General features: G+C 39.6%; 1 protein-coding gene across 1 annotated transcript; it reads left to right on the top strand.

The window, feature by feature from the left end:
* Positions 1 to 78139: 78139 nt before the first annotated feature.
* LOC119791462 (ephrin-A5b-like) lies at positions 78140 to 214519 on the top strand. The gene is made up of 5 exons (XM_038297572.1): positions 78140 to 78676; positions 197851 to 198143; positions 210047 to 210112; positions 210263 to 210343; positions 213100 to 214519. The coding sequence occupies exons 1-5, from the start codon at positions 78552 to 78554 to the stop codon at positions 213222 to 213224; spliced, it is 690 nt and encodes a 229-aa protein (XP_038153500.1). The 5' UTR covers positions 78140 to 78551; the 3' UTR covers positions 213225 to 214519.
* Positions 214520 to 288358: the final 73839 nt, after the last annotated feature.

The raw sequence follows: 288358 nt of genomic DNA on the forward strand, positions 1-288358 counted from the left end.
ATTGCAGCTATGCTAGCAACATTGTGCTTTCATTATGATTTCATTTCCCGATAGATAGTTAAACAGTTTTTTCCCTGTTTCATCCCGTGTCTCCCATCACCCGTGGCTCCCTCGCTTTGCCCCGCTCGGTTTTCAAAACTGATCAGTCTCAGTCGCTCTCGCGTCATCTCGTGCTGCATTCACTGCAGTCCGACATTGGAAAATAGCGGTCGCAATTCTCAAATTATCCATAATTTATAAGCCTCGCCACCCCTACAGCTAACTGGGGTGGCAGCAGGGGTGGGAAGGCTGTCATTTAGGGTGGCAGTTGCCACCCTATGCCACCCCAGTAGATCCGCCTATGGGCGGCTGGTAGGTGTTTTTCATCTAAATAATCTAAACTGCAGGCAGCAGGATAATAAAAGCGAACATATTCTGTCGGCAGGTGTCAGCATTTTAAGTTAATTTATGCGTCAATAAACTGTTTCAGAGGAGCGATCATAGCGCTCTGTGTCATCAGCGATGTGTCTGTCTCTCTGCCAGCTCCCAGATCAGCTTCTCTGATTGGTTGATGCGGCGCGTCGAGCAGCAAAAGTTCAATTTTTCCATCTCGAGCAGCAGCGCGTCAGATGCTTAAAGGCTCCTGACGCGCTGCTCCTGCTGCTCAAAACGCGCTGCGGGACATTTTGCTGCGCCTTGACGCGCGTCAACCATTGACTTTGCATGTAAACTCGCTGCTTCTGCTCCTGCTGCGTCCGGTGTGAACGCAGCATTTGTGTATACAAATCCAAATTTCGTTTTGTACAAAATGACAATAAAAGTTGTCTACAATACACTTTGTTTCACAACAGTACAGATGACCACCGTGTCTGTAAGGTCTTTGTTTTGTTCAACAGAGAAAAAACCCTGATTCTTTGTGGCAGCCGCTTTTTTTCCAGTGTTTTATTGTCATTACACTGCAAAAAGTACAGCACAACGAAATTCAATTGAATTCAGTTTATATATACAGCACCAATTCACAATACATGCCATCTCCAGGCACTTTGCAATTCAACCGGATCATAAAGTCAAATTGATTTAAAGTTTTCTATCTAGGGAAAACCAGTTGATTGCATCAACTTATGGAGTCGAAGGCAATCTCTCATTCTGTGCAATTCCCTCTTTGCATTTAACGCATCCCCTTGGGGAGCAGCGGGCTGCTATTTTCGGTGCCCGTGGAGCAGTGTTGGGTTAAGGGTCTGTAGGAGTGGGTTTCAAACTCACAAACCCAGGAATCCGAACTCTATGCCCTAACCACTAGGCCACTACTGGTTGATGGAGCCTGAGAATAAAAGTAAAAAACTTGCGTTAACGAAAATTAAACGAAAATATTTTCGTCAACGCACATTTTTCACCGAACAAAAACTAGACGAGACGAGAATCCCCTCTAATAAACAATAACTGGGAGTAAATCAAAAATAATTTTCGCGGACTAATAAAGACGAGACGAAAATGTAGTTCGGTAAATAAAGACTAGGCTAAAATCTATGGACATTTTAGTTCACGAACAAAGACGAGATGAAAATTACATATTATTATTTTATGTTTTTTTCAAATCCTGTCTCCTCCTCCGCCTCCTCCTCGTTAGCTCACCCATTTTCAAACCTGGAGCGGGCGGCGGACACAGAGTAGCCTCAGTGTTGCCAACTCAGCGACTTTGTCGCCATATTTAGCGACTTTTCAGACCCCTCCAGCGACTATTTTTCAAAAAAAGCGACTAGCGACAAATCTGGCGACTTTTTACGGTGTCACTGGCGGCTTTTGGAGACTCTTAAGTGAAAGCACGTATCGTTCCTACTCTTGTCCTCCAGCAGGAGCTGCTGCCGTGGGACGCCTCCCCCATCCCAACCCCGTTCTCCCGCTCCCGCAGGAGTCCCTCTCAGCGCTGCAGTCAGAGCCACAGGATGTTTACCCTCAGTGTCCAGACTGCAAATGATGCGCGCATGCGTCGAGATTGACGGCGCAAATTGATCACAATAACTAAAATATATAAATAAAAAATTAAATAAATAAATAAACATTAATGGACAGAAAAAAGTAGCTCTATATATTGTTTAGTAAATATTTTTTGTCCTTCTGTAACTCGATATAAATGCTAATATTGTCAGAACATCTTCCATGTCTGCTTGTGTTCCTTAAAATTGTGTTTTTTATCAAAAAGATGAGAGAAAATGTTGAAATGTGAAATAATTTTAGGAAATGTTAAATATTATCTGCTGACAAAAAAGTAAAAAGTTAAAATTATGTCCTGACTAAAACTAGACTAAAATGTTGACAGTTTTTGTTGACTAAAACTAAACGAATAAAATTATGTTTTCTTGGACTAAAATAAAGACTAAAATGCTCTGACTTATAGTCGACTAAAACTAGACTAAATAAAAATGCGATGATGTCGACTAAATGTGATAAAAACTAACAAACGATGCTGAAACTGGACTAAAACTAAAACTAAATTTAAAAATGGCTGGTAAAATTAACATTAGTGTCCAGAGTGTCTGGGGTCTGCAGTGATATTAGCTGCCCTTCTCCTGTCCATGGGCCTGTACCAGTCTCGGGTGGAGGGAAGGCTAACCACTTTGTAGAGATGGTTTTTGATAACACTCTAGACCTTCCCTATGTTGTTATTGAGCCAACTTTCCCAGTGATAGAAGTGCACAAGACAACTGAACATTGGCCTAGTACTGGCATTCAAAAGCCTATTTATGTCCTGCTGTACTGTATTTATTAAACCCTAGGAGCCATGAGACTGAGAGGAATGACTGTTTCCTCCCTGTCTTTGCATAAACAGCCCTTGAATCGGACAGAGAGATCGTGAAGTAGCAGAGAAAGCAGTAGAAAGTCACAAGAAGGTGGTAAAGAAAATGGCAATGTGCATCTATGAAATTGCATAATTGCCCCATGGGGAATTTTAATCAATTAGAGCCGCACAGCTAATTGAAGGCGCTGTTGTGTTTACTGACTCGTAGCGTTAAGCTGAGAGGGGGGGAAACACACGTCCTGGGGGCTCTGATAAAACCAAGCATATCCATCTGCATGTAGGGTTCATTATAGACTCCAAGAACTCTGTCTCTTATGCCTCTGCTTTTGCTCTCAAGGAAATAAATACTTTTAAAGGGGGTTTAAATCACAAAGCCTGGACACATATACACACACCTTCTGCTGAGATCTATTCATGGATGCAAAGCCCAGTCACACTTTATCTGTCACTGTTGGGCTCGGAGAGTTGACCCTCTCGAGCAGCCGGGCGCTGAGTGTCTAATGGTGTCTGACAGTGTCCAAATGGACTCCCATACAGTTCAGGGAAGGTCATTTACATCATTAAGTGCTGCTGATGAGATGAATAATAAATTAATTACTGCCATGATGGGAACTGAAATAAAAGAGATGATTGAGATAGGAAACTGTTCTGGTGGTGCAAACAGGTGCCGCGTTTACAGCGAGCATCTATCCAGCTGCAACATTTTCCTCACGTCCTCCAGAGTGAAGGTAATTTCATTACCCACCATCCAAACTATACATGCTTGACTAGTAGACTGGAGAGGGGAAATCAATACTCACACCATTACTGCGGTTCTCAGCTGAGGTGTAATATATGCTGCGTGTCGTTTGCAGTGTAAAACAAACCTCATTTAATGTTGACTAATGAAGATTTAAGAAGCTACTGTTTGTCTCTCCTTTGAGCAGCTGTCAGGGGTTGATTACATCTCTGCATCACAGAGGAGTCCTCGCTGTGGTGTAACCGTGCTGTTTTATGTTTCACCCTTGTCTCCTCCGCCGGGCTGAGGGATGGGAGAGGCCAGAGGGCGACCCCGCGACCCTGCAGGATGAGGGGAGAGGAGGGGAAGGAGGTGATGAGAGAGGAAGTGGGAGAGTCAGAAGTGAATCGGGTCACTAGACACCTCCATCTGCTCTGAGACCTACGCCTGTCTGATTTGTAATTAAAATAAATTGGGGAAAAAAAGAACCACAGGCCTGATTAACTTTGTCAGTGAGAGTTTGACATGTCGAACCGACAAGCTGCTTCTTACTCATCGCCATGTTCACAGTTTATGCCACAGTTGTTTTTCAAATTTTATTCTTAAACAGACCCTTGGATCTTTAATTTAGATAAAAGATAATGCTACATCCTATCTCAAAGTGATGTATCGATTGGCAAGACTCATCAACATTTAGATGTCTTTATTAATACCGTACACTTTATACTGCAAACAAGTAATACAACTAATCTTAACAAACAGTAGCTACCAAATACAAATTTCTCTTGACATATTTCTTATTTAGACATAAAAAGCTGCAGAATTTCTAACATTGTTTTCCAAAATTTAAAGTTGACATCCATTAAACCTGCAAGGGACGTCAACTGCTTAGTAACTGCTGACAAGATACTATTATTAACCGCTAGTTGTTCAAGCAAATTAATAATTAAGTTGACTTCAGTGTGTTTGGTTGAAGTGTTTGCAATCGATCATAAATTACTTGCAGAGAAAAACACATTGAAGGCCAAGATTTCCAAGACGTTCTCACAGAGAATGAAGCTAAATGCTAATCAATGTCAGATGCAGCTAATCAAAGTCTACTTGGGAGCTAATCGAATGAAGCTTCTTATCAAAGTCAAGTAATTGGCTAACTCACACTCAAAACCATTATTTACAATCAAGCTATTCAACATCAAGTTTAGACCTTGAATCAAGAAACAGACATTAGCAGTTATGGTAGCAACCAGTCTGGATCAAGCAATGAACTAATCAGAGACAAGCTCATGTTTGAGCTAAGCTAAATGCCACTAAAGGTCAGACTTGCAGCTAATTGAAGTCAGGCTGACAAATATTCAAGTTGAAGCTAATAATTACTCAAACAAATAGTCTGGCTAAACTAAGATGACCAGATTTCTGAAATCCAATATGGGGACATTACCAGCTCCTACTTAAAAACAAATACATATCATCAAAATTACATCAGAAAACTGGGACAGTGAAGCTTTTATCAATTTTTACATATTTATTGTCATGATTTTATCAAGAGCTCGGACCCACATGCAGAGAAGCCAACACAGAGAGACCAGGGAAAAAGTTTAACAGGTTTATTGAGAAGCTTGTGGAGATTCCAGTGTTGCTCTGAACACTGCTCAACCGGAACTGAAAGGTGAGGGGAAGACACTGCGGTTACTTCAGGTTCAGTGGGAAAATTGATTCTCGAACTTGAAGAGGAGAAATGGTTTGCAGACTCACGTTTCCAGAAAAGTGGTAGACTCTTTGACTCCAGTCGGTGTGGGGTGTTCCAGCGTTTGTCTCATTCTGTGGAGGGTGGACAGGGTTTAACCAGAATGCAGTTGTTTGTAGGAGATCGGAGAAACTGACTGCCACTCAGATTTCCTGCGGTACTTGAACTTGAAAGGAGCAGCCCGCGTTCTATTTCTGTCTTTTGTTTTTGTCATTAAACATTTGAAGCAATGTCCAAACATGAACCAGTTTAAAAACAAATATAAACTAATGATTTTTACAAGATACAGGGAGGAGGGGGCTTGAGGGGGAATAGAACTTGCTCTGCCACTATGAATTAAAATCGATAAGAAGTCAAGAGAGATGAAATAATAAGAAAAGAAAAAAAGTGTGAGAGAAAAGGGTTTTTGGTATATGGATATGTATGGATATATGTGTACGTATATGTAGATAGAGATATGTGTATACCGTCTATAGTTATGTGGGTGTGTATGTATATGTATTAGGGATGGAACGATTTATGAAAACCGTTTGAACCGTTCGGTTCAACTGTCTCGGTTCGATTCGTGTGTGTTGCGTTCGGTTCATGCGCTGCTCCTTTTTCTCATAGGCGAAGCGTTTACACTCCAGAGCAGAAGGTGGCGGTACTGCGACCAAAGCCAACCACTAGTAGTAAACAAGAAGAAGAAGTGAAGCAGCGTAGCCGGGTGTAGCAGAAAAAAATCAGTTGTTGTGGAGAATTGTGTGGGTATGGCGAGTGGGAAAGAACAGGAGTTGGAAGACGCGCCAGCAGCACTTTATAGGTCTGCTGTATGGGACCACTTTGCATTTAGAGTGACCTACGATGACGGCGGAAAGAAAGTTGTGGATAAAAGTGCAACAGTGTGCAAGCATCGTGCAACACGTTTTGTTTATGCTAACAGCAACACGACTAACATGTCAGGCTAACCCCGAAATCCCACATCCTCCGTCAGCGCTCCGCCCCGCTGCGCTCCAGACCGCCTGCACAAAGCAAAGCCTACAGCCTCCACTGTGGCTCCCGTCCGCTCCGCTCTGAGTCCCTTGGAGATCGTAGAGGGCATGCGCCAGATGATTAAATTCAAAGCAGCAAAACATGCGGAAATGATACATGGTTTCCGCGGATCATTAAATATAATCACAATTCATTAATTTTTTTATTTATTCCATACATTTTTATTTTTTCAATAATTTTTATTATTTTTTCGGTGTAATAATAAACATACCGAACCGAAAACCGATACCTCGAAACCGTGAACCGAACCATGGATTTTGTGAACCGTTCCACCCCTAATATGTATGTATGTGTGTATATATATGTATAAAATTGGAAAAATTTTCTATTTTTTTAATATAAAAATTCAATGTATTACATGAATGTATAAAAACCTAATTTTATTTCAGTGTTACATTCTGTTTAAAGTAACGGATTATAATAAAAAATGTCTCTGGACCTTTACTGGTTAATGATTTTCTTTATTCAGACCTCACTGATTTCTAATTGGTTACCCCTGGTCTAGAACATCAATCCTTGACAGTAATAGTTTAGCCTGATTTAATCTTAGGCACTGATTACAGTAATATACATTTTTTCATGCAGTGTATGTATGTACAGCTCCATGTGGTCAGCGTAAAGCAATGACGTTGGAATCAGCTGTAACCTCAATTCTCCCTTTACTACTGATGGTATTCTGTTCCAGAGCGGACTACACGTCCTTGTTTAGCTTCAGCGTGAGCTGTGGCTTCTTGCCTTTCACATGTCGCCCTCATCAGACTGCTCTCTCTGTGTAGTTCAGTCCCATCTGGTGGTACCATTCTTTTTTTTCACATCTATTTTTCCCTCCCACCTTCCAAAGACATGCCATTCCCAAAGCAAGGCAATCTAACCCAGCACAGGAAACCAGTCAGCCTGTTATTGCTGGCAGTGAACATAATGGCTATGTTCTAATATTTATGCTCCAAACCCCTCATATCACGTAAATCAGGGTTGCTGATGGGCGATGAAAAACTTTACTCAGTGTTAACCCAATACCTTCGGAGAAAAGGGAGGTAAACAGTAAAGCCGAAGATCAGTCATGCACATAGAAAACCTGGATCTGTACTTCCTGGAGAGGAAAAACGGGTAAAACTAACCCTTAGTTCATAACCATAAAAGGCAAAACATGTGAACAGAGTATTGCTAAATTATTTTGTCACATTACAACCACACATTTGGAAAGAAAGGAAGGACGATGATGCATGGTTTTAAAGTCACCATATGCTTTTATACTCAGCCCACCTGTGGCAAATATTCATAAAACCACCTCATGGTTCAAGTCCTGTGAATATTTACATTCTAAGCAATTTGATTTGATTTGCATGTTTTCTAAGCCAAAAGCTTGGACCTCAATGCTAATTCTGACATTTTGAATTGAAAAGCTTCCTGGACGGGAAGCGAAACTTCTTCAAACTTGGAAACAAACTCCAGTGGATTTTTTTTTTTATTACTTGTTTGGAATACATTCTAAGCATTTGGACAGTTTAGGCCCAGTCAGTCTTACTGGAGAACATAATTCTATTAAAGCCTTTTCATGAATCTTTCATTAAATTAGGCAGAGACTTTTCCCAGACTATTCTAATGCTGTGTTCACACCAAACGCATTTTAAGCATCAAAAAGATTTCCGTCATTCTTTTTCTCCCCCTCCATATGATGCAAAATGGCTTTTGCCACATCACTCGCCTTGTCAAATGATGACGAGGGTTGTAGATCACATCATCGAATCCATAAATACTTCATTGCTATTGTCTATGTACATTAACATTGCTTTATTAGGTATAACAATCTGGAGATGGAAAAAGTATCACAAATTGACCACTGTTGTAGTGAAGGATGCCGAGACGCAAGCTTTTATTGATCAGTGGAACACAGAGAAAATAATGTTGACTAAGGCTAAAGCTTGGAATACTCTTATGTCAGGATTTGGTTTAGGATTGTTGACCCAAAGCAGAGGCAGGAAAGCAGAGGTGAATAGAAGGTTGATTTAATGATGAATTACTGAAAAAAAAAAAAAAACGGGCAACCAAAAATCCCAAAATGAAAACAAAGTTCAAAAAACAAACAAACCAGGAGTCCAAAATTCAAAGATGAAAAAAACAAGAAAACGCAAGTAAAATATTAAGTTTGACTTGAGTTAAGCGAAAAACAATGGAGTCATCAGGGGAAGAACTGTTACCAGGAGGAAGGCTCAGGAGACGAGTTGGAGGAAGACAGACGAGGTTAGACGAGGAGCCAGCAAAGAGGAACTGAAAGAGTGCTTTTAAAGGAGACAGACAAAGAAAGGGAAGATTGGGAACAGGTGAGGACAGAGCAGAAACAAAATAGGAGCTAGGGAGAAAGGAGAACACAAGAGGGCAGCAGAGGGCAACAAATGAAAAACCTGGAAGACTGGAAATAACTAGAAAACACAACAAAATAATAATTAAACCACTTAGACTATAAAACTGCTGTGATAGGCAGTGGGAAAAGTAGTTTTAAGATGTTTTTAAGCAAAAAGCTCCTATGCAGTTAGTTAATTGGGATTAAGATCCTACTTTTAGATAATATGGTCTCCCAGTGTACCAGTGCTGCGAATCTTATCACGTCCAGTTGATTGGATGCAGGGTTGTTTATTTAAATTTAACGTCTGGGAGGAAGGATATATGTTAACACTCCTTTGTGCAACAAGAATGCAGGGTCTGTCACTAAAGGAGGTTTCTTTTTTTTTGTATTGAAACGGCTTCATGCACAATGTGGAAGACATTTTAAGGTCTACATCTTAAGGTCAATACTTGTGTGACCATCTTTTCTATAATCTTTTTGCTGCTGTAAACACCAGAATATCCCCATTATGGGACAATAAAGGGATTTTCTATTATATTCTATTCTTTTGTATTTTACTACATTGATGTTATATCTGTCTAGTTTTTATGTCTTGTGAACTTATCGAACTAAAAGACACATTTAATTAACGTGAAAGAAAAGTGCTATTTAGTTTGAAACACGGAGAATAGACATTCAATTCTAAATATCAATAATCAATATGAGTTCAGAGGCACATTGGTAAGTTTAAAAATATATTTACTGCACAGACCTCCTCCCCCACTAGTTATCTGTTTATTATTATTTTCTCATTCTGCATTTTTGTCATTAATTAGAATCCCTTCTATCCTATTAAGACACTTCATATATTATACATTCTAATTAAACAGAGCAAACATTTTTGTGACAATATTTAACGATCTTACAACCTGCATCAAAAAAAATCATTAGCAGCTTTATTTGCCTGCTGCGCGGCGGCTTCAGTGTACAGCTCATATCAGAGGCGAGTATGCCGAGCCATGTTCTCTATCTGTCTTTGAACAGTGTGTTGTCTCTCTTCTCGCCACCAGCTGAGACGAACATCCGCTGTCAGCATCAATTCCCCGTCTAATGAGGCCTCTCCATTCATGATTCCATGTGTGTGTGCGACAGAGCGTGCGCTCGGCGCTCATGTGTGCTTAAGTCTTTGTTTATCATTAAATCTTAGGAGACAGCTCAATATGTTTGCACCATTGACATGTTGACAAGTTTGTTGATGGGGCTCTGAGGTGATCATGTGATGTTTTGTGTTTGGGGGATATCATCAACACATTTTTTTGTTATTTCGCTGCCTTCATTTGATCAGTCATGGAGAAGTCATCTCAGAGCTGTTCAATGATGAATAAAACAGAATTATAGCAGCTGATGTTATAGATGTCATTTTGCTTTTTTATCCCAATTAACTATTTCAGGTCATCAAATAAAATAATAGGAGACAAATTCATTGAGGGCAAATAAAATCTGCAATTTTAAATAATGATTTGATTTACAGAAAAAAAAAAAATAATCAAAACCAAGCAGGAACTACAGGAAATTATAATTGGACCTTTTCTTAAACCACAACTAACTATTTAAATCAATTTTTCATAATGATTAGCTTATGATGATGAAGATTCTCAGTCATCCAGGTCATAGTCATTCCGTAAAAGTTCAAAAAAGAATTCCACTAGACTTGGTTTCCAAGATTTGAAGATGTTTTGCCACCTCTCCTGGAACTTTGTCAATTCATTTGAATTGAGAAAGCTTCCTGGAGAGATGGCGAAACGTCTACAAATCTTGCAAACCAAGTCCAGTGGAATTTTTTTGAACTTTTACGGAACGATTAGTTTAATCTTAGCAGCAGCACCCATCACTATCAGACCTGTAGAATATAAATCGCATTTAAAGAGCACCTATATGGCAACATGAAGCAGGCTAAAGCATTTTTAAAAAGCCACACATCCTAACTTTTTTTTAACAGAGACTAGTATAGTTTAAAAAATGTTACAGTCTTGGTAATTCGCCAATTTTCTCTTGATCAACCCCGATTGATAACCAGCTGGTCATTCTGATTTTAAGTGTTTTTTTTTTTTAGAGCTGACACTCATCCTGTAATTGGTCCAAGCTTGTTTTGGTGATTCCAAAACAAGGGGACGAATTCTCCGGACAACAGAGTGTCAGGTCTCCTGTCTGTGTGTTCGTGTTTCTGTGTTTGTCTCCCTTCATCCACCAGGAGGCGCCTGGTTGTGGTCCGCCTCCTCACACACCTGCTGATGGTTTCCTCATTATCGGAGTGTTCTTAAGCTGCTGACTGCCACTACCTCGACGCCAGAGTGTTTGCCAGTTTTGGGTACTCTAGCCAAGCTAAGTTTTTGCTGAGTCAAGCTGAGCTTTTTGTCAACCTGAGTTTAACTTTGTTTTTGTCTTTGCCTCTCGGCAGGAAGTAATCCTGCAAACTGGATTTCTCTGACCTTCTCTCCCTGGAAGGATCAACTTAGCTTCAAACTGAGCTGAGGTTCAAACAGGAGGTTTGGATCCACTTTCCCCAAGAGATCGTTTGAGCTTCTCACTGAGAAAGGGATTATTCTCCACTACGACCAGTTCAAGTACCGCAGGAAATCTGAGTGGCAGTCAGCTTCTCCGTTCACCAACTATCAACCGCATTCTGGGTAACCCTGTTCCGCCCTCCACCGAATCAGACAAACACTGGAATTACAGCACACAGAGAGGAGTCAAGGATTCAACAACTTCTCTGGAAACGTGAGTTGGCAACCAAATCCTCTTCAAGTTCACGAGTCAAATTCCCCACTGAGCCTGAACTAACCGCTGCGTCTTCCCCTCACTTTACAGTTCGGGTTGAGCAGTGTTCAGAGCAACACTTCTCCCTCTGTTTAACCTCTTCAATAAAACCTGTTAAACCTTTTCCCTGGTCTCTCTGTTCGGTTTTCTGCATTTGGGTCTGAACTTTGTGACATCATGACACAGAGGTAAGGGGAGACCTTTTGAGCTCAGGCAGGAGCAGCAGGAAATCAGTGTGAGAGAAGCGGCTCCTATCATTTTGATAACTAATGTAAATGTACATGTGATGGCAGAACAGTGCATGTCTAGTGTTGAATGATCATAGAAGTAAGGAGGTCAGTCTCAGTTGAGCATAAAGGGGACCTACTTTACTAGGTGCATGTCACTTCAGAACTGCCAGATCTCTACACGGTACCAGAAACACTATTTAGGGATTTTAGTTGAATGGCATTTTGAAGGCACCAAGTTTATGAAAATTTCTGCTTCCCATAAGCTGTTTATTTCACAGGAATGCAATTTGAATTATACATCTAGAGTTTGCCAAATATGAAGCCCTCACCCAAAACTTGAAAGTAAAAAAAATTGGGTTTTTAACGATCTGGAAATTACTACTTTGCACCTTTCACTTCCAACCAAATGTAGATGTTGTTTGGATGTTAATCATGTCGTCTTTTCAACCAATTTTAACTCAATGGGAATAGACTTGAGATGTAAAGGGTGTGCTTTAGTGATGCAGTACAGATGACCCATGTACAGATGCATTAGTCCTCTTCCTGTCAGCTGACTTTGCAAGAACAAGCCACCAGTGCTGCAAAAACCTAAAAAAAAAAGATTTAAAGGAATATTTTAGACTTCCCCACAGTCCAAAAACATGACTGTTACGTTAATTGGCTTCTCTAAATTGTCCTTAGGTGTGAGTGTGTGTGGGACTGGTTGTCCTGTGTGTCTCTGTGTTGCCCTCCGATGGACTGGCGACCTGTCCAGGGTGGACCCCGCCTCTCGCCCATTGACTGCTGGAGATAAGCACCAGCACCCCTTGCGACCCCACTTGGGACAAGCGTGTCAGATGGATGGGTGGATGGATTTTAGACTTCTAAAATCAATATTCTGCGTACAAAGAATCTTGTGATCTGATAATTATGACTCTGTAGCACATAGCTCTGACTTTAAATGTTATAATAATGATATATCATGTTCCATTTCTTTACTTTCAAGTTGCAGAAATTGGCTTCCATATTGGAATCTTTCCCACTGCAATTAGTGGGTTAATTTGTTTTTTTTTCAAACGCAGGTTGACCCGCTGCTTTCTTTCCCATTTGGCAAAAGAAGCTGGGTCTGACACCTCACTGGAAAGCTGCGTGATATCTGTACCCCCACCCCCACGTGCTTTCTGACACCATCATGCTAGCTTAGCATTGATGATTTCACCAGTTCGACAGAAATCAGGAAAGTCAACAATGGAGAGGAACATGCTGTCGAATCGATTCAATGCTGGCAAACACCGCCATTTTCATTGCCAGTAAAAGCAGAATTTTTGACGGTTAGAACTGTTTTTTTTAGCCAGTGGGAAAGAGTAATAAGATTGAACAAAACCCCCAGGCAGTGCTGGAAATGTGCCTAACCTTCTGATTGTTAAGTGCTGCGGAGGATCTGTTTTTAGGCAGCCTTGTTAGAGTGCATGTCAAACTCTCAAGGGCTGGAGTCCAGCAACTTTAAGACATCTCTACTTCATCATCTTTAGTTGTAGAGCACTTTAAAACAGCTACAGCTAAAAAAAAAACAAAGTGCTGAACATAGCTAAAAATAACAAAACACAATAAAAGAATAAAATACAGCATAAAGATATAAAATAAGGTAATAATAAGAATTTGCTAAATAAACAACATCACAACCACTAAGTAGTATGTGTTAAAAACCAATGAGTAAAAGTAAGTCTTGGGCCATGTTTTAAAATTCGGCAGGGAAGGTGCCTCCTAATGTGCAGCGGGAGGCTATTCCATACACGAGGAGCAGCAATATGGAAGGTTCTGACCCCTCTGAGCTTCCTCTGAAACCTTGGTTCCTGCAGGAGCTGCTGTTCCGCTGACCTGATGGAATGAGGAGGCAAGTAGAGGTAAAGAAGCTCAGAGAGGTAAGATAGGGCAAGGTTAGGCACTTAAAAACAAATGTAAGAATATTAGAAATCAACTCTAAAATGCACATGCAGGCTGAGAGAGGCCAGGAGAGGAGTGATGTGATCATCTTTGAGAGTACCAGTTAAAAGACGAGCAGCTGTGTTTAGCACCAGCTGTAAGCTGTAACCAACATAAAGTCCTTTACAGTAATCCAATCGAGATTAAATAAAAGCATGTCTTCACTGAAAAATTATCTTCCTGCTTTAGAGGCAAATAAATTTGGCAGGTATCAGCATAAACATTAAAATCAATCCCAAGTCTACTCAGTATGGAACCAAGTGGCAGCAAATTCAGAAAAAAGAGCAGGGGCCTTAAAATTGAGCCTTGTGGGACCCCTTAAGATAGAGAAGCAATAGATGATCCGGCGTTGCCAATTTTTTATACACCGAAAGATCGGTTTGCATTCAAGACACCTGAATGCAATTTGACACCCCTGAAATGAGATTGTGCTAAGAGGAAAGGTCAAAGATAGCTAAGTCGTCTGTGCAACTCGTAAAAGCAGATTTTAAAAAGTTTTACCAACTAGAGAGCCAACAAGTGTCCAAAAGCAATTATATTTTATTTTTGATCCAAATATTAAAATAGATTTAGTAGCTTAAGAACTAGGGCTGCTCCTAGTTGAGGGTCCAATTCCCAGCCCGGGGTCTTTCTGCATGGAGTTTGCCTGTTTTCCAGTGTAGTCCTGTTTCTCTGACTGTGACTAACTGGATGTGCTCTCTTCATCCTCTGACATGAGAGCTGGCTCCGAGCTCGTCTGCCCGGCTGTGTGTTTCCTGGACGGGGCCGCCTTTTACAGCTGCTATTTGTATTTCCGCTTCTGTCTCCTTGAACCTCGTTCGGCCTCTGCAGATGGCCGCTCAAACTGAGCCTGGTTCTGCTGAAGGTTTCTTCCTGCACTGCAAAAAATGGAAATCTAAATAAGTCATTTTTGCTCAAATTTAGTGCATTTTTTCTTGAATTGAGGAGGTAAGTGTGACACTTTGCCAAACGGAACGAGACAGTTTACTTTTAAAATAAGAAAAAAACTATAGTTTTGTCTTAATTCAAGAATATATTATCTAATTATCTTATTTTAGAAGTAAAAATACTAATTCCATTGGCAGGTCATCTTATTTACCTGCTCAAATTAAGGGTAAATGCACTTAATTCAAGACATTCCGTAACAATTCAAAAAATATCCACTGGATTTGGTTTCCAAGATTTGAAGACGTTTCGCCACCTCTCCAGGAAGCTTTCTCAAAGGTGGCGAAACGTCTTCAAATCTTGGAAACCAAGTCCAGTAGATATTTTTTTAATTTTTACGGAATGACTTTGACCTGGATGACTGAGAACTTTCATCAGCATCTTAATTCAAGACATTTTTCACTTATTTCTAGATGTTTTTTGCAGTGTGTTAAAAGAGAGTTTTTCCTCTCCACTGTCGCTACAAGCATGCTCAGAGTCAATGAGTCAACTGGTTTTCCTTAGATAGAAAAGTTTGAATCAATTTGTATGATCTGGTGAACTGTAAAGTGCCTTTAGATGACATGTGTTGTGAATTGGAGCTTAATAGATAAACTTTAATTGAATTGAAATTAAATTCTCCTTAGGTGTGAGTGTGTCCATGAATGGTTGTTTGTCCTGTTTGTCTCTGTGTTGTCCTGCGATAGCCCAGCGACCTGCACAGCACCCCCCGTCACCCCAACTGGGATAAAGCCTGATAGAAGATGGATGGATGGATAGCTTGAGAACTAAAACTACAATCCACATTTGGTGGATGGGAGCTCAAACATGTCTTTTAGTATTTTGTGAAATTTTCCACAAAAGCAGAATTGGTCCCACAGTTGGTCTGGCCAAGATGCGGTCATATCCGAGCTGCTTTGCCGAAACAGCAAAGAAAGTTAACCTCCAGGAAGCCACAGTTGGAGGTCCTTGCTGTAAGGCAGCAGGAATTCTACTCGCAATCAACTGTTTCATTTTCACTCCAGTCGATAATGAGCTCATTCATTTAGTAGAGCAATAAAGACGGAAATCCTTGTAACTTTTACAGCCTTAACATGTCTGTTTTTATGTCTTAAAGGCAAAGTTACTACCCTGTGTGTTCAGTGAAACAAGAATTAGTGCAATAAAATGTTTAATCCAGGAGGTATGAGGAACAATAACAATAAAACGCAGGTTATGGTTCAGCTTGTAATATAATACTCAGTTTATTTACTTTGTTTTTCTTAGTATTTTTTCTCAAGCGTAGTCAGTGAAAAGAAAATGATCAAATTTTTCCCAGTTGTGTTGATCCGCTTATTACAGCTGAAACATTAATAACCTCCCAGGACTGGATTGTTTTACAGAACCCTGCATTCCTCTAAATGCTTTTTCTTGGGAACACAATCTTCAAATTTACATTCTTTGTTTTATTTTAGAGCACAAACACAATTTGGGCTGTTACAGCGATACCATGTAAGTGATGTCATCATGTGAAAACTATAAAAAGCTGAGAAACAGCCAATAAATTCTCTCTGGGGATTTTTCTGTCCAGGATAAACAAGCAGCAGCTCATCTGATCGTTTACCTGAAAGGAACACATCCACCCTGTGGATAATAAGCCTTCTGAAAAATACTCACTTTCAGCTTTATGTCCTGGGCCATGTTTATTATTTTTTTTACTTGTTTGTTTTATACAGCTCCAATGAAACCTTCTTTACAGATACTAACGGTGGTTAGGTTTTTGTTTCTTGCTGACATTGGGGAGAATTTATTCTTTAAAAAAAAATAAAAAATGGCAGATTTTAATGAAGAAAAAGCAGCTGGTGTTGCACTTTGAGATGTATAGCTACTAGTTTGTCGCTTTAGTAGCTTTTTATGAGTCGTCTTACTAACTCATACTTTTTACTTTTACTTAAGTAATATTAAAATGAAGAGAAACTGCTTTTTTTCATAGTGATTTATTATTGATTAGTCTTTCCTGTGAAATATATATGAAAAGAAGAATACCTGTCTGATTTCACCCAGCAAATATATATTGTCTAAAAGTTATAATCTCTCCTTACCTGTAAAGACTCTACATCTCTCCATTCTTCTAGCCTGGCCAATTTTCTCTTTCTATTGTAGCAATTAACATTTAAAAAAAATTGGAAAGCAACATTTTGAGGTAGAATTAGGGGGAAAAAAAGCTGTAAAAAGTCCTGTGCCATTTAACTTAAAGTCACTTTTATGCCATAGATAGTGTAGTGGCAATTGTTTGTCAAACCAAGCATCCAATAAAGTTCCAATAAACCACTATCAGCACTGGGGTCACGTTTTCTTGACATAATATCTAGATACCTTATTTTAAGAGTAAAAATGCTAATTCCATTGGCAAATCATATCATTTACCTGCTCGAATTAAGGGAAAATACACTTAACGTAGCCAACGTAAAAATGAAATACAGCTCTTTCTCTATGCATTTCTAATTCTAATATGATTGGCTCAGGAACAGGAAGTAAACATAGGCTAAACACTCCACAGAATCACTTCCAAACAATATCTCTAGGTTTGAAAGGTGAAAAACAACTAATATTTGTAAAAGTGTTTGCAATATATTACTAAAGTTTTCACCTGATAAAAGAAAATTTACAAAAGTTAAAGATAAAAAAAATTCATAAATCATATTTTAAAATAACTACTGGCTATTTTAAACCCTTTACATTTTTATGACCCCATCTCTTGAAATAAGTAAAAAAAGGAATTGAAAACTTTAATAGTGATTATTGCTCCAACTCTTTCATTACAAATTAAGATTAAAAGTAAACATAAAGTATGAGACTATTTAACCTTAAATAAATAGTAGTTTAATTAAAGCCGGCATTGGTCCATTCAGTTGCAATTACCGGTAAGACGCTGATGGAATAGTCATGATGTCTCTGTGGAGCATAAAGTTCTCAACAGGATCCCGTCTCCAAGGGGATGGTTGCAAAAGGGTTAATGAAGGGAATAAATGAGTTAGTGTTATAAAGAAAAGAAGGAAATGGCTTGGGGTCACCTCTCCGTCTCCAGAATCTCTCTGGCTTTAAAGAGAGTGGAGTGTTAGGGTTGGGTAAACTCACAGGGAGATTAGACCCGTCTGAAAGGAGGAAAGACCACATATTCAACTTCAATCACCACAATATAAATCGTAACAAGTGCCCTCTCACAGAGCTAATGAGAGCCAGGCCACAACCTCTGACCCCCGGTGTGGTGAGGTTCGCCACACTCATGTGAAATTAAGAGCTACTAACGAGGAGGTCACTGCTAATGAGGACCTGGTTGGGATGTCCAAAGAAGACCAAGCCTGAGGAATGTGGACTCCTCGTGTGCTCTGGGGGAAGTTAGAACCCCAAGCTTCTCTTAGATCCAATAAGATCCTGTAACACTGCAAATTATTTATTTAAGGAAGTATTTATCCCTTTACGGTCAACTGTAACCTTTTCATTTTATTAAAGCGAGACTAGAGGTGACTTTATGGCTGAGAGCAGAAAGCTATTCCAGAAAACACATGATTTCTATGTCTTGAATCATCAGTGGGCTGCACTTTGAATGGAAAGCCACTCATTCCCACCTATAGGTGGTGATATTGTAGAGGCCAATACATGTTGGCTTTTATTTCCCAATCTGCAAGCTTCACAAATGACAACTCTTCTTACTCTTGTAGGTACAAAAACAAGGAAAAAGGCCCATAAGTTGGCTGAAAAGGCCGTATTCACTCATCGGATGCTTTATTACCTTAGGTTGGACCTCTCATGCCTTCATAACAACCTGAATTCTCTACTCAGAAGCAGTGCTTAAGTATAAGCAAAATAAACAAACAAATACTCTAGTAAAAATATGACACTGACTTTTTTTTTACTTAAGTAAAAGTAAAAATACACTTGGTTTTAAAAATGCTTCAAGTATTAAAAGTACTTTCTGAATGAACTGCAATAATGTTGCACAATGATTATTAAGTGTACCTACTATATATATATATTTTGCTGTGGATCATACAGGTTTTGTTTTTACCTTCTTTTAAATTTCACACTTGGGACTTATAACTTTGGAGTTTCAGGGATAATCTGCTACGTGAAATATCAATAATTGCAACAACGATAATTCATTACACATTTGAAAGTATTTAATTCAACCAAACACATGCTCTGTTTTATTTAATCTGAAGCAACGGTCTTCAACGTTTTCCAGACCAAGGACCTCCAAACTGATGGCGAGATGGAGAGGGGACCCCTAATTATGCATAATGATTGAAATTGTGTTATATCAAACTGGTCCTATAGTCACTCTATTACATATGGAGTAATGTAAGTAAAGTAATTATTACCCTGGGATTATTAAAGTATTTCTGATTCTGATTCCTGGTTGATGGGACAGGTGTTGTGAATGAAACGGTGCCCAGCTTGAAAGAGCTCCTGTGTGTCTCTGAATGTGTGCATTAATGACTGAAAGACATCTGCCTCCATTTATCTGTTTATTACACTGAGTTGAATTGTTGGTTATGTGTATTTAAAGACATTTCAATTAGTGGTCTAATCTCAAGAAAGTCTAATCAACCAAAACTTTCGCGGCCCCCATGCAGTACCTCCGAGGACCCACTGTTGAAGACCACTGGTCTAAAGTTAGCAGATTGCTACATCAAACTCACCTTGACTAACAGGCACTGATCTTTTCAACTGTAATTTTAACTCCTGTTTAATCATCCAGATCACTGTAGAGCTGAGGTCTTCAACAGGGGGTCCATTAACCCTAGGGGGTCCATAGAGGTTATGCATGGGGGTCGTCAAAGTTTTGTTTTGGTTAATAAAAGGTTTCAGTGTCCTGCAACCTTTTATATTTGTCTCTATTTCAATGCACCACGATCAAATGATTTGATCATTATTAGTCCTCTGAGAGCTTATTGCATCATTCAGAAATGCAAAAGTTGCAGGAAACCAGACCTGAAAGACGGAGTTCCCCTTCTCTGGATTCAGGTTCTAGTGGCGCTTTTGTAAAAGCTAACTAAGCTTTTACTTATGTCTTTCATGTTTAAAAAATGTAGCATTAAGCAACTTACCTCAATATGGTTTTTTAGATTTGAGGGTGAGTTTTTGAAAGCTAGAAGCTCAAGTCTTTCAATTTTGTTGCCGGACTCTCCACGCTCGAATCCATTTTAGATACGTGTTGCTCTGGAATGAGGTTCAGTAATGATCATCTTTACTGGAAAAAATCAAAATCTAGACAAGTCATTTTTTTCTTAAAATAAGTGCATTTGCCCTTTGATTAAGGTAGTAAAAGAGACATCTTGCCAATGAAACAAGGCAATTTACACTTAAAATAAGAAAACAGAAAAGCATTGTTTAATTTTAAGTGCATATTATCTAATTATCTTATTTATCAGAGTAAAAATACTCATTCCGTTGGCAAACTATCTCATTTACCTACTCAAATTAAGAAGAAATACACTTAATTTAAGACATTTTTACTTATTTCTAGATTGTTTTTCCAGTGTTGCTCTTCTTTTGGGTGGCAGGTCCAACGTTACCTGCTCGCTTTGCAGTTGTTCAGTGGACCAGTCCCCTTCCAGCATTTGATTACTTTCAAACCGGAAGATGAAACTAAACAAATAAATGAAAAAATACTTAATGTAAATTGTAGCGGACTAAAAATAGAAAGTATCCATGGTTAAATCTACTTAAGTAAAGTACAGATATATAAAAAATCTACTTAAGTACAGTAACGAAGTACTTCTACTTTGTTACATCCCACTACTGCGCCTCTGCACATTTGTCGGCTGCTAATTAAAACAGAAATTTCCCATTCCACTGCACCTCCTTAGCGCCATTTGAACTGAGAACTATAGTAAACTCATTGCTGTGGATCTTAATTGAAAGTTGCTGCATTGAATCTTCTTACACAGTAAAATAAACAGTTAAACTTGAAAACAATTACACTTTAAAGAGAAAGTTTTGAGATTAAAAAGGAATTGTATGTTATTTTATTTCAATATGGTTTACTGCTTTTGACTTTGATTTGTTTAACTGATTGATCGGACCCACCAAGCACAGGGGTCTGTTTCATGTAGCAGGTTTGACAAATTCAGATTAAAGCCTTAAATCTAAATTGATCTAGCCAAAAGTTGGGAACTCTGAGTGTTCAGTTTCAAAATGGTTCATTTTCAAAATGGCTGCTATTAATCAATTTTAAGACGGTATAAAGCATGAAAAACTATTATCAGTGGAGCACAGATTCGAGGAGTCACTGTGACAACAGGCAACAGAAAGTGCCTATTTCACCCCACTGGAACTAGAGATTTTAATCCAGAAATGCAAAAAAAAGGACAATGTGTTTAAAAGAAAGAGAAACAGCTTTACCGCTATAAAGGAGAGGAAGATGGCGAAGGAGAAGGTTGTTGCATAAGTTTATATGAAGTGTTCTATGGCAGGCCATTTTTACATTTATTAAAAGCAGTTCTCTCCGTTGTTCCGTTTGTAGAGCACTACAATAAGATTCTTCCTGATCAAAATCACACTCCTGGACCTGACTGTAATTATATATTTTCTAAATTACATTTTTAGCAGAAACTGAATTTTAGAAAAAAAATAACACAAAACCAGGCAGAACAGGGCTGATTACCAAACGAAAAGGGCCGTATGATGAACTGTTCTCTCTTTGCAAAGATATACAAATATAGTGCCGACTGAGTAAAACCCATCGATGTTCATTTATTTAACTGGAGCAAATAGTTGAATACTTTTTCCCACTAGAATAGAAAATAACAAAAGCATATATTTTTTGAAATAATTCACAAACAGCAGTTTTTAAGTTAATAGGATATTTAAAACATATTTAAGCCATTATGTCCAACTTAGCACTTAAAGGTTAAAGTTCATCATAGTCCAAATAGAAAAAGACTGAATACGCATTTTTTGCCTCAGATAGAAACCCAATGAAGGCTGGAGATAGGCTCCAGTCCTCCCTCCAACACAGCATAGATAAGATGGTGTAGACAGACAGAGGTATGGATTTTTTTAATGTTGCATCAGCATGAATCAAAAGACATCTAGAACAACTTTGTTTGGATTCAGCACTTTTGCTTAAAAACTGAACAGAATCTAAACATAAACACCCCTTAAAAATAGTTCAGTTGGGTAGTAGAGTGGTTATGATTTGGTCTCATCTGAGCATTTTCAGGTGGATGATGATGATCTCCTCTCTGTACTAAAGTTATTTAACTCAACCCTTCAATAGGACAATGATCACAAGTCCAAAAGTAAATTAACAACAAAATAGCCAAAAAAAGAACAATAATCAGAGTATTTTAAATGGCCCAGTCAAAGTCCAGACCTCAACCTGATTAAAACTAGGGGTGTAAATAATAATTGTTTTGTATCGATGCATCGATCCAACAGCTGACGATCCGATGCATCGACGTGTCCGCAAGATAATCGAATCATGTTTTGTTTTTTTTCTCTGGTCTATTTTTATCCATTTGCTCCTGGACGTAATTCTGACTCCCATGCTTTCGTGGCGCTAAACCTATTTTTCCCTCCCGCCTCACTTCCTTTAGCCACTACCAGAGATGGGAAGTAACGAAGTACAAATACTTCATTACTGTACTCAAGTAGATTTTTCTGATATTTTTACTTTACTACTTATTTTTATGGCGACTTTTTACTTCTACTCCTTACATTTTTACACAAATATCTGTACTTTCTACTCCTTACATTTAAAAAATTGGCTCGTTACTTTAGTTTTGAATCATTTAAATGGCGTTACCGTTATTATTTTTCACGTCATCAATACCAAATTCAATCTAATTGGATGGGAATCTACGTTGCATTTGACGCACCACTACAAGATGAATCGACAGATTCGGCGGTATTCATTGGCGGCAAATCACTGCAGCTTGGTGGCGGTGGCGTTAGCATAGTAGCATGGACGACGAGATGATTGAAAATGAACACAACGGAGATCTAATCCTATTGGCAGACATCCATTTAAAATGTAGGCAACGGCATGAAAAAAGTGGTTTCTACTTTTACTTTTATACTTTAAAGGAATAGTACACCCAAAACATGATTAGCCTTCATTTTCTACTCACCCCCATGCTGAACAACACTCTGGAGTACTTTTTTGATATCTCAAATGCATCTGGAGATCTGGGAGGCTTCTTGCTGTCTGCTGACATTCAAATAATGGAGGTCTATGGTGCCCGAGGCAGAAAGGTCCATAAAAGTCCACAAAAAACGTGTCAATATTCCTCCATACTGCTCGTCCAATGTATTCCAAGTGTCCTGAGTGGGTAGCGTCCATAATTTACTCGAAACAAAGTCATTTAGAATGTTTTTAGAGCATAAACAGTAGTGTATAGGATTTCCTAAAATCGTGCGCATGCGAGTTCACGAGTCTACGGAAACCACGGCAGACCAAACCAGATGAAAGTGCGCATTCAGTGTCTGCTCTGCCGATAATGCAAGCGTAGAAGAAGAAATGTGCTGTTTACTAGTGTTGCGCCGATGCCATTTTTTGGCCCCGATACCGACACCCGATACCTGGCTGTGCAGTATCGGTCGATACCGATACCATAATAATGTAAAATAATTGCCATCATGGCTTTGTCAAGCTGCTGCCTACCTTTGTGAAGCAGGAAAAAATCTAATACAAAGTGAATCCAGTAGAACTTTTTAATAAAAAGTTCTACTGGATAATAAAAATAAAAAGTTTTTATTGCCTACCAGGAGTGGGTGACAATAGTTGAATAAACTTATGGCTCTCAAAATGGTATCGGTGCCCTATTTGTTGGTACTTGCCAATACCGATACCACCATTTTAGGGCAGTATCGGGACCCCGTCCGATACTGGTATCGGTATCGGTGCAACACTACTGTTTACCTGTGCAAAGAAAGAAACAACGAAAGAAAAATGTCTGAGGACTTCAGTGTTGAGGAAGAGCATGAGTTCTTTGCCGAGCTGAATGCGCACTTTCATCTGGTTTGGTCTGCCGCGGTTTCCGTAGACTCGTGAACTCACATGCGCGCGATTTTAGGAAATCCTATACACTACTGTTTATGCTCTAAAAACATTCTAAATGACTTCGTTTCGAGTAAATTATGGACGCTACCCACTCAGGACACTTGGAATACATTGGACGAGCAGTATGGAGGAATATTGACACGTTTTTTGTGGACTTTTATGGACCTTTCTGCCTCGGGCACCATAGACCTCCATTATTTGAATGTCAGCAGACAGCAAGAAGCCTCCCAGATCTCCAGATGCATTTGAGATATCAAAAAAATACTCCAGAGTGTTGTTCAGCATGGGGGTGAGTAGAAAATGAAGGCTAATCATGTTTTAGGTGTACTATTCCTTTAAGTAAATTTACAAGCCTGTACTTTGTTACTTTTACTTGAGTAAAGAAGTTTAATCAGTACTTCCACTTTTACCAGAGTATTTTTTAACACAAGTATCTGTACTTTTACTCAAGTACAGAAAGTGAATACTTTTGCCATCTCTGGCCACTACCCTCTGTCCGCTTGTCACACACATTCGCATAAACAAAGAGGGATTGTTATTTTTCAGTGAATGAGGTTTTCATAGGCCTAGGTGAAGTACAACTTTGCTACTTTTGCAAAGTTGTACTTTACCTAGGCCAATTAATCGAATCGTACCGTGGTGTATTCTTGAGTATCGAAAATAATCGAGTCGTTGGGTCAGGAGATTGATACTGAATCGAATCGCCATGATGGGTGTGATTTACACCACTAATCAAAACCCTGTGAATGGGACCCTCAGAGAGCTGTGCAGAAACAAATCTGCAAACCTCAGTAATATGTAGGGCCGTTGGAGTGAGGATTGGGTCCAGCCATAACCCTCAGGCATTTTTTTTACTGCTCCTAAAGGTGGCTCTATATGCTACAGGATCATTAATTTGCAAGTAAATATTTGATCTGAACCCTGCGATGGTTATACAAAGTTAGCCAAAGGGTTTGTCAGGACTGATGGCCTTTGACTGGACAAATATTCTGGTGTCTTTTACGATAACGGGGCTGGGCTCAGAAACATTTATTTATATTTCTCCCTGAGCATTTTAGGGCCCAGGGTTCTTATTAGGTGAAACTTACTACATAAATCCTGCAGTATGACTGGGTCACAGAGGCCTTTCTTCATCCCAGGGGGTCTTTGTGTCTGATTGTATAATCTCTATTAGCTGAATATTTCAGAGTGAACTCTGTATCATCTCAGGGAACAAGGTGAACCGTAATCATCAGAGGGGGATAATTGTGTTTTCGAAGGCGGCTAAAGAAAAGAGCTGGAAAAAAAATAACATGCTATTTAACTGTTGGAGGAGCATGAGGTTACCCCTGGTCATTTTGCTCCAATTTTAAACCTGTTTTATCCCATTTGAACTGGAGCTCTATCTCCTTTGTTTGGAAAATGACTTTATGTATGTGTGAAAAGCCTCCTACTAATATGTGGTCTTCATATTTCAACAGTCTGGACACCCTGAGGGCTTTGTCTGTGAACAGCAAAGGCCCCGATTGAATTCCAGCTGACACCTTTATTATTTGTCCTTCCTCATTTTTATCTCTCTGTTTTCTTTCATTTCTTTACTGTCAGCGATAATAAAGCTAAAGAATATCTAATTCTGCAGCAGCAGAACCAAAAGTTGAGGCACTTCCTTCAAAATTTGAGTCAAAGTAATATGATTTACTCCCCCCCTAAAACTGAATATAAATCACTTATTTATAGACAAACGGTATGATTGTAGGTCAATTTGACTCTCTTAATTATGTTTTCAAAGTTACTGATTTTGGTACACTGTATGAAAATATAGCCCAATAAAGGAAATTCACCTCTTTGTTAGCCATGACTACTGACAGGGAGGGACATCAGGGTCAGTTATTGTGCGAAAAGAGTCTCATCCAACTATCACCTTCAATCCGATTTTCTTTGTTTAAGAACATGCTTGTGAAAAAAACATAGGTTTGATATCTAAGTTAAATAAAATCCAGTTTGTGTGGTCTGTTTCCTTTTCTCCACCACTAGGTTGTGCCCCGTCCTCGTTGGGCCTCCCTGCACACCTATGGCTCATTGGATCATTATCTGGAGCAGTATTTAAGCAGTGGACTGTCACTACTGTACCTCGACGCCAGAGTGTTTGCCAGTTTTGGGTACCCTAGCAAAGCTGAGTTTAGCTGAGTCTAATCTGAGTTTTGTTTTACTGAGTCTATCGTTGTTTTTGTCTTTTGGCCTTTTGGCCGGAAGTCTTTCTGCATACTGGATGTTTGGCCTTCTCCCCCTGGAAGGATTGTTTGAGCTTCACCCTGAGCCGGGGATTAACCTCCACACGTCTCGTTCAAGTTCTCTCGGAATTCCAAGTGGCAGTCCGCTCTATTGCTCCTCCGGGTCCAACGAATATCTATCTGTCCACTCTCCAACGAGTCCCCTCTTCACCAGCTCAACCCACACTGACTGGATTCGAAGCGAGAGAAGAACCCCCCCCCCAAACGTGAGTCCCTCGCTAGCATTGTCCTTATGGAATTCAAGATTATGGTTCCTGAACTAATCATTGCTATATCCACTCCAACTTTCGAGTTCCTGTTCACCAGCTCTCTGAGTTCCAGATCCAACCCTCTCTACCACAATAAACCTGTTTAACCTTTGCCTTGCTCTCTGAGTGGTGCTCTGCATTTTGGGTCAGATCCTTAAATAAATCATGACAAAATCTGTTATTTTCTCAAATTTTCTCTTACAGTATTGGGGGAGCACAACCCCACCCCACATCACCAGAAATGATATGTCTGCCAATACAACTTCTTTAAAGGTACACTATGCAACCGGTGTTGATTTTCCAGCGAGGCTCCCCCCAGAGGGCGAAAGTAAAAATGCACTGTCGTAAATATGCACAGCTGTTCACCTGGTTTCTTCGTCAAGCCAGGCGTGGTTGTTTTGAGCTTAGCAGACAGGCGAACGCAACGAATGACTAATGCTGCGTTCACACCGCAGCTGGCGCGACAGAAGCTGCGAGTTTACATGCAAAGTCAATGGTTGACGCGCGTCAAGGCGCAGCAAAAGGTCCCGCGGCGCGTTTTGAGCAGCAGGCGCAGCACGTCTGTGCAGCTGAAGCAGCGCGTCAGGCGCGTTTAATCATCTGACGCAGGGAGAGAGACACAGCGCTGATTATCAGAGGCTATGATCACTCCTCTTAAACAGTTTATTGACGCCTAAATTAACTTAAAATGCAGAAATCTGCCGGCAGAATATGCAGTTTGGATTATTTAGATGAAAAACACCTACCAGCTGCCGAGGTGAACCGCGAGGAGGCGACCCGGCCAGAGGCTGCTGATGAAGGGATTCCTACTGTTGGCGCACCACTGGTATGTGGGGGTCTGAGCGGCTCCGACAGAAAAAATATTGCAGGCAGGATAATAATCTGAATGAACTGACGGCACTGATTACGTTTTCAGGTGTATTTTCTCACTTAAACACATATTAAAACTACTTTATTCCCACTGATCACAGCAAATATAGCTGCAAGGCAGAGAAAGGATAGTGAAGCCTCGCCCAACGCGCGTCAGACACACTTTTGCACCGCGCAGCCAGAGCAGCAAAGCTGCTTCAGCCGCGCGTCAGAACTAACTGGTACAAGCAGTAAAAATGGAGCAGCAGACGCGATTTTGCTGATTTTGCTGCTTTTGCTGCGTCCGATGTGAACGTAGCATAACTGCACAAAGATCGCCACTGTGCTAGCAACAAGAATGCTTTTAACTGGGGGCGTGTAGCAGTTCTCGCCGTAAAGCAAGACTGACTGTCGCGAGACTTCTGAGCCTGTGGGTGCGGGTCGGTGCTCCTGCAATTACAAGTGCGGTATTTCCCCCACAGACCACCAGGGCGGCCGAGAAAACCTTTGTTCAACCTGAAATGACTCATTTAATCATCCAAAACGTTATGGAACACATTAATTAACTGAAAAATGTTGCATAGTGTGCCTTTAACTTTAAAAACCCTTTACAGAGTTCTCAAATGATACTGCCACCTGTGGCCAAAACATGCATGCTCGTGAAACGTCATCAGCCTCAGCTGAGCTCGAAGGACCCAGTCCAGGTAGACCCAGTCCTTGGAGGACAAGGCCACCAGATTGGAATACACCAATGGTTTATTTATTTTTATTTTTTTTTTACTTTTTATCCTTACATGGAGTTGCCATTGGTGTCTGACTTGAGCTGGATTCTGGTCACTTCTGAGCATCAACAAAATCCATATTGAATAGAGCGCTTCACTTGTTTTCTAGCTCTGACAGGGAGAGCACTCAGGTGCTAAAGCCCTCACTGCATCCAGATCCACTTAGGACAATTCAAACCTTTTTTTGACTGCAGCTGAGGTCAGGTTGGGTCGGCTGCCATCACAAATGTGTAGAACCCAGTCATCTTTATTTCACACCAACAGATCTCTGACCGGGTCAGCTGATTGACCACAGCTTGTACAGATGGAAGCAGACTCCCCCTAAACCAGAGGGATAAAGACAAACACGACCCTGACCCAGTCTAACATACTGCATACAACTGCTTATGTTGCATTCAGGTACAGCTGGGAGACAAGAAAGCAGATCAACTTCATTGATTTGAATATATTCTTATTCTTATCTATGACCACAGTCTCATCTAAATATTTTTTAAACAATTCTCTGACTATTTTCTTGCAATATTTATGTATCGTATAATCCATCTATTGGTTCGGTGTAACACTTCTTTAATCGGGTAGTGAAATGCAACCAAATGTCCACCAACTTTCATATTTTTAAAGTTTAAAAAATCACAGATTTTTTAGCACTGACTTGAATAAATACACACACACACACACATATATATATATATATATATATATAATTTTCCTCGCTTCAAGCAAATATTTTTGTTCCTAGATAATTAAGGGAGGGTCCAAACTTTTCCAGGCGTTTTATCTGGGTTTCCGAGCCGCCCCGCTCAGACAGCTGTATCTTCAGTGTATCGACTGTCCATTGTGCCACATAATGGATAGCCGAGTTGTCATGATAAACAGCTGGGGGTGTGAGCTGTGTGCAGGGAAGGTCAGACTTGTTGATTTATGGTCTCTGTGATGAATCACCTCCTCTTTCAGGGACGGGCTCAGCGTCAGGATCCTCCTGACTGAGGAGCATCTGTAGGTTCAGCTGTGGCCTCCTTGACCTGCAGGACTTTGATTCTCCTCCTTGTCATTCGTCTCCAGATAATCCTTCTTCTCCTTTCCCTCTACCTCCATCTTCTCCCTGTTTGCCTTCGGTTTCTTAACTTTTCTTCTTTCCCTTTGTCCTTTTTTGACTGATAAATAAATATGTAACTTGTGTCTGTTTTTGGGGGAGGTTTAAGCTGTTTGCTTAAGTAATGCCTCCTTCTACTTCTCATCTTACATGATGTAAAGGGATCCTTTCCAAATGGCTAGTAACCAGCCTGTGGCTGAAAACAGTCCGAATGACCTCAGTTTGGAGTGACTTAAGCTAACAGGATCTCAACGCCAGTTCCTGAGCAGATTTACACCGAAAAGCATAAATCTGAGCAACAAAATGAGGCAGCAAGTGGGAATGCATCCCGCCTTTTCCTTGGAAGATAAGAACATTTAACTAACTGACAGGCTTAAGGAGGAGCGCATTAATCAGAGCAGCCGTGTATGTTAACTCTGGAGGTATCAACTCCTCAGGGAGGATCTATCACAATCCTGATTCTGTTTGTAGAAAACCATGTGACCAAACTAGAATTTTCCCAGAAGAGAATAATCTGAGGATAAAACACAGTGATAACTGAATAATGCTGTGGGGATGAGTTCAGGGATGGGGGAGCTGTTCAGAGCCGAGGGGAAGATGGATGGAGATGAATCGTTTAGAGATCAGATATCAGCTCTGATAGTGACTAATTAGCTCGACACCGATCCCTTACTCTGATCAAGCCATTTTTAAAATGCATCAATATTATTCACAACAAAATAGTTATAAGATTCTACAGCGAGTTTCAGGCAGTTGCTGCAGTGTCGGATGTAGAAAAGTTTAAATGTGGGGGGGGGGGAGGATGAAAGAATAGTGCAGGGAGGCAATGCTGGACTCCTGCAATGAACTAATCTACATAGAAAATAATATTACCAAAAAAAAGTTAAAAACAATCCACTGGACTTAGTTTGCAAGTTTGAAGACGTTTCGCTTCCCATCCAGGAAGCTTTTTCAATTCAAAATATCAGGAATAGCGTTGCGTTCGAGGTTTTATACAGTAGCACAACAAAACCTTGTTTTTGTTTCAAAAACATGCAAATTCAAAACGACAACAAGGCTTTGTTGAGCCAATGTATAAAACCTTGAACTCAACTCTATTCCTGACATTTATCACTATGTTTTATTATCTAGATGACTGAGAATCTTCATCAACATAGAAAATAATAATCATTCTGTTATGCACATGAAGCCATTAATTATTTGGCATCAAGAAAATCTTTTTGAGCTAAATAAAAATGTTCTCTTCTAAGAAACAAAGATATATTTTGAATAAATGCTAATTGAGTTAAAGAAATATTCCAGAAAATAAACAATATGGTTGAATAAAGTAGACAATATAAATTAAAACTATCAGCTGTTGGAGAGCTCAAAGAAACAATCGTTGCTGGGCAGCAATGTCTATATCTATAGCTCTGGTACGCTAGATTAGTTGGAGTGGTGGCCTAGTTTTTAGGGCATTGCGCTTGGGTGGCAGAGGTTCTGAGTTCGAGCCCCACTCCCACAAACTGCCTCTCTGGCTCCCTGAGCAAGACCCTTTACCCCACACTGCTACACTGCTCCCCGGGACCCGCACAATGGCAGCCCACTGTTCTCCAAGGGGATAGTTTAAATGCTGAGGTACATTTCTCGATTTCTCCTCTAGCAGCTCCCACAGTAACTGACTTAATGGCAGATTATACTTCTACAACCGCACACATCAAGTGTCACTTGGGTCTGGTTTTGCTGGTATGCTTCTGCACCGTCTCTCTGGAATTTCTAGGGACTATTGGAGAACTCGCGAGAACTTCGGCGGCGCCGGTGGGAGTGTTTATTTTCCGAAACAACAATGGCCCGTCTGCAAGATATCACGGTCACAGAGATGGATCTAGAGTTTCTAAACATCGAAGAGGAACAGGTTCTGGCTGTACCTCCAGGAGTTGGCAGAGACCTTGGCATCTTTATATAATTTGTCTGAGATATCGTACCAGCGGTTGTACTTCCGAAACTCCTCAATTAACCTTTCGTCATAGTTGTCCTTTGTAGTTGTTCCTCGGTTTTAAAAAATGGCGTGCCCCGGTACTGAATCGAGAAGGACGACCACACAGACAGCCATAAAGGCATACCAAGGAACAATCACAGCTGCTTTTTGTCTGCACACTTCCGCTTAAGGTCTGCGCAGGTCTGCGACCGTCCAAAGCATAGTCAGGACTCTTTTGAGGTGCGCAACGACGGTTGCAGAACATCTGCACGGTGGGCTTGGTCGCAGACAGAGACGGATTTGTCGGTATGCGTCAGAAGCATAAATTGCCCTTCACATCCCGTGTGTTAAAAGAAGCGCTACTGCAGGTCATTCCTCCCTGCTGCCATCAGACTTTACAATGCCACTGCAGTATAACCTGGTGTAATAACACTGCAGCAACTTATACAATTTATCTATTTAACAAACCAGAGACCACAGTTTAACTGCCCCTACTTTACTGTACGTAAGTCCCCTTAAATCTCTCCTTCACTTTTTATATATTTATGGATGCTCTGTATATACTTCATGCACTTTTTTTCCTCCTTTGTGCACCTCCTTTTTTTATAAGAGCCGATGTCACAAGTGAATTTCTCCATTGTGAGATAAATAAAGTTCTAATGGTGCTTTTTTTTTAAATAAAAACAGAACAAGATCTCCAAACAGCTTCTACGCATATTCCAGATTACCATAATGTGTGATCATCCTACTAATTCTCAGTTTAGGGCCAACTTAATAGGATTCACATCTTAATTAGGCTAGACAGGGCTGGTGTTAATTTGTATGAGGAGACCCTCCTTGTGAACAAATTTGTGAGACTGGAGAGAAACTCAGAGAAGAAGACAGATGCTTTGTCATTGATTTAGGCTGGTTTTATGTACGATGGAAGATGTCTTAGTAATAAATATAATTATGATTGTGAATGTGTTCCGGTTGGAGTCCGCAAACCTTTAGATCAAGTCTACATTATTAAATAAAGAGTTATTAGAATGTTAGATTAGATGTTTCTGCTTTTCAGAGGTGGCTTGAAACTTAATTGATGCTGAGGAAGTTGTCTCTGTGCTGTAATAAATGAAATAAACCTACTTATTGTGGCATTATTTTCCCAACATTAGAATTTCTCACTCAAACAATAATTAATAAACAACCTGGTTTCACTTTATGATGAAGGATTAGGGCCATATTTACTAAATCAGGGGTCTTCAAAGGCCAAGGACCCCCAAACTGATGGCTAGATGGAGCGGGGACCCCCTAATTAAATATATGATATGAAATAATGTTCTATCATGGGATTATTAAAGTATTTCTGATTGTGATTCCTGGTTGATGGGACAGGTGTTGTGAATGAAACGGTGCCCAGCTTGAAAGAGCTCCTGTTTGTCGCTTAATGTGTTCATTGATGACTGAAAGGCATCTTCTGCCTCCATTTATCTGTTTACTATAGTCTGTTGAATTCATGTTAATGTGGATTTAAAGACATTTCAATTAGTGGAAAAAATTGCAGGGGGGAATATAAAAGAAGTCTAATCAACCAAAACTTTTGCGACCCCTATGCAGTACCTCTGTGGACCCCCTAGGTGTCGCGGACCCCCTGTTGAAGACCTCTGTATTAAATTTACGGGGGGAAAAATCAGACTATTTTAGGAAGAAACTAAAAATATCAGAAGGAAGTTTTTATTTTATAAGACAAAGAAGTGTTTAATAAGGTGGTTAAGGTCGTTAATAAGATGGAAGCTTCAATAGTTATAGACCAAGATCATCCAAACTGCAGCCTGAACTGATTGTTTTAGGGAAAACTGCACCTCGTTGTAAGGCTTTACATTAAAATAGCCGGCTTATTTAATCTCATAACATGTGTTATCCTACTGATAGGTTTGTTCTCGATGTTATGATTTTGTTCTCTTAATGTCAAAATTTGAATCTCGTTGTTTTACAACTTAATTCTTGTACAACTTTAATCTCATATTGTTTTATTTCATTCTGGTGATGTTAGAACTTTATTCTTCTATTACTTAGAATTTAGTATCAGATTGTTTAATCTCTTTTTTTTATTATAATTTTACAACTTTAATCTGATTCTACAATGACTTTATACGGTACTTGTAATGTTTCTACTTTATTTTAGAAGGACAACAATTTTATTCTCGTAATGTTAGGACTCTTTTCTGATAATGTTCCACATTTATTCTTATAAAGTTTTTACTAGATTCATTTTTTTATGGATTTAATCTCATAATGTTACAATTTATTGTGGTAATGTTACTATGTTGAACTCTTAGTAATATTTGATTACTTGATTCTGGCATGACTTTAATATAGTAATATCAAGTAATATTTAAACATTATTCTTGTACTACTTTTACTTTGTTTTCATAATGTTATGACTTTAACCTCTTAATGCTACAATTTTTTCCCCTAGCCTTCATATTCTGATGTTATACTGTATTACACTTTTATCATGCCAACCTTATAACTTTGATATTTGACTTCATTTTCATAATTTAACACATATATATTTCTATCTTAGAACGGTCCTAGTACTCTGCTATATTACTTTGACCCATCTTAAATTTTGAAAAAAAAAAAAAGGTTTATCTTCTTCTGTGATTTCCTGATTGTACAGGCTGGGTGGGTTACAACCCGATAACTGACATTAGCCCAAAGATTTGGTCAATAAAGTTGATTAACGATGAAATAGTGTGGGGAAAGTGGCGGCCTGGCGTAGTTGTGGCCTAGTTTTTAGAGTATTGCGCTCGGAAGGTTGTGAGTTCGAGCCCCACTCCCATGGACTAACACTCTGGGTCCCTGAGCAAAGACCCTTAACCCCACACTGCTCCCCAAGGGGATGGGTTAAACACAGAGTTCATTTCGTTGCTGTGTACTTGTGACAATGTATTGTCAATAAAACACTGGAAAATAATCGTGTTTTCCCACAGGACCAAGTTGGTTCAGATAACTTGTTTTTCTATATGATCAGTCTTATACCTTTGAACTGAAAACAAAGCAGACAGTAGAAATCTTTAGGAGAAAGAAATCTGTTTTTCTCACCACTCTAATGGAGATCATGAAACGGTAAGGTATAAAAACATCCGTCTTCTTTTCTTCTCCAATATGACAATTTCCCAAACAACAATAACAGAAATAAAATGACTTTGTGGGTTTAAATTCTCAGGTGAAACAAATGCCCTAACAAAGATAGATCAGTGAATACAGAGGCACAATGAGCACCGTGATGTATTGGTTAATACTTCCCTTCCCTTCTGGCCTTTTTCTCTTCTGGCTCTTTTCTAACAAATGTTCAAAATCTTTTTCTTTTCTTTTTTTTACTTCAGATTTGACATTTCCTCTGGGGATTTTTTATTTTTCTTCACATGATGAAAAGTGGAAAGACCACTAGAGCCAAACTATCCAATTACGTTTTAAACATTTTAGATAAAAGCTTAAAACAAGATTTGAAGAAGTAAATTCTGCGTTTCTGTAAAACAACAAGAAATCTACTTGTTTTCTTGTTTTTAAACAGAATTTTTAACATTGTATTGAGGAGCATTAAGAAATGCCGTTACACCCTGATTAGACTGTGGATCACCCTTAAACTTTAATACATTTTAATGTTAAGCTTAATAAAGAGAGGTCTAAGGCCATCTGATAGGAAGGATCTAATCCCCCTTTATGCAGATGATGCTCTTAATTCTTTAACTACTTAGTGTCTCTTTGCTTTGAGGACTTTGGGTGTTTTGTTTTTGGGACTTTTCTCTTTGGTTGGTCAAACATTCAGATCCAATGTTTTTCAGAGATCTCTAAAAGGTTATCCATGCTTTTATCACCTCTTCTGCGGACTATTATAACTCTTTATTAGTCGAGCTATATCAATCATCCCTGCATTGTTTTCATATAGTGCTGTTAGTTAGAGGATGTTTTCCTGGTGTTTCTCTCACTTATCCACTTTCTTGGATTTTGTTTTATTTATTTCTTCTAAAAAAAAATTCACCTTCCTGTATTTTGGTCCAGCTCTTCACCATTTCCGGATTTAATTCGCTTCAAAACTACATTTTGTACATTTCCAAACTGTGTAGGAAAGGAGGCCAAGCTTCTCATAGTAGCTTTGCCTCTTCTGTTCCTGTTTGGCTGTGACTCCATCCTGGAGAGAAATATCAGCTGTGCTGCTGCCATCAACACCTTTGTTAATAGATGTTGGAGATCTGCATTTTTTCAGTGTAGTCCTGTTTCTCTGACTATAACTGCCAGGATGTGCTCTCTTCATCCTCTGACATGGGAGTTGGCTCGGAGCTCCTCTGCCTGGCTGTGTGTTTCCTGAACGGGGCCGCCTTTTACAGTTCTTCTTTGTATCTCTGCTTCTGTCTCCTTGGACTAGAGACTGACACAGGAGTGGATTTTCACTCCTGTCCCGTCCCACTCCCGAAGAAAAAAATTGTGTCCCTGGCCAGAGTAGAAATCTAAATCCTGTCCCGTCCCACTCCTGGTGAAATTACTCCCACTTCCATCCCGCTCCCATTCAGAATGACTCCCGCACCCCTCCCATCCTTGTTTTTTTTTTTGAGCGCGGGTGAAAAACTCAGAGCGGAAGCACTGTTGGTTTTTGGATCGTGTAGCTTTTTTTTGACTCGCATTATAGTGTAGGCTTCAAGGAAAAAAACTACAAAATGGCGGCGCCAGTACTTTTATCTTTCTATTTTATTTTATTTTTTGGCATCGTTCCTAGTTTTTTTTTTAGTTATTATTGGTTTGCTCCCTTCTCCCATCTGCTCCCGTTAATGTTTAATCCTGTACCGTCCCAATCATGTGATCGTTACTAGTACTGACTCTCATCCCACGGGAATCCCGAAAAAAGGTCAGTCTCTATCTTGGACCTCACACTGAGCCTGGTTCTGCTGGAGGTTACTTCCTGTTAAAAGGGAGTTTTTCCTCTCCACTGTCGCTACAAGCATGCTTAGTCTGAGGGTTTGCCTTCTAGTCAATGAGTTGATGCAATCAGTTGGTTTTCCTTAGATAGAAAACTGAATCAATTTGACCTGGATGATCTGGTGAACTGTAAAGTGCCTTGAGGTGACGTGTTGTGAATTGGTGCTATAGAAATAAACTGAATTGAATTGTAGGAAACGGACAGGTTGAAGGATGGATGCACTTTAAAACCTTGTGGTCTGTTAAATGAGTGTGATGCAGAAAGTAATCAGGAACCTAATACAAATCATTCTGTCTCCTTAAATCATTGTTTCATGTTCCTTTAAATTCAAGTAGAAGCCGTCCCAGGAAGATCTGGGAGATGCGGGTCTACACTGCCATGGAGTTAATGAACCGGGCTTGTTCTGTCTGCAAGGTAAAAAATTAATTGATCAGAAACATCCTGGAGCGACTCATACATCCATTCAGGCACCTCACCTGCACCAGGGAGTAAACCAGGAAGCAGAGAGGAATCTTCCAGGAATCCCATGGTTGGGGAAAAAGTCGCTGTATCAGATTCTGCTCCTTATGCAAAGGTCTGGCCTCTGATGCGGATTTTCTCAGGCTCAATCAGGGCAACAGCTTGAGGTAAAACGAGATCGATACTTTTCATTTTTAACGCAGAGGAGGTATCGACCATCTGAAAGACGGGGGCCTCTTCAGCTGGCTTCCTACGCCGTGACGAGAGGCATATTATTTTAATCATCATCATCTTTCATCTGCTCCCCTCCTCTCATCTGTCAGCCACACACAGGAAGACGGTTGAGGAGAGGGTGGCCGTATATAACACCTGACAGGGCACTGAAAGTAAAAAACCAGATTGGCTGATTCATGTCTGAACCAGCAGCCGCTTATTTTTTAGCATCATGTTGAGCTTTAAAGCAGCAGATAAAAGGTTGACATGCAATCGCTGTACAGTACAGTCCGGACACGCTAAGAAACTCTATTGTTATATATCAGTTTTAACAAAATACAGGAGTTTATGAATACAGAACACCAAACTAAGAGAGGCTCTTTTAAATTTTTTGAAAAGTAGCAAAAGTTTCATACAGTTTTTTTGCAAGATGATTAATCACATTACTTCATATTTTTCAATTTATATGCCAGTAACTTGTTTTGTTTTGTTCTTTTTACTGTGTTCTGCTGGCATATTATTTTATGTTTTTGTGTTTAATGCGTTCTTTTCGCTCAACAGTGGTAGGACACTACGTACGTGCGCAGGGGGTAAACAAGAAAGTAGCCTACTGTGGCTAAGCCTGTTAGCACCACCCAGTGAAGTGTAGAAATGATGAACAAAAGTCCCAGATCCAGTGTGAAGAAGTTCAGGCATGGCTGCTAAGTTAATGTTAAATTGACTAGAACTTATAGTCTTATCGGTCGGTCTTCGACCATGCTGTGCTTTCACTTTACCTTGAGCCATTACAGGACAAGCTCAGTTTAGTAGTCCCATCTTTTATGCTAATGCCAGCAGATGGCGCCGTCTCTCTTTTTGTCGATTCAGGCCGACCTGTGCTTAAATTCAACTTAGGCTCAAAATGGCCCATCTAAACATTATCGGAATGGATGCTTGGTGTATATAACCATAAGCCGGACATACACTGTATGATTTTTTTGCCCTTTTCGGGCCAATTCTCCAGTAATGCGAGACTTTTTGGATCAGGCCGACTTTCATCCCGATTGTGCGTCATGTAGTGTACAGGGGGGAACGAGCGCGATCAGCCTTTCACGACTACCTCCCGATCAGGATTTGTAAGGTCGGGGAAAAATCAAACATGTTTGATATTCAGTCGGCCATCATAAGGTGGTCGTGGGCAAATCGCTCAGTGCACAAAAAAGGACTCTTCTTCTTCTTCCTCTCAGACGAAAACACAGAAGCATGGCGGAGCTGCAAGGGAAATGGAGTTCTTTCTGTAAAATTGACAGACCATAGTAGCCACGTTTGCTCAGCCATATCTTTGTCCAAATACACTATATTGCCAAAAGTATTTGCTCACCTGCCTTGACTCACATATGAGCTTAAGTGACATCCCGTTCCTAATCCATAGGGTTCAATATGACGTCGGTCCACCCTTTGCAGCTAGAACAGCTTCAACTCTTCTGGGAAGGCTGTCCACAAGGTTTAGGAGTGTGTTTATGGGAATTTTTGACCATTCTTCCAGAAGCGCATTTGTGAGGTCGCACACTGATGTTGGACGAGAAGGCCTGGCTCTCAGTCTCCGCTCTAATTCATCCCAAAGGTGTTCTATCGGGTTGAGGTCAGGACTCTGTGCAGGCCAGTCAAGTTCATCCACACCAGACTCTGTCATCCATGTCTTTATGGACCTTGCTTTGTGCACTGGTGCACAGTCATGTTGGAAGAGGAAGGGGCCAGCTCCAAACTGTTCCCACAAAGTTGGGAGCATGGAATTGTCCAAAATGTCTTGGTATGCTGAAGCATTCAGAGTTCCTTTCACTGGAACTAAGGGGCCAAGCCCAGCTCCTGAAAAACAACCCCACACCATAATCCCCCCTCCACCAAACTTTACACTTGGCACAATGCAGTCAGACAAGTACCGTTCTCCTGGCAACCGCCAAACCCAGACCCGTCCATCAGATTGCCAGATGGAGAAGCGCGATTCGTCACTCCAGAGAACGCGTCTCCACTGCTCTAGAGTCCAGTGGCGGCGTGCTTTACACCACCGCATCCGACGCTTTGCATTGCACTTGGTGATGTATGGCTTGGATGCAGCTGCTCGCCCATGGAAACCCATTCCATGAAGCTCTCTGCGCACTGTTCTTGAGCTACATGAAGTTTGGAGGTCTGTAGTGATTGACTCTGCAGAAAGTTGGCGACCTCTTCGCACTATGCGCGTCAGCATCCGCTGACCCCGCTCCGTCAGTTTACGTGGCCTACCACTTCGTGGCTGAGTTGCTGTCGTTCCCAAACACTTCCATTTTCTTATAATACAGCTGACAGTTGACTGTGGAATATTTAGGAGCGAGGAAATTTCACGACTGGATTTGTTGCACAGGTGGCATCCTATCACAGTTCCACGCTGGAATTCACTGAGCTCCTGAGAGCGACCCATTCTTTCACAAATGTTTGTAAAAACAGTCTGCATGCCTAGGTGCTTGAATTTATACACCTGTGGCCATGGAAGTGATTGGAACACCTGATTCCAATAATTTGGATGGGTGAGCAAATACTTTTGGCAATATAGTGTACGTCACCACCTTTTCTTTTTTGGGCTTTAAGCAAACAATTGTACAAATTGCCAAGGCAGCGCGTTTCCCTCTAGTGAGTTTCATATTCCTTTTCTACTCCCTTTGCTTCTAGATAGACGAGTCCTGGTAGCGCCATCTCACTGCGGAGCTGAGTCCGACGTGGTGTTTAGACTTATGGTGTGAGCAGGTAGATCACATCAGAGCGTCGGGTCCCACAGTGTGAGAACAAACATCTTGAGCTTTGAACTCAAGATGTTTGTTCTCAGCTGTAGCTACGTTCAACGATTAAAAAACAAATCTTACAGTGTACGCCCAGCTTTAAAAGATTTAATCTAGAGGAGTGAATGTGGCCGCCCTGCGATGGATTGGCGACCTGTCCAGGCACCAGTACCCCTTGTGACCCCACTTGGGATTAAGCGTGTAAAGAAAATGGATGGATGGGTGAATGTGGCCTTGAATGTACCACGAACTTCGTCACTTCTTAAACTGCTGGTCAATAGTGGTCTGCTTTCAAATTCCAAATCACAGAGGAAGACAGTTTAGTTATACAACCTTTCAATGTTGCTTTCAGGGGAGCTAAACCTATAAGTTACAGGTTTAGCGCCCCTAGAGGCTAAAAGTTAGATTAAGTTATTTCTAATAAGTGTCCTGAGTTATTTTTACATAAATGTATGAGGCAGACCCGACACAAGGATGGCCGGCTGTTGTCATGCTAAAAAGAAGTAAACTCTTACACAGTACAGGAGGTTCTACAATGAAAGCACTTCTTTTAAGAAAGACGATCCTTCATCTTCCTAGACTGCAGAAACAAAACCATGTTGGTCAACAAGTTCCTAAAGCACCATTCTGACATCAGCAGCACAATCCGCTGGGATATAAATCTGTAAACATACAGAGAAATCAGGAGATGTAATGGTCAAATTATCATAAGAAACCACTTTTTGGTTTTCATGACCACATCTACATATTGAAAATGCAATGCTGCAGCATTTTGTTATCATTATGCACCCTGATGAGGTTCACAGCAGCTGGTTTGTCAGCGAGCAGAGACCAAACTGCTTATTGTAATTTTATTCATTGACCAAAATGGCAAATTGAGAAGAAGTTGTAAAGTTGTTAGAAAGTGCAATCAAAACTTGGTGGTTCTTGTTAAAGGCTGCAGAGAACAAAGAGGAACTGAGTGAAAATTTAACAAGATCAAAAATCCTTTAGGGCTTCTGTATTTATCATTACTGTGAGTGGGTTCTGAATGCAGAGCTGGATGGTTGATATAGATCATCCATCCAGCCAGCCTGCCAGCCGGCCATCCCTCCGTCCGTCCGTCCGTCCATCCATCCATCTAACCGTCCATCCATCCATCCAACTGTCCGTCCATCCATCCATCCGTCCAAACGTCCATCCGTCCATCCATCCGTCTGTCCATCCATCCATCCATCCAGCCAGCCTGCCAGCCGGCCATCCCTCCGTCCGTCCGTCCGTCCGTCCATCCATCCATCTAACCGTCCATCCATCCATCCAACTGTCCGTCCATCCATCCATCCATCCATCCGTCCAAACGTCCATCCGTCTGTCCATCCATCCATCCAGCCTGCCATCCCTCCGTCCGTCCGTCCATCCATCCATCTAACCGTCCATCCATCCATCCAACTGTCCGTCCATCCATCCATCCATCCATCCATCCGTCCAAATGTCCATCCATCCGTCTGTCCATCCATCCATCCATCCATCCAGCCAGCCAGCCTGCCAGCCGGCCATCCCTCCATCCGTCCATCCATCCATCAAACCGTCCATCCATCTAACCGTCCATCCATCCATCCAACCGTCCAAACATCCATCCGTCCATCCATCCGTCTGTCCATCCATCCATCCAACCCTCCATCCGTCCATCCAACCGTCCGTCCATCCATCCATCCGTCTGTCCAACCGTCCATCCATCCATGCAGCCAGCCAGCCAGCCAGCCATCCATCCATCCATCCGTCCAACCGTCCATCCGTCCATCCATCCATGCAGCCATCCATCCATCCATCCATCCGTCCAACTGTCCATCCATCCATTCATCCATGCAGCCATCCATCCATCCATCCATCCATCCATTCAACCGTCCATCCATCCATCCATCTGTCCATCCGTCCGTCCGTCCGTCCATCCATCCATCCATCCAACCGTCCATCCATCCATCCATCCGTCCATCCAACCGTCCATCCATCCATCCGTCTGTTCAACCGTCCATCCGTCCATCCATCCATGCAGCCATCCATCCATCCATCCATCCATCAAACCGTCCATCCATCCAACCGTCCAAACGTCCATCCGTCCATCCATCCGTCTGTCCATCCATCCATCCAACCGTCCATCCATCCAACCGTCCAAATGTCCATTCGTCCATCCATCTGTCTGTCCATCCATCCATCCATCCAACCGACCATCCATCCAAGCGTCCATCCATCCATCCATCCGTCCATCCAACCGTCCATCCGTCCATCCATCCATCCGTCTGTCCAACCGTCCATCCGTCCATCCATCCATGCAGCCAGCCAGCCAGCCAGCCAGCCATCCATCCATCCATCCATCCATCCAACCGTCCATCCATCCATCCGTCCAACCGTCCATCCGTCCATCCATCCATGCAGCCAGCCATCTATCCATCCATCCGTCCAACTGTCCATCCATCCATTCATCCATGCAGCCATCCATCCATCCATCCATCCATCCATTCAACCGTCCATCCATCCATCCATCCATCCGTCCATCCGTCCGTCCGTCCATCCATCCATCCATCCAACCGTCCATCCATCCGTCCGTCCAACCGTCCATCCATCCATCCGTCTGTTCAACCGTCCATCCGTCCATCCATCCATCCATCCATCCATCCATCCATCCATCCATCCATCCATCCATCCATCCATCCATCCGTCCAAGCACTGAGTTCAGGAAACAATGTCCTCATTTTCTCCAGCAAACAGCTTTTTTGTTGAAGGTGTATTCTGAGTAGTTTCCTTTGAACCACAGATCAGTTGAATCCCTTCAGTGAGAAGTTTTTTCTTTCCATGACACGGTTACAATAGCCAGGCTCCTTATGGCTGCTAAACACTGATTACCTTGAGTTATCACTGTCACCTCCCACTCAGCCCCTCAATAAATCACTCCTGCTCCGTCCACAGAGAGACACAGAGCAGATATAAGTCAGGAATTTAGTCCCACTTAGTTTTCTTCCTTTAACACCAACACAGTGGTTATGTGTTTTTCAGCATGTGTACTGGCTGAGCCACCAGGGATCAGTCATGATGTCCTCCTCACCTTGAAAATTGGTCAAACTTGAGTTGCTGTCATTTCCACATTGGAAAGCGTACCAACATGTCCCTGGGTGGCTGCCCTGAGGTTCTTTAAAGGAAGAGTCCAGGTAGCAAGGAATGATCAATGCATCATTATCTATACCTAAAATTAATACATCCGATTCAGGTGATTTAAATTTAGTTAGTAAAAAAAAATTTACAAATATTTTTTTAATATTTCGGGAGTCTGGGAGCGGCCATTTTTGTGCAAATATAGTAACACCTCCCACCTGCCATCTACCTGCAGTGACGTCACAGTGCGGTAAGCGTAGCGCCATTCTCAATGGGAACTACTAGACACATCTGCAATCAACAACAATTATTGAGGATTTCCAGAGGTCTTCACCATTGAAATTCACCAGAGCGATAGTGAAACTGACAATGCCCACATGCATGGCAGTTGGATGTTGGAATACATCGGGTAAAAGTGAAAAAAGGGAGTTATTTCACTTTTCCGATTCATAATCCTTCACAGACGGGTTCGTCGTTGGATCGCCAGCTTGAAGAAGGAGGATTTGCCATCGAACTTCTGGCCAGAGAAAAAACACGTAATATGTAGCCAACATTTGGAAGAAGAATGTTTTCAAGATGACTTGGATAATAGCGCGTTGTGACAAACACCAGATACAGCACTGGGACTTGATCAACAGCCGATACCGCACCGTGACATCACAAACCACTAGGTGGCAGTAGTGTTCTTTGACAAATATGGATGCCTCCAGTAAAGCAAATTCAAATGAAAATTACTCTCAATTTAAGACACTTATCATTTATTGAACAGTATGTAATAATTTCATAATTAAAGTACTTTCAGAAATTTGAATTCGGAATATGAGCGGACATTTAATACAAATGTTGAAGTCTAAGTTCTTAATCATAAGTGTTCAATAAGTTGATCTCAGGAAGCCATGTTTATTTTAGGCTTTAAGTTTGGGTTGTTTGGCAGGCTCCACATTACAGGTCTGAAACAGCTCACTGTTGTTCTGTTCTTGAGTCATTATTTTTAGATTCCCATCAGCTTGGATCCCATTGTTTCACAGTCAGTTGCTTTATGTTTTAAACAGACACCAGAATGATGCCCTGGGGAATTTCTACCGTTTGCTGAGACTTCCTCCTACGTATAAATCTTTCATGACTCGCTGATTTTTATGTTTATATACTGATGGGATACGGTGGGGCTGTAATAGGGGAGTTTTTATTTTGTTTTATGGTGTAAGCTGCTTGGTGGGAGTGAAAGAATGTGGTTGCTCTTAATATAGCTTTCCCTACAATAATTAGTGCATGTGATAAAGATGGGCACAAAAGCCTCAAAAATAGAATTTTGTTATGGAGCAACTTTTAAAAAAAAATTGAATTAGGTTACCATTGACTATTGGAGAGTTCGTTATCTTCTCATCATCCTCTTTACTGTGTTGGTAACTCAGCTCCTCCTCTATGAAGTCAAAACTGAACGTTTTATTGGTTCAGATTCAATACCATTAGGCTCCCAATATTCACTGCTTGACCAAGCCGGGGGGGGGGATTTACCATTAGGCAATACTAGGCGGATGCCTATGGCCCCAAGTTCCTGGGGGCCCCATAAAAATCTGTTTACATATAGTTAATACAACTATTTCCTATCTGTGCGCATTAATTATGCGTTTGATAAAAATCCTTTTGCTGAATTGCCATCAGAATATTTAATATAAATATATCTATATATATATTAGGGCTGGGCGATATAGAAAAAAAGCTTATCGATAAAAAAAATGCATATTGATCGATATTGATAATTATTGAAAAGATTTTAAACCACATTTTATGTGCAGCTCTGCCTGGACTTTTTATAATATTGCTAAATGATTTAATTTTAATAAAGAACACAAACACAGACTTCGAATTAAATCTTTATTTAACCAACTTTTTTAACCATAACAGAATTGTTTTAAAGAAAAATAACTTAAGAGACCTGAGTTATGTTATTAAATACTGACAAAGAATAAACTAAGGTGACGAGAGAAGTGACCAAAATAAATATAACAAATAAATAAATGGAACAGCCCCCCCCCCTAAGCTGAACCTGCGGTTGTCAGCTTAGTTTCCTGCTTTAACCTGAGTTATTACTTTGAAGTTTCTGGCCCCTCAGCATTTTTCTCTCAATTGTTAGAACTACGTGGGAAACTGCCCAGAACTGAAAATATATATATTTTCACGAAATTCCCGAAGATTCCTCGGAGGAGAGCCGCGTCGGGGCCTACACAGCTCGTACTCCTGCGGGTGTGAGCGGCTGAGATGATAAAAAAAAGTTGGTTGTGTTATCAGACTTAGTTTTCACTGGTTCCCAACACATTTTACAGATGACTGTGGTTTGTTTTTTGTCCGACTTGCCATGACCGAAATACTGCCAGACTGGCAAACTACAAAAACCCTTCTTTGGAACAATTTCCTCCGCCTCTCCTTCATGTGCTCTGTGTTGTGGTTTGAGAGGGCGGCGCTTTGTGACGGCGTGCCTGGGTCCGCGATTGTGATTGGTTGGGAGGAAGTAGTGACTAGCCTAAACCTACATGATAGGCTACAATGAGAAGGAAGGAAAACTGCGTTTCTTTATCGAACTTTTATCGACGCTCTTTTTTTCTATTGCGCCACACGTCTATCGATCGATATATATCGTTATTGAATTATCGCCCAGCCCTAATATATATATATATATATATATATATATATATATATATATATATATATATATATATATATATATAAATAATAATATTATGAGACGTATCTCAGCCCCCCCCAGCAGCAAATCATTTGAAAACGTACAAAGAGCACTGTTGCCAACTTAGCGCTTTTGTGGTCATATTTAGGGACTTCTCAGACCGCTAGCACTTTTATTTCAAAAAAAGCGCCTATGCGCGTCAATGTCAAGTTTATTTATATAGCACTAAAAAACAGGTATAAAAATGCACCAAAGTGCTTTACAGGAAAGACAACAAAACCAATTAACAGAACAGAATGTGAAACACTGCTTCAATTAAAAGCCGAAGAATAAAAATAAGTTTTAAGAAGTGATTTAAAATTATCCTGGCTGTGGGAGGATTTAAATTGAAGGGGTAAATGGTTCCACAGAATTGGAGCAACAACAGAGAAGGCCCGATCTCCTTTCCTCTTAAGTCGAGTCCGAGGAACTGTCAGTAATGGTTGATTATTAGAACGTAGACTTCTCGACACAGACTGGAATTTTAAAAGGTCTCTAAGATAAGGAGGAGCTAATCCATTTAAGACTTTATAATTTAATAAAAGAATCTTAAAATCTATTCGGTAAAAGACAGGCAGCCAATGTAAAGAGGCCAGTCTTGGCCTTATATTGTCACGCTTCCTGGTTCCAGTAAGAAGCCAAGCCGCTGCGTTCTGGATCAATTGAAGTCGCTGCATCTGTGATTTATCCATGCCTCTATATAATGAATTGCAATAATCCAACCGGATCTGATGTCAAATCTAGCGACCTTTTCTGCTAGTGGAGTCTTCGGCGACATCTAAAAGCGGCGAACTCTGCTCTTCAGAGCGAGTAGATTGGTAACCCCGCCTCCTGCTCTCCTCTATCTTGTCTGCTGTCATGATTCATGCAGCTAATATTTCAGACAAATGAAAAATGGAGAACAGAGAAGCAGATCATGGCTTGTCTACAGTGAAAAGAAGGACTGGGTTATTTACTTTGGCCTTTTTGGAAACATAGGAAGGAGCAATCAGCTAAGTGAGCTTAGTTACTGGAAAGAATCTTTAATTCCTTTTGAGACAGCATGAAAAGTCAGCTGAGTACAAAACACAGAGAGGAAAACAACAAGAAAAGGGACAAGAAGAGAGGGACAAAACCTAGAACAAATAATGGATGTCTATTCTATTAAAACTTCTGCATCTATATAATGGGTCTGTTTTATGTGGTGTCTTCTCAATTCAGAGTGGTGTCTTCTCAATTCAGAGGGCCCCATGCCTGGTTTTGCCCAGGGCCCCAAATTTCCTAAATCCGCCCCTGAACCAAGCAAACAGGTAGAAGCCTCCCATGGGATGATTATGCATGGGCGATTATGTTTGAGCTGGCAACAAGTTATTTAATTAACCCCAACTGGTGAAATGAGATTCTTCTCATTTCCTAAACAACCATCATCGTGTGGCCATGGAAAAAATATCAGTCTGTCTGAGAAGCGTCATCAAGCAGGAAAAAACAGCTCAGGAGATTTCAGAAAGGGTTAAAATCTGTCCAACTCATAACTAAAAACAGGAAGGATAGTGAGGACCACTGGTCTTTGAGGAAAAGTAATCCTGGATGAATGGAGTTGACGATAAGTTAAACATTCAGTGAAATTAGAGATGAACTGATCCGATACCTGAATCGGAAATCAGCTCCTATATTGGCTATATCAGTGATTTGATATCGGATAGCAGAGATCCAATCAGGTGCACTATACATGGACACATTTCTTTCTTCTTTCTGCTTATTTGTTAATAAACAATATAAAGTAAATTTATGTCTATGTTAATTTGTTACCCTTTTTTCTAATATATTTATAAAAATGTTTCTCCAACACTGTTATTGTGATTTGAATACATTTAATCCTTGCTGCACTTTATGAAATGGAAATGTACACTTGCACCTTAATCCTTATTTACCTGGATATACTGTATATATATATATATATTGTTTATTCTTAATGCACCTTTTCCTCCTTGTTTGCACCTTCTTTGACTTCTATGCCAATATGTGACAGGGGAATTTCTCCGCTGTGAGATCAATAAAGCTCATCTAATCTAATCTTAATTTCACTGCTAAGCTGCTTCTTATTCACTGTCTGAAAGCTATAAAAAATTAAAATTTCAGTTGCGTTTACAAAATGACAGTTAAAGTTGTCAAAGTCTAATCAAGGCTAAAACCTTCACTCACATGGCAAAATATGACAGATTCATGTAGTATTTGAATTGGCTTATTATCAGTTATCAGCAGATATGTTCAGCCAAACTGGATTGGGGAATCTCTGTAGTTAAATTCAAATAAAAAATGGGCTAAATCTTGGTTTTTTAATTGTTTAATAATGAAAGTAAGCTAATTTTTTATACACGCATTGACATTGTAAAGCGTGCTGAAGGAAATGGGACTGAACAGCTGTGGAGCCATAAGAAACCCACTAATCAGTGAGGCTAAGCAGAAAAAAGAGGCTTTGGTTGCTGGGGAGCATAAAGATTATAATCTGGAGCAATAGAAGGAGTTCATATTGAGTCCTGTTTCAGAGTGTTGGACGCATTAGGTTAAAAAGAAAAAACAGGTGGAGTGATGCCTCATTCCTGTTTGGACAGAGCTGTCAAGTAACAAAGCACAAATACTTTATTACCTTACTTTAGGTAGAAATTTTGCCTATCTATACTTTAATTACTGCAATTCCTTATATTTTTTTTTGCAAATATCACTACTTTCTACTTCTTACATTTTTTTGGCTCGTTAGTTTTTTCATTATGTTTCATAAAAAGAAATAAATAAAAAATGATCAAAGTAATTACTTTAATCCAGACTAATTTCTTTGTGGTTGGACTCAGTGCACCTCTAACATGTCTGCCACATACCAAAATAAATTGTTTTTCCTTTAATAGAGTAGCGCAGTAACCAGTATACGGTTTAAAGCATCTGTCCTTAACATTTTCCCTGCATTACTTTTACTTGTGTGCTTTAATGAGTTTTAAAAATTGTACTTTTAAGCTTTTACTTGAGTAGAAAGCTTAAGTTAATGCTTTAACTTCTAAAAAAGTGTTTTTAAAAACTAGGATTTATATTTCTACTTGAGTAATAAACATTAATATTTTTTTTATTATCTTTTATTGGAGCTGAAAGAGAGAATAAAACAGAAAAAAGATATACACTATATTGCCAAAAGTATTTGCTCACCTGCCTTGACTCACATATGAGCTTAAGTGACATCCCGTTCCTAATCCATAGGGTTCAATATGACGTCGGTCCACCCTTTGCAGCTAGAACAGCTTCAACTCTTCTGGGAAGGCTGTCCACAAGGTTTAGGAGTGTGTTTATGGGAATTTTTGACCATTCTTCCAGAAGCGCATTTGTGAGGTCGCACACTGATGTTGGACGAGAAGGCCTGGCTCTCAGTCTCCGCTCTAATTCATCCCAAAGGTGTTCTATCGGGTTGAGGTCAGGACTCTGTGCAGGCCAGTCAAGTTCATCCACACCAGACTCTGTCATCCATGTCTTTATGGACCTTGCTTTGTGCACTGGTGCACAGTCATGTTGGAAGAGGAAGGGGCCAGCTCCAAACTGTTCCCACAAAGTTGGGAGCATGGAATTGTCCAAAATGTCTTGGGATGCTGAAGCATTCAGAGTTCCTTTCACTGGAACTAAGGGGCCAAGCCCAGCTCCTGAAAAACAACCCCACACCATAATCCCCCCTCCACCAAACTTTACACTTGGCACAATGCAGTCAGACAAGTACCGTTCTCCTGGCAACCGCCAAACCCAGACCCGTCCATCAGATTGCCAGATGGAGAAGCGCGATTCGTCACTCCAGAGAACGCGTCTCCACTGCTCTAGAGTCCAGTGGCGGCGTGCTTTACACCACCGCATCCGACGCTTTGCATTGCACTTGGTGATGTATGGCTTGGATGCAGCTGCTCGACCATGGAAACCCATTCCATGAAGCTCTCTGCGCACTGTTCTTGAGCTACATGAAGTTTGGAGGTCTGTAGTGATTGACTCTGCAGAAAGTTGGCGACCTCTTCGCACTATGCGCGTCAGCATCCGCTGACCCCGCTCCGTCAGTTTACGTGGCCTACCACTTCGTGGCTGAGTTGCTGTCGTTCCCAAACACTTCCATTTTCTTATAATACAGCTGACAGTTGACTGTGGAATATTTAGGAGCGAGGAAATTTCACGACTGGATTTGTTGCACAGGTGGCATCCTATCACAGTTCCACGCTGGAATTCACTGAGCTCCTGAGAGCGACCCATTCTTTCACAAATGTTTGTAAAAACAGTCTGCATGCCTAGGTGCTTGAATTTATACACCTGTGGCCATGGAAGTGATTGGAACACCTGATTCCAATAATTTGGATGGGTGAGCAAATACTTTTGGCAATATAGTGTATATATATCTATATATATATATATATATATATATATAGATATATATACATATATATATATATACAAGCATACATATAAAGATATATATTGATATATAAGAACATACACCATGTGCATCTTGTTGCAATTGCACACAAATCTATACAGTCAGTACAACACTGACAAAGCATCACACCGAAGTAAAAATTACAAAATTACAATTCTATGGAAGTGTATTGCTGTCAATGGAGAAAATGATTTTTTTTTGCTTTAAACGTGATGTCACGTTCATAGAATATAATTAGCAAAATTTGATTTCCTCTAATGACAGCAATATGTGATCCTTACAATCCAGCAGCTTCAGTCCCCCCCTTTTTTATTTTATTTTTTTTATTTTTTTTATTCTAACCACGAAAGAAAAAGGAAAAAAAGAAAGAACAAACCCAGCAGCTGACGACCTGAATATACAGAGTGATCAGGTTATTCCTTTTCCAATTGATGGATTTATTTTCTCCCTTGATGGCCATACTTGGAAACTCTCTCGATTTATGCAAAAGAGTTTCCATTTTTATTATCAAGCCACCAAACAATAAATTTCTCCAGCTAATTTAGAATAAGCTTGTGTTCTTTTAGTCATGTCCCCCCAAAAAAACAAAAAACAATTTAAGGTCAGATCACAATATGCTTCAAAAAACACAAAATTTAAGTAATTTCTTTTTTTTTTGTACATGACTAAAGGGATACACGTCCATGAGAGAGTTTAAAGTGTATTTTTTGTACAAAACTAAAGGGATAAACAGGTTTTGACTATGGGTATGCTCATCTAACAGAACACCGTAACAGTTAATCCGTTATTCATATAAAGCAGCTTATTTTTCCGTTGTGTCAGTGAACGTACCATCAGCATATACGTGCTAATGCTAAAGTTGGACATGGAGGTGATGCTGAGGTAAAGGTGAGCATCAGGATGTTTAGCAAACCATGAGCAAGAAACGAAACACGTAGCAGTTCTTTCCAAACAAAAGGTGTAGGTTTTATAACGTTGTTTGCAGATTAGACATGTAAATAAGTAAATAATGACACGGTTAACCATGCTAATATATCAGTATGCTAAGCTAGTTAACCAGACTTCTGTGACATTAATTGCTAGTCAGTTTATTATTGGAATAAAATCAACCCTCTTTAATATCTGGGCAGGTTTTGTGCTCATAATATCTTTCCACATATTTGAAATAATTATTTTGTTCACAATAGAGAGATGAGATTCAGGAAAAGTGACTTTAAAGTTAAATGGCACAACACTTTTTATTGCTTCTCTTTTAAATTTTATCTAATTTTTTTCCTTTCCACATTTTTTGTTTATCGCCACAATAGAAGAAGCAGAGTCAGGGAGATGGACCAGATGCCAGCAGGGGGGAGACAGATGTGGGGTCTTTACAGGTAAGGACAGAGATTATAACTCACAATATCTATTGCAGGGGGAATTCAAGTATTAGGAAAGGAAAGATTAAAGGAAAGAAGAAATTGCTGAATGCAAGAGACTGATAAATCACCCTGACAAATATGTCTCCCTTACTTCTGAGATGATGGTTTAATATATATATATATATATATATATATATATATATATATATATATATATATATATATTTTGTTGACGGTTGACGATTGACGTTAAGGAATGTGAAATGTGACATGTGAATATAACAATCAACAACAAGGAACCAGCTCTGAGTGACTGCAGAGGTGGAGTATTTCAGGGGACAGAACAGAGGATGGACTAATGAGCTGAATAAGGAGCAGGTGTGAGTGGAACCAACTAGAAGGAATCTAAGGGGAAAGGAATCAAGCACAAGGGAGCATATATTGGAAAATAAACAAAACCAACTAAAGAACAAAACAGAACAACTGATAATAGAACACTAAAAACTCAGAGTCACAAATAGGGAGAACCATAACAGATTGGTTCTTAACCTAGACTGAAAAGTATTAAATTAACCGTTTTGGGTTAAATATACATTAAGTTGATTATTTAAATACGTTATCTGGATGTTTGCAAAGAAATTGTAGTTTGGAAATGGGTCTGTAGTTCACTAGATTGGGTAAAACTGCTTCTTAAATAATTATTCTTTTTTTAGACAGGTACAAACATCCAGGATAAACATACAGATTACATCACCGACTTTTCTTCTTTAAAAATGACCAAATCTTAAAATGTTTCCAAAGTGACCAGAAAGAGAATTTAGCATCACCCATTATTGTAATCCTTGCAATGTGAACCTCAAAAATCCTTCCTACTGAGCCCAGTTAACAGCCCTATTAAGCAGGATGCCTGTTCTTTTAATTAAAAACAACATTTAATAAGGAATCGATCAGAAAAACTTGTTTTTTTTTACGTTGATCCAGCTGAATAAGTCGCTACATGAAGGAATAAGCGTCTAACATGCAGATATTTCACAGCCTTCTGCCTGCACAGAGTCCAGGGTCTGCTGGGCTGGAATCGATCCCTGTGATCCATCATTACGAGCCGATGCAGAGTCACCCCACTCCCACACTTCTCCACAGGCGGTCGCTAATTAGGAGAAGCACAGAGACACGGCGTAGCTCTGCTGTTAGAAAGTAACACTAACACTGAGGGGGATTAGGCTCCAAACATGAAGCAGGAATACTTCAGATTAAAATTACTGAGAGGATACCATTTAAAACAAAAAAATAGCTCTCAATTGTTATTAATTTTTCCACTACAATGTTAAAAGTAAGGAAATGTTTCATTTTCTCATTCTCTCTCTGCATCTGCCACATGCGCGTCTTTCAAATGTCCAAATCAGTTACTGAACCCAACCAGCACTGCATCTAACAGCTGCTTTCTGTTCCTCTATAGTTTGTTGGTGCAGGAGATTTCACAGTTCAACGTCGTGAAACATGCAAAAGACAAAGCAGGAGGAAATCCTGTTCGTTGCCTCACGACTAAAGCTAAAAACTATGGCCGTTTTTCAATATGCGTTCTTGAGCGTTCTCGTGTGCTCGTGTACTCGTGGCACGTCATCAGCCTCAGCCCGAGTACCGTTCCAAATCTCGAGAACGCCAGATCGAGAACGCATCAAATCCCCGGATGTTGTTCTCGCCCCGCCCTCTTTATCGAGCATGCATCAGAGCAGACTTGTGCGTTCTTCATACTGACCGCTTCCCCAGAATGCAACGCGGCCGCAGCTTGATTCGAGACAGCGCTCACAGTGGTAAGTTAAACATTCCCTTTTCTGCTGCTGGTGTTCTTCAAAAGTACGTTTTGAAATCGTTTGAGGCGATAACATTATACATTTAAGCCTCCCTGTGTGGTCTGTTTACAGAGTTAGTGCGAAATTTAAAAAAAAAGTCCGACGTTGAGCGGACCAGAGTGACCAGCAGACCTCTGAGGGTAACCGCAGCCAGGGCTAAATTTACCCCGTCTGTAGTGCACTTCTCTCGGTCTAGTTATGTGTGAACTACCGCTCGTTCTGATGGCGGTTTTTTGCGGTTCGGTAATTTTTTTTAAATGTTTTTTAAGCTTTAGAAATTAAAAATATTGTTTTCAAAATGTTTTGTGTAGGGAATAAATAGTTTTGACTGTTAAAGAAATGCTAAACAACGTTGCCTGTGATGACGTCACAAGTACGCTTCTGCTCCAATACACATACGTGCTTGCGTGCTCGCGTTCTCGTCAAGTCCGATCTTCCTGCGTTCTCGCCAAGAACGGACTTGACGAGAACGCGAGTACGTACTCACGTTCTCGTGAAATGAGAAACGCCCTATAGCTCTACGCCTGCTGAAGACACAGACGTCCATCCCCGTGGACACTGGGACGGAACTCAATGGGAAAGGACATGATTCTGATTTCTTATTTCAACCGTTGCGTATATATTAGCTGCGTCATATTAATGAAGATGCTATGACCGAAAAAATTTGATTGACAGATGGCGGTTGATAAATGATTTGCCGAATTTCTGTAAACAAGCTGACGTAGAACTAACTGGCCTGAATAAAATAACAGACATTTTAAGACAGGATTTTTTTGAAAATAGAAATTTTGGGACAATATGGTCTCTTAAAGAGTACATTTATTTACATGTTTTAAGCCAGAATGATTTGAAATTTAAATATGATTATGACAATATGAGTTGCCTCACGACTAAAGTGTTTTAAAATCACCAAGTTCAACCAATACAGCCTCTTTGTGTTTGGACATAGATGAGCTTTAAAACTGGCAGCACGACAGACCTGCTGTAGATCCCATAATAACCCTTTACTTTTAATGCTTCTTTAAACACCTTGTGGTCTGGATTTAGGGGGAATCTTTGGAATAATGTGCTGTGATTTTAAACGTCCTCCAGTGTAGACTGTTTTCTGTACAGTGTGAAGACTGATTTTAAATTCTTTTGAGACCTTTGCAAACTATTTACCAGACTAATGACCTGCCACAATCATCTTACTGAAGGCCTGAAACAGCTCTTTGGATCTCTCCATGGCCCAGATTTAAAAAAAAGGTGCAAAGTGATTATGCATACATTTCAGCAGGCAGCACGTGCAAACCTCTTTTTGCGTGTCTTCATCAATATGCAGCTCATGTTCTAATGATGAAACCTGTCAAGGGTTTTTTTCCTGCCAGAAATCAGGAGCACAGATTTTCAATTTGAGAGCAGAATTTTACTGTGCTTGCATTTTAAATGTACTTTTTATTTCAAATAGGCTCTCTTCTCCGTAAAAAGCAAAAAAAAAATGTTTTCTTCCTGCTTGCTTACTGGTTGAAGTCATCAATGCAACCTTTTTATAGAATACAATTCAGTTTATTTCTATAGCAGCAATTCACAACACGTCATCTCAAGGCACTTTACAGTTCACCAGATCATACAGTCAGATTGATTCAAAGTTTTCTATCTAAGGAAAACCAGCTGATTGCATCGACTCATTGACTCCCTCACACTAAGCATGCTTGTAGTGACAGTGGAGAGGAAAAACTCCCTTTTAATGGGAAGAAACCTCCAGCAGAAGAATGACAGTTTTAAATATGTTGTGCTTGTTTCATTCTTCTGTATATTTTAGAGAAAGCAGGAGTTTAGAATCCAAGCAGTGTGAAATCCTGCTCCTAAATTGAAAATGCGTGCTCTTAAACTTTTGGCAGGAACAATCCTTCCTACAAAACTTGCCAATTTATGGGTGGAGTATATGCAAATACAATAAATTTACTGCATGTAAAATAGTTTTTCTTAAATCAAAAATGCAACTACGGCTATATTTTTTAGCACTTTTTAAAAAGTCTGTAACGATCTTGGTTCTGTTGTTTTTCTCTAAGTTTTCAGTTTCAAGTTTAGCCAGGTTTTTTCTTGTTTTCTAGCTTTATTGGTGTGTCTGGATTCATTTAAGTTGCTTAGGTTTTTCTGTCTTTCCTCTGTTGCCCCCTTGTGTTCTTTTCCCTTGGCTTTCTCATCAGCTCTACTCACACCTGCTCCTTATCAGCTCATTAGCCCTACCTTTGTTCAGTCAAGCCATAAATACACTCCCTCTACAGTCCCTCTTTGCTGGTTCCTCGTCTTACCTTTTCTCACCCTGGCTCCTTGATGGTTTTCCCCTCTTGTCTCCATGGTTCTGAACTCACCTCTGCCTGTAAGCCTCTGCATTTGGGTCCTCATAAAAACATCCAAACAAAGTCAGATCCAAACTCAAATGCAGAAATATATGCGGCCACTTTAGCCATTGAAAAGTCATTGATACAATGCTAGACATTTAAATATGGTAAGGTAAACATCCTTGGACATCAGAAACAACAATAGTAAAATAAAATAACATTAATGGAGATAAAAAAAAAAAGTGTTCCCAGATTGGCATAAAGTACAATCTTTATTTGATTAAACCAAAACAAAAATAGATTACTCAGATTATCGGGCTTTTGGCTAGCCAGCCGTAAAGGCTAGCCAAAAGGCTAGCCAAAAGCTAAACTAAAAAAAGGACACATTGTCACATTGTAAGGCTGTTTTTCACCTGGACAGTTCGTTCAAATAGTCAAAATTTGCCAATCCGGTCTTCACCAGGCTACGTCTCGCAAATTGCAAGAAACGAATCCCATTGGTCATTTGTCGGACCGCAGTTACTGGTGGAATAACTAGTATACTACAGACAATTTCATTAACAGGACAAATATGTTGCGCTATTTGCTAACAGGTAAGATTGAAACTTTGAAAAGTTTACGAAAACTCATCGAATGCCTGATAACTATCGGATTATTTTGGAGGTTTTTTGTTCTTAGGAACAATACTGTCCATTATTGATCGGTTCATGTAGCGTCATGACACAATTACAAAATACTGATATTGTGTCGATACTGTGTCACTGAATACTGACACCTGCTGGCTATTAAAATTCTTACAGGCAGCCTCTGGCAGACTAAACTGAACAATTTGATAAACTATAATATGACTTAAAGTCGTAGGGAAGAGGCTGTTCCAACCGTTGCATTTCCAAATTCTCCCAAGTGGTGCACGACTTTACACGAGTGAATAAAGTGAATGTGATTGGTCTTTTATCAAGGGGGCAGGATTGTTGTGGAGGAAGGTTCGCAAGCAAGTTTAGTTGTGGCCGGTGTCTCAGAAGCATCCTGCTAACCAGTTAGCAACTTAGTGCTAGCAGGTTCCCAATGGGAAATTCCATTGGGACCAAGTAGCACTAAATTGGTGACTTAGAAACGACGCTGTCAAGGAACGCTATGGACAGAGGAAACATGCAAGAGGAGGAGAGTTTAGTGTCGGAGGTCGTGGATGAGTCTCCTCCGTCATCCATTTTTTATTTAGAGGAGGAAAGCTGGGACGAAGATGTTGTGGAAGAGGACGCCAGGGCGGCAGAAGCTTGGTTTGGTGTAGAAGGCTTCCAGCCGTACATGTTTGAGCCCTTTCCTCGCAACGCTGCCAGTTCTGTTAGCTCTACGCCTGCTGAAGACACAGACGTCCATCCCCGTGAACACTGGGACGGAACTCAATGGGAAAGGAAATTATTCTGATTTCTTATTTCAACCGTTGCGTATATTACCTGCGACATATGAATCAAGATGCTATGACCAAAAAAATTTGATTGACAGATGATGGTTGATAAATGATTTGCCAACAGGATTTTTTTGAAAATAGAAATTTTCTAAATTTTGGGACAATATGGTCTCTTAAAGAGTACATTTATATACATGTTTTAAGCCAGATTGATTTGAAATTTAAATATGAATTCCCTACTACTTTAAGCTATTGTTTGGTATAATGTTTTTATTTGATATCTATAGTTTGAATTTTAAATATGTTTGATATTTTAAGATGTACAGGTGCTGGTCATAAAATTAGAATATCATGAAAAAGTAGATTGATTTCAGTAATTCCATTTAAAAAGTGAAACTTGTATATTATATTCATACATTACATACAAACTCATATATTTCAGATGTTTATTTTGTTTAATTTTGATGATTACAAATGACAACAAATGAAAATCTCAAATTCATCATATCAGAAAATTAGAATATTACTGAAGACCAATAAAAACAAAGGATTTATAGAAATGTTGGCCAACTGAAAAGTATGAACATGAAAAGTATGAGCATGTACAGCACTCAGTATTTAGTTGGGCCTCCTTTGGCCTGTATTACTGCAGCAATGCGGCGTGGCATGGAGTCAATCAGTCTGTGGCACTGCTCAGGTGTTATGATAGCCCAGGTTGCTCTAATAGTGGCTTTTAGCTCTTCTGAATTGTTGGGTCTGGTGTATTGCATCTTCTTCTTCACAATACCCCATAGATTTTCTATAGGGTTAAGGTCAGGAGAGTTTGCTGGCCAATTAAGAACAGGGATACCATGGTCCTTCAACCAGGTACTGGTAGCTTTGGCACTGTGTGCAGGTGCCAAGTCCTGTTGGAAAATGAAATCTGCATCTCCAAAAAGTTGGTCAGCTGCAGGAAGCATGAAGTGCTCTAAAACTTCCTGGTATGTGGCTGCGTTGACCCTGGACCTCAGAAAACACAATGGACCAACACCAGCAGATGACATGGCACCCCAAACCATCACTGACTGTGGAAACTTTACACTGGACTTCAAGCAACGTGGATGAAGTGCCTCTCTTCTTTTCCTCCAGACTCTGGGACCTTGATTTCCAAAGGAAATGCAAAATTTACTTTCATCAGAGAACATGACTTTGGACCACTCACCAGCAGTCCAGTCCTGTTTCTCTTTAGCCCAGGCAAGACGCTTCTGACGCTGTCTGTGGTTCAAGAGTGGCTTGACACAAGGAATGCGACAGCAGAAACCCATGTCTTTCATACGTCTGTGTGTGGTGGTTCTTGAAGCACTCACTCCAGCTGCAGTCCACTCTTTGTGAATCTCCCCCACATTTTTGAATGGGTTTTGTTTCACAATCCTCTCCAGGGTGCGGTTATCTCTCTTGCTTGTACACTTTTTTCGACCACATCTTTTCCTTCCCTTCGCCTCTCTATTAATGTGCTTGGACACTGAGCTCTGTGAACAGCCAGCCTCTTTAGCGATGACCTTTTGTGTCTTGCCCTCCTTGTGCAAGGTGTCGATGGTCGTCTTTTGGACAACTGTCAAGTCAGCAGTCTTCCCCATGATTGTGTAGCCTATAGAACTAGACTGAAAGACAATTTAAAGGCTTTTGCAGGTTGTTTGAGTTAATTAGCTGATTAGAGTGTGGCACCAGGGGCCATCAATTTTGAACCTTTTCACAATATTCTAATTTTCTGATATGATGAATTTGAGATTTTCATTTGTTGTCATTTGTAATCATCAAAATTAAACAAAATAAACATCTGAAATACACTATATTGCCAAAAGTATTTGCTCACCCATCCAAATTATTGGAATCAGGTGTTCCAATCACTTCCATGGCCACAGGTGTATAAATTCAAGCACCTAGGCATGCAGACTGTTTTTACAAATATTTGTGAAAGAATGGGTCGCTCTCAGGAGCTCAGTGAATTCCAGCGTGGAACTGTGATAGGATGCCACCTGTGCAACAAATCCAGTCGTGAAATTTCCTCGCTCCTAAATATTCCACAGTCAACTGTCAGCTGTATTATAAGAAAATGGAAGTGTTTGGGAACGACAGCAACTCAGCCACGAAGTGGTAGGCCACGTAAACTGACGGAGCGGGGTCAGCGGATGCTGACGCGCATAGTGCGAAGAGGTCGCCAACTTTCTGCAGAGTCAATCACTACAGACCTCCAAACTTCATGTGGCCTTCAGATTAGCTCAAGAACAGTGCGCAGAGAGCTTCATGGAATGGGTTTCCATGGTCGAGCAGCTGCATCCAAGCCATACATCACCAAGTGCAATGCAAAGCGTCGGATGCGGTGGTGTAAAGCACGCCGCCACTGGACTCTAGAGCAGTGGAGACGCGTTCTCTGGAGTGACGAATCGCGCTTCTCCATCTGGCAATCTGATGGACGGGTCTGGGTTTGGCGGTTGCCAGGAGAACGGTACTTGTCTGACTGCATTGTGCCAAGTGTAAAGTTTGGTGGAGGGGGGATTATGGTGTGAGGTTGTTTTTCAGGAGCTGGGCTTGGCCCCTTAGTTCCAGTGAAAGGAACTCTGAATGCTTCAGCATACCAAGACATTTTGGACAATTCCATGCTCCCAACTTTGTGGGAACAGTTTGGAGCTGGCCCCTTCCTCTTCCAACATGACTGTGCACCAGTGCACAAAGCAAGGTCCATAAAGACATGGATGACAGAGTCTGGTGTGGATGAACTTGACTGGCCTGCACAGAGTCCTGACCTCAACCCGATAGAACACCTTTGGGATGAATTACAGCGGAGACTGAGAGCCAGGCCTTCTCGTCCAACATCAGTGTGCGACCTCACAAATGCGCTTCTGGAAGAATGGTCAAAAATTCCCATAAACACACTCCTAAACCTTGTGGACAGCCTTCCCAGAAGAGTTGAAGCTGTTCTAGCTGCAAAGGGTGGACCGACGTCATATTGAACCCTATGGATTAGGAACGGGATGTCACTTAAGCTCATATGTGAGTCAAGGCAGGTGAGCAAATACTTTTGGCAATATAGTGTATATGAGTTTGTATGTAATGTATGAATATAATATACAAGTTTCACTTTTTAAATGGAATTACTGAAATCAATCTACTTTTTCATGATATTCTAATTTTATGACCAGCACCTGTAATCCATAAATTTAAGTGAACATGTGAATAAGTATATTTGTGGATTAGTATTTATTTATGTCTTTTCAACAAGGAAAGGTATTTTTTTTATATTATTATACATGAAAGCATAGCACCCCCCCCCCCCCCCCCCCCCCCCCCCCCCCCTCGCTGCACCTCTTTCTAGCATAGCTCACATTCCAGTGTCAGCAGGCCTCAGTCTCAGTGATTGTAAGCAGCGCCGGCTCCACGGGTCATAGACATTACTTACCTACATGCAGGGAAACATCACTGTGAAAACATGGACGCCGCGCAGCTCCTTCTTCTTCCCTCTGTAAAAGCCTGAGGTGTGCGATTTGTCCACATTTGCACAGGCTCAGGTTTTTGTGCGAGTTTGTGTATTTGTCTTCTTAGAGGTCACGTATACAAAAGAGTTTAACTAGGTGCCACACACAGACCCCAAGAGCAGATTGAACAGGAATAACTCGGACCTCCCACGTCTCTCTGCGTCTGAGTCAACCTGTCATCATGCATCTTCCTCACACCCCGCCGGCCCCTTCGCTTCGACTCCTATTTCACCTTCATTTGTATATTTTTCAACACCCGGCGAATCTTTTATTGCTTCTTCTAAGGCTTAGCGTCCGGATGCTGTTTGGAGCCAGCTGGGAAGGGTCACGCTGAAGCGTCGGACCTGGAGCGAAGAAGACAAGGAAGATCAGGATTAAACATGGCTCCTCTGGGAGAAACCCAAACATTTACTCTCCTATGAGAACAGGAGGATGGGATTCAAGAAGAAGCAAGAAAAGGAAGTGAGAGACTCTTCGGTCTGTTTCTGATGCATCATTTATTTCAATAACACCAGTGCTTTTCTTCTGAATACCGTACTGGAAACCAGCAGAGCAAAGCTTGTTGACTGACTGTTAAGAGACTGAAGCCGTGTCCAGCTGTGCTGCAGAGACCAGAGCAGTCATAGAGCCTGGTTTTAAGGTGGAAGGATTTATTGTGAACTTTTTTCCATGATTCTTGCAAGCAGAGAGCAAGTTTTGTAAATTTGAAAGGCAAAGAAATGCAACCCAGAAATGAGAATTAAAACACTAAAAAGCTTTAGTTAGCTTTGTGTAACTTTGCTGTTTTCTCGTATTTTATTTTTGTTTGATATTGTATTTGTTTTTCAAACTTTTTTATAGATTACAGGTGCTGGTCATAAAATTAGAATATCATGAAAAAGTAGATTGATTTCAGTAATTCCATTTAAAAAGTGAAACTTGTATATTATATTCATACATTACATACAAACTCATATATTTCAGATGTTTATTTTGTTTAATTTTGATGATTACAAATGACAACAAATGAAAATCTCAAATTCATCATATCAGAAAATTAGAATATTACTGAAGACCAATAAAAACAAAGGATTTATAGAAATGTTGGCCAACTGAAAAGTATGAACATGAAAAGTATGAGCATGTACAGCACTCAGTATTTAGTTGGGCCTCCTTTGGCCTGTATTACTGCAGCAATGCGGCGTGGCATGGAGTCAATCAGTCTGTGGCACTGCTCAGGTGTTATGATAGCCCAGGTTGCTCTAATAGTGGCTTTTAGCTCTTCTGAATTGTTGGGTCTGGTGTATTGCATCTTCTTCTTCACAATACCCCATAGATTTTCTATGGGGTTAAGGTCAGGAGAGTTTGCTGGCCAATTAAGAACAGGGATACCATGGTCCTTCAACCAGGTACTGGTAGCTTTGGCACTGTGTGTAGGTGCCAAGTCCTGTTGGAAAATGAAATCTGCATCTCCAAAAAGTTGGTCAGCTGCAGGAAGCATGAAGTGCTCTAAAACTTCCTGGTATGTGGCTGCGTTGACCCTGGACCTCAGAAAACACAATGGACCAACACCAGCAGATGACATGGCACCCCAAACCATCACTGACTGTGGAAACTTTACACTGGACTTCAAGCAACGTGGATGAAGTGCCTCTCTTCTTTTCCTCCAGACTCTGGGACCTTGATTTCCAAAGGAAATGCAAAATTTACTTTCATCAGAGAACATGACTTTGGACCACTCACCAGCAGTCCAGTCCTGTTTCTCTTTAGCCCAGGCAAGACGCTTCTGACGCTGTCTGTGGTTCAAGAGTGGCTTGACACAAGGAATGCGACAGCAGAAACCCATGTCTTTCATACGTCTGTGTGTGGTGGTTCTTGAAGCACTCACTCCAGCTGCAGTCCACTCTTTGTGAATCTCCCCCACATTTTTGAATGGGTTTTGTTTCACAATCCTCTCCAGGGTGCGGTTATCTCTCTTGCTTGTACACTTTTTTCGACCACATCTTTTCCTTCCCTTCGCCTCTCTATTAATGTGCTTGGACACTGAGCTCTGTGAACAGCCAGCCTCTTTAGCGATGACCTTTTGTGTCTTGCCCTCCTTGTGCAAGGTGTCGATGGTCGTCTTTTGGACAACTGTCAAGTCAGCAGTCTTCCCCATGATTGTGTAGCCTATAGAACTAGACTGAAAGACCATTTAAAGGCTTTTGCAGGTGGTTTGAGTTAATTAGCTGATTAGAGTGTGGCACCAGGGGCCATCAATTTTGAACCTTTTCACAATATTCTAATTTTCTGATATGATGAATTTGAGATTTTCATTTGTTGTCATTTGTAATCATCAAAATTAAACAAAATAAACATCTGAAATATATGAGTTTGTATGTAATGTATGAATATAATATACAAGTTTCACTTTTTAAATGGAATTACTGAAATCAATCTACTTTTTCATGATATTCTAATTTTATGACCAGCACCTGTATATATCATCAGATTTTTTTAATTTCTCTTTTTCAAGTTTTTCTAATTTGCTTATTTTAAAAATATTTCTCAAAAATCACATTTTCTTCATGCCGTCCAAAACAAATGTGTTTGCTAACGTCCATGCAAACGTCCAGCATTTTGTATTTATGGAGCCTAGGAGAAAGTTCAACTGAAGATAGATTACTTACCCTAATTTGTCTCCCGTCACGTGCCAATCAGCATCCATAGTTCATCTTAAAAGGTCTCCAAATCCACATCTCAGTCTGCTACCCAAAGCTCACGTATCAAGGTTTGGTTGTGGTTTTTGGACCCAAATGCAGAGGCAGGGAAGGCAGAGGTGAGTTCTTGCAGGTTTTTTTAATTAATTAACACAGGTCACAGAGGTAGGAATCCAAAAAAATCCAAAAACTCAACTTAAAATGTAAAACAAACCAGAACCATAGAGACATCATGGTAGAAATAATCACGAGGAGCCAGGGTAAGACCAGGAAGGATGAAGTAAGACGAGGTATGACCAGGAACCAGCACTGAGGACCTGCATAAGGAGAGTATTTACGGTAGACTGAACAAAGACTGGGCTAACGAGCAGATTGGGAGCAGGTGTGAAGAGAGCAATCAAGGAAGGAGCTCGGAAAAAGAAGACCAACACAAGAGGGCAACAGAAGGCAACAAATAAAAACATTAGAACTCAAATATATCCAGAACGTACAACAAAATAGGAATTAAACCAATAAAACTAGAAAACATACAGCAAAGTAACACATAACAGAACCAAGACAAGACAGCAAGCAGCGGTCGCGTTACGTCGCTCTTTGATTCAGATGAGCCACCATCGTAGCTAAAGCTTCATCAGACAGTCATTCCTCCCAGACTCTTACTGTGTTCCCTACCTCACCTCAACCGCCCCGGCAGAAGACCTCCCTGTTGAGTCTGGTTCTGCCAGACGTTTTTTTCCCCAAAGGGGAGTTTTTCCTCTCCAGTCGCTTCATGCTTGCTCATCATGGACAGGTTTATGCAACCTTTGTTATCCAAGCTGGCCTTCCGTCCTCCAGGTCCCCTAGTGAAGCCCTAGTTTCAGCTCACGCAGTAGTGATGGACTGACCAACTTCATCCTCTCCACTCCGACACCAGTTTCGGGCCGGGGGGGGGGGGGGGGGGGGGGGGCATCGCTATTCTTTACTCCTATTTATGCATCTCAAAGCAAATTCAGTGCTAACGTTTCCTGCCGAGGTCTGAGCGCCAAAGACTAAAGTAATTCTATCAATAAAATTCTTCTAATTGTCTTTTCTTTCTGTGTGAGTTTATTGAAATACCGTAATTTTTTGACTATTAGCCATACTTGAATATAAGCCGCAGAAGCTAAATTGCATGATTTGTACATATACAAGCCGCACCGGACTATAAGCCGCAGGTTTTTTATGTTTAAAACAAACTGTCTTGCTCTCGCAATGTCCGTCTTTCTCGCTGTCGTTCTGTCTTGTACCACTGCTTCCGGAGAACCTCCACATTCCCGCGTGCGCGGCTACCATACTTGTGTGTTGAAGCAAGTCAACATGGTGGATGGTAAAATCCATAGATTTAGATATTACCCTAGTGGCCGTTAGCTGTAAAAGTCCAAAGATAAGCCGCATTGTTATATAAGCCGCAAGGTCGAACAATGGGGAAAAAGTCGCGGCTTATAGTCCGAAAATTACGGTACACTATCGCTCAGCTGTTGCTAAGGGAGACAAAAGGATACACCACAATAAAAGTACAGGTACCTTCTTTGTATGGTAAGACAGTGTGGTAAGTTGTTTATAGAAAAACCGAGCCTTAGCCTCGTGAGACCATCCTGATCTCGCGAGCTTTCAAGGTTTCACTCGCAGATCAGTCTGGCTACTTTCCGTTAAAGAAAATTTGGAGCAGTTCACCAAACGAACGTCCAATCAGCGTTGGCTTTGAGGCGGGTTGAGGTGTGACGCAACGAGAAGCGCGACAGTTCAGTCTAAAGGACATGGCGGCTTCAGCCGATGAAGCTAGCGTTAGCGTGGCTATCGAGCAAGTTCTATCGGAATTACAGAGTATTTCTTCACTGAAAGAAGAGCAAAACACTGCTCTGGAGGCTTTTCTCAGAGGAAAAGATGTTTTTGCTCTTCTCCCGACTGGTTTCGGCAAGAGTTTGATTTATCAATTGGCTTGTGCCTGGCTTGTGGTTGTGTTTTCGTCGTCGCTCTGCTAGTACGTCATATGCTTCGTTGATCTGATGGGTTTATTTGGCCCGTCTATCACCAACATAGGCCAATCAGCTAACCAGTATTTTCGCCCCTTTCCAAAATTACTTCAACTGAAGGTTTCCAGCAAATCCATCTGGCGGAGTCAGGTTAACCGTGCCCCTTAACATGTTTAAATTATTAATTTTGTCAAATGTTTGTAGAAATCTTTAAGCCACCCACCCAGGGCACTAGCCTTTCAAAAACTGTTAACGATCTGATGTATTGCTCCGTTTACTTTTGGAGAAAACGCACTGCTTGGATTTGTTTACAAATGCAAAACAGGCAGAGCAGTTCCTGTCTGTATTTTATAGAGTTTTTGATTCGTTTTTAATTCATTTAGAGAGAAAATCAAACCTCTGAGTGTTTTTCTACGGATCCTCTGAGCAAACAGCGACGCTTCCTTAATGCACTTCCCACAAAGGAAGAATTAATCATCAAAACATAAGCAGCCCAGATGTTAATAGCGCCGCATTTGATTTGTAATGAAATGAGGCCGTTTGCGCCGTTCTTCAGTTGCAAGATTATTAAAATGGATTTTTCTTTACCGAGTAGAACGTGATTACAGACTGTTTACCAGCTGCTAATGGAAGAAGGCTGCAGCCAAAACACTCAGAGGCTCTTTGACGGGGCGTCTTCGCTGCAGATCTTTCATAGACGCTGTTCATAAATTCAAAAGACATCATATTCTGCTAAGTGTGCGCGCGAGGGAGACGGTTGACTCATGAGGCCATGAGAAATACCAGGCTGTGTGTGCTGTTCTGGCAGAGCTTAATTTATAATGACTCCATTGTCTTGGGGAACACAGACGTCTATCAGGCGTAAATGAAGTAGGACAGGCACTTTAGCAGGGGAGATGAGGTGATTATAGCTCATGGATTAGTCTTGCCTGGGTGAGGTGGATCATTGCGTTGATGCACACGTTCACACACAACATGCAGACCTGCTGGTTTGTGTGTGTGTGTGTGCGTCCCCTGATGAACTTACAAGATGCATGCTTACATGCAGAAACATAAGCATGCCCCTTGACCTGGCTTCAGCGTGCTTTATGGGGTTCAGGCTGCTTCCAGGGAGCTCAGGGTTCATCCTTTTTAACAGGTGTGCATCAATCAGGTGTGCTTGTTCCATTTCAGGCTGCTGGTTCTGCAGCTGTTTCCGTCACGCTGCAGGTTCCTGTGTTCCGCTTTTAAATTTGGCACGGACCTTTTTGGTTTAAAGGCGTTCAGAGAGATCTCTGACGTCACTTTTGTTTCTGTTGTCGGGGTGAACAGATGAAATATACCGAATTTACAGCTAAAAGACTTCAAAAATAATTTTAAAAGCTCTATAATATTCTATGTTGTACAAGGAGCTGATTGTTATTGTAATATTTATGAAAAACGTTTGTCTGCTACTGAGAATTGTAATTTGGGTGAATATATTGTAAAAAACTAAAGTCTATTGCCTTAGGAAATATTCTATTCTTGTTCAGATTCTAGTTTTGTCTATGAAGCATCCGGGTTGGTTGAAATGAGCTGTGGATTCTACTCATTCCTTTTCAGACTCAGACATTGTGAACATTTTGGATTTGTTTGTTTTCTATGCCTTAGGCCTCTGAGAAAATAAACTGAACTGAACATTTAAAGTCTTGCCTCAGATAATGGTTTGGGTGGTTTTTATGCCATCCAAAGTGAACTGCATGTAATGATTAGAACAGATGGACCCAGAATTCAAATCAGACAACCAGTGTGAAAGCTTAACACAGTTTACTGATACGAAACTGATGTGGGTTGTAGGGCGAGAACCTCTGGAAACGGAGACAGAAGATTAGTTACCAGGTTAGACAAGCATAATGGCCAGTAACCTTCTCCTAGTCCTCAGTCTGGGAAGAACCACAAGGTTTGGTTTGAGCCGGTTGACAGCAGCGTTAATGTTGCTGTCACTTGTCAGGAAGTCCCAGAGAAAAACTCCAGCCAAGTTCCGATGATCCTTGGTCAGGCAGAGGGTAGGGGTGTAAATAATAATCTTTTGTATCGATGCATCGATCCAACAGCCGACGATCCGATGCATCGATACGTCCGCAAGAGAATCGATTCATGTTTTTTTTTTTCTCCAGTCTATTTTTATCCATTTGCTCCTGGACGTAATTCTCCCTCCCGTGCTGCGGTGGCGCTAAACCTTTTTTGCCCTCCTACCTCGCTTCCTGGTTATACTCTTACAGCAGAGTGTTGCAATGAGCTTGATGCAGACATTTTTAAATTATGCTCAATATTGTAGCGTGGTCTGTGCTACACGCTGTGGGTCTAGATACGGTCCGAGGCGGCGAGGAAGTGGGGGCGAGTTTAGTCCGGCGACGGAGGGACATGAGGGCCAAAAAGAGCGGAGATCCAGGTGGAAAAAGGGTCCTAGCGTTCTCACGCACCTCGCTCTTCTAGCGGGTCAAACTTCACGAGTTGTTTTCACTCATAAACACAAAACAAGCCGGCCTCCTGTGTGGAGGGGGCGGGGACGTCTGGAGTTGAGGTATTGCAGTGCACTCATTGCACTGATTTTGTGCAGTATTTTTTTATGCTAAGCCTTTCAGAATCTATAATTCAGGGGTGTTATTATTTTTCAGTGATTATGGTTTGAGTTAGGGGGCGGTTATCTAACACCTGATGGGTCACCCTGCACATTAAGATGAAGCAAATCGATTACAGAGACTCAATTCGCATTAACCCTGCCCCCTAACTTTGATGGGTGAGTTTGACAGATTCTTTTTTCGATGCACTGCGACACAGGACCATGAAATAATTAAATGCACACTGAAATAATTAGATATATTTTTTTGATAAAATGAAGACATATTTTATTAAATTAATGACACATTTATATATTTAATTCCTTATTTATTTAATGAATTCCACATTTAATTAATTGTTTATCGCTGTATTTATTTATTTAATTGTGGCACTTTATAGTAGTGACGTGGTTTTAATTAATGAAAGACATTTATTTATTTAATTCCACATTCAATTAATTATTGACACATTTAATTATTTATTTAATGCTGTATTTATTTATTTAATTTTGGCACTTTTTATCCTCCATAGTGGATGTCCACGGAAATACGCCTTGAAATCGATTAAAACACCTTGTGGTCAATTCGATTCATGACTCATCCTTTTTTTCGTTAAGTAACTCAAAGTTACTAAGTAACTTTTAATCAAATTACATTTTAAATGAAGTAATTTTGTACTTTTACTTGAGTAATTTTGAGATGGGTAATTTTACTTTTACTCTGAGTAAAATTTAGGCAAAGTAAAGATACTTTTACTCAATTACAATTTTTTAGTACTCTTTCCACCTCTGAATAGTACTTCAAGAAGGTGCAAACAAGGAGGAAAAGGTGCATTAGGAATAAAAATAAATAAAAGAAATAAGAATAATAAATAAAAAATAAATAAAAAATACAAGGGCGTAACACAGATATTTGAGGTGTCATTTGCACAATCAGGATGGCTTATATACAGGTGGATTGACTTTTACATTAAAGTGTAGTAGGTAAGGAACAACGATGAGGTAGTGACTATTATATTCACATATATTGCACAGTCAACATATTGCACAGAATATTGCACAGTCAATAAATAAAAAACTATAATATAGTTGCACAGTGGTTGTTACAGGAGTTATTGTTGTTATAGTGCAGTATTATAGAGATTAGATTGATTCTAAAAGCCTCTCCACCTCTGTCACATGCTTCTTAAATTCATGGATAATTGTTCTCAAAGGGATTTATTGGAGCCTAAAATTATTAGAAATTATTTTATGACCTTTTTACATGTTCTGGAATTCCTTTATATCAAGAATTTGTTGCTTTTGCAGATATTTTAGCCCTTAACCGTGCGGTCAGGTTGGTACTATTAAAGAGATTAATTTAATGATATCAGCGCTTAAATACAAATAAAGGGATTCCTCCTCATGTAGGTTTTCTGTCCCTGCGTTTTACTCTAGTGACCTTTAGTCTGTGATGGATCCTGCTGGGGATGGTGAATCAAGCGGCTATGATGACATTGGGGGCCTTTAGATCCTTAATGGTTCAGATCTGTTTATATTTCTGTTAGGATGAGGTGGGTACTCTGTGCTGGTATTACTGGACCTTAGTGCAGCGTTCGACACTGCATATCGTTTATTGGAGCCTTTCTGTTCCAGCACTGCACTGCTTTAAATCCTACTTGAAGGACGGGGACTTTTATGTGTCAGTAGGTAACCTTACTGTACAAAGCACAAAGAGCACATGTGGTGTTCCCCAGAGATTCATCTTTATGCAGACGACACACAGCTGCACAATTTTTGCATCTCCAGACAGATCTGCTTTTTGTTTCTTTTGGTCCAATATGGCTGTTTGAACATTTTGGGTGGTTGCCTTTATTTGATTCTATTAGAGGAGGAGCACATGGTGGCTGGTTTTGGAAGGCAAATATGGTATTAAATAATTATTTACAGAAGAGAATTTTCAACCTAATGTTATAGTAAAAAAATGCATCAAATTTTTTTTTTTTTTTTTTTTTTTTTTTTTTTTTACATGCAAAGTAAATTATTTATATGAGGGTTTCTGCGGGTCATTAAAAATCATTAAAAGTCATTAAATAATTATTGTTTTAATGAATTTTAATGCCTGAATTGGCATTAAAATTCATTAAATGTGATTATCATGGCATGTAAAATGCTTTATTTAGAAAAAAAATTGTTTATAAAAACAATTTGTTAAACGATATATATATTCGTAAATATATTGCGATATATTATTGAGCAGGACTGCTTCCGGTTGATCGTAAAGCCGTATGTTTGGAAAAGAAGCTCGAGGCGAGGAAAAGCTAGAGCAGGGGTCACCAACGTGGTGCCATTGGGCACCAAGGGGCCCTCGAGGACAACATGGGGTGCCCTCAGCATCTTTTGAAAACAGAACAATTCACCAGTGGACTAAATCTGAAATGTTAATTTTTTACTGAAGCTCTTATTTTGAAGCATTTATGAAGCATTTTATCATATCAATAAGAACATTTGAGGATTTAAATGGATTTCATAATGAGAATATCTAAAAGCAAATTAAAAATGAAAAGAAACAATAGAAATATGTTTATTATCTATGAAGTTCAGGTGAACGCCGACTCCTCCAGTTCATAGTTCAGTATTGGTCGCCCGTCCTATGACTCCGTACACATAAAGTAGCCCTCAGCCTTAAGAAAGTTGGTCACCCCTGAGCTAGAGAAATGCAAACTTCAACAAAAGTAGCTAGAAATCGAGGAATTGCAGCCTGCCAACAGTAAAGATGAAGGAATTTGCCATGTATATATGAGTCATGGGTACTTGTTGATGGCATTTAAATTATTTCTACAGTAAGAGCAAAAGAACATTAAAAACCATTAAATAAGAGTTACTCATCCCTGTATAAACCCTGGGATATACATTTTCAGTATTTTCATTGTTTTTGACTCAAGGAGGAACAAGAGGTTCAAGGAGGAACCTCTTGCCCTTTAGAACCAATTAAATTGAGGTTTTTTTTTATATAACACCAACTCATAACACATCTCAATGCAGCTTACAGACAATTCAGTCAGATCATCCAGTCAGATTGGTTAAAAGCAGGCAAACTAGCTAATTGCATCTAGTTATTGACTTTGGAGGATTCACTCCTCCTGAGGATTTGACGACAGAAGATATTTGCCTGCATTTTTTCATTAAATTATCTTTTAACACAAAGAAACCTCCAGCAGAACCAGCCCGTGTGAGCCTTCTGAAGATGGGCAACTGTAGGTTCAAGGCAGAGGTGGGAGATGTGGAGTCAACAACTCATCTCCATTTCATGTGTTTGTTCTATCCAGCCACCAAACCAGGTGAGTCCAATCTACACAGTGAATGGAATTGTGCAAACAAACACATTGCATAGAGACAACTTGTTGACTCCACATCTCCCACCTCTGCTTCGAGGATGGAGAAGCAGACAAAAGGAACATATTCCCCATTCACCCTACCCCTCCGCTGAGTTCGTACCGAGCTTGGATCAGGTAACCTTGCCGAGCTTGGTTTTTACGACCATTTACAAGTCACACTAGATCGGTTCCTCGCCTCCTTTCGGCGGTCCACGATACCACAGCTCTCATTGACGGGAATTATGCAACCACAAATGACGGTGCCCATAACATTCAGTAACTTAGGTGCCTAGTTAGTAGCCTCGTGAGACCATCCTGATCTCGCGAGCTTTCAAGGTTTCACTCGCAGTTCACCAAACGAACGTCCAATCAGCGTTGGCTTTGAGGCGGGTTGAGGTGTGACGCAACGAGAAGCGCGACAGTTCAGTCTAAAGAACATGGCGGCTTCAGCCGATGAAACTAGCGTTAGCGTGGCTATCGAGCAAGTTTTATCGGAATTAAAGAGTATTCTTCACTGAAAGAAGAGCAAAACACTGCTCTGGAGGCTTTTCTCAGAGGAAAAGATGTTTTTGCTCTTCTCCCGACAGGTTTCGGCAAGAGTTTGATCTATCAATTTGCTCCTCTTCGTCGTCGCTCTGTTAGTACGTCATATGCTTCGTTGATCTGATTGGTTTATTTGGCCCGTCTATCACCAACATAGGCCAATCAGCTAACCAGTATTTTCGCCCCTTCCCAAAATTACTTCAACGGAAGGTTTCCAGATGGATATGCGGAGCAAATCCATCTGGCGGAGTCAGGTTACCTAGTTAGCATCCTCTGCCCAGATTTCCAAGATTTCCTCGGTGTCAACATCATCCCAGGTCGCACAACACTCTTTTGATGCCATTTATTGTTGATATGCTTAGAAGAAGTTTGTGTTGTGAACAGGTGAAGAAATCTGTGACTTGCAAAATTGGACACGTTGTCAAATCCAGCAAAATGAGTCAGCTGACTGTAAATAGGTGGTGACTCTCTCTATTGGTGCGCTCTTTGTTATCAGAGAACCGAGCCACAACTGAACCGTGCCAAGCCCTACTGTTGGAGCAGTACTAGGTTTAGCCCGGTTCAGTTCTGTCTGACACGGCCCAGTTCAGTTGTGTTCCATTTATACTCAACAGTTATATCGGTTACTGTTTTTGTCATGGTTTCAAAAGATTCGTGTAAATGGGGCTACAGATAAAAGGAAATAGAAGCACCGATCCAGAAGTACTTTTGAAATGTTAACAGTAAAATGGCTCCACAGGTGACTCTGTCTAGGACAAGAGATACAGTTAAGGAGAGAAGCTTTTAAGCAGTTCTCATCAGATGGGATGACACAGGGTTAATGCAATGTCAAAGGGAAAGCTGAGTCCATAGATTTGGCTATGAGAGAAATAGGACAATACACTCAAAAACAGGCAGAACTCTGCCATCTATAACCGAATGTGTTGATGGAAGCAGCCCAGCTGATATTTCCCTACAAGTTGGTGTCACAGCCAAACAGAACCAAACCAGATGAATATACTCTGATGAGAAAAAAGCAGAGAGAACATAAAGTTGTGGTTTTAACTCACAAATAATGCAAAAATAGAGTGAAGCAGAATTATGAAAAACTTCCCCATGTCCTCCAGCAGTCTAAGCCTATAGCAGCATAAGTATAGAGATAGATCAGCATAACTTGAGCTGCTCTACCTATTAGTTGGTTCTGAAGTAGAGGAGCCTGATAACTAAAAGATCTGTCTCCCATTCTACTTTTAGAAATTCTAGGAACCACTAGTAAACCTGCAGATTGAGAGCAAAGTGCTCTGTTAGGAACATAAGGAACAATCAGATCTCTGATATCAGATGGAGCTTGTTATGGAGCCTTTGGTCTGCATTAATCCACTGAAATATGATTCAAACAACATTTTACTACACTTCCTGTGCATTTTGATTCCTGACAATGAGATCCACCCAAAGATATTATGTTTTAGTACTTTTCATCAGAGATGGCAAAAGTACTCACTTTCCTTACTTGAGTAAAAGTACAGATACTTGTTTTAAAAAAATACTCTGGTAAAAGTGGAAGTACTGATTAAACTTCTTTATTCAAGTAAAAGTAACAAAGTACAGTCTTGTAAATTTACTTAAAGTATAAAAGTTAAAATAGAAACCACTTTTTTCATGCCGTTGCCAACATTTTAAATGGATGTCTGCCAATAGGACTAGATCTCCGTTGTGTTCATTTTCAATCATCTCGTCGTCCATGCTACTATGCTAACGCCACCGCCACCAAGCTGCAATGATTTGCCGCCAATGAATACCGCCGAATCTGTCGATTCATCTTGTAGTGTTGCATCAAATGCAACGTAGATTCCCATCCAATTAGATTGAATTTGGTATTGATGACGTGAAAAATAATAACGGTAACTCCATTGAAATGATTCAAAACTAAAGTAACGAGCCAATTTTTTAAAATGTAAGGAGTAGAAAGTAGAGATATTTGTGTAAAAATGTAAGGAGTAGAAGTAAAAAGTCGCCATAAAAATAAGTAGTAAAGTAAAGTAAAAATATCAGAAAAATCTACTTGAGTACAGTAACGAAGTATTTGTACTTTGTTACTTCCCATCTCTGCTTTTCATTGGTTAAAAATATTGTTATGCTCTCTAAACTTTTCACCACTTTTAAGGAATTTCTTATAAAATAAAGTTGTTGTTTTCTCCACAGAAAAAAATCAGCATTTTGTATCTAAGGTAATAATTGTACTGGTTTAAAACATAAACAAATACCCTTGTATATAATTTGTGGCAGTTTGTAGTATATAAACAGTTTTTTTTCTGAGTTATTGATTTATCCCTCCATCCACTTTCCATCGAGCTTTATTCATGCTGGGGTGGCGAGGGGTGCTGGTGCCTACCTCCAGCTGTCTACAGGCGAGAGGCGGGGTCCACCCTGGACAGGTCACCAGTCCATCGCAGGGCAACGCAGAGACAAACAGGACAAATAACCATTTATGCACACACTCACACGTAAGAATTTAGAGAAGCCAATGGACCTAACAGTCATGTTTTTTGGCTGTGGGAGGAAGCCGGAGTACGCGGAGAGAACCCATGCTTGCTCAGGGAGAACATGCAAACTACCTGTACAAAGACCCCAGAAATTTAACTTAAAACCTTCTTTCTGCAGCCATTTAATAATTTATAAATGACTTAAAACCATACCACTCAGATGAGACGGCACGAAATATTCAGCTGTTCTGTTCTTACAAAGAAAGGCGACTTTAATCACAAGAACTTGCATTTCATCTCTTTCAAAAACCTGAATGTTGGTCACAGTGAGAGCTGACAGTCGCTTCATGCCTACAATAATAAATTATATTTCATAGCTTTGTTAAAAAAGGAGCTTTTTTGTGTCTGAGGGACCCAGGAGGAGCACAAAACCTAATCAGTTAAGGAGCTGTTCCAACTTAGACCACAGTGGGGCACTGCGGGTCATGAACACAGATCAGAACAGTCTACCCATTACTGAAACATAGGTTTTCTGTCAAAGTCAAATAAAATAAGATTTATAATCAACATAAAAGTAAAGAATTGATCTTTGATGATGCATTAGGAGTGGAGCTGTTTTCATCCATCCACTTAAACACTAACAATATAATTACTTTTGACTAAATATGCATGAAGCAACAGATCAATGTCGATTAAAACAATAAGGTGATACTATACAGTAAAAGGATCCTGGATCAGTTGTTGGGTCGTTGCAGAGGGAAGAAGGATGTTGTTTTACCAAGACAAGCTGCCTTCATTCAAACATCCCAAAGCCAATGAGAAGGTGCTCAGCCTGAAACTCAACGCTGTAAGAAATGTCTGCAACAACAAACAGAGCAGAGCTGCAGCAGCTGGGATCTGTATCTGTGAGAGGGAGGGGCGGACATAACAGGAACGCCGCCTAGGGAAAGTCCTTCCTGGTATGGACCCACCAACACCCCCGCAGGCTCCATGTGCATCTAAAAACCTTCAATGTTTTATTGATTATAGGTTTTTATTCCCTTTTTCCAAGAAAGATAAGGAACATGACTGCAATCTTTTTTGTTAACAGATTAAATTCAATTCAGTTTATTTCTATAGCGCTAATTCACAACACACGTCATCTTAAGGCACTTTACAGTTCAACCAGATCATACAGTCAAATTGATTCAAAGTTTCTATGTGAGGAAAACCAGTTGATTGCATCAACTCATTGACTCCAATGCAATTCCTCACACTAAGCATGCTTGCAGCGACAGTGGAGAGGAAAAACTCCCTTTTAACAGGAAGAAACCTCCAGCAGAACCAGGGTCAGTGTGAGCGGCCATCTGCTGAGGCCGACTGGGGTTCAAGGAGACAGAAGCAGAGATACAGGACTACACTGGAAAAACAGGCCGATCTCAAACATCTATATCAGGTATGATTGTCTCAAATGGCCTTTTGCGCACAGACTACGTTTGACTTCATAAATTAAATTTGTGGTTTCTGCCTCTTAAGATCTTTTTGTGCAAAATCTAGCATATCATCAAAGTGGGAGCAAATGTCAGCAGATGAGTCCAATTTAAACCCTGAAAAAATACAAAGTTCTGACATGAAAATAAGTTGAAATGACCAACTTTTCTCTTTCTATTGCGTAGCAAGTGGCGCCCCCTATGGCCCTATAAAGCAAAACCTCCAAAACAAGATCGCCTTCTTTTGGTTCAGCAAATAATATTAATGTCTTTCATTTTCCCAAGGAATGCTCCGAAGGATATATTTTCTGATTTCTTTCATATCTTTGTTTGAGTTGAAATAAAAAATAGTGACGGTTAAAAAACAAAATACATAAAAAATAACTTTAAAAAACATGTTGGAAAATTTGAAGCTGAATATCAATAAGATACAAAAGCCTAAAGAAGTACATATTTCTACATAACTCTTGTTGCCATTATGAAGCCAGGTGCATTATAAAATGAACCGGTCCTTCCTACAGAAAAAGACCCCCCATTACATGATGCAGCCACCACCGTACTTCACATGGGACAGTGATTCTGTGCTTTCCTTGTTCCTCCAATTATAAAAGTAGGCATTATGGTCAAAAATCTAATTTAGTTTAATCAGACATTTAGAAAAAAAATTGTTATTTAATGCTGAATCCTCTTTTTCAACAATAATCTAGCTTGTTTTATATTAATACCTTCTTCCTCTCATTTTACACCAGAACCCGTCTCCTTCCAGCAGGACGTACCTAAGCTGTTTATATTTGAATATCATTGCAGTGTTGCAAAAAAAAAAAAAACCCTCATATCTTCAATTTCAATTAGGTTTTTTTTGTAGTTTGCTTAAAAATATCAACTGAAAAGCATAAAAACTACAACATTTAGAAGAAATATGTATGATTATTTCCTTATAACTGACAGTGATTATATAATAGTTTGATTCCATGTGCAGCTTGTTAGAGCCATAGAAACATAATTATGTAATTAAATAATATATAAAATGAAGGGCATTTTGAAATGTGTCCATCGTGAATTTGAAGATTAAGAGATTCTTTTCATTTACCATAAATATTTAATGTTTTTCCCATAAAAATAGAAAAGAAGACTATCAGTACTCTATCCGTTAAACAGATTTAATAAAGTTGCTGCAGACCAAACCTGCAGACAAGTTTTAATCAGTTGTAGTTGGGTAGAAATGGTTCTGTGGATGGCAGAGATGAACCTTTTAGAATCTGAAAACTGCATCCAGTGCTTAACCAAAGTAAAGGAGGTCCACAGATGACCTTATTGATGGCAGGAAACTGACTTTTTTCAGGTTCTGCCTTAAATAATTCCTCCTGTTTGACTTCATGTAATTTAAATCAGAAGCTTGCATCATTGTCTGGACTTCAATACACATTATTTTAAAATTTTAAACAAATAATTAAAACAGGAATTGTGAAGGATATATATTTATTTCTGGTTATGTTTATTATATCTTTGCGGTTGATTCATTTATTGATTTGTCCTGATTTCTGCAGGAAAGCTGGTAAAAAGGAAGCAGATGGTTTGTTGCTGCTTCTTGTGGGAAAGAAGCCTGGAGATTCAACAGGAGAAGCTTCCGGAAGAGGATTAGGGCCACTGGAAAAAAATTTTTTTACGGATTTTTAAATTTTATTTCAGTTTAACATGGGAAAAAAGTCAGAATTCTGACTTTTTTCTCAGAATTCTAACTTTAATCTCAGAATTCTGACTTTTTTCTGAGAATTCTGACTTTAATTTCAGAATTGTGGACCTTAATGTAGATGGGCTCCATGAAGGAAGAGATGTGGGAGCACTCAGCTTCACTGACAAAGATGTGAGTTGTTTGAGGTGGCCAGTGACACATTGGTGGATAAATGATGGAATTAGGCAACTTTTTACATGCCCGAGGGATCCCCTCATTAAAGGAGGAGCAGAAGGTCATTAAAACAAGAGAGCTAGTCTCTAAAACAGACATGGCTATGGCTTGATGCTAACATGTTTGTTAGCTGTCAGAATTCTGAGAAAAAAGTCAGAATTCTGAGAAAAGTCAGAATTCTGAGAAAAGTCAGAATTCTGGAAAAAAAAGGTCAGATTCTGAGAAAAAAGTCAAAATTCTGAGATTAAAGTCAGAATTCTGAGATTTAAGTCAGAATTCTGAGAAAAAAGTCAGAATTCTGAGATTAAAGTCAGAATTCTGAGAAAAAAAAAACAGATTCTGAGAAAAAAGTCAAAATTCTGAGATTAAAGTCAGAATTCTGAGAAAAAAGGTCAGATTCTGAGAAAAAAGTCAAAATTCTGAGATTAAAGTCAGAATTCTGAGATTTAAGTCAGAATTCTGAGAAAAAAAGTCAGAATTCTGAGATTAAAGTCAGAATTCTGAGATTTAAGTCAGAATTCTGAGATTTAAGTCAGAATTCTGAGAAAAAAGTCAGAATTCTGAGAAAAAAGTCAGAATTCTGAGATAAAAGTCAGAATTCTGAGATTAAAGTCAGAATTCTGAGATTAAAGTCAGAATTCTCAGAAAAAAAGTCAGAATTCTGAGATTTAAGTCAGAATTATGAGATTAAAGTCAGAATTCTGAGATTAAAGTCAGAATTCTGAGATTTAAGTCAGAATTCTGAGATTTAAGTCAGAATTCTGAGAAAAAAGTCAGAATTCTGAGAAAAAAGTCAGAATTCTGAGATAAAAGTCAGAATTCTGAGATTAAAGTCAGAATTCTGAGATTAAAGTCAGAATTCTCAGAAAAAAAGTCAGAATTCTGAGATTTAAGTCAGAATTATGAGATTAAAGTCAGAATTCTGAGATTAAAGTCAGAATTCTGAGATTTACGTCAGAATTCTGAGATTAAAGTCAGAATTCTGAGATTAAAGTCAGAATTCTGAGATTAAAGTCAGAATTCTGAGAAAAAAAGTCAGAATTCTGAGATCCATATTAAACTGAAAATAAAAAAACTGAAATAAAATAAAAAAATTAGTTAACTTTTTTTTTTTTTTCAGTGGTCCTACTCCTCTTCCGTAGAAGCTGGAGCTGAGGGGGGACATTTTTTCCAGCGTGCGGCGGCTGGCACAGGGGGAGGGAGGGTGAGGGAGAGAGAGAGAGAGAGAGGAGGGGGTTGGTCCGGGAGAGGGCATGGCAGCAGGAGCCACAGCGCTCCTCACTTGGTTCTCCTTCAATTAGACGCACAGAGCAGCCGCGTCCTTTGCGCCCCTGGCGCACACCCCCCCACAGGAGACACTGCGCGTCATTTTTCTGCTTCGCTTCACTCTGCGTGTCAAACAGGGCAGGAGCGGCTCCGAGTTCAGCCCGGATCCGGAGAAAAAGCTGATCCTCCGCTGCTTTCCGTCAGTTTGAAGCCTCCGCAGAGACACGGAGAGCCGCGGCGCTCCATGTGCGCCCCGGAGTTCAACCAGCAGGAACTGATCTGAGATCTGCAGCTTTAACGCAACAAAATACATATTTAAAGTCAGATTGACGCAGGGAAAAGGCGGAACCAGAACCAGAATCGGAGCTCAGCGCAGACATGCCGCAGGTGGAAATGATCCTGTTCCTCATCCTCATTATTGGGATGTGTGTGTTCGGCCAGGATCCGGCGTCCAAGGTGGTGTCGGACCGCTACGCTGTCTTCTGGAACCGGACCAATCCCAGGTAAGCGTCCCGAACCGCCGGCGGTTCTGCAGCGTGTCCCGCTGCGCTGCGCTGAACTTCCACTGAAGGCTGATCCGGACACAACTTTGATCAGCTCCGGTTAGAAACCCGCAGCTGGTCCAACCTGGACTGGATTCATTCACAGATTACAGATTCTTTAAAAAAAAAAAACAGATTTTCAAATATCTGCGTCCTTTATTTAAAAACCAAAACATCAGATCAGTTTTTGCACTAAAGTGTCAGACCTGGAGTGAAGTTTTTCTCTCTCCTTTTATTCTTTAAAATGCTGTGGATGAGCCAGAAAACGTTTTATATATACAGAGAAACACAAAATAGACCGAATTTTATAGTTTTTAAGCTTTCGGATGAAAATAAATGAGGAAAAGCTTGGAAATGGAAACACTTGGACTGTTTGAAGCAGTGCAATATAATGTTGTAAATACAGAGTCTAATAAATCACACTTCATCATAACAAAAACTTTTATTTAATAATAAAAATAGGGCAAATTAAGTCTTTATTTTAAACTCTTTATCAGAGGAAACTGGATGGACTTCTGTTCTCTGCGTAAAAATAAAAAAGTAGAGTTTTTGCAAATATTATATTTTTTTATTGCTTTTTTTTCTTCTTTGGCTCTAGATCCACTTTGGATTTAAGCAGCTGTCAAAAGCGGGTCAAACCTGGACCAAATGAATCTGCACCAAAAGCACGTTTGTTTATAAAAACCATGTGAAAGCAAGTGTTTCCAAACAGCTGAAAACCTTCCTGGATGATGTTATGCAGGAACCTTAACAAGTCAAACCTGACCTGCTTTGTGTTTGAAACAGTCCAGTTCCGATCAGTTAAGCTTTTATTTCTGTTGGGAAAAAATGATGAACGGAGCATTTCAGTGATATTTCCAGCTGAAAACCACTGAATCATTCATATCACGGTGCAACAAGGACGTTTTTGTTGTTTTATTCTAATCTCCAAGCTTATAGTTTCACAAATTTACATTTTTTTCCTCAGGATTTATGCACAGGAGAGAAAACATGGACTGCAGCGTCTATGATAGAAGCAGCAGCTTGTAATCCAACAGAAAATTATATAATTAAATCCAAAATATTACTGAGAATTCTGAGCGTCATGCTTTTATATTATGATAGTTTTTATCTAATATGAATTTTGTAAAAAGGTTTGCCTGTCGATCACCTGTCATAGCCGATCAGAAGAAAATGGTCTGATATGGATCTTTTCCTAATCGGTTCATCTAAACTCTGGACTAAATCTGTCTAAAACTGACCAGTAAAGTTTTCTAAATGCCCAAAAAGAACAGAAGTTTCATCAACTTTAGTTTAAAGACTCAGGACTAAAGTTAAACTGGTTACAGGAGTACTGCTTTGGTCATTTTTGAACCCATTTAAGAGCGTAGATTTTACACCTAGAAGCTTTATAAGGTGTAAAATGTTGTAAAGATAGAAATTACTATTATTTTTTTATTTAATTCAGAATTTCTATGCTTTCATTTATATATCAAACCCTTTTCGCATCATAAATAGTCTTTTGTATGATGCGTAATTTTGTGTTACAGTTTAGTTCAGGTTTAAAAAGTCTGTTTATTGCAGTTTTTAGACTATTTTGCCTTAAAAGCAGAAAAAAAAAGGAAAAAGTTTGTGTTTAAAATATTGGAAGTTGAGTTTCTAAAGAATCTGTAATCTGAAAATTAGTTTAGACCAGATTTGACCATTTTTAGTGTTTTTTTTTATTTTTACTGGAGCTGATTGAAGGTTTTTGATGATTCAGTGAAAAAAACCCCAGATGTTTGAGAGTTGATGCGTTGCAGCAGTTTGACATTACAGCTGAGTCTCTGGGAGTACCAGCAGTCACCTATTGCTGCTTGTTTGGTAGATTCTGGTGTCATAGTTCGATCTGAACCACAGACTTTTTATGCTGGGATGTGTTTTAGTTGAAAAGCTGCTCCTTAATAAGTGGAGACGAGTCCTCCGTCTGCGGAAGAGTCTGAGTTTATTAGGATTTTACTGTATTGTTTCTGCATCAGTTTGAGTGTTTTTCTCTCGGTTTGTTGCCTAAAAGCTCTGCGATGTTTATTAAAGTGACATTTCTGGTCCTGTGTGCTTGCAGGGCGCCTCCCATCATGAGTCAATGCCTCATGTTTGGCGTTTCACCAAAAACACTGCGATTGTGAGAGCCTGCGTCAGTCTGTTTCTGTCTCTCCTGCAGAAGTTTGGTGTCACGTCAGCTTTTTTTTTTTTTTTTTTTTTGCTCCAGGATAACAAACCTGTTTGTTGGCTGTCACAGTCCAGACAGCCACCAAGGCTGCCGGGCGTCTCCGTGACGAGGACGCCGTCGCGTAGAGCGTGTTGCACTCATAGATGTTGATCTGAGGTCTGAAAGTGCGGCTCCCAGGGCGTCTGCTTTTTCTGGCCTTGAAACACTTCCCAGCTTCCAAGTTTTGTCTCCCGGTTGCCATGCTCTCACGTCCAAATGTGTCCCCTCCCCTCCTCTTGGCTCTTGCTGGGGGGACCAAAAAGAAGCGGGGAAGTCCTGCAGGAGCAGCCAAGTCCCAGCGGGCTCCACGGCCCTGTGAGAGTTTCACACATGCCGGGGTCACACAGTCAGCAGTAACCAGGCGAGGTGCGGGTTTAGCAGCGCAGAGGGGGCATCGTTGTCAGGGTCAAAAACGGGGCAGCAGCACCGGTCGCGGGGGCCCCGGTGACGGCCCTGGCGCGGCACCCCGCCTGGGTTTTGTCTCTTTTAGAATGGAGGCCAAATAAATGAGTAACTCTAAATGACTTTCTCTCTTTCTCATTCATGACTTTAAACCTGTATGATGTAAAGTATGAGGGCCCCTCTGACCTGCAGCAGAACCTCACAGTATTCCACGGGCCCCCAGGACCCCCACTGTTTAATGTAACCATAGTCGGTGTAGGAACCTGCTGCGGTCTTTTCCAGATGAGCTTCTTTACTCTCCCGCCCCTCGTCTCCAGCTCTGTAGTGAAGGAGAACCGGCATCCGGAGCTGCAGTCCACACTCAGCCATTCATGAAATCCCCCTACAGGAGCTCTGGAATTGAAATAGGAACTGAGTCGTGAAAAATGGAAATGCATTGACATTTTCATGCCCCCACCCTATTGTATTAAAGAAGCTGAAAGGATTCCTTCTGTAATTTAGATAAACATGAGCCCTCGTTTGCAAAGCTTTGATGTGTGGGAGAGAGGGAGCATTCCCCGCGCTGCTGCTGCTAGTTGCTGATGAGACGCGGATGGGAACAAATTTGGAGTGAGAAGCTGTGTCTCTATCAGTTACAGCAGTTCTGTCTGTGGTCACTTACTATGATAACATGAGAGCGAGGAGTTTACACTGAGCAGAAAGTTACTCCGAACAAATTAAGTCTGGAAATGTTCATGTAAATTCAAAAGATTTATGAAAAACTTGGAAATTGTTGGTAAAACAGTTTAATCTGAGCCTGCTTTGTTGTTCAAACTAAATTACAGATGGACTGATGTCTCCTTGACTTTTGATCAGCAGCTTGTCCTTCGTCAATCCAAACCCCAATATTCATTCAATGCTTAATCCCTTTAAAAGTATTCAAGGTCCTCCTTTCTTTGTATACATTTGTACAAAAACTAAAAAGTTGTATGAGATATAGTTTAACTTCAGTAAAACAGTATCGATTCCCGCTTGGATCTGCAATAAATTTAGCAGTTGGAGGTGGTTTTATTCATGCGTTGTTGTAGTATTTGGTTAATTTTAGTGTTGCGCCGATGCCATTTTTTGGCACCGATACCTGGCTGTGCAGCATCAGCCGATACCGATACCATCTCTTTGTATATAAAGAACTACGGAAGAGGATTAGGGCCAGTGGGGAAAAAAAAAAGTTAACTGATTTTTACATTTTATTTCAGTTTAGTATGGGAAAAAATCCCTGACTTTTCTGACTGAATTCTGACAATAAAAAAAGTCAGAATTCTGAGATTAAAGACGGAATTCTGAGAAAAAAGTCAGAATTTTGAGAAAAAAGTCAGAATTCTACGATTAAAGTCAGAATTCTGGGATTAAAGTCAGAATTTTTAGAAAAAAGTCAGAATTCTGACTGAATTCTGACAATGAAAAAAGTCAGAATTTTGAGAAAAAAGTCAGAATTTTGAGAAAAAAGTCAGAATTCTGACAATGAAAATGTCCGAATTCTACGATTGAAGTCAGAATTTTGAGATTAAAGTCCGAATTCTGAGATTAAAGTCCGAATTCTGAGGAAAAAAGTCAGAATTCTGACTGAATTCTGACTGAATTCTGACGATGAAAAAGTCAGAATTTTGAGATTAAAGTCCGAATTCTGAATTTTTCCCATACTAAACTGAAATAAAATTTAAAAATCCCTTAACTTTTTTTTTTTTCCAGTGGCCCTAATCCTCTTCCTCTTCTGCATACTAGTTGGATGTAAAATAATTGCCATCATGGCTTTGTCAAGCTGCTGCCTACCTTTGTGAAGCAGGAAAAAGACTAATACAAAGTGAATCCAGTAGAACTTTTTATTGCCTACCAGGAATGGGTGACAATAGTTGAATAAACTTTTGTTCTCTCAAAATGGTAGTTTTTGGTACTCGCCGATACCCATATCAGCCTTTCAGTGCGGTATCGGAACCCTACCAATATTGGTATCGGTGCAAATGAATACTAGTTAATTTGTATCACTTTTTCCTCTGGAAGCAGTGAGTTTGGAACCAAATCCACTGCAGCTGATGTAGAATTTCATCATCGTGCAATCTCAGCTGATCTTTTTAACCGCTAAGCTAGCTTTTTAACCGCTAAGCTAGCTGATATGTTTGAATCCTGATGATGCTAATAAGTCAAGTTTGTTTTTACTAATTTTTTCAGTGTTTCAAGATTCAGTTAATGTTTATAAATCATGCCCTGGTTGGTAAATTAACATCTGCAATAATGTACTTTAACTGTAATATGCAATTACCTTCCACTGCACTTTAATTTAGATAGCTTCTGTCCAAACTTTATTTATTCATTTTATAGTAAAACCCATCTGTATATATGCTATTGTACATGTAAAAAAACCTTTTTATAGTAATATCCATCTGTATATTATATTCGGTAAATATCCAGCTGTAAATTTAGTTCATAACACTAATTATCTATATATTATATTCATCTATTAGTAAGATTCTGTTTATAATGGTGTTCATCTCTATACTTATTCAGTAGAACCCATGTTCTGTATTTATAGAACCACTATTTATCCTGCACTTGCTGCTATTACACTTCTGGTTAGACCTAAACTGCATTTCGTTGCCTTGTACCTGTACACGTGCAACGACAATAAAGTTGAATCCAATCTAAAAATCTAATCTAAATCAGTTAGTGTTTATAAATGCAGTTCCTAACAAGTTCTGATGCTATCCATACCTCTTAACTCAGGTTTGCCAGTCCTGTTGCTGCCTCTAAATACAGTCAGTGTTTATAAACTCAGTTTATATTGATGAAATCTGTCATTGTTTATAAATTAGGCTAGTACGGATGAATCCTAATGAATTTTTAATCCAGCTAATGCTCATACGTTTTGCTTGTGTCTTTACATTTCTTTGATGTTAAGCAGTTCTGCTTGTGTCAATAAAGACTTTTGATGTTTATAAATACAGCTGGTGCTTATAAGTTCTGCTTGTGTCTTTAAAAACTGTTGGTTATATAAATTTAGCAGGTATTGATATAAGTGATCATTTTTACTTTTGTCTATACATCTTATTAATATTAGGTACCCCTGCTTGTGTTTATAAACCCTTTTGGTGTTTATAAACCACTGCTGCTTGTGTTTGTACATTAGTAATTCATTAGTCCTTTATTTATTCATTTATGTCTGGTCATTCTGCCAGCTTTGCTTAATTCTGTTGGTGTTTATAAACATTCTTGAATCCTGTTGGTGAAATCTTATTTCAGATTTTACAAACTCGGTTACAGAAGTTCAGCTTTTGTTTATAAACCGTACTGGAGTTTATGAGTCATGTTCTGCGGTGGACTTAACCGTTGTGTAACTCTTCAAATGGTCTCAGCAGCAGAGCAAACCAGAACAATAATAGCTGAAAATGGTTCAGAAATGAAGAAGGTTGTTGTTGTTTGGAGCTCGGGACATACATGCAGGTTTCTGAAGCTGGTTTTTACCTAAATAAAATAAAATTAGGTGGGAAAATTTAAAACTAACCTGCATGGTTGATAACTTTCAGAAAGAAAAACCTTTCGTTATTAACAGAAGCTCACTGTAGCATGATAACCGGTTTGAATTTGACTTCATTAGCTTCAGTAACTATTATTGCCAGTATGGATGGTGTTTTAATGCATTGGATGGAATAGGATTAATCTGGACTGAATGGGTTTTTATATTTTATATTACACTGGAAAAAAATCAAAATCTAGATAAGTCATTTATTCTTAAAATAAGTGCATTTGTTCTTGGATTGAGGACATAAAAGATACACTTTGCCAATGGAAGAAGACAATTTACACTTAAAATAAGAAAACACAACTGCATTGTCTTATTTAAAGTGAATATTATCTAATTATCTTATTTTAAAAATAAAAATACTCATTCCATTGGCAAACTACCTTATTTACATACTCAAAATAAGGGTGAATACGCTTAATTTAAGAAATATTTCACGTTTTTCTAGATCGTTTTTCCAGTGCACAACTATACCAGCACACTGCAAAAAATGAAAATCTAAATAAGGAATTTTTGCTCAAATGAAGTGCATTTTTTCTTGAATTGAGGAGACCAATGGAGCGAGACAATTTACACTTAAAATAAAAAAAAAACTGCTCTGTCTTATTTAAAGCATCTATGATCTAATTATCTTATTTTAGGAGTAAAAATACTAATTCCATTGGCAGATCATCTTATTTACCTGCTCAAATTAAGGGTGAATACACTTAATTTAACACATTTTTTACTTATTTCTAGATTGTTTTTTGCAGTGCATTTGAACAAGATCATCTACACTGCAAAAATGATCTAGAAATAAGTAAAAATTTCTTAAATTAAGTGTATTTATCCTCATTTTAAGTACGTAAATAAGATTGTTTGCCAATGGAATGAGTATTTTTACTCTTAAAATAAGAGAATTAGATAAAATGCACTTGATATAAGACAATGCAATTGTGTTTTCTTATTTTAAATGTAAATTGTCTTTTTCCTTTGGCAAAATGTCTGTTTTACCTCCTCAATTCAAGAACAAATGTACTTATTTAAAGAAAAAATTACTTATCTAGAATTCAATTTTTTCCAGAGAAATGAGACAACATTGACAAACGCTACTGAACTTTTTTTTCTGGGCTCCAACTTCAAAACTTTTTGGGGGGATTAACGCTGTTGAGAAGTCAAGAAAGCAGCTAATCTCAATCTAGGTGAATTGATTTGCCTTTAATCTGGATGTTGATACTAAAAGTCGTGTGATGAACAACAATTCTACCTCTAAATAAGCTCAACAGGAAAGTAGCACCAGACAGAAAGTATCCCACAAAATCCAAACCAGGAAAAACACAAACTGTAGCTTTTTCCTGGTGGAAAGTAAAATGAGCTCCATATGTTCCCTGTCAGCGGCACCGGCTGTGTTAGTAATCAAATGACGGAATAAAGTGTAAGAGTTGGGTATTTACTGCTGCTCTGACAAGCAGCCATTAGTGAATTCCCTGCTCACCAGCTCTTTAGCTGCTTCATTAGAGCCCACCCGGGTCCATATGGTTCGCATGCAGCCCGCTGCCTGTTGCCCAAGGTGTTTATTTGTTGCTGATAGGCGGGATCAGCGGAGAATCGGGGCCGAGTTCCTTCCCTAATCTCACTGGCTGTTTGTGTCTGAGAAGCCATGGAAACTGATACCTCCTCCGTCATCAAAGAACCCCATTGGGTGGGACTAAGGACCTGACAGCTGGGGAGAGAGATTCCTGCATTCAGGGAGAGCGGCGTCACCCCAGGGGTCTCCTTTAATCCCTGATAATTCCCAACCAAAGCTCACCGTAGCAGATGCAGCATATTTCTCCTTAGGACAAATAAGGAACCTCCTCAGGTTCCTGTTTTCATGTTTGGTTTTAAGTTTTCACCTAAAAGGTCCTTTAAGATGATCCATATCTTTCCCAGATTGACCTCTGCTCCCTTTACTGCTCTTTTTAATCTCCACTCTAAGACACAATGCTCCATTTTCGCACCGGATTGTGAGCCGATGTTGTGATAGTTTCCCTGTGGCATTGTGAGTAGCCCCATTTGCATTGTTCCCAGTGTTTACCCTCGCTTTTCCCTCTCAGCCTTTCCCGGCTCCCTGCCGCTCGGTTCCGCTTGGATTAAGAAACAGGCTCAAAAAAGGAAGAAAAAAAAATAAATGAAGGGAGCAGGTCCAAATATTGACTGGGTCTCAGGACCACGATCCTTCTCACAACGCCAACGTGACGGGCTGAAAGCCCGCTATTGTTTGGCTCGTAGTCAGCGGCCCATGGTCGCCTTTCAGGCAGAGAGAGGGAGGAGTGGTGGCGGTCAGAGTTTGCATGTCTAATGGCAGAGAAGTTTTCCCACTTTATATGAAATCTATGAAAGTATTATAGCCAAAGTACTTTAAAAGTGTAATAACTGCAGCCAGGGATGAAATAATGCAAAGATTTTTGTGTTTTTTTGTGTTTGTTGCTCATCAAAAATAGGCAGAAGTTAAACTTATATAAGAAATCTCCTTAGATTTGGACGGACTGGCTTTTGGTTTAATTGTTTCACTTCATTTAGATGAGTGTTTGTTTTCCTAATTGTGTAAATTTACAGTAGTGTTTATGGAGGAATATTTAACCCATTTCTGTAATTTATGCGATTCTTAGAGCCAACCTAAGATAAACGTTATGATCATGCCCTGCAAAAACAAACAAGAGCCAGATTATTTTAGATTATTGATCTTCTTTTGAAAATATTTGACTTCAATATTCTGCCGGTGCAGTGAGACAATTGCGCCTGATAAGACTTCTGGATATCATGATATACATTCTCAAAAACAAGAAGTGCAATCAGCTTATTGCACTGGCAGATTATTGCCTTTATTTTAAATAGAATTTTCCCAACAGAATAATCTAAGAAAATCTCCAAACTAGCCTCGTGAGACCATCCTGATCTCGCGAGCTTTCAAGGTTTCACTCTCAGATCAGTCTGGAGACTCTCCGTTAAAGAAAATTTGGAACCGTTCACCAAACGAACGTCCAATCAGCGTTGGCTTTGAGGCGGGTTGAGGTGTGACGCAACGAGAAGCGCGACAGTTCAGTCTAAAGAACATGGCGGCTTCAGCCGATGAACCTAGCGTTAGCGTGGCTATCGAGCAAGTTTTATCGGAATTACAGAGTATTTCTTCACTGAAAGAAGAGCAAAACACTGCTCTGGAGGCTTTTCTCAGAGGAAAAGATGTTTTTGCTCTTCTCCCGACTGGTTTCAGCAAGAGTTTGATCTATCAATTGGCTCCTCTTAGTTGTCGCTCTGTTAGTACGTCATATGCTTCGTTGATCTGATTGGTTTATTTGGCCCGTCTATCACCAACATAGGCCAATCAGCTAAACAGCATTTTTGCCCCTTCCCAAAATTACTTCAACGGAAGGTTTCCAGATGGATATGCGGAGCAAATCCATCTGGCGGAGTCAGGTTATCTCCAAACAGGATCCAAATTCACCATTTACACTACCCTTGAAAAACCGTGCCGAGACCGGTCCGAGCTCAGTAACTGAGATAACTTATTGTGTGTAAATGGAAAGCAAACTGAACTGAACCGAGATAGACACAACCGGACCAAGCTAACTGCAGACCAGTTCCAGAGGCGGGTTCGGCTCGGTTTTTCCCTGACTCGGTTCTCTGATAACAAGAGCGCATGAGAAGAATGCGTCATTTCCGTCTGGCTGCACATCGCGATTCACACTCCATTCCAGTAGTTGGCGGTAATGCTCCTCCGGAAGTTGTCATTTTGATTTGCTTGATTCCCTCCTTCTTCGTCTTCTTCTTCTTGTGTTTTATGGCGGTTGGCAAACAACTTTTGGTGCATTACCGCCGCCAACTGCTTGATTTCTGCGATAATACCGCAAATCGTCACTAGGAGGAGAGGACTCGAGGAACTGAGATAGGGTGATGTGTAAACGGTCGTCAGAACCAAGCTCGGCCTGGTTAACTGATCCGAGATCGGACCGTTCTTGGCATGGATCGGTTTTTCCAGGGTAGTGCAAATGGGGTAAAACAGGTGAGCTCTGAGATTTTAAGACTTGGTTAGTTGTTTGCAGTTTGCTTTCCTTTTAATTTTGGTTTCTTTTTAAATCTTTGCGAACAATACTTGGTTCTACAAGGTTCCTTATTGATCATTAGTGAACAAAGGATCATAGAAAACAGCAGAGAGGTGCAGGAGCAGCGGAGAGGAGCCTGTTTACGGTGGAGGAGCTGCAGAGATCCCCAGTTTTGTTTGGATATACATGCAGTGATGTGGAAGAAGGCGCTCCATTAAACATCAGTGATTTAGCTCAGAGGATTTTAGAAAACAAGAAGAGCAAAGTCCTGGAGTCATTGCTGCTCTGCTATAATGAGAATCCATCCGGGCTGAACTTCATTCTGAGCATGCATGCGTCCATCACTTATGGAACATATACTCAGATTAATCTGTGAAGGGAAAGACGGCAGCAGAGCAAGAGAAGTCAGATTTAGATGCAGGCTTGATGAGGAAAAAAGAAGAATTGAGAAAAATCTAGAAAAGAAACATAATATGTTATAACCAGTAACACTAGAGACTCAAAAAGCTGGAGACTTTATCTAAATTTGCTATCCAACACCCAAACACCTCATCCATCCTCTCTCCGTCCACAGCTGCTTGTCTTTAGTGGGCTGCTGCAGGCTGGTGTTGCTCTGCAGCTGGTATTAAATGGAGACACTTGCATCCTGGACAGGTTGTTTGTTCATCACAGAACAACATAGAGACACAGAACAAAAACAAACATGCAAACAGACACCTTTGGACTGTAAGAACCTGGAGAACCTGTAGAAGACCCATGAATGCACTGGAAGAACATGCAAACTCCAAGAAGATTAAAATTCAGGACCGCATAGCTGCCAGACAAAAGATGCTCTAAAGCATTTAGACTTGCTAAACTGGGGGTTACATAGAAACATCAGTGTTTTATTAAACAAAGAGCAGTAAAAGCCAAAAACCTCAGAATCTCCAATATCGCAGTCTGACATGGAAAAACTAACACCTCACATCATCCTAAACACAACGTCCCTACAGTGAAACATAGTGGTGGCTGCATCATGCTAATGTGGGAGCTGGAGAGAAAATCTGTGTAGCGAAATCAAGTCGATCATGGATAGAAATAAGCTACACTAAAAGAAAAATTAAATCTTAGTTCATCTTTTAATGAATAAAATAAGTGGATTTTCGCTTTATTTTAGGTTTAAGATAAATAAAAAAGCTTCATTATGTGAACATTAATAACATTAATGTTATTTTGAATTGAGAAACACTAGCAGAAATTTTTATTTACCAGCTAAAATCAAAGGTATATATATATATTTTTAAGAAAGTTGAACTTTTTAGACTTTTTTAACTTTTTAGATTCATTTTTAGAGAAGGAGCTACTCACTGGAAAAACAATCTAGAAAAAAGTAAAAATGTCTTAAATGAATGTATTTACCCTTAATTTCACTAGGTAAATGAGCTAGTTTGCCAAAGGAATGAGTATTTTTACTCTTATAATAAGATAATTATATAAAATGTACTTGAAATAAGACGATGCATTTGTGTTTTATTATTTTAAGTGTAAATTATCTTGTTCCATTGGCGAAATGTTTCTTTTACCTCCTCAATAAAAGAACAAATGCACTTATTTTAAGAAAAAATAACTTCTCTAGATTTTGATTTTTTTTCCAGTGCAGAAATGGTTTCAGGCTAAGGCAGAGTTTTGCCTTCTAGAGAGAGTTGCCATTGATAAGTTCATATCCCATATTTATGTAATTTATTGGTCTAGTCAAAGTCCGGACCTAAATCTGTGATATCAGAGAGTTTCATGCTAATCTGACTGAGCAGGAGGTATTTTGAAAAGAAGAAATAAAAAATAATTCAGTGTCTGAATGTTTGAAGCTGGTAGAGACGTACCTAAAGACCTGCAGCTGTAAGCAAAGCAAATTGTGGCTCTTTAAAGTATTTACCAGGTAAATATACGTGCATATTATGCTTTTTAAAGTTTTATATAAGGAAGGAAAACAGCAATGTCTGTGTCAGCAATGAGAAAACTACAGGATGGCTCTGCATCTCATGGGGAGACTGTAACCCGAGGCATTCACGCTGAGGAGTCCTGAGGTGGGGTCAGAATCCATGTTTCCACCCGCAGGAAGTGTCAATCTCCAGAGGCATCAAAGAGAGCGCAGTGAATGTGATTTCCTGCTCTGGGGGCTTCGCAAACTATCAATAAACAGACTCAGAGAGGCGTCATATCTTCCATTTCATTACAGAAGCCCGCAGCATTAAACCTCCTCGCAGCACCTCTGGAAAATGGGGAAAAAAAATAAATCGGAAAGGCAGGCTGCCACATTCTGTTGTCATGCCCCTCCCCCTCGTGTTGCTGATCAGTTTTACCTGACATAATCCACTCAGAGAGTCGGGTTTCTGGTCAGGTAAGCTGTGAATTTCACACTCAGCTTTCTGCCACAGAGGAAGGAGGGAGGGAGGCAGTCGTCACAGGGGGACACCAACACCCCCCTCCCCGTAGAAGAGAGCTGTGTGCGACCCCCCCCACACCCCCCGACCTCCACACACCCTTCATGACTAATAAGGCAAAGGGCCCCAGGCTACCAGGGAGTGATTGACAGAAACTACTGACTACTAATAAGAATGGCAGCTTTTATTGCCTCAGTTAGCTTCCCCTCATGTTTTGGCACGGCAGTGGCACTGCATTAACAACCTAAACATTTATTGGATTTTATTTTATTGCTTTTTGTCAATCACTTTTATGAAGTTTTTAGATTTATTCTTATTGAAAATTGGTTTATTTTCCAAAAACTGCCTAAAAGGAAGGCGATGAAGACTATGAGGTGGGATATATCGAGCTAAACCAAAGGTTCTTTAAAAGAAACCCAGCATCACCTCAGCGTAAATAGCTCTGAGAATTAAAGCCAGACTTTTTTGTTAAAAATCCACCTAAAAAAAAACCAAACAACAACTAAACAAACAACATACTCAAGGTAAAAACAGAATAACTCGCTCCAGGCTTTGCCTTAAAAATGTAACTAAAACTTACAGATGCATGAGTTAACAGGACTATCAATATAACACATTTATGAGGAGTTTATAGAAAGGCAGCTAATATTTAAATAGCTGCTTAAGTTGCCTTGTTAGCTTAAGGCCCCGTCCACACGAAGTCAAAACGAACACGAAATGCTGATATTTTCCAAAACGTTTGCCGTAAAGACGGAGACGTAAAATAAATGTGAGCGTCCACACGAATGCATGAAAACGCTGCAAAATGTATGCCAGGCCTGTAAGTGGCGCTGTGGTGCCAAAGCAAAAATAAGCGACGAAATGTTGGGCATGCGCACTAATATTTATACATGGTTGCCCTGCGGGTCCATTTTCGTGGTTCAGTCAAATTCAGGTGCTGAACTATGTCGTCGATATTGCTCTGTTCTTCCTGGAGATATTCCAGAAGAAGAAGATTCTGTTGTAAGCCCGACAGCAGGGTGAGTAGCATTAGCAGCAACGGCGCCATTGTTGTTGTGATGTGTCGCGCATGCCTGTTTAGAGGCGACGCTATGACGCATGCGTGTAAAAAAAAAATATGCGGTTAGAGCGTAAAGATGGAAACGCGAAAACGGCGTTTCAGAATCTTCCCACTCTGAAGGCTGAATAAAAAAAAGATCGTTTACAGACCCCCGAAACGCCGGCTTCGTATGGATGAGAGGCTGGTTTGGTGAAAAATTTGTGCGTTTAGGCCAGGGTTCGTCTTCGTGTGGACGGGGCCTAAAAGGCTTAATGTGGAAAACGGTTAAAACAGAGTCCTAAAAAAGTCTTAAAAGGAATTGAATTCTTCAAAATATAACTAAGGCCTTAATTGGTATTAAAATGTCTTAAATCAGTCTTTTGTAGGTCTTAATTTTTAAAACGACGTAAATACGATCATTTTTATTAGGATTTTTTTTTGTAATCTAAATAAAACATTAAAATTGACTTTTTTTTTTCTTTTTCTTTTTTAAAATAACGGCTCGCCACTATTGGTTCAATAACCATTAAAAGTGTTGTTGCGGCCGAGACATTTGCAGTGGCGGCCGGCCCATAGGGGGCGCTGGGGCACCGCCCTCCCTAATAAGAAGAGAGAAACGTAAAATATATTTTTACAAATTAACTCATAAATGTCAGTTTTACTCTCTAGAGTGTGTACCTATAAGCAAAACAAATTATATAAACTACATTTCCCTATCTAATGTCATTCATTTGTGGATTTCCACAGACAGACTCCTACCGTCTCTGTCTTGGGGCGCTGATCAGACTGCCCCACATGTGCAGAGAATCTGCCAATCATGTACTATTGCTAGGTGAATTTAATAATTTAATGGCCAATCAGTGTCTCAGAATTTTATGGTCTTGGGGCGCTAAAAATACTGCCCTTTAACAGGCTTCTGCACCCAATGCGCAGGTGCAGACAATTAGAGGGACGATGGCGAACGTAACGAGCGAGATGCAGCTTCCACCAAATTCTGTGAGATCCTTATTTATCTACCCGTTTGCCAGAAGAACATCCCTGTTGTAGGATATGAAAATTTCATGTCATGGTTATTGTGACCAAAATCATCACTGTTACTGTTATTATATAGTTAATTAAATCATTACCGTTAAATTGTATTTATTGTCCAATTGTTTATTTGAATTCTTATTCTGGATTAGTTGGAGACATACACTAGGCTATATCAGCCCCACCAAAAATGTTTTTCACCAGCCGCCACTGGACATTTGGGAGATGCGCCATTAACTTTTTGTCTGGAAAATATGAGCAAGTGAAAATGTAACCAAAATTGTCTCCAGCCAAGAGTTTTCTCCATGGCTAAAACCAGGGAACATACATGAGGCTCAGTGGATTTAGTGCAAGAAGTCATTCATGTTCAGAACCATGGGAATTAAAGGCGGTGGAGTCGCACATGCGAAGCGCGAAACACAAAGCGTCAAAATCGAGTTACTGAGAAACAGCCGGTATTTCTCGGTTTAGTTCCACCCTTGTCTCTGCAACGCCTCCACTTATCACCAAATCAAACATACTAAGAAAACCATACAAAGAAAAATAGCTGCAAAAGACTTTGAAACATTTGAAACATTAGTGCAGTGGTTTATGTTAAAATAAACCTTTGGGTTAAGTTGTCGCAAGCAGGTTTTTCTTGTTTCTTGTGAAGTTGGTCTTAAATTTTTATTTCAAGTGGCATTAAAAAGTCTTAAAGTCTTGAATTTAACTTTCCTTATGCTGTAGGAACCCTGTAAAAGAACATTCTTGGTACCAAGAAGGGTAATTCTTTGGATTATACCTGAATTTTCTCATGGCTATTGAGGCGTTTGGTCCGTTTGCCTGTATTATTAACTTGTTTTGATGGAAGAGATAAAGATATATTATCGTATCGTATTACGTATTCTCTCAAGACTTTATATTTCCCCTTGGTCCCAGAGATTGTGGTTTGGGTCCTACTTTGGAACAGCTAACTCATAAAATCTGATCGAACCAAAATAGCTCTAAGTAACCTCCTACTCATTTTTTTTAATCAAAGCCATACAACCACATTTTCCTAGAGTGGACACTTAGAGAAATATGTTTTAGTTTGTTTCATTTATGCCTAAAAATTAAAAACCACCCCACTCAACTGGATCAGTTGAGCTTTTATTCGAAGTTTCCGCAGACACATTTGAGTTAGATTTGCTACAATGCATCAAGAGGATGCAACAGCGAGCTGGAAAAGTGTTTGAATTCAGTAAACAATGCCTGGATGGGACCCATTGTGCCCAGATGTGAAACAGTTTGGCTTCTTTAGGTCTAATCTCTGCCAGTCTCACCCCGCTGCACAGAGCTTCACTTTTTTCTACCGTTTTTTAATCTTAGTGGGGGCTTTTTTTGTGTGTGTGTACTCTGCTAAATGCAAGTGGTGAAATGGCATCCCCTGTGTCTTTGTAGGCACCGGTGAGGGTATTAGCAAAGAGGCTCTAAGGGGCTTAAGAGGTCAGTCTTCCCTTTGTGTGGAGACACAAAACCCTTCCTGTGGGACCCTTCACCCCTCTCTGTTCCTCACTCAGAAAGCCAAGCCCTGCCTGACCATTCACATTAATCAGCCTTAGCTCCTAATGACCGCAGGAAAGCCTCTGAAAAGTGCTTCCAAAAAGGTCCTAAAGAGCCTCTAAGCTGCTAACAGACCGGCCACAGCTGATGCTGTTTGCAGGGCATCACTAAGCATCAAAGATAGGCGGCTGGGGGCTCATGCATTCAAAGAACTCATTTTTAATCCCCTCTTAATCCAATCTAAAACTTGATCTTAGACTGTTTGGACCTTCTTGGTGCATGAAGGTGTTCCCACATGTTAATGGCCAATAAGGACAATTTCAAGGCATCAGGAAGGTGTCCTCATTGCTCTGTTACCCGTATAGAAAGACATGAATACATCGAGATCATGTCCATATAAGGTCACCTTTACTGCATCACTAACGCGCCCTTTTACGCCTTTTAGTACCTTTTTTTTATAAGCCAACGAAACTGAGCCCTTTGATATATAAATACCATTTCTCTTGGTGGTTTTAAGTGTAGCTTACATTCTGTAACTGATCTTTTCTTGGTGGAGAAGGAGCCTGTCTGCTGCAAGACATTTTGTTCAAGCATTGCCTGCCTAGCCTACTGTGAGGAAACATTGGTTATATGGCTGTAATAGATAACATCTATCTGGTAGAGGAAGTAAAACCTGAAGAATAATTGCTGTTTAGAAAATAAATTGGTTTTGAGGGGGTGTTGGGCATTTATACCCGGTAAACGTTTCATACTATCTGGCAAAGTTGATCCGTCTGCTAGAGGAAGATTTAGTTTTCATTTATTGATAAACTAGTCAAAACTAGTCAAAAAGAGAAGAAGAAGGTGCCTAAATGAAGAAAAAGGTGCATAGGCTATATATAGTACATTTTATACCGACTTTGAGAAACTGTTAATGGGCTCTACGCCTGATCTCAGTAACCATGGACAGACATAGCTGCCTTAATTTCAGGAAGTAGTGGAGTTGGTCATAGAGCCCATTGAAAGTATCGTCAGCAAATTTAAACACGGCTTTCGTAACAGTGTACTTCAGGTACAAAAAGGAGCTTATTTCTATAGCGCCAATTCACAACACATGTCATCTCAAGGCACTTTACAGTTCAACCAGATCATCCAGTCAGATTGATTCATAGTTTTCTATCTAAGGAAAACAAGTTGATTGCATCAACTAATTGACTAGAAGGCAATCCCTCACACTAAGCATACTTGTAGCGACAGTGGAGAGGAAAAACTCCCTTTTAACAGGAAGAAACCTCCAGCAGAACCAGGCTCAGTGTGAGCGGCCATCTGCCGAGGCCGACTGGGGTTCAAGGAGACAGAAGCAGAGACACAAAAAGCAGCTGTAAAAGACGGCCCCGTCCAGGAAACACACAGCCAGGCAGACGACTATTTCTATTACGGTATGTTATTGAAAATACTTACCTGCCGGGCAAAAACTGGTTGAAAAGACATGATTTACATCCAAACCACATCTGCATTTGGGTGGAAGATGAAAAGCCGTAATTTTCAGATAATTAAAAAGTCATTGAATATTGGGTTTGCAACGTCTTTTCAATGACTATTATTGGACTAAATCACACCAACCAAACACAGCCCAATTTTCAACAACCATTACTGGGTTAAACCAAGACTATGGCGGACTGACCAGATTTTGCCTAAAAACCAACGTCTAAATTACATCTGGTGTTTGGGGGGGTAAGTTTGCACCTACCATTATGATGAGTTTGGAGGTAAGAGGTGTTAGCTGGGCTTGTTTTGGTTTCGACATATTCCAGTTTAGCAGTTTTCTACTTTTGTATAATTTGGCCGATGTGATTATAGAATTCATGCTTCACTTTGGGTAGCAGCCATTCAAAATGGCCCCTCCCAATCAAACGTCAGCCGAATGGCAGCCCACTCCCCTGCAACTCCCAACAAATTCTCCTCCATGAACCCAACATGTTTTTTTTTTTTTTTACTAGACTCCACCCTTTCAATGAATAACATGGTCTGACCAGGAGATGAAGCTTCTCTTTAGATCTTAATGTTCACAAATCATGACAGAATATTTTAGTACAAAGATGGATGTTTAAAAAGGAATTGTAGGGGACCTGCCACATCAAGGAAAGTGGGGAAATTTTGAATGGCCACTAATGTATTAGCCATATTCCTGTTGGATGAATGTGCCAACCAAGTGTCAGTTCCTACCCTTCATGGGGGCATTTCTTACCCAGTGTGAAAACAGAAAATAAAGGTTCTATATTGGGTGCTACTTGGCAGAGATGTTAATGAGGTTAGAACCAAACTACTTGTGTATTTTACACCCCATCTGAGAGATTTTGTAAATGTTTCGATGGTCCATCTTCTCCGGCTTAGTCCTGTCAGGGTCGTGGTAGGGTAGGTGCCTATCTCCGGTAGTCTATGGGCGAGAGGCGACGTACACCCTGGACAGGTCGCCAGTCTGTCGCAGTGTTTCAGTCACCTACAGTTCAAAATAGTTGTCTGTATTTTACTCAAGATGGAGTTTTAATTGGTAAATGGAAGTAATCATTTCGTACTAACCTTGTTTAGAGTACAAAAAAAGGCGATCTATGGCATTACGGCGCTGAATGTGACCATTTAACATTTTTGTGATCTCCTTATAATCATAAGTTATTTTGATTTTAATTAGGGGTTGTTTTTTTATACTGATCAAAACATAAATCATTGAAACGTATTCAACTAAACTGTATGTAAGATTTTATAATTTTTTGTCGCAGTTTATTTCTATAATTCTCAAAAATACCGATATGCAGTGATTGGCCAAGTAGTAAAAATATCATAACCTCCTCAAGTGGGTGTAAACAAAACGTTTAAACTACAGCTGCAACTAACTTTGATTAATCGATTAATAGTCGGATAGCCAAAATTTCTTTAAAGAAGACTTTTTATGAAATTGAACCAGGTGAAACTAAAAGTTTTCCACCTGAGGAGTTCTGGATAAAGCATTTTGAAAGACGAAAATGTTTTTTTTTGTCTTAAATGCAAAATGTTTGGATATTTTTTTTACAATTTTAATATAAATGCTGCTCTAAGTGGGTTGCTCTTTCAGCTAAAGGCATTCTTTACTCGATTAATCAATTACTAACTTGGATGACAATTACTTCAATAATCAGATTAATTTTGATTAATCTGATTTAAACCGTTTTTAAGCATCTAGAACAGAGCTGCTCTCTTTCCTGATCACTGAATCAACTTGTGGACAGAAATTAGGCAAATCTGGCATCTTATTTGTCCAGTTTTTGACTTTTTAAAATCCGAACAGGAAAGTCTTTGCTGTCTTGTTTTGTTTCAGTTAAATGGAGGTAATGAGAATAAACCGGGCTGCCAGTAAGGGCCGCATTGTTAGCAATTACCAATTGGTTAAACAGTAAAATTGTGATCATTCTGACAGTTTGGGCCTAAGTTTCAGAGTGAAAATTTTCTGGAACTGTGTGTTTGTCAGTGCGGCTTTGGAGCAGCGCCTGAAACTAAAAGCATGCAGACCTCCTCGCTGGGACGATATTTCCTGGTGTTTAATGGCTGCTGACTTGAAGGTTTTTGTGTTTTTTGGAGGGAATCGGGGAAAGCTGATGTGGGAGTGCATGACTTTTCCTATGAATCACGGGTGATTCAGGGTGACAAAGCTCTCGGACAGCCCAAATACACAACTCAGATCAAGCATCAATGGTGCTTATTAGTTCTGGTTTCCCAGTGTTGCCTAATTCCTCAGGTATGAAAACACTTCTTGCTGTTTACAGGCTGATAATCAGATTCATCGGCAGTCGTTTTTTTGAACTTGGCGTGACTCTGCGGGACCTTTTCTGTGGATCTGTGGCCTGTTGAAAGTCAAATGTGTTTCCTCCTGTTGGGTTTCTGCTCGCTTTGTGCTCCGGGACCCATGAAATATTTAAAAAAGCTGTTTGTGATCTCATGATAGATCTTGGACAAACCTTCACACGCAACCAGGAGAAATCCAGGTCAGGACGGCCATGGCTCTAACACAGAGGTCGACTCTTTTTCTTTCTTTTTGTTTTTCGTTCTTTCCTCTCTTGCCCAGAATTATTCTGCTGATGAAAGACTTTGATAAAACGTTTATTTTAACACAGTAAAGCTTGAGTTTAGAGTTGAGGAATCTGCACCTTTCCCAAAGCGAAGGCTTACTTCTTCTCCTCATTCCCTCCTTTCTTCAGCGCCGTGCGGAGGAGCGCCGGCAGCCATTTTCCAAATATGACTCCATCTTGTTTCAGGGACTAAAACTAGGTTAAGAAACCCAAGATGTCACATGAGCAGTTCTTAATCTTTCCTGATCTGACGCCAAAGCCATGAAAGAAAAGAAAAAGCAAACCTCTGGCATCCGTTGAGTCTTTTGTTATGGTCAAAGTCGTTAAAGTCGAATTAAGCAGAAACGAGCGAGAACCTTCTACGTTTAATGCTATTTATTTGAGGTGTTTACATGCGAAACATACTTTGTTACTATGGTAAGTCAAAAAAAATATTCATATTATAATCAATATTCATATTATAATCAATAATATTCATAATCCACTTTCCTAGTTTTCATTCGTCTAATAAATGTAAAAGTTTTCTCATTAATTTAAACCTTAAGTTCTCTGTTGTTTCTATATGGCTAAAGTTCATTTAGGCTTCTAACCCTTTATAAAATTACGTCTTTGAACAAAAATTTCATTTTAGTTTACTTTTATATCTTGTAAAATGTATATTTTTTTAATTTGCAGCAAATTTTTAAAAATTTATGAATAAAAATTATGACAAAGCACGAAAAAAGTGTTTATATTCATGTGTTTCAGCAAAATGATTTTTTTTTAAAACAGTTAAAATAAAATCCATTAAATAAAAATATGTAGTTTTCCAACTGTGGTTAGAAGGGATTTTATATTAAAAAAACAATTAATTTTCTGCACTTTTTTGCTAAAAATCTTTATTTAATTTGAAATGTTAGGTAGAAACGGCCAGTTTCAAAGTTAAGAGGTAAGGAAGTGTCAATGGTAAAAATGTGTTTATTTTAATGTAAAATGTTGTTTAAAAAAAATAAAAATTAAAACAGAAAAATTCAGGGCAGTGTTTAATAGTTGTTTTTTTTTATAAATGGAAAAATTGGCAAATATAAACACTGAACAGTTCATAGGGTTTATGAATAACATAAAATTAAATGGAGTTAGGGCTGAAAAATAAATGCTGGAAAACTTTGACATTTTAGACTTTTTCTTATTCAAACAAAAAGAGTTTTGAAGTTTGAAAAGTTTGGATGAATATACGAAATATTTAATCCCAGCTCTATAATTTCTATTAGGTTTAAATATTCAAAGCTAATTTTATTATTCTAGCAGATTAAATTATGTAAACTCGTTCATTTCAATGCAGAATTTTTTTTTTGGAAACTAAAAATTAAATTTACTAAACTCAGCTGCTTCTGCATCTTTTAAAGTACTTTTATTCTTAAATATTTTGAGAATATTTGGTTGAATTTTTGAACAAGTTTAAAATTTATTCCCTTTTTAGCTTTTTTCTTTTGTCTGAAGTTAGAATACTGTGTCTAAGATCCACTAGAGTTGCCGAAACTAAAAGAAAAATCAGGTTTTCGGTTTATTTTCAGATGTTAAAGTTTTTGCAAAAATACTAATTTGTGTCAAAGTGATGAAAATGACTATTTTAGACTAGTTTACGAGTTCTATTGATGATATTTCTGCCTGAAGTTGTAGATTTTGTGAGAAAAGATTAATGTTTTCCATGAATGCAGAAGCTGGAAGACTATAGGAACTTTTTGATTGACTGAGAAGGACTGAATGTGTAAATGAGAAATCAGAAGGAAACTTTGAGTTATTCTTTGGATTTTCTCCTAAATCTAAAAGTAAAAACTCTATTTTCATTTGTTTTCTTTGGGTTTTAGCTCCAGTTCCGATGAGATGAGCTGAAGAATCACAGCAGGTTTTCTTGGTGCTTCCTTTAAGCTGCTCAGCTTTGCTGAATTCCCAGTTTCCATCTCTGACCTACTAACACATTGATGGTGATGTTGGTGTGGCGCGCGGCTCCGCCGGTGCGTGCTGCCACCGATGCCCTGCGTGAGCTGCCTTTGGCAGGTCGCACGGTGGGAACGAGCGGGGGGGTTCGGTGCGAGCCCTCGCGCCCATGATCCCCCCCCCCCCCCTTTCATGTTTTGGCTCCATCAGGGCCCAGAGTTATTCTAGTGCATAATTGATGGAGGAGTTAGAATAGCAGAAGTAATGCGATGAGAGGGTGCAGCCAAGCGGAGCGAGGGATCGCGTGCGGCGGGCTGCAAACATTGCAGGGGACGAGAGGAGGGCATCTGGCGTAACAGGTCTCAGCGCTGCCTCGTCAGCCGTCACGGCCAATCACAGCTCTACTCTCCTCAGCCAATGAGGCGCCTCCACAGGAGCGGAGTACTACATCCTCATGAATCAGACTGCCGATTGTCTTTTAGCTCCTTTAAGCTCCTTATATGTGGTTTTAGTTCAAACTCAGAGATCAGATCATCTGAGTTTTTGGTTCCAGTCTGACTGCAGAGGAGTGATGTGAATCATCCCACAGGGGGTTTATGGTTTCACAAAGCTTTGTTTAGCTCTGCTTTTACATCCTTTAGGTCGACTTTGCATTTTCACTCAGATGTCACACCTGGAGGAGCATCAACAAAGAGAAACTAATGGCCCAACAAGCCGGTATTGTCTGTTTGACAAAAGAGATGAGGTCAGATAACCTGCGTCTGCGGCTTCAAAGACGGCGAGGCGCTCAGCAGGGAAGGAATCAAATGAGAAGAGAAGCTCGGCTCCCGTCTCGGCCTACAGATTTCAGAAAACAGGTTTTAAAAGCTGTTTTTTAAGGCTTTAAAGAGTTAGGAAATCTGTTGGGACTCTGTAACGTTCACCAATCACCACCTAGTTTACACTGGAAAAAACGAAAACTAGATAAGTCATTTTTTCTTAAAATAACTGCATTTGTTCTTGGTTTGAGGAGGTAAAAGAGACATTTTGCCAGTGGAACAAGACAATTTACACTTAAAAATAAGAAAACACAATTACATTGTCTTATTTCAAGTGCATATTATCTAATTATCTTATTCTAAGAGTAAAAATACTCATTCCATTGGCAAACTATCTCATTTACCTACTCAAATTAACTGTAAATACACATAATTTAAGACATTTTTACTTATTTCTAGATTGTTTTTCCATTGTATTACAACTTTTTTTAAACAAATATTAAAAAAAATTATGGATTTTATTTATATTTAAAGAAATATAAATATATACTTTTTACAATAATATAACTTTTCCAAAGAATTAAAGTTACATGGTTTTAATTAATTGTTCTTTTTTTACTATATGTGATTTTTTTATTCTCATAAGGATTTCTAATAAACTACACCTTTTTTAAAACCACATTAATTTCGCTTTTTCAACATTTCTTTTCCTAATTGAGCCATTTTAATCTTTAACATATTGTGTGCAGTTCTTTATTTTTTTATGTTTTCTCATAATAATTGTTGAAGTTCATCCCTGTAATGACTTTCAAACAGTTTCACTGCTGCATATTTGCTTAATCATGTCGATATGTCATTATATATAACAAATAGAAAGGAATACAGCTATAGTTTTACTTTAATTTCCACCTTTAAACTAAATATAGTGTAGAAAATGAATTAGAAAACTAGTTTTAAGTTTTTTAATCGGTTTAATGACTTGTTTGGTGGATTAAGCATCAGTGAGTTTCCTCTCACTGTAATGTGCAAACCCGCTTCGGTTTAATGAGAATTTATTACAGGCAGAGAAAGTTTGTGCTGTGCTGGGCTCTGCGTAATGAAAACAGTAAGTTGGGGGAGAGTGCGCTCTCCGCAGACGGTAGCAGAAGCCTGAAGTCGCCTCGGAAGCTCGGAGCTGTCCGAGCGGAGCACTTAGAGGCTGCTGGACCGGGAGTACGCCTATTAACATCATAAAATCCAGCTCATAAAGATGTTTTATTTGTTTCCTGAGTGTGCCGGCTGCTTAGGTTTCCATCAGAAACCTTTATGGCTCGCTGCTCATATTTCTGTCTCTGGACGGAGGTGAACATTAAGTTTTAGTGGACTTCTGTAAGTAGCAAAAGTCTGGTCACAGAAAGTTCACTGATCACTTTTTCTTCCTAAATGGACGCTAATAACTGCAATATGTTGCTTGTTAAACGACTATTAGTAAGAGTATGATTTCTTTTATGGCCGGAGGTATAAAGTGTCTGACTTTAAAAAGAAAAAAAAGGACACACTATATCAGATAAATAAGTATGTAAGTCAATAGGGTGTATATATGAGCACATTAACAGTTTAGCAAAAAAAAATAATAATTAAAAATTAACATAGGGAATAACTTATTTATCTACATTTTTTTTCATATTTTTATTCAGATATTATTTTATTATCAGATTCTTGTAAAAGTCATACTATATAATTATATGTTTCAAATAAAAAAATATGGCAAAAAAAAGAATAATATAAAAAATATCAAAATAATAAAAGTAAAAATATAAATAAGAATGTCAAATTGATATCTATCTATCTATCTATCTATCTATCTATCTATCTATCTATCTATCTATCTATCTATCTATCTATCTTTATCGTTACAACTTAACAAGTCACTCACTTTTCTGGCTGTAACCTCCATAGATTATTACTTTTCTTTGTTTTTATAGCTAAGTTACAAAATAAAAACTTTTAAACATCTAACTCTACATTTTTTTTTATCATTGATTAAAAAAAAAGATTTTTACAAACAGTTCTGGCTCTTTATTTTTCAAGTTTTACTCCAAAATGAAACAAATAGAATAATTTTACATACAAAATCCAATGAATTTAATTCATTTGCTACTTAAAAAAAAGAAACAGAAACAATGAAATAAAACTGTTTTTATTTGGTTTATTTGTTCAATATTCATTTGGTGTGAAATTCTTCCACATTAAAGATAGGAATAAAAAATATAAAAATGCTGGTTTGCTGTAATGCCGCCGCTTTTCCATTTTTTGACATCTCAGCGTGTCGCTGAACTGATCGAAGAAAGAAAAAAAAAACAACACTAAAAAAAAAACGAGGCCATCAGGCTGAAGATGCTGAGGTCCTGGAACCCCCCCCACACCGCGGGTCACATGGTCTCCTTCCTGAAGTGGAGCTGTCGAGCTCTAGACACGCGATACACAGGGGGGTTGGAGGAACACGCCCGCCCTGACACGTCACGCACGTCACTCGCCGTACGGAGGCCGGCCCGCTCCAAACTTTGCCCAGCAACCCAGCAGCATGCTGGGAGTGGAGCTGTGGTGCATGCAGCCACGCTGGTTGACACACTTTCCTGCTCATCTGCAAAACGATTGACCGGCTCCTCCACCTGGAGTTTGTTTGAAGTCGGTCGAATGTATTTAATCATTTTTCATTCAGAAACTTCAGAGGCTCCAACTCTGAGCCCTTTTTCACATCGTTACCTAAAAACCAGCCTGCAACCTTCACTGACAGTGAAATTATGCTAATTCAGCCCCAGCCCCCCTACTTTAACGAGAAGAGTTTTTTGCTGAGTAACCAGCCAATCAGGAAGCTCTCACAGACGCTTGGCGGCCAATGAGGCATGAAGCAGCAGCGCCTGGATTGGCCCTTCAGAGCCCAGATAACCAAAACTGCACCAGAAACACCAGAGTGGAAATAATGAGGCTTGTTGCCTGAAGGAGGAGAGGCTGCTGAGATGCAGCGTGATGAGCTGCTGCAGCTGCAGGAGGATGTTCTCTGCAGGAACCTGACACGGCAGCAGGGATCCGTCGGGTCACTGCGAGCTCTGACAACGACGGGCAGATCTGGTTCATGTGAACCTCACTTCTTTTCCCCTCCCTGCAGGGTGCCTGTCGCCAAAATACTCCAGTAGAACCACCGCCACGCATCAGCACACCTAGAAAACCTAATGAACAACTATTAACTTAAATGCATTTTACTCCATGACTTTTAGAGAGTTTAAACGCTTTTAGACCCTGAGTAATGCAGCCATTTACTGGCGGTTTGGTGAGAATCTCTACCTTGCAGCAGATTTTACAAATATTAAAACAGCTTTTAATCAAAACTGAATAACAATCTTTAGTAATATGCGAAAATCTTTAGCAATCTTTCTGTTTTATGAACTAGTTTGGTGTACACTCTGGTTATTAGTTTATTTATAAGTGCTAATAAATAGCTCATAGATATGAATTTACTTTCAAGCTTCATTAGTGTTTATTATGGATTAAAGGGCGACCAACAGACAAAACTGATCAGTTACTTTCCAAATCGGTGCCTAATCTGCTCCAGCGTTGCTTAAATTCAACATTTTAGATGAAGTTTCTACCTTGTAAGTTCATTTTTTAGCATGTATAGCATGAGAAATGCATTATAAAAACCGGCTATAAGGGATTGAAGGATTAATTGTGTTGGTTGGATGCAGAGCCGGGTGATTAAGATAAACAATATTTATCACAAAACGTTTAATAAAGTATTTGAATGTTTGTCCTGAATGTCACACAATAACATTTTCTAACAAACAGCTGTAGATAAACATGACTGAAAAATAAGCTACTGGTTTTCATAGAGGTATGATTATACTGTGATATTACTGATTTCCATATAAACCGAACTTATTCTTAAAAAAAAAATCTCAGCATTTTTAAAATCTTAAGCTTACTTGGATGAAATGCTTTACTGGAATATATTTTTAAAATATTTAAGCTGTAATCTGGTTGTTTTGTTTCTTTTTTGTTTTGGAAGTTTTTTATGGTCCATGCTAAAATATGTCCCCAAAAAGTTTTATTTTTTATTTTTTTACCACACATGAAATCTTGTTCCTTGTGTGATTCCTCAGGGAATATAACTTTTTCATTTTTTATTTTAATTCATATTATTCATATTCATATTATTATTCATATTATTATTATTATTATTATTATTATTATATATTTTTTTTTATTTATTTATTTTTACAAATATATGATTTATTATAAACAAGCAAAAAAAGGTTGGATTAAAACTAATTCAATTTGTGCAAATGCAAAAAAAAGTGTTGAATTTCAAATATAAATACAGTCTATGTTTTATATTTCGCTGCTGAAATTCAGAACCTTATTAATTTGTAAAATTCTTATAATAGAGAGTTTTTTAAATGTTGTTATTTTTACGAAAATATTAAAGATCACTGTGATGTTAAAAAAAAATGTTAACCAAGTTAAGTTTTAATCATTATTTTTAAAATAAAAAAATAAAAAATCCCGTTAAAAGTTTTGGATGATTTAAAATGATTTTTTTTTTTTGCATAAAGCTGCTTAAAAAATATTTTATTATTAAAGATGTCTTCTGCAAGTAAAAAAAAAAAGTGTGCAGCAGATATTAGGGGGAATAGATGTGCTTCTTTTAAAAATGTCAACAAAAAAAATTTTTTTTTAGACTTTTTTTCTATCAACAGCAGCTCCCAAGTTTTTGCATAAATCCTTGAAACACGCAAAACTACTGTAGACTTTAGAGGATAAATCCATCTGTAGTTATTTAGTTTAAACTTTTTTATATTTTCGTTTTCCAAAACACTCAGGGATCTAAACATTAAAAGGTTCAATTAAATCCACTGAGTTTATTGTGAAATGCACCTTTACTCCTGAGCTGACTCTCTTTACGCCTGCATGTTTGCTCCATATCCGGCGTTCTTCGCACTCAGGATCCTAAATTTGACCCACTTTCTTCGACATGTTGTTTAAAGTTGAGTCTGTTGGAGGCTTTAATTTGCAGCTGGGCTCCGTTGCTGCAGACGTGCGTTTAATCCGACTGTGGAAAGTCAGTCTGCAGACTTTAGGGAGACGGTGTGATCTCGCTCGGTTGGGAGCATGGGGGGGGGGACATGCCTGCACACACATGCAGACTTGGAGCAGGGTGTCTGTCGTATGTTGATCCTGTAAGTCAGCTGTTTGATCATAATTTGGGATTAATCAGCCGTGAGAGCTTTTGAATTAAGTGCAGCTTTTCATGTAAGGGGAGCTGCAGCCTAATCCGTCTGGCCTCTCTTCAAGCGCTTCATGGCACAAAGCGCAGCGACTGAGCTGCTGCTTGATGCGGACTGCAGTGCAACTGGAGTCACAGGTTCTGGTTAAAAGTGTGTGCTCGCTTTGAGGGGACTGTTTGTCTGTTTGGCTTCATTTGGATTCATTTAACATATGGATAAAGTTGCTGTGGTTTGATGAGATCAGCGCTTAACCTTTTGGTTCTGCAAGCAAAAGACAGAACCTAACATCACATGGTCCTGATGGTGAAACATGGTGCTAGCGGCAGCATGGTGCGGGCGTTAGCAGGAAACAGGAAGCTGGCTGGATAAGAAAAAACTGAAAAATCCTGGAATAAAATCTGCTGGAAGCTGCAAAAGACTTGAGACTGAGGTGAAAACAATAAAGCCCAAACATTAAGCCGGAGCTACAAGGGATGGCGAACTTCAAAGCATATTTATGGGTTAGAGTGGCCTAGTCAAAGTCCAGACCTGAAACCATAATGATACTTTGGTATTTTACCTGGAATTAAGCTAAAATGCATTAAAATTTGGCTTATTTTGTAAAATCCCAAAGAAAGGTGGAAAAATAAGGATTCCTCTGCAAAGCAGCATATATATATATTAGGGGTGGAACGATTCACAAAACCCACGGTTCGGTTCGATTCACGGTTTCGTGGTCACGGTTTTCGGTTCGTTCGATTCGGTATATGTTGATTGTTACACCGAAATCCCATAAAAATTTATGAAATTAATGAAAAAATCCGCCCAAAAATAATGGATTGTAATTATTTTAAATGATCCGCGGAAACCCTGGATCATTTCCGTATATTTTGCTGCTTTGAATTTAATCATCTGGTGCATGCTCTCTACCATCTCCAAGGGACTCAGAGGGGAGCGGACGGGAGCCTCAGTGGAGGCTGTAGGCTTTGCTTTGAGCAGCCGGTCTGGAGCGCAGCGGGCGGAGCGCTGATGGAGTATGAGGGATTTCGGGGTTAGCATGACATGTTGCTGTTAACATAATCAAATCGGGTTGCACAATGCTTGCACACTGTTGCACTTTTATCCACAACTTTCTTTCCGCCGTCATCGTAGGTCACTCTAAATGCAAAGCGCTCCCATACAGCAGACCTATAAAGTGCTGCTGGCGCGTCTTCCAACTCCTGTTCTTTCCCACTCGCCATACCCACACAATTCTCCACAAGAACTGATTTTTTTCCTTGCTACACCCGGCTAAGCTGCTTTGATTCTTCTTCTTCTTGTTTACTACTGGTGGTTGGCTTTGGTCGCAGTACCGCCTCCTTCTGCTCTGGACTGTAAACGCTTTGCCTATGAGAAAAAGGAGCAGCGCATGAACCGAACCTAACATACGCGAACCGAACCGAGACAGTCGAACCGAACGGTTCGCACGGTTTTCATAAACCGTTCCACCCCTAATATATATATATATATATATATATATATATATATATACATATATAAGGGGATCAACACCTGACAGACCTCCTATCAAGCCTCCGTGTGCGAGTCTAAACGCACCCGTGCTGCTGTTTGATCGGGATTGGGTTTTAAGTAAAACAATTCCTGCTTTCACAATTCTTTAATTGTTTGTGTTAGGAGCATTCCTGGGCCCACTTTGCAGTCTTCTGCTTATTTACTGCAAATTGATTGAATCTCTAGCTATCTATCTATCTATCTATCTATCTATCTATCTATCTAGCTAGCTAGCTAGCTAGCTAGCTAGCTAGCTAGCTATCTATCTTTATTGTTACAACTTCACGAGTCACTAACTTTTCTGGCTTTGACTCCATAGATTATTACTTTTCTTTGTTTTTTTAGCTAAGTTACAAAATGAAAACTTTTAAACACTTAGCTTTACATTTTCTTTTATCACTGGTTAAAAAAAAATAAAAAAAACGATTTTTACAAATTGCCAGTTCTGGCTCTTTATTTTTAAAGTTTTACTCCAAAATGAAACAAATAGAATAATGGTACATATAGAGGATAAATCCAGTGAATTTAATTCATTTGCTACTTAAAAAAAAAGAAACGGAAACAATTAAATAAAACTTGTTTGTTCTGATTTTCCTGATGTTTTTCTTTGGTTTATTTGTGCAATATTCATCTCTCTCTCTCTCTCTCTCTCTCTCTCTCTCTCTCTCTCTCTCTATATATATATATATATATATATATATATATATATATATATATATATATATATATATATATATATATATATATATATATATATATATATATCTCACTCTATATACTGCATATCCCCCCCCCGTGCACCTTTTCCTCCTTCTTCCTATTTTTGACTATTAAGACAATGTAATGAGTAAATTTCTCCACTGTGAGATCAATAAAGTCAATCAATTAAGCTGAACAGGATCTTTCTTTTCCAAGTGAAAATGCTTCAAAACTGCGATTTAAACTGGTCGTAGCTTTAAATCCCAATTTGAAGTCCTTCATTTCCCTTAAATGCTTGGTGTTTCTTTAAAGTTTGTGCAGCTCCAACTTTCTGTGAAACAATCCCCTCCTAAACTGGCATTTACATTCACCAGAGCCACGCTGCATGGCATGTCCTGGGCACACCAGTCCCTCCCCACAGATGTCTCTCCTCCTGCCTCCCTTTTGTTCCGGCTCCAGAATGGAGTTGACGCGTGTGAAACCGAACGTGAGACCGGGAACCTGAAAGTCCATTATTTGCCAGTGTTCTCACGGGGCGAGTGAAAAATCACTCCTTTGTGTCAGTGAAGAAAGAGCCTTCCTCTGACCTCATGGTTGCGCGGCGTAATGTCAAAAGGCCCGGGGGTTTGTGCAGCGAGGCCACACCCACTCTGTTGAAGCGCCGCCATGGTTTCTGACCAGGGTTCTTCATTCCTGCGGGATCGAGCTGCAGGAGGAGGAAAGAAAGCCTCCTTGTAAACAAATGTTTGGATCCCACATGGTATACCACCACTAATTGGACCTTGGCTGCTTTAAACCAGCTTCTCTGCAAATCCAAAAAGTGCCTTTCTTGTGTTTTCTGTCCACTCTCAATCCCAGTCTTGCTTTCCAGTCAAACACGATGTTTTAGCAGATTCACTATTTTTCACTAATTTTCTAGATAATTGTGACATTACAAGTTTAAGTTTTATCTCTTATACATGAAAACCAAAGTCAGACCTCTGGGATGCTTCATTAAAACTGTAGATTTTTCTGCCAGTGGGAGGACCCACCCAGATTTTATGCCCATCCCTCATTAAGATTGTACTGGGAACATCAGCCTGGGAATGTCGGACTTTAACTAGACCGTTCTATGAAGCATGCCAGACGTATGTGGTGCTTCTAGATTTGCAACGTCATACTCCCACAATAAGGTGACTACGGAAGAGGATTAGGGCCACTGAAAAAAAAAATAGTTAACTGATTTTTAAATTTTATTTCAGTTTAACATGGGAAAAACTTTTTTCTCAGAATTCTGACTTTTTTTTCAGAATTCTGACTTTAATCTCAGAAATCTGACTTTTTTTTTCAGAATTCTGACTTTTTTTTTTTTTTCAAGAATTCTGATTTTTTTTTTTTTCTGAATTCTGATTTTTTTTTTTTCAAGAATTCTGACTTTAATCTCAGAATTCTGACTTTTTTTTTCTTCAGAATTCTGACTTTTTTTTTCAGAATTCTGACTTTTTTTTTTTCAAGAATTCTGACTTTTTTTTTTTCAAGAATTCTGACTTTTTTTTTTTTTCAAGAATTCTGACTTTTTTTTCAGAATTCTGACTTTTTTTTTTTCAAGAATTCTGACTTTTTTTTTCAGAATTCTGACTTTAATCTCAGAATTCTGACTTTTTTCTCAGAATTCAGACTTTTTTTTCCAGAATTCTGACTTTAATCTTTTAATCTTTTGGATCTTAATGTAGATGGGCACCATGAAGGAAGAGATGTGGGAGCACTCAGCTTCACTGACAAAGATGTGAGTTGTTTCAGGTGGCCAGTGACACATTGGTGGAAAATGATGGAATTAGGCAACTTTTTACCTGCCTGAGGGGTCCCCTCATTAATGGAGGAGCAGAAGGTCATTAAAACAAGAGAATTAGTCTCTAAAACAGACATGGCTATGGCTTGATGCTAACATGTTTGTTTGCTGTCAGAATTCTGGGAAAAAAGTCAGAATTCTGAGAAAAAAGTCAGAATTCTGAGAAAAAAGTCAGAATTCCGAGATAAAAGTCAGAATTCTGAGATAAAAGTCAGAATTCTGACTTCTTTCCCACTAAACTGAAATAAAATGTAAAAATCTGTTAACTTTTTTTTTTTTTTCAGTGGCCCTAACCCTCTTCCGTACGTGACTGTCCACCATCACAGCATTTTTTATGGCAGGCTTGGTAAAATCTGTGCCTCTGCAATTTGAAAATTGTGTTTTGCAATTAATCAGTGAGCCTTATTTTACATGTACTATATATGCAACCAATTCTCCTTCCACTTTATAGCTATGCACAACATTTGAATGGTCTATTGCCATAAAACAATGAAATAAGAAATGTAGTGAAAATGAGATGAAAAATGACAAACATCTACTTTCTTCCTCCAACTTCGTTTAAAAAAAAAAAAAATGGCGATACAGTTTGACTTCCTGTTTGTGCGAAGGGTCTGGTCCGACATGTTTGTTCTCCCTCTAGTGGTCTGCAGCTCATCCGTTTTGCTGCTGCCTGGCGTTTGCGTCATACGTGTTTGCAGCTCATTTGGCCATTTCTTCCTCTTCTTTTCTATCTGTTCTTTTTTGGGTGCATATTTTGGAGTTTGCATCAAACATTTTTTTACAGCTCGTTTTGTCGTTTACTGAGCGTTTGCACATGTCTACAACTTTAGAAGTTGAGTTTGACATCCTTAATTTAAGGGGTATTCATACTTTTGCAAGGTACTGTGCTACTTTGACTAAAGTTAAACAACTTTTTAATGTTTTTTTATTTTTATTTTTTTACATGTTGCAATCAAAGTAAAAGGTTAGCCTTCATTATGATGCACCACAGCATGCGGAAGGTTGTGAGCTGTTGAACATTGATGGTGCAAATACCACACCTTTATTATTTGGTTTTTCAGTCATTCTGTAGAGTTGAAGCCAAATTTAAGGTCCATAGCAGATGAGTTTACATTTAACTCATGAATACTTTGGTATTCGGAGAGATTCATGGTCGACTCGGTTCACAGACTCTGTGGCTACAAGCCCCCAAATCATCACACCTGCACCATGAGTGATGGACTGTTTGAGGAGTTGGAGATGAAACACCGTTATGTTTACTACAAACTGTAAATCTGGTCTCTTCCGCCTGAAGCAGTCACCCCAGAGGTGCAGCACTGTCCTCTTAAAACCTCCCTACCTGTAGTCTGAGATGTATGGAGTGAATTTTCCCCTTAACTGTCCCAAAGAACACATTTTATAAAGAAAAAAAATGCAATCCTGAGAGGAAACATGAAAAAAAAAAATTCAATCAAAAAAGATTTAGAGAGTAAATTTGCAGTTTGCGATTTATTTTTCAATTATTTCTCTTGAATTATTTTGTCTTTTTTTTATATTTTATTTTTGTATTTGCAAATTATTTTTTTACAGATTTAAAACTTTTAAATTTCACGTTTTATTTTTTTAGTTTATAATATTTCCATTTTGTTTATTCAAATGTGTATTTTTCAAAATAAGCGCAACTAATTAAAAAAAAAAAATTTTGTAACTTTTATTTTACAGGTAATGTTCCCTTCTGTTTTATAAGGGCTGACTTTAGTGGTGAATAATTACGCGTTTGGTAAGACCTTAAGAGCAATTTGACAAGAATGTAATGCGTAAAATTCAATCTGAAAAACAAAAATATAATATTGTAAAAAAAAGTTTGTGAAAAAAAAAATAAACAAAAAAGTTGATTGAAACAACTGTAACATTTATACTCAAGACCTTTTTGAAATTAAATATTTTTAAAAGTTATAATTCTGGATTACATATGCAAAAAATGCTTTTTCAAGTTTACATTTATACTTCTCTTTTTTTTTATAAAATAATGGAATAAAATTCACTCCATAGCGATGCAGCTCCTCATAACCTGATATGGGTTGAATTTGCTAAAACTTCCATTCGTTCGGCTATGGAAGAGGATTAGGGCCACTGGAAAAAAAACAAAAAAAAACAGTTAACTGATTTTTAAATTTTATTTCAGTTTAGTATGGGGGGAAAAAAGTCAGAATTCTGACTTTTTTTCTCAGAATTCTGACAACAAAAAAAGTCAGGATTCTAGATTAAAGTCAGAATTCTGAGAAAAATACTAAACTGAAATAAAATTTAAGTCAGTTAACTTTTCTTTTTCCCAGTGGCCCTAACCCTCTTCCGTAGTTCGGCAGCCTTCTTACACACGGAAACATTTCTTCACTTAGAAAATAAATAATTGCTTTACTTTCCGATCATATTGATTGGTAATGGTTGTTTCTTTAAGGTCTTTCCATTTAGGAATGGCGTAAACGTACACCTGTACGACCCAGAGCAGCAAACGACCCAAACTGCTGTTTCTTTGTCTGGACAGAACCAGACCCGAACTCTGTACCGTCCCGTAATCAAGTTGAGCTAATAAATTGTGGAGCGGTGTTCGTATCTCAGCTTTTGAGGTTGATTTTGGACTGTGCGCCATCTTTCCGTCTCTAACCTCCTCCCCGCTGGATAGCGCAGCCTTGTTAGCCAGGAATGTGGAAACGGCCCATTTCGGCTCAACTTCATGGGAAAAGCGTTGCTCCTTCAGTAGAGGAAGAACTGTTAATGGATTAAGGGTCTGCTGTTTCCCACCCGGGGATCGTACCTCGGTGCATTCAGGCTCGACTCGACCCACCCCCTCTCCTCTTCTCCAACTGCTGAAAGACTAATAGGCATGGTTGGTGTAGCTCAGCTTTAGACCCTCGTCCTCTGCCATGAACTTGGCTTTCTTTACCCCATTCATGTCGCAAGGCCCTGGCATTCTTGTTGGGCTTTTTAAGTGTGTTCACTTTGGACGGCGATGAAAGGACTAAGGGGAACATGGGATCTTAAATCACTTAATGAGGGGAGACAGGCAGAGCTTTTGTCCGGCTTGTTCTGGGGCTGTGTCCACCCAGCGGCCTGTAACGGGCTCTGACACCTCGCTTCGCTGCATACCCCCAGATTGTGTGTGTGTATTGGGGCTTCGCCAGCATTGCTTCAGTCTGCCTGGCTTCAGCCTTACACCAAGTTTTTAAATCTTTTGTTGAAATCCAAACATCTCCGAATGCATCTGCAGCTCCTCCTCAGCTCTGCCTGTTTATTTGTTCGACTCTGTGGATTTGGGTAGCAGGAAGCGTATTCCTCCGTGTGGTGAGGGCGTAGTAGCGGGCCGCATCCCGTGTTAGGCGGAAGTGCCGGGTCGATCCCTGCGGGTGTTTGGCCTCGGCCTGCAGTTTGCTTGTGCTGACGGAGAAGGAAGGGAAAACCCACAGCAGGAAATAAATAAATAAATGGCTGTAACGTTTTACACGTTTGTTTTCTGTGAATACATTCAATTTCCCCCGAGGAAAAGGAGATCCTATCATGATGTCCTTGTAACTTAGATTGTTTTTATTAGAAACTGAAGGGATTTTGCAAGGAAAAAAGTAACTTCTTGGCAGAAAAGAGGAAGATAATCTGAAAAAGCATGACCCCCGCTTGGAGGACCGTCCTACACTTAACTAATTTGTTTTTCTGGCAATTTGTCAACCATCATATTAATTTCACCTTGATGGATTCTGAATCAAGTTCATTTGATTAAAACAAATACAAAAAATATCGGAGTTAATACCCTGTTACTTAAAGGCACAGTAAAGGATGTACTTTTTTGGGTTGATCATCAAAATAATTGGTCCTCCTAATTGTCAATCGTCCTACGTGCTCGTCCCTATTTTGACTTACCGGTGGTGAGTCTGACCTAGTGGAGAAATTGCAAATCTTCTTTTGTAAAGTAAGCTTGTATGATTGATGCAAACAGCAACTTTTTTTTATTTTTTATTATTATTTGCCACTCTAGTGGCTCGTTTTTTCAACAGCAGGCTGACAGGAAACGGGGTATGACAGAGAGCATAGGCGTACATTTGCATAGCGACCATAGGGACATGTCCCTACCAACATTTTGGACCGACCTACCTGTCCCTACCAACAATTAGATGTGAATACCATGTTTATAATTTACAATACAGCGTTGTTGCAGCAGTAGAGGAGTTCTGGAATGGGGAATATTGACAGATGAAAACACATTTTATCTAAAATGGAAAAACATTTTTGTACAATTTTGGTATAATTCTTGCTCTAAGTAGGTCGCTCTGTGAGCTAAAGACATCTTTTAGAGTCTCTATACTCCATAATGATCAATCTATTACTAAATTTGTTGACATTATTTCAATAATTGATTAATCCAATGAATTGTTTCAGTCCTAAATAAAATACAAATGGGTTCAACAGAGTAACTAGAGCCTAGATGTAAAGCTTGTAGAGTGAAGTTAATATATTAAATGCTCAGTGTCAGTTCCTCTTCTAGTTCCAGTGTAGATGTAAATACAAAACATTTATTTGGCGTCCCTTTTATCTATTATTTTGCTTTGTTAAGAGTGGGTTTTACCTCTGCACCATTCTATTTCTTAAAAAAAAAAAAGTATAAATCCACATATAGAAGAAATATTTAGACTATATTCTGTTAAATAGACACAGATTTACCTACCGTCTTGGGTAATTTCAAATGCAAACCTTTTCAAAGTGGAAAAAAGTCCTATTTCCTCATTCATCAGAGCCAGTAAAGCATCAGTCATTGATAAACAGCATCTAGTGTGTAGTGCTTATAGAATTTATATAAATGTAGCAGGAAATGCTGCTTTTCTCTTTAAACGAAATACACCCTGATTTTTACATCATTATACAAAAACGAGCATGCATATTTTTGCACTGGACCGATGACATCAGACCAACAGTGTCCCTACCAAAGTTGAAATCAAACCTACGCCCATGACAGAGAGGGAGAGACATGTGGGAAAGGACCACAGGCTAGACTAAGGCCTCCGTACATGGTTGTGCGAACTAAACAACGCGCCACCTGCACGCCAGCAAACAGCAACTTTTAAACAGAGCGTGCACAAAGAGAAATGGGCTCGTGCACGCTCGTGCTTGCACGCGTTAGTAGGCGTTCCCTCTCGGTAGCGGGTTCAGGGTTGTGCATGTGCATTTTTTTAATGTGGAGAGGGATTAGTCTTTTTCAAAAATGAGCAAAAAATCCTCCCCTATACCTTTAAATTTTTGAAACCTTTCAACTGTTTTCTGTCTGTTAATAAACTTTCAACTTGAATGAATGAACTTTGTGAGTCCATAAATATCAATTTCCAGTTTATATTTTTGTCGATAAAAAGAAAAAGCTGCTAGTATGTATAGATTTTGCGGCGTTTATAAATCCTGCAGTTGGTCTTAATAAATCTGTTCATATTTATAAATCCACCTGATGTGCCATTTATTAATCCATAAAGTTTTTAATTAATTCAATTATAGAATCAGCTGAAAAATCCAGTTGTTATTCTAAGCGGCAGCAGGAGCTTATAAATCCTGTTGCCGCTTATAAACCCTCTTTATAAATCTTATTAATACGACTGGGCAGTAATTTGATTTCATGACTTAATTTGAATTTGCTGCTCACAAACGTATGATTTTGGGAAAATTAAGATTTATTATTTTTTGCCTCTGCTTTCCTTAAACCCGGTAGTTTAGAGTCTGACCATCACTTCTCGTTTGTACTGTATTCTCACAGCAAAATGTGTACCGGTAATTCGATTTGTGTGAGATATTTTTATTGTAGATTACTTCTTTCACAGCTTTTATTTAGTTGAAATTTGATCTCAGGTTAACTTTTAGATTTGCTGGTGAAGATTCTAAGTCATCCAGATCATAGTCATTCCAAAAAAGAAGAAAATTTAAATCAATCCACTGGACTTTGTATCCAAGTTTGAAGACTTTTCGCTTCCCATTCAACTTTTAGAATTGATGTCTGACTTAAAGGCTGGTTTTTAAAGTAATGTCTGTGATTTCGGATGTAGTTTTAAGAAAATAAGGGGAAAAATTCATTAATCCGATTCAGTGTGAATAATATCACTCCAACTTGTACAACCTTCTAGTGTTTCTAGGTGTTTAAAAAGTTCAATTCAGTTTATTTCTATAGCACCAATTCACAACATGTCATCTCAAGGCACTTTACAGTTCAACCAGATCATCCAGTCAGATTGATTCAAAGATTTCTATCTAAGGAAAACCAGTTAATTGCATCAACAAATTGCCCCGAATGCAATCCCTCAAATTAAGCATGCTTGTAGCGACAGTGGAGAGGAAAAACTCCCTCTTAACAGGAAAAAACCTCCAGCAGAACCAGGCTCAGTGTGAGCGGCCATCTGCTGAGGCCGACTTGGGTTCAAGGAGACATAAGCAGGGATACAAAAGGCAGTTTATAAATTAGTTAAAAATTTTGAGTTGTAAAGATGATTTATAAACCGATTTCCCTCTAAAACTTCAGGTACAAATTAGAGTGGACTTCTTTCAAAACTGCACAAATGTACAGAAAAGGAGTTAAAAAATTATGTTTTTTCCAATATCAGCAAATCAGTTCCTGTTATCAAGTACATGTAAATAAATAAAGTACATGTAAAGCACATTATAAAGTACATGTTAAATGGAAAACTCCCCGTTTGATCCTTCTGTAAATGGTACATCAAGCACTTTTCTTCTATTTCAGGCCAAATCAAAGGTTAGGAACATCCTGTTTATGAAATCCCAGTGAAAATCATTCAGTTGCTCCATTTATTTGACCTCTATTGTCCGATCAAAGCCTGATCTGTTACCTCTGTGTGATCAGGATAAAAGCTCCTGATGAGAGTTTATTTTCAAGCTGATATTTTGTGGTTGGGAATTTTTACAAATGACCACTTATGGAAAATTTACACTGTGGACATATTTGATCCAAACATCAGTGAAAATGTGGTCTCTGGTGGATTTTCTTGGAAAGTTTGAGAAAAACGTGGGGGAAAATGGAAATAAATGAATGTGGTCCTTTAGAAGTTTCTAAGCTCTGTTCATCATTCTGTGACGTTTTATTGGAGCGTCTCAGTAGATTCCCAGCGTTATAAATTGACCTGCTGATCAAGAATTTTACATCCAGAGTCATTTTTTAAATCAAGTAATTGTAGTTTTCTTCTCTTTGCTTTCTGGTGAAGTTATACTTTTATTGTTGTGGAAATGTGGCTCTGATTTATGGTTCTTATTATTTCTCCTCAGGTAGACTTTTTTTAGAGTACTCTTTGAAGTGATGAAAGATAAAAACTATTAAGTGTATCGCGGCGGCCAAAACAAACGTTTAGAAGATATCTTGTAAAGCATGAATATGGTCCAATTTGAGGATCTTTTTACCCTGTTATTTATCTTAATTCAGGTTAACTTTCTGGACTTCCAAAGGTGCAGAAACAGATTGAGAGTTTTCATCAAAATCCTTATTTAAAGAGAATATATAACAGATTATATGGTACTTTCTTTTAGGTAATGGTCAACCTTATGATTTAAAAACAATTTAAACTAGAATGTCTTGTGAAAATTATGTTATATGAACAACAAAAAAGACTTAAATTGGAGATATAAAGTATGCTTGTTTAATTAATATTAGAGTCATATGTAAAAGCAGGTTGTTTATTCAGACATAACTTAGAAGAGTTTCAAAATAAAGGTCAAAACAGGCATAAATATCCTGAGTAGATTAGTTGTTCCCGATGTTTCTGTCTTGTATGAACTCGCACTATCAGGTTATTATTGACAATAGATTTATTTAAATACTTTTCAGATGAAACCGTATTTCACATCGACAGTCAACTGTGGAGAATTTTAAAAGGGAAAATAAAACAAAACTAAAGAAATATGTTTTGGGGCGTTTTGGTTATTCATCTTAGAAGAGAGCCTTGGAGCGCCACCAGGTCTATATCCGCCTATAAATAAAACTGCAGATATGCAATTTAACATTAAAATATTATTTTTTGTTGATGCAGATAACAGCACAAATAAAGTAATTATTGATTTAAAGTTTGAAAAATTCACTTATTTTTTAAGATATTAAGGATTTTAATCAATCGTATTACAATCTGGTGGGAATTTAAAGTCATAGGGAAATCACATTTAAATCCTTGTGGCTTAAACATGTATATAAATGTAGTCTTTATCAGATAATATTGTCCCGAAAGTTAGAAAATTTCTACTGTCTAAAAATCTGTGTTTTTTTTCCCGTAATCTTATGCAGGCCAGTTAGTTCTACGTCAGCTTGTACACTTAAATTCGGCCAATCGTATATCAACGGTCATCTGTCAGTCATTTTTTTTTCAGTCATAGCATCTTGATTCATATGTTACAGCTAATATAGGCAACAGTTGAAATAAGAAATCAGAATCCTTTCCTTTCCCATTGAGTTCCGTCCCAGTGTTCACGGGGATGGACTTCCGTGTCTTCGGCAGGCGTAGAGCTAACAGAACTGGCAGCGTTGCGAGGCAAGGGCTCAAACATGTACGTCTGGAAGCCTTCTACACCAAACCAAGCTTCTGCCGCCCTGGCGTCCTCTTCCACAACATCTTCGTCCCCGCTTTCCTCCTCTAAATAAAAAATGGATGACGGAGGAGACTCATCCACGACCTCCGACACTAAACTCTCCTCCTCTTGCATGTTTCCGCTGTCCATAGCGTTCCTTGACAGTGACGTTTCTAAGTCACCAATTTAGTGCTACTTGGTCCCAATGGAATTTCCCATTGGGAACCTACTAGCACTAAGTTGCTAACTGGTTAGCAAGATGCTTCTGAAAAACCGGCCACAACCAAACTTGCTTGCGAATCTTCCGCCACAACGATCCCGCCCTCTTGATAATCGACCAATCACATTCACTTTATTCACTCGTGTAAAGTCGGGCACCACTCTGGAGAATTCAGAAATGCAAACATTGGAACAGCTGCTTCCCTACAACTTTAAAATTTCCTAAAACTTTAGTGTACACATAATCAACCTCATAACTTATGAACTGATATAAAACTTAATCAGCCTACTGAACTCATTCATATGAGTTCAAAAGACATTCATGGGCAGAAAATGACCCACTGTTTAAACTTTGTATAACTGGGTGGTAACCCTGATCATAAACAATTGTAGTATTTTATAGGGAAACTGCTTTACATATGCACTTTTAACCTCTTGATAAAGATGTTTTAATATTATTTTTTGTAAATGCAACATGTTTGATGAGGCCTTTCCATGCAGCTTTGATATAACTCTCTCTTGAACTTATTTTCTTGCTTGCACAACTCTTCGAGTCGCTGAACAAGCTGCTCTTACCTGCCTCTACTAGTGGAGTCCAGACACTGTGCTCCATTTTCACTATTCCACACATCTCACTCCTTCTTCTCAGTTGTCCTCCTGACATCTCTTCCTGCGATGAGCGTTAGCTTATCTATGGCGGTGTGGATTTGTCACTTTTTACTGCTCTCCCTCTTTTGATTTTCCTCCAGCTTCCTACCACCAGCTGCCTGTCTTCCCTCTTTCACACGGACTGCCTGGCATGCTGGTGTGTAGCTACAGGACACCTTTTTAGTGTTTCACCACCGTCCTCATATGCCAAGTAGTCCTTTTTTTTTATTAGACCAACCATCATTAGAGCCGGAGCTTTTCAGATGCTGCTTTAGAGGCTTAGGGCTCATTTTTCCAGTAGAGCGTCACTGCAGAGCATGTGCGTATTCACACATGTGTGAGTGATTGCGTGTGTCTAAAAACCCCAAGATTTATATGTTGTTCTCAATTTAGCTTGAGTGCAGCCGATTGTTGGCTGTTGGACCTCTCTGTTCCTCTCAGCTGGCTGGAGTCCGGCTCTTTTCACAGCCATACAAAACAAGAGGAATGCAGCAAAGTTCCCATGGTAAATCACATTCACATTTACATACGCGGTGCCTGGCCAGAATGCTACAAACATTATAGAACAGTTTGGGTTCTGGCCCCCAACATGGAACTCCATTAAAAAACCATTATGGTCCTCTCTGATGTTGCCATAGGTACCGAAGTCATAGCTGACCAAGAACTACACAAAATAAACTGTTTATAGTGCTCTGAGGCAGGATATTTAACCCAAAGGATTCTTTAACTTAAGTCAGCTAAACTAAGCCATTTTTTTTAGCAATATTTAACTTCTAAACCCACTTAAATACTATTGCCACCCTTTTAATTAGGGAAATGGGACATGTGAATTCCTTTTAATCACTGTTATAGAAATATTTCATAGGGGTTAACATATACCCCATTTACACTACCCTTGAAAAACCGTGCCGAGACCGGTCCGAGCTCAGTAACTGAGATAACTTATCGTGTGTAAATAGAAAGCAAACTGAACTGAACCGAGCTAGACACAACCGAACCGAGCTAACTGCAGACCAGTTCCAGAGGTGGGCTCGGCTCGGGTTTTCCCTGGCTTGGTTCTCAAGAGCGCATGAGCAGAACGCGTCATCTCCGTCTGGCGCCAATGCCCCTCCGGAAGTTGCTTGCCAACCAACCCAAAACAGAAGAAGAAGAACAACTATAGACAACAATCGAAATCTTCTCCACGCAACATTTTGATTTGCTTGATTCCCTCCTTCTTCGTCTTCTTCTTCTTGTGTTTTATGGCAGTTGGCAAACAACTTTTGGTGCATTACCGCCACCAACTGCTTGATATCCTCCTTCAATACTGGCAGTAATACCGCAGATCGTCACTTTGAGTCGAGGAACCGATATAGCGTGATGTGTAAACGGTCGTCAGAACCGAGCTCGGCCTGGTTAGCTCATCCGAGCTCGGACCGGTCTCGGCATGGATCGGTTTTTCAAGGGTAGCGTAAATGTGGTATAAGTGATAATGTAAAGGGTTTAAAAAGCTAATAAGGTTTGGATATTGCCTGAGCTAATGTGCTCAGGGAAAAAATACTAACTTCTTTGTTGAATCAGACTATTATGTTAAAAAATAAAAATGTAAGTTCCTTTTGGTCAATTTATGCATATTTACGTAAAGTGCTTGCCTAAAAAAATATTTTGTTTTCTCTAATTCACAGTGGCTTGCTCTCAATTTTGTCATACATGCTAGATTATTAATATCTGACATAAAATTACACAATAATACACTCAACAACTGCATTGAAACGTTATTCATATTTCACAAGGGTCTTTTTTATGCAAAATTTGCCATAACTAGCTAGAAGTAGCTAGCCTCGTGAGACCATCCTGATCTCGCGAGCTTTCAAGGTTTCACTCACAGATCAGTCTGGAGACTCTCCGTTAAAGAAAATTTGGAGCCGTTCACCAAACAAACGTCCAATCAGTGTTGGCTTTGAGGCGGGTTGAGGTGTGACGCAACGAGAAGCGCGACAGTTCAGTCTAAAGAACATGGCGGCTTCAGCCGATGAAACTAGCGTTAGCGTGGCTATCGAGCAAGTTTTATCGGAATTACAGAGTATTTCTTCACTGAAAGAAGAGCAAAACACTGCTCTGGAGGCTTTTCTCAGAGGAAAAGATGTTTTTGCTCTTCTCCCGACTGGTTTTGGCAAGAGTAGCCTGGCTTATGATTGTGTTTTCGTCGTCTCTCTGTTAGTACGTCATATGCTTCGTTGATCTGATTGGTTTATTTGGCCCGTCTATCACCAACATAGGCCAATCAGTTAACCAGTATTTTCGCCCCTTCCCAAAATTACTTCAACGGAAGGTTTCCAGATGGATATGCGGAGCAAATCCATCTGGCGGAGTCAGGTTAGGAAGTAGCTAACTATCATATATACAGTCCTTAATCTTTAAATGCCTTTTGGAAATTCAGTCATTGACCTAAATACTACTGAAATATGAATTAAAACAGTCACTGAAATAAAAGTGTTTTTTAAAGCCCCATCTGTCTTTTAAAAATCCATCTGAGCTAACAGGCTTTTCCAACTCTGAGAGTCTAATTAATTTTTACTAAATGTAACAGACGGGTGGGATAAATTAAAAAATTCCTATATTGAGTTTGTACCATTATACTACACAGCTACAGTACAACTATAGATCTAAAATGTGTTGCGTTTCTCATTTTTAAAACACTTAAAGTACCTATCATTGCAATCAACTCTTTCCTTTTAAAGAAAAACCCCAGAAATAAGACTTTTAATGTTAAAACTCTTCTTTTCACATGTGGAAATTGTTTAAAAGTTGTAGGTTTAATTTCTTTCTTTTGTCTGTGCTTTGATGACTCTAGAAGTCGCTTTCATTCAGGAGGTATTATTTCAAAAAACACTACTTACATCTCAAAGCATGACCAGAATACCTTTAAGAATAGACTAAACTTTAAACGTATCCCCACGTTATTATTACAAATCTTAAAAAGTGATGTTTGATAAAGGAACATGAATCCACAGCAGTTTTGATCTTTTACTGTAATGGTTTCTAATTTACATGTCAGGCATCAAAGCAACACTTATACTGTACTTATGCTGAAGATCCCAGGAGCACCAAGGACCTTTCTGGAAATACAGTAAATCACAATTTTATGTACAAAAGAAACAAAAAAAAAAATACCAACGAAGCCACAGCCTACCTAAGTGGTTGCAGAAGTCAGAAAAATCACTGCTAGAGGTTCAGTTCTGCTGTTCCAGTGCTGCCACATCTGCGCCTACTCAAGGTTTTCCTAATTCATTCCTCTCAGCAGAAATATGCCGATATGTTTACAGCGTTAAGACTTTTGAAGATACAAACAGACTTTTTTTCAGGCTTTTAAGAAAAAAAAAAGGCTTTTTCATTTCATTACTGTTGTACAGGCAGGACTACTTCAGGTCTGCTGACCTTTTTGCACCTGTTGGGCTCGAGACTTAACGGCATCAATAAAGAAAAGAAAGGGTCAGTTTCATGCTGCCAGCCAACGTTGGGAAGTGCAGCAGTGAATTTGCAAAGATAAATATGGACCCTTGCTTCTGCATCCAGACTACAAACAGACATTGTGAACCCGTCTCAATAGGCGGCCTCATCGGCCACAAGACCATGAGAAACCCTCGACTTGAAAGGCGTCGTCTGCGCACCAAGGAAATTCTGCTGACACCTAATCACAAAAAAAGAGTGGACGGGTGGGGGGGAATGGTCCGGAGCTCAGCGCGATCTCCCCGGGTTATCTTGAGGGAGCGTAACCTTTGTGACACTGATGGGATTGCAGACAAAGAAGGGCGCTTTCACCTACTTTCTTCTTTTTACAAGCTTTCTTTTCGGGCCTGCATTGCCGGTTTCAGAGGGACTTTAGTTGATGGATGTCTGCACGACTCGCCTTAATGGACCTTATAAAGTCTGTAAGATTAAGCTGATGGAGAAACTAACCCTAAACATAAAATTCTGTTCCTCTCTTAAGTTAGTCACCTTATCAACACCCAATATTTTACACCCAGTAAAAGCTCCCATAAAAAATCTGTTTCTTTTTACCTCTTGAAGCTGGTCAGGGAGTTAAGAGTCGGGCTGGAAGGCAACCAGTAAAACCAGTCACTCCTCTTCTTTTACACTTATTCCTGCATTTTTCCCTCTTCTCTCATCTGACAGAGTTTTCTCATGTCAAGCCAAACATGTGATTCTCCTTTTCCACAGCCCTTGAACAGCTGATGGGCCAGAAAGCTTTCAGTACTGGAGGAGACTGTTTATTTTATTTACCATCTACAGAAAGCCGCCATTTCAGGGAGAGGTGTAAGGCCGGCTTAATGAGGTGTTTTTAAAAAGGGAGATTTGTTTTAGTAGAATTGATGACCTGTGATCTTAATGGAACGGGTTGATTTGGAAGAAATTGTAGGAGTAAATTAATGCAAAGAGAAGAAAACTCCCTTTATAGAGTAAAACTTCGCTATATCATTGATGCAGTGGAAGGTTACTAATTAAATCATATCCATTATGTTTTTAATTTAGACTTTATTTAATACAATGTAGTGGTTTATAATAGTAAATAGTTTAAGGGAATATGTAGGGACACACTGCGAATAGTTTTACATTTTGTTATTTCAAAACTAAACTATAACTTTATTGTGACTTTGTGATCGATCGATGCAAACAAAGGCCTTTTTCGGCTATTTGGATTTAAGATCTTTTTGCCTGTTAGCCTTCCTTCCTCAGGCTCTCTGCACTCCTTATGCCCCAGCTGCTTCATACGATCTTTTATAGGCGCGAAAATGCTTCACACAGAAGGGTGCGCACAAGGCAAAATTTTTACGATGGCGTACGCGTCGTATCACCAGACCGCATTTAAAATATTTCATATCGAAATGTTTTAAATGCGACACCGAACTGGCAGCGACGCACCGCTCAGAACATCGGGTCCCAAGAACCTGTTGCAGCTGCCGCTTTCTCTGCCTTACATCTGTCTTACTTTTCTGTTGGCTGAAGAAGCGTCGCAAGGCACCCATCTAGACTTTTATACAGCTAGAGGACAAGCTTGTACGATGATGCCATGTCCGTGTGGGGAATCAAGGCATTTCTCAAGAGAAATGTGGGGAAAGGCAGGCTCAAAATGTGCGTGCGCTGATAGAAACAACTAAAAAGTACTAAAGAATCATTTTAGAAGGATGTGGTGACGTTGGATGTATGTCAATGTCGGCAGATGTAACCTTATCTAGCACATCGAAACATTCACCTTGTGGTGATCGTTTCCAAAAATGAAGTTCTGTTGCTAACAACGTTATAAAGTTTTAACTAACTCCTTCACTAGACACGTTCCTCACAAAGCTCAGGCTGCATTTCTGTGTATTTATCTTCTGCAATTATGTGCGTACGAGGCAACGGGTGATGAGCGAGGGGTAAGGGAGATCCAGGGCAGGGTTCAGCTGAAGCTAGATAGAGGCTTGGCTTGTTACACATCTTGTTTTGGTCTACAGAAAGTTCTCAACAGCCTGTCCAAATGGTGAGATTTTGCTTGTTTCTCCTTTTAGCTACTTTATTATTGATCACTGCTGGATGAAAACTGCCTAAAGGGCTGGTTATCCTCCCGCAGCAGTGTTTCGCAGTGAGTTTGTCGCAGATATTTTTGATTTATGCCCAATATTGAAGCGTGGTCTGCGCTATTTTATTCCACGCCACAGCACAAGAGGGACAATAAGGAACTAGCTGTGGGTCTAGATACGGCTGAGGTGGTGAGGAAGCGGGGGCAATTTTGCGGGACAACGGAGGGACATGAGGGTGAAAAAAAGCAGGGATCCAGGTGGAAAAAGGGTCCCAGCGTTCTCGCGCACCTCGCTCTTCTAGCTGGTCCAACTTGACGAGTCGTTTTCCAGAATGGCGGTCATACAAACAAAACAAGCCGGTAAAGTACCAAACAGGAAATACTGCGGAGGGGCCGGGGGCACATTTGTGTTTACTGTGACACACACGCAGACGATTTGGTTTCAGAGTATAAATCAGCCTTAATTGTTTATGTTTACACCAAGTTTTCCATCAATTCTTTCCTTTTATCTTTTTTAAAATTAATGTATTTGCCCCTAATTAGAATAGGTAATTTAGATGATCAAGGCAAGGCAAGGCAAGGCAAATGTATTCGTATAGCAAAATTCAGTACAAAGACATAGCAAAGTGCTTTACATGATTAAAATACAGGAAGATAAAACAGAATCAAACCAAGTAGGAATAAAATAAGAAAAATAAAAAAATTAAAAAAAAACTTCTGTCAACCCTGTTGACTTTATAGGTCCCGGACCGATTTATTTCAAACACAACGTTGTTTTTTCAAACCACAAGATCCCTGACCTTGACACAATATGATCCCCACAAGATCCCTGATCAGAATTAGTATTTTTGCCCCTACAATAGGATAGCTAGCTATAATACGCTATTCTTTTACATTTTAAATGTATTTTAATTATTATTCCATTAGCCAGTTGTATTACTCACCCTCCTAGATAAAGGGAATATAAATTTTATATTAAGAAAAATTTGAAATTTTAGTTTTTGCTGTGCAAATTAACCCACAAATCATGCCGACTTTTCATATTTGGTAAAATACAAAGAAAATGATTCATTGCTCTCAACATTTTTTGCTTTATTTTGTCAAGATTCTTTTCTTTTCGCCTTTTATTTAAAAAAAATACATTAGCCTTCGTCAGTTTTGGTCTAGAACATCAATTCTGATGTCTTGTCAGTCATAGTTGTCAAATGGATTTAGGTCTGGGCTTTGACTAGGTGGTTTTGACACATGAATATGGTTTGATTTAAACATGTATCTGTGGATGTTTTAAGACGGTTGACTTCCTGGAAGATGAACCTCCACTTCACTCTTTTCTGTCTCTAATATGGTTCCTTCCAGGGTTACTATATGTTCTTTCTCCATTCCTCTTTTCATCTACAGTCCAGCTTTCCTGTCCATGTTTTTTTATTTAGGTAGAATCTCCACAATATGATCCAATATATAATATTGTGTTTTTGCAGCAGAGATTATACTTTGGGTTGTTACTTTACAGTAAGACTTAATAAATCTAAAAAGCGTTAAAAAGGATCCATCACTTTTGTCCCGCTTCACGATTAAAGGCCTTGTTTGTTTTGGTCAGCAAAGAAACATTTTAATTAAATACTTCTAAAGAGCTAAAAGAAAAGGCCGATAAAATCGTCTCGTTTCATCTTATCAGAAAGTATGCCACCTCTTTTTTAAAACCTTGGGGGAAACAGCCTGCCGTGTGCTTCGAATCACAACCTAATCTTACGTCTGCTGCCACCTGATGCACCTTGCTCGGCGTCTCGGCCTGATATTGCTCCAACCGCCACATGCGGCGATTAACCGCGACTCAACAAAACTGATTTGGCCGCTGTTAGCCCACATCTGTGTAATGACCCCGGCTGGGTGTTTATCACAGCGATCGGCCTCAGAGATAAGGCCGCAAACAGCCATCAGGAAAAATCACTCAGCACTCACAGCCAGAGACAGACTCCTGGCTGCTCAGACGTTTAGTGTCTCAGTTTGAACAGATGATGTTTGGAGTGCTGACGCTTCTGTTCGCCGTGTTTTTTTGTTTGATCACACACTCTGGGCAAGATTTGCCCTTTAAGAAATGTCTGATTGCTGAGATAGAGCTTTCTTCCTTGCAACCTTTAGAGGAGTTTTCGTCTTGCACCTCCATCATCACTGTAAATTCGGCGAGTGTGAGTTGAGCTGACGTCTCTTGAAGAGATCTGAGACGTTTCGTGGCACGTTTGTGTTTGTATTTGGAGTACTGTCGTCTCTCCAGGTTGAAAGCAAGCTGGTTAAAAGCTTTTTTTTTTTCTTCCTCTCGAGCTACGTTCTCCGAAAATCCAAAGAATTTCTTTGCAGCGCTGTCTCGGAGCTACATGTGGATAAGTAAAGACAGGCACACATTCCACTTTTCTTTTGACTGCGTTCGCCTGTGCGCACCAGATGTGGTAATCCTCCAATCTGTTTGATGGGGAGAAACTTTTTTGTTTCACTGAAGCGCACAACATGCTAATCCTAACTATGACGATCCCTGTATGCATCTCCAGAGAGAAGAATGCTGCAGGAATTAGCTGTAAGCAACAAAGAGTTAGCTGGATAGCTTCTAACGATTTGGAGGAGGGAGGGAGTTAGAATGGATGATGAAAATTTTAGTGCAAAAAAAAAAAAAAAAAAGAGAGAAATGAAATCAAAGGATGCAAAATAGGAAACATTAATTGGTTGGATGCTGTGTAGGAGGCTTGATGTCGTTTCACTTTTATTCCTGCATAGTTAAAATCACTGCCTACAGCCTGTTAGCTTAGCCTAGCGCAATCTGGGAACCCATCTGCTGCAGTCTTAATAACCATTCCTCTCGAGGCAATGCCAAAGATTTCTGGGTCTCCAGTGCAGCCAGCAGATACAATAGTCAGTAGGAATCTGGACCAAGACTACAGTTTTAAGTTTTCAGTGCATAGAAAGAAAATATCTTCTTTACACTTTGCTATCAGACTTGCTATCAATGTATTAACCCTCCTCTGCATACCTAGAACCAGAACTAAACACGGAGAAGCAGCATTTAGTTCCTATGCTCCACTTATCTGGAACAAACTTCCAGAAAACTGTAAAAGTGCGGAAAGACTAAAAACACATTTGTTTAGGATTGCCTTCGACTGTTCTAGTTAAACAATTTTCTTTAGTCCAATTGTTTTTAATATTTTTTTTTGTTTCTGCATTTTTTATTTTATTATTTTTTTAATTTTTTCCTACTTGCTTTGATTCTGTTTCATCTTCCTGTATTTCAATCATGTAAAGCAGCGGTCCCCAACCACCGGGCCGCGGACCGGTACCGGTCCATGGGTCATTTGGTACCGGCCGCACAGAAAAAAAGTATATATATGTATTAGGGATGCACGATATATTCGGCCCCCTATCAGCATCGGCCTTAAGACTGAATATCGGTAATCGACCACCCCACCGATATTTAACCCGATATTTGATCAGCTTCTGAGTTTCTAAAGTCTAAAAAAAAAATATTGATTCATTAAAATATCCCAATATCTTCATATGCTGATATATTGCCATTTAAAAACACCATATCAATCTCTTTTACTAATGAAATATTGCTATATGTCATCGTTATGCTACGAAATCCCCCGAAAAATTCACGAAATTTTGCCATATTTTTATATGTTGATATATTGACGCGGTATCGATCTATTTTACTAACAAAATCTCACAAGAATTTGCTAAATATCACGAGAGTTTGTAACAGAACGATGAAATTTCACGAGATTTTGAAACTAAAATAGATCGATACCGCGTTTTTAAAAATCTATTTGATATCAGCATATGAAAATATATTTGAGTATATTATTTTTCAAAGTGTCAGAAACGGATAACAAAACTGCTATTTTCAATGACTACTTATTTTTGTCCAGCTTTAACATTGGTATCGATATCGGTTATCGGCTACATGAGTTTTAAAATATCGGATATCGGCCAAAATCCCAATATCGTGCATCCCTAATATATATATATATATATATATATATATATATATATATATATATATATATAATTTATGGACGATCGGAGTCTGAGTGATGTTTTATTTTGAAAAATATAAAAAATTGCGGTATTCTCTCCCAATTACATCAGTCTGTGCATCTGTACCTCTTGATACAGGTTAATTCAGTTGAAGACTCATCCTATCTATAACATCCTATCTTTGTGAAGCGGGATTTTCTGCAGTTACAGCGACCAAAACAAAGCTACGGAGCAGACTGGACATCAGGAGCACACTTCATCTGTCATTTTCTCCGATGACGGCTTGTTGTTTTATTTTTATGCTGTTTGTATTTGATTTTATGCCAGTCGTATAAAATATTGTCTGACATATAGCGGTCCGTGGTGCAAAAAAGGTCGGGGACCGCTGATGTAAAGCACTTTGCATTGTCTTTGTACTGAATTGTGCTATACAAATAAATTTGCCTTGCCTTGCCTTGCCTTACCTTGCCTTTCACACAAAACGCCACCGTTACCACAGACGACGTTTGGAGTATTTTTATTTTTTACCATTTTTTTTAACAAAAACATAGCATTGGTTCTGAATAACTGCCAGATATTACTTCAAATGAGACAAAACCGGATTTCGGCATCTGCGAGGAAAAAAAAGTATTTTATTCTTTGGTTTATGAAAACAGTTTCCAGAATGGATCCCCTCCCTCGCCGTTTCAGATGTTTCGCTGGGAAACGACTCAAAAGTTCAGACGTGGTCGGATCTCCAGGGAGCCTATGGTGTCTCAAACCGAGAGACAGGTCCCAGTAGTGCGGCTGCTGGTGGAAAGCGCCGCGGCGACAGCAGGAAATCTGATTGACAGCGACACGGCGCGGATGTCAAATCTCACAGCTTTTAAGTGGAAAAACCAACATGGAGGCTTTATTGGTTTCTTCTCCTCTCTGTTATTTTGTCGCCTTCATGTCAGCAGAGGTCGAGCGGTCTTGACCCGCTGACCCTACGTTATTCAAACGCCCACAAAAGCTTTCGTACGGTGGACGCCATCGACACCCCCCCCTTTTTACCCATTGTCTAAATGTCATCTGGAAAACAAACCGCCCGTTCATAGTCGGCCGGAACAAAACGCGGCATCCTCAATTCACACTGCGACTGTCAAACACTCCGACAACAGCTTCCCCAAAACTCTCCCACTCTTTTTTATTGTTTTTATCATCGGGGGCAGAGAACTTCTCACCCCGGATCAAAGGGGGTATCATGGAAAACATGGCAGTGATCCCAGACCTGACACCCAGCTTCTGTTGGTGTGTATATGGAAAAGAGCACGATTTGTTCACGCAGGCCATGAAAAAGCCCATTGTGGCCGAGCCAGTGTGCCTAATTAGTGTGTACACAACTATGTCAGCCGCCCTGTGATCTCCCCTTGTTCCTCTGTTGTGTGGAGCTCCTTTGTGAGTGGAGTGGGAACACAGAGGAAATATGTAGATGTGTGTGTGTGTGATATCAGAGTGGCACATCAGCGTTCCTGTCTGTCTGGTTGCGGTCTCGTTTTCGTGTCATCTGCGAGCTCAGCGTCTCGGATGCATCTTGATTTACGGCGGCATTAGCCCCTCGCGGCTCCGGGATCGAGTGGCGCTGCCAGCCACTAACTGTGGAGAGTCAGGTTCATGTGGGATGTTTATTTTATGGGACGCAGTTACTGAGTCAGTGTGTTTGTCCATGGGGGGGGGTTACCTGTAAACTATGTGAAGGTGGAGGTTTCTCCTGGAAATGTTGGGAATTTCGGTTGTTTGTGGCTTTTCTCATCTTTTCCTTTTCTCCTTTGCACATATCATTGTTTGTTTATCTTGTTGATCTTATGTCCTATTTGTTTATTCTCTCATTTTTAGCGAAGTGGAACTGCAATTTATTGTTGTAACATCGATCCTTTAGATACGGTTTTAAAATTAAGTGTTTTATGTGCGAGCCGTGGCCAAATGTCAAAGATAAATCTCCATGGCAGGAAATTTGATGGACAGTAAAGTTATCTTCTGTTTTTTGCCGTTTTTCCTTCCTTCTCGCTTGTGTCCCTTCTTTTCTTTTCTTCCTCATGTAGTGTCGCTCTTCCTTCCTGTGTCCTTACTACCTTGTGTCCTTCCTTCTTTCCCTCATTGGTTGTTCAAGGTGACTTTGAATGAACAGAAATTTATTTCAGACAATTTCTTTAAACTTGAAACAAACTGTGATATTTTAAAAGCTACGGCTACATACTGATTTCAGTTTTCAAGATTCCGGTTTCCAAGATCCAGAGTACAGTTATTCAGTCCATTTCGGTCCACGTTCAATAAGACCGGTACCTGGAAATCGCATACAGATGATGAACAGGGTTTCCGCGGGTCATAAAAAACCATTAAAAGTCATTAAATCATTATTTTTTAAATCAAGGCCTTAATTGTTATTAAAATTCAGTAAATTTGATAATTGTGGCCTTAAAATGGCTTGGGAAAAGAAGTTAGAGGCGGAGAAAAGGCTAGAGAATGGGGAAAAATGCACATTTTAACCAAAGTGGCGGAAAAACATGGTGAAGATAACGAAGGATTTTGCTGTATATATATATATATATATATATATATATATATATATATATATATATATATATATATATATATATATATATATATATGGTGGTATGTGTCATCCTCAAGCTCGGGTCCTCTACCAGAGGCCTGGGAGTTTGAGGGTTCTGCGCAGTATCTTAGCTGTTCCTAGGACTGCGCTCTTCTGGACAGAGACCTCTGATGTTTTACCTGGGATCTGCTGCAGCTATAAATAAATAAATAAATAAATAAATACATATATATATATATATATATATATATATATATATATATATATATATATATATATATATATATATACGGGTACTTGTTGATGGCATTAAGATTCTTTCTAAGAGCATTAAAAAGCATTAAATAGGAGTTACTCATTCATGTATGAACCTTGATGAAACATGATATGAAGTTAGCTCCATTTGTTTTGTTATTTAAATCTGAGCTCATCCCTAAGCTGCCTCTGTAACCGATGGTCACTAAGGTCCAATCCCTCACGTTCCCTCTGGTCCCTGTTTGATTCAGCAGGCTTTGGGCAGAATGAGGAATTTGCCGTTTGAGAAGAGAAGATGATCTGTAGTTTTCCTCCTCAGTGGTTTTACCCAATCGTCTTTGGACCTGTGTGTCTTTACGCTTTGGGGAATGGAAATCCTTAGAGACAGAATTGGGATTTAAGAGGTCATTTGGGATAAAAAAACGTTTTTAATTTGTTCTCAGGATCAACAAGATCCTCCCTACTTCCCTTTTCCTAAGCGGTTACTGTAAAATTAAAGATATAATAAAGGTAAGATAGGAAAAATTAAAACTGGCAAAATATTTATAATTTTTGGCTCTAATTCCTGTTTCATTTCTTCATTGTCTCCTTTTCTTCCTCTGTCCTTAATGCCCTTCCTACTTTCCCCCTCCCTTATGTCTTTCCTTCTTTAAGTACCTCTTCATTCGTGTTTTTTTTTCTCCTTTCCTCCGACCATATTTCTGTTCCTCTCTTCTTGTTTTCTTGTATCCTTTCTTCCTTTTTTCCCTCCTTTCTTGTGTAATTTGTTGTTTCCAATCTCCTTCTCTTTAGTCCATTCTTCTTTAACATATATCCATAATTACTACCAACCTTCTTTCCATTCAGATTTTCTGCCAGTTTATCCTGCCTTGCTTCTAAAGTTATTTCCTTCCTTCCTTCCTTCCTAGTTTAAATCCTGTTCTGTAGTGTTTTTCATAATTTAACAAGAACATTTGGACTCTTGAATGCAGGCAGGATAAATATGGACGTTCTGGAGAAGCTGGAGGAAGTCTTGGAAATAGACCTCTGTAGAAATCTCTTTTGCTGCTACACTAAAGCTTTCTTTACTGTCTCTATTGGCTGTTTGTCTTTCATTCTATTGAACCAGGAAATTCCCACTGGGATTTACAAAGCTGTTTTCTGAGGGAGTCTTGTTTCCTTTTGGTTGATTAAAACTTGATTTCCAGGAAGCCGATTCCCCTAAAATAAAGTCTGCATTTGATGCAGTTAAAGCAGACGGATCGGGCCCGTCTGAGACAAAGCCACGGGAAGATAACAGCAAGGCGTGTTATCAGTCTTTGATGTCCTGGCATTGCTGTCCTGCTTTATCAGCAGAGATGTGAGGGGCCCTGACCTTATCACAGCTCCTCTTCCTCCTCCCACACCCCATCCTTCCTTTCTGCCCCTCAGATCGTCAATATAAACACACGCTCAAACCCAAACAAAGAGGATCAGAGGAAAAACCTCCAAAAATAGCTCGATACGGCGGTCAGCGGCGCTCTTTGAAAATACGGGACTCCTGCTGACGTGTGGCCGCGCGTTTAGAGAGCTGATATCGATGAAACGCTAGACGCCAACAGGGCGGAGACAGCTGGATGGTCCCGTCATCGACATGTGGTCACTTAGTAAGAGGGAAACCTGCAGTGGGGATGGATTTTCTTCCTATTCCATTCGCTGCACGGAAACCAGAGCCATAAAAAGGCCTGATAGTTAGCCCACTTTGATTCTCTCATTGGAATTCATATCTTATTGATCAAAAATGAATTGCATGACCCCCCCCCTCCCATGTGCTGATATGCAGAAAAGGATGAGGTTGATTTAATCTGCAGCCTTAAATGTTTGATATAAACTGTGTGGATGAGGTCCGTGAGGAACATCTCTCTGAAGTCTAATGATCCGTCCTGATTGTTTAAAAAAATCCATTGTCCAAACATTTCTATTGAACTGCTTGGATCATCTGAACCTTTATCCAGATGTTTACTCTGATTGATTCTCCTTGGAGCTGCGCAGAAATGGGATTGTGTCATTTTGTCCACATCAGTTGATGAGTCGTCTTGTAATTTCTATGGAAGTAAATCTGTGTCGCTGGGATTTGAATTAAAAATGCCACTGAAATTTAAATGTTGTATGTTTGTACTTACTGTTTCAGTGTTAAAATATATATACATATATATACAGTTGAAATTTCATTTATTTTCTCTTCAAGCTAAAAAATCGCATTACTATTTCAAAATGATTACATTTTCAATACTTATTTTTCAGTTTTATTTTTCAGTGTTAAAAAAAGTCAACCTTTCAAAATTCAAACTCAATATTTTCAGCCTCCTGAGATTCAACTGGCTCCATTTCAATGTCTTAAATTTGGCGTCTAAATTCAGCGTAAAAAGGGAAGGGGTTACTTCAGGTCACAGACATTAGCAATGGATTGTGGTGTCCAACACCCAGCCAATCCCGTTATGCTTTCTTAGTCACGTGAAGTGACACTTGTGGCGCTCATACGGAAGGAAAACCAGTCATGCAAGCTAACGCTAACTCAACTACGGAAAAATGAAGTTAATAAACTCACCGTTGAGTTAACTAACGCTAACTCAATCAAGTTTTAATCAAGTTTTAATCAACCAGCATGAAACCAGCATAACGGAACCGGTCATGAAAGCTAACGCTAACTCAACTACAGAAAAATGAAAGTAATAAACTCACCGTTGAGTTAGCTAACGCTAACTCAATCAAGTTTTAATCAAGTTTTAATCAACCAGCATAACGGAACCGGTCATACAAGCTAACGCTAACTCAACTACGGAAAAAAGAAAGTAATAAACTCACCGTTGAGTTAGCTAACGCTAACTCAATCAAGTTTTAATCAAGTTTTAATCAACCAGCATAAAACCAGCATAACGGAACCGGTCATGCAAGCTAATGCTAACTCAACTACGGAAACATGAAAGTAATAAACTCACCGTTGAGTTAGCTAACGCTAACTCAATCAAGTTTTAATCAAGTTTTAATCAACCAGCATAACGGAACCGGTCTTGCAAGCTAACGCTAACTCAACTACGGAAAAATGAAAGTAATAAACTCACCGTTGAGTTAGCGTTAGCTTATACGCCGAATTTAAGACAGTGAAAGGGAGCCAGTTGAATTTCAGGAGGCTGAAAATATTGAATTTTGATAGGTTGAATTTTTTTTAGGTCAAAAATGTGTTCTGAATATATTTTAACACTGAAACAGTAAGTACAAACATACAACATTTAAATTTCAGTAGCATTTTTAATTCAAATCCCAGCGACACAAATTTTCTTCCATACATTTCAGATGTTTGGTTTCTTTTCGATTCGATCCTGAACTGTTAGATCCCTTTGTTCCCGTTGAATCGTGCCTTTACCACCCTGCAGGGAAGTCTTGAGTTGTAGCTCGGATCATCGCACCTATTTTGCCTGCAGTGTTAAATTGACCCACATTGAGTTGTAACAAGAGAGTTTGTTTGAGAAATTATAATTGTTTTATGTAAATAAAATACAGTAGAAACAACAAGCTGTTTAGTTTTCAATCAATTTAATATGCTAGGTCCTGTTGCGCTAGCACCGTCTAGCTAAAACAGCAACGAGTTTGAACTGGAGCTCGTTGAAATAAATGAGATGCTAGTAAACACAAAAGATGACAAAAATTTGGTGGAGCAAACGGAGGAAGCAAAGCTAGTGTTTGTGCGGCTACTGCTAGGAGATGCTAACCCTGATGCTACAAAGAGCTCTAGTTTCTAACTAAAGCTTTTTACTGTTAGCATCTGGATCATGAATTTTTACAACGACTAAAAGATGCTTCACTGTCGCTAAATTGTTGATCACTGTCTTCAAATTAATATTTGAAGTTCATCCAGATTACGATCTTGCCTTCAAATATTGTTTATGTTGGAGCCGCTCAGACCCCCGTATACCGGCGGTACGTAATCCAAACTGCAGGCACCAAAATAATAAAATCCAACATATTTTACCGGCAGGTACTTTAATAATCGTTAAACGCTTGCTGTTCATAAACTGTTTCAGAGGAGGGATCATAGTTCCCTGCATGAGAAGCACTGTGTCTGACTCCCTGCCAGCTCCAGATCAGCTTCTCAGATTGGTAGTTGTGGGGCGACTAGCAGCAAAAGTTCAGCTTTTTCAACTCCAGCAGCCGCTGCTTCTGAAGCGCATCGCGCGTCAGATGCTCAGAAGCTCACGACGCGCTGCTTTTGCTGCTCAGACGCGCTGCGTGACCTTTTGCTGCACCAAGATGCGCGTCAACAATTGGCTTCTGCTGCCTCTGCTACTTGTGGTGTGAACGTAGCACAATTCTTTTTTAATATGGGACAGTTGGCAACTCAACTCTTCACCAATTCTCTTCACCAATCGGATTGATTTTCTAATGTTGTACGCTCCTGTCCTTTACCTACTCAAAAACCAAAATGAAAAAAACCCATTACAGTCATTTATTTAACTGTCATAGCGCTACTTCCAGTTAGTTAACACATCTTGGCTTTCTTTTTTAAATATTCAGATAATTTTATTTTTCATTCTTCAAATTTTTACTCTGTTAAGTTAAAAATGGAAAACATAAATGAAGTTTTGCAGTACACAGCAGTTTCCACCTGCACTGCATGGCGTCGGTGCTCAGGGCCCCCACATGTCCACCTCTTGGTTCAGCCCCTGCAGACAACATTGCAAACACAATGACACTCTGTAAATGATTACGCCTTTGGTCATTTATCAAATAAAGGAGATTTTTAGTCCACAGCAAACATCTGCCACATTCAGAAACAATGTGTGCCAAATTAAATTAAAACCATTCAGCCCCAGCTGTCAGAAGACCCTTTTTTTCTCCCTGAATCGTTAACAAATCTGGACGAATCCAATCATATCCTCACTCTGATGTGGGACGTCTTGTCCGCCTACTTCCAGCTCACATCTTTGGCATGAGTCTTGATGCGATTATTTGAGGATTTTTGAGGTTTTAGTCCACCAGAGGTGGGTGAAGAACGCCGGAGCGTTGGATTTTTAAGACTGTTATTTTCGCCCAACACTCCACCGCCAGAGGAGGCCGTAATTTATGCCCTGTGTTTAGCTGTGCGATTGTGCGGTAACAGCCGTCATCTGTTTCAAAGCGCTGAGGGGAAGTCACTCAGTAACCTCTCAGCACATGTGACTCGTTAGCTAACATGGCTATTAGGCACGCTTAATTCTTTCTTCTCTCCCCCTTGTTGCTGAGGGCTGACTGGGAGGTACATAAATATCCCAAATGGAGAAACTAAAAGCAAAGACACTGGATGTTGGTCACTTCCTGACCACCATCTGCAAAGCTAAGCACATTCTGTCCACAACAGAGTCCTTGACATTTTCATATCTGCTGACGGTGTGTTGAAGGGGGGGGGGACAGGAGCGTTCCCAGGTGTCTGTTGGTCAAGATCGGGGTGAGATTTACGATGACCCGACCCGCAGTGGTCATCCTGGGGAGATATCCCAGGATGCTAGAGGTCAGGGTGAGAGATTCCGATTTATCTAGCCTGAGCCATATGATCTACGCGCCCGCCCTCCATTTAGCTAATGGGCCTGCTGTCATAATGACGATCCTTTCAGGGAGAAAGAGTTATTGCCTCATTGTCTTGCTGCTGAAGTTGCTGCTGCTGTTTCATCTTAGATCGGAGGTACTGCTGCGAATTATGTTTCTTACTGGGTCTGATTTGAGTTTGCAGCTGCTGCGGGATAAATTATTGTGTCATATATGTTGTTTTCCCTGAAAGAACTGATTAAATGTTTTATTCTTTTAAAAAAATGTTTTTTTTATTATAAAAATCGGTACAGCTTGGGGCAGGGGTCCGCGAAAATGGCATCAGGACCCCAGATGGTCAAGAGACACTTAGTGAGCGTCACAAGATCACAATCAATGTGATGCGATCCCTCAGGAATATGGAGTCCAAAATGTGTCAAAAAAAAACGTAAATGTGAGTGTCTCACATGATTTATCAGTTTAATCATTATTTATGGATTATTAAAAATATCAAATTATTTGACAATAATTTTATATTATTTATAAATACAACATTTTCTGAAAGAATTGACTACCTACACCGGTAATTAAGACAAAACTACAAAAATACAACTGAAAAAATTCAATTTAAGATTTCAAAAAATCTTCATATTTTATGCACATATATGTGTACTTACATTTTTTATAAATTTTTATGCATTTTCACTGTATTTATGAAATGCAAAATAAAGTTTTTTTTTTCTAAATTCCAAACATTTCTTTAGAAATTTTATTATAGCAAATATATATACCAAATAAATATCTTATATTTAGATTAATTGATTTATTGGAAAAATTATAGATGCATTAATCAATGAAAAAGTGAGATAGTTGCCGACATAGAATGTCTAAAATATAAATTTAATTAAGCAGACATCATTAAATACTTCAACATCTGCATAAAGCACAGATAAATGTGGCCCTGCCCCTCCCCCACTTGTTGCTGGACCTCTGTTGCTTGACAGGAGGCTGCCATACTTCCCTTGTTTATAAAACAAATATTTTATAATACATTTATAATAATCCGTGGTGTTATTTTGGCTTGTTTTATGTTAAAGCAATTAAATCAAATCTAGTTCCTAAAAGTACGATTCTCTTAGTGATCGTAACATTCACAAATCGCTCTGACTGAGCTTCAGTCAGAAGCTCCTCAACTAATTTCAAATCAAAAAATCCTTTAGGATGAGGATTAAAATTAATTTGTCTATGATTCAAACATTTTCTTTTTTCTTATATGTTGAAAAAACTTGTAAAAAAGTCAAAAACTTGTAAAAAAGTAATTTACAGCAGGACTTCAGCTACACCAGTCCTGCTCTGTTGAGTCATGAGGTCTGATGCTCAGAGAGGAGGTGGAACGCTAGATGTGCTGGAGGTTCTTGTTTTTCTACATCCCTGCCTTGTGACTGTCTGTGTGACACATGTCGACCCCCGACTGACGCCCGATGGAGAAAGGGTCACATGGAAACCATAAAATCCCTGAGTCATCCCCATCATTCACTGTATGCGTTGGACTCGAGTCTATGGAAATAAAAGCTTTTACCTCTAAGAATGGAACGAAGGGATAAGTTAGCCTCTAATTACAGAGTTAGAGGAGAATTATGAGAGCAGTTATGCTCCTCAGATCAACCCACTGTGCTAAAGTCTTTGACCTCTACTGTTTTCGTTTTATTTTGCTTCCCAATGTGGTTTTGACCTGTACTTCCCCAGGATTTTTCATGCATTTGTACTCTGGTGTTTCAGCTGCACGATATTTTGTAAAATCAGCAATCCAATTGCTTGGACTGCAAATAATTCTAGCAATTTAGTTCATGAAAATGCATTCAGGCTGTCATTCTGTCGTTCTTTTTGATTTAGTAAAGCAATTTAGAAGTAAACTATTTTATTGCCAAAAATAAATCCAGAAATCAATATTTTTTTTACACTGGAAAAAAAATCTACATCTAGATAATTCATTTTTTCTAGGGATGCACGATATAATCGGCCCCCTATCGGTATCGTCCTTAAAACTGAATATCGGACATCGGCCACCCCACCGATATTTAACCTGATATTTGATCAGCTTCTGAGTCTCTAAAGTCTAAAAAAAAAAATATAAAAAAAATACTACTTCTTCTTCTTCCTCAAAAACTTCTTTTTCATAGACTTAAAAACTTCTAAAGACGAGGGAAAAAATATTGATACATTAAAATATCACAATATCTTCATATGCTGATATATTGCCATTTAAAAACACCATATCAATCTCTTTTACTAATGAAATATTGCTATATGTCATCGTTATGCTACGAAATCCCCCGAAAATTCACGAAATGTTGCCATATTTATATATGTTGATATATTGACGCGGTATCGATCTATTTTACTAACAAAATCTCACAAGAATTTGCAAAATATCACGAGATTTTTTAACAGAACGATGAAATTTCACGAGATTTTGAAACTAAAATAGATCGATACCGCGTTTTTAAAAATCTATTTGATATCAGCATATGAAAATATGTTTGAGTATATTATTTTTCAAAGTGTCAGAAATGGATAACAAAACTGCTATTTTCAATGACTACTTATTTTTGTCCAGCTTTAACATCAGGTATCGATATCGGTTATCGGCTACATGAGTTTTAAAATATCGGCATATCGGATATCGGCCAAAATCCCAATATCGTGCATCCCTAATTTTTTCTTAAAATAAGTGCATTTGTTCTTCGATTGAGGAGGTAAAAGAGACATTTTGCCAATGGAACAAGACAATTTACACTTTAAAAATAAGAAAAGACAATTACATTGTCTTATTTCAAGTGCATATTATCTAATTATCTTATTTTAAGAGTAAAAATACTAATTCCATTGGCAAATAATCTAATGTACTCAAATTAAGGGTAAAGACACCTAATTTATGACATTTTTTACTTATTTCGAGATCGTTTTTCCAGTGCACTTTTTCTTACCCAGTTGCATATTATCTTGGTAATATACTGAATTTAGTATTTTTGGATTGTAATTAAGAATTGGTTTGATAATCAAATAATTGGTATTTTTATGGAAATTGGAAAATGGAAATTATCACTATTTATGTTCAGCAAAACTATTGTTCAGCGTCAGTTTTCCAGTATCCTACAGCCTCTGTCAGCCTTTCTTCAGGTTTTTTCCTGTAATTTACCTCCAATAGTTTTTAACCTGTCCCTGCTAATTAGAGGGATCCCAAAGCATGATGCTACCGCTGTCATGCCTCACAGTGGGGATGGTGTGCTTACAAACATGTGTAGTGTTAAGTATGTTAGGAGGTACTGAGACTAAATCATACGCAGGTGGACTTATGTTACTAATTAACTGACTTGAAGAACTGCCTTGCTACTTTATGTCTACTAAAACCCCAATGAAATATTATTTAATGTGGGAAAGTTCAGCTACTCTTTGATAATGTGACACAGATCAGTAGGAGGGACAACATCTGTGTCTCCTTACACAAGCTGATAGACTGCGGTGCCGTGACTCCCTGCCTCCCCTGAATGCAGAGGATTAGCAACGCTACGCTGGCTAACAACACAATGCATGACGCTGAGTGCAGCCCAGAGCCGTGCAGGTGTGTTGCAAAGCCCTGAAACGGACACGCAAACGTTTGTGTGCGCGGACTCTGACATTCATCACTGGCTCACGCACAGGAGACCAGATGGGGAGGGAGGGGGGGGGGTTATGGATCTTAGGCGGCCATGTGCCAGCCAGCAGCACGTTGGTCATTAGAACGAAGATGCTGAGCAGAGAGATGGAAGCGGGGCTGTGAGGGAAACCTAAACCCCCCCCGGGCGCCGTTTGTCTCTGCAGCTCTGTGTATCACATTAGCAGGAACATAAAACTTTATATTGTCTTAGATGAGATTTTAACTTTGTTTTAACCCGGGTGAGGCCTCAGAATTAATGTTAGCCTCTGGACAAGCACTGAGCTCATGTAGCGCTAAAAACCCACCGATGGGACCGATGATTATTAGATTTTGAAAGCCAATGTGGCATCTCTGGACCACCTGCTTAACTCTGGCAAAATATTTCATCTAAAGAACTACGGATGTAATTTTAAACTCTTTATGCTTGCAGAAAAAAACTGTTTCGTATGGAAAGAGGATCTGGTTAGAAAACCCAAAGATTAAAGGAGTCATCACCTGGAAAGCTGACTTTTTTATGTTAAAACATTAAAAAGCTGACTTATTTATATGTGTAGGTGTTTGGCTTCAGATAAAATCTGCAGGGCAATCTGTAGTGTCAAAGTAGCCCCATTTACACTACCCCTCTGAAACCGATCCGATCCGAAGCTTGGATTAGTTAACCGTGCCGAGCTTAGTTCTTAAGACCATTTACACATCACGCTAGCATGTTTCCTCGCCTCCTATCCAAGCCGGGAATTACGCAAATTAATATAACATTCAGGAACTTATGTTCCTGTATGGCCCAAATTTTAATGAGAGCCTCGATCCCGGCATCATCCTAGGTCGCACCACGCTCTTTTGATGCCATTTAGGCTTCGAAGAAGTGTATCCTGTGAAAAGGTGAAGAGATCTGTCAATTGCAAAGCTGGACAGGCTGGAAAACCGTTGAAATGAGTCAGCTGACCATAAATGGGAGATGACGTGGTCTGCTCATGCGCTCTTTGTTATCAGAGAACCGAACCACAACTGAACCGTGCCGAGCTCTAATGTTGAACTAGCACTAGATTTAGCGCAGTTCGGTTGGGTCTGGCACCGTCCAGTTAATATGCGTTCCATTTACACTCAACAGTTACCACGGTTACTGTTACTGTTGCGAGAGGTCCCGGGTTCAAATCCCGGACAAGCCCCCACAATGTTACATCCACCAGGCTTGTTTGGTGGGGGTAACATTAAAGGAGGCCACACAAGGATTTTCTTTAAAGTAAAAATTGAATTTATTAAATTATACTAAAGAAACAATACCTGAAAAGGAATAAATAAAATGGGGAATAGGAAATGGCTTAATGCAATAACTAAACAGAAATAAGCTAATGCAACCAAACCTAACAAAACCCAACCATAGGACAGGATACAAACCAAACCAAGCCAAACGGGATTCTGAGAAGGTAAGAGAGAGAGAAGCCTGCTGTCTGCTGCTTGCATGACATCTTTTAAAGCAGACGAGCACCAATTAGGGCAAAACAGATCACCTGCAGAAGGCCTGCATCCAGAACCCTGCAATGAAAAGTGGAGAAACCCACTGCAGCCGTAACAGTTACTCTTCTCGGCACGTTTTCAAAGGGGTAGCGTAAATGGGGCTATCTTTAAAGGTCGAAGGGAAGCGGCTGTTCCAACGTTTACAATTCCGAATTCTCCCGAGTGGTGCCCGACTTTACACGAGTGAATAAAGTGAATGTGATTGGTCGATTATCAAGAGGGCGGGATTGTTGTGGCGGAAGGTTCGCAAGCAAGTTTAATTGTGGCCGGTTTGTTGGAAGCATCATGCTAACCAGTTAGCAACTTAGTGCTAGCAGGTTCCCAATGGGAAATTCCATTGGGACCAAGTAGCAATAAGTTGGTGACTTAGAAACGACACTGTCAAGGAACGCTATGGACAGAAGAAACATGCAAGAGGAGGAGAGTTTAGTGTCGGAGGTCGTGGATGAGTCTCCGACATCGTACATTTTTTATTTAGAGGAGGACTGTGCGGAAGCAGCAGAAGCTTGGTTTGGTGTAGAAGGCTTCCAGCCGTACATGTTTGAGCCCTTGCCTCGCAACGCTGCCAGTTCTGTTAGCTCTAAGCCTGCCGAAGACACAGACGTCCATCCCCGTGAACACTGGGATGGAACTCAGTGGGAAAGGACATTATTCTGATTTCAACCATTCCGTATTTTATCTGCGACATATGAATCAAGATGCTATGACCGAAAAAAAATAGATGACAGATGACTGTTGATATATTTGACCAAAAAATAAACAATAAAAAATTAGGTGTACAGTACAAGCTGACATATAACTAACTGGCCTGCATAAAATAATGGAAAGTTTTTTTTTTATTGAAATTTTCTAACTTTTGAGACAATATGGTCTGATGAAGACTACATTTATATACATGTTTAAGCTAGAATTATTTAAATATGACTTCCCTATGACTTTAAACCAGGAAAGCCAACAAGGGAGCAATTTTGTTTCCTTTCCTTGATTGACATCATCTTGGAAAGTAGCTAGCATTAGCCTGCCTTGCTATCATCACTTCCGTCTTTTTTCCGCCAAATGGGGCGATTCCAACCATCAGGGACTCACCTGCAGGCAGTCGTTAGCTGTTGCTGCTTCTGTAACTTTTTAACTATTGTGTAACAGACCTAAAAAAAAACAATGCTTATCAAACCACAGCTAATGTTGCTAATGCTACGTCCTTATGAATTCATTTTTAAGATCCTAAAAAAAGGAGGCAAAGGTGTTCATTGTTATTCCGATGTTTTAGGGTAGATGTTTCTTTATTGCTAACACACATGTCACCACAGCCAGATGTCCCTTAATATTTAGCTCACGTTATTCTGCGCACGCAAACATAAAATCTATAATCCCACGGCAGGTTCACGGGTGTCAGAAGTGCAGTAACCATTGTTTTGCAGATCCGGGAGCAGAAGGCTGTAAATGTATCTCTTCAGTTTATTTATCTGTGTGTGTTTGGCTCTCTGTGTGAGTGAGTGACTGAGTGTTTATTTAGGTAGAAAATCCCCAGCAGGGATGGCTGAGTGTGTCAGGAGTTACTCATCAGTGTTTAGGGAGGGGATTATCAGGGATAAGAAACCTACATTCAGAGAGAGAGAGAGAGTCCTTTCACAGACAGCAGATGGGTTCTCCTCCTCACTTCTCTTATTCTTTGTTCTCCGCCGTCATTTAGTGCTTTTATCCAAAGCGCCTCACCGTACCAGCCCCGTAAGGCATCGGCGGCTCCTCTGGGAGCTCAGCGGTGCCAACCCGGTGGCGGCCGGCGATGCCACGCTCTGCTGCTTGCTTTGCAGGACCACACACACGCCTCTTCCGCCTCGTTAGTCCTCGTTACTCTGTGGCAGCTCCTGTAAAATGATTAGAATGCCACCAGGCTTTCTGCTAAGACAGCTGCCTCGGATGCAGCTGCCCCACTCACGTCTGCGGAGCGGCAACTTTTATCCACTTCTTCACTTTTCCAAGGTTTACAGGCAGACTTCATTTTCTGTATTTCTGTTGTTCAAATCAACGGAGAACCAATCAGATATTAGATTTTTGAAACTGTTTTGCATGTCGGAGCCTGATTAGGTTCCCCTTAAAGCCTTCCAGTACTCCATGACAGTAAAATAGGGAACAGAACGATCCGTTACGGCATCAGATCCTGACACATACACCCAGATTTAGTGTTATAGCCCATATCCATGTATGTGTGGTGAAAGGTATGCTGTCCTTCATGTCTGCCCCTTTATGCCCCTTATCTCGCCGTCCATCAGTCTGTCGATGGTCCTCCACAGCTCACCTCCAGCTGTCAGGCCCAAATCAGGGGAAACAGATGAGGAACAAATGGGCTTTGTCTGGCACACATGAAGGACAGAGATATGCCTATCATAGCGACAGTGGTGGGCTTTTTCCCAACGCACCAATGCTGCCCCAAACCAAAGCTCCTTTCCTCCTTTTCTGTCCTTCTGCCTGCCTTCTTTATCTTAGGAATTTGGAAATACTGCAAAACAGGGGGGGGGGGAAATGGGATATAGGGAGGCGAAGGATAAAAAGGGGGAAAGGATGGTGTTTCTGGGTGATGACAGATTCCCTCTCTACGCCGACACCTTCTCCCAGCCCTGGAGGATTAGTACCTCGGTCAAGACTCTCACCGTTCCCTCCACCCATCATTCTTCACCACCAACCCTCCCCCTAGCATGGCCCGTTTCTGCTTCCCTCCAACTACTGGGCTTTGCTCTTTGACGTACAGTAAGATTTATAACCAACATCAAATTTCACCCTAACAGAAACTCCTAACTCTCGCTTCCTCGTTTATATAAAGTTGACACTTTTCTACATTTTATTGCTGCAGCTATCAGCAGTTTTCAAGAGGGAGGAAGTTGAGTTGGACCGAACCTCTGCTCCGGCTCCTGTTAATCTGCTTCCTCAGACAAGTTCATCCTGTGTTTAACATCCTTATAACATATAATCTGACCAGATCCCTGTCTCTGAGGAAGAAAACCAGGCACTCAGCATGATACTACCATGTGTTATTGTGGGGATAATGTCCTAAAGGAGAACTGCTGTGATTGTGGTGGACTTTGTCAGACACAGATTTCATTTAGTCAGATCAGGACAAAGGGGCTGAATAAAATCCAGATAGAATATTACAGTTTGCAAAAGTTCAATGTGCATCAATTCTCTGAGGTTACGAAAATCCGTCTTGAATTTGGCATTGAAAACATTTTCAAGATGGCTGCTCTTTCACATACGGAAACTGAGAGCGATCGTGTCCCTCTGATACTTTTTCACCGTGGTTAATTTTCTCATTATCTAAAGATAACAAAAACTATCTAGCTAGCTATCTAGCTAGCTAAAGATAAAAAGACGAGATGATTGATGTGTTAAAACTGATTACATCCTTCAATACCACAACAGCGGGAGAGGATTTATAAGTATAATCATGGCAGTCTATGTGTAATTCTGTAAATAATCCTGTGTTTAACTTTTAGGTAACGAGACAAAGTTGTTGGTTTGATGATTTGCTTCCACTTCTGATTCATAAGCTAGTTAGACCTATGACCCAGAACCTTAGCGCCGCTGTTCTGTCAACAGGTGTTTTCTGAATAGCCCGGTTACAAGTATAAGATGCATTAACCCCCAAAATTAGTCCAGATTAAAGATCTTCATCAAAAACAGATTTGAATCTACTGTATTCCATGAAATCCAATTGTCCATCACGACCTGACAATGGTCGCCGTACCGCGACTGCAAAGCTACAGGCAGCGCAGGCATGGATGGACTGGGAATCCAGGGCTGTTAGCCAGCCTCATTCATTACTCGTACAGATTAATCATCTCATTATCTCAAGAAATCAATAACAACCTCTAGTGATGATTAGATAATTATCTCGTTATCTTGTGAAAACTATTAATCTTTTAACTTTGATAGCGAGAGAGTTATGTCATTATCTGTAGAAGGCAAAGGAAAAACGAAAAGTGAAGAAAGAACCGCTCTCAGCTTCCGTAGTCGCAAGCTGCTCTGTTGTAAATGGTTATAAATATCTGGTTCTCTTTCAATATTTCTTCAACCCCCGCTTTGCAGTGTCTTTCAAATTAAAATACAAAATTAAGTGTTTAAATTCAACTCTCAGAGAAAAAACATGCATAGGTTGAAATAATGCATAGAACAGCGCCCATGCCTCCAAATTGCACATAGAGTTGGCATTTATTTAGCCTTAGCAATATAGGCCCAGAGAAAAGCAGGACAGAGCCCACATTTGTTTATAGAGTGTTTCTCAGCAAGCTTCTGACTTCAGGTTCCTCCTTTTATTGTTTTTTTGGAAGCAAATAAATTAGCAAAATATTAGACCGTACACAAAAGGGCCGATTCTGCTGAATGAATCCTCCTTGGCAGCTTGTAACGTGCGCACACATGCAAATGTGTTGGCATGAGGGTGTTTTAACTAGTCTGTAGAGTGCTAATGAGAAGCAGAATTGCCTCGGAGGTAGGGGGTGTGTGTGTGTGTGTGTGGGAGTCTGAGCTCTCATCTCCGGTGTCAAAGAGAGAAAACAGAAAGGTGAATATTTATTCCAAACAAGATAAATTTCTCTTTAGGAAAACAAAGAAGAGTAAAAAAAAATAGCAAGAAGTAGTTTCCTAATGAAAAGCATAAAAAAATTATCATGATAATAAAAAATTATTACCCACTAATTAGAATGTTGTAGTTTCTCCAATTAACAAAAAAATGTCTATTATACCCATTTTATTGTTTTTATGACAGCTGTTTATAATAAGACTTTCAGTATAATATAAGCAGGACAAAGTACATGATATAAATTATGACTTTACCAGACAGCACATTTAGTACTGCGTGTAAATATCCGACAGTGATTTCTGTACCTGTTATTGACTAAACAAGTTGTAGATGATAAAGGTTGGCACATGCTTGTGCAGATTAACCAGTAAAAGGTCAGCTACTCATCCTCATTTTCCCAGTATCCACAGTGAAGCTCTACCACTGACTGTATGAACCGCGTGAGTCATCCCAGAATCTCCTAAAACCCGCGTCTAATCGCCCTCTGTTTGTGCCGCATCCTGCCAGCGGGAAACCCTGTAAGACGAGATATATGGTCTGAAATATCAACATCTTCTGCCAGAGCTTTGGCTTCGGTTTCAGGAGGAAGTTCTGAATAAAGATATCTGATTGGGAGGATGATCGTGGTGCTGGTTTCCTCTTCCTTAGACTGACCGGGACCTTTGGGTTTTTTAGGCTTTTCTCTTACTTGAAGTGACTCACCAGGATATTTTCCCATTAACATAAATCCCACAGCATAAAGAGAAGCATCGTCTTTACTCTAAATTATTTTATTTAGTTGTAGATTAGTATTAAAACATAAGTCATCAACATTTTGATAATGCAAAAAGAAATACCTCCGGTGTATAAGAGAAGCCCCCATTGATGTCGCATATGTTGCCAGTTGTTCCTCGGTATATAATCCATCAACCAGCTCAGGTCTATATTTCAAAGACCTTATCCTCACTCAAATTGTCAAGTTTGTTCCCTTATAGGCATAGAAAACATCTGGGGAGGCATTGTAGTTAGGGATGCACGATATTGGGATTTTGGCCGATATCCGATATGCCGATATTTTAAAACTCATGTAGCCGATAACCGATATCGATACTGACGTTAAAGCTGGACAAAAATAAGTAGTCATTGAAAATAGCAGTTTTGTTATCCATTTCTGACATTTTGAAAAATAATATACTCAAATATATTTTCATATGCTGATATCAAATAGATTTTTAAAAACGCGGTATCGATCTATTTTACTTTCAAAATCTTGTGAAATTTCCTCGTTCTGTTACAAACTCTCGTGATATTTTGCAAATTCTTGTGAGATTTTGTTAGTAAAATAGATCGATACCGCGTCAATATATCAACATATAAAAATATGGCAAAATTTCGTGAATTTTCGGGGGATTTCGTAGCATAACGATGACATATAGCAATATTTCATTAGTAAAAGAGATTGATATGGTGTTTTTAAATGGCAATATATCAGCATATGAAGATATTGTGATATTTTAATGTATCAATATTTTTTCCCTCGTCTTTAGAAGTTTTTAAGTCTGTAAAAAAGAAGTTTTTGAAGAAGAAGAAGAAGAAGTAGTATTTTTTTTTTTTAAATATCGGGTTAAATATCGGTGGGGTGGCTGATGTCCGATATTCAGTTTTAAGGCCTATACCGATAGGGGGCCGATTATATCGTGCATCCCTAATTGCAGTGGTCCATCCAGTTTGGATGAGCCTGGTAGCATCAGAAAAAGGTTATTAAAGACTAATGAGCCCTACACATTGCTGTAGTCTGATCATTTGTGAATTTAATATAGAAGCAATATTGGGCAACTTAACAACAGCCAGACATTGCTGGCAATGCTAAGAGTCGTTTATAAGGCTTAAATTACCAAGAAAAACTATAAGTACAGACACAAAATAGCTAATATGAGCCATTCAAACTCCCTATTGTAAGTGCAAGAGATCTATGCATAGCTTATAGAACAGTGCGCACGCCTCCAAATTGCACATAGAGTAATGTACATGTCTCTGATATGCCCATTTGCGCTCAATATTTGGAAACCAAAGGAGGTGTAAAGTTTTTCAGTCTCAAACTGATGATAGAGGTGCGAGAGGTGATATGTCTAATACGTAAAATAAAACGGTTTCTGTAAATATTTCCCAGTTTTTAGCAAACATTGCTGTGTGGAATTGATCAGGGGAGGCTTATTAAAGAGGTATTGTTCCTTCAAACTGCTGTAGTCCGGTCATTAGTGAATTTATAGCAATATTTGGCACCACTGCTACCTAGCTATAGCCCCACCTGACTGACGAGTAGTTTATAGTACTTACAACACCAAGACATTTAAAAGTACAGTCGCTAAATAGCTAAAATGAACCATCCACACTGGCAGACAGACATATAAACATGCTATAAAGGTAGACTTTGCTCCCATTGATATAAATCTAAAGAGCAGAGAAAGTATACATAGCTTAAAATAATGAATAGAAAAGCGCACACGCCTCCAAATTGAGCATAGTAGTCCATTAGTATTATGTATGCAGCTGTATTGCTCATATAGGCTGTATATTTGGAAGCCAAAGGAGATTTTTTTATTGTCTGAAGCTGCTGGTGGAGGTGAAAAAGGTGACATGTCTGATAAATAAAATAAGATTTCTATATATATATGTCCTAATTAATAGCAAACATTGTTTGCTGTTGCAATTCCCTTCATGATTAGAACTAGATAGCCGATTTATTTAAAGGGGGGAAAAAACTATTGGAAACAGCTGGGTCACAACTGGCTCCAAGACACTGAGATGTTTATTTTCTTCCAATATACCGAGCTGGAGCAACAGTCCTACAGAGGGAAAGGTGATTTTAATACATTGTGAAGGAAGCCCTGTCCTGAAAATCCTACTCCAGTCCACGTTTTTTGTTTCCTTCCAATTTAAACAGAAAAAACATGGTTGCATTAAATACAGCCTATGAACAGAAATCTAAATAACAGAAAGAGAAAATAAACTAAAAGGGGCTTGGTTGTGTTGAGTTAACCCTCATTAAAAAAAGAAAGGCAGACATCCCTGTCTGATAAGCGAAAAAGGTCAACAAGGCCATTTACATTCTCCTCATGTGCTGCCTGTGTGAAACCTGCTTCACATCTGCTGCGGGGCTGAAAAGAGCAAATGCTGTTCCTCCCAATTAAGAGCCCTGCGCTGCTCAAACAAACACATCAACGATCGCTGCCACTAACCGCTGAGAGTCCGTCTGCCCCATTTCTGGCTTGGTTCTCCTCCCCGTGCCGCAGCATCAAACTGCTGGTCATTTTTATAACCACAACCAAGCACATTAAGCTCAGATAAAGCAGCTCCCCTGGGAGTCGATTTGCTTTTTTTAAAGGAGATTCAATCAGGTATTGATACGCAGTGACGTGATTTCCAAGAGCCTTTCCGTAAAAACAGCTTCTAAGCCATCTCAGCGGGCTGTTAAGTTCATTTCTCATTCACTCTTTTCAAAACAAAACTGTTGCTAGTTTAAAAAAAAAAACCTGATTACGCTATAAATGAATTAGCCTGAAAACCCCAGAGGGTGTGTATGTGTTTATTTTCGTTAGAAGAGACATTCCAGCTGATGTTCTTGGGCTCTTAGCAGGCTGGAACAGTTTTCCCCGAGGCTGGTGTCTCATTTTGGAAACAAGCTCTTGAGTCCCGGGCCCCCAGCAGCCACCGGCCCCCCATCTGTGTCCCGCAGCTCCGGGTCTTGTCACCTGACACCATCTGCATGCTAAGAGGGCCGTGAAAGCCTCTTCAGGCCGACCGGGCACACACTGCAGGGCCCTCTGCGCGGTCCGGTGACAAGTGTGGTGGGATGAGAGCCAGAAGGCACGCAGGAATGCTTCAGTGTGTGTGTGTGTGTGTGTGTGTGTGTGTGCTTCTCTCTTCACATATGAGCCAAGAATGGCAGCATTGCTTCATCCTGCTTAATAAAGGAGGTTCTTGTTTTCTTCCCCCTCAGTTTGTTCCTAGCAGACAGAGATTGGGAAAAGATTCCCAGCAATACTCTAAAGCTCTACTGAATACTGAAGACAAACCAAAGCATGGAGGTTCACATGGTATCAGCAGCTAGTGCAGCTCTGCTGCAAAAACTGAGTCTTAACATGAAATAAACAGGTAACCAAGTTTATCTGCAGGTAAAGGGAGTGTTTTTGCTTCTGAAATAAGATAATTGAGTTTAGGGCTGCAACGAACAATTATTTCACAAACGATTAATCTGTTGATTTTTTTTTTTTTTATAAATTTTTTACAAAATTAAATCAGACACTAAAACTTTTCCTCTTGAGGAGTTCTAGACACACTGGAAAAAAAATTGAAATCTAATTTTTTCTCAAAATAAGTGTGTTTGTTCTTGGATTTAGGATGGAAAAGAGACATTTTGCCAATGGAACAAGACAATTTACATTTAAAATAAGAAAACACAATTACATTGTTTTATTTCAAGTGCATTTTATCTAAATATCTTATTTTAAATGTAAAAATACTCATTCCATTGGCAAACTATCTCATTTCCTACTCAGATCAAGGGTAAATACATTTTTTCCATTGCAGAGTATTGACAGATGAAAAAATATATATATTTTTTTTAATCTGAATTATTTATATATGGAAGCCCGTTTCTTCCACTCTGTAAAAAAAAGGAAAATGATCTCAATATGAGAGATAGTATCTCAATATAATGAGATAATATCTCATTATAATGAGATAGTATCTCAATATAATGAGATTAAAAAAAAAGATCTCATTATTATGAGATCTTTTTTTTTAACAGAGTGGCGGAAACGGGCTTCCATATTTATATAATGTTTTTACAATTTGGATATTATTACTACTCTAAATGTGTCGCTCTGTCAGCTTAAGGCATATTCTACTGTCACTATACTCCACTTAAGATTATTTGATCACTATATTAGTTGATGATGATTTCAATAATCGATTAATCCAATTAATCGCTTCCTATTTTAAACATAAATCATTTGGAAAAAATGAATTCATTTTAAGAAAAACAACAACGTAAACAAGTTTCTGCCGTGTAACTCTACCCTAAAACTTACCTGTTTATTCTTCACAAAGGTGGTGCTTTGAGGTCCAGTTGCTCCTTACAAGGAACATTAACTTTGTTTTTGTTTTTTCATTTACAGAGCTACAGTGCAAAAAGTGAACTAAAAATAACCTAGAAAAGCTCTTGGAGAGCGCAGACCTCTGACAAGTTGCTCATTTCCTCCAACAAATTATGACTTCCACCTTAAGTTAATACCTGCATTCACAGAAACGTTCAAAAAGTTCCTGGATCCAGACGGAGACCTGGATCATCCCAAAATGTAATCATTTGTTGCCACAATATGGAAAACCCATCCATCACTTATTATGTTACTTTGAAAACAGACAAACCAACACAGATGAAAACATAGAGTGGAGGTAATTAAGAAAGTATCTTTCTGGCTGTGGAAGGAGGTTTTTGAGTTTAAAATAAGAATAAAAACTCCCATCATCTTATTTCATTATTTCAGGAGCCTTTCAGCCTTTTTCAAAAGTGTTTAAAACTCTTTCTTCTCCCTTATTGACTTAAATTAGAACCTTTTGCAACATGAAGGAGGACATTTAATGCAGGGATGCATGTCCTGAAAGATGGCCACTGGACTTCAGGGTTTCAAAACCCAGCTGCTTGCACATCACTGGGATGAATTCTCGTCTACCTTCCACCCTTTATAACTAATATTCTGGTAAAACCAGTGGGTGTCGAGCACAGACTGTAAACTTAGATCTACAGAAGGGAGGATTGAATTGTAGACCGCTAACCTGACTCCGCCAGATGGATTTGCTCCGCATATCCATCTGGAAACCTTCCGTCGAAGTCATTTTGGGAAGGGGCGAAAATACTGGTTAGCTGATTGGCCTATGTTGGTGATAGACGGGCCAAATAAACCAATCAGATCAACGAAGCATATGACGTACTAACAGAGCGACGACGAAAACACAATCATAAGCCAGGCTACTGTTGCCAAAACCAGTTGGGAGAAGAGCAAAAACATCTTTTCCTCTGAGAAAAGCCTCCAGAGCAGTGTTTTGCTCTTCTTTCAGTGAAGAAATACTCTGTAATTCCGATAAAACTTGCTCGATAGCCACGCTAACGCTAGTTTCATCGGCTGAAGCCGCCACGTTCTTTAGACTGAACTGTCGCGCTTCTCGTTGCGTCACACCTCAACCCGCCTCAAAGCCAACGCTGATTGGATGTTCGTTTGGTGAACGGCTCCAAATTTTCTTTAACGGAGAGTCTCCAGACTGATTAGCGAGTGAAACCTTAAAAGCTTGCGAGATCAGGATGGTCTCACAAGGCTAGTAGACCGCACCCTTTCCACAAGAGTACGGTTTCTACGCTTGTGAAAAGACTAGAAATAAAGAGCGTTCCCCTTTCTTCTATTCATTGGTACTCCAGTTTTTGTTGTTTAAACCAAAAGCTGGAGGAAGCAGAAATTAAACAAGCAGTCAAATGTAATCTTTAAATTTCAGTTATTTATTAACACGCATTAGTAAGCCTGTTTTCATCAATAAGCTTTGAAGTATTAGTATCGTCATTAAACAGCTTATATGTTGAGTTTTTCCCTCTCCTCGGCTCAGCTCTGTTATCATAGGGTTTATATTTGAGCCTCTACCTGCTGATTACATTCATTATGCTGGTTCTTCATCCTATCATAGCTCAGGGTCTGGACATGTTTCACACACATACATAAAGCCACAGACAGACTCGGTGTTTATCATCTGCACTTCCTTCTAGCTCAGCTCACAGACCTTCTCAAACACACGGAGCGCTCAGTAAAGCCACCTGTGTGAACACGGCTCAGGTCAGAACCGTTTGTATTACCTGAACGATGGCGGCCCGGCCTGTCAGAGCCGTAAAAAGGGTGGATTAGCCGCCTGCGGGGCAAAGATCCGGTTACCTTCCTGGGTTTGGCTCGGCCTAATGACAGAGCAAGGTGCTCGCTGTGACCTGTAGGTGTTAAACTGAGACCTGCTTCTACAACTGGACAGGTTAAACGTGAGAGATGACGTCGCCGCTACAAGGTTTCCTATTTGGGTTACTTTGGCTTAAAAAGACCTGATGTGAACTCTGAGGTGGGAAAAGTAAACACAAGAGCGATCAAGCTGCCACTTGATCGGTTAGTTTACTAATCGTCATTTCAGCAGCTGGTTTACAAAGATTGAAAATGAATCTGGTGGAAAAGGAAAAAAACAAAAAAGTAACAAAAAATATTCTTCCAACTAATTAATGAAAAAAAAAATTAATTAGCTTTTAATGTTTGTTGTTTTATGCCGCATCCTGAATCATTTAACGGGAATGTAAACATGTGGTATCAGAAGGGGCGCTTGTGGAAAGTGTAAATTTGAATAGAAATGGAATAAAATTCATTAATTGAATTGAAATCCTTTACTGGAAAAATAATCTAGAACTAAGTAAAAATGTCTTAAATTAAGCATATTTACCCTTAATTTGTGTAGGTTAATGAGTTAATTTACCAATGGAATGAGTATTTTTACTCTTAAAATAAGATATTTAGATAAAATGCTCTTAAAATAAGACAATTCATTTGTGTTTTCTTATTTTTAATGTAAATTGTCTTGTTCCGTTTGCAAAATGTCTTTTACCTCCTCAATTCAAGAACAAATGCACTTATTTTAAGAAAAAATGACTTATCTAGTTTTAGATTTCCTTCCTTCCTTCCTTCCTTCCTTCCTTCCTTCCTTCCTTCCTTCCTTCCTTCCTTCCTTCCTTCCTTCCTTCCTTCCTTCCTTCCTTCCTTCCTTCCCTCCTTCCTTCCTTCCTTCCTTCCTTCTATGACTCTGCATCTTTAGCAACAACTTTTGGAAAGAAATGAGTAATAAAAAGTCACGAATAATAAACTTAGCATTAAAGCTGCACACTAATGTTAAATGTTATATCCTTATTTGTTAGAACAAAAACATTGAAAATTTATATTTTCTCATTATTTTATACAGCGGGGTTGTCCTTACAAACTAATCCCATAAAAAAAATTGGGTATAAAATAAAATATTTGAAGAACCTGCGATGACGTTAATGAGCTGCGCGTAACCAGGGACGACTTTGCCAAAAGGCGAAACAGTCGGCTGCTTGGGGCGCCATCTGCTGGCACAAAATAACAGAATAAAAAAATAAATGAAATGTTTTTACATAATTATAAAATTCAATCCCTCTGATAGACATTAAAATAACATATTGTTGTGTTCTCAGGTTATTCATCTTCAAATTTAACATTTATATTTTTTTGCGCTGTTGCCTTTCAAAGTTTTTTATTTTATAAAGCTTTTTATTGCTTTAGATTTAGCAGCAACCACCTTTGCATGCAATTTCAAATTGTTGGTTATTGTAATATTGTTATTCTATCTTTCAAACTAATATTTTTTCCCTAAAAGTTTTTTTTGTGAACATTAAAAAAATATTCTTTTTTGTTTCTGCATTTTTTTACTTTATTTTTATTTTTTCCTACTTGCTTTGATTCTGTTTTGTCTTCCTATATTTTAATCATGTAAAGCACTTTGCATTGTCTTTGTACTGAATTGTGCTATACAAATAAATTTGCCTAGCCTTGCCTAAAAATGAATGATTATGGAATAACTGTGGAGGTGCTTTTCGGGAATAGTGAAAGCTCGGTGGGGAGCAGAGGGCCGCTCTCGCCTTGGGCATCAAAGAACCTAGAGCCGGCCCTGCAAGTATCTATAATGAGAGACCAGCCCCATTTAACTAGGGGCTTTGTTTGGGCAATATTCAGCGCATGCCAGGGGTATATGACAAATATTCTTCCTGACCACTTGGAAACAAAGAGGGCAGTAACTGGCCGCAGCTGGCGCAGGGCCCCTAATAGGGTCTATATGGCCGCGCTCCCAATTATGTTTGTATGACAGTTTTCATCATGGTGCTTAACAAGTTCTGTGAAAGCAGGAGAAAATAGTTCATTTGAGAAACGATGGTACTGAAAGATTCTGGCATGTTTAACAGTCAGGTCTGTTTTTAAAAAATGGCTTCTACCGTGTATTTATTTCTACAGAGAGGAATGTTCTCCGCTTTGATTCGGTTTAATTAAAACCAAACACTGTTGTGTGGAAAACATGGAAAAACGTCCAAATGTTTGTGCGTCTGAGGTTGCTCTCTGACTCCGGGTTAGCTGCTGAAAGCCACCCTGTCCCAGTAATTGGCTGTTGTTCGCAGAGTAAACACGATCTGAGAAGTGTTGAGCACGTGAAGTGCCTCCTGTGTGCCTGAGTGTTGACTGCGCTGGGAGTGTGTGTGCGTCCCAACCCGTGCTGGTGATCTTAAACTCTGGCCTTTCGTCTCCTGGACTTTAGAATTTGATTGGTCTTTAGATTATGACCATTCCAACATCACGCTCTATAATCATGTGTGCTTAGCACGACGAAATATTTTGTATCGCTCTTTGAAAGTATAAATACTGTTAAAATCCTGTGGCACATCTAACCCCCCCATGTGTTTTGGTCATTAGATGAGGAGGCTAGTGCTGGGCGATGGAAAAAGTCATATATCACCATATGGACTATTTTATATCACAATAACGATATATATCGCTATATGCCTCAATTAAGTACATTTTCAGCAAATCTCTAAAAAATTCGAAAAAAAATATATAATTGCTTACTTTTTAAACTTTATTTTGAAGTGACATTTGTGACAATTTTGTTTTCAACGTCTTTTCGACATCTATTATTGGACTAATGTGGGACAAAGTTCGATCGAGCAAACGCAGCTCAGTTTTCAACAACGATTTCTGGACTAAATCTAGACTATATCACAATAACGACATATATCGCTATATGCCCCAATTAAGAACATTTTCAGCAAATCTCTGAAAATTCTGAAAAAACAATATAGTTGCTTACTTTTTAACTTTATTTTGAAGTGACATTTATAGAACTGTCACAAATTAGAAAAATAAATTGTAGTGCAGCAATATATATGCGAAGATGAGGCGGAGGTAGGGCTCCAGTGTCCTTCACTTTTTTGGTTGAAAAGACGACATGATTTACGTCCAAACGACGTCTACATTTGGTTGAAAAGTGAAAATTGAAAAGCCGTCATTAAAAAGAAGTTAAAAATTGTGTTTTCAACGTCTTTTCAACATCTATTATTGGACTAAAGTGGGACAAAGTTCGATCTAGCAAACGCAGCTCAGTTTTCAACAACGATTTCTGGACTAAATCTAGACTATATCACAATAACGACATATACCGCAATATGCCTCAATTAAGTACATTTTCAGCAAATCTCTAAAAAATATGAAAAAAAATATATAATTGCTTACTTTTTTTAACTTTATTTTGAAGTGACATTTATAGAACTGTCACAAATTAGAAAAATACATTGTAGTGCAGCAATATACAGGTGCTGGTCATAAAATTAGAATATCATGAAAAAGTAGATTGATTTCAGTAATTCCATTTAAAAAGTGAAACTTGTATATTATATTCATACATTACATACAAACTCATATATTTCAGATGTTTATTTTGTTTAATTTTGATGATTACAAATGACAACAAATGAAAATCTCAAATTCATCATATCAGAAAATTAGATTATTACTGAAGACCAATAAAAACAAAGGATTTATAGAAATGTTGGCCAACTGAAAAGTATGAACATGAAAAGTATGAGCATGTACAGCACTCAGTATTTAGTTGGGCCTCCTTTGGCCTGTATTACTGCAGCAATGCGGCGTGGCATGGAGTCGATCAGTCTGTGGCACTGCTCAGGTGTTATGATAGCCCAGGTTGCTCTAATAGTGGCTTTTAGCTCTTCTGAATTGTTGGGTCTGGTGTATTGCATCTTCTTCTTCACAATACCCCATAGATTTTCTATGGGGTTAAGGTCAGGAGAGTTTGCTGGCCAATTAAGAACAGGGATACCATGGTCCTTCAACCAGGTACTGGTAGCTTTGGCACTGTGTGCAGGTGCCAAGTCCTGAAAATTAGAATATTGTGAAAAGGTTCAAAATTGATGGCCCCTGGTGCCACACTCTAATCAGCTAATTAACTCAAACCACCTGCAAAAGCCTTTAAATGGTCTTTCAGTCTAGTTCTATAGGCTACACAATCATGGGGAAGACTGCTGACTTGACAGTTGTCCAAAAGACGACCATCGACACCTTGCACAAGGAGGGCAAGACACAAAAGGTCATCGCTAAAGAGGCTGGCTGTTCACAGAGCTCAGTGTCCAAGCACATTAATAGAGAGGCGAAGGGAAGGAAAAGATGTGGTCGAAAAAAGTGTACAAGCAAGAGAGATAACCGCACCCTGGAGAGGATTGTGAAACAAAACCCATTCAAAAATGTGGGGGAGATTCACAAAGAGTGGACTGCAGCTGGAGTGAGTGCTTCAAGAACCACCACACACAGACGTATGAAAGACATGGGTTTCTGCTGTCGCATTCCTTGTGTCAAGCCACTCTTGAACCACAGACAGCGTCAGAAGCGTCTTGCCTGGGCTAAAGAGAAACAGGACTGGACTGCTGGTGAGTGGTCCAAAGTCATGTTCTCTGATGAAAGTAAATTTTGCATTTCCTTTGGAAATCAAGGTCCCAGAGTCTGGAGGAAAAGAAGAGAGGCACTTCATCCACGTTGCTTGAAGTCCAGTGTAAAGTTTCCACAGTCAGTGATGGTTTGGGGTGCCATGTCATCTGCTGGTGTTGGTCCATTGTGTTTTCTGAGGTCCAGGGTCAACGCAGCCACATACCAGGAAGTTTTAGAGCACTTCATGCTTCCTGCAGCTGACCAACTTTTTGGAGATGCAGATTTCCTTTTCCAACAGGACTTGGCACCTGCACACAGTGCCAAAGCTACCAGTACCTGGTTGAAGGACCATGGTATCCCTGTTCTTAATTGGCCAGCAAACTCTCCTGACCTTAACCCCATAGAAAATCTATGGGGTATTGTGAAGAAGAAGATGCAATACACCAGACCCAACAATTCAGAAGAGCTAAAAGCCACTATTAGAGCAACCTGGGCTATCATAACACCTGAGCAGTGCCACAGACTGATCGACTCCATGCCACGCCGCATTGCTGCAGTAATACAGGCCAAAGGAGGCCCAACTAAATACTGAGTGCTGTACATGCTCATACTTTTCATGTTCATACTTTTCAGTTGGCCAACATTTCTATAAATCCTTTGTTTTTATTGGTCTTCAGTAATAATCTAATTTTCTGATATGATGAATTTGAGATTTTCATTTGTTGTCATTTGTAATCATCAAAATTAAACAAAATAAACATCTGAAATATATGAGTTTGTATGTAATGTATGAATATAATATACAAGTTTCACTTTTTAAATGGAATTACTGAAATCAATCTACTTTTTCATGATATTCTAATTTTATGACCAGCACCTGTATATGGGAAGATGAGGCGGAGGTAGGGCTCCAGTGTCCTTCACATTTTTGGTTGAAAAGACGACATGATTTACGTCCAAACGACGTCTACATTTGGTTGAAAAGTGAAAATTGAAAAGACGTTAAAAATTGTGTTTTCAACGTCTTTTCAACATCTATTATTGGACTGAAGTGGGACAAAGTTCGATCGGGCAAACGCAGCTCAATTTTCAACAACGATTTCTGGACAAAATCTAGACTATATCACAATAACGATATATATCGCTATATGCCTCAATTAAGTACATTTTCAGCAAATCTCTGAAAAATATGAAAAACAATATATAATGGCTTACTTTTTTAACTTTATTTTGAAGTGACATTTATAGAACTGTCACAAATTAGAAAAATAAATTGTAGTGCAGCAATATCTATACGAAGATGAGGTGGACGTAGGGCTCCAGTGTCCTTCACATTTTTGGTTGAAAAGACGACAGGATTTACATCCAAACCTAGAGATGTAAATCACATCCATCATGGCGATTCGATTCAGTATCGATTTCCTGACCCAACGATTCGATTATTTTCGATACTCAAGAATACACCACGATACGATTCGGTTGATCTCTAAAGTGGCTAAGACTGCTAAATAAGAGGTTTTAATTAGGGATGCACGATATTGGGATTTTGGCCGATATCCGATATGCCGATATTTTAAAACTCATGTAGCCGATAACCGATATCGATACCGATGTTAAAGCTGGACAAAAATAAGTAGTCATTGAAAATAGCAGTTTCGTTATCCATTACTGACACTATATATATATATACTCAAATATATTTTCATATGCTGATCAAATTGATTTTTAAAAACGCGGTATCGATCTATTTTACTTTCAAAATCTCATGAAATTTCATTGTTCTGTTACAAACTCTCATGATATTTTGCGAATTCTTGTGAGATTTTGTTAGTAAAATAGATCGATACCGCGTCAATATATCAACATAAAAATATGGCAAAATTTCGTGAATTTTCGGGGGACTTCGTAGCATAACGATGACACATTGCAATATTTCATTAATAAAAGAGATTGATATGGTGTTTTTAAATGGCAATATATCAGCATATGAAGATATTAGGATATTTTAATGTATCAATATTTTTTCCCTCGTCTTTAGAAGTTTTTAAGTCTGTAAAAAAGAAGTTTTTGAGGAAGAAGAAGAAGTATTTTTTTAGACTTTAGAAACTCAGAAGCTGATCAAATATCGGGTTAAATATCGGTGGGGTGGCCGATGTCCGATATTCAGTTTTAAGGCCGATACCGATAGGGGGCAGATTATATCGTGCATCCCTAGTTTTAATCGCAGAGCAGTGCTTTGTTTCCAAAGTTTCATTAGTGCAGTTGAACGCCCCCCAATCAAGTGCGCCAATGAAAAAATTAGCTGGACAACCCTGGCTTAAGGGTTACAATCAGGGTTAGTGCATCTGTAAAGTAAATTCTAAAACAAATAGACTGATCTATGTGGTTATAAGGCAGGTGGTGGATGCAAACCTTTGCCCTATCCTGCAAAAACATCCCAAGTTTTAAGATTTCTTGTGCATTTAGTGGCATAAAAAAAGGACAAACACTTTCCCCACTCTGCAAACCTGCTTCATTAAAAACCAATGGCTTCCTGCGTATGGTGTCTGGAAGTGGATCCTGCATCATTACCGGGTCACGACTTGGTCGTAATGAGACAGGACACGAGTTTATTGAGTTACTGACCCTTCCTTTGTCAGATAACGGCGCCATAGATTGAGTTCAAAAAGTCCACTCAGACCTCTGGTAATTGTGAAGGAAATCAAACCTGCGGCTGTTTTGATAACCGGATGGTCTCTCCCACCACTAATCTACCCTCATCCTCTGGCTTCAGCTGCTAAAGGACAGGAAGGAGGTACATTAAGAGCCCAAGAACAGAAAGTCGTAAAAAATAATGACAACGTCTGCTGGTGCTGGAGAGCAGCTAAAAAGTCCAACTATGTGGCTTCAGTCCATTATTTGAAGACACTGTGGAAGCGGTCGTATCTTTTTACAATGATCCTAATGGTAATGGATGAAGATGATGGCGCGCGTGATGACGGCGCTCTAATGGTGATCACACGGCATGTAGGACGTCAAAGGGCGAGCTGCTAATGGCAGTAACGGGGCAGAGAGAGGGCGGACCAGATGGGGAGTTAAAAAGATTAGAAACTGAGGGTCAGTTGGCCGATTGGCCGTAGAGACGAAGACGAGAACGATGATGTAGAAAGAGAGGAAGGGTTAAGATGGCAGGCCTGGCCCTGCCTGCTCTCTGTCTCCCCGGGGGGAGGGAGAAGAAAAATATGAACGTCCGTCATTCAGTGGAGGGGAGGGTATTTATCTAGCCTTTTAACCCCATGACTCGCTTTTAATGTGTGTTTTCCCTTTTTAGGTCCTGTTTTCTCTTGAATCCATCATCTTCAATTCTCTTCCTCACTTATTTTAGCGCTTTTTTTCCCCTGTAAAATAGCTAATTTCTACACATAAATCTCTGAGGTCCTACAGCACTTAATTATGAGCTATTCGATTATTTTTTCTAATGGAACTGGCAGACTATATCTGCATCTATATCACCATATTTTCACACCCGATGTGAATAGTGACCAGTGAATAGTGAAAGCAGCTAAGACATCTGTAGATCCTTTTTCAAAACAAGACAGTATTTTCAGATCGTTCCTCCAGAATCCTTTTTTTGAGATCAGATGCAAATGTTGGACGATAAGGGGGACTGAGTGCAGGGACCGCTAACTTCTTCCTCACTTTTATGGACATCACTTTATGCATTGCTGTGCATCGATGTTTGAAGAGAACTGTTCCCAGCCGGGTCCCAGAAAGATGGGATCATGCAGTTGTCCCAGATGTCTTCCCCCCCCGTTCCCTTGAATCTGCTGCAGAAGCACCAGATCCGCTTGTCTTAACCCTAACTGTACCAGTAGGGCTGGGTAAAAAAATCGATTCCTTTACATTTTTTGGAAAATCGATGTCTAGGGAATGAGATCGATTCATTTTATAGTAACCGTGTGACGTTCACATTCAAATAAGCAGGAAAGATGCACTTTAAGATGACTTCAAGCCAGATAGCTGCAAATATAGCCAATAGGTTGACTGAAGACCAGAAAACACCCTGTAGTTGTTACAGACAACGCTGCACATATGGTTTGTGCAGTGAAGATAATGCAGCTCATGCATGTCTGCCGTGTCACGTCTGCTTGCTCGAGTGAGGCTTCACTTTTTCACTTTTCACAAACAAGTTTGCACTTTTGAGACATTTTTGTTCACATCTCGAGTTTAAACTTCCTGATTTACAAGTTTGCACTCTGTGTTTAATGTGCAGAGATGGGAAGTAACAAAGTACAAATACTTCGTTACTGTACTCAAGTAGATTTTTCTGATATTTTTACTTTACTTTACTACTTATTTTTATGGCGACTTTTTACTTCTACTCCTTACACTTTTACACAAATCTGTACTTTCTACTCCTTATATTTTAAAAAATTGGCTCGTTACTTTAGTTTTGAATCATTTCAATGGAGTTACCGTTATGATTTTTCACGTCATCAATACCAAATTCAATCTAACTGGATAGGAATCTACGTTGCATTTGACGCACCACTACAAGACGAATCGACAGATTCGGCGGTATTCATTCGCGGGAAATCATTGCAGCTTGGTGGCGGTGGCGTTAGCATAGTACTTTCGACGACGAGATGATTGAAAATGAACACAACGGAGATCTAGTCCTATTGGCAGACATCCATTTAAAATGTAGGCAACGGCATGAAAAAAGTGGTTTCTACTTTTACTTTTATACTTTAAGTAAATTTACAAGACTGTACTTTGTTACTTTTACTTGAGTAAAGAAGTTTAATCAGTACTTCCACTTTTACCAGAGTATTTTTTAACACAAGTATCTGTACTTTTACTCAAGTACGGAAAGTGAGTACTTTTGCCATCTCTGTTAATGTGACAGGAAAAAACAAAATACATGAGTATTTTGAAACACAGTTGAAACACTTTCATTATTGTAAAAACAGATTGAATCGAAATTAATCGATTTAGAACCCTATGAATCAAAATTGAATCGATTCAGGACTTTGGCGAAAATACCCAGCTCTATGTACCAGTGATATTGATCATTTTGTAGTTAGAAACTAAGTTAAAAAGCTGTTTTAAAATAAATCATTTTGGGATGCTCAGAATTAGAGATGAAATTACATTTTCTTTCTTGGTTCTGGATATGTATAAAAGTATTATTAGTAGTATTGAGAATTGATAACTATATTACTTCCCAGACCTATTTCTCCTATCCTTTCTAGGTTTAAAAGTCTTAGTTTAACAGGGTTTCCGCGGGTCATTTAAAATAATTAAGTCATTAGATTATAATTTAATGACTTTATCAGATAACTGGTTCCGCATGTTTGCGTGGACCTGCTTCTGGTTGATCGTAAAGCTTGAGGTGGAAAAAAAAGCTAGAGAATGGGAAATTTCAACAAAAGTGGCTGGAAAATGAGGAATTCGGGACAAGGATGCAGTCTGTCGACGGTAAAGATGACATAGGATTTTGCTGTGTTTTTTATTTACATATAAGAGAGTCATGGGCATTTGTTGATGGCATTAAAATGATTTTTAAGAGCAGGGGGTTGACGTTAAGGACTTTTACCACTTGCCCTTTGGGCTAGTGACGTTCACATTTCATTTGCCCAGAAAAATTTTTTACTTGCCCAGTATAATGTTTGATAAATATAGTTCCTAATATTCATTTTTGTATATATATCAATGAAACATGTTAGTTTTTTAAATGTTTTTTGTAATTCAGTATTTTTTAAGTTTCCAGGTTCCTGGTGTGTATCTGCATGCGTCAGATAATGCTTTTCAATCCTTCTTGCACATTCTTTTCAAACTAAACTTTGCTTTAAACTGTTGTGTGCTTGGAAAAATATAAATTACAATGTTAAAAATCTAAAAAAAAAAACTTGACAGGTTAAAAACTTAAGATAAATCAGAAGTCAAGTCAATTTCACAAATGAACAACTTTTATTCTAGAGTCACGGTATGTTTATTTATTATTTATTTTCATCGAATGTCTGTGATTTTAAAGTAATTTTGAGTGATAAATAATTTTTTTTTGCGATCATCGCACTCAACGCAATGAAATTTGTACTCTCCCAACAAAAAAACTACTTGCCCCGGGCGATCGTTAACATCGAGCCCTGAAGAGCATTAAAAAGCATTAAATTAGAGTTACTCATTCCTGTATAAATGTTGTTTAAGAAAAACCAAGCTTAATGAACACTGAGGTATATATAATAATTTTATCTTGATTTTGACATAACTGGAGTTTGGAGGTTGAATATTTAGTTTTTTTGCATTTCTAAAACACATTCAAAACTTTGAAATAGTCCTATTACTATAGCTTTGCCACTATATCCTGTAATCTTTGGACTTCTAACTAAACTTAAGATTTTTTTTTTTTATATGAGTCGCTGATTTTTACCTAAGAGCCACTTTTGCCTTCGGTCCAGCTGGTAAATATCTGTTAAGGCTGAAAAAACAGCATGACTCTTTGAAACAAACTACTTTGCTTTTTTCAATACGTACCACAGTAAAAACGTGTGTATATTATTGAATTAAAGACATGCAAGTTGCTGCAGACTGCAGGCTAAGATGCATAAAAAGTTTGTTTACTTTTATGAAATTACGATATAATTAAACATCAAATATGTCTGAAAAGAATCTGTCTTTTGTAGATTTAACCTGGATTTAACCAGAAAAATAGCTTCAGTTCTGGGAGGTTTCTTTAGAAAGAATTTCAACGAGTGACTCTTAAAGAGTTTGCAACTGTTAAATACCAAATTGCCAGAAACCCTGTGCACTCTATGACTTGTGATAACTAACCCGGTTCTACAGGTTTCTTCCTGTCGAAACAGAGGCTTTCCTTTTCACTGTCGCCACATGCTTCCTCAGTCGAAGGAGTTGCTGCAAAGTTAATGTTCAGCTGCAGAATTATAACGGATTGAACTAATTGTATGTAACTGGATTGAATCTCTGTTTGGATAGATTAGATTAATTGAACTGATTATACAGTTAGAGAAAAAAAATGATTTGTTGTCTTTAAAAGAGACATAAATTCACTTTTTAGTCCCTTTTTCTTTGTCTTTTTTTACCCAATTCCTAAACCAGTGCAGGCGATGATGGCGTCAGCCTGGGGGGGAAAGGAGAGGGTTGTTACGTGCCGCGGTCTGAACAGCAGGCTAGTATCTCCACTCCAATAACAATTACGTCAAGTGGTGTGTTAAATGAGGGGGTCCACGGTTCAGGGGCTGGGGCTAATCACCGCGGTCTGCTCCCTAAAACTCGGCAATAATGACGGGCGAAGGGCAGGATTTGGCTGCAGATGAACACGTAATTTAACCCAGACACAAACTTCACATGTAGAAACACACAGAGGTGTATTGAGCCTGGAAAAAAACTACAGGGAGAAACGTTCATCTCTGAGATTGTCAGGAAAAGAGATACACATCTGTCTCACGCCTTAGTCCCCCCCCAGCGAGGCTGCGAGGTGCTTTCAGAGATGGAAACCGGCTGGCGGTGAGGTGATCTATCAACGCCGCGTCTCTGTTGCTTCTTTATGGCCTTCTTCTTCATCACATCGACGCTGCAAATCCTTCTTCAAACTGACATGAAGCTGCTCACATGTGGTTCTTATCTAACCGTTAGAAAACGGGTTCAGCCGAGGTAGCGCTCTCCCCGTGGCTCTACGTGGGGATCCGGCGTCAGCTGCTAGGTGGAGGAATCGGACTGGATGTTTTCTTTAATGCAGGAATGATGAAGTTTTACCCAAATGGAAGGAATGTTTGTCCTGGTTTGTTTAATGCTGATGAGCTGTTGGGAAGCAGCGACGGAAAAAAAAAGAAGTTTGTTTCATCTTGAGCCACATTTCTGCTGCTCTCTACGGCCTTTTTGGTCTGAATACCAGAAAATGTGCCTCCACAGTACATCTCAGTGGATATGTTTGCATGTATGTCATTACCAGAGTCGGGCAGAGTTCATTCTTTAACTGTAAACAGCAGCATTTGCTCTTTATTTTCCTGGCTTTCATTATGGAAGTGGGGAGACGGGAATCTGGAATCAACTTAAACATATAAACTCAGGGCTGCTCATCTAAACTGTACAGAAGAGGATTAGGGCCACTAAAAAAAAAAAAGTTAACTGATTTTTAAATTTTATTTCAGTTTAATATGGGAAAAAGTCAGAATTCTGACTTTTTTCTCAGAATTTTGACTTTTTTCTCAGAATTCTGACTTTTTTCTTAGAATTCTGACTTATTTCGTGCGGCTTATAAAAGTACAAAATTGATTTTCTTTCTAAAGTTAGAGCGTGCGGCTTGTATTAGGGCCACTGGAAAAAAAAAAAAGTTAACTGATTTTTAAATTTTATTTCAGTTTAATATGGGGAAAACTCAGAATTCTGACTTAAAACTCAGAATTCTGACTTTAATCTCAGAATTCTGACTTTTTTCTCAGAATTCTGACTTTTTTCTCAGAATTCTGACTTTAATCTCAGAATTCTGACTTTTTTCTCAGAATTCTGACTTTAATCTCAGAATTCTGACTTTTTTTCTCAGAATTCTGACTTTAATCTCAGAATTCTGACTTTAATCTCAGAATTCTGACTTTTTTTCTCAGAATTCTGACTTTAATCTCAGAATTCTGACTTTTTTTCTCAGAATTCTGACTTTAATCTCAGAATTCTGACTTTTTTTCTCAGAATTCTGACTTTAATCTCAGAATTCTGACTTTTTTCTCAGAATTCTGACTTTAATCTCAGAATTCTGACTTTTTTTCTCAGAATTCTGACTTTAATCTCAGAATTCTGACTTTTTTTGTGCGGCTTATAAAAGTACAAAATTTATTTTCTTTCTAAAGTTAGAGCATGAGGCTTGTATTAGGGCCACTGGAAAAAAAAAAAGTTAACTGATTTTTAAATTTTATTTCAGTTTAATATGGGAAAAAGTCAGAATTCTGACTTTTTTTCTCAGAATTCTGACTTTTTTCTCAGAATTCCGACTTTTTTCTCAGAATTCCGACTTTTTTCTCAGAATTCTGACTTTTTTCGTGCGGCTTATAAAAGTACAAAATTGATTTTCTTTCTAAAATTGGAGCGTGCGGCTTGTAATCAGGTGCGCTCTATAGTCCGGAATTTACGGTAATTAAAAACACTTATCATTTATTGAACTGTATAATTTAATTTGTAAATTAAGTTACTTTCAGAAGTTTGAATTCTGAGTTTTCCTTTAAAAATAGCTATATGAAGCTTAATAATTTATTTCTAATTGGAATATTTGAATAAGTAAATAACATTTTTTTCAGGAAAATCCAAAGAGCACCATGTCTGATGGGGGAAGCATTAGAAAGTTTTTTGTTTTTTTCTCTCCTGACATAAATTTGGTTCTCTCCAGTTGTTTCTATGAGCATTAGCATCAGCAAGTATACACTTAGAGGTGCTTGAAAACTTGGAGCGCCTCTCTGCTCTACTTATGCTCCACAGCAGTTGGAAACCATTTCAAATGCATAGAAATGTGTCCAGTGGAGGTCCCGAACGATGGACCATTATCCCAGCCGGTGGCTGCCTCTCGCAACGCTGCCTCCGCTGACGCTGGGATTTTACAGCAAGTGCGAATAAAATATATGGCCTGCGAAACTGAGTCCGAGACATCTGAAGGCGGCCGGTGTGAATCTGAGCCGAGGCCTTTCCAAGGCCGGTATGCGCAGCGGCTCTGTGATGGCTTCTGGTTTGCAGGCTGATGAACGAGACTCTGACAGACGTCCTGTTTCAAGGGAAAAGGAGGCAGAGGGCCCCCGCGGGGGCAGATTGAATGGACCAGGTGGTACAGCGTGGCGCTGGCAGGCATGCGGGGCACTCACAGCCTGCTTCTATGTTTAGCTCCTTTACATGATGTTACATGTGCTGTTTTTTCTGGGCCGGCTGTTGGATGTAAAGGGGAAAGGCTTTGGTTTCTCCAAGTAGCTCGTACCCCACCGTTCCTTATATCCTTCATCTTTCCGTTGGTTGCTTTCCTTCGGCCTGCTCTTAAAACTTCCTTTTTTTTAAAGTTGAATTCAATCAAAAGTTTTCAAAAGTCAAAACATAGTAACTTTTTATACCTATACTTAAAAAATACCAAAAAAACAACTGATCGTGATAGAATAAGGTTATATAGACCAAGTGTCTGTCCTGATGGTGTTTAGTCCTTTTTGAGCATAAATAGAATTCCAGCAAGGGCTCAATAAGCAGAAATGGCGCCAGCTACTGGCAGCACAGTAGAAATATAGCATCGCTTTCAGTAGTTTTAGTATTAATAAGGATGTTCACTAAAGCAACCATCAGCTTAGCTGCTACATTTTAACGTCTTGGCAGCTTTAGCTTCCTCCCTATGGAACGCCAACATTCATTCTGTGTTCTTGGCACTGTGTTTTCACTCTTGGTACCCTTTTTTTTTTCTTGTTTTTTTTTTTTTTTTTTTTCCCCCAACAGTAGATTTCAGAGTTTTCTTCATTACTTTCACATCTGTCTGGGAGGTGCTAACTGGCTTAGCCACTGTAGGCTGTTTCTCCCCTGCTCACATGCCCAGCATTGTATCTTTGTGGTTATTGTAAATATACACTAAAGGCTTAATTTACTAACAAACTGAACTGAACTCTTTCTGCATGGAGTTTGCATGTTCTCCCTGAGCATGCGTGGGTTCCTTCCGGGTACTCCGACTTCCTCCCTTAGTGCAAAAAATCATGACTCTTAGGTTAATTAGCTTCTCTAAATTCTCCTTAAGTGTTTGCTGAATGGTTGTTTGTCTGTGTGTCTCTGTGTTGCTCTGCGATGGACTGGCGACCTGTCCAGGGTGTACCCCGCCTCTCGCCCGTAGACAGCTAGAGATAGGCACCAGCACCCCTTGCGGCCCGGAATGGAATAAGTGTGACAGAAAATGGATGGATGGATTTTCCAGATCACTTTGCTTATGAAAACAGATGTCATCACTGTTTAATATTTGTTATTTATTAGAAAGCTAGCTTAGCTTTGCAACCCTCCTGTGGTAGCAGCAAAGTAGCAGAACCAGGAAGAGACTCCAATTATCAACATTTTTTGTTTATTCAAACCTATTATGTGATGATTGAATTTTCACCATTTTCAGAGCAAATCACCATTTTGGTCTGATTCTTGAAGTCAAAGTTGCTTTTTTTCCCCGTTTAACGTGATTAAAGTGACACAATTATAGTAAATGTTGCACAAGCATCAAGAAAGAAACATTTATTAAACATTTATTCAAACAAAAAATTAGCAACTAATATATTATCCAATTAAAATGTAAAAAAAAAACGAAGAAAAAAAAACATATATATCTTAGGGATGCACGATATTGGGATTTTGGCCGATATCCGATATGCCGATATTTTTAAAACTCATGTAGCCGATAACCGATATCGATACCGATGTTAAAGCTGGACAAAAATAAGTAGTCATTGAAAATAGCAGTTTTGTTATCCATTTCTGACACAAAAATAATATACTCAAATATATTTTCATATGCGGATATCAAATAGATTTTTAAAAACGCGGTATCGATCTATTTTACTTTCAAAATCTCGTGAAATTTCATCGTTCTGTTACAAACTCTCGTGATATTTTGCAAATTCTTGTGAGATTTTGTTAGTAAAATAGATCGATACCGCGTCAATATATCAACATATAAAAATATGGCAAAATTTCGCGAATCTTTGTATTTCGTAGCATAACGATGACATATAGCAATATTTCATTAGTAAAAGAGATTGATATGGTGTTTTTAAATGGCAATATATCAGAATATGAAGATATTGTGATATTTTAATGTATCAATATTTTTTCCCTCGTCTTTAGAAGTTTTTAAGTCTGTAAAAAGAAGTTTTTGAGGAAGAAGAAGAAGTAGTATTTTTTCTTTTTTGACTTTAGAAACTCAGAAGCTGATCAAATATCAGGTTAAATATCGGTGGGGTGGCCGATGTCCGATATTCAGTTTTAAGGCCGATACCGATAGGGGGCCGATTATATTGTGCATCCCTTATATATATATATATATATATATATATATATATTTTTTTTTTTCCTTGCAACAGTTTTGCCTTTTGCAGTTTTCCGAGCTCATTTTGAAATCTGAAGTTTCAGGATGGATCAATTTTTTCTGCCTCTGAAGAAAATAAAGTCTTAAAAACCCCTGTCAACCTCACAAAGTCTAACTTTACAATCTAATCCCGCGGATAAAAGCTGGTGAAAGATTAAATGCAGGCAAAGCACTGTATAACGATTACTTGTTGACATTTGGTTTTAATGCAAAGAAAAAAAATCACCAATTAAGAAATCCATCTTCTTTTCCGAACTTTAACAGGAACATTTCCCAAAGATCGTCTGGAAATCCAAAGCGAACAAAAAAAAATCAAAAAAGGAAGAAAAATAGTTTGGTTAAATACGGATCTGTTTAGTACATCTAATGAAGAATTAGGAATTTTTAATTATGTGGCCTTAATCAAATATAGGAGCCTAATGTAGCGACAAACCCTTCCCCATTAGCGGTTTAATTAGCATTCATCCAGAATGACGTTTTCTAGGAGTTTTCTGGTCATTTACATAGGAATGTTGGCAAATTGTTAAAAAAAAAAACCCATCAGAACAAAAGTTGAAGAGGGAATTGACAGAACAGCTTTTGTCTTTTTTATGTAATAATCAGGAAAGCTGCTGTTTTTACCTCAGAACTGTAAAGAACTGGACCTCTGCCCGGCTGCTTGTTGACGGCGTTGTTCAGTGATGGGAACTGGAGATGCTGCGGGCCTTTGCAGCCTGTTGAGACGTTGGATGTGAAAACGGGCCAAACAAATAAACTGGGAGCGGAACGCCTTTATGCGGAGACCTCCGAGCTAGTGTACTGGACCTGTGGGAGTTTTAAATCAAGGATGTTCTCCTCCGGCCTCTTCACCTCCCCTCGGTTTTCTTCTCACTTCTCTTCCCCTCCCTCTCTCACCGCTCCATCCTTCACTCTGACACGTGTGTTTTTTCTTCCCCTCAGAGCTCCGATTCGATCTGCTCTCAGCCTTTTGTCTCAGAACTTTGAACGGAACCGTTTTTCCAGGTTTTTTTAGCGTTCCAGTGTCTCCCAGCAGAACGTCTATTACTCAAACATGTCGTCCCTGCTGTTCTTTGATGTGTGGGAGACCTCACTGGTGGATAAGTGTCGCTGCGTGTCTGTTGTGTGTGTGTGAAAGCTTTGCCGGCCTGTCACAGACGGTTGATTGAGTCCAGACGGTGCGGGTTCCTCTCTCCACCCCGGTTTTTCCAGAGTTCAGAGTGCGGCGGGAACGCGGGCGGGCGGGGCTGTGGCTCCCCGGGGTGCAGTAAAGCGATAGGGCTGCGCGGGGGGCTCGGCTCACCCCCGGGGTAGGAGGTCAGAGGTCAGAGTTTGGGCTCTGCAGGGCGAGAAGAGAGGCCATGCTAGTCAAACATGCTTCAGGTGGGGCCTTCCTGCAGCTTAAAGCGTCTCACATCTGGCTCTCCAAGTGTCCCGCTTGCAATGTTTATGTTTTTACAACAGAACTGAAGAGTCTAAACCAATTATTGGTTAAAAAAAACATTTTCTAATAGATTTATTTTGCTTTTTGCTTCAGTAAATATTTAATATTTACCCAAATGTTCTTAAAAACACTGGAGATTAACCAATCCTAACACTAAAAGCAGAGATATTCACACTGATCCAAACTCTAAACTGTATTTTATTTGGATTTGACATTCAATGTTCACAGATTTGATTTAGATTAGTAGCTCTGGCTTTCTGTAACGGTCATTTTCCTGCTGGGGGGTGAACCTCCACCCAGGTTTCTAGTGTTTTGGAGCCTTTAACAGTTTTCTTCTCCTCCCGGCTGCTTCACAGATTACCGCTCTGCTCGTCCAGCCTGTCAGATTAGGTGGACGTCCGTGTCTTGGTAGATCTGCAGGTGGTTTATTCCATCTCCATGTTTAGATGACAGATTGACCGGAGCTCTGGGAGGGGTTAAAGCTTCAAACTTCTCCACAATTACCTCCTCGACCTGTCTGCTGCGCTCCTTGGCCTCCATGATGCTGTTTGTTCACCAATGTTCTCTATCAACAAAATACCAAGATTTTAATACACAAATATGCCTCCTTTTATACATGATGAGATCAATTAAAGCAGTTTGGTTCTGCTTTTTTATTTATCGGAATAAAGGAGGCAAATAAAGATTTACTGCTTGCTAAACCATTGATCATGTTTCGTCCTCTTAACTCCCTATGGATCAATTCCAGTCTAAATAAAATAAACACGGATTGTTTAATACAAATCCTGGTTTATTGGTATGTTTTAAAACGTACTTTTATATCCCTCAGTTGTTGGGAATATTAAGTAAACGTGATCCATGAAGGAGCCAAGATGCCTTCATCAGACTGCATAGACTTTGGCTGATAAGTTAGATTGAACAATAATAAATAAATACTGTCTTATTTATCTATTTTATAACAGATATATATATAATTATGATATAATAATATAATAGATAATGATATAATAGATCAAAACCTCTGGGTTTAAAACATTTTATCTTCACCAGGCAAAAAAAAAAATCATTATGATTGAAGATCTAACCTCCTGGGACAGTTAAGTAATAAAGTAGTAAAACATTTTATATATATATATATATATATATATATATATATATATATAATATATATATATATATATATAATATATAATTTAATCTGAAAGGCTGGATTAAACAAAAAGATTTGGTTGTTAAAATACGAATGATTTGATTCCATTTCTAACAGAAGTTTATGGGAAAGTGAAGCAAAATCATTTTACAGTATTTTGCTTTAACACTTTAATAATAAAAACACAATTTCAAAATCAGGTGTCAGAGGTCAATATCTAAGCTTTTTAATTATGCAGAAAAGTCATCCTTGTATTGACATTTCATACATCTTGTCTGATTGGAACAATAAAACAGTCAGTATACTGATTGTGCGTTATTCCTTAAATGCCTGATGTCGCTAATTAGCTACATACCTAAATTTACACCAGTTATAGATGCAATGTTGAAAAAAATTAGACTTTTCAGTCTTATTTGTCATAAAAATTGTCTGTACAACCAGGAATACCTCAGGCATTATGGAGTTGAAATTTACATTTTAACTGTAAATTCTGTTATTTGATTTTAAAAAAATGTGGGGAAAACAAAGGGGTTTGAATACTTGTGTGACTCAGTGTTTGAGCGTTATTTTAGCCAAATGGATAAAAGTGAGAGAATAGAGTCATCAGATGAAGGGAAATGCTGCAGGTTCTCTCCTGGAGGTCGCAGTTTTAAATTCAACACAAAATGGTAAATGGCATGTACTTATATAGCGCCATTATTGAAGTTAAGAGACTTGACCAAAGCACTTTACACCACATTAATTCACCCATTCACACACACACTGATGATGGCGAGCTACATTGTAGCCACAGCTGCCCTGAGGCTCACTGACAGAAGCGGGGCTGCCGTACACTGGCGCCACCGGGCCCTCTGACCACCATCAGTAGACAATGCAGGTGAAGAGTCTTGCTAAAGGACACAACGACGAAAAACTTCCTTTTAACAGGAAGAAACCTCCAGCAGAACCAGGCTCAATGTGAGCGTCCACTTGAGGCCGATGATGAGGCCGACTTGGGTTCAAGGAGACAGAAGCAGACATAGAAAAAGAAGCATAGATACAAAAGGCAACTGTCAACCAGCTCCAAAGGCGGCCCCATCCAGGAAACACACCGCCAAGCAGACGAGCTCCGAGCCAGCTCCCATGTCAGAGGATGAAGAGAAAACATCCAGTTAGTCACAGTCAGAGAAACAGGACTGCACTGAAAAACAGGCCAATCTCCAACATCTAGAAACAAAGGTGTTGATGGCAGCAGCACAGCTGATATTTCTCTCCAGGATGGAGTCACAGCCAAACAGGAACAGACCAGATGAAGCTACTATGAGAAAAAGCAGAGAGAGCAGAACGTTAGAGATTGAACTACCGTATTTTCACGACTATAAGGCGCACTTAAACGTCTTTTTTTCCCTCAAAATGTGCGGTGCGCCCTATGGTGCGGTGCGCCTTATGTGTGTTGTAACTGCGACTTTTGAGACCACCTCATTGAGGAGATGATGAAAGAGTGGCTGAATGTAAGGAGACCAGGTGTTTTTTTCCACCCCTCACCATCGCTGTTAATATGTAACTCCATGCGTGCCCATCTCACAGCTGATGTGAAAAACATGGGGAAACAAATTAACGCTGCTCGACATCGGTGTGAACCGGACCCAGCAGGTGCAGCAGAAGCAGCGAGTTTACATGCAAAGTCAATGGTTGACGCGCATATAGGTGCAGCAAAAGGTCCCGCAGCGCATTTTGGTGCAGCACGTCGGGAGCGTTTAAGCATCTGAAGCGCCGCGCTTCTGCTGCTCGAGATGGAAAAATTGAAGTTTTGCTGCTGGACGCACCGCATCAACCAATCAGAGAAGCTGATCTGGGAGCTGCCAGCGAGACAGACACAGCGCTCTGATGACATATGATATTAACGCAAATGGAAAAGGCTGGATGGATGCGTGGCTGAGGCAGGTGTATGTGAGAAGACTAGGTGGTTTTTTTCCACGCATCACCATCGCTGCGTGCCCATCTCACAGCCGATGTGAAAAAAAGGTGAATCAAATGAACGCTGTGCTCGCCGTTATCCCGGGGGTCTGACAAAGGAACTTCAACCGCTCGACATCGGTGTGAACCGGCCGTTCAAAGTAAGGCTGCGAGCGGCGTGGGAGCGATGGATGACCGACGGAGACCACAGTTTCAGGATAAGTGGAAGGCAGCGCCGGGCAAGTTACGCCCCCGTTTGCGGATGGATTGTAGATGCTTGGACTAAAGTGTCTGCTGGCTCTGTTGTTCAAGCTTTCGCAAAAGCCGGCATTATTTCTGAGGAGCCGCGCTGCACGGAAAGTGACTGACAGCGAAGAAGGGGAAACTGGCATGTCTGATTTAGCGCAGCTGTTTTATTCAGAAACAGAGGATGATGACTTTGATGGGTTTGATTAATACTTTGTAATAAATACATGAATAAAGCACAATCATACTCAGTTTTGCTCCCGCTGTATTTTTCTCCCTGAAAACTTAATTCAACAGCAGCCCCGGCGCGTCTCCTCCTCTTCACCGCGGCGGCTGGCAGGTGTTTTTTCATCTAAATAATCTAAATCTTGCAGCTATATTTGCTGTGATCAGTGGGAATAAAGTAGTTTTAATATGTTTTTAAGTGAGAAAGTCCACCTGAAAACTTAATAATTGCAGTCAGTTCATCCAGATTATCTATTTCTGTCGGAGGCGCTCAGACCCCCACATACCAGCGGTGCGCTGACAGCAGAAATCTCTTCATCAGCAGCCTGTAGGCTGGGCAGCCTGGGGTTCACCGCGGCTGCTGGCAGGTGTTTTTCATCTAAATAATTTTAGCTGCAGGCACCAGGATACCGGCAATAAAAGCGAACATATTCCGTCAGCAGGTTTCAGGATTTTAAGTTAATTTAGGAGTGACCACAGCGCTGTGTCATCTGCGATGTCTCTGTCTCACGGCCAGCTGCCAGGTTTGATTAATACTTTGTAATAAATACATGAATAAAGCACAGTCATACTCAGTTTTGCCCCCGCTGTATTTTTAAATACGCAGTAGAGGTATTTAAAGGTAGTAGAGGACTTGTACCTGTATATAAAAAACGCGCCCTATAGTCCGGTGCGCCTTATGTGTGTGTTAAATACAGAAATGGGACACATAACTGAGAGTGCGCCTTTTAGTCCGGTGCGCCTTATGGTCGTGAAAATACGGTAATAGATTCTGCAGAATGGGAGAATAGAGATAGAATGAAGCAGGATGATATAAGAGCTGAACTATTTGAAAGATGAATCATTAACAGTGATTCTGTTTACGATCAAATTAAAACTTGAGGTTTAACTTTAGGGGAAATTATCTCAATTTAAGGATTATTTTATGTGTTTCTATAAACCGTTACCCCATGTTTCTGTTTAAATATAGGCCACTCTTTAAAATTGGAAAGAACAAAAAAAACACAACAGGGAAGTGTTTTTATAAAACAGATATGGCCATATCTGTTAAAGCGATTATCAGTCATTCTCAAGCTTTGATTTTAAGAGCATTTTCCCTTTAAAGAGAGAAACATTCATCAGCAGGTGGCAGTTTAGTTCAATTCAGTCCAATTAAATTATCCAGATATGAGTCAGGATTTAATTTTTCCCAAATAATCAATCCCAAAGCATTGTTTGAGGCTCATTAGGATTATCCAGATGATGCTCAGATTGTTATCCTGAAATCCTGGGAACTGAAGGTAATCCGCCCGCTAACAGCTGTAGAGTCGCTCTGCATTCCTCCTGTTTTTAAAAGCTTTGCTTTTATGCAAGTTAATTTTACAAAAAAAAAAAAAAAGGATCACTGCAGGACACGTCTGCTGTGATTTGGACGTCCTAAATGCGTCCACGGTTTGCGTCTTTGTCCATTTGCCTTTGTCCCTTTACGATTCCGTGGCAGAACAAGAAGCATTAGTGTTGGTTTATCATGAGGGCTGCAGTAGCCTGCAGACAGGAAGAACAATGAGGCTCAGTGGCGTGGAAACAACTCTGCAGCATTCTTACATAAGAAAATTGGTTTAATGGAATGATGCAGAAAAAAACCATATCAAAGGTCAACCGGTGATTCTTTTATTTTATTAACTGACTGCATTATATGCAGTCTATATTAAAGTAAAACTTTTCTCATGGTTGATTTCAGAGCCAATCTCTGAAAAAACTCAGTAAGAAATAATTTTACCTTTAATGTAGCTTTAATTTCGATATTAGAAGCTCAATGTCTTCATTCTGCTGAACCGGATTTATAATCTCGTTCACTGCATGAGAATTTTTGTCATTTTAGGAATTATTTCCTTAATAAAATCACAGTTAATGGACTTTTGTGTTGCCAATTTATGACTTTTCTGTTATGTTTTTCTTTTTTACTTTGCTTGACGAGTCATACAGGAAACGGGTAAAATAATTAGCCTGGAAAATATCCTTGATTCTCCATTAAGTTCAATTTTTCAGCAAGAAATAAAACCGGTGGGTTGAATCTGTGGGAAGTCCACTGTTGGGCCCGGTGGAGGATCTGTAGTTCTGTGGGCCTTTTTTTTATCTCTTCCAAAGACCTTAGTAACCCTGTTAGCGTTAATGGTTTCATGCTTTCTTTGACAATCCAGTAGATTTGGAAACTGAAAATTACTCACCATTGGGTCTTTAAACCGGGTAATGACCCAAAACATATGGCCCAATCAAAACGGTTCATTAAAAACCAAATAAACTTTTCGATGGAGGAATGACAACAGGATCCCCGCTGAGGCGACAGATAGCGGCGCTAATTTCATGGGGATTAGATTTTCTTTCTCAGTTACTTTGCTAAACTTCACCTTCCATCCCTCAGCAGCTCCTAAGATGAATGGCGTGGAGGTCAGGCCATCTGCAGAGCTCAGACACTGACCAAACACTGGCTCTCAGGCTGAATAATTGACTGTCAGTGACCTCTGACCTCAGCTCAGAGTCTAAGGTGTCTGATCGATACTGGGCGAGGCGGGCAGGAGGAACCTCGGGATAATCAGCTCCTTCGGCGGAGCCTACTGCCATGTTTTCAGGTTTACAGTCGTTGCAGTTGACAGTGATCGGCAGCAGACTGAGCAGTGATCTGATCAAACATCGCCTTTTTCATCAAATTTGACAGAAAATATCTGAAATATAACTTCAAACTAAGAATTTTCAGGTTCAATGCTGCAGGATTGAACCGGTTTCTGCTGCCAAACCGGGCTAGCTTTAGCAGGAAGGGGCCCAAAATAAGGTACTCCATAATTTCAGTGCAGGTCTTAAGTAGTATTTGCTGTGCACACACGCCCCTACGTAGGTGAATAAATGCCCACATTTGTTATTTTGCTGCTTTTGATGGGATCAACTTAAACAGCTGTTTTTAGTTCAGTCGGCCCCTGTGGATTTTAATGACAGAGCGCTGCTGTTTGCGTGCAGGATGACTGACACTAAACTCCATTCTGCCGCGGCTCCTCTGACCCCCACGACTCCGTCAGTAATTAACCTGCCTCCTCCGCGGAGGACAGGAAGGGGAATCACTTGTCTCAGTCGGTTTGTGAAATATTCATCTAAAAGGGTCAGGTCAGCCAAATGAAGTCTGTCTTTTCTGAGCGGAATGCTTTCTGAGATCAGCTGATAACAGGCGCTCAGTGGGACTCAGGCCAGGTGATTTATGGTCATGGCGTAAACGTGGTTGGTTTCTGGTCTTTTCCTCATTTACTCAGGATGCAGATCTCTTTTTTTTCTTTTTTTTGTTAGCTCCACACAGGTTTTTCTCAAAGATTTATGTGTGGAGACAGAGATGACTGTTGAGGAAGAGTTTCCTCTCCATGTGGCACCAGTATCCCCTTCATATTGGATGTTTTTACCCCATTTACACTACCCTTGAAAAACCGTGCCTAGACCGGTCCGAGCTCAGTAACTGAGATAACTTATCGTGTGTAAATGGAAAGCAAACTGAACTGAACCGAGCTAGACACAACCGGACCGAGCTAACTGCAGACCAGTTCCAGAGGTGGGCTCGGCTCGGGTTTTCCCTGGTTCGGTTCTCTGATAACAAGAACGCATGAGCAGAACGCGTCATCTCCGCCTGGCTGCACATCCCGATTCACACTCCATTCCAGTAGTTGCCGCTAATACCCCTCCGGAAGTTGCTTGCCAACCAACACAAAACAGAAGAACAACAACTATAAACATCGTCAAAAGGTTGCCGTCTTCATCTGACCCTCCGCAAACACCGAAGTACAGCAATAATAATAAAGCATAACTTTCTGAATGTGACGGGCGCCGCCATTTTGATTTGCTTGATTCCCTCCTTCTTCTTCTTCTTGTGTTTTATGGCGGTTGGCAAACAACTTTTGGTGCATTACTGCCACCAACTGCTTGATTTCCTCCTTCAATACTAACAGTAATACCGCAGATCGTCACTAGGAGGCGAGGAGTCGAGGAACCGAGATAGCGTGATGTGTAAACGGTCGTCAGAACCGAGCTCGGCCTGGTTAACTGATCCAAGCTCTGACCGTTCTCGGCATTGGATCGGTTTTTCAAGGGTAGTGTAAATGGGGTATATGTCCTGGAATTTCATAGACTTAATGATGCTTGCTCCGTTTGTAAATAGTTAATTAATTATTGGGTTTGATTTTACTTAGTTTTAATTTCTGATTTAAAATTCTATTTTAGTTTAACTGCCCCAAAGAAATCTGAGGGAAAAGCAGAATCTTTTTGGATTCTGCCTCGTCTGTTCCTGTTTGGCTGTGACTCCATCCTGGAGAGAAATATCAGCTGTGCTGCTGCCATCAACACCTTTGTTTATAGATGTTGGAGATTGGCCTGTTTTTCAGTGTAGTCCTGTTTCTCTGACTGTGACTAACTGGATGTGCTCTCTTCATCCTCTGACATGGGAGCTGGCTCGGAGCTTGTCTTTTTCAGCTGCTTTTTGTATCTCTGCTTCTGTCTCCTTGAACCCCAGTCGGCCTCAGCAGATGGCCGCTCACACTGAGCCTGGTTCTGCTGGAGGTTTCTTCCTGTTAGAAGGGAGTTTTTCCTCTCCACTGTCGCTACAAGCATGCTTAGTGTGAGGGATTGCCTTCAAGTCAATGAGTCGATGCAATGGACTGGTTTTTCTTAGATAAAAAACTTAATCATTTTGACTGAATGATCTGGTGGACTGTAAAGTACCTTGAGATGACATGTGTTCATGTGAGCTGTTTGGATTATCTGAGTGTGCAGCTGTTGCAGCTGTCCAGAGGAATTCCACCCGAAGTTAAGTTATTTTCTCTGTGATATCTCTAACTGACTACTTTAAAACATAGCACCTTCTGCTGCACTTTTCTACTGAGCACTTGTCAGTTTCACACTGTTTTATTTCTGATAGCAAGGAGTAGCTAGCCTAGGCTAGCGCTAGCTTAGCATTGCTATGGCTTCTCTCTCTCCCTCCCTTGACTCTTTTCCAACTCTTCCTTCTTCCTCTCCTCTCTCCTGCTCTCTGTGTCAGATGTTCAGTTATTCCTCTGCCTCCTTTAGTGATAATGGTATGTGTAATAAGTGTAGTATTTTTGTAGCTTTGGAGGCGAGGGTGTCAGAGTTAGAATCCAGGCTTCAGGCTGTTGAACATCCAGGAGTTAAAGTAGGCCCCCCACGTAGCTGTCCTCCAAAAGTGCCTGAGCAGCCAGGCGATTGGGTAACTGTACGCAGAAAGCGTAGTCGTGGATCTCTGCCCACTGGTCACCACCAGCCCGTTCACGTTTCTAACCGGTTTTCCCCACTCAGTGACACACCCACTGAGAAGCCCACTCTGGTGATTGGCAGCTCCATAGTCAGAAACGTGGCATTAGAGACACCAGGGACCATAGTCAAATGTTTGCCGGGGGCCAGAACGGGCGACATCAAATCCTACCTGAAACTACTGGCTAAGGATAAGGTTAAATACAGTAAGATTGTTATTCACGCTGGTGGTAATGACACCCGGTTACGCCGATCGGAGGTCACTAAAATTAGTGTTGCTTCGGTGTGTAAGTTTGCCAAAAAAATGTCGGACTCCGTAATTTTCTCTGGTCCCCTCCCTGATCTGACCAGTGATGACATGTTTAGCCGCATGTCGTCATTCAACCGCTGGTTGTCTAGGTGGTGTCCTGAAAACAACGTGGGCTACATTAATAATTGGCAATCCTTTTGGGGAAAGCCTGGTCTGATTCGGAGAGACGGCATTCATCCCACTTTGGATGGTGCAGCTCTTCTTTCTAGGAATCTGGCCACATTTATTAGTCCTCCAAAACCCTGACCACCCAGGGTGCAGACCAGGAAGCAGAGTTGTAGTTTAACACACATCTCTGCAGCTTCTCTACTGTTACCCACTCTTTACTCCATCCAGACAGTGTCTTGCCCACGACCAAAATCTAATAAATTAGCAAATATTCCTAAAGGAGTAAATCATGATAATCTAATTAAAATAAAAATAACTCCAATTGGGGAAAAAGTTAAAACAATTAAATGCGGTCTGTTTAACATAAGATCTCTTTCCTCTAAAAGTCTGCTAGTTAATGACTTGATTTGTGATAATCACATTGACTTGTGTTGCCTTACAGAAACCTGGCTGCAGCAAGAGGATTATGTGAGCATAAATGAGGCAACTCCTTCAAGCTATTTAAATTTTCACATACCCAGAAGTTCTGGGCGAGGAGGAGGAGTAGCAGCAATCTTCCAGTCTGACTTACTGATTACTCCCAAAACAGTTAATACCTACAACTCTTTTGAACATTTAACCCTTAATTTCCCTGATCCAAATTTCAAGGCAAGAAAACCTCTTCTTTTTGTAACTTTGTATCGTCCACCAGGTCCTTACTCTGAATTTTTAGATGAGTTTTCAGAGTTCCTTTCTGATTTGGTATTAAAAACTGACAGGGTCATCATAGTGGGAGATTTTAACATCCATGCTGACATTGAAGGCGATAGCTTAAGAGCAGCCTTTAATGCTATCTTAGACACTATTGGCTTTGTTCAAAATGTGAATAGTCCCACACATTCTCATCTTCATACTTTGGATCTTGTGCTGACATACGGCATAGAATGTGAAGAAATAACAGTATTTCCTCACAACCCTGTCCTCTCTGACCACTTTCTAATAACCTTCAGGATTACTTTAACAGAGTTCTCCTCCCCCAAAAGAAGGTTACATTTTAGTAGATCTTTATCAGATAGTGCAGTTATAAATTTTAAAGAATCTGCTTCACTTTCTCTCTCCTCTTTGTCGCTGAGCAGTGCTGCAGAATGCAAAAGCATAGCTTATTCCCCTTCACAGGTTGATGATTTTGTTGATGGGGTTGCTAGTTCTCTGCGTGCTGCCTTAGACAATGCAGCTCCTTTGAAAATGAAAACCGTTAAAAATAGAAAGCTTGCTCCTTGGTTTAATGCAGAGCTGCGTACTTTGAAGCAAAATGCTAGGAAACTGGAGAGAAAATATCGCTCCACAGGCCTGCGGGAGTCCTTCCTAGTCTGGAAAAATGGTTTACTGCTGTATAAGAGGACCCTTTGTAAAGCAAGAGCAGCATACTTCTCCTCATTAATAGAGGAGAATAAGAATAATCCTAGATTTCTTTTTAATACAGTTGCCAAACTCACCCAGAGCCATAGCTCTGTTGAACCGTCCATTCCACCTGCTCTTAGACGCAATGATTTTATGGGATTCTTTATAAATAAGATTGATCTTATTAAAAATAAGATCATAAGCACTCCTCTATCCGCGATTGTACCTGAGGTAGTCATGGAATCTGAACCGGGTTTAGACTGCTTTGATCCAGTTGAACTCTCTGAATTAGCAAAATTATTGTCTTCATCTAAGCCTTCAACTTGTATGTTAGATCCAGTTCCAACCAGGTTATTTAAGGAGGCATTCCCTTTGATCTCCTCCTCCATTTTAGATGTGATTAATTTATCTCTGTTTCAGGGATATGTACCTAAAGCTTTTAAGGTTGCTGTAATTAAACCTCTGCTTAAGAAACCGTCTCTTGACCCAGATGACTTGGTTAATTATAGACCTATATCCAATCTTCCTTTCTTATCCAAAATTCTTGAGAAAGTAGTTGCCCAGCAAGTTTGCGATCACTTACACCATAATGAACTTTTTGAAGAGTTTCAGTCTGGCTTTAGAGCTCATCATAGCACTGAAACAGCTCTGGTGAAAGTCACTAATGATATTCTCATGGCCTCAGATAATGGACTTGTATCTGTGCTCGTCCTGTTGGATCTTAGTGCTGCATTTGATACAGTTGACCATAATATTCTTTTAGAAAGACTTGAACATTTTGTTGGAATTAAAGGAACAGCATTAGACTGGTTTAAATCTTATCTATCTGATCGATTTCAGTTTGTTCATGTTAATGATAGATCTTCAACATGCTCAAAGGTTACCTGTGGAGTACCACAGGGATCAGTGCTAGGACCAATTCTATTTACTTTATACATGCTCCCAATTGGTAGAATTATTAGACAGCATGGGATTAATTTTCACTGTTATGCTGATGATACCCAGCTATATCTGTCTATAAATCCAGATGAAGCTAACCCATTACATAGATTACAGGCATGTCTTGAAGACATAAAAACCTGGATGACTCTTAACTTTCTGCTTCTGAATGCAGACAAAACAGAAGTTATAGTCTTTGGACCAGAGTCTTTGAAAAATAAGCTGATTAGTCAGTCACTTCATTTGGATGGGATTAAACTGATTTCAGATAATAAAGTAAAAAATCTTGGTGTTGTTTTTGATCAGGACCTGTCATTTAAATCCCATATCAAAGAGGTTTCTAGAATTTCCTTCTTTCATCTGAGGAACATTGCAAAAATTAGAAATCTCCTGTCCAGGGGTGATGCTGAGAAACTAGTCCATGCATTTGTTACTTCAAGGCTGGACTATTGTAATTCTTTACTATCAGGAAGTCCACAAACTGTAGTTAAGAGTCTTCAGCTGATCCAAAATGCTGCAGCCAGAGTTCTGATGAAAATTAAAAAGAGAGATCACATCTCTCCTATCCTGGCTTCTCTTCATTGGCTTCCTGTTAAATCAAGAATAGAATTTAAAATCCTCCTTCTCACATATAAAGCCTTAAATGGCCAAGCTCCATCTTATATCAGAGATCTGATTGTTCCTTATGTTCCTAACAGAGCACTTCGCTCTCAATCTGCAGGTTTACTAGTGGTTCCTAGAATTTCTAAAAGTAGAATGGGAGGCAGATCTTTTAGTTATCAGGCTCCTCTCCTGTGGAACCAACTACCAGTTTTAGTCCGTGAGGCAGACACCCTGTCTACTTTTAAGGCTAGGCTTAAAACTTTCCTTTTTGATAAAGCTTATAGTTAGAGTGGCTCAGGTTATCCTGAGCTATCTCTATAGTTATGCTGCTATAGGCTTAGACTGCTGGAGGACATAGGGACCCCCATTTCATCATTCTGCTTCATTCTCTTTCTATTCTCCTATTCTGCAGAATCTGTTAGTTCAATCTCTAACCTTCTGCTCTATCTGCTTTTCCTCAGAGTAGCTTTGCCTTGTCTGTTCCTGTTTGGCTGTGACGTCATCCTGGAAAGAAACATCAGCTGTGCTGTGACTGGGTGGATGTGCTTTCTTCGTCCTCTGACATGGGAGCTGGCTCGGAGCTCGTCTGCCTGGCTGTGTGTTTCCTGGACGGGGCCGCCTATTACAGCTGCTTTTGTGTCTCTGCTTCCGTCTTCTTGAACCCAGTCGGCCTCGGCAGATGGCCGCTCACACTGAGCCTGGTTCTGCTGGAGGTTTCTTCCTGTTTAAAGGGAGTTTTTCCTCTCCACTGTCGCTACAAGCATGCTTAGTGTGAGGGATTGTATTGAGTCAATGAGTCGATGCAATCAACTGGTTTTCCTTAGATGGAGAACTTTGTATCAATTTGACTTTATGATCTGGTTGAACTGTGAAGTGCCTTGAGATGACATGTGTTGTGAATTTGGCGCTATATAAATAAACTGAATTGAATTGAATTGAATTGAACTGGCGCTATAGAAATAAACTGAATTGAATTGAATTAAGAAGTTCTTTGAGACACTTCACTCCATCATAGATGTAAAGCGTTGAACCTAAAAATTTCTTAGTTTGAAGTTATATTTTAAATATTTTCTGTCAAATATTTTCAGAAATAGTAGGAAAAATTCCCTTCATAGGAAACGGAAAATGTTCTTGAACCTTTCAGACACGCCCTTATTGCGCGGGATAGAACTGAAACATGTGTGAGTCTCTGTTCTTTTTAAAGTCCCTGTAAAGGGCGTGTTTGGGACCTTAGATGGTAAGGACCACCGTGATCCATCCATCCATGCGCAGTTTTTCGGCGTCTTGTTGTGTTTTGAACTGTGTGAGGTGCCTTCCCACGAGCAGCAATGTGTTTTTAATCTGAGCCCAATTATTCACCTCCTCTAGTTTTGTTCCCAGCGAACAACTCAGACAACTGTCTGCATTTTACAGGCTCCGCTTTTCCCCTCCCTCCGCTGTCAGCGCCCAGCCGGGCCGGGCCCTCTGGCTGACACACTGTGTGTTCAAATGGGGTGGGGGGGTAATTTACCAGTTTAGTAGTAAGAGGTTGAACTTCCTGCCGGTGCAGAGCTTTGAATGATGGGACAGGTGGAGTTAGGCCCCCCACCCCCTCAGGCCAATGAGATGGACAGATCCTCATCTGGTGACATCATCAAATGGTCAGCGCTCCTGTTTCAAATGGTTCCCCCTAGAGGTTGTGGCACGGTGCTGCACTGACAGCTGGGTTCTGTGGTTTTTCTTGTTTGTTTGTGCAGAAAGTTGCTTTATGCGTCACCACAACCTGAAAACATCTCTTTTCCCTCCTCCGTGTGGAATCACCCTGAGAAGCTGTCCCTCGTCTGACCCGGTTGTGTCCAGGAGGAAAACAACGGGAGGGCTTTATGCTCCTCCCCGCCTCCTTCTTACCTACCTCTGCTCTCTCGTTTTGTCAACATTCATCTTCCTACAAATTATGTTTTGCTCTTCGTTTCATTTCTTTCAGCTCTCCTCCCCTGTAGCCTCCTTCCTCTGGTCAGCATGTTTCTTTTTTTTTTTCTTTTCATCCTTTGATCTCTTTAGATTGTCTCCACAGTCGTATCGTACATAACTTCTCCATCACCTCCCCCCCTTATTTCTTTCTGTAAGTTTTTTTTTTCCTCTGCTTATCATTTTATATTTCTGTCCTTTCTCGGTATTTACTACGGAAGAGGATTAGGGCCACTGGGGAAAAAAACAAAAAGTTAACTGATTTTTAAGTTTTATTTCAGTTTAACATGGGAAAAAAGTCAGAATTCTGACTTTTTTCTCAGAATTCTGACTTTAATCTCAGAATACTGAGTTTTGTCTCAGAATTCTGACTTTAATCTCAGAATTCTGACTTTTTTCTCAGAATTCTGACTTTAATCTCAGAAATTTGACTTTTTTCTCAGAATTCTGACTTTAATCTAAAAAATGTTGACTTTAATCTCAGAATACTGACTTTTTTTCTCAGAATTTTGACTTTAATCTCAGAATTCTGACTTTTTTCTCAGAATTCTGACTTTTTTCTCAGAATTCTGACTTTAATCTCAGAAATTTGACTTTTTTCTCAGAATTCTGGCTTTAATCTCACAATTTTGACTTTAATCTCAGAATTTTGGATCTTAATATAGATGTAGATGTAGATGGGCACCATGGAGGAAGAGATGTGGAGCACTCAGCTTCACTGACAAAGATGTGAGTTGTTTGAGGTGGCCAGTGACACATTGGTGGAAAATGATGGAATTAGGCAACTTTTTACGTCCCTGAGGGTCCCCTCATTAATGGAGGAGCAGAAGGTCATTAAAACAAGAGAGCTGGTCTCTAAAACAGACATGGCTATGGCTTGATGCTAACATGTTTGTTATCTGTCAGAATTCTGAGAAAAAAGTCAAAATTCTGACTTTAATCTCTGAACAGTTGCTGAACAGTTTGTCCCTTTTCAGCTTCCCTGGACAACAATGGAAGCACTATAGCATCTATTGGGTAAACTACCCCCATGTCTATTTATAAAATCTATGAGAACACTTTCATTTTTTGATGTAACGTGTTAGATTCGTAAAAGGAACAAAAAAAACAATCCACTTTACTTACGTTTCGCTTCACATCCAGGAAGTTTTTCAAGTCAAAATGTCAGAAATAACGTTGAGTTCGAGGTTTCATACAGTAGCCCAAAAAGCCTTGTTTTGGTTTAGAAAACATGCAAATTGAAACGGACAAACGGGTCCACCCCTTTGGAACGGGGGTTATATGGCTTCTTTTTTAGCCTGCAATGCCCCATACCTGTCTATGTCTCTGTCTATGTCGCCTATTCCACCAGGCAAACAATTCCCTTTAACGACTTTTTTATAAAGCATCGAACTCAACGCTAATTCTGACATTTTGAACTGGAAAAGCTTCCTGGATGGGAAGCGAAACGTCTTCAAACTTGGAAAAAAAAGTCCGGTGGTTTATTTTTTTTAACTTTTTTGGAATGACTATGACCTGGATGACTGAGAATCTTCACCAGAGTAAGGTATTAGACTTTTGCACTATATGTATTTATTAAAGCAGTTCTCGATTTTTACCAATAAAAATCCAAATTTGTTGCACATTATCTCTAATGCTGAAACAATTTATCGTATTAATTGATTATTGAAATAATCCTCAACTAAGTTACTAATTGATTAATCGTTAACTGGAGAACAGAGACTCTAACAGCGTCTGCTCTGCCGATAATGCAAGCGTAGAAGAAGAAATGTGCTGTTTACCTGTGCAAAGAAAGAAACAACGAAAGAAAAATGTCTGAGGACTTCAGTGTTGAGGAAGAGCATGAGTTCTTTGCAGAGCTGAATGCGCACTTTCATCTGGTTTGGTCTGCCGGCTTCCGTAGCGTCATGAACGCGCCGGCGCGCGCTTTTAGGAAATCCTATACACTACTGTTTATGCTCTAAAAACATTCTAAATGACTTCGTTTCGAGTAAATTATGGACGCTACCCACTCAGGACACTTGGAATACATTGGACGAGCAGTATGGAGGAATATTGACACGTTTTTTGTGGACTTTTGTGGACCTTTCTGTCTCGGGCGCCATAGACCTCCATTATTTGAATGTCAGCAGACAGCAAGAAGCCTCCCAGATCTCCAGATGCATTTGAGATATCAAAAAAGTACTCCAGGGTGTTGTTCAGCATGGGGGTGAGTAGAAAATGAAGGCTAATCATGTTTTGGGTGTACTATTCCTTTAAGCTTATCTGATGTCTTTCCTTTAGCGTTGGCTGATATTGGGGTGAAATTGAACTATTTTTATGTTATTTGATTTATACAGAGGCAGTTAAACACTGTATATGACCCATTTTTATGCTTTAAAGCTGCTAATACTCTCCCCACCGGGATAGAAAGGGACGTTTAACAGTATATGAAAGAAGGGGTGTTAGATGGCGTGATCCTTTTTTGGTTTAACGGCGCATGGCACAGCTAGAGGTGATGTTGAGCTGTAAGGGAGGGGTCTGTATTTCAAATAAATGGAAAATAGAACAGTCATCTCCAAACAGCGATGATCGGTTGAGATAATAAATCAACTGAGAGGATGAATTCAGCGGAGAAAAAAATAAGTAAAAGATCAGCAGCCTGCAATTTATCATAGTCCAGAGAATGAATCAGTTTGATAAGAAGAAGCAAAAGTAATATCATCATCAAGACTCCCTGCTACGTGTTGTCCAGCCTTTTCATATTTTTGACTTGTGATCTGATATGTGTGAAAACAGAAAGCAGAAAAATATAATTACGTGCATCATTCTGACAACTTTAGATCATATTATTAAGTGTTTCACATAAAACAGTCATATTCAAAGTTCAAAAAATTCAATTTTTCCCCAGAAAAAGCTTTAAAATCTGGCACATAACATGTAATAAACATCAATCTCAGTAGGTTAGATGGGATTTAGTTGTATGATTTGAACAAGAAACATGAAAAAATCAAATAAAGCAGCTGATAAAGTGGGACGCTCAGTCAGTGGAGCAGGAGAACCGCGCAGAGAAGCTGCAGACGCAGTTGTCTTGGGTTCAGTTTCTAGACCATTTGCAGCATGTATTTAAATTACTATTTAATAAAGGCCACCAAAAAAAAACAACAACTGATACAATCAGTAAAATATGCAGACCTGGGTAAATATTTTCTTGCTCAGTTTCCTCCCTCATTCCTTACCTGCTTCAGGCCACAAACACAACAGATGGGGCTAAAAGAAAGCAAACAAGCCGGCGTGGAGCTGCCTGAAAAGAGGGATTAACCCTGGATGTGTGCTTTGTTAAGAGTTCGGGTTACTGATTCATCGATTAGCTTCTCTAAACTGAGTAATTCATCCAATCAGGGCTGATTAAACACCAAGACAAATGGATTTAGGATGTAGGGGCTTTCATTTTGCTCATTATGACACATCCATCACTGATTCAGTGCTGTTAAACCATGCTTCTTTTTTATTACTCATTATTCTTTCTGCCTCCTGTAATAAAAAGCTTAGTCTTTCGATTAGCTCTCTGCACCTCCTGCTGTTCAGAGCAGCAGCAAAAGAAAAACTCAACTGGTGAAATCGTCTCAATAAGCCCTAATGACTCTCTGAAACGCCTAGAACAACAAAGCCATTTAGCGGAATAGAGGAATAAATCTGTCCTGTAATAAAAACAAAGAGAGCCCCGGTGAAGGTTGAGGAGAATGAATTAATTCTCACGCTTTAGAGAAGACGTGACGGGCGTGCACATCGTCTCAGGGAAAGTTGTCGTATTAAAATACAACAGCAGAAGGCTGGAACTGCAGTAACGTCTTCTGCTGCTTTACATCTTGAGTCGGTCTGGATGTTTATGGCTCTGTTTCTTTTCAATATTTCACTTGTGCCACTCAAAAATCTCCCCACAGGCTCCATCTGGCAAACAGCTGCTCATCTATTGGTGCTTCTGCCTCTCTCTCTCTGCTGTTTTTTTCTGTCTTATATATAGTCTGTGCAGCATTTTTAAGGCCATCTAAACATTTTGACCAAACAAACCAACTCCAAACTATATGGTTCAACCAAAAGAGATACAGGAGCAGGAGGTTGTTTAAGGACGTATTTATAACCATGGAGATTGTTATACTGTTCAATTTAGGCAACCTCAACATGTTCATCAAGTTGTTTTAATTCTATATATAATTGTCTCTCAAGTACTATTTTAACATTTAAAAGCAAAATTTAGATTTGAAGGGCATAATAAGCAGACATAATGGTTAGCTACCTCCATAAAAGTGTTAGTAGTAATGCGTAGGGGTGTAAATAATAATCGTTTTGTATCGATGCATCGATACATCCGTAAGAGAATCGATTCATGTTTTTTTTTTGTTTTTCCTCCGGTCTATTTTTATCCATTTGCTCCTGGACGTAATTCTCCCTCCGGTGCTGCGGTGGCGCTATACGCTGTGGGTCTAGATACGGCCGAGGCGGTGAGGAAATGGGGGCGAGTTTAGTCCGACGACGGAGGGACATGAGGGCCAAAAAGAGCGGAGATCCAGGTGGAAAAAGGGTCCCAGCGTTCTCGCGCACCTCGCTCTTCTAGCGGGTCAAACTTCACGAGTTGTTTTCCGCCATTTTGGTCATAAAAACACAACGATTTGGGAAAGGTGCAGCGGAGCGTCTGTGGAGGGGGCGGGGACGTCTGGAGCCGAGGTATTGAATTGCACTGATTTTGTGCAGTTTTTTTTATGCAAAGCCTTTTAGAATCTATAACGCAGGGGTATTATTATTTTTCAGTGAATGAGGTTTTAATAGGAATAGGTGAGGAACAACTTTTCAACTTCTTTTATTTGCTGTTGTGTCTCAAATAAAATGTATAAGGATGTTACAGCTTTCATTGATTTATTTTAAATTTGAAACATTGCCTAGCTTGTAAGGTGTAAGTAAAAAAAAAACCAAGAAAATAGCATTAATCGAATCGTATCGTGGTGTATTCTTGAGTATCGAAAGTAATCGAATCGTTGGGTCAGGAAATCGATACTGAATCGAATCGCCATGATGGATGTGATTTACACCCCTAGTAAAGCGTCTCTTTTACTAAACTCTGAATGTTAAAATCAATTTGCGGAGGTGACAGGGAGGTGTCACAGTATAACATTAACACAGAAATATCCACAAAAAATGCATAAAGTAAAAAAAAAATACAAAAAAAAGAAGGGGCATCCCTGGGGGACTCCGTATTTAACCAGGTCCTTTTACAGCTGCCTTTTCTATCTCTGCTTCTGTCTCCTTGAACCCCAGTCGGCCTCAGCAGATGGCCGCTCACACTGAGCCTGGTTCTGCTGGAGGTTTCTTCCTGTTAAAAGGGAGTTTTTCCTCTCCACTGTCGCTACAAGCATGCTTAGTGTGAGGGATTGCCTTGGAGTCAATGAGTCGATGCAATCAACTGGTTTTCCTCAGATAAAAAAACGTTGAATCAATCTGACTGGATGATCTGTTGAACTCTAAAGAGCCTTAAGATGACATGTTGTGAATTGCTGCTATAGAAATAAACTGAATTGGATTAAAATGTTTACACTAATTATTCAAAGCTGTAAGGGAGGGAATAAGTTGTTCACACCATGTTGAATCCAGAGAAAATTTGAGGATGAATCCCAATGAGAAAATGGCAGCAGAAGCATTGGGCTTTATCTCACTACATTGCACACCTCCAGTCTTCACCCGAGATGAAATCTTGCGGTCTGTTTGCCATAAACACCCCCAGATGATCTTCTGTGATATTTTTTTTGCAACACCCAACAGTAATTTGTATTGATCTGTTTTGGCCGTAGAGGTGGATAGGATTCAGACAGCCTTTCCAATGAGATCTTGAGCTAAAATCCAGCTGAGACAAGTGTAGCATTCCAGTGCTGTTCTGTTATTTCTTTCTGCTTGAGGGTATATTTATCTTTCCATTTGCAAATTCCACATACTTACATCGACATGTAGCCTTTTAGGAAGTATTGTTTTCATGCATGGTTTCTGACATGTCAATCAGAGATCTGGCCCTCCAGTGTAGGAATGAAATGTTTTAATTTCCAAATAGAAAACAAAAAGGTTTACTTTTGAGATAAAGAATCTGACATGTAGAGCTTCGCCTAAACAGGTTTAAATGACATTTCTTCACTGAAAACACAAACTTCATTTTCAGTTTAAGGGTAGAGCAGAAAGCTAAGAGTCACTGGAGACTTATTTATGCTTGTTAACACTTCTCCCACTTCAAACACAATAAAGATGAATCCTGGTCCAAATGTCCCTGCCTGAGGAAGGGTCACTGTGACTTTCACAAACTGTTTCTCACTTTTCCCCGACAAAGGCATAAGTTAAACCCCTTTCCAATCCCGACTAAGCTCCGGTGTTACTTCTGCGGCCAGGCTTGATTGACAGTAGTTGATACAAACAAAGCGGAGGCTTGACATAGACGTCTTAGTGAATAAAGCTTGACTGTGAGGCGAGCTATCCCGCAGAGCTCCTTACGGAGGATATGATACTATGGAGCCAGTCGACCCTTCCAAGTCATAATATCAGCAAGATCCTCAGAAACTGAGGCAAAGGGGGCCATGATGGGCCTGTTCGGAGCCAAAGCAGTCAGCTGAGGGTGGGGTGAAAACAAGGGCTTTGGTTTCACATTTTACTGGGCTATAATTAGACGAGGAAGGAGGGGTGGACTAGAAAATGACTGAGGATGCTAAGAAATAGCAGGACACACCTTGCATACATATCCCACATTGGTTTGAATGTTCTTTCACATTAGAAAGCTTTGTTTTGGGTTCCATCTCTGGCAAATATCACAAGCTACTCCATTTAGATCAGGGGTATTAAACATTTTCCAGGCCGAGGACCCCCAAACTGTTGGAGAGATGGAGCGGGGACCCCCTAATTATATATATTGTATGAAATTGTGTTATATCAAACTGATCCTAACGTAATGTAAAGAAAGTAATTTCTCCCTGGGTGTCATGATTTTACTCAAGTTCAGACCCAAATGCAGAAGACCAAACAGGAAGACCAGGGAAAAGGTTTAAAAGGTTTTATTGAAGAGATAATTCAGAGAGAAGCGTTGCTCTGAACACTGCTCAACCGGAACTGAAAAGTGAGGGGAAGACACAGCGGTTAGTTCAGGCTCAGTGGGAAATTTGACTTGTGAACTTGGAGAAGAGGATTTGTTTGCTGACTCACGTTTCCAGAGAAGCTGTTGCATCCTTGACTTCAGTCTGTATGCTGTAGTTCCAGTGTTTGTCTGATTCAATGGAGGGCGGAACAGGGTTTACCCAGAATGCGGTTGTTAGTAGGTGAACGGAGAAAGACTGACTGCCACTCAGATTTCCCGCGGTACTTGAACGGGTCGTAGTGGATATGAATCCCTTTCTCAGTGTGAAGCTCAAACGATCTCTTGGGGAAAGTGGATCCTAACCTCCTTTGAACCCAAGCTCATTTTGTAGCTCAGTTGATCCTTCCAGGGAGAGAAGGTCCGAAAAATCCAGTTAGCAGGATGACTTCCTGCCGAGAGGCAAAAGACAAACAATGTTAAAACTCAGGTCTTTATACAGTGGTCCAGCAAAGTACTTTCAGAGACATAGGCAGGTATGGGGCATTGCAGGCTAACAAAAGAAGCCACTCTATAAAACCTCAAATTTAACGCTATTTCTGACATTTTGAATTGAAAAAGCTTCCTGGATGGGAAGCAAAACATCTTCAAACTTGGAAACAAAGTCCAGTGGATTGTTTTTTCTTTTTACTTTTTTTAAATGACTTTGAGGATTAAGTAATCTTCACCACCATAGTCTCTGTCTATCCTAGTCTACCTATTTTTCTCATCCAGAGGCAGCAGATTGTTCATCTGTAACAAGTGAGGCTAAACCCCCCACACCACAGCTTTAGCAGAGTGAGTTCACTCAGATCATCTGTCTGCTGGATGCACCCAGCCTCCCCTGTTAGCTCTCGATGTGTCGATGCACATTGGCGCAGTATTTAAGACATCCAAAGCATGCTGGTGATATCGAACTATCAACCATTACAATCCGAACTCCCAGTAGGCTCCTGGAAACCACCTCACCCCGCACCAGTGGGAGTATGTGCTTCCAATCATTCTTCTCAGTAATGAATACCTGAAATATTTTGCAGTTGTAACTCTCTCTCCCCCCGACTCTTGTCCCTTCTGTTTACAGTACACAGCAGGCAGGGAATCTGTACGATGGCAAAGCTTGGAAGAGGCCTTTTTTTTCCCCCTTAGAGATTTCACAAGAGGTCGGTGGGGGGGCTCTCACATCGAGCTGTCATTTGTGGCTAATGAAAATCTTGCTCTGTGGAGGGATCCTGCTAAAGCTGCTAAAGGCCTGTCCTAACCAGGGGATTAGTCCTGTAACCCTGGGGGAGTTCAATTTCAGCCGCAGCATAAGTCATCTCAGCTGAGCGCCAGCATTGATAAATGGCTCCATACTGACGAGTGTACACCATCAAAGGTTGCTGCGGGGAGGGAATCGTTATCCGTTCAGACTGACATAATACCATTCTCTAAAAGCAACAGGATGTTCTGCATCTTTACCCATGTTTAAGTTCAATGTCTTTTCATTTTGGAGTATCTTTGTAAGAATATAATACTGAGAATATCTTTCAAACTAATCAATTAATTCCTTTAATTGAACAATACCTCCTGTTAGCTCTCTTTCTCTCTATTCATAATGTTAGTCAGCATTTATGTCCTATAAACACGTTACTTTCCTATTGAATTTTAAATCCCCAGGCAAGGCAAGGCAAGGCAAATTCATTTGTATAGCACAATTTAGTACAAAGACAATGCAAAGTGCTTTACATGATTAAAATATAGGAAAATGAAACAGAATAAAAGCAAGTAGGAAAAAAAGAGAAAATTAATAAATAAAATAAAAAAAATGCAGACTCCAACAATGACGTCTTTACCAACTTCTGGCAACCCTGTTGGCTTTATAGGTCCCCGACCTATTTATTTCAAACACAACGTTGTTTTTTTCAAACCACAAGATCCCTGACCTTGACACAATATTAGACCCACAAGATCCCTGATCTTGACACGATATTGTACCCACAAGATCCCTGACCTTGACACGATATTGTACCCACAAGATCCCTGACCTTGACACGATATTCTACCCACAAGATCCCTGACCTTGACACGATATTGTACCCACAAGATCCCTGATCTTGACACGATATTGTACCCACAAGATCCCTGATCTTGACACGATATTGTACCCACAAGATCCCTGATCTTGACACGATATTGTACCCACAAGATCCCTGATCTTGACACGATATTGTACCCACAAGATCCCTGATCTTGACACGATATTGTACCCACAAGATCCCTGATCTTGACACGATATTGTACCCACAAGATCCCTGACCTTGACACGATATTCTACCCACAAGATCCCTGACCTTGACACGATATTCTACCCACAAGATCCCTGACCTTGACACGATATTGTACCCACAAGATCCCTGATCTTGACACGATATTGTACCCACAAGATCCCTGATCTTGACACGATATTGTACCCACAAGATCCCTGATCTTGACACGATATTGTACCCACAAGATCCCTGATCTTGACACGATATTGTACCCACAAGATCCCTGATCTTGACACGATATTGTACCCACAAGATCCCTGATCTTGACACGATATTGTACCCACAAGATCCCTGACCTTGACACGATATTGTACCCACAAGATCCCTGACCTTGACACGATATTGTACCCACAAGATCCCTGACCTTGACACGATATTGTACCCACAAGATCCCTGATCTTGACACGATATTGTACCCACAAGATCCCTGATCTTGACACGATATTGTACCCACAAGATCCCTGATCTTGACACGATATTGTACCCACAAGATCCCTGATCTTGACACGATATTGTACCCACAAGATCCCTGACCTTGACACGATATTGTACCCACAAAATTCCTGCTCTTGACACGATTTTGTACCCACAAGATCCCTGATCTTGACACCACAAGATCCCTGATCTTTACACAATATGCTCTCTTTCTTCCATCTGCAGTCTTCCTCAGCAGGTGGCCGCTAACACTGAGCCTGGTTCTGCTGGAGGTTTCTTCCTGTTAGAAGGGAGTTTTTCCTCTCCACTGTCACTACAAGCATGCTTGGTGTGAGGGATTGCCTTCGAGTCAATGAGTCGATGCAATCAACTGGTTTTCCTTAGACAGAAAACCTTGAATCAATTTGACTGGATGATGTGGTGAACTGTAAAGTGAGATGACATGCGTTGTAAATTGGCGCTATAGAAATAAACTGAATTGAATTTAATTAAATATAACAATTTCCTGTCTGTGTGTGTACTATTTTTATCCAAAATGCACAACTCCTTCAGCTGTTTCATTTAGAATAAAAACTGCAGAAATAGGTGTATAAACTTTAATACTGTTGAGACTCACAATAAATGTTTGTTTCCTTTAGATTTTACCGAGGCGATTACCACATCGATGTCTGCATCAACGACTACCTTGATGTCTACTGTCCGCACTACATCAGCCCGGTGTCCGACGATCTGGCGGAGCGCTACGTCCTCTACATGGTGAACTATGATGGCTACAGCTCCTGCGATCACACCGCCAAGGGTTTCAAGCGCTGGGAGTGCAACAGGCCCCTGTCGCCTAATGGACCGCTCAAGTTCTCAGAGAAGTTCCAGCTCTTCACTCCGTTCTCCTTAGGCTTCGAGTTCCGCCCAGGCAGAGAGTATTACTATATCTGTGAGTACGCACACAACTCCCTACATCTAAAACTGTTGAATTAGGAATTGTAACATGCTAGAGTTGGTAGTGGACTAATCTCGCTGCATTGTGAAAAGAATTGGAGCAGAATGTGAACAGTTTTAGGCTGTGGTATAAAGGCTGATATAAATAATGCATTTCTTTTTTGTTACCGTTTTTGATCACTTGCACACCCCTTACAAATGGAGTCCCCCCCCCCCATCACTCAGTGAGGTCCAGAAGCATAAGATCTATATCCAGCCATTCAGCAAAGTTACAGCTACATGGCTGTACATCTTATTTTGGCATTTGACCAATTAGATGAGACCTTGAATGATATATTGACTGCTGTAAATTAAGGCCCCGTCCACAAGAAGTCAAACCCTGGCCTAAACGCACAAATTTTTCACCAAACCAGCTGGCGTTTTGGGGTCTGTAAACAATCTTTTTTTTATTAAGCCTTCAGAGTGGGAAGATTTTGAAACGCCGTTTTCGCGTTTCCATCTTTAAGCTCTAACCGCATTTTTTTTTTTACACGCATGCGTCATAGCGTCGCCTCTAAACACGCATGCGTGACACAGTATCACAACAACAATGGCGCCGTACTGTGTTGAATGGTTGCTGCTAATGCTACTCACCCTGCTGTCGGGCTTACAACAGAATCTTCTTCTTCTGGAATATCTCCAGGAAGAACAGAGCAATATCGACGACATAGTTCAGCACCTGAATTTGACTGAACCACGAAAATTGACCCGCAGGGCAACCATGTATAAATATTATTGCGCATGCCCAACATTTCGTCGCCTATTTTTGCTTTGGCACCACAGCGCCACTTACAGGCCTGGCATACATTTTGCAGCGTTTTCATGCATTCGTGTGGACGATCACATTTATTTTACGTCTCCGTCTTTACGACAAACGTTCTGGGAAATATTAGCGTTTCGTGTTCGTTTTGACTTTGTGTGGACGGGGTGTAAGTTGAAAAAAATTCATTAACAAGTCAAGAAAAAAGGTAAAAAGTAGGGATGGAACGGTTTATGAAAACCGTCCGAACCATTCGGTTCGACTGTCTCGGTTCGGTTCGGCGAAGCGTTTACACTCCAGAGCAGAAGGTGGCGGTACTGCAACCAAAGCCAACCACCAGTAGTAAACAAGAAGAGGAAGAAGCGAAGCAGCGTAGACGGGTGTAGCAGAAAAAAAATTAGTTGTTGTGGAGAATTGTGTGGGTATGGCAACTGGAAAAGAACAGGAGTTGGAAGACGCGCCAGCAGCACTTTATAGGTCTGCTGTATGGGACCACTTTGCATTTAGAGTGACCTACGATGACGGCGGAAAGAAAGTTATGGATAAAAGTGCAACAGTGTGCAAGCATTGCGCAACACGTTTTGTTTATGCTAACAGCAACACGACCAACATGTCAGGCTCACAATCAACATATACCGAACCGAAAACCGTGACCACGAAACCGTGAACCCAACCGAACCGTGGATTTTGTGAACCGTTCCACCCCTAGTAAAAAGTTAATTAAACAGTTAAAAAGTAAAGTTAATAGCCTAGTTAACAATTATATTTAGGTTAATAAACTAAAAAAATGTAAGTGCCAGTATCAGCATCAATGCCTCTGAGGTTATTTTACATCTTTTCATGAATTTCTTATTGATGCACTTTTGTAATTTCTCTGAATATATTCGGGAAAGTTGTCATTTCTTATTACATTGACATAATTTTTTTGCCATCAAAATATCCATATTTCTTTAATGTTAAAAAGGTAATTAGGTCTTGTCCTGGATTTCAATAAAATACATTTTCAAAGTATTTCACTGAGTGCACTATAAAGGCTTAACTGTTATGTCCCGTGTGGTGCTTCCAACTACACTATATTGCCAAAAGTATTTGCTCACCCATCCAAATTATTGGAATCAGGTGTTCCAATCACTTCCATGGCCACAGGTGTATAAATTCAAGCACCTAGGCATGCAGACTGTTTTTACAAACATTTGTGAAAGAATGGGTCGCTCTCAGGAGCTCAGTGAATTCCAGCGTGGAACTGTGATAGGATGCCACCTGTGCAACAAATCCAGTCGTGAAATTTCCTCGCTCCTAAATATTCCACAGTCAACTGTCAGCTGTATTATAAGAAAATGGAAGTGTTTGGGAACGACAGCAACTCAGCCACGAAGTGGTAGGCCACGTAAACTGACGGAGCGGGGTCAGCGGATGCTGACGCGCATAGTGCGAAGAGGTCGCCAACTTTCTGCAGAGTCAATCACTACAGACCTCCAAACTTCATGTAGCTCAAGAACAGTGCGCAGAGAGCTTCATGGAATGGGTTTCCATGGGCGAGCAGCTGCATCCAAGCCATACATCACCAAGTGCAATGCAAAGCGTCGGATGCGGTGGTGTAAAGCACGCCGCCACTGGACTCTAGAGCAGTGGAGACGCGTTCTCTGGAGTGACGAATCGCGCTTCTCCATCTGGCAATCTGATGGACGGGTCTGGGTTTGGCGGTTGCCAGGAGAACGGTACTTGTCTGACTGCATTGTGCCAAGTGTAAAGTTTGGTGGAGGGGGGATTATGGTGTGGGGTTGTTTTTCAGGAGCTGGGCTTGGCCCCTTAGTTCCAGTGAAAGGAACTCTGAATGCTTCAGCATACCAAGACATTTTGGACAATTCCATGCTCCCAACTTTGTGGGAACAGTTTGGAGCTGGCCCCTTCCTCTTCCAACATGACTGTGCAGCAGTGCACAAAGCAAGGTCCATAAAGACATGGATGACAGAGTCTGGTGTGGATGAACTTGACTGGCCTGCACAGAGTCCTGACCTCAACCCGATAGAACACCTTTGGGATGAATTAGAGCGGAGACTGAGAGCCAGGCCTTCTCGTCCAACATCAGTGTGCGACCTCACAAATGCGCTTCTGGAAGAATGGTCAAAAATTCCCATAAACACACTCCTAAACCTTGTGGACAGCCTTCCCAGAAGAGTTGAAGCTGTTCTAGCTGCAAAGGGTGGACCGACGTCATATTGAACCCTATGGATTAGGAACGGGATGTCACTTAAGCTCATATGTGAGTCAAGGCAGGTGAGCAAATACTTTTGGCAATATAGTGTATGTTGCCACCAGTGTTTTATATGGCAGGGTAGACCCTCCCAAGGATTAAAGAACAGCAGCTGATTTAATTTATACTTTTTCAGGCATTTTTGGTCAATTTAATTGGGTCAGTTAATGGCTTAAATTTAAAGAATTGTTCATACAGTGATAAAAAAAAATCTACTTTGTCAATAGTCAACTTTAAACTAAAGAAATTCCTCTTGTGGTGCTGTGATAATAAGAAACACTCAATATGAAACTTCATTTGTTTAATTTAGTCATGGAGATCTCTCAGTAAGTTTTCAGTAATGGTCAGCTGGAACAAAACATGAACCAATAGGTGCTACATTTCTCATCCGTTCCAAAGTGTCCTTTGTTGCCGCCTGGCTGAGCTCAGCTTTCTGCTCCTCGTGAGAAGAGTCGGCAAAACAAACGGCCGCAAAGTCGTGTTTTCATATGTGAAGTCAGCGCCCTGCTGTGAGAGAAGAGGTGGACTAAATAAGACACAGTGGTGCATTTAAAGATATTTGGCTGACATCTGAGGTCAGGCGGAGACTTCAAGGGTATTAACGGGAACTCATAATAAAGGGTTGTAGAATCCGTCATGTTTTGACAAAAACAGGGATAACCAAACACTCTGAGAATGAGGAAAATTGATTTTTTTCATGCACCCCCTCCTGTGCTGTTGAAGCTTCATAACTTCCCCTCTTAAGTCAGTGAAGGTGTTGTTTAGTTTATATGATCAATCTTTGAAGATAAAATATCCCCAACAGTCGCCAGGCGAGTCTTCTTGACTCCAGATCACAGAGTAACGTTGCATTGTTTAGAGATGCTGTGGTCTCATTACTGTCATTGTGGGGAGTTGTTGATGTTTCTGTAATGCCTTGGAAGTCAATAAGTCAATTCATGGCTCTCCAAATTTGTCTTTATTGGTCCAATTGGCTTTGAGTTCTCTGAGGGCGAGGCTGTTGTCGGCTTTGATGATGATTGATTGTCCAAAGAGGGAGCCGGCGAGAGTCCATGTGCCTTTAGGCAGTTGTAGGCCATTCCTGCTGCCTCTTGCTGACTCAGATGTGTGACTCATCTGTGAAATGCTCGCGTTATCTGATGTGAATAAAGGAAAAGATGAGAGACAACACCTCTGGGAGAATGCAGAGTCCCTTTAGTCAGAACCTACAATCCTGCCATCAGGGATGATGGTTTATGTAGTTTAAGTTTACATGTTTTTCTTACTCTTCAGAGAAGCAAAGACATCTATGGGAGGATGTGGTTCAGCTCATTTACAGACCTTTATTTCTCAGGCAGAAGGACATAACTTTGGCTCATTGCTTTCTACAACCTGACTTAACGCCCTTTCAGATATATTTAACTGTCAACAAGGTTATATGTTCAACATGTTGAAGGTTCTAGACTTTGTCGTCATTGGCGTGCCTCTTGAATGTTGCAAAGAGAACTGGATAGCAGTGTGTCATAAACAAGCAAGGGATCAAACTTTCTAGCTGAACTTGGAAAGCTTCGGGTGTTTGAGAATAGACTCGGTTTTATTGCCAAACCTAAGATCAAGGGGAGCAATGCAGACTTGTCCTTGTTCTTGCTCTGCCTATAGCAGGTCTTTACTCTTGTGGAGCTCTGAAGGAGCTGTCAACACTTGTAACTAGAGTTGCGGTGATTCCATTTTTTATAAATGAATCAGTTGCATTTCCCGCACATGCCTCATTTCTGATAGAGGAGCCGGAGCAATTCAATTCAGTTCATTTCTATAGCACCAATTCACAACACATGTCATCTCAAGAACTTTACAGTTCACCAGATCATACATTCAAATTGATTCAAAGTTTTCTATCTAAGGAAAACCAGTTAATTGCATCGACCAAGCATGCTTGTAGCGACAGTGGAGAGGAAAAACTCCCTTTTAACAGGATGGAACCTCCAGCAGAACCAGGCTCAGTGTGAGCGGCCATCTGCCGAGGCTGACTGGGGTTCAAGGAGACAGAAACAGAGAAACAGAATTAAACAGAGATAATAAAGGCAACTGTCAATCAGTTCCACAGGCGGCCCCGTCCATGAAACACACAGCCAGGCAGACGAGCTCCGAGCCAACTCCCATGTCAGTGCATTTATCCTTATCGAGGAAAAACTGTGCAATTTATCGTGATTGATTTGAGGTCATATCGCCCAGCCCTACTTTAACACTCCCTGTAATTATTTGTTTGTTGATCTTAAGGCTTCTTGGATAAGAGTCAAGTTCCTGTAAGGGAATTGTTCTCAAACAAAGAAAAAAGGTGGATTTCTCCTTTAAAGGCCAGTCGTTGCCTCAAGTGGAGGAGTTTGATTGTCTTGGACCTTAACTGTCCATGTCCTGTAGCCCGCAGTTGAAAACACACCGATGATAAAGTGTTGCATCTAACTTTCACAATTTATTTTGGTTGTTTGCCATACATTCAGTTTATCACGACAAATACCAGCAGGGCAGTGTTTTAATATCAGATCGCTTGTGCAGCATGGATGGTACAGTAACGTAGAATGCATGTGTGGGATCAGTGGAGTGGGGATAAGCCACGTCCTTGTCTCAGTGAAGACAGGCACTTCTTTGTCCTCCACTGTGGTGTTTCTCATTTGCTCCTGGCATCAGTTAGACGGGGGCGGGTCCTTGTCAAAACGGATGACACCTGCGGTGGGTGTTTCCAGACAGAAACCTGGGGGACAACCACCCCGGTGCTGGTTCAGTGTTACGGCCGGTCCCTGCAGGTCAAAGGTCAGCGGGATGACGACGAGCTGTGAGGTATGAGCTCCTCCGGGCTCATGTTTTTCTAAGAGAGCCACGGTGGAGCAGGGGAAGCCTGATCCTAATCTCAGGGGATAGAAATCCAATTTTCAGAGGAGACAGTTGAGAGTTTGGCTCTCCCTGTGTGAGAGCGATGACTGTCTCCCCGTAAAGCCTTCATGCTTCAAACGCCCGCTCTGTACAGTCAGCACAGATCTACATCGATAATGACGCAGACCCCGGCAGCTCGGTGCCCCTTCAGTCCCCCTTTCAAAATCCCACGGTTGAAGCACAGACAAAGGGCTTTGTTCTCCCAGATAACCTGATCGTCACAAGAGAAAAAAAACATCTGATCCTGGAGTATTTATATCAGGATCTGACTTAATTCACCTCGCAGTCGCACCAAATCCTGTTTTGTGATCTGGGATAAGACACGAGCAAGACACCACATGATTGAACATGTAGAAGTGCGTGACCGGGGAAATGTATCCTGCCGAGATGGAGAGGCGGCAATGCGGATGACCCGACCGAAGCTGCGGTGTAGAGTTGCAGGCAGAGCTGAAGTTACAGGCCGCGTCGCTCGAGGACAGAAAACCCAGACTCTGACCTCGGTGGCAGACATGAGAGAGAGGAGGAGAGATGGGCGGATAATTGTGTGAGAGTGTTGGAATCTGTAAGGGGAGGGTGGCAAAGGGGGGATGGAGAGGTGAGAAGGGAAGGGAAACATGGGAATAACAATTATTCGAAAGGCGGAAAGTGATCCGCAGCTGCTAATAAGGCTTTCACTAAACATTCAGAATTTAAATCTGCAATTCGTTTCTTCTCCTGCCAAAATGCAAACAATTTATACCCAAGTATAACAACAGCCTCTTTGATTACTGCAATGTGAGTGTTTTGTAATGTAAACTGACTGCATGTTCCAGCGCTGAATTAGTGGGTATTACAGCGCGAGGTCAGTGCTCACCATCATGGCTGCCTGCTTCATCTGCTGATCTTCTGGTGTATTTAACTGTTATCAAGTAACAGAAAATTCATTAAACAAGATAAATAAATCTATCTAAAAGATATCCAGATTTGAACTGATTTAATATAGTAAATATAGAAAATGATGAGGATTTAACTGTTTGCAGAATAATGAAAATCATCATAGACTTGAACTCAAAGTCTTTCACAGGAACACTTAAAGCTATGTAATAAAGTTAAACAGTAAGAATTTACTTAAAATATTAGTCATTGTTACTCCTATGTAGTTTTTAGCATTGTAAATAGATTTTAGTGAGATTTAATATTTTTCTCTACGTACAACTGCTCTGTTGGCTAAAGCTAGCATAGCAACAACTCAACAAAGCTATAAATATGTATTAGTGGCTCAATAAGTAAACAAATCCTAAGAATTCACATAAGATTTAGTCCTAAAAAAGCTCAATTTGTTCTACTTAAATCTTCTTGTTAAATTTCAAATAGCCTGCACTAGCTTTAGCTGCTAATCCTCGGCCATTACCGCTATCCCCTTTTGGAGCTAAGCTCCTAAAATCAAGAGAATCAAAACTTTAAAAGAAATCCTCAAATGTCCTTTAAAATAAAAAAAAAATAAAATAAAAAATGTCTTTATCACAATATGTGCTTTTACATGTTTCAAAATCAAATATTAAATCTGTTATTAATAAATTCTGTAAATAGATGTAGGGAATATCCTTTACATGTATCTTAGTTTAAAAATTATATAACCTCTTCTTTAAGCTTCTAGAGCTGTATTTGCCAGTATGAAAATATTTTTTAATAGTGTTTTATTCGTTGAAACATCACATTTTTAACCCGTTTTATTTTTGTGCTATTACTTAGCTTTAGCTACCAGAACAGGTTAGCGAGCTAGCATTAGAAGCTAAACATTAAGAAGCAAAAAATGTAAAAAAAAAAAAAAAAAAAAAAAAAAAACAGAACAGACAAAATCAAAATATATTTCATTTAATCGAATTTGACCTTGATTTAATACTGAGCTACTGGCCAGTTTTAACTGTTTGTCGCTAGTATATATTAATTTTTTTAGTCTGCATGATGTTAGCTAATATAGCATTGTTAGCAGAAAATAGCAGCAATAAAAGTAGAAAAAAACACATACAAATGTAAAACGGAACTAAATTACATCCTAGAATTAAAGAAGAAAAATACATATAAAATAAGATGTGAAAATACAGATATTCTAAAGAGCTATATGTAGTTGTTTTGCTTTTTGTTTTGTTTTTTACTGCAAGTCGTTCTTTCAACTTGATTTCTATTACCTAGAAATACTTTATACCTGTAAATCACCTAAAGATATTTGAAATGGAAGGTGCTTATTGGGATAGTGATGGTCTGGGGGTTAGAGAGGAGGGCTTTTATGTCCTGAAGGTCTTTATTTCCAAACTCTTTATTCCAGAAAGCTCCCTGTCTGCCACTAAATGTGTGCAACTAGCGACAGAGGACAAGTTTCTCCCTGTAAGAAAGTAAGGGGATATTAAAAGAATTTAAGCTTTTATCCTACATAATAAAAGTGAGATATTTTTCAGATTCCAAAAAAAGTTAAAAAACAGTCCACTGGATTTTGTTTCTAAGTTGGAAGACGTTTCGCTTCCCATCCAGGAAGCTTTTTCAAATTCCAAATGTCTGAATTAGTGTTGAGTTCCAAGCTTTAGAGTGAACCAACAAAGAAAACATGCAAAAAAGAACTGTAACCTCTTCAAACGTGGAAAACAAAGTTTTTGTTTTTTAACTTTTTGGTATTGACTATAACCTGAATGACTGAGAATCTTCACCAGGTTATTACTATTACTATTTGAGTGCTAAAGTAAACGTATCTACTTAGAGGAATAGTTTTGTTCTCTCTTAACAATTATTGGAAGAAAGAGCCTTTGGCAGAGTTTATACCCTGGAGCTCTTCCTGTGTTTTATGACAGAGTGCGCTGCTGGCCCCCACTCACACTGCTTCAGATCTTCCATTTAAAATGGAAAGATGTAGTTTTTACAGGAGAGTCCCTAAAACACGGCCCAGGAAACCTGGACCCCAGAAGGATGAGAGAGAGAAGTAGAAAGTTTAGTGGGGCCTTCGTTCAGGTTTAGAACCATTAAAGAAACTGATTGACAGTCTTCTTCTCGTTTATTTCCTCCCTCTGATGCTTCCCATCCCGTTTTCCTCTCGTAGCAGCGTTTAGTGAAAAGTTTTGTCAGTCCTCACTGCCGCATGCCATCTGATAATAAATTGTCCTTTGAAATAAGAGCTGAAGTGACCTGCGACAGTGGAAACATTGACACACTGTTTCTATCAGGAATTCGTCGCTGGACAGAATCCATCACAGCGAGCGACTCCTAGAAGGACAAACTGCGGACACGTTTGAGCACAGATGCACATACGTGGGAAACCACAACCAACATACATGCACGTACATGTGCTTAAATGTCCGAACCCTTTAAAGGTTGTCTGTGTGTCTGAGCGGTCAGATCAGTTTTGTTTGAGACTATTGACTTCCAAAAAATGTCAGCGGTGGTGTTATTGTAGCACGTCTGCAAAGGCATTAGAGGAGCAGACAGAATCTGTTGGGGGTTGGAGATAAGTTCCCACTGAAAATGAAAAGGCTGTTGACAAAAGTGCGACTCACAGCTAGATCCCCTCAGCTCTACTTGAAAATTAATACAGAAGAAAGGGTTTTAATCTCTGCCTTTCACAATCAGGAAACACAGGAAATGAGATTCTGCAGGTGAGCATAACGGCGTGCCACACATCTGCAGAAATGACTGCCCCTGGCCAAATTAGACTTGGAAATATGAGGGTGACATTGACATAAAATATGGAGGCTGAAACGCACTCGCAGCACGGCGAGCGCTGAGCTCAGACAGCGGGATGAAGCTCTTCAGTTGTTTTTAAAAAGAGGAATAAGTGTGGAATACCACCGATGAAGAAACCATCGACCTTGTCAGATTGTCCATTCCTCCTGTTTCACTGCTGTTTTTGACCAAAAGTAGGTTTATCCTGCAAAGAGATCTCAGGTGGAGTGGATAAAAGTGGGGAGATGGTCGGCAAAGTTCAAACCTTTTTATCAAACTTTCTATGTTGGTGTTCTGGGTCTTACAGCAGCAGCCATTCAAAATTGCCCTTCCCAGTCAAACGCCAGCCGAATGGCAGCCCGCTTCCATGCAACTCTCAGCAGAATCCCCTCTAACTTCCAGGGGTGGATTCAGGAAATTTGGGGCCCTAGGCGAAGAAAGACAGGGGGCCCTCTGAATTGAGAAGAAAAAACATACATTGTTTGTTCTACATTTGTCCCTCTTCTTATCACTTTTCTTGCTGTTTTCCTCTCTATGTTTTCTTTTATACCTTGTTCTTCTCATTAACAATGTGCTCAGCTGACTTTCATGCTGCCTCAAAAGGAATCTAAGATTTTCCAATCACTGCCTAGCTGATTGCTCCTTCCTGTGTTTCCAAAAAGGCGACAGCAGTCCTTCTTTTCACTGTAGACAAGTCATGATCTGCTTCTCTGTTCTCCATTTTTCATTTAAATTAAATAATAGCTGCATGAATCATGACAGCAGACAAGATGGAGGAGAGCAAGAGGTGGGGTTGCCAATCTACTTGCTCTGGAGAGCAGGGTTCTGTGCTTTTTATACAAATCTAGTAACTTTTTTTAAGTTACTAGATTTGGCGCAAAGCGCTTTTTTGTAATAAAATGCTAGCATTGTCTAAAAAGTCAGTAAAAGTAGCGGCAAAAGCTCTAAGTTGGCAAAAATTCTTTTCTCGCCGTTTGTTTTCAAATAATTTGCTGCTGCTTGTTTGAACACTCAAGGGGGGGCTGAGATTCTTAATATTATCTGATGGCATTTTAACGAAAGTTTTTTTTTTTATCAAAAAAATAATTAATGTCACAAATAAGGAATAGTTGGATTAACAATTAATGTAAACAGTTTTATGGAGCCCCCAGGAACTTGGGGCTGTCATGATGTGTTTAGAGGTCTGACCCAAAATGCAGAGAACCACTCAGAGAGCAAGGCAAAGGTTAAACAGGTTTATTGAGGTAAGGGTAGAGGGGCTTGGATCTGGAACTCAGAGGGCTGGTGAACAGAACTAGAAAGTCAGGAGAGGATATATCAAAGATTAGTTCAGGGACCGTGGGAATTTTGGATGCCCCAAGGTTAATGCTAGTGAGAGACTCAAATCCAGTCAGTGTGGGATGATCCAGAGAAGAGGGGACTCGTTGGAAAGTGGACAGGTAGACAATTGTTGGACCCTGAGGAGCAATAGAGCGGACTGCCACTTGGAATTCCAAGAGAACTTGAACGAGACGTGTGGAGGTTAATCCCCTGCTCAGGGTGAAGCTCAAGCAATCCTTCCAGGGGGAGAAGGCCAAACATCCAGTATGCAGGATTTCTTCCTGCCAAAAAAGACAAAAACAACGTTAGACCCAAAGAAACAAAGACTAAGTTAGACTCAGCTTGGCGAGAGTACCCAAACACTCTGGCCTTGAAGTAGTGACAGTCCACTGCTTAAGTACTCCTCCCGATAAAGATCCAACGAGACACAGGTGTGCAGGGAGGACCAACGAGGACAGGGCGCCACCTGGTGGTGGAGGGAGAGACAAACACAAACAACAGACCACACCAACTGGATTCCTGACAGGGGCCCTAGGCAACTGCCTAGTTTTGCCTATTAGTAAATCCCCCTCATGTTATTGAATCTGCACGTATAAAATGGAAATACACAAATATTTAATTCAAGAAATTCATTGTTTTAGGTTAAAATTGCTCTGAGGAGTCAAAGTATAACAATCAGGTCTGTGGGTTCAGCTAGAAATGACTGAAACCTGAAACACCTTCATCGTAACATATCACTCATTGTTCATTATGTCTTTTTTCAAAGTAGGTTCAAGTGCAGTAATGATGGTGACATTTAGACTGACATTTTAATGACATTTTCCATGCTCACACCGCTGCAGATTAGTTCACGGGGGGTAATTTAACTTGTAGAACTGAAGGTAATGCGTCTGAAGTGTTCTGGTTTGACACTGTGTCCCGTTTCCCGCAGCCACCATCACCGACGTCAGAGGACGGAGGAGCTGCCTTCGGCTCAAGGTCTTCGTCAGGCCCCAAAGTGAGCAGCACGTTTGTTGTGTCTCTCAGCACAATTCCGTTCTCCTTCTGTTCCTTTTTTTTTCTTTGTTATATGACTCTAATTCAGCTTTTTGACGTTTGGAGAGCTTAATCTTCATATCTTTTATTCTGTCCTCTTTGTTTACTGAAGACAATTGTGTGAAAACCTCTGGGAGCTCGCAGGAAGGAGTCGAATTTGACGAAAACAGTCACAACTCTCTGGAACCCAGAGGTTAGTCACAAACACCACCACTGCACATTACGTCATTTTGAAATGGTTTCCTTGTTTTTTCCTTGATTAACAAATGCTCCTTTTTAGAACCACTTTAATGTGCAGTAACAGCTGCCAAATGTTTACAGGTATATTTCAACCAGCTTTGCTCATTTAGAGACTGAAATTATGCTCATTCTTTCTTTAGAAATAGAAAAAGTTCTGCATGAATTTCCTTTTTTTAATGTTACCCAGCAGGGTTTGGGTCTGAACTTAGACTGTCTCATTCTAAACAAAGTGTTTTTCCCAAAATATCAACCTTAATCACATTTGATTTATGAAATATTTGAATTTTTAGGCAGGTAATGTGGCTGGAAAGTGAACCTCCACCCCTGCTGCAAATCTGCAGCCCTTAATAATCCCCCTTCCAGGATTGGTCTGGAGATTCATCCATCTCCCTATAAACTCTGATAATCTCAGCTTTCCTCGCTGATAAAAACACCACAGCATTATACTGTCACAATGTTTTATGTGTTTTTACTTGGCATGTGGTAGACCTTCTGACTGAACCTCTTTAAATTCACAATTCCTGGGTAAAAACTTACAAAAATACTATTTTTGCATAAAGATTTCTGTCTAAACTAAATAAAAATGTCAGTGTCGGGGTTTGGTTGAGGTTTAGAGGTGAGGAGGCAGAGGTGAGTTCTTTTAGTTTTAATGGAGTACTCACAGGTAACTGAGGCAGGAATCCATAAATCCAACATAATAATTACAAAAAAAACAGAACCTTGGAGACATCCGGGATAGACATGCATGAAGAGCCACAGGGAGAGTATTTATGGGAGAAAAAGACGGGACTAATGAGCTGATTGGGAGCAGGTGTGAACAGAGGCACCTAGAAGGAGCTAGGGAAAAGGAGACAGAGGGCAACCAAGAAATACCTGAGAACTCAAAGGCTACGTTCACACTGCATCTGAAGTGACCCAAATCCGATTTTTTTTGCCCACATGCGACTTGGATCTGACCTTTAATGGCTGTCTGAACAACACAGATCCGTTTTTTTCCAATCCGACCCAGGCCACTTGGCTATGTGGTCCTGAATCCGATACGAATCTGATCTTTTCAAACGTAACCTGTGTGTGAACGGTCAGGTCGCATTCATCTGACCTGAACGCCATTAATACCTGACAAATGTCACTATTCTGCGTCTTGCTACAAAGAAGCGGCAAGAAAAACAACAACCCTGGTAGAAAAGCATGAGTTTTTATGGTTGGAAAAGACCCAGGGTTCGTACACCTTTTCCAAAGTCAAAATCAAGCACTTTTAAAGCACTTTCAAGATCCATTTTAAAACTTTTTCCAGCACCTTAAGGAACCAGTTTTGCAGGGATGACTGCCCAGGGGGGTTCGATATATAGTTCATATAGTTCACCGATGATGAAGACGACGAAGATGTTTTTTTTCCCCCACACGTCTCCTCGGATGATCAAAGAAAATTACTCCTCTGTCTGTAATATAACCAACCAGAGGGTGTCGCAATTCAGTATTATCAGCCGTAGAGTTATCAATGCTGTTTTAAGATCTGGGCCTGGCAATGAATTAAAACTTTTTATTTTTTTGGAACGTTGGCGAGGCGGCCGCCTCGCCGAGATAGTGCTGCGGGAAACACTGCAATACTAACATTACATTATCACACCGTACTCTCAGTCACTCAGTAACTTAGCCTGTGAATTCCTAGCTAGCAGTTACTAGCGCAAACAAATAGGCGCTAACGTTAACGTGTACTAGGCTACTTCATTTGGCTTACTTAAAAAGTCTATGACTTACCCTTCATGTGACTCGCCCATTGTGAAAAGCTGCACATCTTTTTTGCAGACTTTACAAGAGGCAACTCGTGGGGTTTGTCCCCGTTTAATCCATAATTTGTATTTTTCATTTTCCAGCCAACGTTCATTGAAACGACAACCTCCCGGCATGGTGCAGTAGTGGTTTCATGGGGGCGGAGTCACACATGGAAATAGACTGGCAGATCGCAGTCACACATAAGAGAGCAGGTTTCATTTTCGGGCTCTCCAACATTTTATTTCTCCATTTAATAAACACACGATTCAGTTAGATAGGTATTTGTTGCGAAATAAATAGTTACAATTTCAAGCATTTTCAAGCATTTCATCCAAAATATAAGCACTTTTCAAACCTTGAAAACACAACGTCAAAATGCAAGCATTTTCAAGGATTTCCAGCACCCGTACGAACCCTGAAGATCGCTAGATGCGCGTCGGCACTACCATCCATGTTTACTTCCGGAAAAAAAGAGCACGCTGGCCTGTGACGTCATTGCGTCCTCTACTGCGCATGCGGGACACTTGCGTTGTATGACTGCGGTTCACACAGGAGTTCACATAAAAGTCGCATATATTTGGAAATATGAACGGCAACGTAAAAAAAAAATCGGATTTCACAAAAAAATCGGAATTGAGCATCAAGGCCTGCAGTGTGAACGTAGGCAAATATATCCTAAAAAAAACACAAAATAGGAATAAAACCAATAAAGCTAGAAAACAAAGAAAACCATGCATCAACGTGAAACTGAAAACCTAACAGAACGAAGACCGTGACAGACACTGATACGGTTTTTATGATGGTTTTTAAATATCACAGATCTCTAGAAGACTACAAACCTGCCCATACCTGTTACCAGGGAAACCACACAAACTTAAACTAACAGGAAAAAAGCAGGTCCTGTTTTCACTAAATGCCTTTTTTTTTTCCTCTCAGATGGAATCAGTCACGAGTCTCCAGAACCAGCCAGAAGAGACGTGAACTCTGCTGGTCGGCACCGGTTTTCCATCCTGCTGCTCAGCTCCGCCCTCATGCTCCTGGCTGCCATCTTATCCTTATAGCGGCCAATCCCATGAGAAGACGCCTCATCCAGGGGAATGGACTGTCGTGATTGGGCCACAGGCCGCCCTACCCTGCAACACCTCCCTCTCTTAAAGGAGCACTTTTTAAAAAAAAATCGAAATATCAAAATACCCAAAAACACTGAAGAGCACCTCTCTGTCTGAAAGGAGAGGAGAAGAGACTTCTGTAGCGAAGCCTTTGTTTGTTTGTTGGTAAAAAGCGCCGTGTAGTCCGGGCGAGGTGGAAGAGCCTTGCTGCGATTCACGGTATGCAGATACTTCACCGTTTCCTTGTGTTAAGACAAGCACACGGGCTTTATTTTGAAAATATACCCCCACAAGACACAATCGACACAATCAGAACAAAAATTTAGGCATCGGAGCACAGCAGGATCCTGGAAAAGTTTACAGCTTTTATTTTTCCGTTTGGGAACGCCACCATCGGGACACGACTAATAGCGGGACGGCGACTGGAAGAAAGAGACTGCTGATGAGAGCTTGGTGCTGCGATGACTTAACTTTCCTCTCAGGTTAGAAAGGATGCATCGACGCAGACTGTGGAGCCGTTAACAGAAAGAAAAAAAAAGATTAAGAAAGCACTCATCTCTTAGCGTATGGACAGAATCGATTTAATGATAAATTAATGCATTTCTTTGTTGTTTTTTTTAATATACCATGTAATTGTAGCAGCCAACACGGGTGTACAGTAAAATATTTGAACGGAGAACAGAAGCGGACGAGGAATTTTGCCAGGCAAAATGTTATTTTCCTATTTATTGTGAAGTCCTTGTGCTTTTTTTTCTGTTCTAGTTCCCTCTGTAAGTACATTTAGAGCCGCAATAAAAACAAAAACCATCACAGGATGTTAGTTCATATTACACCTTTGGTTTTTTTTAAAAAGAAGAAAAAAAAGAGCTTGTTTCTGTTTTGGAATGATGACATGTGATGGACTTAGTTGTTTCTAACAAAGGAAAAGGCAAAGAGCCCGGTGCGCATCAGGGTGTAGAAAGCGAGTATTTGTGTTTTGCATTTGCCACAGATGAATGTCACAAATGTAGTTTTGCTGTTACACTATTGTTTTTTGTGCATCACTATTTACACTGCTATTGTAAATACAGGCAAATTTAAAATTCAGGGATGTATCCATGCCGAACATGAGATCAATAAAAGGAACAACTTTTTATTGCAATCTGGAGGAAAATCCCCCCCGTTGATTAATTAAATGTACGATACCCAGCTGGGGCAAATTTCCCAAATAAAGATAAAGGTGGGGGAATTAATGTTTCACTAAATTCTTTTCTGTTTGCTTACTGTCTTTTTTGTCAGCAAAATTAGACGAAAGCATTCAAGATGGACTCAATCTGGAGGGTTTGGGATTTAACATCTCTAAAAATAATAAACACGTTCAGCCTCGTCCTCAACTATTTGCACTCTTCGTAAAGATTCAATAAAAATGTTATTACTCAAATTAATACATTTTTTATTGCAATGTCATATTCTGATAGGAAAAAAAATAGAATTATTATCTTTGATTTAGAATTCAATTCTAAAATATTAGATTTTATTTTTCTTTGCTTTAGTTATTATCAACAATAATCTGAGAAAGCCTCCCCTTCATGAAATAATGCGGTACCCAGTCAGTGCCAGGTGCAGAAATAAAAACATACGTGGGTAAAGTAAACTTCCAGCAATGTATTTGGACGATTTTAACACATAGATTTTCTCACTTATTTTTCCCTCTGCTCTAAAATTCACTAAAATGATAGAATTCCAATTTAAAGATACAATATATATGAAATAGACACATGAACACATCCCTCTGTTGTTATTAGCAACACTTGTAAAGACATTTTAAAAATTTAATCAATAACATTTTAACTTTAGTATATATTTTGAGTCGAAAATAAAATTAAAGAAATATTTTTTTAAGTTTTGGTACTTTTAAGAATTTGATTAAATTTAATTTTAACAATCGATGAGAAATTCCCATTGATTCATAGAAATATGGCACTCAGTTAGTGCCAGTTAGAGAAATGTGTTCATTTGGAATTGGAAAAGTAATTATTCCAGTTGGCTGTTAGAACAGATTAATGTTGGAACTTTCTATGTTAGTTTATTTTTTGCTGGCAAACACAAAAATAGCATTTTATATTAACTGAATTTAGCTAGTTTTACCTGTTAATTCAAAGTTATTTTTTAAATTAAAAACATTTATCAGCCTCTACAGCGATTGGCACTATTAATAGGTGTACAGAAATGTAAGTAATCTGTTGCATCACTTTATTCTTAAACTGAAAAAAAAAAAAAATCTGTTTTATCGTGGAAAACAAACTTTTTTTTTAGGTAATACAAAAAAAAATCATAAATGATAAGAACAATAAATCTCAATTACCGCTGCCAAAATCATAGTTTGACTCCTAATCCAAAAACCAAAGAGATATTTTCCTCATTTAATATAAATTCTTTAGTAGATTTTCTGTATATTATTTAAATTATTTATTCTTAGGTTAGACAGTTTGAAAGAGGCATTTTTCTATTAGCTACTCTTCAAACTAAGATAAGAGAGCATGTCTTTCCAATAAGGCAGATAATAGGTTAGGAAATTTAGGCGGGAATTTATTGAAAGTATTAAAATAAAAGGCCTAATGTTTGAAAATGAGTAGATTAATAACAGTAGGGACCAGAGAATAGAGCCTTGAGGAACTCCTAAATTTAGATCTGTGAATCTAGAGTCTCACCTTCACACTGGAAAACTGATCTAGAAATAAGTAAAAAAAAGTCTTAAATTAGGTGTTTTTACCCTTAGAGTAGCTAAATGAGATAGTTTGTCAATGGAATGAGTATTTTTACTCTTAAAATAAGATAATTAAATAAGACAATGCATTTGTATTTTCTTTTTTTAAGTGTAAATTGTCTTGTTCTATTGGCAAAATGTCTGTTTTTCCTCCTCAATCCAAGAACAAATGCACTTATTTTAAGAAAAAAATGACTTATCTAGATTTCGTTTTTTTTCCTGCATTTTTAGATCACCAGATATCTTTACCATCAACTAATTTTAAATTATTTTAACAAAATATGTTAAGAAATATGGAGGATACAATTCTTTCTTACCATTAGTACTCAAAAACCGATAAGTTACAGCTTAATTTTAATTTGTGTATCCTTTCTACTGTCCTTTATGTTAGTTTTTAATCTACACCTGGCACTAAATGGGCTCCGTACGGAGTTAGATCCATCAGTGAAAACTATGTACCAAGCAGACAGCAGAGGTACGCATCGAGTTTCTGGCTGAGTGATTCAGTTTCTCTTTGATGTTGGGTAAAGTGACGTCTGAACAGAAAATACACCATGCACACCGGTGTAGCAGTTATTTCTGGAATGAAAAATTGACCCCCAGAGAAGAAGGAAAACACAGAGGGTGCTTGATGCAATCTGACCCTCTACTAGTGTTGGACCTGAGAGGAGGAAATGAGGCAGTGAGACACATGTGAGGAGGCCTTTTCAATGCCACAATATGTGCATATTTGGTCAGCTGGGTTTGGACAAAGCCTCGTGGTAAAAATCTGTGCTAACTGCTCCTTGCACAGAAGCGTTAGGGCCACTGTTAAAGTAAAATAAAAAATAATAATCAGAGCAGGAATTAATTACAAAAGTAAATTGATTAAACATCATAACCTATTCCAATTTACAATATTACCTGCTAAGAATATTGAAAGAAAACCATTACAAAGAAAATCCAGGGAATATTTTTTTACTAGAGAATGTAAATATGGTGCATATAAATAAAAGGTAATATTTACAGATCTGGTTCATCTTAACAATTTTCAAGGACTTTATTGTTTTGCTCCAAAATAACTTTTGAAAATTATAGCAGTATAAATGTTTTTAAATGATAAATTCAAATGAAATCTGTGTTTATTTAACACTAATGTAAGAACTGTTATTTTCTGAAGTCATCTCTTTACTGCAGCTTATAGAAGTTTAGAAAATCAGAAATTCCCAGTGAGGAGTCAAACGGAAGACACTCAGAGATAAATATTTACCTCCTGAAATAATTCAAAATAATATTTTCTTTTAATTGACTATTTTATCTGGTCTTTTAACCATGCTGATTTTAACATGGTTACAGTTTAAATAAGTGCTCTATTGCATAACTAAATTGTAAAAACTACTAGTCAAATTAGATGATTGGAATTGTCTAAATTTTTTATTTGCTAGTATTTTGTTATGGCTGCTAGCTTGTCGCTAATTACAGGTGCTGGTCATAAAATTAGAATATCATGAAAAAGTAGATTGATTTCAGTAATTCCATTTAAAAAGTGAAACTTGTATATTATATTCATACATTACATACAAACTCATATATTTCAGATGTTTATTTTGTTTAATTTTGATGATTACAAATGACAACAAATGAAAATCTCAAATTCATCATATCAGAAAATTAGATTATTACTGAAGACCAATAAAAACAAAGGATTTATAGAAATGTTGGCCAACTGAAAAGTATGAACATGAAAAGTATGAGCATGTACAGCACTCAGTATTTAGTTGGGCCTCCTTTGGCCTGTATTACTGCAGCAATGCGGCGTGGCATGGAGTCGATCAGTCTGTGGCACTGCTCAGGTGTTATGATAACCCAGGTTGCTCTAATAGTGGCTTTTAGCTCTTCTGAATTGTTGGGTCTGGTGTATTGCATCTTCTTCTTCACAATACCCCATAGATTTTCTATGGGGTTAAGGTCAGGAGAGTTTGCTGGCCAATTAAGAACAGGGATACCATGGTCCTTCAACCAGGTACTGGTAGCTTTGGCACTGTGTGCAGGTGCCAAGTCCTGTTGGAAAATGAAATCTGCATCTCCAAAAAGTTGGTCAGCTGCAGGAAGCATGAAGTGCTCTAAAACTTCCTGGTATGTGGCTGCGTTGACCCTGGACCTCAGAAAACACAATGGACCAACACCAGCAGATGACATGGCACCCCAAACCATCACTGACTGTGGAAACTTTACACTGGACTTCAAGCAACGTGGATGAAGTGCCTCTCTTCTTTTCCTCCAGACTCTGGGACCTTGATTTCCAAAGGAAATGCAAAATTTACTTTCACCAGAGAACATGACTTTGGACCACTCACCAGCAGTCCAGTCCTGTTTCTCTTTAGACGCTTCTGACGCTGTCTGTGGTTCAAGAGTGGCTTGACACAAGGAATGCGACAGCAGAAACCCATGTCTTTCATACGTCTGTGTGTGGTGGTTCTTGAAGCACTCACTCCAGCTGCAGTCCACTCTTTGTGAATCTCCCCCACATTTTTGAATGGGTTTTGTTTCACAATCCTCTCCAGGGTGCGGTTATCTCTCTTGCTTGTACACTTTTTTCGACCACATCTTTTCCTTCCCTTCGCCTCTCTATTAATGTGCTTGGACACTGAGCTCTGTGAACAGCCAGCCTCTTTAGCGATGACCTTTTGTGTCTTGCCCTCCTTGTGCAAGGTGTCGATGGTCGTCTTTTGGACAACTGTCAAGTCAGCAGTCTTCCCCATGATTGTGTAGCCTATAGAACTAGACTGAAAGACCATTTAAAGGCTTTTGCAGGTGGTTTGAGTTAATTAGCTGATTAGAGTGTGGCACCAGGGGCCATCAATTTTGAACCTTTTCACAATATTCTAATTTTCTGATATGATGAATTTGAGATTTTCATTTGTTGTCATTTGTAATCATCAAAATTAAACAAAATAAACATCTGAAATATATGAGTTTGTATGTAATGTATGAATATAATATACAAGTTTCACTTTTTAAATGGAATTACTGAAATCAATCTACTTTTTCATGATATTCTAATTTTATGACCAGCACCTGTAGCTGTTAGCATGACTTTATTGCGCCCATCGATACCAACTGTTCACAAAAGAACAGTCTTTACCATACTTCAGCGGGGAATTCGTTGTTTTATATATTTGAATATAACTGTAGTCATTTTTGGTTTCATTGTAATTGTAAAAATAGTGTCAAAACAACAAGATAAGAAAAATTCTTGTTGCAATCAAATTTTTGTTAGAGTCTGCTCTGAGCATGTGTGGCGATGATGTCAGATTAGCAATGTGAGAAAAAGGATGTAAATGCATCCATTCTCTTTGCAAAGTTGTTATAAATGTTTTACACAATTTATTTTAGTAACCTTTTATCATAAGGATTCAAATCATAACTTTTTTTACTATTTCCTAAAGAGAATCGCAGAGTTGCGGTCTAGTGGTTAGGGCATAGAGCTTGGAATCCAGAAGTTCCGAGTTCAAGAACCACTCCCAAGACTCTTAACCCCTCACTGCTCCCCGGGCGCCGCACAATGGCAGCCCACTGCTCCCCAAGAGGATGGGTTAAATGCAGAGAGTTAATTCCTCTAATGAGAGATTAATAAAGTTCTATTATTATTGTTAATATTAATCCAGTGGAAGGTGAGGTGTTTCTTAAACCACGTGTTTCCACCGCAGACCGGGTGGAAATGTGTGGCGTGTTGAGCCTCTGTTAGAATGCAACCAAAAATTCATCCAGGTCACCATTAAATCTTTAAATACTTCACTGAAAGTACTTATTTCTATTCTTAAATCACAAAACATTCTTTACTACGTCATATAAAATATCAATAATGACTTTGTGCAGAGAACTGATGCGTTTTTCCCCATTATTGCTTATCTGACATCATCATCGGACATGCATTTAGCTGTCATGTGAAACATGATTGTACTATGTCTATTTGCATTTTAGTTGTCATCATATTATGGAATATATACTATCAATTTACACTGAAATGCAAATATTCAACCAAAAATTACCACAAATATATTACAGACAGGATCTAATTTTTAGGACAGAAAGAGTAGATGTGATTTAACACAATAGATATAAAGGTATTTCTTTTTTTTTGTGATAGAAATAAATCATTTCGGTCCTTTCTCATGAAGTGAATTCGATGGCGACTTATTACTGTGAATTCGCAAATAATATGGTGGTACTGGTTGTGCTCCTGGTACAGATTGGATAGTGATGAGCCCCTAGCTTAAGTAGCTTTTAGCTTGACTCTGAATAGCTTTTTGTCTTCCTCTGATTAGCGGGTTGACCTCTGTGTTGACTTGATAAACTCTATACCTACCATGTTACCATTATCTACCATTATTTTAGCAACCCCATAGCTAAAGTATTCAAACTAGTGAGATAAACTTTGATTACTATTAGCTTACCGCTAAGGGGTGTTAGCCAGCTAAGCGTAGCTTTGAGGCTAATTATGAACTTGACTCCACCAATAGGAATTTTTAAGTGATTTTCTAGTCTAAGATGACAAAACAGGTGTCTAGTTTAAATAAGACCAAATATATACAAAATTGTTTCAAAAAAACATTTTAAATTAGTTTTTATTTAACCTTTAACAGTGGCCCTGGCTCTTCATTTTAGCGTAAGCTAGGTGTTTTCAGAGGTAAAACTTTTTTTATGCCCACTCTTTAGGGTAATTTGATTAACGTCTACAAAACTGAGAACTGCTTTCTTTTTAAAACAGTAAATCAGAGCATTTATGTTGTTTGGTAAACTGAAGCTGATGAGTAAAACCACTGGAGTTCCACTTTAACATGTAATTCAAGATGTCTTTTACTAATAGGCCTTCAGAGTACAACATTTGGAGCTGATTTTGTTTGTTTTAACTGGGTAGAATTATCGCCTTCATCTGTCAGCAACCTTATTTTAGTCTTTTTTTCCTTAAATAGATGTAAAAGTTGCTTTACTGTTTGGGCTGAGCGAAAACCCAGGAGTGAAACTAGACTATTGCGGTATTAATTTGAGGAGAAGAAAAAGTCATATAGGCTAATTCATAACCTGATGTCATGAAGGTTTAAAAACAAAAAATGAAATAGAGGAGGTGAAATAGTTGAGTGACTTTTCCTGTTCAGACTTAAATTTATAAATACATGGTGTGTTAAATGGTCGCCTGCAGTCAGACCAGACTGAGAGAAACCGGTCGGATCTTTAGCTGGATACTGTGTATCCCAAACTCTGTTATAACCCCCTCTGTACACTGGGAAAACGATCTAGAAATAAATAAAATGTCTTAAATTAAGTGTATTTACCCTTAATTTGAGTAGGTAAATGAGATAGTTTGCCAATGGAATTACTATTTTACTCTTAAAATAAGATAATTTGATAAATTACACTTGAAATAAAACAATGCAATTGTGTTTTCTTATTTTAAGTGTAAATTTTCTTGCTCTTTTGGCAAGATGTCTAGTTTACCTCCTCAATCCAAGAACAAATACACTTATTTTAAGAAAAAATTACTTATCTAGATTTCCATTTTTTTCCAGTGTATCTTTAAGCACGTCGTTTTGACAATGATTCAAGTGACACATTAACAACATAAACAAGTTTGATACAAAACCTTGAGTTTCATTTTATAGATCTTTTATATAAAACAAAAAAAACACACAAACAGCCTTGTAATTGTGGATATTTTCTGTCCATATGCATCTACCAGACATGCGGTATGATCCCATTACAATCATTAACGTCAGGACGCTGAATGAAAAGCAGGTGGGCCTTAAATAAATGGAACATCTATCCTCCTGTTTCTTTTGTTTAAAGTTCATTGTGTGGCTGAAAATATCTGGGAGGCTCAAGATGTCCTGTGTTTCTGATTTATTTTCACCTTCGGGTGTTTCCAAGCCGTGATGGATAGCTTTTGGTTTCTGCATCAAATATTCATGTTTCATGACCTCTTTATAAAAATACGCGACATGAAAGGTGGATTTTGTGTTCAAAAGGACTTCTTTGTCACCTGATTTAGGTACCTAGCTAACACCATGTCCTTGTTTTGCAGCATTTGTTCTTCTCTATCGTATAATCTCATGTGTGTTTTTGTCAGTGGGAACGTTTTGCTACTCATTTCCTCCACCTTAAGACGTGGATGTGGCACAAAAAAGACCGCACACTTGTTCTGACTTTGTAGTGACTGTACCTTGTGCCTGAATGAGTCCCATCTAAACTCTTCTAACGTCTGTTCAGTCTCTCACCAGACTTTTCTACAAAAAGGCCATGTCTTTGTAAATACACGTGTTGAAGCAGCTATAACTAACTGAAAGAAACAAAAAAAATGAGGTTTAATAAATTGTGGTTGTAATGGTGGTGTCTGATCTGTCTCATTAATCTCGTGGGTAGGGGTGAAGTGGAAAGAACGTAGAGAAAGTGTGATGTTTGTCTTGGTTGAGTCTGAAGGGAAGTGGCTGAACAGCTGTTCTTCTGTAATCTGGGGGTAATTCGCAGACTGGAATAACAAAAACAGAAGTGGCTCGCATTAATCTTACGGGAATGTGCGCTCTTTCAGGGAGCTCTGCCAATAAAACGCCGTCTCACGCGCTCTTGTTGCTCCTCCCTCCGCTCTGCCTCCTTTGCTGTCGGCTTCAATTTTTCACCTTCTCAGACATTCCCTTCCCTCTCTGCTTTGACCTACTGCAGTAACCTAAAGAGGAGTGATTTATTTAAAAAAAAAAAGTTTTTTCTCAAAAATAATGACAAATCTTAAGGAAAAATGTCAGGTTTTTGGTCAAAAGGAATGCCTATCAAGCAAACTTACGCTTTGGCTCCTTTTTCCATTATTTTACCTAAAGAAGCTGTTAATCATTTTAGGTCTTAGTGGCAGTTTTGATCATAGTTCTACGGAAGAGGATTAGGGCCACTGAAAAAAAAAAGTTAACTGATTTTTAAATTTTATTTCACTTTAACATGGGAAAAAAGTCAGAATTCTGACTTTTTTCTCAGAATTCTGACTTTAATCTCAGAATTCTGACAATAAAAAAGTCAGAATTCAGTCAGAATTCTGAGATTAAAGTCAGAATTCTGGGGGAAAAAAGTCAGAATTCTGACTTTTGTCTCAGAATTCTGACTTTAATCTCAGAATTCTGACTTTTTTCTAAGAATTCTGACTTTTTTCCCATACTAAACTGAAATAAAATGTAAAAATCAGTTAACTTTTTTTTTTTTTTTTTCCACTGGCCCTAATCCTCTTCCGTACTTTTCAGGGGCTAGTAATCAAATTTAAAGCAATCAGCTCTTCTTAGGCTGAAGCTCTGGTTCTTACACTGAAAAATTAAGGTACTTCTCTTAGAAAAAAGTATGTGCTGAGCAAAGGAAAAGAAGGAGTCTTATCAGATTTGGAAATCAATGTCCCAGAGTGTTGAGCAGGAGTGGAGAGCTACATAATTCAGTTGCTTTGGGTCCAGTGTTTCCTTTCCACACTCAGAGATGGTTTGGGGTGCCATGCCACCTGCTGGTGTTGATCTATCAGGACTGTGAGAAAATTAAAAACTATTGTCCACTTCTGACCTCCTCGTAAACAATCCCATATATATAAAGATGTGGTTGACCCCTTTCTTAGTAAAAGTCCCCCGAAAAATAGACCCAACCAAACACATTATATCATTACAACTAGGGATGATTTGTTTTGTGGTAGAACAACGAAACAGTCCTAGTAGGGCTTAATTAATACAGCTTTTTTTTGTCAACATTATTTTCTCTATCTTCCATTCTGATTTTAAAAAGCTTGTTTCTGCCGCCTCCTTGCCTTAAACGGTGGTCAGTTCATGATACTTTCTCATCTCCCTACTTTTACACCTTACACATATACAATGTAAATGTACCAGAGACAACATTGATGAAGAATTTATGGATTTGATGGTGTAACCAGCAATATCGGCTTCAAAATTCCGATCCGTGCATTTCTAAATTACCATGTATAAAAACACTACTTGCCAATAAACTGTTTCTGATTTGGACCCTGGCTTTCCTACATTCTTTTAATAGAAGTTCTTTTTAATGTATTAAACATTCAGTCAGTCAATCACCTGCTGTTTTTAGCTTTTATAAGACAAGATATTTTACACCTTTATATTAAAGTTTTCATGAGGAAGAGTGTTTTTGTCATTGTAATTATTGTAACTAGCACCCACAGGCAGGAAACTGGAATCATAACACCTCTAATAATATGTCACTCTGACTTCACAGTCCTCAGGTCAATAAAACGTAAAAAAAAATTTAAGATCTCCAACAAAGAGCCTTAGCAAATGGAGCATCATGGATATGCCTTTATTTTTGAATGTCTGTTCTCCTGAATTTACCAGCTATGTGTGCTCAATGATAGTGGAAATAGGAAAGGATCAACAGCATTGTGGGTCTGAATCAAGCACATGGTTGATAAGAAACATCCCATGGTAGCCATGGAAAATCTGCAATGCATCAACAGAAACCACTAAAAAGATGAAAGGATAAAGGGATGAAATGAGCAGCAACACATTAGCAGAAAAAGAGGCTGGAGTCCATTCACTTTTGTGGAAACATTCTTAATTTAAGGACTCAGATGTGCAATAAAAAACGATTTTTGCCTGTGGGCGATGTCTGCAGCAGCTAACGTGTAATTTTCGTAGCTGGATTAAACATGGACTAATAGTGGATGGAGTAGACATGTGTGGAATTTAAGGAACAAATTTTGAATAAATCAAAAACATGTATTTTCAGCAGCTAAGAACACCAAAGTATGCAGAGGTAGCAGCAGGGTGGCCGTTTCTATCCCACCAAAAAGAAGGACATTGAGCGGCATATCAATAAATTACTAAGGTGTACATAAGAATCGGGTAAAGTCACATTTATTGTACAATTCTTAGTAGTTGAAAGAGGATGTTTATGTAGCTGAATAGAACAAAAATATTAAAGAAATGTAAAAGAGAATTGTTTCCCAGCATTTGTATTTATTTAATACATTGTGGTGTTTAAAAAGTTGCCACCGAGATGAATCTTTAAAGTGCAGAATACCACCAAGCATAAGATGTGTGGACTTAAACGTTAAAAAAATCTTTTTAACAAGAAACATTCATAATAAAATAGCCTAATATAACAAAAGATATTGTAGAAAACACATTCAACTGCTCTAAAAGTATAGCTTTATTTTTAAGAGCCTCAGGCCCCGTCCACACGAAGTCGAAACGAACACGAAACGCTAATATTTTCCAAAACGTTTGTCGTAAAGACGGAGACGTAAAATAAATGTGATCGACCACACGAATGCAAGAAAACGCTGCAAAATGTATGCCAGGCCTGTAAGTGGCGCTGTGGTGCCAAAGCAAAAATAGGCGACGAAATTGGGCATGCGCAGTAATATTTATACAACAACCAAACCGGAAAACCAGAAAATGGCCCTGCGGGTCCATTTTCGTGGTTCAGTCAAATTGAGGTGATGAACTATGTCGTCGATATTGCTCTGTTCTTCCTGGAGATATTCCAGAAGAAGAAGATTCTGTTGTAAGCCCGACAGCAGGGTGAGTAGCATGAGCAGCAACCGTTCAACACAGTACGGCGCCATTGTTGTTGTGATACTGTGTCGCGCATGCGCGTTTAGAGGCGACGCTATGACGCATGCGTGTAAAAAAAAAAATGTGGTCAGACCTTAAAGATGGAAACGCGAAAACGGCGTTTCAAAATCTTCCCACTCTGAAGGCTTAATTAAAAAAAGATAGTTTACAGACCCCCGAAACACCAGCTTCGTATGGATGAGAATCTGGTTTGGTGAAATATTTGTGCGTTTAGGCCAGGGTTTGACTTCGTGTGGACGGGGGCCTCAGTCTTCTGGGAACTTATGTTAATGCCCCATTTACACTACCCTTGAAAAACCGATCCAGGCCGAGACCGGTCCGAGCTTGGATCGGTAACCAGGCCAAGCTCAGTTTTGACGACCGTTCACAAGTCACACTTATCTCGGTTATCTCGACTCCTCGCCTCCTAGTGACGATGTGCGGTATTACTGCTAGGATTGAAGGAGGGACTCAAGCAGCTGGTGGCGGTAATGCACCAAACGCTGTTTGTCAACCGCCGTAAAACCCAAGAAGAAGAAGACGAAGGAGGAGGGAATCAAGCAAATCAAAATGGCGGCGCCCGTCACATTCAGAAAGTTATGCTTGATTATTATTGCTGTACTTCCGTGTTTGCGGTGGGTCAGGAATGGAGTGTGAATCGGCACTTTCAGCCAGTCGGCGATGACGCATTCTGCTCATGCGCTCTTGTTATCAGAGAACCGAGCCAGGAAAAAACCGAGCCGAACCCACCTCGGGAACTGGTCTGCAGTTAGCGCGGTCCGGTTATGTCTATCTCGGTTCAGTTCAGGTTGTTTCCGTTCACACACGACAAGTTATCTCAGTTACTGAGCTCGGACCGGTCTCGGCTCAGTTTTTTAAGGGTAGTGTAAACGGGGTTCAAGTGTCTCTGTGCAGCAGAAGTGTCTTTATGGTCGTCCCTTTAGCTATGGGCCAATCATTGAAATCCACTTTCACGTCACAGTCTACACTTCCGTAGGACTAAAGATGTTTTATAGTATAGTCCACCTTGCAGCTCTGCACAAGTTATTTTAGCATCCAGGGGCGACAAAACTTAATGTAAAAGCCAACATTGAAGAGTTTGCTGCTGCATGTTTATTACTTTTATGGTAATCCGTACTCGCAAGCCATTCAATTGCAGCTTTTCCTCGACTGCTTACGCCCACATCGCATCGACAAAAGTGGCAGAAACCATGGAATGAATCTCCACTACCTTTGGTCATGAAATCACGCTCTTTTGTCCATTCTGGGTTAAACGACGTCCTGGTTTTGACAGGACGCTAACTTTAATACTTAGCATCAGTAATTCTGATACTTGCTTACTTTTGTAACCATTGAATTCTATTGATTTTTCAGTCATTTTCAACCTTCTCTATGCCCAGACCTAAAACTAACCCTAAACCTAACCATTTCCAAAACATCCCTAACCCAATTGACACCTTAGCCCGAAAACGTTACCATTAGCAAAATAGTTTGTAAGGATCAAGATGTCCTCACTTTGCAACAACTGGTCCTCAATCTGATGGTGAAATTGGAAAAATTGTCCTCCGTTTTACTGCTGCACCTTTTATCAAAACTTTTTTTCCTTCCACTTAACTTTCCACTGAGAGTATGAATGTTTTATCATTGTCTCCCTTTTATCTCCTCTTTCTTTCATCTTTTCTCCTTTTTCCTGTTTTTCCTTTTCTTTTCTAATTTCCCATTGCAGTGTCCATATAATCTATAAAACTCCCTGCATGAATTATAATAAAGTTATTTATATGCATAAATCAAGAGGAACACTATAGAGATAACCGTACTGCTCCACTGGTGAAAATAAAATCTGTTGGGCTCTTTTTGGCATCAAGACAATTATTCTTATTGTCACATTGCCACACAGGACACGTGGAGATAGTGTTACAATAGATCTTTTTGAGCCTAAATAGAATTCCAGCAACAGGCACAATTAGCAGTCGAAAACATGCGCCATCTGCTGGCAGTACAGCAGAACTATCAGAAAGCAAGATTTCGACAACTGAGGCAGCTACTGAATAAAGCCCAACTATCCTGCAATGCCTCATGGTAAAAACATAGCTGTGGTCTGTTAAAAAAAAAAAAAATAATGTTTTTGATGCAGCACTCTGCAAACATCCAGCTTCTTTAGCAACGTTTGTGTTTGTTTTTTCAATTTTCTCGTGGAGAATAACTACTAGACAACTGTCTTTGATCTTCCCTTTGATCGTGTTAAACTCAAAACTTAAAACTCTTAGGCCCCGTCCACACGAAGTCAAAACGAACACGAAACGCTAATATTTTCCAGAACGTTTGTCGTAAAGACGGAGACGTAAAATAAATGTGATCGACCACACGAATGCATGAAAACGCTGCAAAATGTATGCCAGGCCTGTAAGTGGCGCTGTGGTGCCAAAGCAAAAATAGGCGAAAACAGGCAACGAAATGTTGGGCATGTGCTGTAATATTTATACAACAACCAAACCGGAAAACCCCTGCGGGTCCATTTTCGTGGTTCAGTCAAATTCAGGTGCTGAACTATGTCGTCAATATTGCTCTGTTCTTCCTGGAGATATTCCAGAAGAAGAAGATTCTGTTGTAAGCCCGACAGCAGGGTGAGTAGCATGAGCAGCAACCATTCAACACAGAACGGTGCCATTGTTGTTGTGATACTGTGTCGCGCATGCGTGTTTAGAGGCGACGCTATGACGCATGCGTGTTTAGAGGCGACGCTATGACGCATGCGTGTTTAGAGGCGACGCTATGACGCATGCGTGTAAGAAAAAAAATGCGGTTAGAAGAGTTAAAGATGGAAACGCGAAAACGGCGTTTCAGAATCTTCCCACTCTGAAGGCTTAATAAAAAAAAGATTGTTTACAGACCCCCGAAACGCTGGCTTCGTATGGATGAGAGGCTGGTTTGGTGAAAAATTTGTGCGTTTAGACCAGGATTTGACTTCGTGTGGACGGGACCTTACTTGGAATGAAAATATTTTAACAGATCTTAGGTTGCATTGAAATCCTATTAGCAGTGATAATTTTTAATAATTAGAAGTAATACATGGATTAGATAAGTCAATCTGTGTGAAACGAATATATAAAAGATTCTAGTTTTTATGATAAATGATTGATATAAATTAGTTTAAAAGCATAAATAAGACAAGCAGGAAAAAGTAAAGAAGAACCAACGGGCAAAGGTCTTTCTTCCTGGTTGTTTAATAGCATTTCTTTAAAAACAATCCAGTAAAAACCCAAACAAAGCGATCTGTTACAGACTTAAAAGTGAGAGTGTTTTTATTCTTCTGTTTTGGCTCCTGTGGACCATGTGTTTTATGTTGTCTTGTGGAAAAGTGTGGGAATGTCTCCTCCTAGGCTTCCCACTGATAACCAGACTCCTGTTATCTGCACTTTCCGGGTCTAAGGAAATAAATCTGTCTGCCTCTTTCCTCTCCCATTTTCCAAACACCTGTATCTTCTCTTTATAATCAGCTTTTAAGAGGAAACTCTTCTTAGATTGTGGAGGGTTGGGAACATGTTCACCATGACAAAAGCATCTGCTGCTGCTGCTGCAGCAAAGATCAAGTCAAGCCTCAAACAGCTGCTGATTATCCAGCAGGGAACGCTGCACTTATGGCTGTGAAATATTCCCACATGTTTGTTTGGTTTTGGGTTACAGCTGTATTGTATTCATGCAGCTCAACTAAATTATCATTTTTTTGGATAACAAGCTTCAGTTTCAAAGGAATATTTTCCAACTGTAGAGGCACGGCTGTTTACCGTTAAACTGCTTGACTGTTTGATTTAATGCGGAAGTGTGTAGTCATCGTATATGCCTTCACAAAACAGACAGAAATTTTTCGATCATTATCAAAAAAAGGCCCTCTATACCGTGTGTCCTGATAGTGTTAATATGGGTCTTTTTGAGCCTAAATAGAATTCCAGCAACAGGCACAATAGGGCTTGGTCGTCATGATGTAAGCACTTTGCGTCGCCGCCATCTTGACGGCCTCTTTTACCGCGGCTCAGACTACTGCCTATGACTACCGCATACTGTACTCCTTCTCAGCCGTGTTTTAATTTGATTAATTTCACCTTAACTTGATTTCAACCATGGTAAACCGTTGCTGTATTGTGGGCTGTAACAGCGCAACACATGATCGACATGGGAAAAACATAGAAAATGGGTTAACTTTCCACCGCTTTCCTGCCTGGAGACGTAACCACGGAGACCAAGCGTCAGAGATAAAAAGTCGTCAGCTAGCTTGGATCGCGCCTGTAAGACGACCGAACATAACTTTCCACAGTATTCCAATGTCATTGAGAGTGTGTTCCCTGCATTTTTATTCTGGTAAGTTAAAGATGCACGGTTTTATTTTATTGCCTACTTTGTTTCTTTCCTTCAAAGTTGGATCTTTTACGGGAAAATAAGAAAAACGGCAGCGGGAAAAGGCTCAAATACGTGAGAAACCCGGAGGGTTGGCAGTTAACGTTACTAACTACACCTTTGAAACACATAGCAGCTAGTTAAAAGTACATTACATGCGTGAGTGGTTGTTAGCATTAGCGGTTAGCGGTTGCTAAACTAGCAGGTTCCAGAGCCCGTCTGATCACAGCTTACCTTCGTACGGATTACTGTGTTCCCACTGTTTGCTGGCTTTATGATCTGCAGCTCCTGAACCCATCCATTCATGAACTGCACATGAGACTCCAACGACTTGTAGCTTCGGAACTGTTTTGAAGTATAGGCGCTCACTCATCGGTGCTCCACTCATTGTTTGGAACTTCATATGGATCCAAATTATTAATAATGCTGATTTTGTCAACATACCGGTCCCTGGCTTCTCTATTTAATGTGTCCTGGTAAATTCCAGATCTTTTTCGGGATTTTAACATCCATTTTCTCTCTACTTCTACGTCTCTTCTTTCAACAACAACGTTGTGTCAGAGCTATGTTTACGTTTGCGTAGCTGTCAATATGACTGCGACGTCCCACAATGCAACGTGGATCCCGAGCCCTATTAGCGGGCGAAAAAAGGCGCCATCTGCTGGCAGTACAGCAGAATTATCAGAAAGCAAGATTTCGACAACTGAGACAGCTACTGAATAAAGCCCCACTATCCTGCAATGCCTCATGGTAAAAACATAGCTGTGGTCTAAGAATTTATGAAATAAACGGATCTATAATAAGTTCTAATGATCTATCTGTCTGTCATAAAACTCATAAATAACCAACCAGCAGGATGCGGTAATCTCTAGAAAAAGCTTTGTATAAACCCGGAGTGAGCTTCTGGTGTAAAAAAAAAATTAATAATGTCATTATTCACCTTCAATTAGATATTCTGCACATTTTCTAACAAAGTTTTACCAAACATTTGATCGAAAACACAGAGAAGGATAAATGTACCTTTTAACAGAACCATATATTTAATCTGGAAGGTTTAAAAGGGACTAAAATAACTGTAAACTCCTGTTTGCAAATCACTGAGGTTAAGTCAGACCAGATGCAAGATACGGTAGTCAGTAAACATCATTTTCCAAGTCTTGTAACATTTTCTCTGTTAGATTTTGGTCTGGACTTTGACTAGGCCATCCATTAAATGAATAAGCTTTGGTCTAATCTATTTAGCTCTGGTTGTATTTTTGGTTGTTGTCTTGCTGGAAGTGTTAAGCCTTCTGCAGCCTTAAACTTGTTTTTCCTTTGGTATTTTTATTTATTTACCAACTGTGTTATCAATACATTATTAGTTAAAGGTATAGTGGAGGATGTTCTTTTTCAGGGTGGATCATTTAAATAAGTGGTTCTCCTAATTGTCAATCATGGTGATATCTTTACATAAGGCCGTCCTATGTGCTAATCCCCAGTTAGTATCTTTTTCTGTGCATGCACTTTTAGGCATATATCTGTGGTGAGCTACGGTTTCAGACAGCTCACCTTTCAACATATTCTCATTATCAGTTCGTCTGAAATAGTATGAAAAGTTATGCACACTCTTTTGTACGTTTTGGACGTTTTTCCTCAAAAAACCAGATCAGTGCGCATGCGCTGGCAGACAGAAAAAAAAAGAAGATCCGCGGACGGACATAAAACTGGGAAAAACAGTGCAATCATCACTTATTCATGTCTCTCACTACGTTGCTTGCTGTTTTATATCTTAGGGTTAGGGTCAGGGTTAGGGCTAATTGTAATTTATATTCTAGATTCGTGAATGGTGCGTCAGATACACATGCGCATACGATGAAAAAAACGTCCAAAACGTACGAAATTACGGTGCATAACTTTTCGTATGATTTCATACGAACTCATAATGAGAATACACTGCACCTTTTAACCGCAGTTCTTTGAAAATGGCAGAGGAAGAAGTTTCTACCAAGTGTTTGAGAAGAAAAGAAAGTCCTCAGAAGAGGCGGCTATATCCCAGAATGCTTTGCGCGGAGAGCTCTCCACACAAAGCATTAAGGGATTTGAACTCACAGTGGCCCTCTGTCGCCACCTAACAGCGGCGACTGATACAGGGTTCCCGCGGGTCCTTAAAAAGTCTTAAAAGGCATTGAATTCTTCAAAATAAAACTAAGGCCTTAATTGGTATTAAAATTTAATTAATTTAAATTAGTCTTTCGTATGTCTTAATTTTTAAAACATCATAAACAGGATGATTTTTATTATGATTTATTTTTGTAATCTAAATAAAACGTTAAAATTGACAATATTTTTTATTTATTTATTTTTTAATAAAAAAAATAAATAACGGCTCGCCATTATTGGTTCCGTCCCGATAGCGGAACCAATAAAAGCGTTGTTGCGGTAGGGACATTTGGGAGATGCACCATTTACTTTTTGTCTGGAAAACATGAGCAAATGTAAATGTAACCAAAATTGTCTCCAGCCAAGAGTTTTCTCCATGGCTAAAACCAGGGAACATACATGAGGCTCAGTGGATTTAGAGCAAGAAGTCATTCAAGCTCAGAACGATGGGACTTAAGGCAGTGGAGTCGCACATGCGAAGCGCGAAACGCAAAGCGTCAAAATGGAGTTACAGAGAAACAGCCGGTATTTCTCAGTTTAGTTCCACCCTTGTCTCTGCAACGCCTCCACTTATCACCAAATCAAACATACTAAGAAAACCATACAAAGAAAAATAGCTGCAAAAAAGACTTAGCACTGGTTATGTTGTCGCTTTAAAACTGATTTGTTTTGTTCCCTGCTAAAACTAAGTTTGTGAATTCAGTTAAATAATTGTTCAAATATATCTGTCATTTGTGTGTTTTTAGCTTTCTTCCTGTATGGGAAGCTTTTCAAAATTTGAAACATTAGTGCAGTGGTTTATGTTAAAATAAACCTTTGGGTTAAGTTGACGCAAGCAGGTTTTTCTTGTGTTTTTTTGTAAATTTGGTCTTAAATTTTTATTTCAAGTGGCATTAAAAAGTCTTGAATTTAATTCGCTTTATGCTGTAGGAACCCTGTGATAACAAAGATGGCGCAGGCATTGCTCAGTGGAGGAGGAGTTACGTGACCAACGATGAACTGATTATCTATCAGAACGGTCAGTTAACTGAGTTCACTATAAAGTCCACTATATAGTCGCCACTCTATAGTGATTGAGGGATTTAGGGGTTAGGGTGGACGTTCAGGCACAGTAAGCTTGTTTAAGCTACGAACATATTTTTGCACATGTTTAATAGGATTTCCCTCTGGAACCGGTACAGGGTTGTGCATGTGCATTTTTTTTTAAACAATACCTTTAAATTTGGAGTCCAGCTTTCCTTTCATTTTTTTTTTATCAGTCATTTATATATTTTTTTATAATCATCTTATGTCATCTATTCATTTTTATTCTCTTTAATCATCTGTGTTGTTTTTATGCCTCTGAAATGTAGTTTCTGCTTCTTTTTTTTCTCAGCACACGATATAGTCTTCCCTCTTAAATGTATTTTATAAATAAACATGCCTTTCCTTTAAAGTATCCACTTTTAGCCTGAGGTGTGATGGAGGGATTGCGGTCATTTTAAATCAGTATTATAATATTGTATTTTAATAAAGTAAATTAAATTGTAATTAAACTGTATGAAACTGTCTCCAGCCGTCTGTTTGCCTACAGGGCATCTTTTCAGTGAGAGTTCTGCAATAAATTTTTCCTTTATTAAAACATTAGCTCTATTTTTTTTATCGTACACCAAATCACACCTCTTTCATAAAACGGCTATTTTTAAAAACAATATGACTTGTTTTACATTTCTGCCAAAGAGCAGGAAATTGTTGTTTAATTTTATGATAAAAAACATTTAAATTTCTCTGTAAAGTGGAACACTTTTAGTGTTTTCTTGTTCATTTTAATCCTTTAGGTAAAATTTACCAAAAAAAATCTTATATTAGAATAATAAAACAAAGGTGTGAAGGTTATGCTGAAATCAGTAACAAACAGGGATGATTTTTATACACTTCCTGTGACGTTCTGGAGGATTTTTTCCTGTTTGGAAGTTGTAAGCCCTGGCAGGATGGTCTGGAATAAAATAAATCCAGGGTTGAGGGATATATTCCCTGACAGAAATCTCAGCTTAATAGGTTCCAGGTTGGACGCCTCGTTCTTCCAGATTCTTCATTTTCCTGATTAATTTTCCTGTCGTTCTGCTCTTCAGAATGTCTCACAAGGCTCGTCTTAATTTCATCTCACAGGGAGCCCCCCCCCCCCCCCCCCCCCCCCCCCACCTTTAAGATCTTCACTTTATTCCCAAATCTTCCTCCCAAACTTCATTCCTGTCGTATCCTATTTAGTTGAGGTCCTGAGCAGATGGAACGGCTCAGTGGGCCGAGGGAAATTAACCTTTTTTTTTTTTTACTTTTTTTTTATTTATTTATTTATTTTTCCTGGTTTGGGGGCGTTAATATCAGCAGCCAAACACTCGAACCCCTTTCTTTAAATTCGCTGACCTTCGACCACATGGCAGCGCAGCCGCAAACCCCGAGGACAAACTCATTTCAGAAATCATCATGGAAAATCACGCTGGCCGTGAGCATGGACGACCAGGGACAGGCTGTATTGCTGAACTCCCCCGTATTCCCATAATAGAGACCACACAATGGCACGGCAGCCAATTCTCTGCCCCGCTGCTATAATCAAGCCCTATTCAGTTTTATGTAGGCCATCTGTTAGTCTACTCAAAGCTGCAAATACAGCCAGAGTACGGAACATACTCACGGCTGTAGATGGCTGCGAGCTGAATGAGATGGTTGAAAGATAGAGAGCTGAAACTCATAGACCGAAGGCCGCTGAATATCAGGAAATCTGCTTTTTAAACACGACCCCAGAGACAGAGAGCAGAAGAGAAATCAGGCTCTGCTTCACAGGCCTGATGGGAGAACCATTCGTATGGAGTGAATTTTGTTCCACTGTTTCAAGCACAGAACATGTTTTGTAAATGGGAAGATACACGCAATCCAGAAAAATTAGTTTTCAGATTTTCCTTTTTTAGAGTAACATTTTATGAATTGTCATTATTTTTTTCTTATTTGCTGTATCACATTCTCTTCAATCCTTTTTGTGTCCTGTTTTCCAATATAGCTCCAGGAATCGATGTTCTAAAACTAGATAATAGCCCAACAAATTTACTTTTACACAATAATAGTTGTTGCCATAAGGTTCTGTTGTTTGTTTTTTAATATAAAAGTTTATTGAAAATGATTTAGGGAAAACAGTTGCATGCAATGGAGATGGAAAGGGAGGTGAGAAAGAGAAAAATCAAACAAAAAAAGCCCAAAATAAACAACACAGAAGACATACAGTAACTCTAGAAGTCTGCTTCCCACCTGCATGAGACAAGAGTGAAAGAAAACCCAGAACAAGACAACAGTAGAGAGACAAAAGACGATAAAAGTAATATATCAAACTGGTTTCAAGAGCAGCGAGTGTCCCTTAGATTCCCAGTCAGTACTAGTGTTGCACCGATGTCATTTTTTGGCCCCGATACCAATACCTGGCTGTGCAGTATTTGCTGATACCGATACCATCTGTTTGAAATTGATGTGTGTGTATATATATGAAGAACTGCATACTACTTGGATGTTAAATTATTGCCATCATGGCTTTGTCAAGCTGCTGCCTACCTTTGTGAAGCAGAGAAAATACTAATACAAAGTGAATCCAGTAGAACTTTTTATTGCCTACCTGGAATGGGTGACAGTAGTTGAATAAACTTTTGGCTCTAAAAATGGTATCGGTGCCCTATTTGTTGGTACTTGCTGATACCGATATACCATTTTATTGCTGGATCGGGGCCCCGCCGGATACTGGTATCAGTATCAGAATAACACCAGTCAGTACATACCAGTGGCGGCCGGCCCATAGGGGGCGCTGGGGCACCGCCCTCCCTGATAAGAAGAGAGAAACGTAAAATATATTTTTAGAAATTAACTCACAAATGTCAGTTTTACTCTCTAGACTGTGTACCTATAAGCAAAACAAATTATATAAACTACATTTCCCTATCTACTGTCATTAATTTGTGGATTTCCACAGACAGACTCCTACCGTCTCTGTTCTGGGGGCGTTGATCAGACTGACCCACATTTGCAGAGAATCTGTCAATCATGTACTATTGCTAGGTGAATTTAATGGCCAATCAGCGTCTCGGAACTTTATGGTATTGGGGCGCTGAAAATACTGCGCTTTAACAGGCTTCTGAACCCAAGCGCAGGTGCAGACAATTAGAGGGAAGATGGCGAATGTAACGAACGAGATGCAGCTTCCACCAAATTCGGTGAGATCCTTATTTATCTACCCGTTTGCCAGAAGAATATCCCTGTTGTAGGATATGAACATTTCATGTCATGGTTATTGTGACTGTGACGAATCCACCTCGTCTCTTAAAACAACCTCTCTAACTTTGCGCGCCACACACACATTCCTGTTATACTGTGTTTGTGAGGACCAATACACTCGCGCTGAGACCAGTAGCTCCATGAACTTAAAACACACAAGCTGTTCCTGGTTACCTGCTGGCATATTGAGGGTGCACACTTAATATTTCAGTGGGGTTAGCCGTGTGTGTCTGTGTGTGTGTGTGTGTGGGGGGGGGGGGGGGTGTACGTGTTTATGCTACGGGGACTTGTCATCTTCAGTCTGGCTGCGTCTTTGCTGGGTTCAAACCCAGTTTGGTGTAATTGAATAAGTCAATGAATCTGTGTAAAAGAATTAAGTTGTAAAAATTATTTGTTTTTGTACATCAATTGTTTGTGGAGGTAATATATGGACAAAACTGATTAATGAGAAGAAATCAGAAATAAGAGAGCCTGATGTGAGGGGCTTAAACTATTTAATGAGGGCTGTGGGAAGAAAAGCGGCAATTTTTGTTTTCTGTTTCTTTGTTACATTGCTGGTAACCGGAGGGAGGCTGAGGCCCAGAGTATCTTGTATGTTTAGTTTCTTTTGCACCCTGTTTTGAGTTTTTGAGCTCAATAAATCACCAACACCGGTAACCCGACTGAGACTGGATTCTTGGAGGCCAAAGAACCCCGTCACAGTGACCCAAATCATCACTGTTACTGTTATTATATAGTAAATTAAATCATTACTGTTAAATTGTATGTATTGTCCAATTGTTTATTTGAATTCTTATTCCGGATTAGTTGGAGACATACACTAGGCTATATCAGCCCCACCAAAAATATTTTTCACCAGCCTCCACTGGTACATACGCGTCGAAAGTAAAACCTACGGTGATTACACAATATTATTGAGGGTTGTATATATCCGTATCCGCAGCTTTTAGCTATTTAATATTAGTGTGTATTCGTGAATGTCATGATTTAAGTAAAGGTCTGACCCAAATGCAGATGACCAAACAGAGACCAGGGTAAAGTTTAACAGGTTTATTTAGTAGAATGAGATTAGTCCCGTGCTGCTCTGAACACTGTCAAACCGGAACTGAAAAGTGAGGGGAAGTCACTGCGGTTCAGGCTCAGTGGGAAATTAGATTATTTGACTTGAAGAGGAGGAATAGGTTGCAGACTCACATTTACAGAAAAAGGTGTCTTTTATTGAATCCAGTCTCGGTGGGATGTTCCATTGATTGTTTTGTTTGATGGTGGGCGGACAGGGTTTACCCAGACTGCGGTTGCTCCTTGGTGAACGGGGAAGCTGACTGCCACTTAGATTTCCTGCGGTACTTGAACGGGTTATTGTGGAGATGAAGAGCGAAGCCCCAGACAATCCTTGGGGGAAAGGTTGATCCAAACCACAAACTTGAATCCTCAGCTCAGTTTGGTTCTCATAAGATCCTTCCAGGGGAGAGAAGGTCCGAAACATCCAGTTTGCAGGATGACTTCCTGCCAAGGGCAGAGACAAAAACAGCAAGAATAAAACTCAGGTAAAAAAAAAAACTCAGTTTGACTCAGCAACTCAGCTTGACTAGAGTACCCAAAACTGGTAAAACAAAAACTCAGGTTAGACTCTGCTAAACTAAGCTTGGCTAGAGTACTAAGCTGGCGTCGTGGTAGTGGCAGTCAGCAGCTTAAGAGCACTCCACAGGTAATGAGGCAACGAGCTGCAGGTGTGCAGGGAGACCCAATGAGGACGGGGCACCATCTGGTGGAGGAGGAAAGGAAACACAAAAACAGACCACACAAACTGGATTCCTGACAGTGAACACCTGGAACCAAACTCCTGTGTAATGTAAGCATAGGCAAGCTCATGTATAAAGGATTTACAAAGCTTCTTTAGAAGGAAAATATGCTCAATAGCAGGTGTGAGCGGCCACAGACTCGCCCTGCAGGCCCCAGTACCCATTAAAGAGGTGACCACAGGCTCAAATATATCAAGACACCCCAGATCACAGGGATGAGAGCACTGGATTATGTCTATTTAACCCAAACAACTTAGAACAGCTTTGGCTGTGAGGAGCAATGGCCTGCTTAGGTTAGGAACCTCAGAGGAGTCACATGTACAACAGATCCTAACAGCAGAGATTATTAATTATGCTTAACTTGGATGGTTTGAATGATTAAGAGTCATAAAGGGGTAATTTTATGTTAAATTAGAAAAGAAAAAAAAGTATATTTTAGATTGAATTCCAGTATTTGCATTCAAATGTCGAACTTCAACATGTGCAGATTGACTTTATTTGTATAGTTGTTTGCCTTTGTTGTTGCTCCTGTGATGGAGTGGGGTAGGACAGCTTTTGACTGAGAAACAAAAGTAAAAGAAATATGTTCAACCATCTTTAATGAAATGTGACGAAAATGATAAACAACAAAAAAATGCATCCTACTCATGAAAGATGGAAGTCGGTCTGATTAAATCACAATTACAGAGGGTTTCCACGTTGTTGAACATCTCAGTAGCTGTAATAACACACCAGCTGTGGTGAGAAGCCCTCGGCGTACATGTTACAGTAACTGTTACACAACAACAAGCTGAAACACATGGGACAACAGAGGCTGCAGGCGCTGCACAGGCAGGTGTTCTCTCAGCCCGGGGCCCCTGGAGGCCACCTGGCTCCCAGGAACACCACCACAAACAGCTCCTGTGTGGAAATACACGCTTTGCAGCGATGTATCAGCGTGGAGTCCCAGGAGCCGGCTCACAGACAGGGCAACTTCACAATATCATACAAACACGACCTCGGACGAGCCAGAACTGGTGCAGATAACTGGAGCAGAAACACATCGTCAGGGTAATCAATGTCCTGTAAACCCAGAAATCACTTTTTCACTGTTTTTTTTTTTATGTCCTTTGTTGTGTTGTGTGATTATTTTCTGTTTTAGATCAATAAATACATTTCATACAGTTGCTTTTTTCAGCTAATTCAGAAAACGTTCTGAAGATCAGGTCAAAATATCTTTGCTTCAGTTTTCAACAGGGTTATAAATCAGGCATCCCCAAAGTCGGTCCTCAAGGGCCGCTGTCCTGCAGGGTTTAGAGGTTTCTCTGCTTTAGCACAGCTAATTCTAATGACTGCCATTCAGCAAAAGCCCGTTAATCAGCTATCAATGTAAATCAGCTGTGTTGGAGCAGGGAAACTTCTCAAACCTGCAGGACAGCGGCCCTGGAGGACCAAATTCATGGATGCCTGTTATAAATCCTTCTGGTTTCTTTGCCATATTGTCACAACAGGGACAAAAGTCACAACCAGATGAGAAGGGGAAATAAGGTTTCTATTAAAAAACACACAGAAACCGGGTTTGTCCATTTTTAGCAGACTTTGGTTTCAGTTCGTTTTAACTCTTTAGGTCCCTTTTTTTAAATCACCACGACATATTTCTGTTTGATTTTCACTCTACATCTTAGCATGTTTTTAAACAGCAGATAAAAAGCACTTTCTCAGCTGTTTATAGTTTAAAGTATATTATAGATCCAATTAAATTCTGAAGCTTGTCTGTTACATCTAACATTTTTTTTATTTTTATTTTTTTTATTGGCGAAAGGTATTTTCATTCCTTTTATTTGAATTTTATAGATTTATATAATTTCTCTTTCCTCTATCATTGCAAGAGTGACTTTTCTGTATTAGAGAAGAAACTTAATGTTTATTCTCCTGTTTTCTGCTTCCTCCACCTGTTTTTTAATAGAGTTTGCTTAAACTGTGTTGGTGTCATTTCATCTTTAGGTGGCCCATAAGCTTTTCAGGGTCAAACAATCTGCAGAGGGAACAAATAAACTCATAATATTGGTGGAGTGAACTCTGCATGACTGCATATGGAGTTACACTTTCTGCTTATGTTAAATGGAAACATTGACTTTATAGGGATCTGAACCTTGGTGTTTGATATCCAGTGGCGGAGGTGTGGTGGGTGTAAATGTAACTGAAGAATCAAACTAAAGATTGTGTGTATGTATATGTATTTATTTATAGGTAGACAAAAATCTCATAGTGTTATAGTCACGTTTCACAATGAAAACAGCTTTTTCATCTACTTTTTAGAAACATTTCCCAGGCATTTAAATGTAATCCAAAGGGTAAAACACAGATTTTTACAAGATTAGCCATTAAAACCAGAACTTCTCCATTCTGTGACAATAAAAGGATTTCCTATTCTATTCTATTCTATTCTATTCTAAAGGGCAGATCATGTCATGATTTTACTAAAGTTCAGACCCAAATGCAGAAGACCAAACATGGAGACCAGGGAAAAGGTTTAAGAGGTTTTATTGAAGAGATAATTCAGAGAGAAGTGTTGCTCTGAACCCTGCTCAACTGGAACTGAAAAGTGAGGGGAAGACACAGCGGTTTGTTAAGGCTCAGTGGGAAATTTGACTCGTGAACTTGGAGAAGAGGATTTGGTTACTGAATCACGTTTCCAGAGAAGTTGTTGAATCCTTGACTCCAGTCTATGTGCTGTAGTTCCATTGTTTGTCTGATTCGGTGGAGGGCGGAACAGGGTTTACCCAGAATGCGGTTGATAGTTGGTGAACGGAGAAACTGACTACCACTCAGATTTCCTCCGGTACTTGAACGGGTCGTAGTGGAGATGAATCCCTTTCTCATTGCGAAGCTCAAACGATCTCTTGGGGAAAGTGGATCCAAACCTCCTGTTTGTAACCCCAGCTCAGTTTGTAGCTCCGTTGATCCTTCCAGGGAGAGAAGGTCCGAAAAATCCAGTTTGTAGGATGACTTCCTGCCAAGAGACAAAGACAAAACAATGTAAAAACTCAGGTTGACAAGAACTCAGTTTGACTCATTGACCGATAATGAGGAAACCATCAGCAGATGTGTCAGGAGGCGAACCAGAACCAGGCGCCTCCTGGTGGATGAAGGGAGACAAACACAGAAACACAAACACACAGACAGGAGTCCTGACAGATTAGACTTCTGCAGCCGCACACATCAAATGTCGCTTGGGTCTGGTCGCGAACTACTTTTGCTTGTATGCTTCTGCACCGTCGGTCTGGAATTTGTAGGGACGCACAGCAGTTTTCCGCCAAAGCGCAAGGGTGCCTTGCATTTTGTGCCTAATCGAGCACTCGCGAGAACTTTGGCAGCGCAAAATATCACAGTCACGGAGATGGATCTAAAGTTGCTAGACATCGAAGAGGAACAGGTTCTGAGCGAACCTCCTTGATTAACATTTCATCATAGTTGTCCATTGTAGTTGTTCCACGGTTTTTAAAAATGGCGCGCCCCGGCACCGAATCGAAGGACGACCACACAGACAGCCGGTGGTCGTCTTATGTGACATTTAATCTCACATTTAGCCTGATAAACCAGACTAAATGTGAGATTAAATGTGTAATTTAGTCTGGCCCCGATGAATGGGACATCGGAAGATTGTTGATGAGAACAACCCGTTATTTTTCAAACCGCTGTCTGTGCCTATTGGCCAACGCTCTGACCAATGAGCGCAACTGACTGTGACGTAGTAAGCGCGACAGAAAGCCGGTGGGGGAGTGGAAACAAACGGCCTGTCGGTAACGGCCTGTCAAAAAATGAATGAGCGTAGAGCCTCTTCCTGCTCACGTTTCAACGAAAACCCCAAGTCTAATCCTTCCAAAACTGATTCCAAAGCTGAGTCGAACAAGAAATGTTCAATAGGTGGTGCCATCTTTCTTGTTGTGATTTCTCCAGCGTGATGATGCTTTGTCGTCACGCCCTCAAAACTCTGTCCACTTTGCATCCAAAAATTCAAAACACATCTCTGCCTTGTGATTGGCCCTCCAGTTCTATGGCCTGGGGCATTGATGGAGGCTAGACCACTAGCAGGCAAAAATGATTTTGGCCGCTGGCGTGTGGGGCTAGTTTAATAGGCTAATACCAAGGACCAATCACAGCAGCTTTCTGTTTGCGCACTTCCGCTTGAGGTCTGCGCAGGTTTGCGACCGTCCGACGCATAGTGAGGATTTTTTTTAATGTGCGCAACGACGGTTGCAGAACCTCTGCGTGGGGGGGGGCGTGGTCACGCACAGAGATGGATTTGATGGTTGCAGAGGCTATGCGTCAGAAGCATAAATTGGCCTTAAAACAGCTTTTTACATTACTACAGCCACCTGTCTGTTCTGTCATTTTGAAGCCTGATTTGGAGTAACATAAGATCAGAATTTTCTTTCATTTGTTTTTACTGCGCTTATAAAGACAAAAAAAACAACAACATTTTTTCCAAACTTAAATGAGCAACCGAGGATAAATAAAGGCTAATTTATACTTTTGATGCATTGCCTCTCTAACCGTCAAATCTGTCTCTGTGTTCGGCCACGCCCCCGCGCAGAGGTTCTGCAACCGTCTTCGCTCACCTCAGACAAAAAGCAGCTGTGAACGGCTCTTGGTATGCCTTTCCGGGTGTCTGTGTGGTCGTCCTTCTCGATCCGTTGCCGGGGCGCACCATTTTTAAAAACCGAGGAGTAATAACAACAATGGACGACCACGACGAAAGGTTGACCAAGGAGGTTCGGAAGTACCACCAATTTGGAAAATAAACACTCCTGACGGTGCCGCCAAAGAAGTTCTTGGGAGTTCTGGAATAGGCTCCCCCTTGCACTTTGGCGGGAAACTGCTGTGCGTCACTAGAAATTCCAGACCGACGTTGCAAAAGCAAATATCAGCAAAACTGGTTTGTGACCAGACGCAAGCGACATTTGATGTGTGCGGTTGCAGAAGTATAATCCGCCCTTAAGGGAAACTTAACATTATGAAAAAGGGTCATGTTTTGTGTCAGAATCAAACGTTTCCTCCCTGATGACTCAATAGCTACGTTTACATGCGCAAAATTTCCCCGATCCGATCCAAACCTTTGTTGATCGGAAATTCAAAATCTCCGTTTACATGGACACTAAATGAAATGATCCGATATGACGTGTGTATACATGTACCAAGCGTTGGATCAGATTAAATCTTTTAAGCATGCGCAGAACTTCCTGCCAAACTTGGCAGTTCTGTCTGCGTCTGGTTTTTGGGAGGCCTGATAAACGATGCGCTCAGAGCGAGCGGAAAGAAAAAAGCAGAAAGGAGGAAAAAAGTGCTTGGCAGCGAAATGTACGAGAGAAAATGTAGAGAATGAGCGATTGAACCGGCGTGGGAGAGCGAGTGGGCTGTGGAGAGAGAAAAGAGGAAGAGGAGGAGGATAAATTCCTGCTTCCTGCAGCTTTAAATGAACTTGAGTGTATAAGTCGGCGGTGGTTTCCTGTTGTTGACAAGGCGGAAAAACGTCACGCTGACGTCGCACACATGCGCAGTGAAGATTATTTTACTCTTTAGATCCGAATGGGTGTTTACATGGACGCCAATCGGAATGGCGATCGGCAAAAACCACCTCTCTCTTTCGGAATTAAATTTAGATCCGATCGGACCGAATCGGATTAGAATCTTCAGTCTGACATGTTTACATGAAACATTTTTGATCTGATCAGGCCTTCAATCCGATTATTTGTGTCCATGTAAACGTAGCTATTGTCCTGCAGCGGCTGACAGATAAACATTTTTCCCCTCCCTAAGCTGGATTGAAAGAAAAATTGTTTCCAACTGAAGTGAGTTTTCATTTTGCACAAATGATTGATTAAAGTTCGGCACTGTTTTAACAGCAATTTTACATTTTTTAAATCTTTGTTAAACCTCCCGGTTACATGCTCTCATTTAATCACCCACTAACAACTTCTACTGTTGTTCATCTATGTTTGGGTGTTGCCTCTAAAGAGGCTGTTTGTGTCCCGCTAAGAGAAACTCACATCCACAACCTGCGGCCGTTTCCTTCTCAGTTCTCTCGTAAATACCTGGAAAGTCGTCAGATTAGACGGAATCCAAAACCTCTTCCTGTTTTAATGTTTTACGATCTGTTTTACTGCCCCTCTGTATTGCGGCTCAGGTTGTTCTAGGACAGGATTTGCTGCAGAGAGCTTCCTGACCAGATGCATTTCACCTATCAAACATGGCATCACTGCTGCTGATAACCTACGTGACCAGAACCACAATGTGAAACATAATATTTAAGACGCTAAAAACCTTTTATAAGGGAAAGTCTTGGATGCAAGCATTGCCATATCATCACATCAGCACAGCAGGCTGATTGTTAATAAAAAAAAAGGTTTTAGGAAATCCAAGATCATTGAGGCTTCAGGATGGTTTCATCTTGCAGAATGATGTGGTAGCTAGTTAGCCTCACTAAAGTTATCCACTGGTGGGTTTAAATGTATCTACAGCTTTTGGAAAACAAACGTTATGGAGGACTGCCTGAATTCCTGCAGAATGACAAGGACAGACAGCAGGAAGCTGGTGCAACCTTATTTTATCTTAATAATCCTTCCTTTAATTGTTTGAGACATCAGGGAAATGACTAATAAGAAAAGGATGCATCACTATCTGGACTGGAAGTCGGATTTTTATCCCAACAGACAGAATTACAGAATTTATGAAAGAATCCAGAACAGAAAAAAATAGTCTGTTTACCAGGAACTCGTTCCTACAGAAGAGGATTAGGGCCAGTGAAAAATTTTAGTATTGGAAAAAAGTTAATCTCAGAATTCTGACTTTAATCTCAGAATTCTGACTTTTTTCTCAGAATTTTGACTTTTTTCTCAGAATTCTGACTTTTTTCTCAGAATTTTGACTTTTTTCTCAGAATTCTGACAGCTAACAAACATGTTAGCATCAAGCCGTAGCCATGTCTGTTTTAGAGACTAGCTCTCTTGTTTTAATGACCTTCTGCTCCTCCATTAATGAGGGGACCCCTCGGGCACGTAAAAAGTAGCCTAATTCCATCATTTTCCACCAATGTGTCACTGGCCACCTCAAACAACTCACATCTTTGTCATTGAAGCTGAGAGCTCCACATCTCTTCCTTCATGGTGCCCATCTACATTAAGATCCAAAATAGGGGGTTTTCAGTGACGTCACTGGCCAGCTCCCGGTCCGCCATCTTGGGTGGCATATTATCGTATATCATATATATCATGTCGCGAATGGAGAGGTACGCCAGCACGCTAGAGCCACCAGATCATGGAACATATCTGAGGAAATGTTCCGTGATCGACCATATGGACCCCTATGCCCTCCACGGTGCCTTGTTTAGCACTAATCCAGATGATTGGCCAAATGTAGAGCACGGTGACATAGTTCATTACCCGGTGTTCAGTGAAAACCCTCTGCTCACTCTTGAGGAAATGAGAGCGTACAAGGGTCTAGAGGCTCACAACCAGTTCACATCTGGTTGGGTACGAGATGTCGAAGTGATGTACATGAAGGAAATCGCCATCATACATGGACGGGTGAGTTTTAATAAGATGGTAAAAATGTAAACAATCCGACGCAGGGCTTGCTATGCTAGGTGGCTAACGGCAGGCGGCCGGCGGTGCACGAACAAGTCCTTGGAGTCTCATGTGCAGTTTACGAATGGATGGGTTCAGGAGCTGCAGCTCATAAAGCCAGCAAACAGTGCTAACCGTTAGTGCTAACAACCACTCAGGCATGCAATGTACTTTTAACTAGCTGCTATGTCAAAGGTTTGGTTAGTAACGTTAACTGCCAAACCTCCCTAAACCCTCCGGGTTTCTCACATATTTGAGCCTTTTCCCGCTGGTTGAAATCAAGTTAAGGTGAAATTAATCAAATTAAAACACGGCTGAGAGGGAGTCCAGTACGCGGTAGTCATAGGCAGTAGTCTGAGTAGCGGCGGCGGAGACGGTCAACATTGCGGCCACGGAAAGTAATACGTCATGACGCCCAAGCCCTATTATTAATATATTCTTACATGTTTTAAATGCTTGACAGTTAATTACCTGTGACAAAGCGAGCACTGCAGACTCTGGCGTTATCAGCTTAACACCGTCCAAATCGGACCTGGATATCCGTGTCAGCCATAGGTGACGGCGTTGTTCAGATAGCTGTTTTGTTTTTTCACATTGATTCACGATTACGGCTGGTATGCGATAGAAAGAGCGTTGATCTCCACCTTCACGGGCCGTGCAACCAACAATTACACACGATTTCACCATTTTTCACTGTTAATACTGCCTAAGGCTGCCACCCAATATGGCGGACGCGCTGAGTAGTCACGTGAGCGTGACGTCACCTGAAAACCCCCTATTCTGAGATTAAAGTCAGAATTCTGAGAAAAAAGTCAGAATTCTGACTTTTTTCCAATACTAAATTGAAATAAAATTTTAAAATCAGTAAACTTTTTTTTTTTAATTGGCCCTAATGCTCTTCCATACGTTCCAACTATTTAATCATCCTTTAGTTTATTGCAGACACATGTGTCATCAGCACCGGTAGAATCAGAGCTCATCAGTATGAACAAATACCAAGATTTTGGTTTGAAGGACTGAGACGTCCCATCCTGTTACAATCGTTAAGGGTTTAGCTTTTTTTGTTTTTTCATTATTTCCTTTTTTGTATATTATGTTTCCTAAAGGTCTTTCCATATTATGATGGTACTATGAGTCTTCTATTAGTCTTTTCCACTTTTTTTGTTGTCTTAATTCAGCTCCCTCTGTGTTAATTAGTCCCCCAGCTGTTCTACATAATCCTCTCAGTAACTCATCCTCCTTCCATGTCATTCTCTACTCTTCCCTCAGTATTTAAGCTTACTGGATGTCATTGCTCTGTGCTGAATCCTCCCGTTTGACTGCCTGTTTCTCTGCCTATCTTACATATCAAGTACTGCTTTTGTACAAAAAAGCTTTTTGGTTTAAAATTGTCAAGTATTAACATTCTAATCCCATTTTTTTCATAGAAATGTTGTACAACTCCAAAAACACACAATGCCTACAAGTAATCATTATACGTTCGATTTGAAGACACAAATTACTCCCTAAAGGAATAACTGGGTCCACCAAGAGACCAAAACAGGCAAAGGTTGTCATAGAGCAGGGAGGTTCATCCAAACATTCTTTCTTCCTCTTTATAATGAATTGACTCATTGTGATTCAATGTTGCTGCGGGGTTAAACATTTGATTTTAGCTGAAAGCGCAAAATAAACGCATCAATATATTGAATTTCCTCACATTTAAAATGGGTCGAGTAAAGGTTTCACTGAAATGGTCGGATGCACAATTGGTGCCTGGATATTTTCCAACAAAACACCAAGATGGGGACATGCTTGTTTTAATACTGTGAAAACAATGCAAGCGAACATTTTCACACTGCTTATTTAGCATCTTAATCACAAAATTCAACAGATTTTAATGGAATTATTTGTAAAAGACCAACACAAAGTCAGCCATAACTGTAAAGGGATCCTGAAAAGTGTGGCCTGCAATTTTTATGCTAACCCTTTATTCTGATACTAAAGATTGAATTAAACCGACTGCCTTCTGAGGTCACACTACGAGCAGAGTAAACAGGATCTATCATAATTATTTAAAAAATATACATTTCCTTTGTTATATTTTTTACCTTCTTCTTTGACCAACTCTCCTCCAAAGAGCTCCAGTTGGAAAATAAAGTTCTTTATAGTATAGCTTTCAAACACTAGCTTTACTTCCTCCATTCGGTCATCTCGTTCCTCATTAGCTCTTATGATTTCTATAGTCGTATTAATTTCTGGTTTATACTGGAAAGGTGTTACGTCACGCAGTCAGTTAAATGGCGCCAACGCTACAGAACCAAGCAGACAAAGTTACCCAGAATGTATTGCAATGTAAGCAGCACGGCAACATCAATGTGGAGATATTTCTTTTAAAATTACTAGAACTAAACTGCTTATTTTATTTTTACTGTATTTTATTTACATGAAAATGTTTCTTAAAGTCAATTATTAAAATAATCGGGGATTGCTTACAGCTGTGTGTAAGCAAAAAAGGTTTGGTAGAGAACATTATGAAACAAGCAGCATCATGGAGAGCGTTACTGATGGAAGCTACTAGGAAGGTCATGGTAACCCTTGTCAGGCTTAGAACAGAAGGATCCAGTATTCAAAGCAGACAGATTTTTTCAAAACGTTTATGAAAACTGATTCTGAGTGAGCGGCGTTGGAACTTAACGCTGATTTATACTCAGGAACCAGGCCGTCTGCTTGGGTGTGTCGTAGTGACTGCAAATATGCCCCGCCCCTTCCGCAGACACTCTGCTGCACCTCTCCAAATCTATAGGTGACCACAGACAGGAGGCCTCTGATTGGTCAATTCTACATCCGCTCTACACTATGCGTGTTTCCTGTTTGGTACCATACCGGCTTGTTTTGTTTGTTTGACCGTCATTGTGGAAAATGACTCGTGAAGTTGGATCACGTAGAAAAGCGAGGTGCGTGAGAATGCTGAGACCCTTTTTCCAACTGGATCCCCGCTCTTTTTCGCCCTCATGTCCCTCCGTTGTCGCACAAACTTGTCCCCACTTCCTCACCGCCTCGGCCGTATCTAGACCCACAGCTAGTTCCTGATTGTCCCTCTTGCGTTGTGACGTGGAATAACATAGCACATGAATAACCCCAACCAATCACAAAACATGGTCCGTTGTACGCGATTGGTTCCTGACACGTCAAACATATGAATTAAGTGAAAACATGTTTTGTTTTTTGCTTTTTTTTCAATAAGTATTACTTTACCATTTCAAACTGAATGAATTTATGGAAAGCTGACACAGTCCCAGGAGCCGATAAGCTTTTAAGATTTTCTTTTTTAATAAGAAAATATTGTTAGAAATGTAAAAGTAAAAAAAAATGTATTATAAAGTAATTTTCAATAATCATTGTGTATTCTTAATTTTATTTCTGTTGTATTTACATAATCTTTTGTGCTGTCAAATGCCTGCTGCCCTTTCCTTTGAGCTGCTCAACGTTTTTGATTTAAAAAAAATCAGCATCTTACTGTATTTTGGAAAACCCTTCTTTATTTATTTTTTTATTCATCTTATGTGGTTCAGATATTAAGGTTTATTTCATTATTTTAAGTCATTATTAGATTGAATTTTGCATTTTGGAAAAAAAAATATTTTCCACAATCATACTCAAATTATGTAATTGTAATTTTTTCTAATCTTCATTATTCGTTTACCTGGTGAAGCTAAAAAGGTTAAATCCCAAAATCAAAAAGTAACTTTCACAATTTTAGTCAGGTGTTTTCCATATTTATATATCAGATGTAAAATACATCAATAAGCCTGTTTGTTTCTTAGTCTACAACCTGACTCGGTACAAATATGTATTATAAATAAACCATGTTGGCTGTAATTAGCTGCACCTTTTCAAAAGGCATTAAAATAGAATAAGACTTCTCCCTGCTATATCTGCTATAAGCAGCTGCACTTTAAAAATTAAAAACAGGTTCCCCACAAAGCAGGAGAACCTGGAAAGATTCCCAGGAAGCTGTTTTCTCTGAGTTTGTGCTACAATAAAGAGGAGATCATAAACAGAGACCATGGAGGTCAGTTTAAGATCTGGAAGACACAACTTTTTGCAAGTGTGCCTGTAGAAATGTTAGTAAGACAAATAAAAGTGTAAAAGGACCTGCAGAAAGATTTTGCAGCCTCGGGGAGCGCTGCTGCAGCAGCACCTGTGCAAATATCAGCTTCACTGACGACCAACGTGAAGGAAAACATGCTTTTTGACCTCACCACAGAAATCAGCAGAAGAATGAACTAATTGGGGATTTGTAGATATTGCCGTGCCTGCAGTGGCGGCTGGTGAAAAATATTTTTGGTGGGGCTGATATAGCCTAGCCTAGTGTATGTCTCCAACTAATCCGGAATAAGAATTCAAATAAACAATTGGACAATACATACAATTTAACAGTAATGATTTAATTTACTATATAATAACAGTAACAGTGATGATTTGGGTCACTGTGACCGGGGTTCTTTGAACTCCAAGAATCCAGGCTCAGTCGGGTTACCGGTGTTGGTGATTTATTGTGCTCAAAAACTCAAAACAGGGTGCAAAAGAAACTAAACATGTACAAGATCCTCTGGGCCTCAGCCTCCCTCCAGTTACCAGCAATGTAACAAAGAAACAGAAAACAAAAATTGCCGCTTTTCTTCCCACAGCCCTCATTAAATAGTTTAAGCCCCTCACCTCAGGCTCTCTTATTTCTGATTTCTTCTCATTAATCAGTTTTGTCCATATATTACCTCCACAAACAATTTATGTACAAAAACAAATTTTTACAACTTAATTCTTTTACACAGATTCATTGACTTATTCAATTACACCAAACTGGGTTTGAACCCAGCAAAGACGCAGCCAGACTGAAGATGACAAGTCCCCGCATAAACACGTACACACACACACGCACACACACACATACACACACACACACACACACACACACGCGGCTAACCCCACTGAAATATTAAGTGTGCACCCTCAATACACCAGCAGGTAACCAGGAACAGCTTGTGTGTTTTAAGTTAATAGAGCTACTGATCTCAGCGCGAGTGAATTGGTCCTCACAAACACAGTATAACAGGAATGTGTGTGTGGCGCGCAAAGTTAGAGAGGTTGTTTTAAGCGACGAGGTGGATTCGTCACAGTCACAATAACCATGACATGAAATTTTCCTACCCTACAACAGGGATGTTCTTCTGGCAAACGGGTAGATAAATAAGGATCTCACCGAATTTGGTGGAAGCTGCATCTCGTTCGTTACATTCGCCATCTTCCCTCTAATTGTCTGCACCTGCGCTTGGGTGCAGAAGCCTGTTAAAGTGCAGTATTTTCAGAGCCCCAAGACCATAAAGTTCTGAGACGCTGATTGGCCATTAAATTCACCTAGCAATAGTACATGATTGACAGATTCTCTGCAAATGTGGGGCTGTCTGATCACAGCCCCCAGAACAGAGACGGTAGGAGTCTGTCTGTAGAAATCCACAAATTAATGACAGTAGATAGGGAAATGTCGTTTATATTATTTGTTTTGCTTATAGGTACACACTCTAGAAAGTAAAACTGACATTTATGAGTTAATTTCTAAAAATATATTTTACGTTTCTCTCTTCTTATCAGGGAGGGCGGTGCCCCAGCGCCCCCTATAGGCCGGCCGCCACTGCGTGCCTGTCTCATGTGCAAACATTAAAAACTAAAAACTAACCCTTATACCCGTCCTGGAGACTCTGAGCTTGTGTTCAGGCTTTCTTCTGTTTTGTGAGCCACAGCTCTGCCCTTTCTGTCTGACATTCTTGCTCCTAATTACCATCTGTGTTTTTATTGCCGGGCTAATTAGCATAGCTTTAGAGTGCAGTGACAACTGGGTCTGTTTCCCATGCATTATTACAGTACCAAGCAGTCTGGAGACCAGCAGAGTGACGCTGTGCAGCATGGGTGCTGTCAGATGTTGACATGTAAGAAGCAACAGTGATCCATTCGTTGACTCGTACTGTTAGCAGCCAGCATTCTCTCTGCTTTATGCACTTAGAAGGAAACGTCACACTGTCGAGTTAAAAAAGATTAATAACAGAAATATACAGTTCTCTAATTAATCTTCATATTGACCTATTGTTTCTGAATTACCTCAGAAAACCAGTGTGGTTTAGCAGGCATGAAACGACTGTGGAGAGGAAGAAATCTGTTGTTTAAATGGAATTAAACAACTAAAAACAAAACTGTTTAGTCAGTAAATAAAATATTTACTTTATTACTCAGAAAAAAGGAGAAAAGTTAAAGTCTGCTCCACTCCTCACAATCAGCTGAGAGACAAACGAAGGGTTTCTAGCACTGTCCACCAGTTCTAAATTATCCCAGTGAAATCAAGGTCTGGGCTTTGACTAGGCCGAAGTCTTTCCATTACTTATTTTTAGAGGTGTCAAGTAACAAAGTACAAATACTTCGTTACTGTACTTAAGTACACTTTTTAGGTATCTATACTTTACTCCATTACTTAGTTTTCTTCCTACTTCTGACTTCTATTCATTCCATTTTCACACAAGTATCTGTACTTTCTATTCCTTACATTTTTAAAACAAATGTTACTTGTTACTCTTGGCTTCGGTTTAATGTTTATAAATATTTATTTCACGTCATGTGCTCCATCCAATGCAGATCATTTGCTCCATCCACATCTAGTGAAAACAAGTGTAATTGGATGAGTCATATAACGCAAACACTCATTGGTTAGCTAAAGGAAATCATCAGAAGCAAGCAGGTGTTCTTCAAACTGCAAACGTGAATTGTCTATGCCATGCTACAATGTAGGATTCAGAAAAAGATGTTGAAATGACTGAAAGGTCGGACACAGGCGAGAGCGTATCGGGAGATGGAGACCAACAAGACCTCTCTCATCCTTTGCCCTATATCAAAGAATTTTTTGAAATAGTCGAAAAATTTAGCTTTCAATTCATATATGGGAATCTGGCTGTTTTTTTTTAAACTTTATACTTTTCAGAATCAGAATTCTTTATTTGTCATTGCTCCACAGGGGTGCAACGAAATTACTCGAAAGAGAAAAAAAACAGTACAAGCAATTAGTGCAAATTTAAAAGAAAAATAAATACGAAAAAGTTTAAAAAGGGATACTGCGGGCTCTCCTGAGGTAGCGGGTACAGGTTATTGCACGTGAGGTAGCATTATTGATAGTTACAGTTGTTACATTGTACGTGAGGCGTTCAGGGCAACAACAGCTCTAGGAAAGAAGCTGTTTATCAGTCTGGTTGTTTTTGTTCTTATTACCCTAAAAACGTCTCCCAGATGGGAGCAGTTCAAAAAGATGGTGACCGGGGTGTGAGGAGTCCCTGATGATGCTGCGGGCTCTCCTGAGGCAGCGGGTGGAGTAAATCTCCTCCAAGGAGGGGAGAGAGTAGCCAGTCAGTCTTTGGGCGGTTTCGAAGACCCGTTGGAGCTGCTTCTTCTCTGCTGCAGTGCAGCTGGAGAACCACAGCGAGATGCCGCAGCTCAGCACCGACTCCACCGTGCAGCGGTAGAAGGTCCGCAGCAGCTACTTTTATACTTTAAGTAGTTTTTGGAGCGCATACTTTTTCACTTTTACTTGAATAAAGAGGTCAAGTTAATACTTCAACTTTACCAGAGTGTTTTCAAAGTGCAGTATCTATACTTCTACTTAAGTAACAAATATATGAGCTTTTGACACCATTGCTTATTTCTCATCAGGATTTACTGCTTTGTTTAAAAACATTGTCTTTTTGCATGAACCAGTTCTGCTCCAGTTGTAGAATTGGTGACAAATGGCTGGATTGTTCCGAAAACTGCTAAAAGGATATTCATAAGCAATCATTCCTTTTGTTAAGTGAGAAAAGTATACAGAGAAGGTGTCAAGTAGTTGAGTGGAACAAAAAGCCTTGTGGATGTCTGATGTCAGCAGCATTTGTTAGTTTATGTCAGGTCTCCTGTCTGTGTGTTTGTGTTTCTGTGTTTGTCTCCCTTCCTCCACCAGGAGGCGCCTGGTTCTGGTCCGCCTCCTCACACACCTGCTGATGGTTTCCTCGTTAAACAGAGTGTTCTTAAGCTGCTGACTGCCACTACCTCGACGCCAGAGTGTTTGCCAGTTTTGGGTACTCTAGCCAAGCTGAGTTTTGCTGAGTCAAACTGAGTTCTTGTCAACCTGAGTTTAAACATTGTTTTGTCTTTGCCTCTCGGCAGGAAGTCATCCTGCAAACTGGATTTTTCTGACCTTCTCTCCCTGGAAGGATCAACTGAGCTTCAAACTGAGCTGGGGTTCAAACAGGAGGTTTGGATCCACTTTCCCCAAGAGATCGTTTGAGCTTCTCACTGAGAAAGGGATTCATCTCCACTACGACCCGTTCAAGTACCGCAGGAAATCTGAGTGGCAGTCAGTTTCTCCGTTCACCTACAAACAACCGCATTCTGGGTAAACCCTGTTCCGCCCTCCACCGAATCAGGCAAACACTGGAACAACAGCATACAGACTGGAGTCAAAGATTCAACAACTTCTCTGGAAACATGAGTCGGCAACCAAATCCTCTTCTCCAAGTTCACGAGTCAAATATCCCACTGAGCCTGAACTAACCGCTGTGTCTTCCCCTCACTTTTCAGTTCCCGTTGAGCAGTGTTCAGAGCAACACTTCTCTCTGTATTATCTCTTCAATAAAAACTGTTAAACCTTTTCCCTGGTCTCCCTGTTTGGTCTTCTGCATTTGGGTCTGAACTTTAGTAAAATCATGACAGTTTACTTTTAGCACGGTTACTTTCAAAACTTTTTTTTTTTTTTTTATCAAATTTCATTGATAGTTTCCCTTCTGGATTGTATATGTTTTTTTCCAAAATCTAGAATCAAATTGTGTTTTTATTTTAAATATCCAGTCACAAAATGTGCTCTTTGCTTGCAACAATAACGGAACAAAATTCACTCCATAGGGTCCTGTTCAGGCCCATATTAACCTGAGCAGCTGATGCTGCTGAAATTATAAGGGAGGTCAGTGCTGATTCTTCAGCTCACAAATTATGTTTTTTTTTTTTTTTTTTTTTTTTTGTGTAAATCTGAAGTGAGTGAGATATTTATCAACCAGCCAAACTTCCTCCCATTTCTAATCTGTAGAAATCTGTGGGAAACGAGCCTGTTAGCCTGTTTTCAAAATGTCTGGAGCCGCTGATGAATGTGCTTAAATCATGCTAATTAGCATTTAAATGGGAAAAAAAGGTTGTTTTTTTTGTCACAGTGGGTCATAACGATGGCATCTTACAGTGAACACATAGCATGGTTCTTTACGGTGAGACTCTCTGGTTGTCCTTACATGGTGTTAAATTCTTATATGAACTTTTGGTCTTTGGGAGAGGAAATATTAGAGTGCAAACCATTATTGGACATTAGGAATCATTTCTACCCAGCATGGTCGTTAGAATCAGATGTCGGGTTCACAGATGCTTACTGTATGACTTTATCCTCAGACAGCTGGAATGTTGTGGAAATGTTAACATCTGCAGTCCCTGACGCTACATTAAACTGTCTGTGGACACAGACACTTCAAAAATCTAATGAAAGTAAACTAGAAACCAAATATGGCTTTTTATCCATTTATTTGATCTATACAGGAGTTGGAGTCTGCTGCGGTGGCATAAAATTTCCAGCTGCTGGTTCCTGCGGTATCCTCAGCCCCTCCACTCAATGATTCAAACTCACAGTAGAGCGAAAAGGAATATTTGTTTTGGCTTTCAACGTGTAGGAAAGAAAAGAAGTTGAGAGTTAGAAAAACAGCAAAGAACGTCAAAGCCTGCAGTAACACACTGACCCTCAGCACTCGATGAGAGGACCGAGGTGTTGGAAAGAATGAAACGATGTGCTTTCAACCCTCTGGAAGGTTTGCAGCATGTTGCCAGAGTCAACGTTTAGCCTGAAACTAGTGCTTCCCTCATTTAAAAGAACATATTCCCTGTCTTTGTTCTTCTATGTACAACATTATATAGATCCTCCACAAAAGTCAAACTAAAACATCAATTAATAATGCAGAAAACCAAATAAAATGGTTGTAAAGGCTGTTTTTATCTCTATTATACCAATGCTTGGTGCATTAACTTTTTTTTAAACAATAATTTGGCTCATGAGACCATTCTAGTTCTATTTTTGTCGGTCAGAAGTTGAGATTTTTCAGTATATATAATGTGCAATAATCCTGCACCCGAAAACAGCGTCCGGTGAAGAAGGTTGTCGGTTCGAGACCCGGCTTTCAGTGTCGTTTTGTTCTTAGGCAAGACACTTTACCTGCACTGCCTGATGGTGGTCAGAGGGCCCAGTGGCGCCAGTGTACGGTAGCCTTGCTTCTGTCAGTAAGCCCCAGTGCAGCTGTGGCTACAATGTAGTTAGCCACCATCAGTGTGTGAGTGAATGGGTGAATGACTGAATGTAGTGAAAAGCGATTTTGTCAGGTGTCCTGGCTTGAAAAAGCGCTATATAAGTACAGGCCACTTACCAAAATGTAGGGAGTCCAACATATTTTTGTTTGTTTTTTACAGCAAATCTTCTCTAAAAAGGATCTGATGCGGGGGGAAAAAAAGTTTATGAACTATGGTGGCTAACAGATTTATCACACAGCTAAACACGCCACAGTGAGAAATGCAGCAAATGCTTGAATGACGCAAACCATAAAAAACAAAAAATATAGAAAAATAACAAAGAGAAAAATGCCGCAGTTACAGAAAATAGACAGAACCAACAATACGAATGTAAAGAAATAACATAATCATAGATAAAAAAAAATTATTTAAAAAAAGCAGCATTCTCCACAAAATGAAAGTTCACCAGACCACTAGGTAAGTGGACCACCAAGGCAGATAATCCTTCCCTTTTTCTTTAACAATAATGAAAGGTTCCTGTGTAACATTGTAGGGAGAAACTTTTTGTTTTCAATAAAAGCCAATAGTTCTTATATTTACTATGCTGTACTTTAAAGGTGCCAAGTCACATTATTTGACATGTTTTTGATTACTACACCATTAACTCACTTTGGTTACATACAAAGGTTTTTTTCTGAAAGATTAAAGTATAATCTTGGCATATTAATTTATTTTACACATGTTATGCTGTATTTTTGTTGTCAGTTTGTATGTAAATAAAGCTCTTTCTAGATATTTACAATAGCAGGTATTGAAAGTTGTAAACAGAAACAAGGCAAGGAAAGTTTATTTGTATTGCATGACCTTGGCACTGATGACTGGCCTGATTATTTGTCATTCACCTGCCTAGCTCCACTCAGTTTCTCATTACTGCTCATCTGTGTCACCTGTTCCAGCTTCTATTTAACCTGCCTGCTTCCAGTCAATAGTGCCAGATTATTTTAGCCCTCGGCGAGAGTCTTCTAGTGAGTCAAAGTGTGTTCTGATTGCCTGATCCTCACTCATTCTGCCTCTTGACCTGCTTGTTCTGTTCTGATCTGTTTGCCTGACCTGTCTTTGGTATCTTGCTGGTTTCTGGTTCGACCTGTTGACCAAACCTGGATCTGCTTACGGTCATGTGGTATTCGACATCTGGGACCCTCTGGGCAGCGTCCACTGTGTCTTGTCGTCCTCGTTGTATGGTCTGAACTTTAAAACCAGATGTTCATGAAATAAAGCTTTTAGAGATGTTTTACTGTCTTTCTGCTTGAATACTGAGTTCTTTGTTCTGAGCTGTGACATATTCGGCACAAAGACAATTCAAAGTGCTTTACATTAATTAAACAATAAAATAGAAGAAAATAAAAGCAGGGATAAAGTATAAAAGATAAAAAAAAAACACATGATAAAGCAGGTAGTAGAAAAATAAAAGTTGGACCACAAACTTAAACTAATAATAACTCAGTTATCAATTTAACTTCAACAGTCAAATGCAGTTCTAAACAACGGGGGTTTTAACTTTGACTTGAAGGAATCAGGCTTTCAGCACTTTTCCAGTCTCCTGATAAGTGGATCATAGGAACTAAATTCAGACAGAAGTCTAGACTTCAGAACCAGGCTGATGTGCTCTACTTTCTTAGTTCTAGTGAGAACACGGGCAGCAGAGTTTCGGATCAGCTGAAGCTGTCTGATGGACTTTTAAGGCAAATCTATGAAGAAAGCCAAACCAGCTTCTGTGCCGCAGAGAAAGCCACAGATGTCAGTCAAAGGCTGATATCCTCAATTTTTTTATGAGGATCTCAGCCTGATTTTCAGTGTAACAATGATTTTTTTTTAGAGTATTAGGGCCAGACTAAAAACATAAATAAATAAACAATGAGAAGATAGCTGCACTCTTAGCAGAGAAATTATTACCTAAAAAAATATGAATATTATGAGATGAAAGTAAGATTATAACTTTATTCTCCTAATATAACAAAAATAAAGTCATATTCTTATGAGATCAAAGTCACGATAGAATAAATAAAGTCGTCAGATTATCAGTACTTCCTGTCATGTTTTGGTTTCAGGTTCCTAACCCACGTGCAGAACACTCATCAGACAGGGAAAAAGTTCAAAGGTTTATTTAGAGTTTGTACAATTAAACAGATCAGGGGGTTATCAGATCCTGGACAGGTCACGACTGGGTTCACTGTTCTGGAGTTTGAGCAGAGCGGCAGAGGGGGGGAACCAGGAGGGTCCAGAGGCAGTAGGCAGGCTGAGGGCTTGGTAGAGGCTGAGCTTGGTTTGAGTGCTTGCAGATCACAGATTTGAGTTTCCCATCCAGATTCTTCAGAGAGGGGGCAGGCAGGTCTTTGACAGGTTTGATTCTCCAGGGTTCTTCAGAGATCAGACAGACAGATTTCCAACAGAGAAACTCTTCAGGGTTTCTGGTTTCAGACAGGTTCAACCTGGGAAGCAGAGAAGACAAAATAGATCAGGTTCAGGTTCAAGTTTTTCAGGGAGTCAAAGATTCAGACAGGCAGGTTGGCTCAGGCTTGCTAACCATAACTGGCAAACACTCTGGCGCTGGAGTGAAGCTTTCCACCTCCTTAAGTAGGGACCTCTTGATGAGCAGATGGAAAACAGGTGTTGCAGGTGAGCACAAGCCCTCAGGAAGGGATCCTTGGCGCCCTCTGGTGGGCAAGCCTCCGGATCCCAACACTTCCAGAAAATAATCTTCGAACAATATTCGACCAGTGCAGCCAAACTACCGAAAAGCAATCTGAACTCAGTTTGTGTAACAAAATAACCTTATAGTTAAATGCTAATGGGGTAAAAGGTTTAATATTTCATTATTTGTGAAACTGATATGAAAGTATTACTTCACAAGATTCTCAACAGTCATCATTTCAACACAGAGGATGACAGCGCAGGAGTTTCTCATGTAACAATATTAATGTTTTTCTCATCATATTACGACTTTAAGCTCGTAATATTACAAATTCTCAATGTTATGTCTTTATTCTCATAATTTTACAACCTGTCAAAAACTAAATTCTTTATAGTCTGCCCCTAATGCTCCATTGTAGAAAGACTCTGGTGAGAATCCTCCCTTTTGATGTTATAATCTAAACTGGATCTTTGCTTTTTGGCATTGCAGCTCAGGAACTCCCCTTTTATGAATGACCCTGTCATGGCTTTGGATCTATTTAAGTTTTGTATTGGAATTTTAATTGGTTTCTTTTCCATGTGGTGTTATTCTAGTTGTTTTTGGTTATATTTTTTGAGTTCTTATGTATTTCTTGTTTACCGTTGCCCCCTTGTGTCAGTCTCCTTCCTCTAGCTCTCTTCTAGATGCTTCCATCCACACCTGTTTCTTATCAGCTCATTAGCCCAGTCTTTGTTCAGTCTCCTATATATACCCTTAACCTGACTCTGCCAGATGGATTTGCTCCGCATATCCATCTGGAAACCTTCCGTTGAAGTAATTTTGGGAAGGGGCGAAAATACTGGTTAGCTGATTGGCCTATGTTGGTGATAGACGGGCCAAATAAACCAATCAGATCAACGAAGCATATGACGTACTAACAGAGCGACGACGAAAACACAACCACAAGCCAGGCTACTCTCCGAAACCAGTCGGGAGAAGAGCAAAAACATCTTTTCCTCTGAGAAAAGCCTCCAGAGCAGTGTTTTGCTCTTCTTTCAGTGAAGAAATACTCTGTAATTCCGATAAAACTTGCTCGATAGCCACGCTAACGCTAGTTTCATCGGCTGAAGCCGCCATGTTCTTTAGACTGAACTGTCGCACTTCTCGTTGCGTCACCGCCTCAAAGCCAACGCTGATTGGACGTTCGTTTGGTGAACGGCTCCAAATTTTCTTCAACGGAAAGTCTCTAGACTGATTAGCGAGTGAAACCTTGAAAGCTCGCGAGATCGGGATGGTCTCACAAGGCTAATATACCCTCCCTGTGCAGTTCCTCAGTTCTGGTTCCTCTTTGTTTCTTGATCCTCATATGAATTTTCCCTGATGTCTTATAGTTTTTGGTTTTCTGTATTTAGTTATTTCTGCCTCATGCTTCCATCCTTTTGAATGATTTGATCTGCAAGAAACCATTTCAGCATTTGGGTCAAATCCTCCACTTAACCTGGCAGATCCTCCCTGAGGAATGACTTTTTATACAGAAGAGAAATGTTTATAGAAACATCCCTAACAAAGGTTGCTTCTTTGATGTTTGTCGTTGTCTGCTAAGACATTTATAGATACCTAAAAGGAGAAGAAGGCAATCTTAACCTTTTCTTTCCTACTTTAATAACTTAAAATCATATTTAAAGGTGATTTTAAGTCTTTTTACACACATATTCTTTGGTATTTTCAGTGTTAAAGGAAGGATGTCAAGGCAGCAGCACCAAAGTCTCACTGCTATAGTAGGCGATAGCATCAGTTTGAGTTTTATCTAAGCAATAAATAAAAAACAGAGCCAGGATGAATGAGAACCGGTCTCCTCTGGAGTATCAAACATGGCACTGGCACTTTGTCAAGTCTAAGACATAATGAGATTTTCGCCGTTCTGAGTCAGCCGCAGAGAGTTTCCTCCTCCAAACGTCCGGGGCCAGCCACAGGTCAAGCCTCTCTTTGTGATTTATGGTTTTCTTTATCAGACATAATGATCACTCTCACAATTAGCTGGAGACACGCTATCAGAGCCCAACTTTGTCTCAGAGCTGACCCCCGCAGACGCAGCTGCCTCATAACCACAGAAAAATCTGGGTTTTTGGTTTTAATGGCCAGAAATTCAGGTTTCAACCGTCCGTTTCGCCACCTCAGAGGAACGGCTCTCACCTCGTCACTGCTGAGCAAAAACGGTGGTTTCTGCACACATCCCACGACACCCTTTGAGGTTTTTTAGTGGCCCAGTAAATCACTGTTCTTAGTGCTTCCTTGGTGCTCTTAGGTTTTAGTGAAGGTTATATTTTTAAAGGCTGAGATAAATTACAGGTGCCATGAGTCAAGGTGAGACGTAAAGATGCAACACAGGAAGGAAGGATGAATAAAAAATGTCCTTTCTTAGCTACTTACTCAGAATTAGAAATATCTTTCTGGGAACGTTGCTGAAATTTCCTTTCAAGTTGGAGCGAAACCTTCAGACAAATTTCTGGGATTCCTCTATAAGGGGTGCAAAAAAACAGTCACAAAAATATTAGTGGAAGTAACCTGCAGGTAATACTTCCTAAAGATTCAGTCAAAGGTCATGGACACAGCTTCATTATCAAAACGATAGTTTTTTCTAAAAACTGTATCTAAAATATTTCTAAAATATTTTAGATACAATAGTATGGAAGAGGATTAGGGCCATCTCAGAATTCTGACTTTAATCTCAGAATTCTGACTTTTCTCAGAATTCTGACTTTTTTTATTTTCAGAATTCAGACTTTTTTTCCCATACTATACTGAAATAAAATAAAATAAAATCTGTTAACTACAATAGAGTGGTACAGAATAAAAGTTAATTTTAATGAATACAGTAATATATAAGTGATTGTTTTATACATTTTGACGGGTCCAGAATATATTCAAAAAGATGTCATTAACAAGGTAAAGAGGAGGACGAGGAGGGAAAATATGGAAGAACACTTAGGACAGAGAAAAGCAATGGATGAGGGAAAAGAAAACACTGCCAGGATGTTAATGTCAAATATAGGCATAATTCAGATTTTTACTGGCGTTTTTTGATTTATACCCTGTTAGAGACACAGATTTTGAAACATGAGCTCAGTTCATTTGCAAGCTTTCTGTGAACATATTTGTAAATGTTTGCTTGATGACACTTAACCTTTTAATATCCACTTTATTTTTGGAAATTCTCGCCTATTTTGCATACCCAAACATAAAAGCAAATAACTTAGGAACTGTAAGCCCAAATTACATGTGAGATATATTATTTGAAAGCTAACACCTTCTAGTTTCTGAATATATGCATGAAAATTGGATGAATAAAACACCCAAGCTGCATCAGTTCAAACAAAACTCAAAGTTGTTTTTTTTATTCTCCAAAATAATAGGTCTTTTTTGGACAGCAGCAAAAAAGACATGCTTGTTTGTTTTGGCTGCTTTGTCATGTTTACATTTTGAAATGCTGCGTCGTTGGATTGCCAACTTGAAGAGGGAGGATTTGCCATCGAACTTCTGGCCAGAGAAAAAAAACGTAATATGTAGCCAACATTTGGAAGAAGAATGTTTTCAAGATGACTTGGATAATAGCGCGTTGTGACAAGCACCACATACAGCACTGGGACTTGATCAACAGCCGATACCGCACCATGACGTGACAAACCAGTAGGTGGCAGTAGTGTTCTTTGACAAACATGGATGCCTCCAGTAAAGCACATTCAAATGAAAATTACTCTTAATTAAAAATATTCATCATTTATTGAACAGTATGTAATAATTTCATATCTAAAGTACTTTGAGACATTTAAGTTCTGAATATGACTGTCATGAGATCTGACCCACTTGCAGTAAACCACTCAGAGCACCAGGGTAAAATTTTTAACGGGTTTATTGAAAAGGTCAGAGGGGGTTAGATTCAGGAAACTCAGTGTACTGGTGGACCGGAACTGGAAGAGGGAAGGGAAGTATCAGCGGTTAGTTCAGGCTCTTTGTGGGAACTTTGAGCGATGGCTGGAGATACAGAGAAAACAGGACTCACAGTACTGGAGAAGACTTTCGTCCCAGAATCCAGTTAGTGTGGATTTATCCAGAGGTAGAGACTCGTTGGAGGGTGGACAGGTTTAGATTTGGTTGGATCCTGAGGAGCTATTGAGCGGACTGTCACTTGGAAATCCTGGAGGACTTGAACGGAACTTGTGGAGGTTGATCCCCTGCTCAGTGTGAGACTCAAACAATCCTTCCAGGGGAAGAAGGCCAAACATCCAGCTTGCAGGAAGGCTTCCTGCCGAAAAGGCAAAGACAAAAACAAGGTTAGGCTCAGTAAAAACAAAGACTAGACTCAGCTAAACTCAGCTTGGCTAGAGTACCCAAAACTGGCAAACACTCTGGCGCCGAGGTAGTGACAGTCCACCGCTCAAATAGTCCTCAGTAATGAGCCAACCAGCCGCAGGTGTATGGGAGGACCAACGAGAACAGGGCACCACCTGGTGGTGGAGGGAGAGAACAACACAAAAACACAACTCACACAAACGGGATTCCTAACAATGACCAGACTTCTCCTTTAACAATACAGCTTTGACACACTCACCATTATAATCTTTGTACAAACACTGAAAGTTCTGAAAAGAAAAAAAATCTAAATTTTCATCACTGCAATATTCTGTCAAAATAAAATCTGATTAAATGTATAAATGTTTGCTAAGCAACAGGAACATCTAGAGTAGACTGCAACATTCCACTCAGGAAAACAGCTTTTAGTCATTCAGCATTTTCTTTAGCATTTCCTCTTAAGATCGGAACAATATCTAAACAAAGGCTCCTGCCATCCTGTCTGGTCTTTAAAGCTACAGTGTGTAACTTTTAGCGACATCTAGCGGTCAGACCTCAGACTGCAGCAACATGATCATCTCCCCCCCACCGCTTCTCCCCCCCAACAGTACGGCGAGCGTTACGGGACAAAATGTCTTCCACGACGTCCGCATCACCTACCTTCTCAAGTGATGAGGTTTGTTTACATAGATAATTTTACAGATAGTATTTCATTAGTCTGTGTAGGGTATAGATTTCATGTAGACTTAAGATAATAAATATACCCGTTATTTTTTCTACATCGTTGTGACGTTTTGGCGATCTCGCAATCGCTAGTTTGTTGGCTCTGCGCTGCCGTAGCGCAAAGATGTCTGCCTCCATGGCTGCGAGACCCGCTCCTATGTAATTATAGATAACGAATTCTAAGGCAACGCAAATATTAAGGTTAAGAGGCTGAGCTCGTAGATGATGATAAATAACATAGTTATGTATAATATATTACATTTCTGACTGTATATCCCTGTAATTATTACACACTGTAGCTTTAATGTGTTTTTTGTGTAACTCCCACACAGTTGAAGTTGTTGTTTTATTTTAATAAATGTTTTTTTTTCTATTTTTGTAAAATAGCTCATTTTTTCGAGTGTTAACTTTGTATTGATGCTTTTATTGAGTTTTATGATTTTCTACAAATCCCCCATCCTGCCACTGCATGTATTCTACCCCATCTGCTGCTATGCATCAAATCTTTATTGCTTGGTTGTTCTTATTATTATCCTGCTGCTCCTCCCATAAAATATATTTAGTGTTTACATTAATGCTCTCGCCATGTATTCATTTATTTTTTTAGGTGCTTTTTTCACATCTGGCCAAAGGCTACAGATATAAACTGGTCTTTTGTTGAAATATGGTAAATTTGACAGTTGTATCGTTATGTGAATATGCACGGTCCTTTGAAAATAAATAAAAAAAATAAATGAAAATGAACTACAACTAAAATTTTCTCTGTCTCCCAATGCAACTTTACAGTCATGTTGCCTGCAGCTGTTCCAGGATATCTAATGTAAATACCTACCTACTCTCCGGTCTTGCATTATAAATCTGTACGCATACATCCTTAAATAATTAGGATGCATTTATGCAAGGACAAGCAAATATATCGGAAATATTCACAAAAGGTTATTGGAAACTTTTAAAAGACTGAGGTGAATGAAATAAAATGAATACATTTATTATGAAATGAATAAATGTACCAAAATAATAAAATGTAAAATGAAATAAACACATGCAGCATTAAATGTACCATTTATTTATTTAATCCAGTCTTAAAGTTGCACATCTTTAGAGTCAAAGAAACCCAGGAAGAACTTGACTTGTTTTGCTCAGAGATAATTTTCAAAAAATAAAGAATTTTTGAATGTCATAATTTAGAATGTATTTAATTATTTAATGACACATTTAAGTATCTAATTCTACATTGCATAATTTAATGGTGCATTTAATTGTGTAATGATGTATTAAATAATGGCACATTTAATTATTTATGGTCCATTTAATTATACATTTTATATTTCTTTATTTCATTGTACTTTAATTTATTTAATAATACATTTATACCTAATTTTTCCCTGCTATATTTATCTATTTAATTTTGTCCCATTAATCCTCCATAGACTGCGCCCTCCAGCCACAATTTAAAAGCATTAATTGACAAAAAAAAAGTTAAACTGCAAAGAAATGACTGAATTCTGGAGATTTGCAATGAATATATTTGACTGTGTTCCATATCTGAACTTCGTCTCTAAGTAATTTACGTAGACAGACCAAGTCGGCAGATGTCATATGGGGTCCATTAGCTATGATTTTGCTAGCATAAGAATACAGTCAGTCTCCAGGCTGCATTTTTTTACAGTCTGCTGCAGAAAACAATAACAACCTTGAGCACTAAACCCCGCTGATGTTTGAAATAATTAACAATGATCATGTTGTTGCGATGCAACGGCCACCTGGAGCTCATATAGATGTAGCTTTTGACGTGACCTGAAGTCTCCTGGAGCTAAATGCTAAAAAAAAAAACCACCGGATTATTTAGAGCAGGTAATTAAGATAACAAAAAGAAATAAAATTTTATGACAGATTTATTTCAATAATTTAATGAAAGGCAATATCTTAGTCATAATTCAACAAATGATGCCCTTGTGCCAAACTGAATCCCCAGTATCCTGAAATAAAAGATTAATACTGCAACATAATGATTAAATGCTAGATTACAAAAGCCTGCAGATGAGAAATAGATATGTTTCAGATAGGAGTGCGAAGAATTTTAATCAGTGATAAAATCCTGATGGAAAGCTAATGTTGAACAGCATCATGCAGCCCTATCATAAGTTAGAAAACAGATCTATAGCCTTCTCTGTGAAGTACTTCATTCCTTTATTTGCTTAGAGATCACCTTACAAAGATTCATTTCAGTCTCATCTTCCTTTGCAATTCAACATGAGCCTATTTTAATGTTCCTTAATGAAAAATTGCAGGGAGTGGAGTGTATTTTTTTTAATACGCAATGAAAAATACACCATTGCGATTTTAATTTAGTTAGAATGAAAAAGAATCTGTTTAAAAGCTTCTCTTTTTTTTCTTTTTCATGCACTTCTCTCGATTAGCCAGTCATGTATTGTTTCGTCTGAGCTAATTAATATCCTCCCAGCCTCAGGGTCCCAGCATGCATCACAGCATGTCTACCACACAGCCAGACATCCTGGCAAATTGGGACTACACACTGTCACAAGTCGTGCCCATACAAACAAAAGGCGTCAGCGGCGCACAGTGCAGCTGAGGACAGATGTTTACCCTGTTAGTCCTCTGCATGTCTGCAAAAAGCCTCAGACTTCAAGCACCAGGAATACTTCCTATTATTAAAAAGGTAATTCGTCCTGAATCCCAGACATCTCTGTGTGTTTTATCACATTTTCTAACTGCCTCAGTGCTCTCTGTGATAATCCTAACTTGAAAAAGTCCAGTCATGCATAACCTTCCCCCTCAAATTCTTGTAAACTTGCAACATTTTATGGACATTTTACTTAGTCTCAGAAATGAAGAAGCTGGATTTAATATCTGAAGAAAAAAAGGTGGGTGCTCAGGCAATTTACTGAACACCTCGAGACTCCATTTCCTTTTTTAACCACTGTGTACAAGAAAAAGTAACAAAGCCAACATTAAAAGTATTTTTATCAGCCTGAAGTTTAGCCGTTCTCCCTTCTCTGTGATCCAGCTCAGATAATTGGATTTTCAAAGCAGCAGTTTTACTTTTACTGTTCCATGGGCTCATGAGTAGCAGCTTTAATTTAGTTATTTCTCTCCGGAGCAATTCCTTCTGATAAAAAAGAGGGACTGTAGGAAGTACAGCTAGTTTTAATGATGGGTGCAAAAGGCCCTTTTACTCTGTCAGCATTAGGTTTAGCATTTTATAGCCTAGTATCATTAAGTATTTAACTAGGAATCGTTTACTGTATTGCAGTACTGAGGTCAAGGTTGGTTCTTCATAGACCAACACCAAGACCTAGAGTAGATCTATTGAGACTAAGACCATAACTAGACCTAATGAGGCCAAGACCAAGACCAGACCCTCCAACGCTACGACCTAGACTAGATCTATTGAGACCATGACCATAACCAGACCTTAGAAAGCCAAGACTCACACCACACCCTCCAACACCTATCCTAGATCTATTGAGACCAAGAACATAACTAGACCTTATTATGCCAAGACCAAGACCAGACCCTCCAACGCTTCGACCTAGACTAGATCTATTGAGACCATTAACATAACCAGACCTTTTGAGGCTAAGACCAAGACCAGACCCTATAAACCAAAGACCAAGACCAGACCTTCCAATGCTAAGACCTAGCCTAGATCTATTGAAACCAAGACCATTACCAGAGCTTAGAAAGCCAAGACTCACACCAGACCCTCCAATGCTAAGACCTAGACTAGATCTATTGAGACCATGACCGTAACCAGACCTTTTGAGGCTAAGCCCAAGACCAGACCCTCCAACTCTACGACCTAGACTAGATCTATTGAGACCATGACCATAACCAGACCTTTTGAGGCTAAGACCAAGACCAGACCTTTTAAACCAAAGACCAAGACCAGACCCTCCAACACTAAGACCTAGCCTAGATCTATTGAAACCAAGACCATTACCAGACCTTAGAAAGCCAAGACCCACACCAGACCCTCCAACACCTAGCCTAGATCTATTGAGGCCAAGAACATAACTAGACCTTATTATGCCAAGACCAAGACCAAGACCAGACCCTTTAACCCTAAGACCTAGACTAGATATATTGAGACCAATACCATAACCAGACCTTTTGAGGCTAAGACCAAGACCAGACCCTTTAAACCAGAGACCAAGACCAGACCCTCCAACACCTAGATAGATATACTGAGACCATAACCAGACATTATGAGGCCAAGGGCCAGATCAGATCCCTAAAACCTGGGACCAAGACCAGATCCTCCGAGGTCAAGATTAAGACCAAGCCTAAAACCAGACCATCCCAGGCCAAGACTAAGCCAAAGACCAGACCCCAAAGCCAACCGTAGCTAGACCCAAGTCCACAATTAAGCCCTAGAGAAACTCTCCAAGACCAAGACCAGTCCCTTTCAAGACCAAGACTTTCAAGCCAAGACAAAGGCAAAAACCAAACCCTCTAAAGCAGAGATCAGGAGTAAACCCTTTAAGACCGAGCCAAAGACCGAACCCTTTGAGATTAAGGCCAAGAACAGACCCAGCAAAACAAAGACCACACCTTTTAAGAACTACGACCAAGACAAAAACCTCCAAGGCTAAGGCCAAAACCAGATCTTTTCTAGACCAAGACAAATTTTAAAACAAATGTTTTTTTATTATATATAATTCGTATTTATTTTTACTTTGTGTTTTTTTTTCTTGCATATTTTTTTATTTACACATTTTCTTTTCCAAATGTTTCCAGGTTGTGTCTTATTAACTTTTAAATTTTTTAAATATAACCTTTTATTCACTCCAAACCCAATACAAACGCTTCGTCTTGATGTGTTTGGGGTGGATTATGTTCTTTTTTTGTAAGAAAAATTGACATTTTATAAATGGAAATTTTGAATTTTTTAAAGTTTTAAAGAAACTTCTTGTTTCACATACTTTGAAGAATTGTTTTTCTTTTGCATATTTTTTGAAATTCTTTAAAACTTTGTTTTCCTCAAATTTCTGTTTTTAGGATTGAGTTATATGAATTAGTTATATTAGTTATATTTTTAAACTGCACTTCTATTGGTCTGGATGTATGTTAGCAGCAGCATTTTTATTGGTCATGAGTGAGTGTTTGTTTTTGGCTTAGAATGAAAAAGATGTGATCTGTAAAATGCTAATTTGAAATCTCAATCTGAAAAACAGAAATTTGAAAGAAAAAAATATTACGGTAAATAAAAAAAAATAAAAAAAATATAAGCTTAATTTCTGCATTTTATTTTGTATGCATAAAGCTATTTTTGCACTTGCAAAACATGTTCTTTTCTTTAAACAATATTGGAACGTAAATCACTCTATACATTCTTAAGTTGGCATTAGTCTCAAATAACCTCTGTGGTAATCTACAGATTTACAATCCTGCTGGAGTCCTCCTCTGATGCCGTACAATGAATACAGACGAATGTTAACAAGAAGAGAGGCAAATATAAAATGGCCCCAGGATGGCTGCCTCAGAGTTTTACTCTTATTAGATCCTAAAAATGTTACGCTCTGTGTTCAGAGGAGATGAGCAGCTTGGATTTATGTAACGCTTCTTCTTGCTTTCATGTGGACAGACATCTCGGTGTCCTCCTGTGACTCGCCGTCTCTCTCATATTTCTTTAGTTTCCAGATCTTTGTGAACCTCAGAAAGTGCTCTTTATAGATGAGCCTAAGCTTAACTGGAGCCATCAATTACAGGACCATAAGATGAGGCTGTCGTTTGGTCGTAACTCAGCAAACCGACCTCGAAAGGGAGCAAACTCCTGCAGCATTTAGCCGACTAATGATGCTTTAATAGACAAGCTGTGACAAAGATAAACAGGAGCCTCCTTCTTGACAGGAGAGGCTACTAATTACATCACAGAGCGAAGGCAGAGGAGAGGTCTGTCTGCAAGGGAGTATAACTGAATGCCTTCCATATGGAGCGCTCAAGTTCCCCCCCCCGCTCCTGTACCCATAAGAAATTCCCAGAGAGATGCTCTTCAGCCACATTTGATCATTACAAGCATGAAACAAAAAGGGATGGCTGATCATCAAGAGGCGTAATGAGCTCTGATTTCAGTGTTGATCATCAAAGACAGCTTATCGCTGCGTGCCCATCGTGCAGCACAACCAAAAACCCAGTGTCACTGCAAACAGACAAAACATGCCAAGATCCATTATGTCAAATCCCCGTTTCGGTTTATTCTTTGTGATGATGCATTATAAATTTACGTCTTTGGTGTTTGTCGTAGATATCTGGTGTAATTTGCATGTGAAACGTAATGATTAAACTTTTACGGGGACGGCTGCATAATGCAGTTAGCATCTTTGAAAATGTAATCTGTTTGCCTCTGGAGGGAAAAATAATTTAATTTTGCAGAATGACTTTATTAGAGAGAAATGTTGATCACAGGCGGAGTCAGAATCACTTCTCTTTGTTTCACTCGTGCCTTTTGTTTTGTTCATTTCATCCCAGCTCTTTCGTTGAATCCATTACTCAACTAAAAACATGGACACTCTGCTTCTTCTGTGGGGAAAAAACTGTAGGAAGATCAAATAAAATCAGTCATTTGATTATTTACAAGGTCGTGTTGGACAGAAACCCGGAGGTGAGACATAAAACTCAGCTGCCTTGGAGGTCTGCAGCCTGACTCATAGAAATGAGCCATCATCGGTCATTAGCATAGCAGGCTGTAGAGGTTGGGCATATTTTCTTTCAGCTACTTGATCCTTTATGACATGAAAGCAATTGAGGATCTACCTGACAGGTTACTCATCACTTCATTTGTCAGGAGGAAGTGTAGCCCCTCAGTTCATGTTGCCCTGGGTGATGAGCCATATCAGCGTCATGGGGAATTAACATTTAAAGGGAACCTCTCATCACCATTCCACTCTTTTTGAGTTGTAGATTTCTTAAATTAACTTTGAGCTGAATCTGAAGCTATGAATCAGATACCAGCTTTAGTGTTATCAGCCAGCGGTGGAAAGCTTTATTTTTGACCGGCGCCCATTTTTACCGGACCAAACTACTGACTAAAGCAATAATGGAAGATAATCTTTAATTTAATTTCTTTGAAAACTACCCACTCTGGAAAAAATTTAAATCTAGATCATTCTTTCTTTAAATAAGTGCATTTGTTTCGAGAAGGTAACAGAGACATTTTGCCAAAGGAACAAGACAAAGAAAACACAATTGCATTGTCTTATTTAAAATGCATTTCGAAATATCTTATTTTAAGAGTAAATATAGTCATTCCATCGGCAAATCATTTAATTTACCTACTCAAATTAAGGGTAAATACACTCAATTTAAGACATTTTTACTTATTTCTAGATAATTTTTCCAGTGCGCTCCAAACATTCATGCCACCCTGGGAGGTAGCCATGTTGTTTATATCAAAAACAACTATTTATTGTCTAAAAAAACAGATATAAATGAAAAAATAAACAAACAAACTGGTGATTAGCAGGTTTCTACAGAACGTGAATCATCTATCAGCCATTAGGGACTGAAGCTGGAGACATCAGGACTAGTTTCACTGGGAGATTTGAGTTCAGATTAATCTCTGCATAATGTACATGGAGCTGTAATATATCTTCAGCTAAGGATGTTTACATTTTTGCTGAACAATTTTACCAAAAACAAAATATCAATTTTATTTCACTCTGAAATCTCTTAAAAACAAAAAATGGTCAATTTTTGTAGATATTAGTCTGAAACTCCAAATCACATACCAGCTTCAGCAGCCCTAGCAAACTGGTGTTTAAATGGACCTTAATGCGCCATTACCAATTAAGTGAACCTTCATTAAGGATTGTGTACAGATTTAAACCAGTTTATGACAGTTGTTGTCCTGAGCTTTATTTTCTTTTTGCATCCATGGTAACGTCTGGCATGGTTTGTGGATTGTTGGAGGCTCAAGCATACAAGGCCAAACCCCTTAAAGATGGGACCTTTCTTCTATCTGCTTTTTGTCATAGTCTCATCAATCTGAGTTTTAGCCCTCAGGTAAAAACATTTCTCAGATCAGATTAAAGTTCTCCATTATCCATGGTGGAACCTTAATTTTTTTTTTCCAGATATATCCAACATATAATGTTGGAAACATTCTTCTTTTTTAGTTTATCCAAGTTGCTCACTTCAATCCCTGCTATCCTGTTGCCCTTATTGCCTCCTGTGAGATCACTGAACACACTAGATGGTGATAATAAGGTAATAAGTTTTATTTTGTCCCAGATAATATCTTAATTTCAGATGTATTAAATTATTTTTAGATCAATATACAACCCTTGGTGTGTCTTGATACTCACCTTTGTAACATGAGAGCATCTGAGCATTAGAGGGGTGAATGTTGTCTTCTCTTTACCGTTAACGCCAAGACTTCTAGATCTGCTGGTCCAAAGTGATCAGTTATCTAGGGATGGGTACCGAGTTTGGACACGAGTCAATTTCTCCTCGTGCACGCTCTGTTTTAAAGTTGTTCATAGCTTACTGTGTTTGAACGTCCACCCTAACCCCTAAATCCCTATATAGAGTCGGTACTTTATAGCGAACTTTATAGTGAACTCAGTTAAGTTACCGTTCGGACAGATAATCACTTCCCCGTTTGGTCCACTTCGCGGTGCCTGCGCCATTTTTGTTATTAGTTGTCGCTATTAACGACAGCGGGCCACTGTGACAGCAAATCCCATAATGCTTTGCGAGGAGAGCTCTCGGCGCAAAGCATCCTGGGGTATATCTGCCTCTTCTGAGGCCTTTCTTTTCTTCTAAACTTTGTAGACATTTTTTTTTTGTTACGACCCTTGGCAATTTTCAAAGAATAGTGGTGAGTAAGATGAGCTTCAATGACTGAAACCGTAGCTCACCACAGATTTACGCCTGAAATTGTGCATGCACAAAAAAAGATAGCTAACGGGGCGAGCGCGTAGAACAGCCTTACGTAAACATTTCACCAGAATGATTGACAATTAGGAGGACCACTTATTTAGATGATCCACGCAGAAATAAAAGATGTTCCTCTATAACTTTAGGCATTAAGTTGGGATTTTTATGTAATGACTCCTCTAAACAAACTTTCATTTAACTATAAAATCCATTTCCTGCTATGTACCTCTAAATACTTCCTGAGCACTCAGTAGTGAGGAGGCATACTTGTTATTTATAGCAAGAAAGCGTTAGCTCCAACCTAGCCCCCCCACTCTGAAGCTTCTTGTAAACATTATAAATCTGATCCACTACAACCAGAGTATTAGGGCCAGGCTGGAGATTTTTTTATTTGTTTTCATTTTGATAATAAAGTCATAATATTATGAGAATAAAGTGAAAATTTTATTGAAATTACGAGAATTTATGCTGAACAATTTTACAAAAACTCAAAAATTGCATTTTATTTTACCCTGGAACCTCTTAAAAACACAAAAACGGTAAATTTTTGTAAAGATTAATCTGAAATCCCAAGTCCGATACCAGCTTCAGCAGCCCTAGCAAACTCTTATGAGAATTTTATGACTTTATTCTTGTAATTTTATGACTTTGTTCTTGTGATTTTATGACTGTATTTTCATCATTTTATAACTTTATTCTTGAAATAAAATAAAACAAAATCTCTAGCCTAGGCCTAATACTCCGTCATATGGGAAACATGGGAAAGTAAACTCATAATCCAGCTCAAGAAAGAGAAAGGAAAGAAACTTGGGGAAAATTGGGATCAGTTTTTTGCCAAAGGTGTGACAGTTAATTGTTGTAATTCCATTTCATTTGGACAGACACACCTGAGGAGCTTTCCTATTTGTGTAAAATGTCTGTAGAACTGTAATGCTCATCAGTATGACAAACTGCTACCTGCACTAGCCCTCATGTTCGATTGTATATTACTTTATGTTTAAAAATGAAATGAATTTAAAAAAATAAAGTCCATCACTTATTATTGAACTTCTGGCTAGAAAATATAATTATACACAGCAAAAAATGGAAATCTAAAGAACTCATTATTTGTTAAACTAAGTACATTTGTTCTTTAATTAAGGAGGTAAGTGAGACACTTTGCCAATGGAAGAAGACAGTTAACAGTTAAAATAAGAATTAGGCCGGTTTTAGTCCTAATTACTTATTATTGTACAGGACAGATTTTAGTAATTGGAACCCAGTTTGATCCGTTCCTCGCATTCCTGGTTAATCCAGTCATGTTCCAATGTTTGCCTTGCTAACAAGGTTTCTCTGGTGCCTTCGCTGCTGGAGTCCACATTGAGACCTTCACATGGAGTTTGACTTTTTTTTTCTGGTTTTGTCCTTGTGCTCTCCTGGAAGTTGTCCCAGACAGTCATGTCTTTGAGCGGCATTAAAGGGGAAACTAAAAGCCTTCGGAAACAGGAGAGGAGGCCTTTACCGAGGCATCAGAGTTCTGTTAGAGGAGTGCAAAGGGTATTTATTACAGCTCTACAGCCAGCAGTGGGGAAAGAAGAAGCGATTAGGATGTAGGGGATAAAGCTTTTTGAAATTTTACTCTAAGTGGAATTAATTCCTGCCTCCTGAGTGCCTGGACATCCCAGGTGTTGCTGTGAAAATACCATCTGCTTCATTAATTGGAAGTTATTCCAGACGATTACTGATACCACAGAGGAGCGCAGTCCACTCTCTCTGCACGCATATTGAGTTTCATAAATAAGACACCAGCGTGCCTCACTGCTGGGAGCGGCTCAGACAGGTTTTTATGGCTGAACATTGATTATCAACAGTTCAAGGTGGTTTACGCACATCGGGGAGGGGGGAGGGGGGGCAGGACTCATAGGTGGAGGAGATGAAGCCTTTGAATGATAATATGAAAGAGAAATAAATTGAAGCTTTTGGTATTATCCAGACGGTGTAAAACCTATTATTATTTTTAAGGACACAAAATTATCTTTAAGAACCAAATAATTAAAAAGTTAATGATACATTTAAGCGTAAGGGGAATTAAAGAAGCCAGTTTAAATTTTTATGAGACCCGATCTGATGCTGCTGTGACCCTTCGGGAGGCATGGAAGCTGCACCTCTGCAGGGAGACATGACCTGCCCCAATGCATCCCCCCCGGATGTTCAACCGGAGCAGACTGTGGGGGGGCTCTGAGGCCAGGTCAGAACCCTCAGGCTCTTTTCCAGACCATCTGTTTGAGGAGTTTCAAGAAGAAACACCTCACAAAGTTTACTTTGGTAACTCATGAATACAAGTCAGCCTCTGCTTTGTGAAAGGAGGGAGCCAAATCTGCATCTGAGAGTTACAATAAAACTCATCATCTGAATCATTAGCACATATTTAGGAATTGTCTCTCGGCATGAAGGGGGCCTCTGGTATAAATGTTCTTTAAATCCTTTCATTCAGTTCATAAGTAAGGCACAGTGAGTCTCTGCAGCCTCTGGTGTCTGTTCTGCTCTCTCCTTCTTTCACTCTGCTTTCTTCTTTGATCAGCAGATCAAGACTTTGGTCGTTTCTCAATTCACAAGAACGCAAGTATGGGCTTGTGTCCTCGCCAAGTATGCTCTTGACAAGAACATAGGAAAGTATGGACTTGGGGAGAACGGGAGCACGCAGCATAAATACGGGTCAATTGGAACAGGAGTCATTACGTCACCACACATTCGGCTCGTCTGGAGCTGCATTTCACCTCCTGTTTCTAATAGTGTTCCACCGATACCAGTATCAGGCAGGGCCCAGGATACAGCACTAAATGTGGTATCGGTATCGGTGAGTACCAACTAATAGTGCACCGATACCATTTTGAGAGCCAAAAGTTTATTTATCTATTGTCACCCATTCCAGGTAGGCAATAAAATTTCTACTGGATTCACTTTGTATCAGTCTTTTTCCTGCTTCACAAAGGTAGGCAGCAGCTTGACAAAGCATGATGGCAATGATTTACATCCAAGTAGTATGCAGTTCTACATATATACACACACACATCAATTTCAAACAGATGGTATCGGTATTGGCCGATAATCCACAGCCAGGTACTGGGTATCGGTATCGGGGCCAAAAAATGGATCGGCGCAACACTAGTTTCTAATAGTCTCTAGATAACAATAAATTCTTACTCTTTTCATTTAGTTGGGAAATAATAATAAACACAGTTAAATAAACACAAATCAAATTAACATTTTGCCAAATAAAACAAAAAAATCGCCATCATAGCCAGCGGTCTTTCACACACTGCTATGCAGAGAAAGGGTTGCTGCAGACGGGCTGCGGTTAGCCCTGACTGCCGTTAGCCTCGGAGGTCCGCTGGTTGACGCGGTCCTCTCACCTATAAAGTTCTCGCCTTATCCTCGAAGTATAAAGTTTATGCCTCAAATGATCTTAAAACATACTTTTATAGAACAACGGCAAAAGAGCATAAAACTTTTAACTTAATTCTCTGAGCTCTGTTAGCGCTCCATTGAAAGCTGCTGATGCCGCAGTGCATGCTGGGACAGCTGTCAGTCTCAAGAACAGACAACTCTGCTCTGATGCATGCTGGGTAAACATCCGGGGACTTTGTCCGTTCTCGGTCTTGTGTTCTTGTGAATTGGAACAGTACTAGGGCTGAGGCTGATGACGTTTCACGATTACAAGAGCACGTGAGAACGCACAATTATGCATATTGAGAAACGACCTTTGAGTGAGACATTGCTCTGCTCTGTTGGGCTTTTGCATTTTTGCCTTCAGTATAATATTTCCAGGCTTTTTGAGACTAATGCTGAAGCTGTCGACAGTCACTGCTGCCACCCTCTGGTTTGTTGGGGAACTGCTTGTTCTACCAAATCTTAAAGAATCCTTTAAAAAAATCCCTGTACCTGGATTATGATTTAGATCATCTCCAAAATGTAATGGATTCTTCCCTGGCATCAGACACACCTCTGGTAGAAATATCATTAAAATCCATTTATAACTTTTAAAGAAATCCTGCTAACAGAAAAAGACAAACTAAAAACATAAAGGTCCTTGGAGGAGATAATGAGCCAAAAGAGCTTTCTAAGAATTTCAAATCAGCCATTTTAATGTACAGAAAATAGGCTGCGAGTGTTTTAAAAAAAAATAAAATAAAAATCGAATAAACCCCCTTATGTCCTGGTCTGGATGCTCCAGCAGGTTCACCTTGAGAAAAGGCTCCAAGATGATAAAAGAAGTGTCCAAAAATGATAAAATGCCCTTATGGGACCTTCAGCAGGTTGATAATTCTTTAAAATCAAAATGTATTTATATAGCCAGTTAAAAGGAACCTCAGATCTGGATCATCACCAAAATAGAATAATTTGTTTCCAATCACAATACGCAACCTTTCTGAAGATTTCAGCAAAATCCATCTTTAACTATTATAGTTATGTTGAAAACAGACAGTTAAACCAATGCCAATGAAAATGTAACCCATTTTGTGGAATTAAGTTCAATACTTTTCCAGAAATGAAAGAAACAAATCTTTGTTGTTTTATTTGTGTTGAAAACTACTGAAAAGAGGCGCCTTTTCAGCCTGATGTTCGATTTTAAAGTCTGGGCATAAAATAATAATCCATGAAAGGAAAGCTTTGCTTTCTAATAACTGACTGGAGTTAGCCAGATAGAACGTAGAGGAATATCAGGACTTCTGTGTTAATGTTCTAAGTTTACAACTAGATTATTTGAATACTAGAACAGAGGATGTGTTTGGCACAAACCAAACAGCGCTCAAGGAAAACAAACCTAAGCACATTTAAAGCATGGAGGTGGAAGTGTCATGGTTTGGGAAAGCGTTGTTCAGCAGGACCTGACCAGCATGAGCTGCATCAGGGGGTGTTTGAGGGAAAATGTGAGAAGATCTTTAAAAAAAGATAAAACTGAAGCAAAAACGGATCCTGAACCATGTTAAACAGGAGAGCTAGTAAATGTAAATCCTTGGCCTAGTCAAAGACCAGGCCTTGAAACTGATTGAACGTGCTGAAACTCCTGAAACATCTAGCAGCTGAAGGTGAGGAGTGGAGCAAACTTTCCTGACACAGATGTTAGAAACTGTTAAACAAAAGCAAGATGTTTCTCATTGCTTTTAAAGCATATTTTGGTTTGTATATTTTGTTTACTGATAAAAAAAAAAAGTAGAATTTGTGGAATAGATTTAATTAAATATTTTTTTCCAGAGATTAATTAAAATTAGCTCTGAATCTGTAAACTATTTTCAGAAAGAATGAAAATCATAGCTTTTTCAAAAGTCGATAAGAGAGTAAATGTTTTGACAACCCGATGTGTAATAAATGTTGATGCTAATTAAATTTGACATTATTGCATAAGAAACAGATTTTTTTAATTCATTCCAAAGTGAAAATTGGTTTGATGGATCAAATAGGTCAATAACTATCAAATTAGCATTCCTGTTCCATTGTTACTGTTGGTTTTTCTAGATTTAATGTGTTTGTGAGTATTTCTGGGGGTTGATTAGAGAGTCCCCCCCCCCCCCCCCCCGGCCTCGGGTGCAGGGGGGAATGGCACCAGTTCACGGCACCTCTGACCCCGATATTTAATGTTGACCCTCCAACAGCAAGAAAACGGTCTTACTCTTGTTTGCTTGGTTCACAGAATCTGACTTTAAGATGAAGACGTTTAGATCATCCTTTGATTTTACGCTTAAGAACGCTGAATGGATGGATGGATGGATGGATGGATGGATGGATGGATGGATGGATGGATGGATGGATAGATGGATGGATGTACAGACCGATGGGCGAATAGATTGGATGGATGGATGGATGATTGAGGGATGGATGGATGGATGGATGATTGAGGGATGGATGGATGGATGGATGATTGAGGGATTGATGGATGGATGGATGGATGGATGGACGGACCGATGGGCGAATGGATTGGATGGATGGATGGATGGATGGATGGATAGACCGATGGATGGATGGATGGATGGATGATTGAGGGATGGATGGATGGATGGATGATTGAGGGATGGATGGATGGATGGATGGATGGATGGATGGATGATTGAGGGATGGATGGATGGATGATTGAGGGATGGATGGATGGATGGATGGATGATTGAGGGATGGATGGATGGATGGATGGATGATTGAGGGATGGATGGATGGACAGACCGATGGATGGATGGATGGATGGATGGATGGATGGATGGACAGACCGATGGGCGAATAGATTGGATGGATGGATGGATGATTGAGGGATGGATGGATGGATGGATGATTGAGGGATTGATGGATGGATGGATGGATGGATGGACGGACCGATGGGCGAATGGATTGGATGGATGGATGGATGGATGGATGGATAGACCGATGGATGGATGGATGGATGGATGATTGAGGGATGGATGGATGGATGGATGATTGAGGGATGGATGGATGGATGATTGAGGGATGGATGGATGGATGGATGGATGGATGGATGATTGAGGGATGGATGGATGGATGATTGAGGGATGGATGGATGGATGGATGGATGATTGAGGGATGGATGGATGGATGGATGGATGATTGAGGGATGGATGGATGGACAGACCGATGGATGGATGGATGGATGGATGGATGGATGGACAGACCGATGGGCGAATAGATTGGATGGATGGATGGATGATTGAGGGATGGATGGATGGATGGATGATTGAGGGATTGATGGATGGATGGATGGATGGATGGACGGACCGATGGGCGAATGGATTGGATGGATGGATGGATGGATGGATAGACCGATGGATGGATGGATGGATGGATGATTGAGGGATGGATGGATGGATGGATGATTGAGGGATGGATGGATGGATGATTGAGGGATGGATGGATGGATGGATGGATGGATGGATGGATGGATGATTGAGGGATGGATGGATGGATGATTGAGGGATGGATGGATGGATGGATGGATGATTGAGGGATGGATGGATGGATGGATGGATGATTGAGGGATGGATGGATGGACAGACCGATGGATGGATGGATGGATGGATGGATGGATGGATGGATGGACAGACCGATGGGCAAATGGATTGGATGGATGGATGGATGGATGGATGGACAGACCGATGGGCGAATGGATTGGATGGATGGATGGATGGATGATTGAGGGATGGATAGATGGATGGATGGATGATTGATGGATGGATGGATGGATGGATGGATGGATGGATGGATGGATGGATGGACAGACCGATGGGCGAATGGATTGGATGGATGGATGGATGATTGAGGGATGGATGGATGGATGGATGGATGGATGGATGGATGATTGAGGGATGGATAGATGGATGGATGGATGGATGGATGGATGGATGGATGATTGAGGGATGGATGGATGGATGGATGGATGGATGGATGGATGGACAGACCGATGGGCGAATGGATGGATGGATGGATGGATGGATGATTGAGGGATGGATGGATGGATGATTGAGGGATGGATGGATAGATGGATGGATGGATGGATGGATGGATGGATGATTGAGGGATGGATGGATGGATGATTGAGGGATGGATGGATGGATGGATGGATGGATGGACAGACCGATGGGCGAATGGATTGGAGGGATGGATGGATGATTGAGGGATGGATGGATGGATGGATGGATGATTGAGGGATGGATAGATGGATGGATGGATGGATGGATGGATGGATGGATGATTGAGGGATGGATGGATGGATGATTGAGGGATGGATGGATGGATGATTGAGGGATGGATGGATGGATGGACAGACCGATGGGCGAATGGATGGATGGATGGATGGATCTGTTACAGTACAGTTTTTCTACCATTGGCTTCCTGTTGGTTTAGTATTTTTCTCTCAGGCAGCATGAGATATTTTCTCTGTTTATGTTCTTGTTGAATTCAGCCAAAGACAAATAAAACTCCACCACTTTTATAAAGTCAACATAAATCTTGTTTTCTATATTTATAAACTGATGTTTCAGTTTCCCTCAAACCCCACCAGGGAAGACAGATATCTTTGATTTCCTTTAGGCTCCGGCCTTCGGCTCCCCCTCCCATGGGCGTAGGTTTGCATAGGGACCATAGGGACATGTCCCTACCAAAATTTTGAACCGACCTAATTGTCCCGACCAATAATTGGATGTGAGCAACATGTTTATCATTTACAGCAGTAGTTGTTGCAGCAGTGGCTTCTTTTCCTCTCGCAGCTCCTCTGCCTGGTCTCTCCTGTCCCTTTCACGTAGCAGCGCATGGAATTGTGCTGGGCTGTTTAACTCCACTCTCATTGGTTGTTCTGTATGGGGCCAAAATGGTGGCTTTAATATTTGCAAATGTGTGTGGAGAGTTGTGTGTCTGTATCTCGATTTGTGTGTGTGCAGTAGGATTTGAAAATGTGTAAATAAATCTGTAAATGTGTGAGATTTGTGTGTCTGTACAACAATCTGCAAATGTGTAAAACTACTTGTGTGTAATCCATTTTGCAAATGTGTAAAAAAATCCACAAATCTGTATTCAGATCTGCAAATGTGTACTGAGATTTGCAAATGTGTAAAAAATCCACAAATCTGTATTCAGATCTGCAAATGTGTACTGAGACTTGCAAATGTGTAGATCAATCTGTAAGCACACACAGAGACACTTGGGTCTGAAGTATTTTCGCTTCAAGACCCAGAAATACAGACAAATCATTGGTTACAAGTCAAGCGGTTTTTCGGTTGGCTCTCTTTACACACGTGATTTTTGCTACTCTTCTGCCGCGTGAGATGCACAAATGCGTAGAAGGATTTGTATGTGTATTTTCGCGATTTGTAACCCCTTGCGCAGGCTCGCAGGCTCACATGCTGCCCTGACCGCAGGCTCGCAGGCTCACATGTTGCCCTGACCGCAGGCTCGCAGGCTCACATGCTGCCCTGACCGCAGGCTCACAGGCTCACAGACAGCCTCTACCTTTTTTTCCCTCCGCTGCGGGAGTTGACGTGACAAGGACATATTGATACCATTCAGTAAGGAAAAAATTTTATCTATTATTAAACAAAAGTTTACGGAAAGATGGCAGAAGCTGTGGGAAGAGAATAGAACTGGAAGTTGGCTTTATAGTATTCAAAGGAAAATTGGTGAAATGAGGAGAACGGAAAGGAATAAAAAAGAGGTTATATCTAGATTAAGTTTCGGAAACACGGGGTTAAATGGAAACTTATTTAGAATGGGAACAGGAGGTTGTGGTTTTTGTTATCAAGGGGAGACGGTGGAGCATGTTTTGTTGTTTTGTTATAAATATTCTATGGAGAGAAGGGTTACAAGAAAATAAATTACAGTTAAATATACAAGATATTTTGGGGGGGGGGATCTACTTATGATTATTTTTGTAATTTGATAAACAATCCTGAAAAAACGAAATTGGTAGAAAGGATATAAGTTTATTTATGTAAATATTGTTAATATTTATTTTTATTTTTCAGTGGGAAAATACATAGCATCCCGATCCACACTCCACTGAAGTAGATGGTGGTAATGCACACCATAAAGTTGCTTGCCAACCGCCGGAAAAACAGAAGCAGAAGAAGAAGAAACAGTTTTACTAATGCAAACTATAGGAAAAATTTAAGAAATATACTTACAGAAAGCTGACGGGATTCCATTGCTCTCAACTTAGCAGGTACAACCCCTAGGACCCCAGTAACGTCACGTACTGTACAATACCGCCAACTGGTGGTATGTGGCTGTATGTGAAGCAAGTTGTGCTGAACTGCCGCAGCAGAGAGAGGCTGTCTGTGAGCCTGCGAGCCTGCGGTCAGGGCAGCATGTGAGCCTGCGAGCCTGCGCAAGGGGTTACAAATCGCGAAAATACACATACAAATCCTTCTACGCATTTGTGCATCTCACGCGGCAGAAGAGTAGCAAAAATCACGTGTGTAAAGAGAGCCAACCGAAAAACCGCTTGACTTGTAACCAATGATTTGTCTGTATTTCTGGGTCTTGAAGCGAAAATACTTCAGACACAAGTGTCTCTGTGTGTGCTTACAGATTGATCTACACATTTGCAGATCTGAATACAGATTTGTGGATTTTTTACACATTTGCAAGTCTCAGTACACATTTGCAGATCTGAATACAGATTTGTGGATTTTTTACACATTTGCAAGTCTCAGTACACATTTGCAGATCTGAATACAGATTTGTGGATTTTTTACACATTTGCAAAACGGATTACACACAAGTAGTTTTACACATTTGCAGATTGTTGTACAGACACACAAATCTCCTCACACATTTACAGATTTATTTACACATTTTCAAATCCCACTGCACACACACAAATCGAGATACAGACACACAACTCTCCACACACATTTGCAAATATTAAAGCTACCATTTTGGCCCCATAGTTCTGCCTTAAGTCCCGCCTTCTCTCTCCTTGATAGGCTGTTTTCTAGTCCGTCCGTGCTTGGAGCACAAAATTTAAAATTTATTCACACTAGAATGCCGCGGTTACTGCAATTAATTTTAGGATGCAAAACTAGCCCCCCCCCCCCCCCCCCCCCCCCCCCCCCCCCCCAAAAAAAAAAAAAAAATATCATGTGAATATCATGTGCACTAAAAAACAAAAATCTTTTTTTTTCTTTTTTAAAACGAAATATTCTGAGTCTGTTCTGAAGACTGCTGGAAAAATGGGCATATAAAGGCTGTAAGCCATCAACATTTCTGATTCTTAGCCACAGCCAATTAAGAAAGAAAATGTGAGGGTTTCCTTTTTACCGATATTTAGTTGCTATTACTGTTTTCATTTTTTGATGACTCTTTCAGGTATAATTATTAGCAGGTGTTATTTCTTTTATAGAGTAGCCTACAACAACAAGAAATGGGGCCTAAACATCTGCTGTTTTTCGTTTAAAAAGCATAATTAGGGTTCCACATAATAATAGTTCTATTTTATTGACTATTTCTACTTCTAGAAATAGGATAAAGACAAGAACAAACAGAGGAAGAATATTAACATTGATTTGATCTTACATAGATTTCCACACAGTATTTAAGTAAATTAGTACAAACATTAATGTCTGGTAGAAATGCTTGAATCTGACTGTTTGTTTTGGATATTATTAAATTACAGATAAGATAGTGTTATATTTTCTTTTATAATTGTTAAAAGGGATTTTATAATTCTATAAACTTACGCTCATGCTTAGTGTTGTGTTTGTAGATGATGCCACTAAAAAAGAAAATAGACATAAGGAGCTATTTATACAGTCAGACAGTAGCAATATAGGACAATGATAAAAGATTGTGTTACATTTAATCCTTTACTATTAAAAATGCACTTATACATTAAATGATTATAGGAAACACAGATATCCAGTAATAATGATGCAAGGCAGCTTGTAGGTGAAGCAGCTGCCCTTCAGTGCTTCAGATGATGTCTAAATAAAACAGGTGATACTAAAATATTTCCTCTTGATGAGTTCTGGATGGAGAATACTGACAGACAAAAACATTTTTTTAATCTTATATATTGTATATATATAATTTTGGTATAATTACTGATCTAAGTGGGTTGCTCTGTCGGAGAAAGGCATATTTTACATTTTTATTATGTTTTAGAGTCTCTATTCTACAGTAAATGATGAATCACTCACAAAATTAGTTGACGATTATTGAAATAATAAATTAATACGATTCATTTTTTCAGCCCCAGAGAAAATACACGAAATGGGCTACACAGAGTAACTACAGCCCAGATGTTCCACTTTTATAGTGAACTTAATATTTTAATGAATGTATTATTTCGCTTGATACAGAGAGAGCATAGTAGGAAAAATATAAGAGTGGGGTTTAACTCTGCACAATTCTATATCTTCAGAAGAGAATACTGTATTTACCTTCTCTCTTAGTCGTTCAAATGAAACCATTTTCAAAGTGGAAAACAGTCCTAATTCCACATTGATCAGAGCCGGTGATACTTCAAACATTGATAAACAGCATCTAATGAGTGTAGTGCTTATACAATTTTTATTAATGTAGCAAAATGCTGCTTTTCTCTTTTAACAATGAATTCCTCTTATCAGTACGGATCCTCACACCGTGCATAAAAAAGGACATGCATATTGCATAGCACCAATGACAACCGACTGATAGTGTCCCTACCAAAGTTCAAATCAAACCTACGCCCTTGCCCCCTCCATCCACAGCCCGGGTTTCCTCCGCTCTCATTTGGAGGTGAGCGATGGAAACTGCTGCTTGGCACATTTCATGGATAATCAATGCGATCACCCTCCAAAACAGCCAATCAATCGTCCAGATCCCCGCATCATCTCCTCCATCCACCACCGTGAGTGATGGCGACACCTGTAATTGGATTCACTCTGCGAAACAACGGAAGAAAGAGGCCTACCAGAAAAAAATGAGACAATTATACAGAACAGTAATGCCCTGCGCGGCTCATTCAGACAAACTCATATTTATTCTGAGGGGCAAAGTCAAGCAGAACGTGCAGCAGGCGCTCCTCAGATGTGTTTTATTGAATTTGTCAGGCTGCTTCCTTCTCAGAGGCCCAATCCTTTCCTCTATCTGTTGTATCCATCACACACACACACACACAAACAAACTGAAAATGATGGGTTTCTCCAAGCACCCCGGGCCCCGCTCGACCCCTGCACCAGATTAAATCTGACACTCATGACCAGCTCTGACAGGGGGAGAAAATACTAAAGCTGAGGAAGGCTGGGATGGGATTTGATGCTGGAGCTGGAGAAAGGGCAGAAGAGGTGAGGCGCTGGTCTGAAATGTTAGTTTGGAGTGACAGACTAATTACTAATTAGCTTCATGCAGGAAATCCCTAATTAGTAATTAGGGATTTCCTGCATGAAGCTTTATTTTCATATTCACTCCACAGCATCAGGAAACCAAACTGCATTCTGCTCAGATCATGGACAAACAGGGAGAAGGTATCCCTGCTGCACAAAGAGGAGAGCAGAGATAAGCCTGAGGACAGAGCATGAAGGGAACAACTACTCCCTCTGCTGGTGAACTCAGGCATAGCAGGAGCCTTGAGCAGAGAGGTGCCCCTCAAGAAAAAAAAATATTTTTTATGATTGTAAAACATTTAACAATAATGTCTAACGATAAAATCCTCTATCATTTTTTCTAAAAGACAGATTCCAATTTTAAAAGGAGGCAGTTCGTTTGGACTACTTTTTTTGTTGTTGTAAAAAATCTTGCACTGCTCTCTATGATAAAAATACTTTTTAAAATTTTTTGTTTATTTTAGCTCAAATTATCAATAACAGATTAAAGTAAAATTCTTAGATTATGAAAAAAATGCTTATTTAAACAAGTCAAAACATGTATAATATATCAACCAACGGTGTAATAAATGAGATCAATAAATATATCTTGCAGATTTTTTTAGGTGTGCAGTCAGAAAATTTAGATTTCTCTTGTCTTGTGTATTTAGTACGGAAGATACGACGGAGTATTAGGGCCACACATGAAGAGAAAAAATATTTTTGCCATGACGAGATTAAACTCGACATGTCGACTTTAAACTCGCCCTGTCGACTTTAAACTCGCCATTTCGAGAATAAAGTTGAAATGACTGACATGTTCTCAAATTCAGAACTGCGAGCCTGGGTAAGCATAGGGAAAGACGTTACGTTATTATTGGTAGGCCACCGCTTCCTGTGATGATTATACAGTTGCAGCACGTCAAAGACTACCTTCACTCATAAAAAGCAGACTGCAGCTGTGGAGCGCGGTTGCTCTTTTCTCCAAACTTTGGAATGTCGAGATTGAAGTCGCCACGATATATCAACTTTATTCTCGAAATGGCGAGTTTAAAGTCGACAGGGCGAGTTTAAAGTCGACACGTAGAGATTAAACTCAACATGACATTTCAACTTTATTCTCGAAATGTTGAGTTTAATGTCGACATGTCGACTTTAAAGTTGACATGTCGAGTTTAATCTTGTCATGGCAAAAATATTTTTTCTCTTCATGTGTGGCCCTAATACTCCGTCGTAGGAAGAGGATTAGGGCCACTGAAAAAAAAAAAAAAAGTTAACTGATTTTTAAATTTGATTTCAGTTTAACATGGGATTAAAGTCAGAATTTCTCAAAAAAAAGTCAGAATTCTGACTTTTTTTTTTTTGAGAAATTCTGACTTTAATCTCAGAAAGTCAAGTTAAAGTCAGAATTCTCAGAAAAAAAGTCAGAATTTCTCAAAAAAAAGTCAGAATTCTGACTTTTTTTTTTTTGAGAAATTCTGACTTTAATCTCAGAAAGTCAAGTTAAAGTCAGAATTCTCAGAAAAAAAGTCAGAATTTCTCAAAAAAAAGTCAGAATTCTGACTTTTTTTTTTTTGAGAAATTCTGACTTTAATCTCAGAAAGTCAAGTTAAAGTCAGAATTCTCAGAAAAAAAGTCAGAATTTGGAGATTAAAGTCAGAATTCTGAGATTAAAGTCAGAATTCTGGGATTAAAGTCAGAATTCCGAGAAAAAAGTCAGAATTTAAGTGTATTTACCCTTATATTAAGGGTAAATACACTTAATTTAAGAATTTTTTTACTTATTTCTGGATTATTTTTGCTGTGTGCATTTTGAGTCATCCCCTTTCACTGAAAAAGCTACCTAGAAATAAGTAAAAAAATTTTAAATTAAATCTATACACCCTTAATTTCAGTAGGTAAATACGATGAATTGCCAAGGCAATGAGGACTTTTACTCTTAAATTAAAGAAATTAGGTAATATACTCTCGAAATAAGACAATGAAATAGTTGTTTTCTTATTTTAAGTATAAATTGTCTTGTTCGATTGGCAAAATGTCTCTTTTACCTCCTCAATCCAAGAACAAATGCACTTATTTTAGGAAAAAAATACTTATCTAGATTTCGAGTTTTTTTCCAGTTTGGGGAGCAGTGGGCTGCCATGTTGTGGAACCCGGGAAGCAGTGTGGGGTTAAGGGTCTTGCTCAGGAACCCAGAATGGAGGCTGTGGTGATCAAACTGGGTACTTGCGACCTTCTCAGAGCACAACCGCACTGCTCTAACCCACAAGGCCAACACTCCCCTTTTCTTTTCTTGAAACGTGATACTTTGGATTCAACAATCCAGCAAACATTTTTCTAGATGTCTTCTGGTGCTTTAGTGAGCTACTTTATTATGCTGATGAAGATTCTCAGTCATCCAGGTCAAAGTCATTCCAAAAAAGTTAAAAAACAATCAACTGGACTTTGTTTCCAAGTTTGAAGACGTGTCAATTTCCCCTCCCGGAAGCTTTTTCAATTCAAAGTGTGTTAGGTTTATTCAATGATTATTATGAAATTAATGTGTGCTTATGAAACATTTGTGCGAGGGGATGCTCCACTCCTGTCTCATGATTCAGTCAGGAGACCATCCTGCCTGGTCATTCTGATGGAGCATTCTGTCTTCATGAACTAATCAATTGTTCTGTCAGAACAATACTCTGTTTGTAACCATGTGTCATGTTCT

This window comes from Cyprinodon tularosa, unplaced genomic scaffold (genome assembly GCF_016077235.1).
Source record: "Cyprinodon tularosa strain WSP-4 unplaced genomic scaffold, ASM1607723v1 ctg391, whole genome shotgun sequence".
NCBI classification, from domain to species: domain Eukaryota; kingdom Metazoa; phylum Chordata; class Actinopteri; order Cyprinodontiformes; family Cyprinodontidae; genus Cyprinodon; species Cyprinodon tularosa.

Bases quoted from the DNA above. Each gene is read 5' to 3' on its own strand.
- LOC119791462 (XM_038297572.1), top strand. From the start codon at position 78,552: ATGCCGCAGGTGGAAATGATCCTGTTCCTCATCCTCATTATTGGGATG. The intron at 78,677-197,850 runs GTAAGCGTCCCG...TGTTTCCTTTAG, and splicing joins TGGAACCGGACCAATCCCAG to ATTTTACCGAGGCGATTACC. The intron at 210,344-213,099 runs GTTAGTCACAAA...TTTTCCTCTCAG, and splicing joins CAACTCTCTGGAACCCAGAG to ATGGAATCAGTCACGAGTCT.